General features: G+C 45.1%; 2 protein-coding genes across 7 annotated transcripts; both read right to left on the bottom strand.

Moving 5' to 3' along the window:
- Positions 1-10660: 10660 nt before the first annotated feature.
- Positions 10661-47730, bottom strand: TBC1D24 (TBC1 domain family member 24). 6 transcript variants are annotated; one of them, XM_035131461.2, is made up of 8 exons: positions 47606-47730; positions 31506-32540; positions 27851-27868; positions 23812-23970; positions 22827-22890; positions 21383-21478; positions 18731-18956; positions 10661-17794 (listed from the first exon to the last, which is right to left on the bottom strand). In XM_035131461.2, exons 2-8 carry the CDS (start codon positions 32462-32464, stop codon positions 17640-17642), a joined length of 1677 nt encoding a protein of 558 aa, XP_034987352.1. In that variant the 5' UTR covers positions 32465-32540; positions 47606-47730; the 3' UTR covers positions 10661-17639. The 6 variants fall into 6 exon arrangements, 5 of the variants coding, with proteins under 5 accessions (XP_034987352.1, XP_034987351.1, XP_034987355.1 ...); XM_035131460.2 differs by having other exon boundaries at positions 47634-47717; XM_035131464.2 differs by having other exon boundaries at positions 47610-47701.
- Positions 47731-160879: 113149 nt separating this feature from the next.
- On the bottom strand, positions 160880-288128 carry NTN3 (netrin 3). The gene is made up of 8 exons (XM_035131239.2): positions 288006-288128; positions 287780-287868; positions 251103-252114; positions 227863-228051; positions 198560-198709; positions 196545-196598; positions 174182-174256; positions 160880-169785 (listed from the first exon to the last, which is right to left on the bottom strand). The coding sequence occupies exons 3-8, from the start codon at positions 252067-252069 to the stop codon at positions 169457-169459; spliced, it is 1764 nt and encodes a 587-aa protein (XP_034987130.1). The 5' UTR covers positions 252070-252114; positions 287780-287868; positions 288006-288128; the 3' UTR covers positions 160880-169456.
- Between the last annotated feature and the right edge of the window lie 230 nt (positions 288129-288358).

Below are 288358 nucleotides of genomic sequence, written 5' to 3'. Positions count from 1 at the left end.
TAAGTCAATCCCATTGTATTCAAGGTCTTACTCTAAGGAAAAGGAGGTTGTACACATGATTGCAGCCTCAAAAACGATTAACTACAGGTCTTCCAAGACTGGAGTTTTTATGCAGCTGTAACTCTGCAGCATGCCATGGTTATAATAGCACATTAAGTGGTGGGTTTATACTGGACAATCCACACACCATTCTGCTTGATTAGCTGTTCTGTGATGCTTACTCAGAGCTTCTGCATTATTACTGTATGGAGGGGCACTCTTGCGCTATAGCACAACAGAAATGGGCAAAAGTCATTGGATTTGTTAAATTGTAATGCTTAATGGCTAAAACAATATGTATTTATAAATCAACTGGATTAGGATAAAAAAATCAACTGGACTAGGATAAAAGAATCAACTGAAGTAGGTCCAGACCTTAAAAGATTCCTTCTCTCATTTGGTAGCATCCCTTTCACATGTGTCAGAGGACAAGCCTAGTCACTCTTGAGTCCTCCCTTAAAAAGCAGCTAGCACCATCCCATTTCCATGACTCACAGCATGCATTCACTATTTCCCTAATGAATCTTTCCTCTTGTGGGTTTCACTTCTGCATTTTTCTTTATTTTTTGTGAAATAAAAAAAATTAAGGTCATATATATATATATATATATATATATATATATATATATATATATATAAATATATATAATAACTGTTCATCAATGTACCAAGCAGACATGTACACAAGAGTATGTGTGAAGCAGCACAGGAGGACAGCCCTGAAACAATTTTTGACTCCCAAACTGGCAAAATGTTTCTCTGCAAGGAAGGAGAGGGTGAGGGAACCTTCCCATTGTCTCAGGAATTAAAGTGATTACCATCTCAAAGGAATGGCCAGACTACCAGGAAGGGCAATCAGAGAAGGCGTTATCAGATAGCCTGGCAGACAGGGGATACCCTGTTTCCCCCTTTTTAATACATAGTCATAAAGTAAGCCATGGCAGGGTTTTTAAGCATTTGAGAAATATAAGACATACCCCCAAAATAAGCCATACTTCCGCGCCATGGAAACCAACCCCCACAGGCACCTCCACTCACAGAGTCACTCCATGCGGCCAAGAGCTCTGCTTAACAGCTGATCGCGCTCCCGCCTTGCTGGCTGCATCCCCGTGCTCCGCTTGCCACCATCGCTGGGCTCACTGCTTCTTCCTTGCCTGGCCCAGCCAAGGAGCTTGGAGCACCCTGCAGCGGCGGGGGGAGCGCCTGAGCCAGTGGCCTCCGCCTGGCCTGGCCAAGGACGCCTGCTGCCCCGCCGCCCGGAACCGGTGGCTGCTGCAGTGCTGAGCACTCAAGAGAGCACAGCAGCGCCCTGAGCCAGCGCCCTGAGCCGTAAAAACCGTACCAGTAATTAAAAAAAATAAGACATCCCACCGAAAGTAAGCCACCCTGTGTTTTTTTGAGGAAAAAAAGTTATAAGACGGTGTCTTAAAAAGAGGGAAACACGGTAAATAAAGTACTCAGATTTCTGTTGTTGTTGTTGTTTGTTGTTGTTGTCTTCCACTGCCTCCCGCAGTTTGGTCAAACTCATGTTCATAGCTTCAAGAACACTGTCCAACCATCTCATCCTCTGTCGTCCCCTTCTCCTAGTGCCCTCCATCTTTCCCAATATCAGGGTCTTTTCCAAGGAGTCTTCTCTTCTCATGAGGTGGCCAAAGTATTGGAGCCTCAGCTTCAGGATGTGTCCTTCCAGTGAGCACTCAGGGCTGATTTCCTTTAGAATGGATACCGTAGGTTTGATCTTCTTGCAGTCCATGGGACTCTCAAGAGTCTCCTCCAGCACCATAATTCAAAAGCATCATTTCTTTGGCGATCAGCCTTCTTTATGGTCCAGCTCTCACTTCCATACATCACTACTGCGAAAACCATAGCTTTAACTATATGGACCTTTGTTGGCAAGGTAATGTCTCTGCTTTTTAAGATGCTGTCTAGGTTTGTCATTGCTTTTCTCCCAAGAAGCAGGTCTCTTTTAATTTCATGACTCCTCTCACCATCTGCAGTGAACAAGTAACCCAAGAAAGTAAAATCTCTCACAGCCTCCATTTCTTCCCCTTCTATTTGCCAGGAGGTGATGGGACCAGTGGCCATGATCTTGGTTTTTTTTTTTATGTTGAGCTTCAGACCATTTGTTGCGCTTTCCTCTTTCACCCTCATTAAAAGTTTCTTTAATTCCTCCTCACTTTCTGCCATCAAGGTTGTGTCATCTGCATATCTGAGGTTGTTGATATTTCTTTCAGCAATCTTAATTCCAGCCTTTCGCATGATGAATTCTGCATATAAGTTAAATAAGCAGGGAGACAATATACAACCTTGTTGTACTCCTTTCCCAATTTTGAACCAACCAGTTGTTCCATATCCAGCTCTAACTGTAGCTTCTTGTCCCACATAGAGATTTCTCAGGAGACAGATGAGGTGATCAGGCACTCCCATTTCTTTAAGAACTTACCATAGTTTGCTGTGGTCGACACAGTCAAAGGCTTTTGCATAGTCAATGAAACAGAAGAAGATTTCTGTTGTAGACCGCCCTTTTCTGTGATGTAGGTATGATATATCTGGGGGGTGGTCTTGGGCTACACCCCTTCTGTGATGTATGTATGATGTTTCTGGGGGTGGTCTTGGACTCCAGGGTGGGCAATTTAAATGTCTATATAAGGGCAGGCACACCTTGGTTCTGGGTCCTCCTCTTTTCTCCTGCATGAGAGGGAGCACCCTGTTGCAACAGTTCAATAAAGATCAAGCTTACTAGTTGCTTTGCTTCTCAATATTCTCTGGGTGGCCTGTGTTTTTTTCTCCTACCGATGGAGAACCTACAAAGGACTCTACAAGGGCTCTTGCGTACCCCATAAGGGAATAAGGGCAGATTTTGTTTATTGCATTTGTCTTCAGAATTTGTACATGTCAAGATATTTTCCAAGAAGAGGCTGTTGCAACAACTGGAGTGTAACCGTAGGAGTAAAGCACACCAAGGAGGAAAATACTTCTGATTGTTGGAAGTGCAGCAGCAGAGATTGTTCAGTTTATAACTTAAGGGTTAGTTCTGTTAGTGTTAAAGTCAACTAGCCAAGGTGAAGGTGTTGCTTAGCAACTAGGCAGAGTGCCATGATCTTCATTGAGGTAGCATGTACTCTGATTGGCCATGTACTTCTAAGGGCATTTTCCTCTGTATGTCTCCTGCTATGTACAAGGCCTAAAGTAAGCAAGACAAAGTATCTCTTCCTTTCTCCTCAAATTATACACTATTTTTGTCCAGTTTGCTCTGCAAAGTGTTATCGGGACTTTTCTCACCAGGCTCCATTTTTGTTATTTAAATGGCTTTGCTAACACTTTGCTAACACTGGTGACTCAAGCAGTGTTCCAGGACCCTGTCATAAACCATAGGAGAGAGGCGTTGTCAACTCTTGAGCCCTAAACTGGATGAGTGGGAGATCGCCTGCTCTTGATGGGGTTGCACTCCCTCTGAAGGAGCAGGTTCATAGCTTGGCGGTACCCCTGGATCCTTTGCTGTCGCTCGAAGCTCAGGTGGCCTCAGTGGCCTGGAGTGCCTTCCGTCAACTTTGGCTGGTGGCCCAGTTACACCCCTATCTGGACAGGGATAGCCTAACTTCTGTTGTCTATGCTCTGGTAAGCTCAAGGTTAGATTACTGCAATGTGTTATATGTAGGGCTGCCTCTGAAGACGGTTCGGAAACTTCAGCTAGTGCAGAATTCAGCAGCCAGGTTGCTCAGTGGAGCAAAACGGTTTGAGCATATTATACCGATTCTGGTTCGACTGCACTGGCTACCAATTAGTTTCTGGGCCCAATTCAAAGTGCTGGTTTTGACCTATAAGGCCTTAAATGGCTCAGGACCGCAATACCTCAAGGACCACCTCTTTCCATATGAACCTACCCAGAGCCTGAGATCATCTTCTGAGGCTCTCCTTCATGTGCCTCCTCCTTGAGAGGTCCAGAGGGTGGCAACATTAGAAGGGCTTTCTCTGCAATGACTCCCTGTCTGTGGAATGCTCTCCCCAGGGAAGTTCACCTGGTGCCTTCATTAAACACCTTCAGGTGCCGGGCAAAAATGTTCCTTTTTAATCAGGCCTTTGGTTGATTTGATTGACATCCTATGCCCTTTTAAAATGTGGGGTTTTTTGGGGGGGTGTTATTGGGTTGTTGTTTTTATTCTGATTATGTATTTTGTGGTTTTATATTTTGATTTTATTTTGTGAACCACCCTGAGACCTCTGGGTATAGGGTGGTATATAAATTCTATAATAAATAAATTTGTCAGCCTACAGACTGCATGTGGCTGCCAGATTTCATCCAGCCCCTGAGGGCCCCTCTTGACCATCAGCTGAGAGGAGCAAGGGCTTCAATGTTGTACAAAGTGTTTAATTGCACCTCCTTTCTCTGCAAGAAGGTCTGCTACAAGAACACGGGAAAATGTCTCAGCAGACTCACGTTCCTTGCAAATATGCAGTAAGTGTCCCTCACACTTTGCAACTGCATAATGCAATTTTCTGAATGCAATGGCATTTTGAAATTGAGGCTTTAAATAGCTGTAAGTCAAGGCTTGCAGTTCAGCTGGGCATATCCAGACAACCAAAGGCTACTGGCGAGTTTCATTTCATTTTTATTAACCATGGGGGTGGGAAAGTTTGTGGAGAAAATGGAAGTTGAAACTGGAGTGGATCACTAAGAATTACATACATGCCCTGGTAACTTTCTGTGTGTCTGGCCTGACACCCTACTGTAATGGTGGGGCACCTCCAGCCTGTGTGCTCAACCTTCCCCATTTGGCCCTTGAGACAATTCTGGCCAAGCCACACACACTTCGTATATGACATCAGATGGGTCATCTGAAAGGGGACCTGCAAAGTCCTGTGCTGCACTGCACCCTGGGCTGTCAGGGTCCTGTGAAGTGCTGTGCACAGGCTTTATAAACTTCCAATGAGCATTGGACCCTGCAGAGCACCATACCTAGCGCTTTCCAAGATCCTAGGATCAGGTGATAGTTGGCACTGTATGCCTTCGCCCGCAAAGCTTAATTTGGAAAATGGATCACCTGATGCCACTGCAATGTCAGGTGAATTGACAGGTGGGCGTCCCCAACCACCTGTCATAGTTGGCCTGCATGGGTTGGGACTGGGAACTAGATCTGGCCTGCAGGCCAGGCCATCTACTTGAACGTGAACTTAAGAGCAGCCCTGCTGGATCAGCCAATAGAAGTTCTAGTGCAGCATCCTTTTCTCACAGTGGCGAACCAGATGAATGTGGGAAACCTGAACAAAACAGCATTTCCCCCTCCTGTCGTTTCCATTTCCAGCAACTGATATTCAGAGCCATACTGCCTCCAACTAAAGAGGCAAAGCATAGTAATTATATTACATGCTGGGCATAGCTGGAATGGGGCTCACTCAATCTTTTGGGGCCCTTTACCCACCGCTCAGTAGAGAAGCGGCTGTGGTTGCAAGAGAGCTCCCTCTTATGCTTGCTTGCTGCATTACTGTTCAAATACTTAAATTAGTGGGAAAGAGGAAGAATTTCCTGTCCCAATACAGGTATCTCCAAAAGGCTTGTCTTGTTTTGTTCAACTGGGCTTGGAGGGAGAGAGGTGTTCCTTGAAGGAGAGCTGGAAATTAAGCTCATATAATAAGGGTGGAGAAACCATGGGTAGGATCAGGCCCTGGAACCTTTTTGAAGTGGCCAGCCCCAGTCTTCTCCTTTTCGGTACCACTCGGGACACACACTTCCGGGTTTGACATGTTTGTAATCCAAAACGTGTGGAAACCAAGAGATATGCAAACCAAGGTACCACTGTACTGTACTGGGCTGGGATGAGAGATTCCTCTGCTCCAGCAAGACTTCTTGCTCCTGTATCTTGCTGAGTAATTCTGTCTTTAATAATGCTTTACACCAGTTTCCCTGGGAAAGGCATTAAGCTAACTTGTAACTTCTAGGACCAGTGTGCAGGCATGGAGACTTATCTGAAGGAGAAGCTACATATTTTGGTTACATGATCAGCAGTTTCATATTTCCATGAAATATGAAAGTTTAGTCAAGAGTCTTTGGTTAGGTGCTTTTTCAAATAGTGATTGTTTCTTCCACTGCAGTGTGGACTGAGAAGAGAGGCTTCCTCTTAAGCCCAGTGCTGTGATAGAAATGAGTGTGATTGTGGTATGTGTGTGTGTGTGTGTGTGTGTGTGTGAAAGAGGGGGGGGAGGGAGGGAGAAAGAAAGTGGATGTGTGCCGTACCAGCATGTATGGTGTGTATACAGTGGTACCTCGACTTACGAAGGCGATCCGTTCTGCGGCACTCTTCGGAAGTCGTAAACTTCGGAAGTCGAAGCGTCCATTTTGCACAGACGGTGTGCGGCACTTCTGTGCATGCGCAGAACACACACGCGGCAAAAATACTTCCGGGTTAGCGGACTTCGGAAGTCGAAGCCTTCGGAAGTCGAGGCATTTGTACGTCGAGGTACCACTGTATATGGGCCTGGAAATGTGAGGGAAGGACCCTCTAGGCCAGGCTTCCTCAACCTCGGCCCTCCAGATGTTTTGAGACTACAATTTCCATCATTCCTAACCACTGGTCCTGCTAGCTAGGGATCTTGAGAGTTGTAGGTCAAAAACATCTGGAGGGCTGAGGTTGAGGAAGCCTGCTCTAGGCCTTCAACCTTGGCAGTCACAGATGTTGTTGGGACTATAACTCCATCATCCCTGAGCAACAGCAAGATAGAAGTAGGCTGCTTTAGGCTTTTTGCCTCCAGCCAGAGGAATAAGGGCTGCTTTTGTTTTGTTAAAAAATGTAATTTGTCTCTGTTTGAAGCATTTGATTAAAAGGCAGAGTAGAAATTTTTCAAAAGGAAGATGTAAATGTATTATGTGTTTCGTGTGCATGGTCCAGGCTGCTGTGCCACACCTGGGAGTTGGGCAGGATCAATCCCTTGTTTGTCCTGGAGGCCTGGCTTTGAGCACCTCCCTCCCCTAAAGGCAGTATGCAAATGCATTCACTGAGTGAAAAGGGATCCTTGAATATCTTGTTGAATGGCACATGCAGCTCCCCGCTTAGAAGACTCAACAGCGCCTGATGCATCTTTGCAGGCTGCGGTACACACGGGGTTAACAGGTAAGGAGACCAAAATAGCTCTTTTGCCAGCAAGGGCATTAAGAGAGGGGAGGCTGCTGACGCAGGCAAGTATCACACACCGTACCATGACTGTGGGGAAGCAGGGATGCGCTGCCTCCAGCCAGCTCCTGCTGCTACGCCAAACAAAACAATGCCAGCACGAGCCAGCCTGGAGGAGCATGGATGCTGCTAGGCTCAGGTTCGGCTTTGTTTAGTGTACACAGTCCTGGAGCACCTGCGATGGAAGAATGGGCAATGAAAGAATGGAGTCAGCTCTTTCTCTCTCCCCTCCTCCTGCATGCCAAAGAGCCGACATGAACTGAGTCAGTTGCTCAGCTCTTCCTGGGAAGGGAAGCCAGAACTGGGTGTCCAACCACCAGCTGCAGCAATGGAGGATTTATTTATGGAGGAGTAATAAGGATCTGTTGCGGCAGCACAGCCAAAGGTCAGGGAGGATGGAAGTTGTAGTCTAACATCTGGAGGGCACCACATTGGTTACTCCTTATGTAGACAGAACTGAGCTACATGGACAACTGGTCTAACTCAGGAGAAGGCAAAATTCCTTCAGTAGCACCTTAAAGACCAACTAAGTTTTTATTTTGGTATGAGCTTTCGTGTGCATGCACACTTCTTCAGATACAGTACACTGAAACAGAAGAGCCAGACCCTTATGTATATTCAGAGGGTGGTGGGGGTGGGTGGGAATGGGTGATGGGCTGATAGGAGTGGTAAACCTGTTGATGGCTGTTAACGACTGCTGATGACTGCAATAGGTCCTGCGGGGGGGGGGGGGGAGCAAGGGCTGAGGTGCTAGAAAAAGCTTGATCATGCATAATGAGATAAGAATCCTATGTCTTTGTTCATTCCAGATGGCTCCATGGTTTTAAGCTTGGTAATGAGTTCCAATTCAGCAACTTCCCTTTCCAGTCTGTTTCTGAATTTTTTCTGTAATAAAACAAACCAAACAAACCAAAATAAAAACTTAGTTGGTCTTTAAGGTGCTACTGAAGGAATTTTTTTTATTTTGCTTTGACTCAGACCAACACGGCTACCTACCTGTAACTAGAATCAGGAGAAGGCGCTTCCTATGACGCTCCAGCTGTCACATAGGGATCACCTCTAACACCAGCCTGTTTGTTGATTACGCTGTTGCTGAAATTAGCTTAAACCAGGGGTTAGGGAGACCTGAAACCCTCAGGCTAATTGTATGGCGGTGGGGAACCCAGACGGAGATGGGCGAAGGGAAAAAGGGAGTCAACATGAATTCAATGACAGAAGAAGGAAGGAAGAATGTCCTCTATAAGCAATCAGTTCAGTTGTCTGGCAAAAAAGGGGGATCTCCCTCCCTGCTGGAGCTTCCTGGGCAGGGGGAATGAGAGGGGGACAGAAGAGGCCCTTTCCATGCAGAAGGACTCAGGATTTAATCCCCAGCATCCCCAAGGAGGTTTGGGAGGATGGGGAATAAATTTGATTCAGTTAGCATTTAAAGGCAAACCTACCTGATTTGCACTTTCCAAACCAATACGTAAAACACAGCCATCCTTTGAAATTCACACCTCTCCAAATTTTGTAGTGCAGTTCTCCAGCCAAGTAATGCATGCAATTTTTATCTATTAAATTTGTCTATTGCCCAAAATGCATGCATTACTGAAAATACACACTGATGCATGATAGTACTCAAAATTACATTCAAGAATGTATATCAGGAGAAATCTGCAGTAAAATGATGAATTTTCACAAATAGTTTTTTTTTAAAAAAATTGCAAACTCATTGGGAAATGTGGAGAACTGAAAATTAAGATTGGAGAAACGAGAAACTGAGCAAAACCTAAATCAGCAGATTCACCTGGGTGGGAGAGACCCCAGTCTGAAACCTCAAGAGAACCACTGCCATTCAGTAATACTGAGCAAGATGGGTGCTCTACCCTTTAGCTATGGCTCTTCTCCCAATCTTTTGTAAGCCACCTTGAAGATGGTTTGGTTTTTTTTCAAAGGGGTATTTAAATTGCTCAAATAAATAAATAACTAAGCAAATGCTAAGTATAGTATTGTTCCTTCGCCTAGCTCTCAGGTATGTGAAGATAAAAAAGGGGATAATGGCACCTGCATCTTGTCTGGAGCTCCTTGGATGAAACAAAAAATCAGTGAAAACAAAATGTGTAAAATCACTCATCTGTCGGAGGGCTCATTTCCCTCTCCTTCAACTCTAGTTTTTTCAGGCCATGATGCCCTTCTATTCTGTTTGCTTTTGTATACAAACAGACTGTCTTTTTTTGCAAAATCTGGAAAGAAACTGAAAAGCAAATGTTATTCGTTCTCAATATGCTTAACAAAAGGATTTGTTATCACTGACATCAGGTTTCGTAGCCTGGCTTACCCCCCTAGAAGCAGCAAGAAATAGAAGCTGTTACATTTCTCATGGGTTTCATGGGCTGGCTGCCAGATATACAGAGAGAGAGAGAGAGAGAGAGAGAGAGAGAGAGAGAGAGAGAGAGAGAGAGAGAGAGAGAGATTGGGAAATTTAAGAGTAGTTTTTAAATAGGAAGATGGAGGAGGGGTGGAACAGGAAACAGCCAGCCAGTCAATATACAGGGGAGTCTGTTTCGTAAGAAATGAAAAGATGTCTGCTTCAGCATTTACAGAAAATGGAACTTGAAAGTGAAAGGCCTGACTTGGCTGTTGGAAGTTTTCTTCATTCTCGAGCTGCTGTTAAGAACACAAGGACATAACAGGGGCCTGCAGGATCAGCCCAGTGGGCCCAGCTAGTCCAGCAACCTGTTCTCACAGTGGTCAACTAGATAACTAAGGGAAGTCCACAAGCAGAACCTGAACACAGCAGCACTATCCCCTCCTGTGGTTTCCAGCAACTGGTTTTCAGAAGCATTGTTGCCTCCAGCCATGGAAGCAGAGCATAGCCATCATGACTAGAAGCCAAAGATAGCTTTACTCTTCATGAATTAGTCATTCATTCATTCATTCATTCAGCCTTTATTGGGATAATTAGACAATAAAACGCATAAAAGCCATCCATAAAAATATTGGTAATCCCGACATATTAAAACACATAAAACATAAAAAAGACGCAATAGCCACCATTAAGTAAAATTAAGTAGTTTTAAATCTGACTCTAAAAATCTCGGCTAAATATCCTGAAACAATCTCTCTAGTTTCAGGAACATCATCCCTCAACAGATACTGGATTACAAATTTGTCTAATCCTCTCTGCCTTCTGCCTCTGTCCTGCATCGGAGGACATTAGACAATCTAAGGTGACTTTTTTTAAAAATCCCCCTTCCCACCTTTTAACAATCTTATGCATTTTATATTCTGTAACTTCATTTTATTTGGAGTTGGTGGACCATAGATTATACCTGGTTTGTTTTGTGGTTATCACAGGATGTGATTTATTTAGAAATGAAGACAAATATTGGCCTGAACCTTTTAAATAATTATTTACAACTTTTTAAAAATGATGTCTCTGGAATAGTGTTTAGTGTTTGAAACTGATGGAAGGAATGATCTACAGGCATATGAATGACATCACCAGCAAAGGATAACTGGGAAGAACTCCTGGGAAAGTATTGCCCTTTTTTTAAAAAATTCATTAACCACCTTGCACTTTCTTCCAAAATCAGGATATAAATGCAAAAATTTGTGTTCCACTCCAAAAGGTAAGCATTTTGCAGCTCTAGCGATGCAATCAGTTAGTGCATGGCACTTAGGATGCAGTATTTGGTGGCACAGAAGTACTGAGTTTATGAGTTCGAGCTTACCTGAAGCAAATGATGGGGAAGTGCTGTCACTCAGTAGTAGAGCACCTGCCTTGTATGCCAAAGGTCCCAGGTTCAATCTCTGCCATTTTCAGGCAGGGATGGCGAAGGCTCCATGTCTGAAACCTCTAAGAAGTTGCTGCTGGTCAGTGTAGACCAGGCATCCCCAAACTGCGGCCCTCCAGATGTTTTGGCCTACAACTCCCATGATCCCTAGCTCACAGGACCAGTGGTCAGGGATGATGGGGATTGTAGTCCAAAACATCTGGAGGGCTGAAGTTTGGGGATGCCTGGTGTAGACAATACTCAGATAAGTAGATCAATGGAGTGTGTGTGTCTGCTTCATAGCTCTCAAGTTTTCCCTTTTCTCACGAGGAAGCCTATTCAGCATAAGGGAATTTCCCTTTAAAAAGGGGAGAACTTGACAGCCATGGCCTGCTTTCTATGTTGCATGGCTGAATACTCTTCCATAACAACCCAAGTCCCTCCAAATAGATCTGTTTTTGGACGATGTCATGGTCTTTGGCTAGTGAAGTAAAAGTTTATGATGCTGATGACTAGATCATGAGCACTAAAATTGTAATTCATTTTTTAAGGGCAAGAGTCACAGTGCAGTGGAAGAACCCTGGTTCAATTCAAGGTGCCGCAGCATAAGGCTGGGAATGTATCCTGTCTGAAACTCTGGAGAGCTGCTTGTCAGTACAGACAATACTGAACTAAATGGACCACTGGGTCCGACTCAATATAAGGCTTCCTATGTTCCTATATTACCAAAGCACCATAAGGCTGAAGATGAAAAACCATCATGTGCAGGCAAAGTGGAACCCCGGATTTTAAACTACACTTGCATTGCTACACACCCTGCAGTTGTTTTCTCCATCAGCCACAGCATTTCTTCTGTGATCCTGGCCCAAGGGCTCAGAGATGCCAAAAGCCAGCGTGAGATGGCTCCATTTTACTAACAATTTGTAACCAGACATACACTCTCTCCTTTGGATGGAAATAGCGGCACGGCAATAGCTGCAAGAATCTACAGGTCTCTTCAAGCTGCTGGTCAGGAAAGGAAATTCCAGGATGCCTGGTGCTGCCTCCATAGTGACTCACAGTTAGCACCAGAGTTTTGAAATGCCCAGCAGAGAAGCTTAAGGAACAGTCCCTGGAGGAGCTGTGCACGGTGGGCACCAGCTTATCCAGAGTGTAGGGCCACTGCCACCCCAAAGAATTTCAGCAATCGCTAGAATATTTCATTGTATGCAGCACCAACCTTGATACTTCAGCATGGCTCCATGTGTCTGGTGCAATTGCACCTCCAATTGCAAGGAAGTAGTGTGTGCTTGTGTAGATCAGTCTGACGTGCTGCTGTGTGTTCACTCCAGTGCTATTACCAAAGAGGGATTCAGACAGATGTCTCCCCCTCTAATTGAGGACACCCTACACTCTGGGGGCAAGGGGTAACCTAGAAACATTAAATTGGTCTTTACATTGAAAGTGTTTTAGAAAATGCATGTGGAAGCCGCTTGTGCTCCTGACGAAAACTGCTCCTCTGAAGCTTGTTTGCAGGTCAGTGTAGGGCGAGGGCAACCAGGTACAGTACACTTGATCCATGCCTTGGAGGGTTAAGACGGCTGTAGGGCCCTGCCAGACTTATGCTGTCAAGGCAAGAATGTGCCACAGCTCCCAACTGACCAGAGATTTAATGGGCAAAATGCCCAGCCTGTCGGTATGCAAGGCTGCAATAGTAAAATCTAGACCTGTGTTACTATGTACCAGTGTGCAGTGCCAGGTCAGGTTAGGTGCCACCGCTGTGATGGTGCAGCTCATGAAGGAGTCTCCCGCCCCTGCCTCAGAGAAGCTGAGTACTTTCTTCCCCCTGCAAAGAGCAGCTTTGAATCCACAGTTAAAGCCTTCTGCAAATAGAAGGTCTAGTGGTTGCTACTGCCTTTGAAATCAGCCGAACAGGGACCTCTAGAGGCCAGAATGAAGTACTGCTATATTGCATAGTAATGTACAATGCTTAAACGGCGTTTCCATGCGCTGCTCTGGTTTCGGTGTTCTGTTGCGTCAGAAGTGGCTTAGTCATGCTGGCCACATGACCCGGAAAAACTGTGGACAAAGGCCGGCTCCCATGGCCTGTAAACGAGATGAGCGCCCCAACCCCAGAGTCGTCTGCGACTGGACTTAACTGTCAGGGGTCCCTTACCTTTACTACAATGCTTATATAGCGAGGATGGGAAATTCAGCCTGAGGGCCGCATTCGTCCACAGGTAGCCTTGCAGGGGACACATGCCTGTGGTGGGTGGTGCCAAAGGCAAGAATGGCTATAGCAGGCATCCCAAAACTTCGGCCCTCCTGATGTTTTGGACTACAATTCCCATCTTCCCCGACCACTGGTCCTGTTAGCTAGGGATCATGGGAGTTGTAGGCTAAAACATCTGGAGGGCCACAGTTTGGGGATGCCTGTGCCATAGCTATGGTACATCAAAGTTTAACTTTCCCTTAGGTGGTGGACACACCATACATTTAAAACACATGATCCCCCCCCCAAATAATCCTGGGGAATCCCAGTCTTCAGGACTCTTTGCAGGAAGCCATATTCTTCAAATGTATGGTGGTGCACACAGCTTTTGTGACCATCTTGGCAATTTACTGTATTTCTATACCTTGTGGTCCAGGAGACCACAAACAGGCCAAGCTCTAATGCTCTACATGCTGCATATTAGTTAATACAGTATGAGCAACTGTCACAAGATCCCACTTGTTCAAAGTGGGATGAACTGCCTCGTGTTTACATAGCTTATCATAGTCAAATCAGGTGGTAATTAGCTTTCTCATGCTGTCCAGATTTATATCCAGTTTGCGTGGAATTGTGGTGGTCCAAGAGGTTTTGTTTCTCGGACTCAACAGCATGCAACCCATTCAAGTTTTCAGGTATCCTGTGCAATAAAACTGAGATACTATCCTGTAACTGAGCCCTTGCTAGAAACTTTTTCCTGGTTGATTTCTAAGGATGATGCTAATTGCCTTGGAAGATGCATCCAAGAAGCTGGTCCCCTTGCTTGTTAGAGAGAGGGACTGCTTTGGTGCTTAGGAAGCCAGCAATAAAGGAGGGGTAATTATGAATCAAGCTACCCAAGTAGGGTGCTGGTGTTCTTGGTGGCAGGTGGTCACACCCAAGATCTCAGTATCCCAGCATATGGGCAACTAAACAAGCTGCTGGCTACAGGACCAACTACTTACAGAAAAGTTAAGATAGGAAGCACCAGTAGCCATGTGGCTGCATTGAAGAGTCAAGTCATACACGGAGTTTATTTTTCTGTTAAAAGTCAATTTGATTTCTGTGTGGCCACAGACACACACACACACACACACACACACACACACACACACACACACGAGACAACTGCCATCAGTGACATAAATTGTGGAAGGGAGACATAAGCTATATGTTAAGGGAAGAAATTCACATTGCAAAAAAGCTACAATTGCCTCCAGGGAAATAAACATCACCACATTGTCAGCAGCAATAGGCACATTCACATGTATCATTACAATCAGGTACAATGCTCATCTCAAAACACACACCAAAGGGACACACAGCAGCCTGGAGGGAGAAAGAGAGAGAGGAGACAGCAGCTGAGATCTGGCCACTGGTTCACCTTCTAGATATGTATCTGCAACACCAAAGCTCCTCTGCCCCAACTGTGTGTAGATGAGGGCAAAGGCCCTGATTGCTTGTGATATTAACACATTACGCTGGCGAGGCAAAAATATACATATTCAGATTTTGGAGGAAAACTAGAACACTTATTTCAAGAGACATGAAGAAGTAAACACCTCAGAATATATATAATTTCTCTGCTTAACATCAGTTCTGGGATTAACAACTGATTTAATGAATGAAGCAGTTTTTGTGGTTTGCTAAAGCTGAAAGGTATTTCTAGTATGAGGTGTTTTTAACTCTAAGGGTAATATTGACTTTCTCTTCTGTTCCCTCTTCATATGCAAGAAAAGCTAAATGTAATCTCAGTGAGAAATAAGGAGTCTTGGTTGTCAACAAGTACATGGTTCTCAGTGAATTACTGAAACGTTCCCAAGAAAATTCTAGCACTGCAGCAGTCTACTGAAGGTGGGTAGAAATTTACTTGCACCCCAAAGAATTAGGTTGGAAGCTATTTCTAGTTACATTCATGTCACTTCTTGCTACCGCCAAGATTTCTCTCCTTTCCTCAACCCAGCAAGTGTTGCTGTCCAACCTACTGTATTATTACTTATCTCCCAGGAAACCACATTTAGAATGGCTCCTTTTCAGTCATCATCAAGATCTCAAAACACTGAAGACACAAACCTAATATCAGCATGCTTAATGAAATCACGAATAAGGTATCGACTTCAAGACATATCATCCAAAACTGCTTATGCTTAAAAAAAAAACCCACTTAAAACAGATTGGGAAACATAACAGGGAGATGTATTTTTTATTTTTGCCAAACCTGCTGCAGGAAACTCTGAGCTGCACCCTTCTCAAGACTGCAAGTAATATCCCAACCCCCACTTTCACAGCTCTGCTTCACAAAAGCTTAGATGACTGTTAACACCTATTTATTTTTCACCATGTCAACATCCACTGAGAAATGTGTGCCACCTTCTGGATAGGTATGGAAACATGCTCAACTTGGTTTGCTGAGACTTCCACATCCTAAACAATTCACCTTAGTTGGATGTTTTGGTGTTGTTCATATGTGCTGCATTCTGCTCCAACAGAGAAGTGACGGCGAGTGGGCTGGGCTGTGGAAAGATGGCCAGAAATGTCACCAGTTTTCATTCAGAGGAGGGCAGTCCCATTGCAGATAAAGCTCCCCAGACAGCACGAGCAAACAGCTTCAACTGTGAGACACCATGCAAAGGATTCTTTTTGTGTCTGTATTTACTCCACTACCAAACAACGTCCAGCAAATTAGGCAGGTAGAATTTGGTCCACATTGCTAGAAATTGTAAGAGAAAGGGCCAAAACAAGCTTAAAACAAGCCAGGTTATATGATATGTTCTTGAGCTATTATCTTAAGTACCTCCTAGCTTCAAGCCCATGTTAACCTCCCCAAAAGCTAAAGCATGCAGAGTTTTGCACCGCCTCAATCGAGCAAGTTCTGTAACAAGCTGGCTTCCCCCCTATTTTTAGCCATAGGCTGTGTTGTTTCTAAGACAGGGCATAAGCACTCCAGTCAATAACCAGTTCTGAAGGAAAATCTTCTAAGCTGGCTACTTTACTGCAGTTATGCGGATATCATATATGGCAAAGCTCCCTCCTTCATTTGCTAAGCTCGGAGTGAGCAGATCTCACGGCCCATTCAGAGACAAAAAAAAGGGAAGCGGAAAACCAACAAGATGTGCTTAACGCTTCTGTGTTAGTATAGGGGCAGACTTTGCTTAGCACGTGGCAACCTGAACTGAAGAGATGCCACTACTAACCAAACAGCCAAAGGCTGCATGAAAGAAAGCTTCCAGTGACCAGGGATCTGTCAGGTTAATGAGGATGCAGCACCCCCTAGAGTCCCTAGAAGAAACAGTCCATTAATAGTCAAAACAAGCATCGGCCATTTCCCCTAACTTGTTGCAATAGCTTCACTTTAAAAGACTGTGCCAAAGTTTGAGGTCAATTAGCTAATACTGCTTCAAGCTCCTCCCAGCTTCTTTTCAACACAAATAGCAACGACTCAGGAGGAAGTAGTTCAGTGTGTTGTGTATCCCATAAGGGTTGCTAGCTGCCTGAATGTACCCCCTAAAAAAAAATCATGGTATCACTGATATGCAGTATCAGGAATGTAAACAGAAAAGCAGGATGGCAGCATGTCAGACAAAATGCCTTTGACAGAGCAGTGGCACTGAAGACCAAAGGGGGGTGGGAGAGTACCCCCAAATTACTCAGTCAGCCTCACTTCACACACAGCAGAATGTCAAATGAAGACTGGCTAATTAGGGCAACAGCCAGCTGTAAGGTGTGTAAATGAGTGCGTGTGCGCGCACACACACACACAATGGTGCTTTTAACAGATTTCTCTAATAGGTTATAGAAATAATGGCTTGGATCAAACAATCCATTTGCAGTGTGTTCTGCACATGTGCAATGGGTCTCTCCCATCCTTCCCTTTCCCACTGCAGCCCCCCGAGGATCTGGGGAAGCCTCTAGGTTGGCGTGGCACGCAGTAAGCAAGACTGCAATTGGGAGGAGAGAAAAATCGGAAACATAATCAGTTTGGATTGCATGGGAGTCACTCTGTATCCAAGCTAATGTTAGCAGGGATTTAGAAGCTTCTGCAAAAGAAGAAAAATTACACCGCTGGATAAATCCAGCCACCAACAAGCACTTGCTGACATCAGAAATGTTATCTGGCCTCATGAAGGCTCTGACATGGATAAAAGTCAACCTGAAGTGAGGCCACCTTCTTGTTACCAAAAATATCAGGATATGCATAAAGGTTTCCAGAGGTAAGAACAGGAGGCCAAGGATAAATCACTTAGACAAATACAAATTGCGTATGAATACAATGGCTGAACAATGAGGCCCCTGCATCTAAGTGAGCCCTGCAAATTAGCTTTCTAAATTACAAAATAGGAGCCTACTGATTTTGTGGATTCAGAAATAAGCTCGACTCTTGCAACTGGAGTTGTGGTCAGAATCATAAGATGCTCCATGAGCTAGCCGTTTTTGAAAGTAGGTTCTATCTCCTCAGTTGCTCATAGTGTCCTTGAAACCCCAAACCTCTATGATAGCTATCTGGAAACTTTCAGAGCACAATGGTTGGTTGTTGAAAGTGTTGCAGTGGCCAGTTCTTCCATGGTTCAGGTCTGCGTCAATGTAGAGAGCTTGACCGTCGCCTCCACCTGTGGAGGAAAAGACCACAGTTACACTGTCCCTGCATCAAGGTGCAAAGCAGTGGCTCCAATCCCATGTTCAGTTCCACTACTTCAGGAGACACAGAATGACAGCTTTTGGCTGCCCCAACATATATTATGAGAAGACATTATCACCCCATCAAACTGCTCTACAGAGCATTCAACTGCAGAGCATTCAATCATGGGTATTTTAGCTTTCAGAAGAGCTTATGGTCAAGAGTCTGATGCAGAATAGATAAAATATTGCACACTGGAACTATTTGCCAAGACCACATAACACCGGTCCTGAAAGACCTATATTGGCCCCCAGGACGTTTCTGAGCACAATTCAAAGTGTTGGTGCTGACCTTTAAAGCCCTAAACAGCCTCGGCCCAGTATACCTGAAGGAGCATCTCCACCCCCATCGTTCAGCCTGGACACTGAGGTCCAGCTTCGAAGGCCTTATGGCGGTTCCCTCACTGTGAGAAGTGAGGTTAACAGGGAACCAGGCAGAAGACCTTCTCAGTAGTGGCATCTGCCCTGTGGAACGCCCTCCCATCAGATGTCAAATAAACAACTATCTAACTTTTAGAAGACATCTGAAGGCAGTCCTGTTTAGGGAAGTTTTTAATGTTTGATGTTTTACCACATCATCATTCTGTTGGGAGCCGCCCAGAGTGGCTGGGGAAACCCAGACAGATGGGTGGGGTGTAAATAATAAATTATTGTTATATTATTATAGTCCCCCCCAACTGTCAACATTGCAGGCCTAACTGCAGTTCGATATCAGATGAAAACCATTCTCCTACTCCATCTTTCATTTTAACCCAGATTCAAATATGATTTAGGAATAAAAGTCTTAAAAAGTGCAAACCCCTATGTGCCCCTACATAGAACTACAAGGTGCTGTTGCAAGAGGCAGCAACAGAAGAGCACAGGCTTACCTATAATGATGCATTCAATTCCACCAGCCATAAACATGGATGCAGCTTTGGAAGGCAGGTTGAAGTGCCGGGCAGAAAGGAAGGGGGAAAGGCGGTCTGAGGGGAGGCTGGTTGTGGATGGAGGGTCAGAAATATGGGAGGAATTGTTCCCTTGTTCAGGTCCTGTCATGGCTAGCTCTGGGTGCTTGATTATTACCCACTCATAGCGTTCCACTTCAGGCACCAGCTAGAGAGATGAGAGGAGGGGAGATGGAGTTATGAAGGAATTCTTCAGAGAAAATGCACTGCACTTGGTGTCTCTCCCCCGCAACCCCCCCCCCCCGATGTCTAGAACTTGACTCACATCCCAAGAAAGATTTTTAGAATAAATTTGCACTATAAATGTTGTTGCAGACACTAAAAAGGGAAGTTATTATATTTATAACCTGCTGTTCCTTTAGAAAAGCTCAGAGCAAGTGGTCTCCTTGCTAGGCATTAATCAAGTTTGATATTTGTAGAGCACAGGGGTTTTTCAAATTGCTCAGCAGCCAATATATAGAGTACTTCTGGCCAGGCCCTTGCAGAGCCAGGCAGAGGCCCGGGCCAGGTAGATAATGTGCCCCCCCCTTTCCTCCCCTGGGGATCACTGAAGTCTTATAAATAAGTATATAAATATTTTTTACAAAAGTTATACTGACAAATAATTTTATTTCAAGGCTTGAACCGTATCTGCATATAAAGACAAAACGGAAAATATAGATATACAACAGTGCTTTTTAGGTCCTCTGCGCTTGGCGGCCTTGCGAGGAAGAGGATGGGGACGAGGAGGACGGGAAGAAGCCACGAGTGCTGCAGATGGTACGGGCAGATAAGAACTGTTTTACGTTTGTGCTCCACAATGAGGACCACACCCTTGGCAACTCCCTTGAACATGAAAAACCCTGAACTATATAGATATAGTTCTGTGGATATAGCATCACCCATCCTTCTGAAAGAAAAATAAACCTCCGCATCCAGACCAAAGGAGGCCTACCGGCTGTTGATATGTTCCAGAAGGGGCTGGAGGATCTCATGGGTGTTTGCCAGCACATACTCAGCAAATTTGAGGCAAGTGTGGAAGAGTACAATGTGACTATGGAGGAAGCATAGTCTTGAGTTCCAATCTGCTGTTCAGTCCTGGCCACAGAACTTAGTCTGCTTTGGTTGTCCTGATGGATTTTGCAGTGTGTGGGACGGGGAGTGTGACCTTGCTTCTGCTTCTTGTTATCTCATTGGCATTTGATGTCATTAACCATTGTATCCTCCTGGACAGGCTCCAGCAAATGTGAATTGGGGGCAGCGGTTCCAACCCCATCTTCAGGATTGAGTGATATTGGGAGGGTGCCTTTTGAACTGGAAGCTGCAGTTATTGCAGAATGCTGCAGCATCACAATCAAGAGGTGGGGAGGGGGTGGGGTTGTGAAAGAAAGGGTCTTGTTTTTTATGGACTAAAGGTTTCCCCCCCTAATAAACATTGGATGATGGAATCCAAAAAACAAAACAAAACAAAACACAGTGCTTTTTAAAAATACATAGGGAAAAGGATTGTTTTAAGTATTTGCATTTAAAAATGCTTTCCTAGCTTTCTTTTCTGCGAATTCTTGAATTACACAGGAAAAATCTAGCAACTTCCTCTCATCATGGTTTATGTTTATCATTGCTAAACCATTTAGGCGTTCTTGAGCCATTGTTGATCGAAAGAAAGACTTAATCCGTTTTAATATATTGAAACTTCTTTCATTGGAGGCCACTGTAGCTGGTAATGATAGGAAAATGTGTAATGCAATTAGGAGGTTTGGGAAAAAATTCAAGTTTAGTATTTGATCGGCAATTTCTTTTGGTGTCGGAGAAATAAGTTTGAAATTTGTATCGGGGGGGGGGGAGGAAAATTGGTCTCTCAGACCTTATGGTGGGGTCGGACTATATATTTTTTTTGGGGGGGGGGGAGAATGAATCCCTATGCCCCACAAATAACCCAGAGATGCAATTAAAATTAAACCACACATGTACTCATACTTTTTTTTAAAAAAAACAGGCAGGCCCCACAAATAACGCAGAGATGCATTTTAAATAAAAGAATACATTCAACTCATGTAAAAACACGCTGATTCCTGGACCGTCCACGGGCCGGATTTAGAAGGCAATTGGGCCGGATTCGGCCCCTGGGCCTTAGTTTGCCTACCCATGATCTAGAGTCATTTAAGCCCTGGCTTGTGATACCATTTGCACTGCCAGAGCCTAGCAGCTTGCTCTTTGAGGTTTCAACCTGGAAGCGAGTTTCCCGAGCTTTCCGAGGCCTTGCCGCCTTCTGAAGCCAAGCCCCGACCTCTGCCGGGCTTGCGGAGGCGCCGTGATCGGCCTCCAAAGCCTTGCAGCCTCCCAGAGGCAAGCCCTGACTTCCCTCAGACCTGCAGAGGCTCCACAATGGGCCTGTAGGCCGCGATCGGCCTCCGAAGCCTTGCAACTTTTCTCCATGTCCACCACATATGATAAAAATCTATTTTTTCTCCGCACTTCCAAGACTTATTCGAACTATTTTTATATATGGATATGCATTTGGATTGTTATAAATTTATATTTGTAAAATCAAATAAAAATGATTTCAAAAAAGGAGTGAACATGATTACTTCTTACCCTGAACACAAAACATTCCCCTGTTCCAAAGAAGCTCAGCTTATTTCCTCCTCGTTTGCGTTCATTCCAGTCGGTTGATAAATAAGCCCCACAGACCTAGGATGGCAATAGCCCCATTTTAGAGAAACAACGAAGAAGTTCGAACACTTGAAGCTGTAATGCTGAAAGGTCTCAAAGCTGGTAGATAAAGAGACACTTCTTATAACATCTGTAGGTGTACACCTAACACACACCTTAGGTGTGAAATGCAAATCAAACATGTAAATTTGTCAACAGCAGCAACTCACAGTTGAATATTAGCAAACCAATGTTTGCCTCTGGTGAGAGAGTAGCAAGCTATCTAACTAGCCTATGGCGGTCAACCAAAATCACATTTTATGACTGCTCCTATCAGTGTCAACAGGGGCCTGGAGAGAGAAAGAGAGAGAATGTATATGGGTCTTTTTGAATAGCTCTGCAGATGTGCAGAAGACACATACAGTGGTACCTTGCAAGACGAAATTAATTCGTTCCACGAGTTGTTTCGTATTGCGATAATTTTGTCTTGCGAAGCGCGGTTTCCCATAGGAATGCATTGAAATTTAATTAATGCGTTCCTATGGGCAAAAAAAAGCGCAAAAAGGCGCCAACTCACCCGCCACGGCCGCTCCAAAAGTTTTTAAGGCTCTGGGGAGGGGGAAGCAGGAGGAGGGCCAGGGAGAGGCTCCTTCCCTCCTTCCCCAGCAGCCGTTCGTGCCCAACCAGACAGCCACTCGCGCCTAGTCGTTCGCGCCCAACCAGGCAGCCAGTGGGACTGGACGGAACGGGGGCAGATGGAACACTTCGGCAGCCCGCGCTCTGCTCAATGACGGCCGCTCTCCCGTTCGCACGCCTCCACGCAGCCATGCCGTCCTACTCGGTGACAGTGGCGACAGGCAGCCAGTGGTTCGTGGGCACCTATGAGTAAGGGAGGGGCGCGGGTGGGATGACAATGGAAACTTCTGCCTGCTCCCTCCCTCCTTCCCCAGCAGCCCTTCACACTCTGTTCGCCGTTTGTGCGCCTGCCCTGTTTCGTCTTGCGAAGAACGGCCATAGAAAACTTCGTCTTGCGAGTCTCCAAAAAATCGCAAAACGCTTTCGTCTTGTGAGTTTTTCGTTGTGCGAGGCGTTTGTCTAGCGAGGTACCACTGTACTGCAGTGTGTGCACTGTGATGAAGTCACCCCTCTGTAGTGGTAGGAGAAGGGAAAGCAGGTTGAATTTCAATTTTCTCAAGAAAGCAACTGAATTGTGCTTTATTAAGCAAGCAAGGCACAAATGAGTTAGTGGAACATCAGGGAGAGTTCTAAGGAGTTATTTCATTTTTTGTCTATGGCAACTACAATAATTGATGGACAGCAGTTTAGTGAATCCTATGAAATTTATAAAGTGTCTTTTATAAAGCTGCTACTTGTCCTACTAACTTACCTCTTGGGCCGTTGTCTTAATCAGAAGGAGAGTTGGTTCATGTCCCTCGCAATGCGAATAGAACCTGATAAAGATACATATAAAACGATGCTCCATTAGTGAAACATCCCACTGCTAGTCTTGGTACACACTCTCCACACAAACGTTTTGCATCCACACTACACTGCCAATCAAGTCCCAGTTCACTGTCTGCCTCTTTAATCAACAATAAAAACTGTTTGGGTGATGTGCTAAAAGACCAGACTCTAGTTCACAAAACTTTATGCCTTAATAAATGTATTAGGTTTTTTAATGCCACAACATTCCTTATTGCTTTAGCATACAGTTAGGCCTTTCAGCTAAGGAAAAGCGAGCAAAAACCCACAGTTCTATAGCACAGTATAGTCTATGGCACAGTTTGTCCATAACGCTAAGCTAAACCACAGTACATCACAAATGTGCAGGTTCCCAGAGATAAGGTTGTGGCTGCTTGATTTCTGGTCCTGCTGTTGCTGCATTGCAATGAGCCAAACCATGGTTTGGCTTGGCACATCATCCAAACCTGGGTTCGTGGTCCATCTCCTTCAACTGTAAACCAAAAATGAACCTTGGTTACAGATTGTAGTTTGTCTGGAGCGAGACAAACCACAAACCCATGTTCAGATGACTTGCTAAGACAAACCATGGCTTAGTTCACAACAGCAGCAGGATGGCCAGGGAGGGGGAAAGCAGCTGCAATTGCTTTTCACACTAAGCTAATATTTGACTTAGAAAAAAGGTCTATATGGGTTGATAGCACACATACATTCAATGTAACATACATTCAATGTAAAGCCAGCCTACAAACTCTGCTTGTGTGGAGGCAAGGTAAGACAACTCTAGCAACATTCATCACACATCAGAAGCAAAGCACCCTTGCCAAAAGAATTGGCCTATGATTGTCTACATCATCTTGTGGCGTACAGTAACAAAGATTCCCTTTGAAATAGTGCTGACTACATTTTACCTGCTTAAGCTGCAGCCATGTTCTGAGGTGGTGAACAGCAGCAGTGGCTGGCAAAGTGCAAAGCGCTCAGGAATCCATGACCAGATGTCTCTCATCTTCTTTACATCAACTATTTCAGACTTGAAGTTCTCAGCATGAACTGCCAAGTGGACATTCTGCCTGTGGAATAACAGAAAAGTGGTGTTAAGACTGGAGTCATGGGCATTTGTCCAAAGCAACTACTACCCAATTCAGGCCTCAACCTGTTGCCTATGGCAAGAGAGTCCCTTCTTGACATCCAGAAGGCAAAGAAGCATTGCAAATTAAAACATTTCTTTCCCTTTCCCTTTGTAGATGCATTGTAAATGACTAACAAAGAAACTAGCAGAAGGGCTAGTACTCTATGAGCAGAAAGAGGGAACACTGCACCACAGGAAAAACAATAAAAGGGCAAAACAACTAAGGGGTTTTCAGTTGTCCACAGCTTGAAATTAGGAGGGCTTGATATCCATATTAACGCTGTGGTGTTTAGCTCTGTATAAGGGTGCAGATCTCAGCAGTCCTAAGTAGTTTTTATCAAAATAATGTTCTTAAATACAAATCAGCATTTTTACATGGATAACAGGAAGTTACTTTCTGTATTTGATTTTCATGTGAATAATCAATAGCTGTACATTTTTTGTGTCCCCAAGGAAGAATGCAGATTTTCAAATGGTGGGAATTCTGGGAAATTTAAAAACCTACTATACCACAAGGTGTTTCCTTTCAACTGATCAGCTTTGCCCTTTCATAGTTTCCCCACTGATTTGGTAGACATATTTATAAGCTAGCCCAATTCACTGATCAAAGCTATAGCCATTGAAAATCACTGGAAGGTTTTGATGTAAACACCCTTCCCCAGCCATGACTGCTGCAGTTCAAAACCAGCAGGGGACCCAGGTGGTACTATTTCAGAGGAAACTGTACAACCATAAATTTATTCAGAGCTATGTGCCACTCATGGAAATTCTTTTCCAACTGTTGCCCAAGTATGAAAACAGACTTGAATGTGGCTATATCCATGGAGTTAAAGAATCCACAGAAGGCTCAGTTGCTCCAAAGCACTGGAAGCAAATACATAAAACAGGATGATACCACACAAGCCAGTGACAAGGAAATATAGTAAATTATTTTTGACAGCCAAGCTAGAGTTAAATGCAGGTTTCACAGCTTATGTCAGATATATGCAAGAACTGTACCATAAAGCAAGCCAAACTTTGGAGTTATTATACATGCTAGGAAGAAGGGTTGAAATGCAGGCGACTTATAATGAAAAGGCATCCTTTAAACAAAAGGGGGGGGGAAGCCACCCGTCCATTTTATTATGGACACATCTGCATACTGTGTATCTGAAGAAGTGTGCATGCACACGAAAGCTCATACCAAAATAAATGATCTACAACTTGTGAAGGCTGCTCTGTTCAGTGTGCATGCTACAATTTATCACTAATCTCTAAACCTTAAAACCATCAAGGCTTAGGCAGCTCAAGCTAACATGAATCTCATGCCTTCTTACCAAAACACATGGACTGTGGCAGAGTGATTAATAAGCATGCTGCTAACCAGTGCATTTTTCCTTTAAAAATTGTTTAGGGGTACTCTCATTTTGGCTCAAGAAAATCACCATTTTATAGTTCAAATCGGGGGGAAAGAAATACGCTAAATGGACAAAAGTAAAAAGATTCACAAAATGTTTAGGGGTACACATACCTCTGCATCCCCACAGAAAAAAAGCACCGCTGCTAACAATAAATTTGTTAAAGGTTCACTACTGGTTTCTCAGCTATGGGCTTTAATACCACATGGGCTTGTATACTTTTAAAAAGATATTGGAAACAAGCTTAACCGAGGGTGGGGAAGAACATGCCATTCATCCAATTCGGGCTGCAGGCAATAGTCCCACACTTAGTCACACCTTCATTTGTTGCATTTATTTTCTGTGTTTGTGCATGGGCTGTAGGAAGCTCTTTTTGTTTAATGCCTTAATGCATTGAGCCATGCCCCTGACTGTCACTAGGCTATCTTAGGTGCTTTCTTCCAACACTTTCCATTACAATGTGCTTCTGTTGCTCCCAAGGTGAAAAAAAATAAGAATGAAGGAACTGGTGTTATACAGACAATGACTAATTGACACGTGACAGCGCACATGTGCATCACACAACACAGAAGGGGCTGGAAAAAAGGCGGGAGGGTAACTGGATTATGCACACTCCGCCAACACGCAAGGCGGTCAGGAACATAACAGTCATTGCCTGTACTAAGGTGAAGTCTGAGCAACAAAGAAGACCCTAGAGGTAACAGGAGGGATGAGGTAGGGAATCAGGATGTGCAGCCATCTGACTGTAAGATTCAGGGAAGAAAAAATTAGGGAGATTCAAGGGTCAGGGCTCACTGAGAGCAAGCCTGGGAACATAATGGCAGGAGATGTGGCTGTGAAGGAGGCTTGACAAGTCCCAGAGCAATATGGGCCTAGGAACTTTTCCATCATTCATTTCGAAAGGCTCTCTGGAAAAAGGAAAAGAAGGCAAATAAAGAAGGATAGAGTCATGAAATAATAAAAGCAACAAGCAGACAAAAGGAGTGCTGGTATATATATGAGTGTGTGTGTGTGTGTGTGTGTGTGTGTGTGTGAGAGAGAGAGAGAGAGAGAGAGAGAGACAGAGACAGACTGACCAGCATATGTATGAACCAATGAGAGCACGGCATAGGTGGTCAGAAGCAAGGAGATGGAACAAGATACAAGGAAAAAGTACAGTGGTGCCTCGCTTAACGAATGCCCTGCTTAACGAAATTTCCGCTTAACGAAAGTTTTTTCTAGCGGAGGTTGCCTCGCTAGACGAATTCGTTTTATGAAAAATTAGTCTAGCGAATCACGGTTTCCCATAGGAATGCATTGAAATTCAATTAATGTGTTCCTATGGGCAAAAAAAAATTCAAAAAAATTCAATGCATTCCTATGGGATTCGTTAGACGAATTTTTCGTTATAAGAAAAGACCCGTAGAATGAATTAAATTCGTCTAGCGAGGCACCACTGTAAATATATAGCGCACTATAGGGAGGGACATTACACCCACCACATGTCCTTGTCTGAATGGCAGGGAGGAGGATGACTCCCATATAGCAACCCAGTTTTAGTCCTCAAAACACCCCCAAGACATATAAGTGGCAACATACAACCCTGTCAGTAAGAGTAAGGTACTTTATGCCTATAATGCTATCTGAAGAATTGCAGCCAATATACCCTTCCCATAGTTACGTAGAATTTATAATAAATAAATAATAATAATAATAATAATAATAATAATAATAATAATTTGTACCCCGCCCATCCAGCTGGGTTTCCCCAGCCACTCTGGGCGGCTTCCAACAAAGATTAAAATACATTAAAATGTCACACATCAAAAACTTCCCTACACAGGGCTGCCTTCTGATGTTTTCTAAATGTCAGGTAGTTGTTTATCTCTTTGACATCTGATGGGAGGGCATTCCACAGGGCAGGCCCCACTACCGAGAAGGCTCTCTGCCTGGTGCCCTGTAGTTTTGCTACAGGGAATTTAGATACCAGACCATCTGAACACCTCCCTAGGCACAAAAATATCTTAGGCTGTACTACTAGGGTTATTAACAATCTCTATCTATTCACACAAACAGCAACTTCATGTTTAACATCCTTCCTATCGCTATATGGCTCAGAAATTCTTTTAACAATGAAAGACTAGTAGCACTTACAGTACTATGTTAGAATAGGCTTATGTTTCACCAATGAAATCCTCACGACAGCGCAGAGAAATAAGTCTAGACTAGAATGCAGACCTTGTACAGCATACTTGACAGCAGGACTGTTGAAAGCTCTGGAAATACATTTGTGAATTGCCACACACCCCTGCTCGCCCACCACCTGATGCTGCAGCAAGTACTGCCATAACCAGCCAAGCATAAGCCACGGTAACAGCCATTAGGAAGTCAAGCCAAGGCAGAAGAGAAAAGCATAGCGTGGCATATTCAAATCTTGAAACCTACCTTTTTGGGGACACAATGCTGCAAAGAGGAGGGTGCAGCAGACAGCGAAATGACAGAAGGAGACAAAAGAGAGAGAGAGAAAAAAAAATCAAGAAAAGTTCAGTAAATTAGAGCCTAGAGAAAAACTCAAGAGTAAGATTGGAAGTCAAATGAACAAGATTAAAGAACAGATGAACACCCAACTATTGTATCACTCACGTTTTTCCTCCTCAATTCTCTTATCACATTTATCTTTCTAGACAATGTCTCTTCACCTAACTGCTTATGACTTCTGCACTTGCCCTTCAACCTTCCCTTCTACTCTCACTCCTTATATGTGACTGTGCTCTGTTGTTGAGGTTTTCCTGTTTCACACAATGTAGAAATTGGGTCTTTAGTGCTGTGGTACTTACCCTTTGACTTGATTTGACCTGGATTATATATATATATATAAGTGGTGCACAAAAAACGAAGCAACAACAGACAACTTAAACAAGATATTACAAAAACACAGAGTTAACATATAAAAATGGAATCCCCTCCCCTTGGAAAATTGGACAGGTGCATATTACATAATTTCAAAAACCAAACCATTTGCATGTGTGAAATGCTAAGAAATTTGTGAGGCTGTTAACCAAGCTCTTTGAAGCTTAACGTTTTGGGTCAAACAACCAGAACACATTTTCTCCAGTCAAGTTTCTGTGATTACAGAATACCAGCTGTTCTTCAGCTTATACAAAAGCACAACGTTCTCATGCCTGTCAGCCACTGGTCTTGTGCTATTTCTACTAACAATAAATGGAATATTTAGAACACTGACCCAAATCTCTGAAATGTCAATGCTTCTGACAAGACTGTAGAAACTTTAAGGCTTTCACAAACACTTGCCACATGAATAAGCCCCAGAGGAACATCTTAAAGGGCTCTTTCATCAAAGATGCCTCGTGCACTTATCTCTGCCCAGTTTTAGTACTTTTAGCTGTAGCCCTTTCCCCCATTTCTTAAGTTTGTCTTTATAGATTGTAAGCCAGTGTTTGAAATTAACTGGGTGCCCGGCACCTTTTGCTACTGGTGCAGGTCCAATTGCAACTATGTGGAGATTTCCGGGCGCCAGGGTGGCGACTGACAACTCCATCAAGCCAGCTGACGCGTGCCCAGCAAAAGACACACTCCTTTTGCTTCTGCACTGCCATGCGGATGATGAACCCTTTGCCGGGCATCTTAATCCTCCATCAAGGAAAGTACAGGGCTGTGGTGCAGCCTTTCCACAGGGCACCCAAATGCAACTCACAGATCACAGTTTAAAAACCTCTGCCTTAGTTCATAGTTAATACCAGTTCCATTTCCACTGTGTGTTTCTCTTTCTTGCATATTGGACAAGCGAATTTCTGTAAGAGCAATCTACAGTCAAGCAATGTAGTTGAGGTCACAGAATTGTAGAATCACAGAATTGTAGTGTTGGAAGGGACCTGAGGGTCATCTAGTCCAACCCCCTGGAATGAATAGCCTTTATCTGTGGTGACTGCAAGCCAGGTTTAAGGTGCCATTTGGCGTCTATCTGAGTTTCTAACACTGTTGTAAGCTAGAGGTTCTGTGCCTGCTTAATATTTCTTGTTTAATGTCTTTAGCGGTTTCGATAAATATTACAATGGTTACATCTCACAGCAGGTTGTTTTTCACTCTACCCAATATCCACACTGCTTGTGCAATAAAGTACACTGCTTAACTTGGTAATTTGTGTCACCTTGGATAGGGATTTTTTTTTTTGCAAAAGAGGTTTTAGCCAGTAGCAACATCTTTATGTCTTTTGTAAATGATGTTAAGAGTTTTATTTTATGAACACCAAAAGCATGTTTGTTAATAGCCTATGGTAAGCAAGACTCTCCTCACCAGTCAGACCTTTCCGTGTGCTGGAAAAGACCTTTGCCCCTTTCCCACTTTTCAGGGTTCCACAAAGACCAGCAGAGATTCCTTTCCTTGTGCTTTTGCTTTCTTAGAATGAAAACCTGCAGCAAGTCTTATTCTGCCATTTACGATGCAGCGCCTAATTTTAGAAGCAAATATTATTCATCGTTACAGCGGAGGAACTGAGAAACATTTCCGTGGGCTTCTTAACTTCTGTGGACAAGTTTGCATGTACCTGGATTCAAACTATTGTGCAGCTGAAAGAGACTTCATTGCATTTTCTATGCAGCCACTGAGTTGCCCTAGCGGTAGAGAGGAAATGCAGCTTCTAATCCACAAGCATCTACCCATGGTCTTGCTGCAGATGGATCAAAATCACTGTTCCAAGGGTAGTGTGACAAACTTACAGAAATAACCACCAGGAACTCAGGTTTTTTTTACCCAAGCTGTCCTTACTATGGTTCAGCTTATAAAAGGCATTCCCCTCAAAGTCCTTTATTCCAATCAGAGCCAAGTTAACCCACCTCTCTAGCAAGGCAGTACTACTGTGGGATTAATTTTATTTCTTGTTTTACTCAGCAACTTAGATTATATGAAGTCTGAGGAACAACATACTTGTTTTGTGTCCCAAGGAAAATCATGTGTTACACACAAATACATGTCATAAAATCATTTTAATTTTTAATGAAAAGTAGCCTTAGGAGGCTATTGAAGACCGGCAGAAGGGAACAGGGTGTGTTACCCTTTTCTCTCTAGCTGTTTTATGTTCAAAATCATCCATCTGAGCTACTACAGAAACATCTGGAACCATGTGGAAAAGAAAGCAGCAGAAGGCAATTTTGAGCAAACAACAAGTAAAAGAGGGGGCAGGAGAGGAATGATAAGGCAACTTCCAGCACTCAAAAATCCAATCTCCTAAGGCTTTTTTAAATTGAAAATCAGAAACGCTTGTGTTTTGCTACATCCAGCATGCCTTCTGTAGGTCTGATTCTGAAACAGAAGTTAAGCATCTCTCTCAAAACCTAACAGCTCTGGCTACCTTTGCCTTTACTTGTCTTCTGAGCCTCTATTCATTATAAAAAATGTACCTCACCTTTCTATTATTTTTAAGATGCTCAAGGCATCAAGTAGGCCAAGTAGGCCATCACAATTCCATCATCAACAAAAAGAAAATTAAAGAGGGGAAAAGTAACTCGCAACTGAGCAGGTCAAAAACATATTGCAAGAAGAATGCCTTTTATCAAAATGTTGGAATGCCACAGGGGGATGAGTACAAAACAAGCACACAAACACACCCTGATTCTATAATCTAGATTCTATAATCTAGTTCTATAATCTAGGTGCGGCATCAGAAAAGGATATCTCCTTCTTCTCCCATTAGTAGTTAAGGTTTACAAAAGCAGAGTAGACCCTCTTCAGATCTTAATGAAGGGGGCAACTTCATATGGGATGTCACAGTCTCTTAGATTATTTTAAGACATAATCTATTTAGAGTTTTAAAAAATCATGACTAGTGTTTGAATTAAGCCTTGAAAGAGCTCCACCACTATGGTCCTTGTGAAAAATTAAAGTTCTTGAAAAGCCCAATTATCAGAAGCTGAAAAAGCAAACATACGCATGTAACTATTCGGTTAAGTTGGTACAGTCTCTACACTTTTCCATTGAGCACCCACATTATTCTGCTTTTGCAACAATATCCACTTCCCATGTAAGTCAAGAGCATTACTAGAGGAGAGGGAAAGCCTCTGGAGTATGAATGAATCCCTTTTACCTCTTCTGTTTGACGGTTATCCCTTTCTGCTGAAGAGCCTTCTCATTGGCCATCTGCAAAAGCTGGATCTCCTTCCGCGAAAAGAGCCGAATTGCAAAAGCTTTCTCTAGCAATTTCTCAGGAGACACTGACTTTGCAATATCCCTAACGAAAGCTCGGATGTCCTGCTGAACGTTGTCTGACTCCATAGTCTGCCCAACCCGGACTTTATGAAAGAATTTGAGAAGAGCTAATGCAACACGGTATAGAACCTTGTAGCCCTCTACCAAGAATACATCAAAGACCCGTGCAACATAAATCAGAGGCAGTTCTCCAAAAAGCCACCGTTGCCAGTCTGAATATACTTCTAGCACATCCTCAGAAACTGCTACCATCAGCTTGTGGGCCGCCTGACAGTATTTGTTAACCAGATCGCCAAAAGTCATGCAAGATGACTCAAAAGCCAAGAACGTCTGATCAATGAAGTGCTTGGAGGGATCGTTGCAGGCAAGGATGCGACAGACCTTCTCAAAGCACTCTGCTTCATCCCTACTGTAATGGAGGAGAAGTGCTACCACTGAAGGCAGAGCTGGGCAGAATGATATGTCCGGGAACTGGCTTGCAATGCATGAAATTATCTTCCTGACTGCCACAATGCCTTCTGCATTCAGGCAGTAAGTGGGAACAAGGCTGTTGTCCAAAAATTCTGGAAGCGGAAGACTGCTGCTGTTACGTTTGCCAGCAATTTTCACCACAATGTCCCGGTAGACGTGGGCATCTGGAGTCACTGTGCGGCAAGGGATATCATTAATCAGTTTGTGGTACACTTTGGCTCTTAAAGAGTGGTTTTTGGCCCAATATCCCTGGCGAGCCAGTTGCTTCAGGTCCTGAAATTCTGTGCTGGTCAGTTCCTTTGCATCCTGGTCCTGGATTGTAGAATCCATTTTATCCCAGTCTATAAAGCGGCTATATTCACCCATAGCTATTAAGATAGTCTTTGCAGAATGACATAAAAGCAAGTATCTTATCTGGCCCTTGGAGCACGTTCACTTTTTCCTGGAAAAGAACAAAGCACACAACAGGTTATGGGTACTTTCATGTCAAGAACACATAAATTCTTCCTAGCGTGTCCTTTAGGTTTGTGCTATTGGCAGTGGAGTGCAAGTTCCAGACTGCCTGCAAAGGGGCTTCACTCAGGTAATTAATGGCTTATTACTTTTAAACTGGTGTATTTCCCTCCTCGGTTCGTTAACCTTTTCTATCTGCGCAATACACTGTGCTGTCGCTGAAAACTGTAGTAAACTGAGCTGAAGAATAATTTGCCTCAAACATTCCTATCCAGCACATCTTACTTATATGGTACCAGAAAGCAGGGAAGTGGGAGAAAATTATACAGGACATCAGAAAATAAAGATGCAAATGTAGGTTATTGCCATATCAGAATCCTCTGTCTTTTGAGGAAGGATTTGCCACAGGAGACTACATTATCAAGCTTTTGGGAAATGTAATAATAATAATAATAATAATAATAATATTTATACCCCGCCCATCAGGCCGGGTTCCCCCAGCCACTCTGGGTGGCTTCCAACAAAATATTAAAATACAGAAATTCATCAAACATTAAAAGCTTCCCTAAACAGGGCTGCCTTGGGATGCCTTCTAAAGGTCTGGTAATTGTTGTTCTCTTTATTTATTAAAATAAATAAATAAATAAATAAATAATAATAATAATAATAATAATAATGGCTTCGTGAACATAGTAGGTCATAGGCAGGAAGGGATTTTACTAGCTGTAGCCAAATAAAAGCAGGAATCCTGTAGTACCTTAAAGACTAACTAATTAATGCCATAATAAATTAGTCTTTCAAGTGCCACAGGACTCTGGTTCTTTTTGCTGAACAAACAGGGCTAATCCTCTGGAAGATACAGCCTAACAAGTCAGGTTAACATAAGCCTGTACAACACTTGGAAGAGCAGGAGTCTAACAACAAAGTCAAGGATGTACGTTCAACATGCACATAGTTAGTCTGTCTGTGGAATGGCAATAAATTGTTTAGTTCCAAAGTTTAAGCAGCAGCTTTCCAATAGGAAAGCAAATTTGCTTTTGTAAGCAGAGCTTTGGAAATTCAGTATTGGCTGTTGCATTATGTGCTATGATGGACTTAATAAAGACAAGTTAAGTGGTCCTCCATCACTTAAAAACCAGATAGCTTTAAGAAATTAAGTGTCTATCAATATGTTTTCTATAACGGGTTACACTAATGCTTGAAATACTGGCTCATGTGCCAAGAGTGGTTGTCTCACTTCTGTTAAAATTCTGAACCTTTGCCTACTCTAAGGAAAACACGCTTATAAATACTGCGTATAAATAGGCATGGCAATGAGGGCAAGAGTCCTTGTCCAGTTAAATCTAGGTCTTGGTTGAATATTAATCTGGATATCTGAGATTCCACATTAGTCTCAAAATTAGCATGGTGTCAGATCAAAGGCTATAGCCAATGTTAGTCCTACTCACGGGTAGACCTATTAAAATTTATGACCTAACTCAGGCACATTAATTTCAGTTATTCTACTCTGATACAACCCATGTCTTTAGGAAGCCCTATGCAGGTATGGTTTCAAACTATATCAGGCACATGAAGCGAATCAGAACTGCATCACACATTACCTGCAACATTCAATGATGGGTATATATAGAATATCACTAATCTGTTGCTTTGCTGGACTAAAACACCAGTATTACTGTCCATGCTGGCCAAGGCTGATGATATTTGAATTCCAACTTCTAGAGGGCCACAGGTTAGCCACTTTTATGATACATGGTTAAAGGTCTACAAGTGGGAACTGTTGCAGCATAGAGTTCTTCTGTTTAGAATTCCAGCCAGCCATGCCCTTTTCCAGAACACTCCATTCTATTCCCCCCAAATACCCCATCAGTATTTTTCAAAAATATCTCCTCACCCCCTTAAATATTGTTTCCTTTTTTAAAAAAAATACTTCTACAAATCTAAGCCTGCCAATTTCTCCTGCTTGCCAGAGTTGGTGCCATTTTGGCTATGAAAGGATCCACTCAGAAGATGAGTTTACTATTAGTATACAAGTTGCAATCAAAATTTCCTCTTTGGTAGAGTTCCCTTTTCTCCTGCTTCAACATCAACAGATCAACCTGCTTGTATATTCCAGTTAAGTATACAGGTTTACAGCAGAGCGCATAGGTGAAAATCACAGCTGTTGCCCTCGAACATTTGGTTATTTTTATCAGGCTTGAAAATAGCAGCCACCTTAAAGACAATTCATCTATTTATGGCATGAGCTTCTGTACCTTTTGAAATCTCAGTGTCTGTGCTCCGCAAAATATATTCGTTTTAAAATATGCACAAAGAGTTTGACCAAAAAGCAGAACTGAGAAAAACAAAAGTAAAACCCCTGCAAATGAGAGACAGTTTGGATTTAATGGCAGAAGCCAGTTTCCAGCATTGCTGGTTACCAACAGGTTCATTTTTTGCTGAGACTAGAAGTGTCACTGTTGTTTTTAAAAAGGGGCTGGGATTAGGAGGCGGAATGGGAAATAATTAGTATTTTAGTCCACTGTTATGGATTAACCAACAGGGATTAAGTGTTCCTGGTAAGGTTGTTTTGAGTCACACCCCTGATTTGGTCAGATTCCCAACTGCAGACTGCTGCCTCTTTAGTAGCAACTCTCCACAACACTTTCTGCAGAACTGTGAACCCCACAGCCCCTATTCCAAAAAAAGCAAAAAGCTATTTTCTATGAAGAAATCCAGGTGCTGTAACTCGATTAAATAATGCAATACTGGTGATTGTGTCATGTAAATTAATCTTGTTAGTCACAGGGAGGCACAAAGAACTATGATGCTCTGGTCTCTATCAGTCGTCAGATCTGAATGGATGGGAATCTGATCCTCCACAACTGGCCTGTCTATACAGCTGAGCTGAGCCACTTCTTTTATTAGTCTGAGAAAATCTTCTCCCTCTTGGCTTTTGAGATTGCATCAGCCACAGCACCCACTTTCTGGTCTACCGTTGCAACATTAAGGGCTAGAAATTTGCTGAGAAAGAAGCCGAGATAATTTTGCTGGATGAAACCAAGGTCCAGCTAGACAGCATTTTGTTTTGCTTCCCAGAGAGATCTAAACAGCCCTGCTTCTACACAGCAATATTTGAGCTCTGTACATAGAAGTATCATTTAGCTATTAAAGTGAGTAGCTGTAGACTTAAACACAGATTCGGCCATGGCAGAAGGGTCTGATAAAAAGCCAGGATAGGCACAAGCTTTTGAGCAACCTGCACACAAACCCTTTGCTCTCACTTGACTCTTCTCTTTGCCTGCTAATGTAAACAGACCAGGAAGGCTCAGTTAATCTTACCTATTGCTTACAGGAACTATGGTTAATAGTTTCCAACTAAGTCAGGATATAGAGGCCAATTGTGGTTTCTATAGTAGCAAGCTACAGAAGAAGGGAAGAGATGAAACCTTGATTTGAGCTCTTACCTGTAGTCCACCAGCTCTTACCTGGTGAATAAGAATTATCGCTGTCAACCAAGTTTTTATAAAAAGTCAGATCTTTAATTCATTTTGGGTCATATACACCTAATGTAGGTGCAAATATTTGGCTAATAACTTGTAGATTTATTTGGAAGGGCAACATACCTTCTTTGGTTTGATTAAGAAGAGCAGGCCACTTTGCATTCCCCCAGAGCGCTCAATCAAGAGCTGTGTTGACATTTTATACAGTCAAGTCTTTGCAAGTTAGAGAATGCAGTTACCTTTTATTAGTACAAAAATACTGTAGAAGTGAAAAAGGTTAACACCCCCTCTTCCTTAATTTATGTTTTAATTCTAACATTTCTTACCATTAATGCTACAAGGACAAATATCATATTCACAAATATGGGACTAGATCCACAATACCACACAGATGCCCAAATCTTTGAATTAATGCAATGAGCAGAATGAGTGTAATGGGACCTCACTTTATACAAATAGACTTTTTCCAAAGGCTCCATTCTTTGTATCAGCTCCTCCAGATTTCTAAACAAACAAACAAACACACTTCTGTATGGTCAGCACTTGTTCAGCGATTATTTTTGTCACATTCTTGAATTGAGCAATGGATGTTACTAGTAGACAAGGTAAGGTTTGTTAAGTATCAATTTCATGGTATTTACACTGATGCCATTCCTTATGGGTATTGCTGTATTTAGAAGAGGGACCACTCTACTAGGGAAGGGCTACTGTGGGGCCAGGATGACTAAATTCCCAATGATTGTCATATTTTGTGTGTGTGTGTGGGGGGGGGTAAAGAAAAGCTCCAAGGGATTTGCAAAGCTTCAGTTTTCTTTAAACAGACATGCAGAAGTCTAGACAAGTGCAGCAACAGGAAACATTAGATTTACTGAACAATAAGACATGCATTATTGGCAAGAGAAACAATTGTCTCACCTCAGGAAATGTCTACCCCAGTGCATCTATGAGAGTTAATGAAATACTGTTTCTTTAGTGGAATTGTCCAACACTGATGCACTGAGTTCAATGGATTGCCTTAATGAGGTTAAATGGAGTTCGATCATCTCCCTGTGAATTGCCTCAGGCTTTGTGTACATCAGCATCAGCTTCTCTCACCACTTAAACTGCGACTACAGGAATGTAGATCACAGTAACTCATACTAACCTAGCCAGCGTTTCAGGTGACAATTGCTTCCTGATCAATTTTTATAATAATAATAATAATAATAATAATAATAATAATAATAATAATAATTTATTATTTATAAATTTTTACTCCGAATATATATATATAACTGGTTCACACAAGACGACGATGGGACTATAGGCTGCTGGAGAGGGCCTCATAGTCGCTTTGTTCCTCTGTGGTCCTTTTTGCTGCTGTATCATACTAAGACAATACAAGGTGTCATCCAGATTGGGACTTGTGGTTACATTTTCTGCTCACTAATAATGAGTTGTTGCAAAGAACAAACCTTGGCTGAAACTCATGGTTAGTGGGGAGAATGCTTACTCACGAGTCCTGGTTTGGATACAGTGTTCAAAACTCGCATTGTTCTAGGCATATTTAGCAACAGGGAATTTCATTACCGCAAACAGTTTCTGAGCTCTGGGTACAGTACTGCACCTAAGATTTCAGATTAAAACTGCAGAGTGGAAGGAAAGTAGGACCTTTTTCTGCCTCCCCACTTCCAGCTATTCTCTGAAGACTGGAGAAGAGACCCTCTGGGGAGGGACTAGACCATGTGAAAAATGAGCATAATATTTTAGCTGCAGTTCTTTCATTTTCAGTTTTGTATTCTTGTTATAAAAAAGTGTGCCTATACATTCCGTTGTTGCGCCCATAACCTAGGTTCAAGGTGCCATTTAGCTCCTGGCTTTCATATCTCAGTTTCTAACACTGTTTGGATGATACACTAAGCCAAACCTTGGCTTAGCTTGGCGTGGCAGCAAGGAAGACCAAGGAAAAGCAGAGCTTGTGTGAGGTCCTCCCTGGGAGCAAACATGTTTACATGGTCTTGCTAAGCCAACAAGTGTGTTGTGTGAATCAGGCCAGAGTGTTATTGCAATGAGAAAGGCAACTGAAGCACTTTCTTTGATAACAATACCATATAAATGAACCCAACAATTACTTCAACTTCATTTTTGACAAAGCCCAAATACCAGCATTTCTAGATCAAATACAATCAAGAGCACTACAACATACTGTAGTGAGGAACAACTATCCAAACACAGTAGCTACTTGTGCTACCTCCTCCATTTAGGGATTATTTCTGAAGACAGATGAAATTGCATTTTTCTGTTGTGGGTATGAGAATCAGAGGTAGGGTAGGGAGTACATATGTCCATTGTGGACTATCAGAACCCAGTGTCTTACTCCATTCTGAGAGAACTCCGCTGCCCTGGAAATCAGACCCTAGGAGAAACCAGAAATCCAATCTGAAAACCATGTTAGTACTAAATGTAGTTAAATAAAGAAAAGCATAATTGTGTGACTGGCAGATGTGGCATGCCACATCTAACCCCTCACTCTGCCTTCTATGAAGAGTTCATGAATCAAGTCTTGTAACCACACAGCTAACTCAAGAGCTGCAAATAGAGCGGCGTTAAAAACCCGCATTAAGATTCTTCAACTCTTTGTAATGAGTGTTAGAGATTACTATACGCATTTAATTTCAGCTGGCTGTGCAAAACCACCAGGAGCTAAATAGTTCTCCAGAGATCCAGACAAATAATTGGTGTTGGGGAAAGAGAAGGTTTTGTGACTAAGGGAAAGATGGAATGGCATTTCCAAAAACCACTCAGCATTGCTTGAGCAGCACAGATGTGATATAAATACCACCCAATCAAAAGCAGAAGTGCTGTTAAGAAACAGAAGGATTCAAACATCAGCAGTTTCCTTGGCTTACAGATGAACCCTGTGTTAAGCTTACATTTCCAAATGCAACAAAAATGGCCCAATAGCCACAATAACCTTGGAACAGTGCTCAGTACTTCACTATTATCTTGTGTCTATTTAATTACCAGATTAAATATATCACATAAGACTATCTTTGGTGTGTCAGAAACCAGTCCATCTAGTGTATGTATGTATGTATGTATGTGTGTGTGATTTCATAGTTGTGTATATCAGATACTACAGGAAAAGAGCTTTTAACAGTTGTATACTATCATCATACTATTAGGAAGCAGGGGGGGGAGAGGACAGATTTGGTTTATTCTCCTTTTAAAACTTTTATTCATGCAATTTTAACAGCTTTTATACACACATCTCTTTTCCCAAGACTTCACAATCCATATCTCTGTGGCATTCTAGGGAAATCTTGATCTCCTGCATATCCTGATGTTTCACCCATAATCATTTCAAGTCTTCCCTTTTTTGATGTTATCTACTGCTCATATGCTAACTCCTACTTGTACCGTAGGTTAAATTGTGTATTGTGACCTCTAAGATAATCTCCAAAACAACTCCACTCTTCTCTTCTCTTTAACTCATCCTTATTCCTTAGTTTTGCTGTCATGGTTACTAATTCTATGTATTCTATCTATTTGTTATGGCGAATTTCCTCCGTGGCTATCTCTTCTTCTTTCCATTTTCCCCCCCAAATACTATTTTAGTTGCAGCAGTCACGTACAGAAAGCTATTGAGTGCCTTTTTTGGAATGTCATCACCTATTATCCCTAATGGAAAGGCCTCTGGTCTTTTGGGAAATGTGAGCTTTAGAATCTTTTTTAATTCTGTGTGGATCATTTCCCAATAATATCTAGGGCAGGGGTCCCCAGACTTACCAGGCTTTGGGCCGGTTCTCACCGCGCCGATCGCGTGGCGGGCTGGAGGGTGGGGGAGCGCGCGCCCGTGCGCATGCGCACGGGCGCTTACTGGCGTGGCGGCGCACTTCCAGGTCGGAAAAAGCGCTGGAAATCGTTTGTGCGCATGCGTATGGGCCTCCCCCGACCCGGAAGTGCACCAGAAATGACCTCTTCTGGGTCGGGAGAGGCCCATACGCATGCGCACAAAGGATTTCCGGCGCTTTTTTCTGACCTGGAAGAGCTGCGCGCTGTAAGAGCGGGCGGCGACGACGAGGGTCGTCGCGGGCCGAATTGGCAGGCCAATTGGGTCGCATCCGGCCCCCGGGCCGTAGTTTGGGGACCCCTGATCTAGGGTATTTACACAACCACCACATATGAATCAGGATTCCCTTTACCTCGTGGCACTTCCAACATAAATTAGACCCTTTTTAATTTTCACTATTTGCTCAGTTTATTCTACATTTGTGGTACCTGCATATCTCCTGGCAGGCTCTACAGTAAATTGGGGCAAGGGAATAAGAACACACACACAGTGCTTTACATCTGAGGGGTTTTTTAAAGTACCGCTTTCCACACATCTAACTGCTCATATATACTAGACCAGGGTTTCCCAAACTTGGGTGTCCAGCTGTTTTTGGACTACAACTCCCATCATACCGGTACCTAGCTAGCAGAACAAGTGGTCATGGATAATGGGATTTGTAGTCCAAAAACAGCTGGTAGACTCTAGCCCACCAAAGCCTACACCATAATAAATATTCTAGTCTTTAAAATGCCAAAATATACTTGGTTTTTGTTGCAACATGCCAGACTAACACATCTAGTGACTGAAAAATGTTTATCCTTTCAAAATACAGAAGAGAACATCTAGGCATATTCACCTGTAAAATTTGCGCTTAGATCTCATTTAAAACATGCATGCTGCCACCTTGCATATTTTAAAAAAAGAACTCACTTGGATAATTTTGCACCTTCATTGTCCAAAAATCAGTGTGACGGAGAACTTGACCAAAAGACCAGGTGAATGGCTATTTATTAGATTCCCTTCTTCAGATTAGGTCACAGTAGTAGTTTGCTTTATGTATAAGAGGTCTGAAAACAATTTCCCATGTAAGTTAAGGGCTTTGTTGAAATGTGGAACATGACTATTGATCTGTCCAGTTGTTGGATTCCATTGTTCCATGAGTTCATTTATAAATTGACAATAGTGCCCTGGATAGACTTCAGGAGATAAAACCTACGACTCCTTGTATCTTAACAGTCCCTCAGTGCCATAAGATACAGTAAGGCCAAGCACTGGAAATGTGGAAGCATACCACTGTGACCTTGTGTTCTGCATATTCACAGTAATCCAAGCAGAGTATGCGTGGGCAATAATCACACACTAATGAGCACTTGTGTAGTATAGTGACCAAGAGCACAAACCAGAAGTCCTGTTCAAATCTCTATCTATTCAAGAACACACTGAGTGTAGGCAAACCACCACTGCTTATTCCCAGTTTGTGAAAATATTTCTGTTTTCTTGGGTTGGTTCTCAAGCTCTGTGAAAGCATTCACAGATTAAGTGAATCGCTGCAATGAAATCTAGTTTGTACAGCAAACACAGAAGGGAGAGGAGTGTATGAGCCCAAGGCTTGTGCTTGTAAGAAACCATTATTTTGGTTATATCTGAAGCAGGCAAAGACTTTGAATTTCAGCTCACTGCATTTCATGAACCAACACCAACCTACAGAAGTCAACAGAAACCCTTTCTTTTGTGGAAATTTTTTAAAGAAATTGAGGACCATCAAGATCCTCAATTTCTACAACCTACTCCAGACACTGGTGAACCCAATGCCAGGTGTAAGGAAGCCAAGTATTTTTTCCACCTCAACTGTGTATATGATTGAAGTGATTTTTTTTTTTGGGGGGGTGTCTAAGTGCCCATCATTGTAAGCAGTGCTGTATGCATAGAGATAGACTTGCCTACTACAGAGACTGGGGCACATGGAGATTCTGCAATATTTTTCACACGGAAAAATGTCGACTCCCCACATTCAGTCCCAGTTGAAGGTGGTTAGACAAGTTGCTAAATTTCCCCTCTGCAATATTTCATTTGTGCCCCCATCCCCACTTCATGAGTGAATGACAACTACTGCCTTGTATGGGAGAAAAGGTTGTACAAGGTCAGCACTGGAATAAAGAGTAAATCTGCCCCCTGCCCCTGGTGACCCCCAGTTACCTGGAGTGGCATTTTCATCTGTGTTCCTCCATCACACCTAGTTAACTTTTTACTTCAGAACTGAATGGAAGCCACCCTGCATCCACACAAATAGATCTTCACCTAAATACCGATAACTCTGGTTTACTCCTTTTAAAAAAACAACAACAACAGGATGTATTTCATTCACATTGTTTACAAGCTTGGAGCATCTATGCAGAATAAGTCAGAGATCGATCAATCTGCTTCTTTCATAAACAGTTGATTTGAAGAAAAACCTCATTTACTGCTTGTAAATTGAGTTTCTCACAGACTGCAACCGACTACCCACAAAAAAATCTGCCTGGTAGACTGTTTTTCTGTACCAGTAAGAACAAACAGGTGGAAAGACTAGGACAAGAGCCAAGAATTCAACAACAGCAAAAAGGAAAATATAGAGATGTGGAAAAGGATGCAAGAAATAAGTGCCTCTGATAACATAGAAACATTAGTCTAAATGTAAAGGTGCAATCTGTCTGAATTTGTTCTTAAAATCCCCAAAAGAAAATAAATAAGAGGGGCTGTATAAAGGGGAAGACTACTGGGAGTTGGATGCTGGTAGTATGCTATTACTATTATTTTTGTGGGCTTCTGATCCATTCTACACAATTGCTGTTAAGCAGTAAGAGAATGCATGCAGAAATGTCCCCAAAATAACACTACAGAATAATATACAGCAGGCTTGCCCAGCAATGCCTATAAAAATATGTAGTTTTGTGCAAGCCTTAAAAAAGAAAACATGCTTGGCAGTTAGCACTGAGCATATTTTCCTCAATCTGATGAAGTAATATGATCAAAGCAATTTGAAAATGGATGAGGAAATTCTGCTTAGTAACAAGGACATATTTATTGTCTTCTGTCATAACCAAAGCTATTAGCACTCCTTGCCCCTCATGTCCTGAAAATGATTTTTTTACAGGTTCCTTTTTGCCTCCCAGATTCCCTACTAATTTTACCCTCTATTTCCCCATAAGAGTCCCAAACCAATTTCCTCACCTCCCTGTTTTTCTCACTTAAGTTGCCAGCTGTGTACCCCCTTCCAGCCTAATATGCTTTAAAATTATTCTGTTATCTTAGCTGTACCTCCAGCTTATAAAAATATAAATCTTAAAAGTGGTCAGTTGCTGATAAGTCAACAGTCTCCCACCATACTGGGCCAGCCCACACCCACAAGTTCAGGTATCACTTGGGGTTAGTAAACACAGCAACCTCCTCCTTGCCTCTGACTCTAAAAAGAGATACTGTGATAATGTCCTGCATGTGCAGTAAAAAGAATGTCCAGTTTATTTAGGTTGTGCACAAACACACTGATTTTTAACATTAAAAAAACCCTTTAAAAAAAGTGATGATTTGGAGCTTACTACACATACATTATGGGACACGGGTGGCGCTGTGGTCTAAACCACAGAGCCTAGGGCTTGCCGATCTGAAGGTCGGTGGTTCGAATCCCTGCGACGGGGTGAGCTCCCGTTGTTCGGTTCCAGCTCCTGCCCACCTAGCAGTTCGAAAGCACATCAAAGTGCAAGTAGATAAATAGGTACCGCTCCGGTGGGAAGGTAAACCGTGTTTCCGTGCGCTGCTCTGGTTTGTCAGAAGTGGCTTAGTCATGCTGGCCACATGACCCGGAAACTGTCTGTGGACAAACGCCAGTAAAGCGAGATGAGCATGCAACCTCAGAGTCATCCGCGACTGGACCTAACAGTCAGGGGTATCTTTACCGTATACATTATGTAAGGCTGCCAGTGTGTCTACCCTTTACAAAATGGACAGAAGCTAATTCAAGCATGTTCTCACTGAAATGAAATACAGTTTGCTTAGATATGTAAATGACTGTGTGGTGCTGGTTTTCAACACTGATGCATTGCTAAAATCACAATCATAGTCCCAATCAGTTTTTTTCTGGGATTGTTTGGAAGGTGGGTTTCTCTCTCACTTTAGTTAGAAGCATCAGTTCCAAGAGCCCAGCAGCGCCAACAATAAGGCTGTCAAGTGTTTCAGGATTCAAAACTTGTTATCTTATGAAATATGATGTAAGATCTTTTTTAAAAAACATCAATACATCTTTATTTGCTGTTAAAAAAAACAACCCACAGGTTCCCTGTATGGGAAAAGAAAACCAGATAAAACTATAGCATGCATATGGAAATAGAAGTTACTACTATTGTAGTAACTGCGCGAAGCAAGGGTAGTGTGAATGCGGCTAAGGTTGCTCAATTACCAATTAAATTCAGGGCTGGGGAAAAAATCCTTTTCCCCACCCTACAGATATAGGCAAGGCTTTCATTCAGGAGTCATGAGAAAAAGTGGCCAAATTGATAACTCATGCTTGCAATCAGTCTAATTAATTACAAATTCATGAATGTTTCGGAAAACATTTTCAGGGGAACATGTATTCTGAAGTGATACAGCAAACACCGTAAGTCATTTCAGAATCCTAGGCCTGAGAGATACAGGCTTTTTTATATAATCCACAGTACAAAGAGTAGTAAAAGGGCAAGTTTTGTTTATTTAACCTATAGGATATTGGCAATTTCAAGTTGAACAGTTTAGTGCATGAGATTCATGCATCATGTGATTAAGAAAAACATAAACAGGCACTTAAACATGCCTTTAAACCTAGTTGATTGTGTTTATACAACAACCACTCTGTAACTACGAACAATTCAGGCTGCTTGCAGTATCAACATCCATTCTAGAGGTAGCAACTGCTTCACTTTAGGTCAGGCATCCCCAAACCTGACCCTCCAGATATTTTGGGACTACAACTCCCATCATCCCTAGCTAACAGGACCAGTGGTCAGGGATGATGGGAACTGTAGTCCCAAAACAACTGGAGGGCCGAGTTTGGGGATGCCTGCTTTAGGTCTTCAGCATCTGATTCCAGTTACATATTTCCCAAACTAGCAACTCCACATACACCAGACAAGCACCATTACACCTAATGTCACCAGCCATATTTTACAGCAAGAGGGTGGGTTGAAATTTCAGTGCTCACTCTGGAAAACACAGGGCTAGTCAAAAGAGAAGGCAGAAGATATAGCAAGGATGCCGATTATGTGGGTGGAGTTGTGTAAACAGATCCTCTATATAGTTATGTATTTGGGGAGTCCCACCATATCAGTGGGGCTTATTTCTAGGAGGACACCCTTCCCCTCATGCTGCAGAACCATTTTTTTGCATTTGTCTGCAAATTCAGTGTTTTAAATGTCCCATGTCAATGACAAGATTTTGTTTTTCCATCTGTAGGAATGCACAACAGAAACATCCCCACAACCACCATACATGCAAGCTGGGCCTCTAATTCAGCCCTCAATAATAATAATAATAATAATAATAATAATAACAATAATTTATTATTTGTACCCTGCCCATCTGGCTGGGTTTCCCCAGCCACTCTGGGCGGCTTCCAACCAAATATTAAAAACAATACAGCACCAAACATTAAAAACTTCCCTAAACTGGGCCGCCTTCAGTCTTTTAAAAGTAAAATAGTTGCTTATTGCCTTGACATCTGCTGGGAGGGCGTTCCACAGGGCGGGTGCCACTACCGAGAAGGCCCTCTGCCTGGTTCCCTGTAACATCACTTCTCGCAGCGAGGGAACCACCAGAAGGCCCTCGGTGCTGGATCTCAGTGTCTGGGCAGAATGATGGGGGTGGAGACGCTCCTTCAGGTATACTGGGCCGCGGCCGTTTAGGGCTTTAAAGGTCAGCACCAACACTTTGAATTGTGCTCGGAAATGTACTCAATCATCTATGGGTGGCATTCAGCTGAGTTTTACTCAGAACAGACCCACTGAAATTAAAGGCCTTAACTTAGTAATGTTTATTAATTTCAGTGGTACTACTCTGAGTAAAACTTAGTTGAACATCACCCAATACTTGTACATAACTCTGTTTGAATGGTGTTTTTTAAATTATCTCATCAATTATCAGATTTCTTCATACACTGGCCTTCATGTAATGGGCTAGGATCATAGCTGCCAAGTTATCCCTTTTTTAAAGGGATTTTCCCTTATGCTGAATAGGCTTCCTCGCGAGAAAAGGGAAAACTTGGCAGGTATGGCTAGGATGCAACACGGGGTTGTAGCCCAACCTCAAGCAGGTGCCCCAGTTGAACCACTTTTCTTGTTTCTTTGGATTTCATTTCATTTTTAAAAGAGAAGGCAAAGGGGTGCAGCAGAAATGTGGAGGTGATGAAGGAGAAAGGAGGCTAGTATAGATGAAAACAGAAAACAGGACATTACTACATCAGGAAGAGCTTTTTAACAGTAAGAGCTGTTCAACAGTGAAACAACTCCTATGAGAGGCTCTCCTTCCTTGGAGGTTTTTAAGCAGAGCTTGGATGGCCATGTACTTGAGATTCCTGCATTGCAAGGGGTTGGACTAGATGATCCCCAGAGTCACTTCCAACTCAAGGATAACGATACTATTCATTTTTTTAAAAAAAACAAGTCTTATCCCAGGCACCCCCAAACTTCGGCCCTCCAGATGTTTTGGACTACAATTCCCATCATCCCTGACCACTGGTCCTGTTAGCTAGGGATCATGGGAGTTGTAGGCCAAAACATCTGGAGGGCTGCAATTTGGGGATGCCTGTCTTATCCAGTGCTGCAGGTTGGGGCTAAGATGGTGGGTCTGGAGTGTGAAAGGGATAAATACTACTGCTTTAAGGGTCTTTCTTCCACACAATTACAAGTGACCCAATGTCTAGAAGAAAAGCTGCTGGGATTCACATCTTCTGGGGAGCTTTTCTATATTTAAAAAAAGGTCACTTAGAGGTAACCCACCTTATTCCTCCCCGGAGTTCAAAGCAAACACACTGTTCTCTCCCTGCACCCCTTTTATCCTAACAACCACCCCGTGCAGCAGGTTAAGACTGAGAACCTGTCACTGACCCCAAGGTCATCTAGTATGCTATGGGGTTGAGTGGGGTCAATCGACCCAGGAACTCCTGAATTCTACCTTGACACCGTATTAATTAACCGCACGCCACACACACAGACCCCGAATATAGACGCACAGTGGGCTCCTTGGCGGTGGCACTCTGCTCATGCTCAACGACATTGCCCCCTTTTGTGTAAACTATTCCACACACTCCACAAATCCATCATCCCTGGAAACTGGGACGGGGGAAAGAGGATGAAAAACAGAAGAGGACTTCGGCTGAAACGAAACCCTGCAAGTGAGATACCCCGCTCAGCCCCCGCCTTCCAGGGTATTCCTGTATTTCTCCCACAATAGCTGCTCTCCACAAAAAATACCGCGCTCCCACCCAACGCTAAAACGGCCGTCTCCACCTTGCCTTTGCTCCCAGCCCCCTCTCCCGGCAAGAGGTGTGGGTCGGAGGCGCCCCCCGCAGGCTGAGTGCGCCCTCGCGCCCTCCCTCCGCGTCTGGCCCCTCTTACCTCTGGCCCCACTTCAGGTATCAGCTCGTAAGACCCAGCCCGCGCAGGCGCACTTTTATACCATTCTATCTTCCTCTCCTTCCTCTCGTTCGCTCGCTCGCCCCACCTCCCCCCCCCCCCGCGTATTTTCTTTACTCACCAACCTCACAGTTCATCCATGTACACACCTCCTCCGGGAACCCTTGCGGCGGCCACGAACGGAGCAGATTATAAATAGCGGCTCGAGGCGCATGCGTAGTAAGGTCATTTCGGAGTTTAGGGCCGCGCACGAGACTTTTCGGCGCAGGAGGAGAAACCTTGGCGCGTGCCCCCGTGGCGTGCTTGCGTGCGTGCGTGCACGCTCCGCTCTGCTCCGCCGCTGCATCGCACGCTTGCAGGCTGTGGCGTTGTTTCAGCCTGCCCTGTACAGTACTGTATTTTCCTTTTTCCCGCCTTTTCCCTTTCCTCATGCAGGGCGACGACAGGAGGGCGTGGCGTGGCTTACACATTTTTAAGGAGCTCCATAGCTCCCAGCTGTTGCTCTGAGGGCGTGGCGAAGGCCGTTGAAAATATCCCTGCAGAGTTAGCTGTGTTGTTTACCCTGTTGTTTTTTATCTCCTCAGATGTATCTTAGTTGGATCTTCTTTAGTTACTATGTCTCGTTATAGGGCCTATACCTAAAAGGCGATGTATTTTTTTTTTAAACCACTTGATTATACATGTTGACATATGGAAAACAACTATATATAATTGCAAAAAATGTGAAAGCATATATCTTGAAATTTATGATTCCAAAACACCACAAATAACAGTGAAGTCCATATTTCTAAACATGTAATTGGTTGCTCATTACATGGCCTATAATATGTAAATGTAAACATTATTTTGTCAATCCAGTCTGAAACACATGGCATGCTATATCCCACATATACCCATTTTACCAGCAGTGAAATTTGCCACTTCTATATCATGTAAAATTATGTTTTAGCCCAAAAGTAATATTTTAGGCTCTAGTGACAGTAATCACGCATATTCCTCATTCTTAAATTTAAATATGACTATCATAACCAGCTGAATGGCTGCAGAGGAGCCAAAATGGCAGTTGGTCTGTTGCTGAATGTCTTCCCCCTCAGACACAACCAGGTGGAAATGGCTGCATGGCAACCCTTAATCCCAAATTGTAACCGTTACACAAATTAATCTATTCCCTGGTTTTTCCCTCCCATCCCTCTGTAGTTTATCCCATTGCCCATCTTAGACTGTGGGCAGTCCAGGGGATTTGCCCGCCAAGAGCTGCATCAGACGGTTGGGCTTTACCCTACATAGGTGGGCAGGCAGCACAGCGCAGCCCCACTTGGCTGTAGTGGGGGGGGGGCGCTCCAACAGTGTTGGTGGTTTGCCTGCCCCGGGCACTGGCAACCCACGCTACATCGCTGATGCTGTGCTGAGGATGTTTCATGCCTGCTGCATTCCAGAATACTTTCCAATGACTATGGATAGTTGTACAGTATTTTAAACACTAAGCTAGTAGAAAGCTTGCAAATATGGCTTCTCATTTGAATGTGGTATACATAAGAACATTCACAGTGCAATCCTGAGAATGGACTGGGAGCCTATCTACACAATCCATTTAAAGCAGCACCATACCGCTTTAAATAGTCATGGCTTCCCCCAAAGCCAAAGCTTCCGCCATGGCCTCCCCCCTGGGAGCTGTGGCTTGTTCAGGGTGCTGAGAGTTGTAAGGAGGCACTCGTTCCCCTTACAGAACTAGAATTTTCAGAGTGGTTTTACAATCAGTCCTGCTTGCAGGGGACTCCTGAAACCGTAGCTCTGGGTGGGGTTTTCCTAACAACTCTCAGCACTCTGAACAAACTACAGTTCCCAGGATTCTTTAGTGGAGACCATGACTGTTTAAAGTCATATGATACTGCTTTAATTGTGTAGTGCAGGTTGTTGTTGTTGTTGTTTAGTCGTTTAGTCGAGTCTGACTCTTTGTGACCCCATGGACCAGAGCACTCCTGTTTTCCACTGCCTCCCGCAGTTTGTAGTGCAGGTAAAAGGTAAAGGTAAAGGGGCCCCTGACCATCAGGACTTATTTGCAGGTGAGGATTGTAGTCTCAGTGATTCGAGGTCAGACAAACACTGAGAATGTGAGACCCCTTGTGGAGATAAGAAGGAACTACCTACTAGTGCCTGGAGAAAGATGGCATACATATCTCAATAGTGTTTAAAATATCATTAGCCTATACTGTAAGGAGAAAACAAAACTGATCCACCTGCCACAATGAAGTGGTTATTAAAATGATGGGGATGTAGTATACATGATCAAAGTTAATTACAGATCCAAGTTAACAACCTGTTGCAACGAAGTGGACTTTAATGGTTTTTAAGCACCCAGGGCCAATTTACCCCTCCTAGAGTGTCTCTCTTCTTTAAGGAATGGAAGTTCTTAAATAAGATCTTAAAGAGGCAGGGACCTGGTTCGGATCCTAGCACAACTTCTCCTTTCTGACATTTTCCTGTAAGCACATTGCCTTCTCTGGGAAGTTGAAATAGGTATGTGGAAATAGGGTAGCTGTTCATTGCTATTGTTTCTTGCTATGGAAAGCCTGAAAACTTCAGCAGTGGTAACATCAGTGATGCATCAGAAAAGACCAGAGATTGGTTCACGCTGAACGGGAAGGACAGAGTTTTAAACAAAGCATGTTCACACTCCTGTCTCAGCGACGTCTACGCTGGCTTGGTCATGCCCACAGAATGGAAGATAGCAGGATCCTTAAAGACATGCTCTATGGGGAGCTGGCTTCAGGCACCAGGCCCATTGGCAGACCAACTCTGTGTTCATGCAAATGTGACATGAAGCCTGGCAACGTCAACCCTGCTGTGTGGAAATTCCTTCCAGTCAACTGCAGTGCCTTGAGACAGACAGACAGGTCTTATATCCATAGCAGTGACCAGGGAAGGAATGATTGCTGGAAGAAACGCCATGGTGCATCTGCTGCAGCAAAACCAGATGCCTTCATCTGCCGGAGCTGCAACAAAACATGTCTCTCCCATATCGGTCCCTGCAGCCACCACAGCTACTGCTTCACCCTCAAAGACACACTTCACAATACACTTCACAATATCAAGCGGAAGAATATTATCTTCATCATTCCAGCCAGGCAAGAACATTTGGGGCAGTGAGGGGTGTGACCCAAGGAGAGCTGAGCAGGGCTGGACATCTGGCCCCTGGCCCTCAGGTTCCACACCAATGTGTTACAGGCACAATCACATAGGAAACTGCCTTATACCAAGCTAGACCATTGGCCCATCAAGCTCAACATTCTCTATGCAGACTAACAACAGCTCTATAGGGTTTCAGATTTTTGCACCATGGCCTGAAAACTTTTGTGCATAAAGCAGACCACAGAGGTACAGCTCATCATCAGCACCACCATCACACTGCCCACCATCACACTCGGCCCCGGACACACTGACCAAGTGCTTGGAAGCTGTGGCTGGGTGGCTATGTGGGAGCTGGTTGAAGTTAAATCCTTCAAAGACAGATGTCCTCTGGCTGGGTTGGGACGACATGGGGTTGGGGGGCCAACTCCCATCTCTTGTGGGGGCTCAATTAGTGCCAGCGCCTTCTGTCAAGAGTTTGGGTGTAACCTTCGATGCCTCCCTTTCCACGGAGGTGCAGGTTGCAGCCACAGCTAAGGCAGCATTTATCCATCTCCGCCGTATCAAGCAGTTGGTCCCTTACCTTTCTCGCCCTGATCTGGCCACAGTGATCCATGCGACAGTCACTTCCAGGCTTGATTATTGTAACTCGCTCTACGCTGGGCTGCCCTTGAAGCTGACCCAGAAACTCCAGTGGGTGCAGAATGCCACGGCAAGGCTCCTTATGGGGTCCCTGCTGTGGGACCACATTCATCCAGTGCTTTACCAGCTGCACTGGCTCCTGGTGGAGTACAGGATCAGATTTAAGGTGCTGGTTTTGACCTTTAAAGCCCTATGCGTCTTAGGACCCTCGTACCCACGGGACCGCCTCTCTTGGTATGCCCCGCGGAGAACATTAAGGTCCACAAATAACAACATTCTGGAGATCCCGAGCCATAAGGTGGTTAGATTGGCCTTAACTAGGGCCAGGGCCTTTTCAGTACTGGCCCCAACTTGGTGGAACGCTCTCTCACAGGAGACCAGGGCCCTGCGGGATTTGACATCTTTCCGCAGGGCCTGCAAGACAGAGCTGTTCCGCCTGGCCTTTGGGTTGGACTCAGTCTGACCCCTAATTTCCCCCCCTCCCTATGGTTTTGATTTGGGCTATTTTAAATATGAGGCTGCATTTTTAAAATTTTAAACTTAAGTTGCATCTTAACCTGTACTTTAATTAATTGTTTTTTTTCTTTTATGTCTTATTGTAATTTTACTGTGTCAGCCGCCCTGAGCCCGGCTTTGACTGGGGAGGGCGGGGTATAAATAAAGATTTATTATTATTATTATTATTATTATTATTGATATTGATATTGTTATTGTTATTATTATCATCTAGACTTTACGTTACAGGCTGGAATGAAAAAGGATTTCTAAATGCTGGTGCGTCCTGTGGATTGAATACAGTAATACATTCCTCCTCCACCCTTGCCGCTGCCCAACGTCCTCTCCTCTCCCTGACCCCTCCCCTTCAGCTCTCGCTATACAATTGCTGAGAGGGGTGGGGCATAGCCCAAACTCCATTGTTGCTCTTGGCCAGCCTTTAACAAGGCTCCTTCCAGAAAGTGTGGTATGAATAATTGCCCAATTAACCGAAGGGACTTCCAGATGTGTGTGCTGCCTTCATACTAATGCAGACCACCAACCCATGTGCCTGATGTCCCAGAAAGCCTTCGAGATGGGCAAGGTGGGGGAGGAGGAGAGAGGGAAGAGCAGGCCTTGGGTAGGGCCAGCAGGGCCACAGACATACAGAGAACCACCCCTCCCTTTCAAGGGGAAATGGCTTGTTTAATGACCCAAAGGAGAATGGATTTTCGCCCATTCTGCCAGCTGAAGGTGAAGTGTGCCAAAAAAGCGAAGCGAGCCGAGAGGAAAGTCAATCCTGTGTTTTGATTTTTATCAGGTGTACGAACAGCGACCTCTCCTAAATCAAGGCTCTTTTTCTCCCGTGCACATATTCAACAGTTTGCTCTGAGTAAGAAGTCCCTTGTGGTTTGGAAAGCAAACCTGCGCTCTTAATAGATTGAGGTCACAGCAGAATTTGAGTTCTGCCCACCTGACCATAGGGGCTTAATGTTCCACTTTGGTCAGTTGGCAGGTGGCTGAATGTCTCTGCCTTAAGCAGAGAATGTGGCGCAACACACTTCCTTGACTTGGGATATTTTGACTGGACTTCTCAAATATTTGTTATCCTGCCAACTGTTTCTGGGTGGGTGTAAATGCCTGCAATGAACTGTGTTCTAGTGGGTTGTATTTCTCTGGCCCACAGACCACAATCCTTCCTCTTCAGACACACAAAGGCTTAGGTTACGTCCACACCTGCAAACCGCCATTGGGTTGTGTCCTGATCAGCAATTTTTTCCACAATCTGTTATTCAAGGCAGAACAAGGGTGACTAAGGAGGGGTGGGCAAATATGTCAATTTCAGTTTCTCATTTTCCCAGTCTTTAACTCAGTTCTCCACATTTCCCCATTGTTTTGTGGTATAAGTTCCCAAGAAAATCCGCCAGCAATTTTAAGTGAATTTCTCCTCCTATACGTATTCTATACAAGTTTTTAAATGCAATTTTGTCTAATATACACATTTTTGCAAAGCAATTTCCCCAATATAATCCATTTTTATTATTTGTGCAAATATATGCCTTTATATGTACACTTTAATATATGCATTTTGTACACATGATTTGGTTGGAGAAGTGTAAATTTTGCAGAGTGGGTGGAATCAAATTTCTCCCCCATCTCTATTGCCAAGTGACCTGCTCTAGAGAGGACAATTCCTGTTTGCCAGGGCACTCTATATAAAGGGATGTCTCAGCCAATTCTGGTTTGAAGATAAAGAAGCCTAAGAAGGGAAACCAGGAAGGGCCTGGAAGATGCACATCACAGCATCTGGAGAGCAAACTGAGCCTTCATATGGGTAAAGGTAAAGGTAAAGGGACCCCTGACAGTTAAGTTCAGTTGCGAACGACTCTGGGGTTGCGGTGCTCATCTCGCTTTACAGGCCGAGGGAGCTGGTGTTTGTCCGCTCCACAGACAGTTTTTCTGGGTCATATGGCCAGCATGACTAAACCGCTTCTGGCGCAACGGAACACCGACACCAGAGCAGCGCATGGAAACGCCATTTACCTTCCCGCTGGAGCGGCACCTATTAATCTACTTGCACTTTTTTGGTGTGCTTTCAAACTGCTAGGTTGGCAGGAGCTGGGACAGAGCAACGGGAGCTCACCCCGTAGCGGGAATTCAAACCGCCGACCTTCTGATTGGAAAGCCCTAGGCTCTGTGGTTTAGACCACAGTGCCACCTGTGTCCCAGACATATGGGTCACCTTGTCACAAATAGTCCCTATTTTATTGAGATATATTTCTATTTAAGTTATACTAATGCCTTGTAAATTTGCATTCATTCATACAAATTAGCACATGCAAATATTATGCAAATCTGTGTCCCATTTGTCCTCTCTTTATTCTTTTTTGGGTGGCGTGGACGCGGTTATTCCAGCACTGGGTTTTCCGTGTCTTTATAAGAAGCCTTGCATCAGGATGCATGGTCCAGCGAACACACTGGCTTTGTAATTTCCCCCCACTTACCAAGGGATCTTGTTTGCTAGCAGAAGCTGCCAGATGCTTTGCTGTCCTAGTATCTACCATGGCTGTGTTGGTTTGAGGCTGATGGGAGTCAGAAACATCTGAAGGGCAACAAGTTGGCAAAGCTGCTCTAGAACAAAGCTATGTCACAACACAGCTTGGCTTTGCAAGGGACTCAGGGGCTAGGTGACATATCCACTAGCATTTTAAAGCAGCCAACAGTGGGGAATGCCATTTCCCCTCTTCCCATAATATCCGGGGGGCGGGGGGAGCTACGGTATGTTGTGATGCAGCAGTATTCTGGGACATGCTGAGGCTTTAAATACAGCAGTTGTCAGCATGAAGGAGTTGGGAGAAGCATGGGTGAATTTTGCACACCTTGTGCCCTACCCTCCAAAGTTAGTATTCATTTTGCTACAGTCCTGTTTTAATTTGACTAAATTCATACAATTAATAAAGGCATAGTGTACTCCTATAAATGTCTATAAATAAAAAGCCCCCCTGAGTTCAATGGGCTTTGCTGCCAGATAAATATGCATTAGGCTTCAGTGTAAGATTTCTTAATCAGGCAACACTCCTCTTTTAAAAGGCTTAAAATAAACAAATACAACCTTAAATCACAAATATTAATGTTTCAGAACTCCCCAGTCAGCATGTTACTACGGTACTAAATGCCAAAGGCTCCACCAAAGAAATATGTAATCAGAGCTTGAGCTATCAGAACATTTCAACCATTGGGGAATAACATTTTTCAGATAGGTATGAAATGGGTTCCTGCCCACCTAGCAGTTCGAAAGCACATCAAAGTGCAAGTAGATAAATAGGGACCACTCCGGTGGGAAGGTAAACGCCGTTTCCGTGTGCTGTTCTGGTTCGCCAGAAGCAGCTTTGTCATGCGGGCCACATGACCCGGAAGCTGTCTGCGGACAAACGCCGGCTCCCTCGGCCTATAGAGCGAGATGAGCGCCGCAACCCCAGAGTCAGACACGATTGGACCTGATGGTCAGGGGCCCCTTTACCTTTTTATGAAATGGGTACAGCTAGGAGTCGCTGATCTTTCCCTTTAAAAAGTAAAATTCCGGGTTTTCCCAGATCCCTTGGCCTGTGAACAGGAAATTCCTTTTCATCCACAGAGGAGTTTTCAAGCCTTGGGAAAGCCATTTTTAATGCTAATCTTTGCTAATTTCTAGTCCTTGGCTATGCATTTGCCAATACACACATTTTCTTTCCATGCACAGACGTTTCTCGTGTATGCCAAGCCAAGCTGCTTTGTTGCAAGTTTACAGAGATCTGCTTTCCTATTCCCTTGCAAAGCCCAAAGGAAGCAGACCCTTACAGAGATTTTCACGGGAAACAAATCTTTCCCTTCTAACAGGATAGGTGAATCTCTAAGAAGAGCAACTCACCCCTTGAGCGCAAGACCAAAGCCATAGTAAAACCCCAAAGATGGGCAAGATTGACCATTTCTCTCCAGGGAGTGTTGCCACCTAGCTACATGGGATATTGCTTATGGTCAATGAGAGCCCAACCAGGGATTTCTACTGGGGGATGTTGCTGTGGTGTACTGGAGGAGCAGGGCCAGGAGGCTAACTTTGACACCTGAGAACACAAAAAAGCAGAAACAAAATATCTACTGTACATATTTCATTTTAAATGGAACTTCCTGCTGAGTGTAAAGCATAGACCCTCATTTTTAATGGGAAATGGGAGAGAATTCTTCTCCCAAAGTGTTAGAATGCCACAAGTAATTTAAGTATAGACCAAAACAAGATCTGTTATTTTATATGATACATAATCCTATGTCCAGCTATGTGCACTGCTACACTTGCGAATAGCCTTAAGAGGCCTGACATGCAAGTCTCTTCGGCGTTACATAAACACATCCAGTTATAACATCTGGGAAGGGTGGACATCAGGTTGTTTGGTGGCGCAACAATTTTAGATAAAATTACAGCCCCAGATGGGGGATTGTTATAAGAATGTTAGTCTCAAATACAGAATAAATATTCATAGATGCACATATAAACCATGTGTCTGAAACAGTAGATGACAGCAATCCTTAAGCCATTTTGACTCTTCCAATGACCTCAAATATTCTTCTGCAGTAAGGGAGGCAAATGGGGAAAGCCTTCCCATTGTCTTTTCACTTACAAATCCCGTTTTAAGAATGTATTTGTGTATTAATAGGTGAGCCTGTAACCTGGATTCAGGAACTAAAATATTAACCATCACAAAATAATGGCCAGACTGCCCAGTTAATGCAATCAGCAATCGTTATCAGGTATCCTGGCAGACAGGATTTCTGCTGTAGACTGCCTCCTATGATGTATGTATGATGATTTTGGGTTGGTCTTTGGCTAAGGGTGTTGGGCAATGTCAAAAGTCTTTAAAGGTTCCTGCACACTTTTGTTCAGGGTCTCTCCCTCCTTGGCATCTCCGTTACCAAGGTGATGGAGGAGGCGACGACTGCTGCTCTGAACCAGACTGAGTGCTCCTCATAAGGCTTAATTTCCAGGTCCTTTATCATCTTGATTGCCCTCCTTGGCACACCTTCCAGGTTGTCAATATCCTTCTTAATATCCAAGTCCTAAGCAGTTTAGGCAAGGGACCCAGGTGGCGCTGTGGTTAAACCACTGAGCCTAGGGCTTGCTGATCAGAAGGTCGGCGGTTCGAATCCCTCTGACGGGGTGAGCTCCCGTTGCTTGGTCCCAGCTCCTGCCAACCTAGCAGTTCGAAAGCACGTCAAAAATGCAAGTAGATAAATAGGGACAGCTTCGGCGGGAAGGTAAACAGCGTTTCCATGTGCTGCTCTGGTTTGCCAGAAGCGGCTTTGTCATGCTGGCCACATGACCTGAAAGCTGTACGCCGGCTCCCTCGGCCAATAATGCGAGATGAGCGCGCAACCCCAGAGTTGGTCACGACTGGACCTAATGGTCAGGGGTCCCTTTACCTTTAAGCTGTTTAGGACCATGCAAGCACTTCAAAGCAGCTACCGGTATGTCACTGAGTACGTTGCCTTTGGGCTCCACTGTTGTATTGCTGCCAGATTTGACACAATGATGGCCTATGGTTACAGAAAAGAATGAAGGAATGATGTCTACCCATGGCATTCTGCTGCAATATGAAGCAGCACCTGCAATTAGTTTTTGCAAAAGTGTGAAGCAAATGAGGGCACTGTGAGCGCTCTGACCTGGAGGCTTTGGGCTCCTCCCGTGTGATTACACCTGTGCACGCGAGTGAATTGCCACTTTGTGCCAAAACTCACTTCTCCTCTGCATGCTCTTGTTTTCATTAACATGCATTCTTGGGTTCAAAACCCTTCTTGCTTTCAGCTGAGTAAACATTTTCCATTGCACATAAAATTCACCTTAACGCTAATAAGCCTTCACCCCCTCCCTGCTGCCACCTCTGTGCTTTTGGCGGGACAAAAAAAAGTAAAAAAAAGTGGCCTTATTACCTGGCTTATGATCGGCATGGGACTGCAATTTATGGGGTATGTTTGGGAGAGTGCCATGGCAAACCCCCCACATTTATAACCTACTTAAATACCTGCAGCATATTTGGAGGGAGATGGAGAAAAAGGTTTCAGGGAGGAAAGCAGTTCTTATAAGATATTGCAGCTGTTCCTGACTCCATCTTGGTTCATAGAGAATGGGGCAGAGGTACCTAATGGTTGTCCACTGCTGAAGCTGATTAGTGTCCGAATGGGAAACTGCCAGGAATTGGAAAACTGACTGGATAAAGGACTTATCCTATCCCACCCAAAGTAAAGTAAGATAGATGTAGGAATGACATTCACAGGGCTGAAGCACACCTTGCCTGACATGAAGAGGCCACAGCCTGTCCAGTACGTCACACCCTTGTCTCTGACCTTTGTCTCCTTTGCACAGGCATGGCTCACTTTACACTTGGTAGGAACATGACGTGGTGGCGCAGGTCTTGCAAATATCAGAGGAAACATATGTGTCAGCTCATGATGTAAAAGTGCTAAAGGTCAGACTGATCCTAAACGTTCGCATATTCTTGCTAATAAAGAGAGCCTCCGCCGAGCTAGCAAACAGCTTGTTTATGCACAGCTCACCTGCATCATCAACTCCTGTCTCGTCTCCTTCACTTCAAAATGAATTTTCAGGAGGGCTTAAAAATATGCAAACTGATCTGGAACATGTGGATATTGGGAAAAATGAGAAGAAAAAAAAGAACAGTTTTGTCCATCCCTAGCAATGAATGGATCTTTATAGTTCTTTGATACTTCGGACTCTAATTGTGCAGAAATGTCCTTTGGTTTTCCCAGCACAGGTGCTATGAAATATATTACTGCACTGAGAGGATGGGAGAAGGAAACCCGTTCCAGCACTGGCACCAACTATAGGGGTCCCTGGCAAGACGTCATGACATCATGTTACATCACGGGTGCCATTGGGTACCCATAATCTGGGGCCCAAGTGAGCGCTCTTGTGTTCCAGGGTGGCGGGGAAAATAAGTATTTCTGGTCCCATCAGGTGATGACAATGAAGGCGAGACTTTCTGAATGGGAGGGTGCCAGTCTTCACATTTCCCTTGCGGACAAATTTTGTTAAATAACACACATTTTTGCAAGCAGTTTCTTATGATATGAAGCATGGAGAAGAGAAGGTTAAGGGGTGATATGATAGCCATGTTCAAATATATGAAAGGATGTCATATGGAGGAGGGAGAAAGATTGTTTTCTGCTGCTCCAGAGAAGCGGACACGGAGCAATGGATTCAAACTTCAAGAAAGAAGATTCCACCTAAACATTAGGAAGAACTTCCTGACAGTAAGAGCTGTTCGGCAGTGGAATTTGCTACCAAGGAGTGTGGTGGAGTCTCCTTCTTTGGAGGTCTTTAAGCAGAGGCTTGACAGGAATATGTCAAGAATGCTTTGATGGTGTTTCCAGCTCGGCAGGGGGTTGGACTGGATGGCCCTTGTGGTCTCTTCCAACTCTATGATTCTATGATTTTTGGGGTCATTTTCACCAATATACACTTTAAATGTATCATACGGATATGGCCAAAGACACCTGGATCTTTTTTCACATTTACTGCTGCCAAGCCAGGATTCTCCCATCCTTTTCTTATGTCATTGAATTTCTCTCTCACCTCAGTGCAGGATAAGCGATGGAGCATATGTCGGTTAACTTCTTAATCAGGAGTCGGCAGATACGAGCCTGGTTTACCAGCCAGTCATTATTTGTGCTTGCCACCAGACCTTTCCCCTTTATCCTCTGGCATGGGAGACAGACAGAATCTTATCTCATTTATGCAGGGGTGTAGAAAGGAACAGCAGGAGTCTCTCCTGCTGCTTGGAAGGGACTACTGTACTGTATTGCAGCTTCTTACCTGCTTGGAAACTGCAGTGGAAATTAGACTTCTGGGCTAGCAATCTGCACGGTGCCAGTTGTTCTGCTTGCCAGAAAAATTGGGGGGGCACTCCTGGCTACTAGCAAACCAGTGGGTAGATCTGTGGAAACCTATTCTGAATGGATAGACCTTAACAGAGAGACTTGATTTCAGGGAAACCCATAGAGCACACCACTTGTACCATGAAGTACAGTGGTACCTCGGTTTAAGTACACAATTGGATCCGGAAGTCTGTACTTAACCTGAAGTGTACTTAACCTGAAGCGAACTTTCCCATTGAAAGTAATGGAAAGTGGATTAATCCGTTCCAGACGGGTCCGCGGAGTACTTAAACTGAAAGTATTCAAACCGAAGCGTACTTAAACTGAGGTATGACTGTACTTCATATATCTTTGAATTCTCTCACTTTAGCTTTTTCTTCTTCTTCTTTTTTAAATAAACACCCCTCCTCTCTTGCATCATTGATTATTTGAGAAGCAGTAATGCCTATTGGTGTGAACAACAGAGTTGCCAGTGCTAAGCCACTGTACGTTTTTGCATGATGCTGGGTTGTTTATGATGATGATGATGATGATTATTATTATTATTATTATTATACCACCTTATGGTATAACCCGCAGGTTTATACCTGCAGGTCTCAGGGCAGTTACAACATAAAATCATAATATAAAATCTTTACTATACAGTGGTACCTCGGGTTACAAACGCTTCAGGTTATAAACGCTTCAGGTTACAAACTCGGCTAACCCAGAAATAGTACCTCAGGTTAAGAACTTTGCTTCAGGATGAGAACAGAAATGCTTTGGCAGCGCGGCAGCAGCAGGAGGCCCCATTAGCTAAAGTGGTGCTTCAGGTTAAGAACAGTTTCAGGTTAAGAACGGACCTCCGGAACAAATTAAGTTCTTAACCAGAGGTACCACTGTACTCGGTTCCCATTGGGATCGCCAGAGTGGGAGCAGGGAAATTAAGGCAGGGGACTTGATCTACATTATTGTCTATTTATTGAATCTTTGTTGTAATACCCACCAGGAACCGAGTGAGTAGATCAGGTCAGGGGTCAGCAACCTTTTCCAGCCGTGGGCCGGTCCACCGTCCCTCAGACCATGTGGTGGGCCGGACTATATTTTGGAGGAAAAAAATGAACAAATTCCTGTGCCCCACAAATAACCCAGAGATGCATTTTAAATAAAAGCACACATTCTACTCATGTAAAAACACACTGTCCGCGGGCTGGATTGAGAAGGCGATTGGGCTGCATCCGGTCCATGGGCCTTAGGTTGCCTACCCCTGAAGTAGATCATGAAGTCTTAAGAACAGCCTGGCTGAAGGCCCATCTAGTCCGGCATCCTGCTTTTCCAGTGGCCAATGGGAAGCCCGCAAGCATCACATGAGTGCAATAGCACTCTATGTTGTTTGTTTGCAGTGGCCGAGGAAGGAAGCAATGGGCTAGGAGTGGAGGACTGGAAGGAGCAGGGCACCACCCAATTGCTTGCTTCAACAATTTGGAAATATCACCAGCTTGGTCCCCTTACAGTGAATGTCTCCATCCTTGGGGAGTTGGGGTGGATATAGAATCTTTGGCTCATGTGCTTCTTGCCTGTAATTTCTATATGGTGACTGAATCCAATCGCTGACTCCTGTTGTCTCAACATTTCCAGGTGGGACTTCCAAATGGTATCTGGCCTAGCTTTTGGCAGATTCAAACATTACATTTCGATACCATTTTCCATTGTTCCAGGTTGGAGACTCTGTCCTGTTCAAAAGCTTGTTTTTCTCAGTAAACAGCAGAGGGCGCCCTTTCTCTTCCGAAAGCCTAATATAGGAATATCAGAAGTAGCTATAAATTGGTGTGGGTTACCTTAAGTCAGACTATGAGGAAAACCGTTGAAATGAATGGACAGGACTAATTTAGGCCTATTAATTCCAACATGTCTAGTCAAAGTAGAACTTAGAAGGATAAAAGCCTGAGTTTTAAGATGCACCCTCTTAAAGAGAGGGGACCCAGGTGGCGCTGTGGTTAAACCACTGAGCCTAGGGCTTGCTGATCAGAAGGTTGGCGGTTCGAATCCCTGTGACGGGGTGAGCTCCCGTTGCTTGGTCCCAGCTCCTGCCAACCTAGCAGTTCGAAAGCACGTCAAATGCAAGTAGATAAATAGGAACCGCTACAGCGGGAAGGTAAACGGCGTTTCCGTGTGCTGCTCTGGTTTTCCAGAAGCGGCTTTGTCATGATGGCCACATGACCTGGAAGCTATACGCCGGCTCCCTCGGCCAATAATGCGAGATGAGCGCGCAACCCCAGAGTCGGTCATGACTGGACCTAATGGTCAGGGGTCCCTTTACCTTTACCTTTACCTCTTAAAGAGAGGGCAAACTTTCCCATTGCACCTTATGGTACTGCAGAAGGGAGTTAGGGTTGCCAAACGACCAGAATGAAAATGGGACAGAGTCCTGATAGGCCGCCTGCTGTGCAGAAATGAACATGGGTAAAGGTTATCACTTATATAGGTCCTCAGAGTGATGGGGAGTTGGAAAGTTGCCACCCTTAACTTATATGCAAATACCTGGCTTGACCTCTTGCTCTGGGCCAGGCACCCCCAAACTGCAGCCCTCCAGATGTTTTGGCCTACAACTCCCATGATCCCTAGCTAACAGGACCAGTGGTTGGGGAAGATGGGAATTGTAGTCCAAAACATCTGGAGGGCCGAAGTTTGGGGATGCCTACTCTAGGCTATCAGGTTCATCACGTGAAGCCATTCCATACCTTTCTTAATGCTTATTTTCCTGATCGGCATGATGTTAAAAAAAAAAAAGACGATCATGTATGCCTGGAGTTGCCAACTCCACACTCCCCACCCACCCCAGCAGGGCTCTTGTGCCACTACCATCTGCACAACAAAAGAAGCGATCATTTCTCCCTGCAACTGAATGAAAAGTGGTTCCTCATTCAACTTTGTGTCACGACCCCAGAGTCTGGCTTTGGGGTCAGAGGCTGTGGAGTCTCTGGCAACGGAGCCAGACCAGGCCCCAGGCCCTGCAAATTGAGAGACTGAGCTTGAGACTGATGTACAGGAGCACATAGAAGAACATCCCATACCAATGTGGCCTGTAGGGCCAGAGCCTCGACCCTCATGGCACCTCTCCCTGAATCTCAGGAACCAAATGCCTCACTGGTCTAAAGACTCAGGGAGCACACAGGGTGAGAGGCTATGGAACAAAGGAGCAGTACCTATGTGCAGACCAGAGGGTTGGCCCTTTATGAAAAGGAGGTTATCCACAAGGGGGGGTGGAGCCTCGGAGAGGCAGTCGGAAGGAGGAGGGCAAAGGCTTCAAAGGACTCAGTCTGCTCTGAACCTTTGTTGGAGCAAGTTGCTCCCCTGGAGCTATCCGTGGTCCTGACCCGCCTTGCTGCACGGGATCCAGCAGCAGATCAGATCCTAACACTTTGCTGAATTTTTATATTTATTTTACTTAGGGTGGGGTGGAATAGAGAAAACCTGAGAAGCTGTTGGGCCAAAAGTCTTTCAGAATTGTATAAATCTTTAGAAAGAATAATAGAATTGGAAGGGATTCGAAGGGAGGCCAAGGGTCATGTAGTCCAATCCCCTGCAACACAGAAATCTTAGCTGAAGAATCCCTGACAGATGGCCATCCAACCTCTGTTTAAAAACCTCCAATGAAGGAGAGTCCATCATCTTCCAAGGTAGTCTGTTCCACTATTGAACAGCTCTTACCACCAGAAAGTTCTTCCTAATGTTTAGTTGGAACCTCCTTTCCTGCAATTTGAATCCATTGGTTTGCTCCAACTTCTCTGTGATAGCTCCATCTTGCTCTGGTTCACTATGTAAGTCCACAGGCCAAGGGAGCAGCCTGTCTATCCTTGTCAGATCATGCAAGCAAGGGGAAGGGTGGGGTGAGGTGGCTCTCAAGTCCTATAATCTGACCTGGTGCAGTGGCAGAATTGCAGACTTGTACCTGGCCCAATCAGGTTTCCATCTTTTTATTCAGTTCTTGTTGTTTGTGGCTCAATCTGCAGGCATTGGGACAGGGTCAGCAATGCGGTGCCCAGGGAGACTTTCCCTGGTGTCAACAAGGTCCCTTCCATCCACCACCCCAACTGAAAATAGGCTTGGAAGAAGGACTGCACTGTAACCAGTAGAAAAATTTGCTGTTTGTGTGTTGTGCCCACGACAATTTCTTTTGTGTGCAAATGGCCCCTGAAAGGTTGGTGACGTCTGCTTTAGTAGTTCAGATGCTCTACCACTGAGCAGTGGCCCTTTGCCCAAACCACTGAGTGTGTTTTCCCTGCCCTGCCTGGTAGTTTCTCAGCCTTTTTCCAGGGCTGTGCTCTTGCATGAGAGCATGGTGCCCCAAAACATGCATTTTGGGGTGCCGCCATTCTCTTGTGTGAAAAAATAGGATGCCCCGGTTTCCCCAGGACAGTAGCAGGGCATGCAAACCTACAACCCGAAGTGGTCTAGCGCAGACATAGGTTTTACATCAGTGAAAACTTAACCTATGTCTGGCTCACTCTTGCTATGCTCCTGCTCCCCTCTGGCAACCTGACCTCATCCAGAGAAGCAGGAAAGGTGGTCATAAAGACCATGAGCAGATCCTTTGCTCAGACGGGCCTGGCTTTATTGCGCAGAGAAAGCAACACCTTGTCCCTGGCTAACTGCCACAGTCTTCAGAGGCCAGGGCAGGTCGAAACAGAATTTAATTATCATTGGAGGGTTTTTTTGTGTGTGTTTTTTGAATGGCAGCTCCAAGAGGGCTCTGAGCAGATCAGTGCCTAGGAAGGGAATGGCTAGAAGAAAGGGGGGGGGAACAATGAATTGTTGTATTGTCCTCTTTCTAATGGCCCTGCCAGGGCATGCCCACCAAGGTTTCTGCCCCTGCTTGCTCCTCTTCTTGGGACACAGTTGGCAGAAAGGGGATTTTCCAAGTCGTTCCAACCAAGCGTAACAGTTCCCAGGGATCCTTGGGAGGTAAGATAAAGCAAGCAATTGTGCACCAAGAAGACAGAACTCTGGGTTCGAGGCAGTGAGTAAAAGTGTGCCCAGGCTGGGAGGCAGGGAGCGTGCTGTTTATTAAAGAGGAAGAAAAGAAAAGGAATGTACAGGTCTGCAACAAGCAGTCTATAGCAGGGTTTTTCCTAACACGCCAGAGGCTATGGGTTGCATCCAATGCTAGTTCTGCTCAGGAGTAGATCCATTGAAACTGATGGACAAGGCATTTCAGTGAGTCTACTCTGAGTAAATGTTAGTTGATGAGGTGTTTATTTGCCAGTGGAAGCCCTGCACAAATATTTCTGCTTGCGCAATGGGGTTTCACCCCTCCAAATTGGCTCAGGGTGTGTGTCAGGAAAACCCCCAGAACAGCATGCTGGGGGGGGGGGGGAGAAGGAACGGGGCGGGGGGGCATTGTTCTGTCTGGCAAGCAGCAATGCTTGTGCAGACAGAATGACTGGAAGAGTATGAAGTTGAATTCTACCAAAAATCTTTATTTACACATATGAATTTACTGGTAACTGGGGACTACTATATCAACAATCCGGCTGGCCACTGTCAGAGACAGAAAACTAGGTTAGATGGTCTTCTGATCCAATATGACAATTCTGATGTTCATAACAATATGGCAGCCAATGATCAGGGTTGAGTCCACAGCAAATCATCCACTAGTTTTTCAGTTGAAGGTTTGTGCTTTTGCTCTTAGGTTCCTACAATGTCACATGTTGTACAATGAAAGAGAACAGCTTTAGCAATAAAAAGAATAAAACAAACATTAACATTAAAGAGACACTAATTTTTTTAAAAATAGCAAAACCTTTGTCCATGGTAAGAGCCATTTCTGATCAGAGAAAAAGGCACTCAGCATATGCTCAGAGGACCGGATGGCAGGATTTTTTGAAAACAAAGGCAGCCATAGGCCAAGACTACTTTTATTCCTGCTTACACTTCCCTAGAGCACAGGCAGATGGATTGCTTTGTAATTATCTGCATATGGTGCACCAAAAGGGCTCTGAAGTTATTAAAAAAAACACCTGGGAGCCTTTATGATGTGTAGAGCGGCTTTTCATTGCCACTACAGAACTAACTGACCTTCACATAATGAGGACTAGAGGAAAAGATTCAGAGGGCAAGAGACAGAAACAAGCACCATCTACAGTGTTTTTCAGGCATGAAGGCAGTGGTCCTATGCTATGCAGCACTGGGCTGTGCTGCAAGTTCGTTAGACCTCTGAATGGCACCCACAGAGAATTCCCAACAGCACCTTGCAGCCACTGGCTTTTGCTTCTGCTTCTGGAAAGCATAGGAGGGCACACTCTGCCCCCAGCCCCATGTCCTGACTGATCCTGCCGCTGAGTTCCTGCAGAGCTTCGATCTTGATTTCTTTCTGATGCGATCTGCTTTTCATTTGGAAGGGATTAAACTGTATCTCACTCTCTGCTCTCTTGATCAACTTTAACCAATGGGAGGGGGGTGAATTGCCAGATTCAATCAGACATGTTTGTCCAAGACCTTTCGGAAACTCACTGGATCCGGCCCAAATTTTCATTTCTTACATGCATTCCTTGTCGTCTGATATTTATAGTTTACTTAAAATAAACGAGTCCTGATGTTCCCGTCTTCCGTTTCCCAAGGGGAGATGACAGTGGGGCTTTGCTCGACGTCTGGGGCTGCCATCTTCTTCTTTCTCCCCACAAACGCTTTGATTTCCACCCCAACCCCCCCTTCCGCGTTCTGTAAACATTTTTGACGGAACCCTACATTGTCCAGATGCAGCTGAGCTTTGAAGGCCTGCTCTAATTTCCAAGGAGGATGTTTTACATTTTTACCCATTCTACCAATAAAGATGCAAAGGCAAGATTACGACAGATGGAAAAAAACCGATAGCTCCGCTGCTGCCCGCCTGCTCAACAAGGGACTGCATCCTAATTTTTTATTTTTATTTATTTTGCAGATTCCGGCAATCATCAGCTGGGGAACAAGCCGAGTGAGTTGGTGCCAAGGCTCTAGCCTTGGGTCAGAATGTGGCCCTCCAAGCCTCTCTACCAGGCCCTTGGAAATATCTCCCAGCTGCATCCCCTCTCTGCAGGCCACGCGACCTGCTTGAGACTGCCCTGAAACTGCTACTGGCGCAACGGGACACTGTGACGAAAACCAGAGAGCACAGAAACACTGTTTACCTTCCTGCCACAGTGGTATCTATTTATCTACTTGCACTGGCGTGCATTCTAACTGCTAGGTAGGCAGGAGCTGGGACAGAGCAACAAGAGCTCACCCTGTTGTGCGATTCGAACCGCCGACCTTTTGATCGGCAAGCCCAAGAGGTTCAGTGGTTTAGACCACAGCACCACCCACACATCCCTTTTTCTCAAGTGTAGCTCTAGAGGATATAATATTGTTAAAAGAAGGTGCACCAATCTGGAATAAAAAGCTCAGCTTTGATATATTTTAAATTCTGAAGCTCCCCATTGAGCCACGGAGCTCCATGCAGGATATTCTGTGCATCTGCACTGAGTGAATTACATGTATTATTAATCCCGTGTTAGTCCTGCTCAAAGTAGACCCATTGAAATGCCAATTTAAATGCATCTAGTCTGAGTAAAAGTCACTCATAACCTCTAAACTGCTAAGGTGGCAATTACCTTTTTTTTTCATGGAGAAAACCAATTACCAAAAATTAGAAACACACGTAATTAACACAACAAAACAATTTCCCCCAAACCTTAAAGCATCCACAATTAAAATGTATCATAATGCAAGCCTATCCAGACAGCACATCGAAACGGCTAAGACAGCCATTAAACCAGGAGCCTGAAGTTAGGGGAACAGGGAAATAAACAGGTGTGCCTACAAGAGTTGGCAGAATGCCAATACCAACGAGGCCTCTCGTATTTCAGCAGGGAGGGCATCTCACAGCCCAGGTGCCACCACTGAAAAAACCTGCAAGCAGAAAACCAACTGAGTTCGATTAGCTGCGAGGCTCTACCAAGGCTGGAATCGGGATCTCTGAACTTTGTGAACAGCTTCTAAAGCTGGCGCAAGACATTTTCGCCTGAGGTAGAACAGCAGACGATACCCTTCCTCTCCCACACTTAATCTTAAGGGGTTCCCAGAGCCTGGTATGAGATGTAAGGGTTCCTGAACCAATTGAGCAGTGGACCCGCTGCTAGTCAACATATATGCCAAGTTTACAATTGAGAAGGAAGTTCAGCATAGTCAGAATTTTCCCTAAAATGAGAGGGACTGGAGAAAAAAAAAAGTTAAAACGGAAAGTCAAGAGGGTCAAATCTCTCCAGAATGCTTGGGGTTTGTTTAAAACCACACTCATAAAAGAAAAGAAACCAGACACATTATATGCTATTTGGTGGCCGTTTATTACAGATGCCAAGACACCAGGTTTACAAAACACCTTATCATCAGCATCAGCTCAAATTTGGATGTCATGATTATATTTCTGCTCTGAACTTTGTCCTCAGATATCTTGATCTCTTCTGGCCAATGAAAATAGTGACACATGTTTCTGGCAATACACACTATAAGGGCCCTGCAAGAGCAACGCAGAAAATGAATTAAACAGGCAAAAGTGACTACAGTATACATAAGAATATATAACCATTGCGTACCTGGCTTCCAGCAGAGGGGGGAGGGTTTTTTTTTTGGCTTGCTTTTTATATCTTGTTATATTTAATTTCTGTTTTGTGACTTTATATAATATGGCAGGGGTGGCCAACTCCCAAGAGACTGAGATCTACTCACAGAGTTAAAGACTGGCAGTGATCTACCCCCTTTTAGGGGGTTCAGGTAAAAGTTGTTGAGCTTTTTTGTAGGGAAGAGGAAGGCCCTGTTTGAGCTTCTTTGGGGGGAGTCAGTGATTTACCAGTGATCTACCACAGACGTCCAGTGATCTACTGGTAGATCACGATCTACATGTTGGACGTGCCTGTAATATGCATATATCATGGAAGAGACCAATAAAATTATTTCAAAAATAGCAAACCACAGCAATCGAAGTTCTGCAATAATGTATATTGCAGGTTAAAAGAGGCGTCTCTAGGCCCAGGTGGATGCCAGAGTGGTTAATGTGCAGAGTCAAGGAAGCAATTAGCTCCCTGGTTCTGGTGTGTTCCTTGCCTCTGTTTCCCCCCTGTACAACAAAACTCCACATTCTTCTCTGACAACTGCCTTTTTGAGGCTCAATCTTCATAAAAACAGAATGCTATTGTATCTGATGCTCATTCCCTTGACTTAGGGGCCAATGGAACAACCTCTTGCTCCCGCTTCATCTTTGAACCTTTAGAACAAAGGGTTAATTGCAATTTTGCTTGTCAGTCTCCAAAATATGTGAAAATTGCTATTGTTGTTCACTCACCCCCCCATGGTCTTTCCTTGAAGCAAAATCTGCCCAAACTCTTCATACTTTTCTCATAAGTCACGCATTCCAAACACTTTGTCATCCTTTCTCATCTTCTTTGCATCCTTTCCAGCTCCTTGATATTCTTTTAGGACCCAAATTATAGGAAACCGTTTTATCAAAGGCCTGCTGCTAAGCAGTGGGGGCAGGGAGGAAGTTCTGTTATCTCTCGTGTTACATTCACATGGTGCTTCTGATGATGATGCAGCCTGAATCACGATTAGCCTGTGATCCTAGGAACACAAGGAAAGCCCTGCTGTTGCCCACCGGAAGTCTGCAAGCAGGACATGAATGCAGTGGCACTCTGATCACTTGTACTCCCCAGCAACTGGTATTCAGAGGCATAATGCCTCTGACGGTGGAGGGAGAACATAACCATCAAGGTCATTTTAGTCCCCAGAGTGGAGCTAAAGAAACCTAGAACTGGGGTGGGAATCCTGCGGCCTTCAACCTAATTCCAGACAGCCTAATTTCATTTAGGTGGCAGGGAGGAGGGTGGCCTATGGAATGGAAAGGGTGCTGGAAAGAAAAAGAGACACACACACAGAGAGAGGACTCAGCTACATTAGTCCAAAAACAGCATTTTGAATGTGTTATAAACATGCAACACCAGATGGCGCAGTAGAGCAGAAAACTTTTCTGTGCGATTTTTACATGGCTTTTTTCCTTTTGTTATAACGATTTAATTTCTGACTTATTCATAGCGTCCCGTCCCCCCATGTGTAGATCTACCAAGAGAGGGGGGGGCAGTAAGGGAGAAAATTAAAAAGGGGAGGTGGCACAAAGAGAGGGAGGGAGGGAGGGAGAGAAAGAGAAAGAAAGAAAGGGGACGAGAGAGCGAGAAATAAAAATAAAAATAAAGGGTGTGGTGGAGAGAGAGAGAAGTAGTGACCATGCCCACTTTGGGACCAGATCAGCGAAACTGAGAGGGGTGGTGGGTCTTGTTGTCTGGGCAGCCCAGGACCTCCCTACACATGGCCCAGGCTTGCGGCCAGGGAACTTTGGGCTGCTAACACAGCGGTTCACCTTCACCCCCAGAGGTGCCCCCCTTTGTCTCTTGAGACAGATGGATGCCAGCAAGCAACACTGACTGAATCTCCTTTTATTGCAGTTTGCCCAGTGCTCAAACCAGCCTTTCTGAATATGAATCTTGTTCTTGGCATTATATGCAACTCCCCCTCTTTTCTGTCTTCTGCTAGTAAAAAAACAACAATCCTCATAAGGCCCTGAGCCAGAAATGTTGTGTTGAGGTTGCCCGAGGGGGCCAGGAATTGTTACAAAACTGGCAAAGCATAAATACAGGCAGTCAGATATGTTGATAGCTATTTAATTGCACACAGTATTAATCAAATAAAAATTAATTTGATATAATTTTACAATAAAGGATTAGGGCTCATTAGCTATCTGGGTGCTTTTGCAGTCATCTGCCAAAACACCGGGAGCTTGTTTTCTTCTTAGGGCTAAACAAGAGGTGATGCTTGTTGCTTGCGTGAAGGGAATTAATGTTCATGTTTTGCATTGTGCAAACAAGAGTCACAGGAAAGCCTAGACAGCCTCAGAACTGTGTGGGGTGGGGTATAGGATTAGGCTAACCCTAATCCTGGCAGAGCGAGAAAGAGTTATATGTACCCTTCTCAACCCAACCCAACCCAGTCCCAAGCTGATATTTGTGTATCAAGAGAAGCCTCTAGTGGCACCAATGAGAGATTATATTGAAATTCTAGGCAATTATGGTTGGGACCCTGGCAGTAAACTTACCTTCCCCTCCACCAGTCCTAAGGGTGCCTAAATTTCTCCTGTATATCAATAAGCATGCATATTAGTTGCATGAACAAAATTCTTGCCATGTCTAGTTTGGCTCTTAATCATAGCTGCTAAGTTATCCCTTTTTTACAGGGATTTTCCCTTATGCTGAATAGGCTTCCTCGCGAGAAAAGGGAAAACTTGGCAGCTATGCTCTTAATGGAGGTGGCCTAGTGCCCCCTGGGAATGATAGGGTGGAAGGAAGGGAGGCTGACCAGTAGATGGCGCCAGACATACAGCCAGCCAGAAGGAACTACGGTATTTCTAGTTTGGCTCCCATCCTCCTCCTTGCTGAGTTCTACAAGGGCCAACACTGAGACTAAGGAGGAGGAGAGTGACAGACAGACCCAGTCCCTGGGATGGTTGTAAATAAGGAGTCAAGGCAGGTGGGGCTGGCTGAGGGCAGACTGAGTTTGGTGGGGCAGTGCCCTTTTTACCCTAAGAAACCCAGAATCCAACTCCCATCAGCTCTAGCCAGCATGGTCAATGGTCAGGGGCTGTGAAAGTTGTAGTCCAGAAACATTCAGAGAGCCATAGTTCCTTACTCTGTCTGTCTGTCTGTCTGTACACACACATACACGTGTGCGCGCGCACGCACACACACACACACACACACATGTTCTAACCCAAACTCTACCTAGGACAGTACCCTCTAGGCTATCATGGCATCAATCTCCTCCAAAGAAGTTGTAAGAAGAGCCTGTTTGATCAGGCCAATGACCCATCTAGCAAGCATCCTGTTCTCAGAGTGGACAACCAGCCTGTAGAAGACCTTCATGCAGGGCCCAAGCACAAGAGCACTTTCTCTTCTTGTGGTTTCCAGCAACTGTTATTCAGAAGCATTGCTGCCTCCGACTGAGGAGGGCAGAGCCCAGCCATTGTTACTAGTAGCCATATCCTCCATGAACCTGTCCCATCCTCTTTTAAAGACATCTAAGTTGGTGGTTCTCACCGCCTCTTGTGGGAGTGAGTTCCATAGTTTAACTATGCACTGGGTGGAAAAGTAACTTTCTATCTGTCCTGAATCTTCCAACATTCAGCTTCATTTCTGTCCATGAGTTCTAGTGTTATGTGAGGGGCAGAAAAAGGTTTCTCTGTCCACTTTCTCCATGCCATGATAACTTTAAAAACTTGTATCATCTCATCTCTAACTTTCCTTTTCTCTAAACTAAAAGCCGCCCCTAGTCCATTAAACAACAATATGCTAATTGCCTCTAAATGCTGCAGTCTAACTGCGTACTCCACTTTCGTGACACTTTTTATTCCATTATCTAATACTGTTGTAAGTTTGAAGAGTCAGACCAAATCCTTGATCCCAGGGAGGGATTAGAGGGAAGCCTCTGATTAGCAATCATATCCATATGCTGAAGCAGAACATTTGGATTTGTGTTTTGTTTCCACGCCTTCCCTCCCTAACTTCAGGAGCATCTCCAGGGCTCCCTGCCAATTTCACACTATCTCCTTTCCCCTTGCTTTGTCAGAAGCTCTAAACTGTACTTCAGTGTAGCGGGAAAGAAATCCAAGCCAGCTTTGCAAAGGCTGTCATTTGGGGGTGGAGGGGGGTTCCTAACATTCTGGCCCAGATAATGTCAGGTCTGCTCCTTGACAGAGAGGAGATTACGTTGGATAGAAATCAACACAAATAGCAGCCTGATTCTTGCCTATATAAATGGAAACACTTTGTTTATAATGTTCCTCTGGTAGTGATCAAAAACTCCTGAAGTCTTTAAAAAAATATATCAGAGGGTGTGTGTGTGTGTGTGTGTGTGTGTGTGTGGAATTGGACAAGAGTCGCAGTACTGGATGGGGTGTTTAACTCCCGCCCAATGTAATTTCTTTGACTGAACACCCACACCCACCCACCCACACCCACACACCTCTTCTGTTAGCTTTGTGCAATGGCGGCTGGTACCCATTGAGACTGGTTGGGTGGAAGGCAGGAAGGCCACCATTAGATGGCGCCAGAGGGCATGACAGGCAGAACCCACTCATTTGACATTTGTCCTTATCCTCACTGGTGGAGGAAGAGGGGGGTGGGGGGAGCGTACCACCCCCGGCACCACGATCCCGGTGGGGTGCCATTGTAGTTGCTCCCCCGCGCTGGGCGCCACACCCCCAGGACGCGTGCCCGCCATGCCCCCGCCTGCTCTCTGCCCCTGGTGCCGGAGCATGAACCTCTGCCTCTGCTTATCCTACAAGGAAGAGGAAGCTGACAAGATAGTGTCACTACCAGGACTGGTTGTAAGTAAGAAGGCAGGCTGTAGGGTTCGAAGGAATCAAGACTGAGGTTGGTGGTCCAGTGTCCCCTTTATCCTAATGGATCAACCTAATAAGAATATAAAACAAAGAGCCTGCTGCATCTAGTGGCTACCCAGGACCAGAGCACAAGAGCACTCTCCCCTCCTGTCGTTTCCAGCAACTGGCTTTCTGAAGTGCCATTGATAATCTTATTCCACGCTGGCTGTGTGTATGTGAAGACTGATACCTATATTTTCTCTATCCCCATTCTCTACTGGAGCTAAGAGCATTTCTAGGCATTTCTTAACAGCCATGCCGTTTGTGTAATTTAGTGATAAAACAAGCATGCACAGCATTTTGTCAGGCACTGTTTCTCAAGCAGCGGGCTGGGACCTACCAGTGGGCCTTGGTCCACTTTCAAGTGGACCTGAGTTCCACAGCCTGTCATGGGTCTCCTCACTTACCTGCCTCACCCCCTAGCTGTGCCTGTGCCCTAGGAGCTAGTGTCAGCAGCATTTATTTGAGCAGGGATGCTTGCATTTGTGAGTGCCCCTACTTCAAGCACTTGTGCCATGGCTAGCTGGTTTACAAAATGTTGTATCTGAGGCTTGCCAAAGCCAAAACAACCAAGGGATGCCGACAAGTCTAAAAGCAATTGAATTTTGAGTTTTAAAATTCATATTTAAACAATGGATGGAAATAGAATGTTGCTATGAAGCTTCTCATTCATAAAGACAAACAGTGAAACTGGAAAAATCAGCCAAAACGGAATATAGTATTAGTGAATTATTTAGTTATGGCTCTAAACCAAGGCAACAACGTACGAACCACCAGAACATTTGCAAGAGAAATGCCATTTCCTGCCTATACAAAATTTGGACCTTAATGTTGGATCCACAAAGATCAAGGAAGTTTTCTCTTGTTTTGCTTTATTCCTGTTCTGGGAAACTTTTGGCATGTGCATCCCTGGAGCACCTTCACAACAGAGTGCTGTTCCAAGACAATAAATGGGGAAGTTGATTACTTCTTGGAAAAGAAATGTATTACAGAGACTCACGCAATGTTCCGCCAGGCCAGGCTATGCATCTATGCTCCGACATTCCTCTCCTTAGATTTAGCGGGCGCTCTCCATTTCGCTATGGTGCCTGCCTAGAAACTTTGTTTGGAGACATGCATAATCTACTGTTTCCAGTTTCACAATGGCATAGCCATATATGCCAGGAATTTAACTAAAGAGGGGAGGGAAACTCAAGGGGAGTCTAGGCTCCTGCCTTGGATATTCAGCTGTCATTCAAGCCTACTGCTACCATCGCTGCTGCTACTACTAAACTCACTGGCTCTTCTACAGAGGAGATATAAGAGAAATTAGGTAAGCTGTGTTCTGCCAGCTTGCTCATTAAGAAGAAGAAAATATCCCATTTTCTAATATTCTGGTCAATGAACACAAAGGCACTTCGCCTTTTGGAAGCGGTTGGCGGGGAGGGGCGCCACCACGGACCTAGGCACCCTGACATAGTGTCCCTGCTACCTAGCAGGATGGTGCAGGGCAGAGCACACCAGTGGCAAGGTGAGGGCGATGTGGGTACCCTGGTAGAGCTAGTCTGGCACTTCTGCCTTTGTGCCTACCCTACACCAACACAATAAGTAGTGGCAATGCTGGTGCCAGGAATCCAGCCTGCTCCCTCTTGGCTCCTCCAGCTGCTGCTTATTTTTTCATGTTATTTTAAATAAATCAATTGGTTTTAATTTCAAAACATTATATTATTTGTGTTTTGACACCTGCTAGGAGTTGTGTGTGTGTGTGTGTGTGTGTGTGTGTGTGTTTTGGAGGAGGGGTGCTTCTCATTAGTGACATCCCTTATTAAAAAAAAGAGAGGAAAATACCTTAGTTGCTTTAATTTTGCCAGAAAATTGTTTCATTTGTACTTACACCCTTTGGGAATTTAAGAAGCTGCCTTCTACTGAGTCAGGCCATTGATCCATCCAGCTCAGTATTGTCCACTGCCAGTATTGTCCACTGATTGGCAGTGGCTCTCTAGAATTTCATGCAGAGGTCTTTCCCCAGCTGTTAGCTAGAGATTCATTCTCTCTCTCTCTCTCTCTCTCTCTCTCTCTCTCTCTCTCTCTCTCTCTCTCTCTCTCTCTCTCTCTCTCTCTCTCGTGTTTGTACACCAACCTCCATACTGAGCATATGCAGATCTTATGCAAATCTGTGGCCTCTCTTTTTTTTTTGGTGTTGTGTAAGTGGCAATCCTAAAAACAACAGTTGCCTATGTTTTTAGCATGCCTTCCTAAAACTTGGTCAAGTCACTAGAGGCCAGATAAAATTACTTTGGAGGCTGCATTCAGCCTGCCGGCCATTAGCTGGCCACCCCTGATTTAAACAATACTAGGGTTGTTGCCTCTATCGGATGGAATTCCAAGTTCCCTTAAGCAGCACAGTGACTTATTAGTTCATTCATAAATTACTTGTTATTGCTTTAGGGAATTTCGACCAGCAGAGACAACAAGCCTCATATTGTTTAAATTTAGGAGCGGCCGGCTGATGGCCTACAAGCTTGATGCAGAAGCCAAAGCGATCGTATTTGGTCCTGAGAGACTCTAGCAGATTTTTAAAAATGCACAGTGTAGATCCATTTGTTCCCCAAAGTTGTGGGTGATGGAGATTCCACCCTTTAAAAGTCACATCCCTTTAAGTTTTGTATATAGTGCCCTGGCTGTGCCTGAGCTGTTGCCAACTTGCTTGGAGAGCCTGGCCATAGTGGGGGTGTTTGGCCTGCACCACAGAGACACGTCCATCTCCCAGATGATATCTAGAGAGAAGAGAGTGAAGCTTCTCCTGCAAAAGTAGAGACACCAGCCACCCCTCCCGCCCCGCCCCACAGTTTAAATAATCCTAGGCTGGAAGAAAGGTAATTCAGGAGGAATTGATTTCACTAGTTGAGTCAACTTTCTTCAGCCCCTGGATTCATCTGTTCAACTTCTGATTCGCCCCTTTGCCAGCAGGCTGGATGCTTAGCCCATCATCCTTCATCACGTGCTCTTCTTAAAGTTGCACTTCAGGAAAACAAATGGCTGGTCAGGATTGTGATACAAGTTGATAGTGTAAAGAGTGTATGTAGAAAGAGAAAGAGTTTAGTCCAGTGCTCAAAGAACTGGGCATGGAGGACCCAGAGGACTTTCCCAAGAGTCAATATTTTTGCACTGTCAAAAGGGTATCATTAAAATTTACATTAATGTTTATGAGAACTGATAGTGCTTGGAATGAACTAGTTCGTCAAATGAAGTTCATTGAATTAGTTCAAGAATGTCTGAACTACACCTCAGAGCAGTTCTCATATCAGCCAGGTGCAATGAACATGAATTTTGTTCATTTGGGGGTAGCACTTTGAATTATTTCTGGTTCAGGTTCATTCTCTAACATTTTTAAAGATGCTTTCGCCTCCTTGTGCCTTAAGCTTATAGATCATAACTGCTGGGAAAATTAAACAATTCACATTCCAGTGTGTGTGTGCTTTGATGTTTTCTTCTTAATATTCTGAATGTGATATTCTTTTTCATTTTAACCATTTACACACCATCTACCACAAAGAATGCTGAAATAAAATGAACATGAACCGAACTAGTTCATTATATAAAAGGACAGACGTGAACTGGAATCATTTCCTTTTTGGACAAGGGGAACTAGAACTTGTTGCCTTTAAAAATGAGCTTTCCAAGTTCTGGAACTGACTGCCTTTCAGGTGCCCTGCCAAAGAAAAAAAGGCCTAGCCCTTAGCAGCTGTCAAGTTTTTCCTATTCTCGTGAGGAAGCCTATTCAGCATAAGGGAATTTCCCTTTAAAAAAAGGGAGAACTTGACAGCTATGTTTATCAGCTTCCTGTTTTAACAGGAAGCATGTGGAGAGTAGCTTGGAAGGGTTACTGTTTTGTATTCTACCACTGGGTTTGCCTAGGTTTCCTTCTTCATTGGTTCTCTAAATCTTTTAAAAAATCCTGGTGAAATTCCCTCTCGTTCCTCGTAGGATTTTTGCAATTAGGCCCAATTTGTGCAACAGATTAACTCATCTTGTACGTTCTGAAAGAAGTTTCCATTTTTCTGTGAAAACGCGCTAATTAATACCACAAGTGATGTCGTGATTTTGGCCCATCTGCAGGAACGTGGGGCTTGACAGCTGCTAACAGAAACCAGCTGGCCTCTCCCGTCTCTTGATCCAAGCCATTTTCCCAATCCCTCTGCCTTTACCCCCATCAGGTTTCCAATCTCTTTACTCCCCGCTGGTCTGTTCCCCCCACTAATATGACAGCTTTGGCTGTTAAAATGGCATCTCCTCCAGCTCTCCTTTCACCTTGACTCCAGTGCATTTGGTTTGGGTTCCCTTGTGTGTGTGTTTGTGTCTGGTTCCACCCCCCTCTTTGTTTTATGTTACACACAGCAGAACATCATAGGGAACGGTCTGTATCAGCTACACTCGCTTCCTCCTCCTTTACATCTGTTGCTGGAGACACTGGGGAAGAGTGTTCAGCGGAGGGCCACACACCATGGTAGAGAAAGGGGTTAATATTATTTGTCACCCTCTGGTTCACCATATACTGAATAATCAAAGTCTGCTTTCATAGGGCTGGAAGAGGGACACCATTTTGGGGTCTTAGAGGTAGAATGAAGTTGTTTTGGGCCACCACAGTTACTAGAAGGCTTAGTCCTCCTAAGATACAGTACACCACAAGGTTTGAAAATGCATCCTGTGAGTTAGGCCTCATTTGGGGCCTGCATGATGCTTGCAGTTTCTTGAATTAAAGGGATAGCTAGAGCAGTAGTTTTCATGTTGATGATGGGAACTGGTCCCAACATCAGCTGGAGAGTCATGGTGGGGGGTTATTGGGTTGTTGTTTTTATTTTGATTATATATTTTGTGGTTTTATATTTTGATTTTGTTGTGTGAACTGCCCTGAGCCCTCCAGGTACAGGGCGGTATATTAACAACAACAACAACAACAACAACAACAACAACAAATGTATCCACCCAACATGGATCACCTAAAAATCCCTGGCAGGTCTTGGTGGACCACTTTATAAACAATTTTTATTGCTTGACAAATCAAAACACACATAAACCCATATTTCAATAGTCTTTCTAATGCAATGGATGTGCCTGGTATTTTTTTTTTTTGGGGGGGGGGTTAGAAATAGAACTTTCCACAGAAATAGAACTATGACCATGATGGAACCAAGTCATAGGAGCTCAGGATCAGTTACGCCGGCTTAGTCCTTAGTCCTTTTAATTCATAACTACAAATTTGTACTTGCATCATATGCTGTAATTCCATGGCTTCACTTCTACATTCGTCCATTGGATCAGGCCAGTGGCTCATATAGCTCTGCATCCTGTTCTCACAGTGGCCAACCAGATGCCTATGAGAAGCCCACAAGCTGGACATGAGCGCAACGGCCGTCTGCCCAACTGCGATTCCCAACAACTGTTTGTATATTTTATAAAAGACACACAATGACAAAGGGTGACCAATCAAGGGATCTGGTGTGCGTTGCACCACTCCCTCATGCAGTTGCCAGCAGCATGTGTGAAGCGGCTGCCTAGGCATGCCTCTGAACAAATGGCACAGAAACCCATTCTGTGCCTTGTTATCCCCATGCAGGGAGGGCTGTAGCTAACCTGATCATATTGACTCCTTCCCACAAGTATTTCCATTGGCCGCGATCCTTTCCTGCACCTCTACATGTGCCCTGGGAGGAGGGTGGGCTGACTAGTGGAATGTCTGCTCCATCGGCCGCCCGGCTGCCCCTGTTCCCCTACCCACCTTTTCGTTTGTTTGTTTGTTCTCTTCCTCTGACTTGGCCGAAGACATAAGAAACAACAGCAGTTACCCTGGATGATGTGTGCTGTCAGGCCTTCTGCCTTTCCCCAAGTCCCACTGGCACGCAGCCTCCTCGAGGGGGAACTTAGCCAAGCAGGCATGCCCAGAATCTTGAGCCTTAATTGGGTTAATTACAGCACATAGCACTATGGGTCTTGTGTGTGTGTGTGTGTGTCCCCTTTCTCAAACGGACAAAATATTTGAGATGATGAATGAGCAATCAAGGATGTTTTTCTTTCTTTTCCTCACTCTGCTTGCCAAAGAACCCAACACAGAGAGAGCGAGAGCTCTAGAAACTCTTAGAATACAGTTCCTTCTGCCAAGTACCCACCCTGGGTATTAATCCCGACAAACATGTGTTTGCCCTTGGGGGGGCTCCCTTCTATTCCTTAGCTGTGTTGCTGGTAAACAAATTGCTCTTAAAGCCATTTGCTTAACTTTATTCCTTCCTGGACTTGAGTCACGCACCATTTTCTGTTCCTTTCGCACACAGTTCCAAGTAACTCTATACCCTACTTATTATTATTATTATTTCCTCCGCACCCCTCGCCACGAAATATTATTTTTGGTACACTTCCCTCCATGCCACATCGTGCTTAATAGGTCACGGAAAGGATGCTGGGTTTAAAGTTGCGCCAAACAACAACATCAAGATCAACATTGTGCATCCATGTAAATGGGCTCGCACCAAGAAAATAGAAATGGGGTTTGATAAGCCAGATCCAAAGAGCTCTGAGCGCAGGGGGAACAGCCGCCAGCGCTGTTCTGCAAACACTTGCGCAAGAGTCTACGCCATGCTTAGGGACGATGACAGCTGTTGTTCCACATGCCCAGATGCTCAGAAAGAACTGCTTGCAAAATCCACCAGGGATGGGTTTTCTAGTTTTACAGCAGCCCTGTACTTTGTTCATGCAAGGAACTACGAGAGGGATGTACAGAGTTGCCTTTAAGAACGTATATGTGCATAAGAAGAGACTGCTGGATCAGACAAATGGTCCATCAAGTCAAGCATCCCATTCTCATAGCGGCCATCCAGATTCTTGTAGGAAACCTGCAAGCAGGACCCAAGCACAAGAGAATTCTCCCCTCCTGTACTGTCTAGCAACTGATATTCAGAAGCATTACTGTCTCTAACTGTGGAGGCAGACATCATGGCTAGTATCCTCCATGAATTTGTTTGATCCTCAAGTCCTGACTTTTCCAACATTCAGCTTGCTTGTGCCAGTCTCTCTCTCTCTCTCTCTCTCTCTCTCTCTCTCTCTCTCTCTCTCTCTCTCTCTCTCTCTCTCTCTCTCTCTCTCTCTCTCTCTCTCATAGTTTGGGTACTAAAATCTGAAAATGCAGCTTATACCATTCCACTGGGACCTGGTGACTTGGTACTGAGATTAATTTTAATTACTGTTTGCATTTCTTCTAATTATAGGGTTTGCAAGAGACATTTTCTTTGTGTTTCTGAAAGATGTGGTAGTTTGCAATCTCTGTGTCAGCTGGGTTAATCTCTTTGCAGTAAACTTTAGAACAAAACTCTAGGAATGGCAAATTAATGACTGATGGAGTGACACGAATTTGTTTTGTGAATCCTTAATGGATTGAGTGTAAAATTCAGATGTCTCTAACAATGTGTCAGGAACTTGTTGATAAAAATTTAAATTATATATATATATATATATATATATATATATATATATATAATTAGTCAAGAAGACCCAAGTATGGGGAAAGCTGCAAATTAGAGGAGCTTATAGGCATGACGTTTGAGGAAGGTGCAGCATCCATTGATGGTGCAACACGTAGGGAAGCAACTTCCTGCTGTGGAAAGGAGTGCTCTAAGCTTTCAATGCCATTGACTATATGGCAATCTTGAATGCATTTATAGACACATTAATCCTAAAACACACATATTCCGTACATTCTGGTATACCTTTTGAGCCAAGAACTGTAACGCAAAATTTGGATAAGTTTGAAATCCAATAGATAATTGTATTCTGATGCCCACATTAGTCTAAGAGAAGGGGATCAGGTCAGTTTGCACGGGAATCCACAGAAATGGAATTCTGGAAACATCTCATGTCTAGAGCTCTCTTAATCTTATCCCCGAAGCATGGGGAAGGCAAATGAGATGCCATTTGTGGTGCCATCTGCCGGCCAGCCATGGAACAAACGTTTTTGTTTCCTGCTGGGTAGACAGATATTGGCACATACCAGAAGAACATCTGGCAACCAGTACTTGTTCTAGCTTGGCAAAATATTTCCTCGAAGGCGCCATCCCAAGCACAATCGTTCGGGCAAGTCGCTCTAGCATCTGCTCAGCTGAAATTGTGGTTCCTTGTGCTAATCAGAGTTCACTATTTGATGAGATTCACACACACACACCCCAGCGGTGGTGGCTGGTCCACTCAGCAAACAGGGAGCTGCCCCACCAACCTCATCCTGCCCTCAGCTAGCTCCCACTTCCCTGCCTCTTTTCTTACAACCATCAGGAGGTGACTCTGCCTGCCACTGATTCCATCTTCTGTTGACCTCCCTGCCTCCCACCCTACCATCCAAAGGGTACCAGCCATCACTTGTCCTTAGTGCCATAAGAGACAAAGCCTAGCTTGCTCAGTCAAGAAGCATCATGATGCCACACCATTGTGTGGCTCTGAAGTGTAGAAGTCTGCATGTGTGTGGCAGAGGCCTCTCTACCTAGTGGTCTTCCACTTCTAAGGCCATCTCTACAACCCACGAGCAGCTTTGAAGAAAAGCCCCCAAGTATGCCTTTCATTAAGATTTAATAAAGCAGTGGTGTGTGTTTGGAGTGCAAACTGATTATCAGAGCCTTTATTGAGGATTAATAGCAATGTAATCGGTGCCTATCTGGATCTGAAAGGCATCCATTACAGAGCTTCAAAACCTCCACCGAACTGTGTTTCTAATTGGCCTTTAAGAGCATGCTGTTGCTTTATTAAACCCTAATTAAACACACATTGCGTCGATGCAATTCAAAGTGGTTGCCATAAGCTACTTGTCATTAATATGCAGCCTAATGTGTTTTTCAGCTTGGTTGCTCGGCTAATTATTATTAGTTTATGTCCCTTGCCTGGCCTTTGTTGTCTTTGTAATTTGGGGAGGCGTATATTGTTTTCTTCATGGTTCAAGTGGTGTTTTCTTGGGAGGAAGGCAGGGGGAGTGCAAGCTACTGCCATGGCGGTAGGTGAGTTGAAATGAAACCAGGATGTTCTTACAACAGAGGCACTTAGGAGCTGTATCACTTGATTATTATAAGCCGCATTGTGATATTTATTGGGTGCGTGTCTGTACTTTGACTATATTTGGGGGATCTTGTATGATCTAGAGCAGGAGTGGGGAATTCCAGGCCTCTCTGTCTAGGCCCCAGGATGTTCCTAGGCCACACCCACTTGCTTGGCCACACCCCTTGCTGGCTTAGCTATGTGCCCTCAAGTGCTCTTGGCTGGCTTGGAAGCATCTCTGAGCTGTCACAGTGCCTCTTGCTCACCTGCATGGAGGGCAGCAAGGTTTGGGTTGGACAAAAGAACCAATAGAACAACCCAGTGCTCTTGCATCTGGGTAGCCCCAGCCTTGCCCAGGGAAGCTGCAGTGGCACCAATCATTGGAGGGTGGCTCTGTGGCTCTGCCCCAACTCGCCAGTTGCTACTGCAAGTCCACCTCAAAATCTGGAGCTGAGACTATTTCCCATCTGTATGATCATTAGCTCATTCTGCTATGATGAGTTTTGTCAAAAGGCACAAAGAGGTCCAAATGAACGACTGAGGGCTCATCCACACTTACTTTTTGCCCTACGCTTTTTCTAGGCACCGGTCCATGCTCTCCCAGTCCATGTCTGAGCACTTTCCCTTCTTTTTCTTTTGATGATGCAGCGTATTCTTGTTTTGAGTGATTTTGTTTCCTACACCTGTGTCCTAATAGTCTGCAGCTTCCCCCTCCATACTCATAGAAGCGTTGTTTTGAGCATAGAATGTTGATTATTGTTTTGTTGATTTCTAGTGAGTCAAGTTCCCTCCTTTTTTGTTCTATAAGTTTAAGGAGGTTTTTTAGTTCCTGTTTGTGTGTAGCGTGATGAGAGGGCCGTGATGTCTTGTTCTATTTTGCTAATTTTTGAGGCTTGTTTTTTAAAGGGATGCTTTCTCTTTTATGCAAGCTCCTCTGGTGACCACTTCCATTGTGTCCTAAAAGAGGGGGGTTGTTGTATTGTCTACATCATTTTTGGGGGGAAGTGGTTTTGGAGAGTTTTTGCGAGACTTTCTATAATTAGTTTATTTGTGGTTAGGATGGGACTGAAGGACCATGATGGGGTGGTTTGTGTTTCTTCTCCTATATTAAGGGTAGCTTCTACTGGGGCGTGCTCTGTGATTTTAATGTTAGCTATGTTTGTTGATTCAACCAAGGGGATCAGGCCTTGTGTGAGCAGAATGCTGTCTGGTCTGGACACTGTGCCGTGGCGCCTGGACTGGAATGTGTGGCTGGTGTCTCCTGGGTTTACTTCGCCCCATATGTCATAGAGACCACTGTTTTTTAAAAAAAGCATTTTTAGCAGTTTGTAAGAGTCCCTAATTGTTTGGGGTTTCCTTCAGAGGGAGGTTGCCCATGGGGTTGTAGGGTAGATGCCTTTCAGGGAGATGCCTCTCATATTCACTATATGCTTTGGCTATGGCTTAAGTGATGCTTTAAACCCATGGGTTTGGCCCCCTTGATATTGAGGGATGATTTTCAATCATCCTGGGAAAGGGAGGTCTTAGATGAAGTACAGACTTGCGGACTGTCACACCTTTACTTGGAGTCTATGACATACAGTCAAGCTGGAGCCGTGATTGCTCAGAGATTGGGCGATATTGCTAGACAAGAGGACATAGCCTGCGTGAAACCAGGGGTGTTCCCGGGGGAGCAGATCTATCAGGTTACACCAGCCCCTTATCTCACAGTAATCCACTATGTGGAATACCGCAGACTCCTCACTGCGGCCAGACTGAACGTCCTCGAATCTGCGGTATTATGGGGAAGGTACAGGGGAGTTCCATACGATCAGAGAACTTGCCATTGTGCCTTGGGTGAGGTAGAGTCCACCGAACATATCCTCCTGAGTTGCCCTTTCTATGTAGATTTAAGACAATGTCTCATAGCCCCATGCCTATCTCAGGTTAGCTGTCTAGCCAGAGAAAGTCAGGTTGTACATTTGTTGAATAATCCCACTGGGAAAACAGCTTTCTTGGTGGCCAAATTTCTCTTCCTACGGTAGCTCTCAAGCGTCGTAAGAGTAAAACCGACTGCATTGATGCAGGTTTATCTGTATAGCCTTTATTAGTGCTGCCCATGTTTTATTTTAGTTTTTAGATCTCTTAGATGTTTTAACTTTGTACTGAGAAATGTATCTTTTCTGACTGACGGTCGAATAAAGAATGATGATATTCACTATATGCATTTTTGTACAAATTCTGCATCAAAAAATTTGAATAAGGGCAATTTTTCCAAGATATATGTGCTTTGCTTCACATGGTGTTTTGAGAAGTGTAAATTAGGTAGATTTGCCTTTAAAAGTGAACTGAATCAAAATTCTCCCCTACTATCCTTAATCGCGGGGAGAAAGCTATATTCTACAGAAGCTCATACTTTAAAAGTGAAACCAGTTAGTCTTTAAGATGTGGCAAACTCCAAATCTTTCCTTTCTTAAGGTCAGATAGAGGTGACAATTAATGGTGCAGTGAAATAGACATTGCTGGGGTTGGATGGCTGTCACCTAAGCATTCTTTAAGGACCTGCAACATGAAATAGCTAAACTATTAACTACAAAATGTGACATCCTTGAAAGCAGCCAGAGGCTTAGCAAGTGGTAATTTTAACACAAATCGTTAAAAAACAATCCAGGCTGGTTTGGGCTTGGGGGAGATTCAGAAAAAGACAGATGTCAGCCTAAAGTCTGTCTGGGGCAAATTGATTGAAAGCATTATTACCACTCAGATTGTGAAATATATAGAACAAGCTTTGCTGAGAGGGGGAATCAGCGTGGCACTGACAGAGATAAGTTTTGGCTCATTAAACTTTTAAGATGCTGCTGCCCCAGATTGGCAGTTTTAAAAATGAAATCTGCTACTAATATCCCTGCAAGGAAGCTTGTGGTTCACACTGTGTTCCAGGATATTTGCCACTATCCAGTATGAGCTACTTCCTGGGTCTTTTTCCAAAAAGGAGACGGTAACATTCATCTTAGTACTCAGCAGTACTGTGGGGTGCTGTCTTTGTGCATGACTGACAAAGAAACACAAAACAGTTTGGGAGAGTCAAGACCATTTTTAGGGTGTGTGTGTGTGTGTGTGCGCGCGCATATACTTTCTCCTTCTTTCCTAGGGCAGGCTCTGTGGGGGAGTTTATGTGGGAAGCTTCTGTCCTTCCAGTGAGCACTCAGGGCTGACTTCCTTCAGAATGGATAGGTTTGATCTTCTTGCAGTCCATGGGACTCTCAAGAGTCTCCTCCAGCACCATAATTCAAAAGCATCAATTCTTCGGCGATCAGCCTTCTTTATGGTCCAGCTCTCACTTCCATACATCACTACTGGGAAAACCATAGCTTTAACTATACGGACCTTTGTAGGCACGGTGATGTCTCTGCTTTTTAAGATGCTGTCTAGGTTTGTCATTGCTTTTCTCCCAAGAAGCAGGCGTCTTTTAATTTCGTGACTGCTGCCACCATCTGCAGTGATCATGGAACCCAGGAAAGTAAAATCTCTCACTGCCTCCATTTCCTCCCCTTCTTCAATCTTGAATAGTCCTGACCTGGTGGGGGAAAAAACCTCCCACTTTTGGTAGGTTTGCTTTTATTGACAACAAATCCCTGTACTTTTCCAGTCAGCTGCTGTCCCATTTTTGCCTCGTTGCTAGGGTGACTGCGTACTTCTGTTGTAATAAGCGGAGGTGGACACACTATGGAATAAGTAACCCAGGCTGAACTTTCACCTCAAAACTGAACTGGACCCAAATCAAACTTTCTACCGTTTGAGAAAATTTGGTTCAGATTTTCCTCTCCTATTATTTTTTTAGGTTTTGCAGCCTTTGTAGTTTCCCGATTCCTGCTGAGAGCAGAGAGGCCAAAATACCTCAACGCTGGCGGCCTTGCATCATTTCCAAGAATCTCTCTCCATAGGGAATGATGGGAAAAGGAGAGACTCATAAGATTTGCAAGGCAGTTCAGCTGAGCATTAGGGTGAATCGGTGTTCATAAGTTGACTTTTCTCTGGTTGCCGCCTCCCTGTCTGCTTCCAGCCATTTGCCTGCCCTTGTACCTGGCCACCTGACTATATGTAGATATGGAAAGAGGGAACAAATCTTTAAAGCTCTGGTCTGGGTCAAAATGGCACTCCAAAGTTCTCCACCTTGCAGGCAGAAAATAGGGAGTGGGGGGAGGGAGAGCTTTTGCTAAATATTACTGGGACAGGGGGAATGTCACAACAGCTCATTGGATAGGGCCTCACTATTAGGAGCATTGGTGTGGCTTGTCTGTGTTTCAACTGTTGCCATACGAAGCAACAATCACATCAGAAGAGGTCTAGTGTTAGTTCAGTTTAGTATGTTTCACAATGTCCCAGATGTGGTGTCATTTAAGGGTGAGATGAAACTCACACACACTTAAAAAGTGGAGAATATTCAGCACTCCCTTTTTGGGGAATGGGGTTGGGGGGAAGAATATAATCATAAAATTTTCCAGAAGATTCTGCTTATTTCCAGCCCCTTGCAAGTTAGCTCATTTCCTCCGCAATAAAAAGAATCCCCACCTTACTTCCTTCTAACAAAAGTTCCTGATGCTGGGAGAGATTCTGCTCCGTCTCTAGGTTCACCGAGGTGAATCTCCACATTTCAGCTGGAATTCTTTCCTTCTGAGATGTTTCTGCTAATGATAATCTCAAAGGTGGTGAGGTAGTTTCAGACTCATCAGTCTGCCAGCAAAGCTTTAAAGACCCGCTAGGGAATAATCAGGCTGCAAAGATAATGATGGACCCATTAGAGTCAAAGGCAGTTTATAAACATAAGAGAAGAACCATGGGGAGGAGAAAAATCTTCTCAGAGAAGTCGCAAGCACAAAGAACCTTCATTTTCAACCAGAACTCAGTCAGTGTATGTAGGATACTGTAAGATTGGTTGGCCCAGTTCCAATTAAGGAAATATGTACATCCACTTGGTCCACCTATTCTCTACACTGACTAGGAATGGCTTTCCCGAATTTCAGATGGGATTCTCTCCCAGCCTTAAGCAGAGATGTTGGAGATTGTCTACACACTGAATGGCACGAATGCTGGAGAAATTAGGTTCAGTTCACATTTAAAGGCATGCCTACTTAATTTGCACTTCTTGAAACAGTACCCAAACCGAAACACAGCCACCTTTCAACGTTCACATCACACTTCTCTGAATTTTGCAGTGCTGCTCTCCAGCCCAGTAAGGTGTACAAAAATGCACATGTGTATTTTTGTAAAGTGTGCACGAAATGTGCACGTTGGTGAAAACAACATACAAAAATGCATTCTGTCACAGGGAAATAATAGGCAAAATTGTGCACAACCATATGTATCGGGCGAAATCTACGCTGAAATTCTCAGGATGAAATTTGTTATTATTATTCTTGAAAATTTGATGCAAAAATGTGAAGAACCCAATTTTAAGATTGGAAAAAATGAGAAGGTGAGAGAAAATGAAATGGACAGCCCCCCCCTGACCTGTCCCTGATTTTCCAGGGTTTTAGACATGAGTCTCTCTCAGCCCTGCCTGTAGATCCATGCAAGGCAGATCCTCTACCACAGCACTACAGCTCTTCCCCAATGGTTCTATGACCACAGAGCATGCTCAGAGTTCATGCTTTTTTTGTATCCCCTCACCTGCCCTGCCTTAGCACTTTCCCTAACATTTTTGTATTTCTGCAGACCTTGGGATTATCCTGAGTCTGCTGATTGGGTGTGTGTGTGTGTGATATTGGTTTTGGAAACACAAGGACCCACCCTTGGAGATAGGCACCCTCGCTTTGAAGGGCTGTCCATCCAAGGCTGGTTTAAAGATAAAGAACAGGTGCACACATGCCGCCTGCACTCACAGTCTTCCCCACAATGGTGAGGTGCATTGTATTTTCATTCAGATTATCACAGTTCACATAAATGGATACAAATTAGCACTGAGCAAATTAGGTTTATCATCTAGTCTTGGGTCAGGGATAAGGAGTGCTTATTTTGCTGCTAGGCAGTCAGGGAGGGGGTGATTTGCCTCCACGAGGGCACAACTACTGGCACTTTGGTCCCATAGAGACTAGGCAGCTGTTTCAAAGTCATGCAAACCTGTTTCCAACACACACACACACACACACACTCCTTGAGTTGCCAGGTTGTCAGTTCCGGATGAAGTTCCTGAAGCCCTTCCGTTCCTGGGAGGCGCTTTGGCTGGCTTCACAAAGTGCAAATTATCCCACAGGACTGAGATGACATTTTCATTGGGCGGCTTTACCCCCATGGCCCTTTAAAAACAAAATGGGTTTCTGAAACAAGCCACCAGTTTGAGATGGTGATGAGAAACCTCTCCTGCTTTTTGTGGCAATTAGGGAGAAGGAGGGGCTGTAATATGTGGAGACCTGCTGCTTGCTGGTGTATCCAAATCACATAAAGTTTATCACAATCCCCCATCCTCACACAGTGATTGTGCTGTCAGCAAGTCTTTCTTTACTCTGTCCAGACATTTGCTCACAGCTGTGGCGTCCCAAAAGATGTGGCTGTTTCCACTATATCCCATCATCTCTGGGGCTAGTGTATATATATATATATATATATATATATATATATATATATATGTGTGTGTGTGTGTGTGTGTGTGTGTGTGTGTGTGTGTGTGTGTGTTTCTTGGCCGCCTCGCCTTCCAGATTTATAACAGATCTCCCAATGCTGCCCGCTGCTTAGCATGTGGTTGGAGTAATCTGAATCAAGAGGAATTGGATATGTGTTTCCTTTTAAAGCCATGAGCCAGCAGTGTTCTCTGTTGCATTACCTGCTCCCATTGATTTCAGTGAAACTGACAACAAAATAAGCACGCATAGACTTGCAGACTGGCACCTTTTGGGAGCCTTAGAATTGACAATGTTCCTGCATTGCCAACAACTTGCATTGGGCCTGAGCGGTGCATAAGTTATGGTTGGAAACTCCCCTAATGCTAAGGTCAAGAAGCAAGCCTGAAGCAACCAAGCAAAGACCCCAACTGGAACTTAGGGATAAGCCAGGACAGTATCCCATAAGTCAAGGTTGAAGGGCGAGGCAAGAATGAAGGGCAATCTAGGTCAAGGAGAAAATCGGGCTGAAGGGCAAGTCAAGACTAAAGGGTAAGCCGGCAAGCAAGGTCATGGAGCAAATCAGAAGTCAAGACTGAAGAGCACAGCCCAGGTGACAAGGTTAAGGAACCAGTCAGGAGTTAGTACTGAAAAGCAAGTCAGAACTGGAGGTAGGGTTGCCAGATTCAATAGTGGAAAGGACTTCTGTGCCTTTAATTGCCCTGCTCTCTTCTGAGTCTGGAAACCTTAAAGAGAAACCAGCAGACCCTTTGCTCGGAAATTAAACAAAGGGTCTGCTGGTTTCTCTTTAAGGTTTCCAGACTCAAAAGAGAGCAGGGCAATTAAAGGCACAGAAGTCCTGTCCACTATTGAGTCTGGCAACCCTAACTGGAGGACAAACCAGGGCAGAAGAATAGCCAATGAAACATATCAGAGACTCAACTGGTACAAGAATAACTCTTATACTCTTTCCTGTCCAAGTGGCTCTAATTGATGTTGGTGTGGAGGGGTCAGCCCTGAGGCTGAGTGTATTTCATTGAAATGCTGCCTTCTGCAGCTAAAATGGTTCACCACATGGAGGAGCTGCACACAAACCTAGCAGTTCCTGACGGTTGCACACATCACACTGCATTTCAGAGGCTGCACAAGCTGTCCAACCTCTCTTGCTAAAAAAATGGTGACTTTCTGGGAACCTTAGTGGGTAGTAATACCCCTTTGTGCCTGCAGGAGGTGATGCAAGAACGGAGGCACACTGGAATATTTGGGTGTCTCTTGTTCAACAGCTCTGTGGTTGCTGATGCTTGCTGCTTGCTCACTGCCTTCATTGTTTCCTATCCAAATGTCTCATTATCTCCAAAAACAGAACTCTTGAAAGTAAGATAAGGGAGACAATTTATAACAATATTTTTGTGAACTTGGGGAACTAACTTTGCAGCTAGATTTTCCAGACCACACAGGCAGAAGTTACACTGTCCAAAAAGAAAAGAAAAAAGTGTGTGTGTGTGTGTGTGTGTGTGTGTGTGTGTGTGTGTGTGTGTGAATATATAAAATTTAGAAAGGGGAAAAGATGATTTCCAAGAATTAAGTACCACGGGAGTGGGGAATATTCTCAACTGCTTGCACATCTGTAGTTAATTTTGGAGATGAGCTGAATTGTTTTTTAAAAGGAAGAATAAACACTGGCATCAAAAGTGTAAATAAAGTTACCAGACAAAACTCATGTTCAAAGGAACTTGACTCGACTGTATTAGCTGGGCAGACTTTAATGGGCTGCCTGGAAATGGCAGATGATAAAGGACTATCTATGCTGATTAGTGTTGTGTAACTAATTGTGTTTCTCTGTTTGTATGTGTGCTACTAACACTTACTTTTTGGGGACCTGAAAACAACACTATCCAGCCCCTTGGACCAGTATTATCATGGGTTTCTTCCGTAACAGGCGAAACCTCATCCCTCTGCAAACCAAACCCCAAGTCTTTGTATCAACATCCAGACCAACATGGCCCCATCCACTGGTGCTGCAGAAAGCTTGCTTCCCAGCTCTCTGTCCAAAAGGGGGAATGGCCAAAGCTCGATGGCAGAGCAGTTGCTTTGCATGCAGAATGCCCCAGGTTCAGTTCCCAGCACCTGCAGGTAGAGCCGGGAATCTCCCCTGTCTGAAACCCTGGAGAGAAGCTATACAGTACATGATACTGGGGTAGGTGGATTGGTGGTCTGACTGTTTATGTGAGAACAGGATGCTGGACTAGACGGGCCCTTGGCCTGATCCAGTAGTCTCTTCTTAAGTCCTTATAGATCAGACTGGTGGGGTCCCCAGTAATTTGGAAGCATGTCATCTCTAGCTTCCAGTAGCCTCCTGTGCCTTGGGGGATCCAGTCATAGAGCCCCAATACCAGAGGGCATATTTGTATTCACAAGGACCAGGTAATTATGAACATTGCTGTTGTCACTCCTTGTAATTGAGTGGAAAGGCAGGTCCTTTGGCAGAAAGGCACCAAGGAAACTGAACACTGGTTTAAAGGAGTTCCTTTAAAACAGAGCAAAATCTGGCACCCCCCAAGTCATGCTCCCATTGCCATGTGTGCGCATGCGTCCATGTGCGTGAGTTTCTCCCTCTCTACATTGGAGGTTGCTCCAGGGTCACCTCTCAGAAAGTGGACACTATCGTTAAGACAGTCATGTGACAGTTGCCCTAGCAACCTGGTACATTAGGAAACACTGGCCTGGGTCCTACTTGTGTAAACTATTATGAGAAAGGTCAGAGGTTAAATGCAGCACATGTGTGGCATTAATTAACAGGATTTCAAGGGCTCTGCTGGAGTGTCTCTCCAAACCTCTTACAGCAGGGTCCTCCTTTTAACCCCTTGGATGCTGTTTGTTTAGCATTGCAGACGAGGTGTTGCCATTTGATCCCAAATGATTAGCAAGCCCGGTTCAGGACATGCTAATGTCAAGAGGTCAATTTGAGTGCCAAAGATCTCTGGCTTTCTGAAGTGGGAGCGGGGTGGGTGCAGTGGGGAATCACTGGCAGCTTTGATGCGCTGGAGCTCAGCAAAACACATTTGCTGCAGTCTCCACCATCCAGTATTTCAGGGGTGGAAATAGGGATACTTCTATGGACTTGTACTACCTCTGTGCCACAAATCAGCTCAACTTCTGGTCCTCATGTGGAACGACTGCAACTCACAGGTAGAGCATCTGCTTTGCTTGCAGAAGGTCTCAGGCTCAATCCTCAGCATGTCCATGTAAGGCTGAGAACCCTGAGAACCCACCCCACAAGTCTGAAACCCCGGAGAGTCCTGGCCAGGCAGTGTAGACAATATTGATTGAGATGGACCAATGGCAGCTTCTTATATTCCTGTGTACCATTGTGATCATAGACTCTTAGACTTAGAAGGGACCCAAGGGACATCAAGCCCAACCCCCTGCTATGTAGGAAACTCAGCTAAAGCATCCATGACAGATGACCATCTAACCTCTGCTTAAAAACCCCCAAGGAAGGAGAGTCAACCACCTCTGAGTCCCACTGCTGAACAGCTCTTACTGTCAGAAAGTTCCTCCTAATGTTTAGTCGGAATCTCCTTTCTTGTAAGCTATTGCCTTGAGTCCTACTCTCAAGAGCAGGAGAAAACAAGCATGCTCCCTCTTCCATGTGACAGCCCTTAGGATAGTTGAAGATGGCTATCTTCAAATGTGCCCCAGATGATGAAGTCTGGTGCAAAACCCCTGAATCATTCCTTATGAATTTTGATGGAGTTGCAAAACAGTCCAAATTCCCTTTGGGCTGGGCTGACTGGTGGTGCTTAGGATTGCTCCCTTAACTCTCCAATTAGTCTGCTTTACGCTGAAGCCTGATTCTGCCTGCTTATTATTCAGGTATAATTTGTGCGTGATAAGAGCCCCCCGCCCCCTAAAAAATCCAAGTGGGACCAGCAATGTCCTTCCTACTGTGGCCTGGCAGTCCATAATAACTCTATATTGGGGGGGGGGCAAAGCACACAACAAATTAATAATAAAACGTTTGATCTCACAGTGGATTTATTTTATTCATTTACTTTTCTTGTTTTATGGTTGTAAATACTTTGTTTTATAATTGTGTATTTTATTGTTGTAACTCCCACACCCTAGAGACTTCATGACAAAGGGCGGGTAAGAAGTCTAATAAAATAAGTAAACAAATACATTCATAAACTGCCAGCGCATAAGGAAAGTATTGTAGCGGATTACACCAAAGCACAATAAAACATTACAGAATCGTGAAAATCACAGCATCAAAATGGACCCGGATGCACTTGCTGCTACAGAATCACTGTATGTGACTCAAATGTATTGTAACACTGGCTGTAGCTCTGTAGTAGAGAGCATGGAGAGCAAAAGCAGCCAGGGTGAGGCACAGACCTTGGCCAAGAAAAAGGTTAGCTCCCCCCCCCCCGCCCTGAAGGGAGTCCTAATGATAAGCGCCTGCTTATGCTGTGAGTGAGGGCCTGAGCCTGACAGGTCCCATACATAAACCTGCAGAGCTTGGGAAATCACTGTTGCCATGGAAACCTTCTGGCCCACGAGAAGTCCCCAGCCCCAAGGCCCAGGAGAACTTCACAGAGCTGTAACTTGAATGGCAACAGCCATTTGGAAAGAACACATTTTATCTGCTCCTCTGTTAGGGTTAAACGGGGAATCATTCCTCTTTTTTGTATCCTGTCCAGCAATGTTTCTTTTTTTAAAAAAAGTACTGCAAGATGCTTTGGGGATAGATTTGGACAGTCCCTTCCAAACCGAGATGCTTAATACAGATTCTGTACTGCGTTCCTCTAGGGCCACCATATTTCAAAAAGTAAAAACTAGGATACCCCAAAAATTGTTCAGCTATTTTTTAAAAATATTTTTTTACGAAAACGCCCCCAAAAACCCACCTCAATTTTTCGATTGACTTGCCTAAGATCCAGGACAAAGCACCGCCTAGATTCTGCTAGCTAAGTGGGACTGGAGGGCTAAATGTCAGTCTAGAAGGCCTCCAGTATGCCTGATGTCAGGTCTCAGTGGCCTCAAATGCATGTTAAATAGCATGGGGGATGAGATGGAAACCCTGCTGCACACCACAGGAAAAGCTTCCATTTGATGGTGGTCTTCTTTTGGGTGCTGCTGCTGTCTTGCAAATTCAAGAGAATACAGGCTAATCCTGCTGGATCCAGCTTTTACCCAGATTCCTTGAAAAAGCAAAGGCCTGTATGTGTGCTTTCTCCCAAAATTTCTCTGTATTTCTTGATGATCAAGGGAAGGAAGGGGAAAGGGAAGTAGTCAGAGGGGAAGGGATGCCCACAGCACTTGCTCAAGACTCTAGATGCACCCATGGGCCCAGATAGGGTGGTGATCCCTGCTATGTACGGTTTAGCCTGTGACAATGTGCCGACTGAATGTGCCGATTCTGAAATGCAGAATCCAGTTTCCACATTTTTCCACACTCCCAGGTGTGCTGCTTCAGTGGACCTGCTCACCTCTATCCTGCATTCATTGCCCCCAAACAGTAATAGCACCTCTTGCCTTGTCTAATCCACCTCTTGCCCTCAGCTTTCCCAGTCTGCCTCACCCCCAGCAGCTAAATGTAAAACAAGACTTCTCTTGGGGGATGACCCCAACCATGTGAACTCACTCCATACTCTGTTTTGGTTTTATATTTGCTCCCCCTCTCTCTGGGGTGTGTGTCTGACATGACTTTTACCTCTATGTTTCAGTTCGGATTTTCCCACCAACATTCCTTGCTCCCTCCCTGCCTGTTTCCCCTATTGCTGCCAGTTCTGCTAGCTCCGACCCCTGTTGAACTCAACGGCTGCTGGCAAAGGTGTCAATTTTTGCTTTGGTTTATGGAGGACCTTCCCTGGCTTTGCCATGTAGAGAGGACTGTCTCATATTAGGAGGAAGGGATTTAGCTCAGTGCTGGAGCATTTGCTTTGTATGCAGTTTCAAACCCTGGCATCTCCAGGTAGGGCCGCAGAACTGCTGCCTGTCAGTGTAGACAATACTGAGCTAGCTGGGCCACTCTAGGTTCTGTTATGGGTCCCATGGGGCCAGCCAGGGTGGGGCAGAGATGGCAAGATGTGTCAGAGGAGGAGGGGGAACGACAGGTTGAAGGTGGGATGAGCTCAACGGAGATGGAGGTTTTTTTGCCCCATTGTTGCTGGACGTCACAGAAGGAGCAAGAGGCTACCCGAGTCAGCCACCTCTCTGCCCCTTGAGAGCTATGTTCCTATGGTAACTAAGGAGGTGGCTGGCAAACCAGCAGGATCAGTTGAATTAGTTGGAAGGTTGGACTCAGGTCCCATTGCAAAAGCATACGCCCTAAGTGTCCCATAAAAAAACAGGGCATCCCATTCTTCATCACAAGAGAACACTTCGGTTGCCATGATATTCCATGATTTTGCAGTGCAATTCCCCTCCCCCAAGCCCTTTTTTTGGGCTGTGATCTTGCATGGTGGCCCATTGGAGCAACGTTTCCAAAAAAAGGGTGCTTTTGGTGGGAGGGGACTGTGGCGTAAAATCGTGTGAGATGATGGCAACCAAAATGGCCATGTTCTAGTGATAAAATATAGGAAGGTGGCATCTGGGAAGATGGCGTCCTGGATTTTTTGCTTCAAAGTGTTGGAGGGTATGTGCCGGTGCTAACAGACACAGCCTTCCCTCTGTAGCCGCACACATTTGCCAGCACAGTTTTTTGGGACAAGAACCATACAAATGACTGGTCCTGGCCTGCAGCAGGGGCATGTCAAGGGTCAGGGACAATGTCTTTGCTAATGCCTAGCCACGTATCTTAGAACTCTGCCTGCAGGCCTTTGAATCGAGCCAAGAGTCTAAGGACCATGTCTGAGAGTGGGAGCCAAGACAAGTTCCCAGGTTCATCCACCCCAGAGTAAAATGACCAATGGGGCCCCATTCCTTACTCTCTGATTGAGAAATTCTTGCAACTGTGAATTTCTCCACGTATTGCAGTAATAGATTCCTCATAGCAGAACTCTTTCCAGGCTCACATTGTTAGGGCGCCAACAGGTTGGCACGCAGAAGGCAACAGTCGGATGCAGAGGGAGCTAGGTCAGGGTCAGGAGAAGCCAAAGTCAGGAGCAGTCCAAGATGGGAACCAGCTGAAGTCAGATATCAGTACCGGCGGGTCAGGAGGAGCCAAAGTCAGAAACACTGGAATCAGGAACAGGACAAGCAAGGACAACCATGCGCTTCAGCACAGCAGTTGCAAGTGCTGGTGAAGGGAGCAGCTGGCCTTCCTTAAGTAGCCGGCTCATCACCACGCCTCTTATGAGCTGCAGCTGCCCCCAATTGTTCCCTCCGTTTCTCAGCTCTATGCTCTACAGCTGTGAAGGGAGGAGGGTAGGGGCCTGCCGGCTCCTCTCCTCACAAGGGCCTGATTCTGACTCGACTCCTCCCTCCTCCTGTTCTGGTCTTCCCTCTTCCCTATCTGCTTCTTCCTCTTCTGAGGAGTGCCGCCACCAGTCTTCTCCAGGTATGAATTCCTCCATTTCCCCAGACTCTTCCGTGGTTGCTGCTTCACCTAGGGGGGGGGCTTGCCACCACTCCAGCTCATCTGGCGCAACCCAGACACACATGTACATTTCTGGCAGTGGATGTGGGGTCAGTCTAGCAAAACCAAGATGAAGAGAGGAGGAAAGAAAGAAAGAAAGAAAGAAAGAAAGAAAGAAAGAAAGAAAGAAAGAAAGAAATGTCACATTCTAAGGGATTGCAGATGTCTGGATGTTGGCAGGACTTTGGTAGCGGTGGCTGATACAACAGTTCATAACACGCTGAACAGGGAAAAAATGTTAAAAGGGAAACGTGCCTATTTAAAGGGTCCATCGAACCATCAAAGCCAGTTAGTGTAGGCTGGATATTGGAGCCAGCCTTGTCTTATAACTAAGAATGAAGCAAGCCTCTCAGATCCTTCATTGAAAAAGTTGCTGAAAGAGCCAAACAGGAGGAACAGGAAGTGTGGGTGTAGGCCACGGACTTGGCATAGTTCTGAATGAGGTGGACTATTAGGACTTCTGTGTATTTTTTTTCTTTTTGAGAGACGTTCTGCTCCCTGTTGCCCAGAATGCAAAAAGGAAGTCCAAGACAACATATAGAAGCAGCAACAGCAGCTCGGCTATTCCATAAGAACACAAGAGGAGCCCCGCTGGATCAGACCAAGGGCCCATCTAGTCCTGCATATTGCATACCCCACAACTGTCCTGGGAAATCAGGGCACCCAGTTTTTTCACGCAAGAGCACAGCGTTCATTTTGGGTGCCATGACCTCGTGCGATCACCACGATCTCGTGCTCTGGGGTATGTCCCAGAAGACGCACGTCTCGGTTTTTCGCCTGTTCTTGTTGGAGGGTATAGTGTTGTTGTCACAGTGGCCAAGCAGAAGTCTGTGAGTAGGATCTGAATGCAGCAGCACCCTCCCTGCTTATGATTCCCAGCTCAGAGGCATACTGCCTCCAACTGTGGAGGAAGAACATAATCATCATGGCTCTTAGCCAGTGACTGTCATATCCTCCATGGATTTGTAATCTACGGCAGTGTTTCTCAACCGCTGTTCCGCGGCACACTAGTGTGCCGCGAGACGCTGGCTGGTGTGCCGCGACGTGAAGGGCGATTTGCCTTGTCACGTGCCTGGCGGCCGCCAATAAACAGCACTGACACGCCGGAAAGCAATATTTCTCCTCCTCTTTCCCAAAGCTCAGTGCAAACGAGCCTCAGCGCTGACCCGCCGGAAAGCAATATTTGGCAAGTGTTTCTTACAGTCATAATTATAATATAGGGCGGCACAGAGTTAATTTTTTTAACTTTTTTAATGGTGGTGTGCCTCGTGATTTTTTTCACGGAACAAGTGTGCCGTGGCCCAAAAAAGGTTGAGAAACACTGATCTACGGAAGCCATCTGAAGAACCTCTTCCTACTGGGGCCTTGATAACTGCTACCCTCCACTCTTAATAAAGACTAGATCTATAGGCAAAGTCTCTGCCACCCCACCCCCTTACTCTGGTTTAGGCTATGCAATTAATCCAGGATTTCCTCCTTTCTCTTTCTCTCTCTCTCTCCCTCGCCCCCCTCTCTCATTGGACTATGGGCTCTCTACCCACAAGGCAATGCTTCAAGTTATGTACATAAGCAACATGTTTTTCTGTGTGTGGTGTATCTGTATCCTGGGGTGGGAGCAGTGGCTGCGTTTTAAACACTCTTGCACAGAAGGAATTTTGCATCATGAATGGAAAAAACCATTACTTTTCAGCGTAAGGGAAGAAGCAAGCCATTTCTCTAAGGAGGCACTTCCCCGGGTGTCTAACAGCAGGAAGGGTTGTGGCGAAGGAGGCTGAGGGTTGTGGCTCTGCAAAGCTGCTCCTCTGGCCACATAATGGCATCTGCTCTCACCACACGCCGCCGTCTGTGCGTCCAGGCATAAACACGCCCATGTAAATGCATGTCCGCAAACTGCATTAGAAACCACAGGAACCTACACTTCAACTGGCTCTGTTTAGCCCTGCGGCTGGACTGAAAATTCAGAGTGAAAGCGAAGCTCTGGCAGCTGCTGGCTAGCAGATTATTTTGGAGCAGCCTCTCTTCTGACGGTGATTATTCGCCCCTAGTGGGAGGACAATGGTGGTGGTGGGAGACTTTTTAAAGGGTGTTCTCCTGGGAGTCACCAGGTGGTGCTCTTGAACATCACCAGTTGGTTTCAGTTCCCTATTTTTCTGTTTCAAAGACCACGGAGCATGGCGCCTTCCCATTCTCTATGGTTAAACCAAAAGCATGAAATGACCATGGGAAAAAACAGGTTATATAGACGGAATCTACCTTCCCTGTTCTATTGTTAGAATACTGGCTGATCTCCTTCTACACAGCTTTGCACAGGGGTGTTGGAGAACTCCAATAGAAATGGAAACAGAGTGGAAATTGCCAAGGTTCACGAATTCATTCCATGTCCAGAAGAGAAATCAATCCAGTGAAGATAATCAGTATGCCCTGTTGTTTTCAGTCTGCAAATGATACTTAATTCAGACATTCCTCCCTTCTTGGGATTGTGTTTCCTTTGCATTGAAATAAATGGGGTGGAATGATGGAATCTTTATTGTGCCTCCTTATCTTCTGCTGTCTCATCCAGCTGCATCAATGGATGGTCAGGGCTGTTCACTGGTCATTGTATAAAGAACTCAGAAATTCATTTGACAGTCAACTCCTGCAATATAAACATGTAGAAATAGGAATGTGAGAGATTTGGATTTCCGTTCCAACCCTTGTTTGTCACATGCTGCACTGTTTCCATTCTGCTGCAGTTCAGCTTCCAACAAAACTACATTATTTTGATTGCTGTCCGCTATGGCGGAATTTTATGTACAGTGGTGCCTCGCTTAACGAATGCCCTGCTTAACGAAATTTCCGCTTAACGAAAGGGTTTTTCGAGCGGAGGTTGCCTCGCTAGATGAATTCGTTTTACAAAAAATTCATCTAGCGAATCGCGGTTTCCCATAGGAATGCATTGAAATTCAATTAATGCGTTCCTATGGGCAAAAAAAAAAAAATTCTAAAAAAATTCCATGCATTCCTATGGGATTCGCTAGACGAATTTTTCGTTATAAGAAAAGACCTGTGGAACTAATTAAATTCATCTAGCGAGGCACCACTGTACAGCCCTGACCATCCATTGATGCAGCTGGATGAGACAGCAGAAGATATGGAGGCACAATAAAGATGCAGGTACTTCTGTCATTGGATAAGTGTGGAGGAATGCAATCAGTTCCTGTACATAGATCTTTCACACTGTATTGATTTCAGTTAAATCAAGTATGTTCAAGTCTGTGTTCAATGGTGACCCTAATGCTGGAGCAGAAGAAATCTGCTTGTCATCTTCCCAGAACACTATAAATGGGGCAATACCAATAAATGTAAATGGCAGTTGAGATCCCTGTCCAGGAATAGCATTTGGGGGATGCCTGTATTTTGGAGGCTATTGGGAAGTACCATTCTCCCCCCCTTAAGATAAGATTTCCCCCTTAAGTGGTGGGCTGGACTCTCTACTATCATTGTGGGAGCCCAGGGGAGGGTTTCCCTTTGTGTTGTTGGCTCCTGGGGTGGTGGCCATATTTTTTTTGCACCATGAACCAAAGTTGAGTCTATTTTGGGGTTATTATAAAACAACTATGGCAGCAGTGGAGGGCAATTAAAGGCACAGAAGTCCTGTCCTCTATTGAGTCTGGCAACCCTACCTTCCTCCTCTTCCTTAGTCTCAGTGTTGCCTTTCTAGAACTCAGCATGGGAACAAAACAAGAATTAGTTAGCTCTGCTCATCATTGGTTCTGAGTCCCCCTACCTTTCACCCCACCAGCCCCAATGGGTAGCAGCCACCACTGCATGACAGCCGCTATGTTTTTGAACTGGGGGCCATGTTTTTCTGCACATGGTGCCTTGGAAATCAACTCAACTTCCAGTCCTCATGTAGAAGGGCTGTCATTCAGTGGCAGAGCATCCTGCTTTGCATGCAGGGAAACCCAGGTTCCATCTCTGCCATATCCAGGTCGGGAGATACCCCAGTCTGTTTCTGGCCAGTGTAGACAATACGGAGCTAGATGGACCATCAGCGTAGATTGAGAATCAGATTGTTATTTGCTTCTGTGATCATGTCTTGAATGGTTATTGAAATGTGTGTGGGCGAAAGCCAGAATGAGTTTGCAACACCATTAAGAAACCAAAAACACCCTTCCTGAAAATTCTCTCCTAGGCTCACTTTGACGATGGTGAATAATATGCTCCAAATGTTCTCTGCTCGCATGACATTCGCAATCAGTGTGCCATATGACAATTTTGGGACAGTCTCACAAAAGCATTTTGCATATTGTGCACGACTGGCTTCAGTCATTAACTGAACCACTCAGGAATATCCCTGTGAATAAGGGGCAAAACCAACAAGGATGGGTATCTTTCTGCCCAAGTGACGGAGGGAGGAATCCACGTGAACCGGACATGAGTGTGGATGAATAAGCACACGCCCGAGGCCCAGAATTAAAATCTTCCATGGGTTAGCAACACCCTTAATTAGTAAATAGCTAGAGACTATAAACAATGGAAAGAACAACAGCGGTGTCTTTTAGCCGCAGCATTTTGAAGGGAAGGTCTTCAAGCAATCTTGTTTGTCTCTTCATGAGAAGCTGGATTATGTCTCCACTGAGGTTGGCCTCCTTCGAGAAATAAGGACAAGCTGTGGGGGCCTGTGTGCAGCACACAAGGCGTTTTGGAAGGAACAAACTGGGACGGTGTCTGGCGGCTTTAAATTGTTCACAGTTTCCTTGGCTTCAAGTTTTGTCTTTTTGTGAACATTCTTGACATGTTGTACCCCTGTGTTTTGACCGGCTCTCTGGGGAGAAGCATTTTGTGTACACTTTAAAAAGAGAAGAAAAAAAGAGATGCAAAAGCAAGTGAGTGCGAGAGCAAGAGAAAGGGAGGCAGAGGAGGTGAAAAAGAGAATTATCCTCGTTTTAAAACTGGCACCAAACTTTGTAGCTTCCCCAAGCCACCCCAGTTCAAAGACGCATTTTAGGAATGTCCATTGTTATACCCTGTTTTTCTAGTGATCCAAGGCCAAAACTTCAAAAATCAATCAATCAATCAATCAATCAATCAATCAAGGAACAATGCAGAATTTATTATGCTAGACCTATACTTTCCAAGAGAGCACAAGTTTCCTGAAGTAAGTTAGAACTACCCAATAGATTCTGTGGGGCTTTGATGTTCTGGGATATAGGAGAGACTCTAAAATAAGGGACATCTGGCAAACCTAAGTCATGTCAACACACACGTTTGCAAGAGTCTTCTGTTTTCTCTACCATTTTGAATTTCACAGTTTCCAATCCCATGTGTTCAAGATTAGTCAGGCAGCATAAATCTTTGAGGGGTTTCCCTTTTTGTTTAATTTAGGGTGGAAAGAGAAAAATCCCAAGGTGATCCAGCATGACCCTATATCAGAAGCACATAGCCAAGAAAGTTAAATCTCCAAAATGCTTATAAGGTCTGTACATGTGTGTTGCACTTAAGAGCATCATGGAGCTGTAGTAACCTACCAATTACTGCAAGGGAGCTCATTACCTTTTGCACCATCACAGAGACTATCTGGAGCTGTAGGATGTACGGTAATGGTAATTTCACTCTCTGGCTACCTTCACTGGTCCATTTTGTCACTTAGAAGGCCAACATTTCTGTTGGAATATGTGTACCAGTTCTGTGGATAAGATAGACCCATAAGTACCTGGTGCAATCAGCAATAAGCCTGAATGGAGGCTCAAACTGTTCTCTCTCTCTCTCTTTTTTTTAATAGTTTATTACAGAGACTTTAGGCCGGGTAACAGCTGCATCTTCCATGTCATTATATTATGGGAAATCTTCCCCTAATGGTGGCTACGAGATTGATGCTGATGAACTGGAAGAATAGAGATATGATTCCCCTTAATCAATGGCTTGACAACATGACAATATTAGTGACATATGAACGAACTGTCTGTAGAATCAGACTTTCTTTGGATAAATATAATTATATTTGGAACTACTTTACACAGAATATATTAGGTTATTGATTAAGATATTTGTGCTAGGATAATAAGACTACACATCTGTATACTATTGTATGGAAATGTAATTGAGTAATTTTATTTTATTTCCATTTTCATTCACATTTTTCTTTTTTATCACTCTTTTCATAAATGAAATTCTTTTAATAACATATATATTTTTTAAAATATATATAATGGGAAATCTTAGTAATATGTGTAGAATTGTAACTTTTCTGACTTATTCATAATGACTGATACAGTACTCCCTTGCTACTTAATGGTCTCTAGTCGTAATAGGACATAGGAATATAGGAAATGGTTTTATAAAGTGCGTCAGACCATTGGTCTATATAGCTTAGCACTGAACCGGAAATGGTTTTTCAAGGTTTCAGTCTGGGGTCATTCCCAGCCTTAACTGGAGAAGCCGAGAATTGAACCAGCGGCCTTCTGAACACAACACAGTTGATCCATCACAAGAGCCACAGCCCTTCCTTAAATATATACGTTGCTCACAACTTAATGGCACACATGGCTATTGGGTGGTCACTTGCACATCACCAAAAAAAAGAATATCTAATACAAAAATAGGATTAATATTCGCAAAACCCCCAAACCCTTTCACATACTAAATGTTATGTATAGGTGGGCATTTAGAAATGACTATAGTTTAAGTAGAAGGACAGTCTATCTCAACACAGTGGGGAAGATAGTGATCAGGTGTGTGCCTGGCTCAGTCTGCTGTCCATCCAGGCACTGCTAACTGTTGGTGGGCACCTTTGAGTCCCTCTTTCCCCACTCTTCCTTTTTAAGGTTCTTTATTTCTCCCCTGGAACAGGGCCACATTCACAGCACACATTTAAAGTGCTATGGTACCACTTTAAACAGTCATGGCTTCTCCCAAGGAATTCTGGGATCTGCTGGTTGCCCTATTCCCTCCAGAGAGCGACAGTTCCCAGAGTGGCTTAAAAATTCATCTCTTTATAAAGGGAGTTGTGAGTTGAGAACCTGCCACCCGCTTGAGGAAATAAAGACACAAGGACACAATGTATTTAAGTTAATGGGTGAAAAAGGCCACAACTTTATTGGTTACAGCATGTGAGTGGTATTGGCTTAGGCATTGGATTGAACAGCTAAACCCCACCCCAGAGCCGGTCCTATTGGCTGGCTACTGGGGGCGTGGCACGGCAGCAAGGGCAGGTAAGGCAAGGGGCCGACACGCCTCCTTGCCAACGCGGGAGCAGCTTCCGTTCACAACCCCATCCCTTTGTAAGGAGGAGAGACTCTCTTGGAATTGTAGTTCTGGGAGGGCAAAGGGAGTTTCCTAACAACTCTCAGCACCCTTAACTAAGTACAATTCCCATCATTCTTTGGGGGAAGCCATGGCTGTTTAAATTCATGGTGTGAATTCATGGCATTGGACTGGACAACCATTCAAAGATGGGCACTTTAGCTCTGACACCTGCATTGTAGGGTCTAGATAACTCTTGGGTTTCCTTCTATGAATTTTGGACTGAAGATTTGGACATAAGGCTGCCCTGAAAATAAATGACATTTGCCTTTCAGGGATTATATTGCCTACCTGCAGAAAAATATAACTAAACTCTCATTTTTTTCCTGGAGTCATTCCTCCTTGGGTGCGTTTCTGCAGTGGACTGAGAGGTGGCAGCAAAGCCTCTTGGAAAGAAGGGGCAGATGAGCTGTGGGCGTGAGTGTGAGTGAGAGAGATTGTGACAGTCTAAAATGCATCTTTTCAAAGTATCCCTGGAAATGCCCGTACAAGGTTATTTCAGATGCCCTTGCTTCCCTTGTAAGCTGTACTCAGTTTGGAAACAGGAGCATGGTTGAGAGAAGGGATTCCAGTTCTCCTGGGAATTCCAATGGGAAAGAAGTAAAAAGAAAGAAAAGCTTCAGAAAACGAGGAGCCTGGAATTAGGAAAGAGGGTTATGCAAAGCGATATGCTCTCTGCAGTGTCGGTTGGTTTGCACATAGCTTTACATTTATAAGCTAAGTTCCAACTGCAACATGTAGCATTCGTATTGCATGCAGACCAGCAGCTTGGCACATGGAACATCTATCTACATGCAACTATGCATTAAGTGGCAATGCCCTATTGGGCTCACCTGGAGTCACAAATTCTATGGCTCCTTCTGAAATTATAGCTTGAAACTGCTAGAGCCCCATAGCCTCATGATTTCCTTAGCAATGTAGCTAGGGCTAAAGAAGAAGAAGAGGATTTTATGAATTCACCAAGATAGGAAATATCAGTAATATGGGTGAGGCATACATTTTCTTTTGGTATGTGACAGCGTATTGCTTATGCAGCATGATATTTACAGGACGATGGAGACTAGGGAGCTCTCCAGTTGGTATAGATGAGGGGTCACCAACCTGGTATCCACGAGGGCTTCCAGTGGTGCTCTGGGCAGGTGCATCAGATACTGAGCTTCTTTAAAATAGTCCACTGTTGTCCACACTTCTTCTTGTCCCATGCCTATTGAGAACAGGGCTTCCAAAACACGAATTGTGTTTATGAATTACGAACAGAGGTGGAAACGCTGTTACCCTATTCTGGTGGCAAAGGTCGAGGGATTGGACATTTTCCGGAACCAGCCGGCTCCCCTGTTGGATTCACATGGGACTGGCAGTGGCAGCAGCAAGAAGCAACATAACTTAGAGGGAGTTACCATTTACATTTCCCACAATGCCCTGGAGTGATTCTCCATTAGGGGCATAGTGGGAAATTTAAATGGCAGCACCCAACCACCTGACAGCCGTTAGAGTGCCAGAAAAAGTGGTTTAAAACAGGGGGTGGGCAGGGCATATGCCAGCACTGGTGGGTCGTGCTGGGGCACTGGGGACTTGCGAGTTGCCGGGGAATGTCTCATGTTGGTGCTGCACTTGGCTGGATAGACGTGAGCCTTCCCTGCTTTGATTTCAATAGCAACAACAAAAGAAAGCCAGACACCTGTCACTGGAAAATAATTTGCCTCGAATTTAGTATGCCCCCCTTCCTCGGTCTCCTGTCAGCGAGTCACTTCAGGTGCCTAGAAAACTCTCTTTCCACACACTGAACAGGGAAGATTGGATGAGCTGATATCAGAGACCAGCTGGGGAGGACTGAGTCACTCCTGAAGGCTCATTGACAGGGCTCCGGCCATCCCACCGATGGAATGCCTCTCAGCTAACTGAGGAGAATCCGCGGCTGGTCCCAGGGAGAGGTGCAGGTGTGCTCAAGGCATATGGGATCCTTGGTGGTGAAAGGAAATCCAGGAGTTATCTCTTTCTCTCTCACACATGCTCCCAGTGCCGGATTTACGTATAAGCTAAACAAGCTATAGCTTAGGGCCCCAGTCTCTTGGGGGCACCCAAAAAATTTAAAGGAAAAAAATATTGGATGTGCATTTCCAGAATATAAGATAAAAAACAAATAAAATAAAACCTACATACAGCAACAGTGTTTTGTGTTGTGTAGGCTCCTATGATGTAAGTAATGGGCCCTGCCTGCTCCCTAAAATATCACTGGTTTGCTCATTTCTATATATAGGGTGCCTACATTCTGCATGTGCAAATGGCTTTAGATACCTATTAGGTCCATAAATTACCATATAGCATATATTCAACACAAAAAACAGCGACAAATTTGTTGTTGACAAAGGACAGCTGGACATATAAAGGGCCCCATTACCTTCAGTAGCTTGGAGCCTCATCAAACCTAAATCCAGCCCTGCATTCTCCCTTATAGGGTGGCCATGTGTCCTCATTTACAGAGGACAGTCCACTTCTCGAAGGGCTGTGAGACAGCAGTCTTTAATTTGACAGCATTCTCTGTCGGGCTATCTAGCCCAAGACCACAGTCATGGCTCCCTCCAAAGAATTCTGGGGACAATTCATGGGAATGTTCAATTCCATGGGAATGGTTTGTTCAGCATGCTGAAAGGAGACCCTCTCACAGAACGAAAGTTCCCAGAGGGAACTTCTGGGTTCAACCACTTCAGATATTGTAGCTCTGGGAGGGGAATGAGGTCTCCTAAGAACTCTAAGCACCCTTAACAAACTACAGCTCCCAGAATTCTTTGGGGGAAGCTATAACTGTTTAAATTGGTATCATAGAACTTTAAATGTATGGTGTGATGGTAACCATAGTCTGGTTTAAATAAAAAGAACCCTAACAGGGAGAGCAGGGGCCTCTTGATGTTGCCAGTCAGCCATAAGCACCTGAGCAGATGATTAAAGAAGCATTATGGTCATAATCTTCCCCACAATGAGGAGATGTGCTATGCTATGGTGTTCTCTTTCCTCCTCCTTTTTGGGAATGTGAAAATGACCACCATGGTGATGCTACCTTTGCAGACTCCACCTTCAAACTTTGCAGGGCACTGGCAGTGGGGAAAGTCACACACAAAGTAAGACAGGCACCCCCAAACTGCGGCCCTCCAGATGTTTTGGCCTACAACTCCCATGGTCCCTAGCTAACAGGACCAGTGGTTGGGGAAGGTGGGAATTGTAGTCCAAAACATCTGGAGGGCCGAAGTTTGGGTATGCCTGCAGTAAGAGAACAAGATGCCCACTGCTTTATTGAAGGTAGGGTTGCCAGACTCAATAGAGGACAGGACTTCTGTGCCTTTAATTGCCCTGCTCTCTTTTGAGTCTGGAAACCTTAAAGAGAAACCAGCAGACCCTTTGCTTGGAAATTAAACAAACAGTCTGCTGGTTTCTCTTTAAGGTTTACAGACTCAAAAAAGAGAAGGGCAATTAAAGGCACAGAAGTCCTGTCCTCTATTGAGTCTGGCAACCCTAATTGAAGGGCAGGGTGAGATGGCTTCTATGCATTTTGAAAAGTTTGTTTGTTTGTCTGTGATGCATTTGGATACCGCTTAAGTTATCATTACCAAATTTTGCACGATGGATGCCATTTTGAGTCAAGCTTGCAGACTGAACCTTTGAAAACTGTGCTGATTTTAACCAACTTTTGCATGGTGGTTCCTAAGATCAGGGGGGCAGGTTTTGGATACAGCTGGACATTGTTTTTAACCACAACGTTGAATTGAACCTTTCAAAGCTGTACTGTTATTTGGGTTTCTTAGAATTCCTGAGCAAAGCTGAGTGTGAGGCTGCTGGCATACAAGAAATCCGATGTCTATGTTCAATGCTTATTAACTAAGTGTGGTCACTTCCTGCTTCAACACCTTTATGGATCTCCTGCCTGAGGTCACCCAGATACAGCAGTGTAACCCTACGGGGTTCAGCGCAGAATGCAACCAGCTCTTATTTCAGGACTGCTCCATGTCTTGGTTGATCCTTATTTATCCACTGCAGCTCTGGGCTTCCCCTTTGTATCCTTCCCTTTTGTTTTCACACAGACGAGCGGGGGAATGTTTTTTATTTCCTTTCTTTAAAACGTTGGCTGCTTTCCCCAACACCTCCCCCCACCTCTCATCACCCAAGAAAATGGTTTTGATTTTGTCCAGACGAGGTTTTACAGGTGGGAGGATCACGCTCTGAATCACAACTTTTTGGGTGGGATGAAGGGAGTTTTAAAAAAATTAAAAAATAAAATAAAATAACCGCAGCTCTTTTGAAAGAAAACAGATGGGCCAGTGATTCTCTTCCCATACAAGCGAAGACCAGATCCAAGGTCAGTGAAGCAGAAAATGATTACAGCTCTGGAGAAAGGATGGGTTTGTGGTTCATGCACAAGCAGTCATTTGGGTTGGGTCAAGGTTTTACCTCTGCCCCACTGGAAAATGTAGCTTAACTTGAGAGATGAACGTTTGAGATTCCCTCCAGAAACAAACTGCCTGAAGGTTGTGAATGTCTCTTCCCATCATGAAAATTAAAAGAGAATGTTGTATTCTTTGGATGGATGCAAGTTCTTGATAGGTTTCCATGTAACATTTTCTTGCTTTGTCACCGTGTTTCGGGTGACATTAAGCAGGGGTAGTCAACGTGTTGTTGGACTACAATTCCCATCAGCCCCAGCCAGTAAGATCAATGGTCAGGTGTGACACAACTTATTCTCAGTTTGTGTTAGATGGTGAGACGTTTTTAAAAGTTGGAGAAAAACCCATTTCCATTGACACCCTTTTAAAAACACTCCTTTTGGTTTGCCTAGAGGTGCACAAAAAATGTTGCTGCCCCAGTTGAAGGACATGTCCTTCTGGCAGGTATTGTTGAGCATGCACAGATGCTCAGAAAGAGCCGCTTGCAAGATTCACCAGAGATGCATTTTCTTCTTTACAGCAGCCCTGCACTTTGGTCATGCAAACAATTATGAGCAGAATGTGGTGCAGTTCACATTTAAAGGTGGATTTAACTAATTTATATTGCTCAAAACAATATGCAGACTGAAACACTACCATCCCTTGAAATCCACACTTCTTCAAATTTTGCAACGGAGTGTTCTTCTCCCAAACAGTGTGTGTGTGTGGGGGGGAATTGTGCATAAATGTATTAGTGAAATTAACATACAAAATGCTTTATATTAGATTAAATTGCTTGCAAAAATATGTATTAGGCAAAATTGCATATGACAATGTATTCCCAGTTGCTGGGAATTTTAAGTGAGCAGAGTGTTGCCCTCAGATAGACATCTGGTTGGCCACCGTGAGAAGAGAATGCTGAACTGGATGGGCCTTTGACCTGATCTAGCAGAGCTCTTCTTAAATTCTTATCAAGAGGAAACTGCCTCTCCCTGCACAGCCAATGAGCAGGGAGGGGATTATTTTCTTCTGTATGGTGTCACTGGGCTGGGCTCTCTTTGCTAGGGCACTAGACAAAGAGCGTTTTGGCATTACCAGCCATTTGGAGTCCAGGTGCTGGGTTGGGAAGGATAGTAACAGGACTTCCTGCATTCCTGAAGCTCCCATCCTGTTTCTCATCTTCTATTCTTCCTCCCTAAAGCCATTTTTGGATGATTTTTTTTTTTAAAGAAAGAAATCTGAACGGCAGCATCAGATTGCCATGCCAAGGAAATCCTCTCCCTTCATAGTAATCTTTTTGGCAGGGAAAACACAGTGGCCCCTTTGAAGTTGCACTTGGTCACAACTAACCCAAGAAGATTGAGCAAGGAAATACCTCTCCTCTTTGCTCTCTAATCACTGGAAAAGTATTGCAGCAGATCCTTACTCCGTACCTTCAATATTGCTGCTCTCAATGGTGGGGAAAAAGAACTTTGCGTAGAGAAGCTCTTTTTTGCTCAGTGCCGCTACCTCTGATGCCACTGCTGCAGTTCTAAAGCCCTGCTCTAAATCTTGTCTCTAAAGATCCTTGAAGAATATGACTGAGAAGCAGGAAGGGGTGATGGTGGGATGGGTGCATAGGTACCAATTGCTTGTTGTCATGGACTGACTGGATGTAGAGGGGTGGTGGGAGGGACCAGCTGGGGAACCACCAAAGGAAGAAGGCTCAGAGCCCAGGGAGTGGTGGTGGGAAAATGATGGGTGGTCACAGTGGGGAGAGGGAGAAGAGTGGGAAGAGGAGGTGTTAGAAGTTGAAGAAGTAACAGGGCTTAGTGAGCTGGGCGAATCTGTGCCAAAGAGAAGTCCAGAATAAGAGGCAGAAGCTAAAGCGGCAGAGATGAGTCAGGCTGGTGAAGAATCACAGGTGTCTCCCCCTTTTGCTGCAACAAGCTCCCCTCTGCCTTTGTCTCCCAGAACCAGAAGAGGCATGAAAAGGATGCAGTCTCCAATTGCTTGGGGAAAGCCCTGGTGAAGAGGCAAGGACTTTCAGTCTTGGCAGCTGATTTTCATGGAGGATGACTACTAGGAATCATCTGCTCTTCTAGCTTCAATCATTTTGATTGTCTCCAATATTTGGCATGCTATAAGTAAGCAGCTGTTCCCATGTCGTGTCCCACCTAATGTTAATATTAGGAACAAAACTACTTCTTTGGGGAATTCAACAAACGTAAATGGGCAGAGACGTTTCCACTGTATGCTGTGTTAAAGTTACCACCCTTAAAATAAAGCCAAGAAAACAGAATAATTGGTGACTTGATTGGTTTTGAGCACTTATCACTTGTCTTTCAACTATAGAGCCTCCCATGAGGTTTATTATATAAATCCAAATTACAATTAAATGCTGTTAAAACATCTAACCAGCAAGAGAGAAAACCACAGCTAAAAATAAAACAAACATCACAGCAAATTAAGCAGCAAAATAACAGTTAGAGCGACAAATCAACCATTAAAAGGCTGGGGGATTAGAGAATTTCAACTTGGTTCCTGAAAGATAATAATGTTCTTGGCACTATGCAACTCTTTGTGGAAAGGGTTTTCCCTGTTTGAATTCATCCGAGAGAAGAAATGAATTTGCTTTCAAAGATTTCTCCTCAAAACCCTCTTTAATGAGTTTTATTTCAAATGCTATATGAATATTCTTGGTCACAGTATGGGGAACATTTGGCCCTCCAGATGTTTGTTGGACTACCATTCTTGTCATTCCTGGCCATTGGCCATGCTTGCGGGAGCTAATGGGAGCTGTAGTTTGGCAACATCTGGAGAGCCAATGGTTCACCAAACTGTACACACACACACACACACCAGTTCACATAACATTTTCAGATGGCTGGGGGGGGGGTTGAAGGTGAACGATCAAAAGCCATAAGAAGGGGCATGTTGGGTTGGGGAGTATCATAACTAAATATTTGATGATGATGATGATGATGATGATAATAATAATAATGTTACAGCTCATGGTTATTCTTAGCCATACAACAAATTTATTGATCCAGCCACCAGACCACACAATAAAATCTATTCACCATACAAGACAGAATACAAAATTACTGAATATCTCTGTTAACAGATAGGAATTGATTATTATATTGATGCTAATAATTGATATCCAGCTGACCTGGAATGGTGTTAAATTTTGGTATTAGCATGCAGTGCTACCCAATATTTTACTGTGTTTGGTAGCTGTCATGGTTTTTCAATCAGTTTACTTATATGCCTCTTTTTCACAATGAAATGTGCCCAAAGTGGCTTAGACAAACAGCCAAAACATCAAAATACAAAGCGATAGGAGGGAGGGGAAGAGAAGTCTGTTTACACAACATATCAATAAATTAAAATATGTTTTAAAAATCTGGCACTCACTATCTGAATTAACCATTAGGGGGAGTTAAATAGAATCTCTGCAGTGCTGTAGGCAGGTTCAGCATCCAATGGGAGGATTGCAATGGTGAAGCTGCTGCATAGATGCTACTGCAAAATTACTTTAGTGTGGTACATTTTTTACCATGTGTTATGTTCCGATGACACTGCAGACACATCCCTGGTACCTATGGCCAGAACTGATATGAATGCACCCACTTGGCCCTCCTTAACAGAAAGCTTGTTCACACATTATACTGACGGAGGTACAATCTGTCTCTGCATGGGCACAAGCGTTTGGATGAAAGAGTGTATGCCTGTTGATTTGCCAAGCCCAGCTGTTCAAGGTACACAGGCTGTACACTTGTTGAACGCAATGTGCGGACACCCCTTGTGTAAAAGAGCGTACACGTGTTGAGTCGCACAGCTCAACTACAGGCACACAGATTGTACACTCGTTGCACATTACATGTGTATAAAGCTCACCCATCTATGTACACAGGTACACATATTGTAGATACTTTGTATGTAACATGGGAACACCCCTAGGGTGACAGCTGTTGACAATGTCATGTGGAATCCCACCCCCACCATTCAATGATTCCCCACCTCAGTAAAAACAAAACCAACCTCTCGTTGAGTGTAGAAAATTAGCAGGCCAGGTAAAATTGAGTTAGCTTCCCCCCAACTTAATAATTTTTATTTGCAAGGGGTGTTGATCATTAAACATGGTCAACCATTTCCCTTGCACCCTGACATGTTAAGGACACAAGAAAGCTTGATCACCAGGATCTACTACCTTCGGGTCCCTCAGGGTTCTGCGAAGTGCAACTGAGGGCCAAAACACTCAGGGGTCAATCTAAAGCCCTTTAACGGTAAGAAGGAAAGAAAGAAAGAAAGAAAGAAAGAAAGAAAGAAAGAAAGAAAGAAAGAAAGAAAGAAAGAAAAACCATTTCCCCAGCAGTCAAACCCTGCCCCCCTTCCTCTGGCTTCTTCCACATCTTCATTTATTACCCCATAGGGATTCTTGAAGCTCAACAGATGCCTTCCACAGAGAGGCCTACTGTGATCGATAACTGAAGACAATGAGCCTGAGGAGGAGCAAGCTGGGCCACTTCATGAATAAACATCAGGCGGTTTGGAAGACACAGCTTCCTCTCTTCACAAAACCAGGCCAATTGTGTGGCAACCGCTTAAAATTCAGCCTCGGTCGGGACCCGTCTTCCCAAGCCACCAACCTGCCCCCCGAAAAAAAACGATTGGGTGGCAGCGCAGCGGCGACTGGGTGGTTCGTTTATTTATTTATTTTCTCCCTCTCCGACTTGAAGTGACAAACCTGATTCTTTTCACCCCTTTCCTCCCCCACCACCCCACTTCTGCCGCCCCCTACCTACCCACCCAGCCCCTCTTCCTCCTTCCTTTTTCCTTTACCCCCCCGCCTTGTTTCGTTTTCTCCCTTGCTTTTGTGAGTTGGGCCATGACGAATGGCAGAAAAAGGAGGGTGCTGTGAGAAACTGGAGTGGGCCATTGAGAGGGTGGGTGGTTGAATGCTTTCTCCATCTACTTAGGGGGTGGGCTGTGGTTTTTTTTTTGGTGCCTGTATATATATATATATATATATATATATATATATATATATATATATATATGTCTGGCGGCTCAAAAGCTGGAATGAGGGGCAGAGAAATGCACCCAAAGTTGGGCCATATAGGATGGGCTCTTCTGTTTTGTTTTGGTGGCTGGAGGGGTGTGTTTGGGAAGAAAACCAGCAGCGAAACAATGGGGAATGTTTTAATTCTAGCATGTTTCCACCCCCGACCCCCCGCTTCCAAAGCAGGGGGTATTGACTTGTTAGAGGGAATAGAGCTTGCCAAGCTGAGAACTGACACTCCTTTCCACCCCATTCCTTTTCCTTGCACAGGAAAATCAGAGTGTTTGCTTGCTGCTGAGCCACTTACAACAACATAGTGGCTTCTCCTAAGTCAGACCATTGGTTCATCTTGCTCAGTATTATCTACCCTAAGTGGCAGTGACTCTAAGAGGACGACAGACAGGGTTCTCTCCCAGTCCTAACTGGAGATGCCAAGGATTGACCTGAGGCCTTTAGACGTAAAGCAGATGCTCTACCACTGCAATGCTTGTCTAACTTCCCTGTTGGGATTGTGCTCCAGCTGTTTGCAGCTGGAAAAGGGCAGGGTGGCACTTTGAGATGGTGCTTATATGACCTATGGATGGGGGAGAAACTTGATTCCATTCACATTTCAAGGGGAACCTACTGAATCCACACTTTGTGAACCAAAATGCAGCCTTCCTTGGAAATTCACATTTCTCCAAATTTTGCAGGGCGGTTTTCCAGCCAAGTAATGTGTACAAAGAGGCACATATTAGGGGCAAAATGGGCATATAAATGAAAAATGGGCATATAAATGAAAACAGCATCCAAAATGGCATTGGGTTAGGGGGAACTGCTTTGCAAAAATATGTGTTAGCAGAAATTCACATCGAAACACCGAATTTTCACGAGGGCTTAAAAAATAAATTGCAAACTGATGTGGGAATGTGGAGAACCAAACTTTAGGTTGAAAAAAATAGAAACTGGGAGAAACCGAAGTAGAAAGTTTCAGCCATTCCCAATAGGAGCAAATGTGGTTCAATAAAAACCTAGACCAGGCATCCCCAAACTTTGACCCTCCAGATGTTTTGGACTACAATTCCCATCATTCCTGACCACTGGTCCTCTTAGCTAGGGATCATGGGAGTTGTAGGCCAAAACATCTGGAGGGCCGCAGTTTGGGGATGCCTGACCTAGACGATAGGTAAACTTTGAAGGCAAATGCATCTGCAACTGTTTTGTATGTGCCAAGTGTCCCCATTTACAGGGATGGTTCACATTTCAGGTGCATCCCCGTTGTTGAGTTGGAAGGTACCCTGAGCACCATCTAGTCCAACCCCCTGCAATGCAGGAATATGCAGCTGTTCCATATACCTTGGCAATATCAGCACCATGCTCCAACCAACATAATTTGTCACGATAATGGCATGGGGACCTCGGGCTTCTTTGGTGTGAGAACAGAGGCCTTTACAAAATACACAAGAATGTTCCTGCTTTCTGTTGTGTTGAAGGGTCACACCAATCTGAGACCTAGAGCCTACTGTCTGTGGAAGATTGAGTGCTGCAGGATCAGTGCGAGGGCATCATCACTTCCAGCATTCAAGCAGCACCAAGCCGGACGCTCCTGAGCAGGGTGAGAAGGTGCTTGCTACCCACTCTTGTTCCTTGGTGCGCGCTCAACATCTGGTAATTGGTAACAAGCTCATCTCGAGACACACCACTTGTATTTCAGACGCCGCATAAGCCTCCCTTATCTACCTCTATTAAAGAGTGAATGTGACCCCAGCAATACAGTCTGAGCGAGTGCTTGATTGGAAGCACCTGGTGGAAGCAATGGCTTAGTTGGAAGCAAGTTCTGTTGAAATGTGTTAGACTGAATTCCAAATAAGCATGTAAGAGGCACCAGCTGCAGATTGTAAGATCTCTGGGCACAGCAGCTCTTCTGATGCATCTTAGGGTCATATTAGATGAGACCTGTGATCAGGAGATCCCCCCCCCTCTCTCTCGGTCCAGTATACCTGAAGGAGCGTCTCCTCCCCCATTGTTCTGCCCGGACACTGAGGTCCAGTGCCGAGGGCCTTCTGGCGGTTCCCTCGCTACGAGAAGCTAAGTTACAGGGAACCAGGCAGAGGGCCTTCTCGGTAGTGGCACCCACCCTGTGGAATGCCCTCCCACCAGAGGTCAAAGAGAACAACAATTACCAGACCTTTAGAAGGCATCTTAAGGCAGCCCTGTTTAGGGAAGCTTTTAATGTTGGATGGATTTCTGTATTTTAATGTTTTGTTGGAAGCCGCCCAGAGTGGCTGGGGGAACCCGGCCAGATGGGCGGGGTATAAATAATAAATTCTTCTTCTTCTTCTTCTTCTTCTTCTTCTTCTTCTTCTTCTTCTTCTTCTTCTTCTTCTTCTTCTTCTTCTTCTCTCTCTCTCTCTCTCTCCCCTCATAGGAGCAGCAGAGGCATAGCTGCCAAGTTATCCCTTTTTTACAGGGATTTTCCCTTATGCTGAATAGGCTTCCTCGCGAGAAAAGGGAAAACTTGGCAGCTATGAGCAGAGGGCCATGAATCAGATGGGGGCCACCACCCTGCTTGTTTCCCCTGTCCTCAAAGCCACACATGGGAAGCAGATAGCTAGCCCTCCTTGCCTCATGCCATGTCCCTGATATGATTAAGGGCTTCCCCACATCTGCCATTCACATTTTAAATAAAAACTGACAAGAGATTCCGAACACAAATTTTATGCAGTATCTTGCTCCAGGTGTGGCGGCTGCTGCTGCAAAAAAGGGAACCGGGAGGATGGAAGGCAGGGAGGTCAACAGTAGGTGGCGCCAGAACCAATGACAGAGAAATCTCATTATTGTTTCCTCTCCATCCTTCCCTCTGCTGAGTTTTACAAGTGCAATACTAAGAGTAAGGAAGGGAAGGAAGCTGACAGGCAGTGCCAGCCCCTGGACAGGTTGTGAGCGAGAAGGCAGGCAGGTGGGCCCTGGCTGAGGGCAGAAGGAGGTTGGTGGGGCAGCCTCCACCATCTTGCGCCTGACTGGTGGGAATGATAGAATGAAGCAGCATCCCTTTATTCCTCCATAAAAGTGTATACTGCAAATATCATTGCTATTCATAGGATGACAAAAAGAAGTCCTCCCTTTGTTCTCATCAGAATCTAGCTCTTCTTCCCAGATCCTCAGCTTTCAATTTTTTCAGATTCAGCACCCACTTTTAGAACCCTGTCGAAATCCCTGGGTTTGTGTAGACAATCCTGAGCTAGATGGGCGAATGGTTTGACTCTGTATATGGCAGGTTCCTATGATTGGGAACTCCTGCTCCCAGTCATCCCCAGCTAGCATGGCCAGTGGTCGGGACGGTTGGGACTTGTAGCAACATCATTCCCTGTTGCAGGTTTTCATCGCATATGTCCATTTTGCAACCCCCCCCCAAAAATCTTCTCACTGTGACTGCAAGTTAAAAGCCTGGAGGAGGGCCGGTGTATTACAATTCCCATACGAGCTCCCCAGCCCCCGCTACCCACTTCCCCTGCCACTCAGTGCCCATCAATAGGGGGAAACAGCTACTGTTTAATCCTGTTTGACAGCTCTTTCATCATCTAGCTCCTTCCCTCCAGCTTTGCTGTGTCTCATCCAAGACTCCTTTGTGGCAATAATCAAAGCCTGGTGAGTGATGGCCTTTGCGGAGGGGGAAGGGGAGGAAGAGATGTCAGGGGAACACAAGGAAGACCCTCCTCGTTCTTTGGGGCTGTGACCAGGACTTGCTTGTGGGACAGTAAAAAGCATCGGAATGGAGCTTGCAAAGAGGGTGGTGGTGCTGGAGCAGCAGGAGGGATGTGGTGTCCCTTTGTTCTGGGCCCCTCCCACCCATTCAGAACTCCACAGGTGCGCATTGTGGGTGGCAGCCTGGCTTGGGAGCAGGATCAGGCCTGTGACTCCCCCCCCCATCGGTTTGGTGGCGGGGGCCAGCCTGCTTTCCTTCCCTCACACTGTGAATATTCACGGTTCCTGGGTAAGCAGATGCTCTGTTTGGACAGGAAACGGGTGGAAACAGCAGGCCATGGTCACTATCCTTGGGGGCATTATTTGCTCAGCTCTGTTGCCATTGCAGACCTGTGCACTTATTCTGCCTCCTCCTTTCCAGTTGCTGTCTGGTCATTGAGGTGTGTGTATGAGTGCTTGTGTGTGAGGGAGATGGTGGATGCTGCCGCCCCAATTTTCATCACTCTTATAAAGGATAACTCCACTTAGGGTGGATCAAGAGACAGCAGGAAAGGCGGCTCTCCTAGAACATTAGAAATTGATGTGGAGGGGAAGCATATTTGTTTGGGGCCAGAGCCAACTTTGCATTGTTGTGCACCCCAAATGTCAACCTTAGCACAACGGCGAAGCATATGCCCGCGCTGCCCAGGGCGGGTGTGCCCCCGAGGGGGGTGGGGCGTGCTCCTGGGGGGGGGGAGGAGCACGAAGGGTTCAGGGTAGGAGAGGGGTGGGGAAGCTGCTGCCCCCTCTCCTCCTGCTCTCTGCAGCCAGGTCAGACATGTCCCAGCAACGGAGCTTCCGCGACCGGGTGCGCCTCGCCATGGCTGAGGCGCCGGGTCTCTGCCGCCGGGTCAGAAGAGCTGCCGCCACCGGGCACAAGTTGTGCCGCCCACTCGCCTGCCATTTTGTAACACCCTCCTTAGTCATGACACCCGGGGCGGACCGCACCCCCTTCCAAAGCCTCTGCCTTAGCAGGAAGGGACTCTGCAATGTCCTGAGCTGGGATAGCTGATAGGTAAAGCATCCTTTAAAAGGCTTAAAGCACAGGACAGGTAAGTTAAAGAAAAGAAGGAGGAGAAAAGACTGTACAAGAATACAAACATGAGGCATCAGGGTTTCTTGAGGTCCATTTTGCATTAGAGGGTGCTTCCAGCCCGATGCCATTTTGGGGTAGGTGTCAATCACATGCCAGCAGATTCAGGCTGCACCATTAAGAGTTGATTTGGAGGTCATCTGCGACAAATTAGCTCCCCCCAAAGATTAGGCTTCATGCAATAAGGAAAGTGAAAGGGGAAACGCACTGGGGGATAACAATGCCATTCAACCTCCCCGCAAACAAATAAGAATGGAGGTTCAATTCATAGCTGATATTGTCTAACCTCCTGAAAATAAATAAGGACGAATGCTCAGTAAGCAGGTTGTTTGAAAGTGACTACAATTTCATAGGCTGCTTATACAGCATACATTTAAAGCAAAGCACATTATTTTCCCCAAAGAATCCTGGGAGCTGTTAATGGAGCTGTAGCTCTGTGAGTGGTAAACTACAGTTCCCAGGATTTAATTGTGCTTTACATGTATGGTGCCTATGCAAGTTGAGAGGGATGTGTTTTGACTTTTTCTTTTCTTCTCTGGCCATGTTGTGCAACACAAGATCACCACTGAGTAGCAAGCAAGCAAGCGAGCAAGCAAGCAATCCAGCCAGTCAGCAAACAAACTTATGTGTTTTAAGGAACATGTATGCTTTTATATTCATACAACAACAACATATTTCTGCAGAGTCCCTTGCCACTGGAGCAGAGTAGATCCAAGAAGTATGGCTACTTTTCAGGAAACAAACCTCTTGTCTCATGCATCATTCAGCTGTGTGTTGACCAGGTTGATTTGAAGAAAACCCTGGAGCAGATATCTGGGTTTTCTAGTTGGTAGCAACTCCTTGGGTTGTCAAACATACTGAAACGCAGCTCCTCAACATCCTAAGAACACATGTTAGCTCATAAACCTGGGATTCTCTTATCTCCAAAGGGCACATCCGACAATTAGCTTATCTGCGCTGCAAGTGAGGAACAGCAACTCTTATCTAGATGACTTCCTTATGTTGGAGAGGTTTGCAGTCCTCTGGGTAAACTGGTCACAGTCTTGGTATTGACATAGATAAAGCAAATGACTGGGCTGTAGTAAAATGGGACATATGCAACAATTGTGGCCCTGGAAGAAATATGTTGCAGCATGAAGTGCATCTGCTCAAGGTTCGAGTCACTCCAGTTTTGCCCATCATACAAATTTTTGCAAAGCAACATTCCCTAATAGAATGCATATTGGTGTGTTATTTTCAATAATGCATTTTTTGCACGCATTATATGTCTGGAGAACTGCATTGCAAAAGAGGCATGAATCGCAGAGGATGGCCGTGCTTTGGTTTGTGTATTGGTTTGGAAAGTGCAATCAGGTGGGTTTGCCTTTAAACGTGAACTGAATCAAATTCCTCCCCACCCACCCCAAGATTGCAGCCTTCATATGCATGTAAATGTGTTGGCATGGATATGAGCTTGGGAGAAAGATGCATCCATTCCTTCTTCATTTGTTTAACTTCTAGCGGCTCCAGGACAGGAGTTGAACCCTCAAGAAGGAAGAAAAATTTCAAGGTATACCCTCAAAAGATAACAAGAGGGATGCAATTGTTGTTCACCTGGGACCTGTTTTTGAAAATAGGGGCAGTTCCTGGTATAAAAGGAGAACTGGAGTCAATGCCTGGCACCAATATGGAAGACAGTGAAGAAGACCCATCAGTGTTAATTAGTGCAATTAAAGCAACAACAACAACAACATTTTATTATTTATACCCCGCCCATCTGGCTGGGTTTCCCCAGCCACTCTGGGCAGCTGCCAACAGAATATTAAAATACAATAATCTATTAAACATTAAAAGCTTCCCTAAACAGGGCTGCCTTCAGATGTCTTCTAAAAGTCTGATAGTTGTTTTTCTCTTTGACATCTGGTGGGAGGGCGTTCCACAGGCTGGGTGCCACTACCAAGAAGGCCCTCTGCCTGGTTCCCTGTAACTTGGCTTCTCGCAGCGAGGGAACCACCAGAAGGCCCTCGGCACTGGACCTCAGTGTCCGGGCAGAACGACGGGGGTGGAGACACTCGTTCAGCAAAACCAATTCTGCACTACATATGTAAAACTAGAACTCAATGGGGCCATCCAATGAAGTTGTATTGGGGGGGGCAGACAAAAAGTCTGGTTTTAATGCAAAGAACCATCCAAAGGGAGCACAAGAGCCTTGAAGTAGCCCATCACCAGGTAGCATCACTTGGTCAGCAAAACTGAGTGCCCAAACACATGTCCTGTTGTCTTCACCACTATGGTGAGATCATTGCATTTCTATCAAGATTATAGTAATTATTTCTTTTTTTTCTTTTTTGTCTATACATGTACATTACCATGTGCCAATTTTGTGCCAATTTGTGTCCTCTTTTTTGTGGGTGATGCAAATCTTCCTTTTTGGCAATACCTAACCCTAATGAGGAGAGCCTACATGAATGGCAGGATGACTGAAATGACCCCTGCCTAGGATGGATAGATTTCTGCCACAGCTTTGCACGATTCTGTTATGGCTGTTAAAAGATTCCCCATTCCTCAAACAAAACCTTTTCCCCTCCTCTCCCACCCTGCTTGCTCTGAAGCAGGCCTCCTTGCCCCACTAAACTCCTCTGCCTTTGATCTTCCCTGTGTCCTGTAACTGAAGGTGATTTTGCCAACTTGTCCAAAACGATGTTTTGCCTGGATTGCTGCAACAATAAAGTCCTTCCTCTGGCCCAGGCCACATCTGCACTGCAGCTTGTTTGGCCCCCAAACCCTTCTCAGGGTCAGTGATTTCAAAGGAACCATAAAACCCAACCCAGGCCTCCGCCTTGTGACACAGCTGCTCTCCCTGGTCACACCAGGATTGCCACAGCTGGGGAGATTTGACCTCCGGGAAGCACGTGCTCTGTGTTGGGATTTACTTATTTATTTGAGGGGGTGGGGAGGAAGCGAGGTGGTCGGAAGAGGCATGCCTTGCAATGCTCCTCCTGATCATTTCAGGCGAGGAAATACAATTCAGATCAGGGCATTTCCATGCTGACCGAAGAGTTCTTATAGACATGCAGGTAGATGGGTCTGTGGTGCTGAAGTACACAAGCAGTTTCTATTTGCAATAAGTTAAGAGAAGAGAATATTCTTTAGAGAGAATGCTGAGCTCTGCCAGGAAGATTCGGGATTCAGTTTGTTTTATGCTTTCATTCATTTAGGTTTTATGAAATTTTATTCCAGGTTTGCAAACATTCGTTTTATTCCAACCTAGCTTATGTCATTTTAATGTCGCACTTTAATATTGGTTGAGATATTTGTCTTTCCCCTCCCTCCTTTTAAAGGGGCACGCTCAGAATGCAAGGACCATCCCAGGTAAATTAGGGACGGCTGATGCGTGCGGGGATATAAAACCTTGGAACTGAGTTTTCCCTGCCAGGATCCCAGATTCGCTTGGCATACGGCTTGTGTGGCACCGTTGCTCTTTCCATGTCCTTGCCTGCCAAGTAAACTTGTTTTCCAGAATACTCGAGTCAATCAAATGCCATGAATCAGAATTCAAATAAATATCCCCAATAATATTTACTTGGCAGCTCCTCGCCCCCATCTCCGTACCTTGCTCTCTTTCCATTTGTTAGGGTGGAGTCAGACAACACGATTGATGGTTTTTGCAGTCACCAAGGAGGTTGCTTGAAGGGCCCAGGAGCATGGGTGTAGCCAGGATTTTTGTTGGGGGAGGGCAGGCCTTTTGTGGGGGGGGGCAGAACCCCAGTTAGCTATATATTTTCATTGATTTTCACTGATTTTTGGGAGGGCAGCTGCCCCTCCCTGCCTCCCCTTGGCTATGCCCATGCCCAGGGGGAGCAGCCTTTGTTGCCATCACAGGGCCCACCTGCACCTTGCATTTAAAATACTCTTGCACCATGGTATACAGTCATGGCTTCCCCCCCCCCAAAAAAAGCATCCTGGAAGCGGTAGTTTTGTTAAGAGTGCAGAGAGCTCTTTTTGCCCTCACAGAGCTGTAATTCCCTGAAGTCCCTGGGAGGAGGAACTGATCGTTAAATCGCTACTCTGCCATCTGGCAATACCTGTGGCTTTAAGCCAGCAACTTAAATTGGGCCTGGAAATATGCCACTGTAGCTGTCCAGTACTAATGTAATACGATCACTTTATCCACCAGGGCTTCCAGGTCTTAAGTTTGTGGTCCTGAGATGAGTAGCAGCAGGTGGAATGGGTTGGGGTGCCACTGCTTAACTTGCTTCCCAATGTGGAGGTCACTGCTTGTGACTGAGAGGTAGAGGGGAGAGGTGGTGGGGAGGTCAGCATAGTGTGGGTGCAGTGGCAGGAATGTCAGATCGGTTCCATCACTGCACCTGCACTGCGCCAACCTCATTGCCACCTTGCACATCTTCATCTGGGTTCCTGGCAGTGACTTCCATGTTGGGAAGGCAGGTAATCAAGACCACCACAACCCACTGGTTTCCACTTCTTGAAAGACAGGTTTTGGTGTCCATTCTCTGGACCTCAGAATGGCAAGGTTAAATCTCATGTGCTTCAGCTAGTCTCCCAATGTAAACACTGGGGCTAAGAGTCTCCCCAGAGTATTATTTTAAAATGTTTCTTTGAAACAAAGGTTTACTTATCATTTTGAAATCAGAAATCTTGCACAATATTTTTGTTCTATACCTTTGCAAACTTCCAGTTTCTCCAGGGACACTAAGGGTGCTTTTAGTCTGCCAGTACATTCCAAGAGGGATTCAAGTGCATAACCAGAACTTTAGATTTGCACAATTAAAGTGGATAAAAGTGTTCTGTCATCCAGGTGCAATAAATTCACTTAAGCAAATAAAATAAAACAGACTTTTTGCAGTTAGGAAAGTGACGGGAGGGGGGAATGTGGGATGAATGAATGACTAACAGCAAGATGCATAAATACCTTGTAAGCAAAACAGGATGTAAACTCAGTATCATATACAGTACCTGCCCTATAAACAAATCAGAATGAATGCTCAGTAAAGACTTGATATCATCTAACTACCGTGTGAGATTTGTGCAAGCAAAGCAGAATGAATGCTCAATAAACTGATAGTCTAGAGAGGAGTCCTTAGCCAAGCTAAAGACATCTGGTTGGCCACTCTGAGAGCAAGTTTCTGGACTAGGTGGGCCATTGGCCTGATTCAGCAGGATTCTTCTTATGTCAAGTCTCCTTTATTTAAATCTGACAATAGCAGCCAAAGGAGGATGGAATTTGAACTGGGACCTTTGCACTGTGGAAGGTGTTTATTTTTTAAAAAAACACAACAAAACACCACAATGCCATTTTCCTGATTGAAATTCTCCCCTCTCATCCTGAAACTATTTGCTCCCCCAAATGTGCATGTACCCTTACAATACCTTTTTTCCCCCCAGGGAAGGGGGCCTCGCGGCTTTGGGAAGCTTGAAGAACTCCTGCGTGAGCACCTTGTATCAATGCCTATTCCTGTTGTAACAATAAGCACTGTTCCAATCTCCTGGTCCGAATGGACAGCTTCTCATCCCCCCATGCAAAGTCCCAGTAGATTTATGAATGCATTGCTCCTTGACCCTCTGGTTCAGGAAAACATTCCAAAGACAAACAAATCTAAGATTTCTTGGGAGCAGCTGTGTTTCCCTCTTGAACTTATTTTTGCAGCTTTTCATTTCCAAACCTTCCTGGTCAGCGAGAGGCTGGAAGGAAGAACTCTGATCTTCACCCTCCACACCTGTTTGCATAGGATGCTTCTGTACATCAAATCAGGCCATTTGTCCATCTAGCTGAGTATTGTCTATGCTGACTGGCAGGGGCTCTTCAGGGAGTCTTTAACAGTCCTAGCAGGAAGGCCCAGAGATTGAACCTGGGACCTTCTGTGTGCAATGCATGTGCTCTACTACTAGGGGTGGGAGAATCAGTCAATGCCAGTTTCTCATATTTCCAGTCTCAATGTTTCCACATCAGTTTGTAACCCCCCCCCCCTGAAAATCAATCGGCATCTTAGTGCAAAATTCTCCTAATATATGTTTGCATGCGGTTCTGCTGAATATATATATTTTCTGCAATGCAATTTTGTCTAACAAAATGCATTGTGTCTGTTATTTTCACGAATATATGCATTTAGATGCACACTTTACTTAGTATACGCATTTTTGTATGCATTATTCAGATGGAGAGCTGTGTTGCAAAATTCAGAGCAGTATTAATTTTGAAGGATGACTGCCTTTCAGTTCACATATTGTTTTTGGAAAGTACAGATTAGGTAAGTTCACCTTTGATTGTAAATTGAATTTAATTTCTCCTCCATTCCTATACTGAGTTATATTCTTCTCCCTCTCCCTCTCCCTCCCTACTTTGGATTACAGTACCAACATTTCCCAGGCAGGTTGAAGCTCCTTTTAGGTGGAAAGGGAGTGAACAAGCAACATATAGCTTCTTTGTCATTTTTTTATGCAGCCCCCTTGTTATGTACTGAGCTGAATCATAGAACAACAGGATCCAGAATCAGCAGTCTGATTGGTCCGCAGGAGCCACCCAATCCAACTCCAGGTGGAAGTGAATCCGCAACCTGATTGGCCTGCAGGAGCAGCCAATCAGACGGCTGGCAGAAGTGAATCCGCAACCAGATTGGCCTGCAGGAGCAGCCAATCAGGCTGCTGGCAGAAGTCAATCCACAAACTGATTGGCCCACAGGTGTAGCCCTGAAGTAGCCAATCACGCAAAGCCCATTGTGTAAATAATGTATATAAGCAGATGGTTTTGGGGAAAGGGCATTCTTCTCTTCTTCTCCTTGATGACTATGAGGTGAATAAAGAGCATGAAATTCACTCTCAACTCTGAGTATATTTCACCCCTCTACCCATTCAGGAGGGAAATGGCCATAGCTCAGTGGTCGAGCATCTGCTTTGCACACAGAAGGTCCCAAGTTCAACCCCTGGCATCTCCAGGTAGGACTGGGAGAGAATCCTGCCTGAAATCCTGGAAAACTGCTTAGATAATATTGAGAAAGATGAACCAATGGTCCGACTCTTTATAAGGCAGCTTCTTACAAAAAGAGTTTTGGGTGGGATGGAGGCCAGGTTGCCCTGGGTCTCTCCCATGTTCTTTTTGCTCAAGGACCAAACCTTACACTGGAGAAAAAGGAGAGGTGGAAAGCGGCACAGCCATTTGCTTTCAATTGTTTATTCAGTTGGGCTCTGCATTAAAAAATGCTTATGCCTTCTCTTTATAGCTTTTCACATGGGCTTCGTGCCAGTAGGTGTGCTGGGACATGGTACTGTATACATTGCAATGTCATTAAACCGGGAATGAGAAGAGGAATGGAGCTAAGGGGGATGGGGAGAAAAGTGCATCTGGAGAAAAACGTGCCTTTTATTTTTTAAAAAAGCTCTCTCCAGGGTGAGCCGGCACCTGTCTCACCTGTCCTAAGGTAACTGACCATTTCCCTTGGCCTAGAGGAGGCACATAGGTTCTGGGAAGATGGACATCCAGGCTGTTCTTCCCAAATTCCCAGTTAAGGCCCGCAATAATTTCCCTTTTTATGTGTTGGGGAATCTCATCATGTCATTGCAGTCACATAGCTCTTCTTTTTTTCTCTTTTCTTTCTTGATTCATGAAGTCTTCTGCTAATAGTATAATGCCCTTATACTCAGTGGAGGCTGCTTTGTTGTTTAGTCATTTGGTCGTATCCGACTCTTTGTGACCCCGTGGACCAGAGCACGCCAGGCACTCCTGTCTTCCACTGCCTCCCGCAGTTTGGTCAGACTCATGTTGGTAGCTTTGAGAACACTGTCCAACCATCTCGTCCTCTGTTGTCCCTTTCTCCTTGTGCCCTCCATCTTTCCCAACATCAGGGTCTTTTCCAGGGAGTCTTCACTTCTCATGAGGTGGCCAAAGTATTGGAGCCTCAGCTTCAGGATCTGTCCTTCCAGTGACCACTCAGGGCTGATTTCCTGAAGAATGGAGAGGTTTGGTCTTCTTGCAGTCCATGGGACTCTCAAGAGTCTCCTCCAGCACCATAATTCAAAAGCACCTAGGCTGCTAGATGAGGACAAATGGGACAATCTCAGTCTGCCCTCAGCCAGGCCTCTTCCGCCTGCCTTCTTATTACAACCAGTCCAGGGTACATGCCTGTTAGCATTCCCATTTCTGTGTTTCCTTTCCGGGACTCAGAGCAGTGATGGACTTTGGGCTCTCAAATTTCAGCACCCCCTGTAGCATCCCTGTGGGTTTGATAAAGGAATTCATGAAATAATCTGGTCAGTGGATTAATCGAGCAGGATACTCCTAGGTTCAAATCTGGTCGAGTAGGGTGCTCTTAACCAGACCAGTTTAGATAAATGAGTTCTGACATATAATCCTACAGGCTCTGCAACTGGTCACTGTTTATGAATTCGCCATTAGTTGAAAGCGGACAGTACCACAACCCCCCACCTCTTCAGGGTTGTTGTGGGACCTCATGCATCATGGTGCCGTGTGTGGCCAAACTGGTTGCGCTACCCTGAACCCCTCTGCTCAGAGGAAGGTGGAGGCAAAACTAGAATTAGCTGGCTTCACAGGTCTTTCACTCTAACTCCACCTACATTTGGGCTCCCTGCCTCCCACCCTCCTACTCCCAATGGGCACCAGTCACCATTGCTATGCTAGGGATGGAGAATATGTGGCCTTCTAGATGTTGTTGCACTACAGCAGGGGTGAGTGGGGGACCTTAGGCCTGGAGGTGAATGATGGTGCCCTTGGCTACACCTCCCCAGGCCACACCTTCACCCTAGCCACACCCCCTCCCCAGTGTTAGTGAAAATAGCATACAAAAATAGCATACTTTGAGAAATAAATGAAATGCATTATAATCTATAAATAAAAAATACATTATTTTAGGGACAATATAAATACGAGAGGAAATATGCTTTGCAAAAAACGTGCATGCTAGACAAAATGGCATAGGAATGTATATTTTAGGAGAAATTCACACCAAAATGCTGATGGATTTTCATGAGAACTTAAAATCACACACATGCAAACTGACATGGAAATATGGACAACTGAATTTAAGATTGGAACAATGAGAAACTAAGAAAAACTGCAGTTGACCTGTTCTCCTAGCCCTGCTTTGACCCCACATTAGTTCTTTATGAGAGCTCTCTCTTGCTATCAGCTCATCTGGATTTTAACCATTGTTGTTCACCAACTGAAATATGATTTCCCCCCCAGTGAAAATTTTACAAGAGGAAGAGATTTCAAAATGAAAGGGGATGGGACCTGACGAACCTCTGTCCAAATTCATTGACTTTCTGTGTTCACATCTGAATCCAAATGTTATAGCTTAGACCTTTCTGTGTTTCATTGTGGTCCATATGTTTCAAGAAAACAAATATCTGAGCTCCTGTGGGGTAGGCAGGGTTGTCTACCATCTGTAAAATAATTTATGGCTCATCCATAAAAATAAAAACATCCATAAAAATAAAAGAGGAGGAGGAGGAGGAGGAGGAAACTGACTTAAAAAGCCTCTAAAATATAGATTTTATTTTATTAATTAATTTACTTTTTAAATACATATATATAAAGAGAGATTCATAATTTTCAACCACAGGCAAATGTTTAACATTCCTAAGTGCTGAGGCCATGTTTTTTTTATTGCCTTCATTGTTCTCAATGAGCTGGAACCGTGAAAATGAATATCTGCCCTGACCCCATTAGTTAAAAAACTGAAATGGAAAGAAGACGGGGAAAAGGCCGAGAGAAAACAAAGTTGTTCAGAGCAATGATTGAATGCAAAAACAACAAAGGAGAGTGCGGAAATAAATCTGCCCGCCTTGAAATCTTTTTTCTTTTTTTTGTGATATTTTAATGCAGTCATAATAGCAATGAATCATCACTCAGCACTTTGCCAGGGGGCTGCCTATTATTATTATTACAGTATTATTATTATTATTGACTCGCAAACTACTGTCACTGTTGAAATTAAGAAGGGTATCCTCCACCCGATCTGCCACTCCCCTCTGGCCAAACGTCCGTCACACGATGAGGTCAGTAACGTGGGTTAGTTTGGCAGCAAGTAAAATAGAACCGGGGGGGGGGGGAGAGGAGTGGAGGAGGTGGAAGGAGAAAGGATCCAACAATTGCAAGTGGAGGCCTGACTCCAATCAAGCTATCTCCAGGCTCAGTAACAAACACAGACCACACAGGCGCTTGCTGAAATAACTTTTACTGGTTCCGCAATATAACCTCCAGCACTGCGGCAGTCTGGTAACCAGAAGAGAAATTACAGCCGGCTGCTTGTCTCTAGAAGGGTTGGCAAGCATGTAACTCAGCCAATGCACTGAGGAATGCAGTGGGTTTTTTTTTGGGGGGGGGGGAAGGAATCCTCCGTAGGGTGAGCATGTTAAAAAATACAGAGAAGTCAAATGGGGAAGAGTGTGAGAAGGTGCACACATCCCCTTATCCATATTGCAATGCTCATCAATACTTGTGTTGCAGAAGGGCTGGAGGGGCAAATAGCTCCCCCTTTATCTTTTTCTGACAGCTTCCTTAGGTGTCATTTTTTTTGGGGGGGAAGGCTACATTGCAGGTACAATTTGTCTTAAATTGGGGGGGAGCCCAAGGGATGGGGCTTTTGAATTTCGTTGTTTTGTTATGTTTTCATCCCAACTTCGAGGTGGGATATATAGTTGCTTTCCCAGCTGTTTATCTAGGCTCAGAACAACCGAAGGAGGAGGGATGTGATTGTGGGGAGCGGGCAGAGCAAGGGTTAAATATGCTTCCTTGGAGTGGGGTGGGGGTGGGGGCTCTGAGGTCACTGGTTCACAGGTGACAGGATCAAATGTTGCTGTGGCAAGGAGGCCGGGGCGGTGGGATCCTGTGCGGCCTCCCCGCAGTTCTTTCTGTGTCCCAGGCTTCCAGCTTGACCCAGTTCGCCACTGGCCAGATTGCCTCCTGCTAATCATCACCCGACATAATTGAAAAGCTCCCAAGCCCTATCCAAGGGATGTCAATGATGGCAGCCAAGCAAAGGCTGCAGGTGTGTGTGTGTGTGTGTGTGGATGGGGTGTGTGTGGAGAGACGAAGGAGGCAGTGGCACCCTTTCTGCTGTTCTTTTCTTCCAGCCTGGCCTGATGGGGGGTGGGGAGGCTTTTAACTGGCATAAGGTTACAGCCAGGCAGCCCAGCGATGCTAAAGATGCGAGGAATCTGCTCTCAACCTCAAAAGGATGCATTCTTTATCGTCTAATTAAAAAATGTAAAAATAAAAGGGGACCGGGGGTGGGTGGGGGGCTTCACCGGTGAATTGCTGCACACCTGCTCATCTGACAAGCCAGGCAGAGAGAAAGAGAGAGAGAGAGGCTGGAAAGAAGCCAAAGAGGGAGGGTGACAAAGTGGAGGGGAAAGGGGTGAGGAAAGAAAAGTGAATGAGGGGTGAAGGTCAGAGAGGGCAGCCAGCGGCTTTTTTTTTCTCATGACAGGGCACAAAGCACGTTTCAGAAACGAAAAGAAAGGTGGCAGAGCGGCGTCCCTGGATTTGGTTGCCCCTATGGGAATGTTAGGGATGTGGATTAGGATATATTATTAGATAGATCCTATCCAAGCTTGTGTTAGCAAGCTTCCAATATTAGCAGAGTGACATTCCCCTTTTGTGCGCAGCAAAGCATGTGCGTTAGATTCGCTAGAATCTCTATAACAATATTACACTTTATAGTTCAATATTACACTTCCTGGCAAAGGTCCCCTTTGTCCCTCTTAAAAGAAATACACAACACAGTGTTTATAAAATAAGATAGAGTTTACTTACAGTTTCATCCTGAGTTACAGCATAATCTCAGAAAGGCAGGCTTGCTTAGAAAAGTTACAAGTATATATATATCTAGAGACTACTTAGTAAAGTAAGACTCCATTTGGTCTCACTCTTGGCTGCAGGCCTAGAGTGAGAACCATGCTAACTAGAGATTCTCTGGAGATGTGTCCTCATCGAGGGAGGAAGTAGCTAAGAGAGAGAGAGTGATTGCAGGCTAGGGGCTTATCTAATCCAACTCATTTGCATGTCTGAGGGAACAGGAACTGACCTGTAGTCAGGTGTCCCTCCAGGTGAGTTCCTGTTAGTGGACACTCTAGGAACTGTTGTGACTTGTCTGCCCCAGTGTTCCATCCCACAAACCCCTTCTCAGGCAATTCACAACATTCATTACATACAAAACAAAACATAAGCAACTTTATTCAACCACCCAAGAGTCCCAGCTTGACACGCAGGTTCTGGAAACTCTGTCTTGGCAGGGGTTTTGTTAGGATGTCTGCTGTCATCTCCGATGTGCAGCAGTACGACAGTTCGACAAGTCCATCTTGTATCATCTGGCGAACGTAGTGGTACCTGACCCCAATGTGTTTTGAGCGTGCTAGGAACTTCTCATTCTGCGCCAGCTTTAGACAGCTTTGGTTGTCCTCCAGCAGGCTTATAGGTTCCTTTCTCTCCACGCCAAAGTCTGTTAGGAGTTGGTCCAGCCAGGAAATCTCTCTGCACGCTTCTGTAGCCGCAACATATTCCGATTCTGTAGACGATAAAGCTATACATTTTTGTTTATAACTGCCCCATGTGATAGCTCCGCCCCCATACATAAAGACATGCCCGCTTGTGGATTTATAATCAGAATTATCACCCGCCCAGTCAGCATCAGTGTACCCAATGAGCTTAGGGTCACTGACAGCTGGTAACTTTAATTTACAATCCATTGTACCCTTAAGATATCGAACCACCCTCTTCACACCAACCCAATCATGCTCAGTGGGACTACTCACTTTCCTGCTGAGAATCCCTACTGCATTGGCTAAATCAGGTCTGCATGTGGTAACTAAATACAAAAGTTTACCAATTGCTGAACGATACTCTGTGTTGTTTGGCAGCAGCTTCGAATCCTCTTGGTTCTTTAAGAAGTCTGTAGCCATCGGGGTGTCGACGGGTTTTGCATCCTGCAATTGCGTACTCTCCAACAGTTCAATTATCTTTTGCTTCTGATTGAGTAGAAATGAACCATCCTGTTCTCTTTCCACTTGAATCCCGAGGTAGTACTCAACTGGTCCTAATTCCTTCACTTGCACTTCCTTGTTGAGGTGCTGGACTACATTTTTATAATCCCTGTCATTTGACGTTGCGATTAAAAGGTCGTCAACGAAGGCAAGAATATAAGAAAATTGTCCATTACTCTGCTTAGTGTACAAACACTTGTCAGCTTCACCTTGCTTGTACCCAAGTTTCACCAGCATTCCATGCAATTTCAAGTTCCAGGCTCTGGCTGCTTGTTTTAAACCATACAGTCCCTTTTGAAGCTTGCAAACCAAATGTGCCTCATTTGGCTTTATAAAACCTTTAGGCTGCTTCATGTAAATTTCTTCAGAAATTTCCCCATGCAAAAACGCAGTAGCTAAATCGATGTGTTTCACCTCCATCCCTTTAGATGCTGCGATGCTTAAAAGTAATCTTACGCTACTGTATCTCACTGTCGGTGCAAAGACTTGGTCATAGTCGTGGCCATATTGCTGTGAAAAACCTTGTGCCACTAGTCTTGCTTTGTAACGTTGCACCTCCCCTTCTGAACCCCTTTTAACCTTGAACACCCATTTGCTCCCAATTGCTTTCTTACCAGCAGGTAATTCTGTGAGTGTCCAGGTCTTGTTCTTGTGCAGTGCGTCAATCTCCTCCTGCGCGGCTTTCCTCCAGAGACTGGCTTCGGTGGCTGGCATCTGCTCTACCTCTTCCCAAGTGGAAGGTTCTGGTGGAGACGCCGACCCTGCAAAGTAGGACAGTCGTAGTGGCGGAACGCCCTTGTTGGTTCTGGATGAGCATCTGACCTCTGGTTGTGCAACCACATCAGCATCCTCATCCTCCTCCAACGCTGGCATGTCCACGTACAGCTCCTCCTCTTCGTCTCTGGTGCCGCCAGGGGTCTGGACCTCTGCGTCTTCTGGGGTGTCGCCTGTAGGGGGTGTTGTGACACTAGAAGGTATATTAGTTCCTTGTGCTAAAGGAAAACTTATAAACTCTTCATCTGGTGACTCTCTAGAACAGTCAATAACTGTGTTCTTTGTATCAAGCTTTCCCTGTTCATCAAAATGAACCACATGGTATGGGTCTACTCTGCCACTCTTTGGATCTAGAACTCTATATCCCTTTCCTCCAGGAGCATATCCAACCAGGATACCTGCTTTTGCTCTGGAGTCAAGCTTGTGTCTGCGCTCTTTGGGCACGTGGTAATAACAGACACTTCCAAACACACGTATGTGCTGCAGACTTGGGACTCTCCCGTGCCAAAGTTCAAATGGTGTGCGTTCTGCACCCTTTGTAGGCAATCTGTTTTGCAAATAAATCGCCGTATTCGCCGCTTCAGCCCATAGCTTCTGTGACAAGTTGGCCTCTTTTAACATGCACCTTGTCATCTCTATAATAGACCTAAACTTTCTCTCAGCAATGGAGTTCTGTTGAGGCGTGTAAGCAACTGTAGTTACATGTGCTATGCCTTCTTGTGCCATGATGGCCTTCATCTGCCGTGAGCAAAACTCTCCACCATTATCCGAAATTAAGGTGGAAGGAGCTCTCTGGAATTTGTTCTTCACCATGTTTAAGTACAGTTTGAACAATTCCGGTGTCTGACTCTTTTCTTCTAGAAAATATCCAACACAATATCTTGAGAAGTCATCTATAAATATCAGAATGTACTTATTGTTTCCTAGGGAAGGTACATTCAGCGGACCACATAGGTCAGTATGAACAGTGTCCATGACTTTTGTGCTTCTCTTCTCTGTACAACGTGGGAAGGAAGGCTTGACTGCCTTTTCAGTTATGCAAGTTGTACAGTTTGGCATTGGTGTACTGCAATTCTTTACCTGTAGACCTTTTACCAGATTTTCCTTCTGCATTTTCAGGATAAGGTTGGTATCCCTGTGTCCAAGCCTTTTGTGCCAGAGTTCCAGATCTGGTTGATCCTTTTTGCTGGGTTGTGCAACCCTTGCAGACTCATTCTCTGAAATATCAATCTCATACACATCATTGATTAGTTTGGCTTGAATAAACACTTCACCATCTTTTATCACATTGCATTGTCCATTTTTAAATATAATTTCAAAACCTTTCTTGTCCAAGCTAGACACACTTATTAGATTACAGTTCAGCTTTGGTGCATACTTAACATTACTCACTGTAGTATCAAAAGACTCATTGTTCACTTTGAAATTCAAGTTCAAAGATCCTGCACCTATTGACTTTATAACATTTCCATCAGCAATTTCAATCTCAGACTGTTTATTATTGTCTATTTCATTGAAATATTCCCTTTTATAACAGAAGTGGCTGCTTGCTGCACTGTCCAGAAGCCACTTATTGCGCTTTCCTTCACAGCTCTGGAAAGCTACATTTCTCTCTTGCAATATCATTGCACGCCCACGACCCCCCTTCTTTTCGCCTTTTGGTGGAAAGGGGCGGGATTTATTCCTAGGTGCCCGGCATTCCTTCGCCATGTGCCCTTTTAAATTGCAGTTAAAGCAAATTATTTCCTTTGGCGTTTGTCTGGACCTTTGGAAATGCTTGGAAGCATAATTAGTGTCCTTTCTCCCTGTATTCCTTTCTGAAGAATCAAGGTAATCTCTGCATTCCTCTCTCAAATGATCAATCAGTTCTTCAAAAGTCAGGTCCCTTTTGTGATCCATGCAACTCTTGAATGAACTGAAGCTTGGTCCTAGAGATGCTATCAAAAATGAAACCTTTGTTTCTTCATCAAGGGCTTTAGGAGTAAGATCAATCCTCTGAACAATTTCACTAAATTTGCTGATATGGTCAGTGAATTCTTCTCTTGAATTCATCCTCAGCGCAGTTAATTTGCTCATCAAATTCCTGTAGGAGTTCTTAGTAGATGCTCCATACCTGCGCTCAATATCTTTTAAGATTTTAGCTGCATCATCTTTGCTATTAACTGATGTTAGATGCCTGTTGCGAAGTCCACTCAAAATTATGTATCTGGCCTCGCTGTTCATGCGTTTCCAAGTTGCTATCTTGGCTAAATCCTCTGCTGTTGTGCCAGTAGGCATAGGATTTTCAATGGCATCCAAAACATTCCTTGCATCTAAAAATGCTATCAGGCGTTGTTTCCAAAATACATAATTGTCATCATCTAGAGCCATGAATCCTGGCTTAACTCCACTATCAAAATCTGCAAAAGCCATCTTGGAATCTCAAAATTCTAAAAATTTGCCAAAAATTCCAAAATCAAAATCTCTAAAAATATCTCAAAATGCAAAATAATCTTCACTGCCTCTGAGTTCTCAGTGCTGTAAACTCTGAGGGAGGGGAGGGGTAGCTAATCCCCTAGGCACACTGGAGAACAATAGACCATGTGCTCACCAGGAAGTTCTAACTGAAAAAATCCTACTCAGTTCAAAATCACAATCCAAAGCAATCCTTCAAAAATACACAAAAATACGCAGTCCTGGGCCGTAATAACCCTTTATGGGAATGTTAGGGATGTGGATTAGGATATATTATTAGATAGATCCTATCCAAGCTTGTGTTAGCAAGCTTCCAATATTAGCAGAGTGACATTCCCCTTTTGTGCGCAGCAAAGCATGTGCGTTAGATTCGCTAGAATCTCTATAACAATATTACACTTTATAGTTCAATATTACACTTCCTGGCAAAGGTCCCCTTTGTCCCTCTTAAAAGAAATACACAACACAGTGTTTATAAAATAAGATAGAGTTTACTTACAGTTTCATCCTGAGTTACAGCATAATCTCAGAAAGGCAGGCTTGCTTAGAAAAGTTACAAGTATATATATATCTAGAGACTACTTAGTAAAGTAAGACTCCATTTGGTCTCACTCTTGGCTGCAGGCCTAGAGTGAGAACCATGCTAACTAGAGATTCTCTGGAGATGTGTCCTCATCGAGGGAGGAAGTAGCTAAGAGAGAGAGAGTGATTGCAGGCTAGGGGCTTATCTAATCCAACTCATTTGCATGTCTGAGGGAACAGGAACTGACCTGTAGTCAGGTGTCCCTCCAGGTGAGTTCCTGTTAGTGGACACTCTAGGAACTGTTGTGACTTGTCTGCCCCAGTGTTCCATCCCACAGCCCCGTCCCTTAAGACAGGCTGGTCTGATGGGTGGTTAGTGTTTTGGGGTGAAAAGGCTTGGGGGACCCTTTTCAGCCCCACATTCCTTTCTGGGGCAGTCTTCCACGGGCCGCACACTAGTGCAGCGTTTCTCAACCGGTGTTCCGCGGCACAGTACTGTGCCGCGAGACACCGGCTTGTGTGCCGCGACGTGCGGCGAGGAAAAGGGCGCTTTGCATTGCTGACGGACTTCCGGCGAGGCAAGATGGCACGCGGCACGGCAGCGCAAAGCCTCCGTGCCGCCAGCCTAGCCTCCGGACCGCCGGAACCGCCGCCGCCGGTATGCGGGCGCCAAGTGAGCCTGGCCCACCGGAGCGACACCGAAAGCACCCGGCTGGAGGATCGACGGACCCCTGGGCTCCGCGGCAGCCACGTGGGCGTCGGAATCACCCGGCGGATCAAGCGGGGAGCCACTAAAGCCCCCCCCAGCGAGCCCGCCTGCGGCCGGGAAGAGCTCCGAAGCCTGGGACCTCCCACCACGCGGCGGCCCTGCCTCGTCGCCACAGCCGTTGCCACCCCAGCCGCCCCAGGAGACGAGGAAAAGGAGGGAGGCCCCCCCCCAGGTGAGGGAAAAAGGGAAAGATAGGGAGGAAAGGGCCCCTCGCCACCCCCCAAACTAAACTAAATATAGGGAAAGGGCCCCTTCGTCTCCCCTCCAAACTAAACTAAATATAGGGCGGCACAGAGTTGGTGTGCCATGGGATTTTTTTTCATAGAACAAGTGTGCCGTGGCCCAAAAAAGGTTGAGAAACACTGCACTAGTGATGGGTGGGATCTCATCAAGCAAAATACAATGCCATTGGGCCAGAACCTGTAACTGGCACAGACACTGTTGAAGTGAGTGGCCAGGCTGCACACGCAGCTGCGGCTCCAAAGCTTTCCTGGTGGTATTGTGGGGGACAGATTGAAGGGAGAGCAGGGATCTTGAAGTTGTCCATCAACAGTTAGTAGCACCTAGACAGCAGAGTAGGCACACCTGGTCACAGCCTGCCCCATAATGGAGAGATAAGAACAGAAGAAGAGCCCTTCTGGATCAGGCCAAAGGGGACCCATCTAGTCCAGCATCCTGTTCTCACAGTGGCCAAGCAGCTGACCATACAAAACCCACAAACAGAACCTTAGTATTCTTCCCTCCTATGGTTTCAAACAACTGGCTTTCAGAAGCATACAGTTCCAATAGTACAGTAGAGGTATTCTATGTCTCAGATTTATATTCAAATCAAAGCAATTCTTTCTAAATTTGCATATATATATACAGACAAACAAGCACTTGCTAATGTCATGAAAATCTGTGCTCTTCAATCTTAGTGCGTCTCCTTTCTTCATTTGGAGATGTTTGAGTGGTTGCCTTGGCTATCTGTTTCACTGTGAATTGTGGCAACAGAATAGTGTTTTCTATGCCTCTTGCTATTATTATTGCAGTGTTGTTGTTCATTGCAGTTTGGACTGTGTGTTACTTCAAGAGTTTGTTTAATTGATTCTAACTTTTGAACTATTTTGGGGTTGTCTTTTGGAGGTGGAAAGCAGGCCTGAATTATTTCATACATAAACAGTTTAAAATATGTTGTGTTTGCATTGCACGCTCTAAGCATCCAAATCACTCCAGACACATTCACTCACCAATCCTTACAACAACCGTGTAAGGTAGGACAGAATTTTGTTCTCCATATGTGCAAGGCTGGGGCTGAGAGATAATGGCTTGCTGAAAGCCACCTACCCAGTTTGTAGCTGAGCTGAGATTTGAACAAGGGGCTTCCCATATCTCACACTCCTTAACCACTATGGTACAAACAGTTGTTTTGACCACAGTCCCTAAACAGCCACCAAATGTTTCGATGCTTTGTCATTATAGCCTAACACAGCTGTTGTTCTGGATATGACCTTACAGTGGTTCTAAATGGGGACAGATGTACAGTGAACACACAACCAAAAACCTAGAGCGGCACATGTGTCAAAGCTTGGGAAAGCACCCAGTGTGCATTGAACGCATTATAGAGACTCAACATATGTAACCCACAAGTGCCAGGACTGTGGGACTAGCAATTGCTACACAATGTGCATTTCCAAACACAAAAATTCAGAGCTAGGATACTTTATTATTATGATTATGATTGTCGGAACAAAAATGTCTTCAATTCTTTCCAGAAAGTGCAGGTAGCAGGTTCTTGTTGTAGCTTGACAAGAATGCTATCCCACAGAACAATGGCAGCCACACGAAAGCCCTGCTGGGTGGGGCTGATGGAATTGTTGCTCAAAACATCTGGAGGGCGCCAGGTTGAGGAAAATAGCAGTATGTGGGAAAGTTGGGGTGCCTCCAACACCATCATCTCAGTGAGAGAAATCAGAGTGTAAGAGGATTTTTTTAAAATGTGGCATCAAATTCTTTGGGAATTTCTTTGAGAGTTGGTCTTTGCCATGATGACTGAGAAATCTCCCCACATATGTGGTGTTGTTGCTGATGTTCTATTATGGCTGATGCTCTTTTCTAACTCCAGCTAATTTCATTGAGAAGATGAGGCCCAGTCACAGAAGGCAGCTCTCCAGGCAAGCTGATGTGTGCAGTAGTGGATCTTTGGCAAAATAAATCAAACAAGCTGCCATCTTCTTAAAGGCTGTTGAGAAGCTACACTTAATACAGCACATTCTCTAGTATGATTATGATGACCCCCCCCCCCAGTCAAGAGAGCATCTAAGGAACCTCAAGCATGCTGTGGTCTTGGATCAGAACCCACAAATGCTGCAATTGTTACTCAGACACAGTTGTGATGAAAATCCTTTCTCTGTTCTGAGCTGCCCCCACCTTACAAATGACTTCCTGCACACCTGTACCCACATTAATGGATAAACAGACATTTAAGTAACTTGTTTGATGGTGTGTCATACAGAATTGCCCAGAGAGATGCAGATTTGAAGCTCTGGTTCAAAATAATCATTTGAAGGATATGCGTATCATATACCATAGAAGTACCGTAGCTTTTATGGCAATGGTTGCTCTGTACCCCACAATAAGGAGATATTTTCTCATACCATGTGTAAACCAAGGCTCCCTGTTTCCATTGCTGGGGAAGAGGTATATATGAAGCAAAGGAGAGGAAACATTGATTTCTTTGTCTGTGGAGGTACTTGAGTAGCACACATTGCCCCTCAAAAAGAGGGCAGGAGGGAACACCAGTTTCTGTAAAATTTGCAAGTGTCAATTGATATGTACAGGTGCAAATGTAGAAATGAGGACTACACTTCAAATAGAAATGCAATGCATCTCACTACAGTGGGCATCAGAAGAGTGACCAGGTGACCTGTCTTTGCCTGCTCAGCTTGCTGTGCTGCTCACAGTGGACGGGCAACTCTGAGGCCCCCCCCCGTCCCTCTTTCTGAAGGTTCTTTATCTTTAAATCAGGCTTCTAAATAGAAGATTGTCACCCATCAAGCGGGACATGTGATTAACCCAGAGTGGAGCGAGAGAAAAGATCTCTCCACCCACTTAAAGCACTAGTGGTGTGCTCAGTAAGTTGACCCCGCCACACACACCTGCCTAGGAGCTGGGACATAGTTAGCATTCTTGGCTGCTGGAACCCACTTCCTGCCTTCCTCTCTCTCTCTCTCTCTCTCTCTCTCTCTCTCTCTCTCTCTCTCTCTCTCTCTCTCTCTCTCTCTCTCTCTCTCTCTCTCTCTCTCTCTCCCTCCCTCCCTCCCTCCCTCCCTCCCTCCCTCCCTGCTAGAAAGTGGTCCGTTGCTGCCCAGAGTTTGTTTTCTTAGAAGGTGGGCTGTGGGCTTGCGAAGCCGAACAATTTCCTGCCCTAAAAGAACATAGTCCCTTCCTCTCCTTTTTGGGGTGGGGGCAGTGCTTTTTTTCTGGGGGGTGCAGGGGTACGAATATTCCTAAACATTTTGTGAATTTAAGTTTGGCCTCATTGAACGGCAGTATTTCAATATGAGTAGGAATATGAGAGTACCCCATAAACATTTTTTTAAAAGAAAAAATACACTGCCTATCATTCACCTCCTTCAGCCCTGTTTACAATTTCACACTACATGCCCCTTTTGCAGCACACAACCTGTTTTTAGAGTGGCTGCCCAGGTTGGGGGTGGAGCTGTCAGACTAGATGGCAGGCTTTGCAGGAATGCTTAAGGGAAACATTTCTCTGGACCCAATAAGTCCACTGTCTAGGGACTCACTGTTGGTGGCCCCTCCCGGTCTCCCTTCTCAGGTTTTTATTGGGGAAAAATCTTTTTATCTTTAAATTGGGCTTATCTTTATCTTTAAACTAGAAAGCCCTTCAACAGAAGAGGACACCTTCAAATAGAGGACTATCCACTGACAGCTATTCAAAGAGAGGTCTACCCTAAATTTATATGTATGGATACAACTTATAAATAAGGCAAGGTGACTCAGTCTGTTGTCCAGCTCCTCACTGCTGATGGGCAACATCAAGGCCCCTCTTGTTCTCGTCTCCATTAAGGGCATAAGAGACTAGATGGATTAGGCCAGGCATCCCCAAACTTTGGCCCTCCAGATGTTTTGGACTACAATTCCCATCTTCCCCAACCACTGGTCCTGTTAGCTAGGGCTCATGGGAGTTGTAGGCCAAAACATCTGGAGGGCCGCAGTTTGGGGATGCCTGGATTAGGCCAACCAACCAACCAACCAACCAACCAACCAACCAACCAACCAACCAATGATTTACTACACAGTCACAGACTCCCTAAAAGGAAGCATACAAAGAATAAAAGCAGGAGCAATAAAAATGGCTGTCTTCCAACAGTCTTTCAAATAAGTGGCTATTCTCTCTACAGCAGAACATATCACCACGCTGCAGCAGAAGACACAAGAGGTAAAACCACAGCTTTCCTTGGCACCAGTTATGCCTCAGGCCAGAATAATATTGTATCCAGCTTGGATCACCACATTTCTGTAGGCCTTGAAATGCAAACATTAAATGGGGATGTTTCAGAGGAAAGTGACAGAAATGAGAAAGAGTTTGGATGGAAAGCAATGAGGGAAGACAGGAGATGGAAAGAGCTATCCTTATTTAGCTTGGAGCAGAGACGGGCAGCTCCTATGGGGGGGGGGGGAAGTTCCCTGAATGCGGCGTCATTGCTGGGCTCAAAGTGCCAGGAAGGATGTAAGAGCTGGAAGTGCTTTGGTGGCAGACCAGCTCCTGTTGAGTTCAAGACAGGATGAATGCATCCATAGCCAGCAGTGAGCCCCCGCAGCAGTTGCTGGAAGTCTTTTCAAGAAGTTCTACCTAACCTGTTCTGGCAGGTTATTATATTAACTTAGAGGTATGCAAGGATTCCCCACCTCCACCCCATTTAAAAAGTTGATATGTTTCTCTTATTAAGACCTCTTTGTTTACTTATTCATTCATCCATTTATTTTTTGTTGAATTTATGTCCTGCCCTTTGTCAAATTCGTGATCTGACAATTGAGAAATGTGTTGTTGCTCTCATGCAAATTCTTGAGAGGAGGATGGATGATGTTTGTCGGGGTTCTTTTGCATGGCAAGCCAACCCTTCACAAAGGTTGTGTGTGATTCATTCTGAGGTTCCTTCCCATTTCATAACCTGTGGTTGGAAATCATGAAGAAATGTGCCATGCGCAGAGAGGAAGATGGTGGGCTGGAAATGCTGGCATTGCATTAGGTAGCCGATAATAATAATAATTTTGTACTTCAGCATTGCCTTCTCATCTATTAATGATCTGCTGGTGGATCGGCTAGAGAACAACAATTACCAGATCTTTAGAAGGCATCTCAAGGCAGCCCTGTTTAGAGAAGCTTTTAATGTTTGATGGATTTCTGTATTTTAATATTTTGTTGGACCCAGGTGGCGCTGTGGGCTAAACCACTGAGCCTAGGGCTTGCTGATCAGAAGGTTGGCGGTTCGAATCCCTGTGATGGGGTGAGCTCCCGTTGCTTGGTCCCAGCTCCTGCCAACCTAGCAGTTCGAAAGCACATCAAAATGCAAGTAGATAAATAGGAACCGCTATAGCGGGAAGGTAAACGGCGTTTCCATGTGCTGCTCTGGTTTGCCAGAAGCGGCTTTGCCATGCTGGCCACATGACCTGGAAGCTATACGCCGGCTCCCTCGGCCAATAATGCGAGATGAGTGCGCAACCCCAGAGTCGGTCACGACTGGACCTAATGGTCAGGGGTCCCTTTACCTTTACCTTAATAATAATAATAATTTATTATTTATACCCCGCCCATCTGGCCAGGTTCCCCCAGCCACTCTGGGCGGCTTCCAACAAAATATTAAAATACAGAAATCCATCAAACATTAAAAGCTTCCCTAAACAGGGTTGCCTTGAGATGCCTTCTAAAGGTCTGGTAATTGTTGTTCTCTAGCCGATCCACCAGCAGATCATTAATAGATGAGAAGGCAATGCTGAAGTACAAAATATGAGTCCAAACAAAGCTATTTGGGCTCCATCACACATAACTAGGACTGTGCATTTTGCTTGTCGACAATCATGTTTTATCTGATTCAGATATCAGTATGCTCGGCCTCTTGACATTCTGCCAAAAACAAACAATAAAGTTTCCAGTCCTCATGACTAACAAAGTTATTGCCTGGTGAAATCTAAGAACCTTGTGCAGGGCTTCCACCTGTCAGTTTCTGGACATTGCTTAGACTTTCCAACCAGCTAGCAAAAGCAGACAAAATCATGTAAAAAGAATAAGTAGATGTATGCAGATTTGATCTATCTGCATGTGCATTTCAACCTGGTGCAGAATTTGGAACTTCTAGCTAAGAATATTACTTTCAACAAGGTGGTGCCCACCCCCTCACAATGCCTTGGACTACATCTTCCATCAGCTCCAGAAAGTGATGGCTGTAAGAGTATCTATAGCCCTGGTCACCCTGTGCCCACCACATTGCTGACACATGCTTAGAGGTTATCACTTCTGACTTTAAACTTGGAAATTGCACTCCAGTCCTTCAAAGGAGCTAAACTGTTGACAGTTGTCCCCCCCCCCACCCGAAACAGTTGATTCCCTTCAGAGACCTGCTTGAAATCTGTGTTTCAGGGAACCTCGAGTGCACTGAGGAAAACCTTCTGAGGTGGGCCCCTCTCCCAGCCGCTCCAAATATTCTTCCCAACGCCCTTTCCCTTTCCCATAAGAAACCCTTAAAAATGACACGCCTATCAGGAAACCTCAAATCAGGGCCAATGTTTTTGAAAGACTTGGGGGGGGGGAAAGAAAAAAGAAAAATACACATCTGCCAATATAATCTGACTTTTCCAAATAAATAAAACCGGCTCTCTCCAACTTTGATCCGGTGTTCTAGCCTTTTTTATTTACTTAATTGTCCCATCCAAGTTCTGAACGGGCTGGTTGCCCACAGCTGCTGAGCCTGCATTCCTCGGGGCTTATCACGGGCTGCCTCACCTGTTTATTATTACCCCAGCAGGCTCCGGTAACTGAGGTCTGTCTGAACATTGCACCCCTGCCTGAGCACTCACCACAGGGGTTCCACCTGCCTCTGCTTTTCACAGCACACTCCATATTTGTTACCTGCTGGCCTCGCTGCTGTGCAGAGGTGGCTGTTGCCTGTTGGAACTAGTGGGGCAGAAGGCAGGGAGGCCAGCATCAAATGGTGCTGCAGCCAATGAATGGAAGAGCCAGAGCCAAATAATTCTGGTTTTGTCCCTATCCTCCTCCCTGCTGAGTTCTAGAGGGCATCACAGAGACTAAGGAGGAGGAGAGTGACAGGTAATGACACCCCACCCACCCCATACTGATTGCAAGCAGAAAGGCCAAAACGTTTGAGGTGATGGGGTAGAGCCCCCCTTGCCCCAATGGACCAGCCTCCACTGCCGCTCTGCCGCAACTGATAGAAAGGGGCGTGTTGCTGTATGAGAACACAGACCCATCATGTCTTGGGGCACCTTGGCATCTCCAACTGGACACCAGCACATTGAGCACAAACTGGGCAGGGGGAAGCAAGGTAAATTCTGAAAGAGAGGAAGCTGCCTTCCACCAGGTCAGGCTAGTCCAGTCTTACTTACTGTGACCAGCAGTACTTCTCTAAGATCTCAGGGAAAGAAGGTTCTCTCCCATCACCTGCTATCCCAACTTTCACCAGTGTGGAAGTTTCACCCATCAGCTCCATCCACACTTGGAAATGCACCAGAAAGTGTGGAATGAACCAAGGATGAATGGGAAGGCATAGAAAAAGCGCATCACTACTACATGTGCCATATAATGCCCATTCCGCATTTGTAAGAACTCAATTGATTCGTGTGGCAGCGCCTGCACTTTGGAACTCCCTGCCTATTGAGATGAAGTGGGTGCCTTCACTATACTCTTCTTGGTACCAGTTTTCATAGAAAACTGGCATATAGGGAGAGACCTAGGCTTTTTCTTTCTCCCCCTGTATGTAGGGTTGGGGTGTGTGTGTGTGTTTAATCCAAGGTATATTCATTTTGTATCCCACCGTTCCACTCAAGGAGCTCAGAGCAGTGTTTTAGCCTCATAACATAAGAACCCAAGAGCCTGCTGGATCAGGCCAATGGCCCATGTCATCCAGCATCCTGTTCTCACAGTGACTAACCAAATGCCTATGGGGAGCCCCTAGGCAGCACCTGAGTGCTCTCCCCAGTTGTGACTCCCAGCATCAGGTTACTTAGGGGTACATTGCCTCTAACAGTTGAGGCAGAACATAGTCATTTTGTGGTTAGTAGTCAGTGACATCTTTATCCTTCATGAATTTGTCTAATCCCCCTTTTAATCCATCCCCATTGGTGGCCATCACCAACTCTCGAGGAAGTGAATTCCATCATCTAGCTACCGTATGCATTGTGTGAATAAGTATTTTCTTTTGTCTGTCTTGAATCATCCCACATTCAGCTTCATTGGATGTCCAGCTTGACAAAATGGCTCCCGCCCTCCTTGAGGCACCTGACAATTTCAGGCCTACATCTGTATCAACTAACTTCAGAGAGATGGGGGGGGGAGGAGTTGCAGGGCTAATAATTCCTTTCCTGACAGAGGTTTCCTGGGCCTTGAAACCATAAAACAGCTGCTTTTCATTTCGGTTGGGATTTTTTATATTCTTTTTAAACCGATTGCCTTCAGGATGAGGCAAGCTGCAGGGTTAAGTAAAGAAATAAAATAAAACAACAGGGAAACGGTCGACTGCTGCAGTTTTCCCTGTCATGGAGCTGTCATGAGGAGAAAAAATGGCACCTGTTGATCTCCTGGCTACCGCGCAGCCACAAAAAGGCATAGAAGCTGATTTTGAGACTGCGTTTTACTGCTCTTTGTCCAAGTAAATGTGTTACTTTACAGACATGTTTCTCATTAAAGTCCCTAAAATATCAGAATTTTGCAGGAATGGTGGAGGAAGTCGATTTTGTTTGCATTTTAATAAGAAACTACCCAATTTTCACTTCTCAAACCAATATGTGAACCAAAACACACCTGTCCTTCAAAATTTGCAGTGTGGTGGAGCTGTCCAACCAAACAATGTGTATGAAAATTGATATATCAGGGGAAATTCCTTGCAAAGATGTGTATTTTTGTCAAAACGTCATAAAAAAATGAGTTCATTAGAAGAAATTTGCCCTAAAATGCAAAAAAAAATCCATGAATTTAAAGCTGGAAAAACTAAAAACGCAGGAGAACTGCAATGGACAGATTCTTTCAGCCTTAATCAGAAGTCCATTCCATAGTAATTTGAGCAGGGGCCTCATTTGGGGCTACCCTGTTCTGTGGAACAACATCCCTGTTGAGATATAGTAGGTGCCCATTGTTTGAACTTTCCAGAAACAACAGATGACATTTTTGTTTTGACAAGCTTTCTGCCAACTTCACCTGGTGCAAAATTCAGTGGCCAGGTTGCTTATTGGGACAAGACAATCTGCACATATAACACCAATTCTGGTCCAACTGCACTGGCTGCCAATTAGTTTCCAGGACCAATTCAAAGGGCTGGTTTTGATCTATAAAGCCTTAAACAGCTCAGGACCACAATATCCCAAGGACACCTCTCCCCACATGAACCGAGCCAGATCCTGCAATCACCATTTGATGCCCTTCTTCATGTGCCTCCTCCATGAGAGGTCCAGGGGGCAGCAACATGAGAACAGGCCTTTTCTGTGGTGGCTCCTCGCTTGTAGAATGCTCTCCCCAGGAAAGCTCTCCCGGTGCTTTCGTTACATATATTTAGGTGCCAGACAAGAACATTATTCTTCTCCTAGACCTTTGGCTAATAAAACCATCTATGGCCTTTTAAAGTATACAGAGGATATTGTTTTTGTTTGTTACTATGGTATGCATTTTTATATTGTAAACTACCCTCTGCTCCTTGTATAGAAATTTAATAAATAAAATAATACAGTGGTACCTCGGGTTAAGTACTGAATTGCTTCCGGGGTGCCATTTGCTCCCCAAAAAGTACTTAATCCAAGCGGCGATAGCACGCGTGCGCAAAGCAGCGATAGAGCGCTTCTGCGCATGCGTGAACCACGCAGATCGCTTCTGCACATGCGTGAACCACGCAGATCGCTTCTGCGCATGCACGCGCGGGGGAACCTGGAATTAAACACTTCCAGGTCCGCGGAGTACTTAAACTGAAAGTACTCAAATCGAAGCATACTTAAACCGAGGTATGACTGTAATAAATTAGGTGTTCATTCTGTATAATTTAAAAATCTATCATTAGTTGTCTTTTTTGGTACAGTGGTACCTCGGTTTGCGAATGTTTCTGTTGATGAAAGCTTCGGTTTTTGAATGCCATAAACCCAGAAGCAAATGCTTCCGTTTCTGAACGTGCCTTGGAAGTCAAATGGCTTCTGCTGAGAGTATTTGTTATTTTTCTCAATTTTCTCTATTAAATTTGCAGGCCGCCCTTTGTTCCTCGGTTTCTAAACATTTCGGAACTCGAATGGTCTTCTGGAACAGATTACGTTCGAAAACCGAGGCACCACTGTACTGTTTTCAAAGCTTTCGAATTTTAAAATGGCTGTAGGTCAGTAGTACACCATCTGCTTGCATGCAAAAGATTCTAGGTTCAATCCCTGCCATCTTCAGGTAGGGCTGGAAGAATGAGCCCCAGAGGAGCTTCTGCCAGTATATGTAGATAATACTGAGCTAGATAGACAGATCCTAGTCTGACTCGATATAAGGCAGCTTTCAACCTTCCTGTGTTTTAATTGTTTTTACGTAGGTCGCCTTGGGACTCACATGGAAGGCGATGCGTAAATGAATAAGTAATAAAATAATAAAGAGGCTGGCAGGTAACCGAAAAATTCTTTTGTTGTTGTTATATCAGCCTTAAAAAAAGAAACCCAGGACATTTTGCACATGTGTGTATTTTATTGAAGAACATTGCTGGACAGTCCAGACAAGACTCAGGAGAGCTGGCACTGCTGAAAAGAAGGGAGGAAACAGCCAAGTCGAATTGGAGTTGCTGAGGCAGGCAAAGCATTTAGGAGGGCTGAAAGTCAGGTTCCCTGGGGATCCCGATTTCTTGGAGGCTGCTCTTGTGTGCTTTGGATCTTCCTCATAAGAGATGGCTGCTCCTGCGGTTTTCCTGACTGGGATACAGCTGACGAAAGACACAGGTGAGGAAAATAAATGAATGGAACTAACCAAATAAATGGGAAGCAAATTGCCTGGGGCCTTACCTTTGGAAACAGCAACGGTGACCACACCTAAAGACCCTTCCTCTCCTGTTTTCAAAGACTTGGGCATTGGGTGGGCTGTGCTTAGAGGCACAGAAATCTGAAGAGTCGAAGGAACGGCCCATGCTTATTATCCCCCGCCCCCTTATAGGTAAAGAAATTATAGCCCAGGGCCAGTGAAAAAGAACAACAACAACAACAACAACAACAACAACAACAACAACAACAACAACAAGCAGTTCCTGGGACACACCACAGACAGTGCGATATTTCTCCCTCTTCAGGGTGACTCAGCAAATTGCCACTTACAGTAATAGACAAATTGCTCATAAGATCTGCACCAAAGTTTTGCAGTATATCTCCACCTGCTAAGGGGAGCGGTCCAGTTCTGCAGAATGGTAGAGCTGACCCTGCAGAAGGTGGTGCAGTGAGTTGGTGCATCTGGCTGTTAACCAGAAGGTTGGTGGTTCAAGCCCACCCAGGGACGGCAGGGGGCAGGACTCCTGCATTGCAGGGGGCTAGACTATATGGCCCTTGGGATCCCTTCCAACTCTATGATTCAATGATTTCTATGACTTCTGCTGTCTGACATTTCAGTTGGTCCTAATGAAGATATTAGTTTGACATTCCTTTTTTGTATCTCAAGCAATGTCTTACAATGGGACTGAAACTTCTGAACTGCTGGTAGAGCCCACCAGATCGTGGGAGCTTTAGGGCCACTTTGGACCACTTCTTTTATGGATGGATTCACAAATCTACTTGTGGAGCCCATTTATTACTCGATGGCAAATCTTGTTGGAAGTGCAACAGCAGGGATCATTCAGTTTGTAACTTAAGAGTTAATTCTATTAATGTTTAGTTAACTAAGCCAAGAGGGGGATGTGTGGAGGTGTGGCTTAGCAACCAGATAGAATGGCATAATGTATGCTGAGGTAGCACATGCTCTGGTTGGCTATATAGTTGCAAGGGAGCTTTTCCTCAGTATGTTTGGTTGACTATCTCCCTGTTATGTGCAAGGCCTGAAGTAAGAGAGAGAAACTTCTCTGATAAGTTCTTCTCTAATTATATACCTTTTTTTGTTCGATTTTCTGAGTAAAGTGTTATCAGGATATCTTTTCTCTCTGGACTCCATATGCATTATTGGCTTTGCTAAGATTAATTGCTCTCTTATTGCATTCTTGTCCAACTCCTTTTTATTTCAATAGAGCTTGCACCAAGGACTTCTGGATGAATTGTGCCTCTCTACCTGACTTCTCTTCTCATGAGGTGGCCAAAGTATTGGAGCCTCAGCTTCACGATCTGTCCTTCCAGTGAGCACTCAGGGCTGATTTCCTTAAGAGCCTATCCATTCTTAAGGAAATCAGCCCTGAGTGCTCACTGGAAGGACAGATCGTGAAGCTGAGGCTCCAATACTTTGGCCACCTCATGAGAAGAGAAGAATCCTTGGAAAAGACCCTGATGTTGGGAAAGATTGAGGGCACTAGGAGAAAGGGACGACAGAGGACAAGATGGTTGGACAGTGTTCTCGAAGCTACGAACATGAGTTTGACCAAACTGCGGGAGGCAGTGCAAGACAGGAGTGCCTGGCGTGCTATGGTCCATGGGGTCACGAAGAGTCGGACACGACTAAACGACTAAACAACAACAACAACCTGACTGCCTCACACTTCTTGCTTATTGCCTCACAAACATGAGGAGGTGATCCTTCTTTCTTAATGCAAAGCACATGTACCTATTTTTATCTGAGCAGCATTGGAGGCCATCCATTGGGTACAGATATTCATGTTTAGTTAATCCTTTCCTACTCTTGAAAATCTGGGCCTTCTTGCAGAGGAGACAAAAAGAGATGCAATGGGTGAGGAAGGAGCATTTATTGCAGGATGATAAACAGATGCATCTCAGGGCATAACGACCTATGATATTAATTATGTGATTAGCGATCACACCATCATGTGTTTTTAAAAAATTAAATACCAGGCATTGTTGGGAGATGTTATCAAGAAAGCAGCTTGTGTGGAGGAAAAGTTTATGATGTCCCTCCCCAGTTGCAATGTCCATGAAATCTACTCTTTCTGCAGTGCAGAAAACAGCATCGGGGGCAGCACTGGCACAAATGGGAGCTCTGTTTCAAAATGATAATTGCTGCACATCGAGAGGGGTGACTCTGATGGAGGTTGTTGCTGGGGAAGGAAGGTTTCAAGACATAGCTGCCAAGTTTTCCCTTTTCTCGCGAGGAAGCCTATTCAGCATAAGGGAAAATCCCTTTAAAAAAGGGATAACTTGGCAGCTATGCTTCAAGAGCCCCTAGCTACACAATGCAATCTTGATTATAGTTCCCACCCACAACGTCTAGTATTTAATACACACTGCATTACTGCTGATCATGTCATCATTAATGGCACTTGAAGTTAGGGCCTCAGACATAAATGTCTAATTTCTGGGCATCTTATTATTGTCCCCTTTTCATCTACAACATATAGGCTGCATGCAGGTGTACAGGTATAAACATAGGAAAGCCGCCAGTACACATGCCAGCCCCAAAGGAAATCAGGAGCTCCACTCTCACTTTCCAACCAACCACAGTTACTTGTTTAATTCAAACTGAGAGCTGAGGTTAGTAGTAATGATGGTTTAGGGGAACAAGAAACTAAACCACAGTTTGTCCAGGTTTGGATGTAATGAGAAACTGTGGTTAGTTGAAAGTCTTTTGATTTCCCTGCAGCTACACAGAAAAGTAGGGAAGATGGGGAGGCTAGAGCAGAGGCTTCCCCACATTTATTCATATAATGCTAACCTCTGATCTTCTTGAAGCAGTGCCAGTGGAGGGTAGCAGGAGGGCTAGTTCAGTGTTACATACTGTCTAGGCTGCAGTTTCTCTTTTGTAGCTTCCTTCCTCCTCATCCACAATTACCCTCTGCAATCTATTTAACTGTCCCTTTGATGAACACTCCTATACTCACCTTTTTTAGTGGCTCATAATTTATCCGCACAGCACACTTACATGTGAGGAGGGGTGGGTGGAGAGAGAGAGAGAGAGAGAGAGAGAGAGAGAGAGAGAGAGAGAGAGAGAGAACACCACACATTTCACTCACAGGCAGTTCTTGTGATGTTCCTGGGTGTGCCTATGCTAGATGATTGATGGGCACCATGTTGGGGGCAGATGGAGTGTGCCGCGGGTTCACCAAGAGCGCTGAGCTGTCCAATATGCTGACGGATGAAGCGTGTCCAGACCATGAGGGATGACACCTCCAGCAGCCTAGCCTCCTTTTGCGTCTCTCCCGCCCCCCTCGGCTGCTGTCACGCTGGGGCGGTAAAGGTGATGGAGCGTGTCCGCTCTGCAAAGGACGTCATTGCCTGTGCTATGCAGGAGTTTTTGCTGATGGACCATCTTTCTTCCACTCCCAGCATCTTTTCCACTCTCTGGGCCAGATCCACAGTAAGATGTAAATCATCTTTGCACACTCCGGCTGAAGGAAGTGAAGCTGCGCCAGTCTACAGGGACCTTGCAGTTTACCCCTGTGATTCTCTATTCCTGTCAAAATGTGATTCAGTGAAGCTGAGCTGCACCATGATGTGTTATCTCAGAGATGCCAGCTGCGCTGGGGGAGTCACCCTGCAAGGCAGGCAGCCTGATCTTGTTCATAAGCATATGCTGAAGCAGGCCATTAAATGCTTTCTTTAGAGTGGGCATAAGGAAACTTGGGCCCCCTAGGTTTTGTTGGACTCCAACTCCCACCAGCCAAGGATGATGGACATTGTAGTTCAATGTTCAGGGATGATGGGAAATACAGTCCAACAACATCTGGAGGACCGCAGGGTTGTAGCCAGTACTACCGTGTTTTCCCGAAAATAAGACACTGTCTTATATTTATTTTTCCTCAAGAAGACACACTATGGCTTATTTTCAGGGGATGTATTATTTTTATTATGCGTCCAGCCTCGCCTCTTCCTTGGTGCCCTCCAGAATTGCGCCTATCACTATGTCTTATTTTTGGGGTATGGCTTATATTGTGCAAATGCTTAGAAATCCTGCTACAGCTTATTTTATGGGTATGTCTTATTTTGGGGGAAACAGGGTAGTCCTTTTCATGACTTAGGTCTAGTAATTTCAGTGGGTCTACTCTGAGTATAACTTTGTTGTTGTTTAGTCGTTTAGTCGTGTCCGACTCTTCGTGACCCCATGGACCAGAGCATGCCAGTATAACTTAGTTGGATTCAACTCACAGATTTTGCACCCCTGCTGTAAACTTCGTCGAGCAGGGTTGAGGAACGTACAATCTTCTAGATGTTGCTGGACCCCAACTCCCATCACCCTTGATCATTGCTCATGTTGACTGGGGCTGATGGCAGCAACATCTGGAGGGTCACAGGTATATTGAGTAATATAAGAGGACAGTCCTCTTCAAAGGCTTATAAGCCTTTTTGAATGAATGAAATTACACACACACACCCCTCAACTTTGGATGGAGCCAATCAAGTGGCCAAGACAGGTCAGGCAAAAAAAGAGGAATAAAAGTGGTGTGAATGGAATTCTACATGTTGACATGTTCACAAGCAGAAGGCCGTCTCCCAACATCTGGGCTGGGATATTGTGCGTTGCCTAAGAGCAACTCCAGATGTTCCAAAAGCCTTTTATTCATTGCCCTTTATTCATTACATTTTCTTCCTTTCCTCCTTTTCTCTCCCCGCCACTATTGGCTCACTAAATCAAGGGAGACAGGCTTTTTAAAGAAAAGCTGGCCAGGGGAAATAAATAAATAAATGGCCCAATGGCAAGATGAAATGAATTCTCTGGAACCAAATAAGCAGATGTGCCTCCCGCCCGCCCCGCCAAATGAGCTGAGAGAGGAATGGCGGGTTGCATCTGAACCTTTGAGCAAGGTTGATTAGCCATGAGCTGAAAGGAACAAACCGCAATCCTGATACTCCTGAGAAGGGATGGAAAGGAAAGGCTGGTGCTTGGGCAAGAGAGATGGAGAAAAAGATATTAAGAAAAGTGGCCTGGCTGGCTTCAGTGCATATCCCCACCTTGTCTGCTATTTCTTACCAACTCTACTTGGTTCAGAGGTGGAAATGTTAAAAAGAAGGAGGGGATTTTGCTTGTACATAGGACATTTCTAGGAAGCTGTGTGGGAGGCATTTCTTAAATTGATGCAAAAGGATTGTTGAGTTATCAGTTAAAAAGAATAATGCTGCCATGCTTTATTCCAGGGATCAGGAACCTCAGGCCCAGGGCTGAATATGACCCTCCAGCCACGGTCGCTCATACTAGTGGTCCCTACACTCAGGCAGTGGCCAGAAAGGTGCCTCAGTAAGGTTCACAAGCAGACCGTGATGGTGAGTTTCAGTGCTCAGGAATGTTAAGGCTAAGCATCTCATAGTTGGAGACTGTGAGTACTCTGTGCGTGGGAAAAAAATTAAAATGTTCCAAGTGGTTAACTGGAAATCCTGCTCAGTCAAGTTGTTTAGGGCTCTGTGCATAAACAAAAGGACCTTGAACCTTGCCTGGTAGGAAACTGGCAATTTGTGATTATTGGTGGTACAGCAAATGCTTGGAAGCTGACCTTTAAAATTATTATTATTATTATTATTATTATTATTATTATTATTATTATTCTATTTATCAGCATATCCACAGCTGAGCCCTTGCTTTGAAAAGCCCAAGGCTAAGTCCTGGGGAACTATGGCACAAATGAAACATTGGATTTAATCATGAGTCATCTACATCCAAAACCAACATATTATCATCCATGATCCCATGCTGACTGATGACACAAATCTTTCAGTTTGCTGTCATTGGGCAATTTGACAATCCTTGACATCCAAGTTCTTCAATGAGATCCAAGTCCTCTGCAAAAACGTTGGACATGGAAAGATACAGGCCCACAAAGCAGGCAGGTGGAGCCTGGCTGAGAGCAGACTCAAGTTGGTGGGGCAGTGCCCCATTTGCCCTAACAGATGAGTCCTTCACTGCAATTCTTGGGTATGGTTTTTTTTTCCTTTGTAAGCCTTTCCTGGCCAATTGCTTATGGAACCTCTTTCCTCTTAGCAATACACAACAGTAAGGACAGCAGAAAGTAAAATTCACAACTATGTGACAACCTTTCATAGAATTCTAGAAGATGAGATGTAATGTTAACATTAATTGCTTTGTCACAATGTAATATTAAATGCTTATTACAGTGTTAAAATGCAGGTGTTTTGATTACAGTAAACGAACATCTTTCTTAATTTGTATTGTTTATTTCAATTGTATTATTATGAAGTTGTACACAGGGTTCTGCATCTTTGATGAACTTATCTCCTGTAGATTATATCTATTCTTATTCTTCTTTGGCGATCACTCGTATCCGAGTAAGATTGTCTTCCATAAACACTGTTTTAAAATGGGTCTGTAAGTGACTGTGGAGGCCAATTCTGGATCCGCACGTCCTTCCACAGTGGGGCATAGGTTTCCGGGCGGGAGTTGATCACGGTGTGGATTTGCCAAGCGTGCGTTCTTCTTAGCACGTTTCTCCCTTGCGTCCTGAGATCGAGTGTCTTCAAAGCCCATGACACCTTTGGTAAAGGCTGTTCTCCAACTAGAGCGCTCGCAGGTCGGGGTTTCCCAGTTGTCAGTGTTTATACTACATTTTTAAAGATTTGCCTTGAGACAGTCTTTAAACCTCTTTTTGTTGACCACCAGCATTACACTTTCCATTTTTAAGTTGGGAATAGAGTAGTTGCTTTGGAAGATGATCATCAGGCATCCGCACAACATGACCAGTCCAACGAAGTTGATGCTGAAGAATCATTGCTTCAACACTGGTGATCTTTGCTTCTTCCAGGACACTGATATTAGGTACTGCCACCCCTTGCTTGCTCTGCTTACCAACCCTGTCTACCCCTTTGTACTTCTCCCATACCTGCCAGAAACTTTTTAAACCTCACCCACCCCCATACCCATACCCACCACAGTTTGCCCCCAACCCCTCCCCTCTGGCATCCCAGTGTGGGGAGGTCTATTAGGGTAAATGGGCACAGCCCCACCAGTCTTGGTCCAATCTCAGCCATCTCCCACCTATCTTCTTACTTACATCCAGTCATTGGGGGGCACTGGCTGTCAGCTTCCTTCTCCTCAAAGTGTTGACCTTGTAGAACCTGATACTACAGAGGATGGAGACACAACTAGAATTAGACCCCATCTGCAGTATAGATTTAAAGCAATATCATACACTTTTAAGCTGCCATGATTTCCCCACAAAGGATCCTAGGAACTGTGGTTTGTTAAGGGTGCTGGGAGTTGTTAGGAGACCCCTGTTCCCCTAGCACAGAGCTACAATGCTCAGAATGGCTTGATGGTCCATCGCTCTTCCCAGGAAACTCTGTCAGTGGTAGCTCTATGAGGGGAATAAGGGTGTCCTAAAAACTCTGAGCACCCTTAACAAACTACACTTCCCAGGATTTTTTGCAAGAAGCCATGAATTTTTAAAGTGATGTGATACTGCTTTAAATGTATAGTGCAAAGGGGGACTTATTTTGCTCTGTGTCTGCCTACTGTTGATATTTGTTCATTTCCACTCTCAATGGGGACCAGATACAGCTGCTAAATAAATGTCATTCTCTCCAAGCAGCCAGAGCAAATCTTTGCTGATTTCAAAACCATAGTAAAAAGCTGTTGTGACAAACAGTGGTGGAAAGAACCTGTTGCAAGACATAGTTTTCAATGGGCCATAAGCCATCCCTTGTTTGGCTCAGCCTAGCCCATCACTGTTTGCATTGGCCATTTGCAACATAGTCTGACTCAGCTCTGGGCAGAGCTTTCCAGAATCTTGTAGGTGTGGGAGGAAGGATGAACTTATGGTCAAATCACATCATCATATTACTGGCATATCTGAAGAAAGTCTTTAAAGAAACAAGAAAAGGGCCGGATTTTCAACTGACTAGTTGTTGCAAAAGTGTTGTGGATGGCTATATTTTGGAAAAACCTGCCCCATTCCGTCTTTGGATCATTGGTTGTTTAAGACGTGGGATATTGCATTACAAAGCTGAATTAAAGTACCTTCTCAAATCCGAGAGAATGCCATTTATTTATATTTGAACTGATATCTATTTATATTGTAACTTACATTGGACAATGTAACTCCCCTTTCCACACACACATGCTTCTGTTCTGCCATGGGTCCTTGATGAAAGAAGCAGGAAAGAACAGCATGCCGGAATACTGCCCCAATTTTGGTCACTTTGCTTCTGCAATTTCCCCAGGTTATTGGGGCTGCTAACTGGAGGGAGGTACAGACCTAGGCATGGAAGACTGAGCCAAACTTTATTTATTTACTTTTCCACTGGTCCTTTGCATCTTGCCTTCCCCAGAACTGATGGCTACATAAATCCCACCTCTTTGGAGACTGCTACATTCAGATGGATATATACTCTGTGTGTGTGTGTCCCTCTGGTTATATTTCAGAGAAAGAGCAGGGTCTAACCCACCCACCTCCTTTAAAAACAAAGATGACCAAGTATAAAAGGTATTTAGTGCATAGCTGGCTCAGTCACCCTTCCCCGAGGTTCAAAATATATGATGCACAATCAGATCCTAATTTCAGGCTGCTCCTAAAATTCCAATTACATCAGAGCCACCTATTTTAAATGCCGTTAAAACTGGCTCGGCTTCCCCCATGCATGTTCTGCATGTCGCCACATGTGTTTGAAAGCAATGGTCAATGTGCTTTATGGCACATTGGGACGTATCTCCCACCCCTCCCTGATCTGCTTTTCCAGATGGGAGTTTATGAGATCTCCTCGTCCAGAATATTAATAATGGGACTCAGAGGAAATGTACAAACAGAGTCACTGGGGTTTATAGCCAAAGAGGATGCCAGTGGAGATGTATGGGAAAAGGTGAGCACGCCAGATGTTTATCTCTGGTAGCTGTTCTAAGCAAAAGGGAAGTCAAGGTCATGCAGGGCTGTAGCCCTTGGGCTGATGGGGTGACTTAAATGAGTCAGGCTTCTCAGAAATGTAATGAATTCATTAATTTACCGTAGTTTAATTTACATCCTATCCTTTCAGTTTTCAATAAAAATTTCAGGCTGCAGAATAAAATGAAATAACAGAAAATAAATGTGCTACCCCGTCTCCCAACTGTTAGTTTTGTTGTTGTTTTAAGTTTCTACACCCTTTGCTTGTGAAGATATAAGGCAGAAATGGACAGGAATATGCCACCCAATTGCTTCTTACAAAACAACCCATGGATATCGAACACAATCACTCCCTCCTTCTAGTATTCTGTCAATAATTGTCTGATTGATTGATTACATTTATATCTCATTCAAGGAACTCAAAGTGACATACAATCCCCATTTTTATACTGACAACCACCCTGTGAGGTAGGTTAGACTGAAATCCTATGATTGGCCCAATGCCACCCAGTGAACTACATGGCTGCGTGGGTCTCCCAGCTCCTGGTCTAACACTCTAACCACTACACCATGAATATTATCATCATCATCACCACCATCATCATGCCATTTATTTGTTGCTCACTATACAACTTTTTCTCTCTAACAAACTTACAGATCCATAAAAGATACAGAAGCTTACAAACATTTAAACACACATACAAATGAATAAAGAAAATACAATAAAACATGGGTTTTGTGGGTGTGGGTGTGTGCAAGTCTAAAACTGCTCACCCAACCATCCTATAAGAAGTACAAATCATACCCCACCATACTCAAAGATGAGCAACACAAACAGGTTGGAAATCGTACTGCAGAATGATCCCAAATCAACAATGAGGACAAAAGCACTATAATAACTGATAAGCAGTAGGTCCTTATTTTTATATCTTATAACATTTAAATGTTATTAATATTGAATGCAATCAAATAAATTTAATAGATATTAGTTATCTGTATTTCTGTTTTGCAATGATTTCTGCCTCCTTCCTTGGCAACTGGTCCTCCTTACCACAAAATCTTTGGCTACAGGCCTCTCGGTATATGCCTTAACTAAGACAATTTATTGGTTTGAAGATGGCCTCTAAACACTTCAATAAGTAGACTGAGTAGGTGGCAGGTTACGCATTGCAAAGGGGGGGGGGCAGAGGATACATTTGCAAGTTCTAATTTATATGTACAGATGCAAACTGAGGAATAATTGTTGTTGTTGTTTAGTCATTTAGTCGTGTCCGACTCTTCGTGACCCCATGGACCAGAGCACGTCAATAATTACTATAACGTTTAATATGGCAGGAAGATGGCATAGTGGGAGTGAAGCTGTATCTGACTTCCCGGAAGGAAAGTCTTTGCTTATTACTGAGACAGGAAGGGGAGAGATAGCAATGAGGTCACTGCAGTACAAATGCACCAGTGGAGCCTGGTCTCTCCCACCTCTCCCCCTTGGAACTCGGCAGCAGCTCACTTGCCAGGAGGTCATAGAATCGTAGAGTTGGAAGGAACTTTGAGGACTTTGAGGATGCAGCCTAGCATACCATTAGCTTTTTATGCTGCCGAATCACACTGTTGACTCATGTTAAGACTGTGGTCTACTCAGACACCTACAACCTTTTCACATGTACTACTAGCAAGTCAGGTGTCCCCCATCTTACATTTGTGCAGCTGATTCTTCCTGCCTAAGTGTAGAACTTCACATTTGTCCCTGTTGAAATTCATTTTGTTAGTTTTGTCCCAGTTCTCCAACCTGTTAAGGTCATCTTGAATCCCGATTCAGTGGTGTTAGCTACTCCTCCCAGCTGGGTGTTATCTGCAAATCTGAGGGGCATCCCCTCAATTCCTTCATCCAAGTTGTTTATAAAGATGTTGAACAACAATGAGCCCTGTGGCATTCCACTTGTCAGGTAAGTGTCTCTGCTCCACCATCCCATCCCCTGCTAGTGACTTGTGCTAGTTGCTGATAACCAATTTCTCCCTTACTGCTAGATTAGATCTTTGGCTCTTCTTTCATTCTTCTTATGACTATCTTCCTCAAGATATGATCTGCGGCACCCACTGAAGAACATGCAGTTTAGCGGACTGTGCTGTGACATTGAACAGAAAAGTCTTACTACAGTGGAGGTCCATGCCATTGTCTCAGGAAGAAATATTTGGCTGGGTTTGGCTCTGTTCTTTGGAAGAGTTTTCATTTTCACTAATGAGATGAAATTGGCAACTGGGTTGTCTCTGAAAGCTGTGGCATTCAGGCATTCAAAATCATTAGCCATTTGGAGGGGGGAAATTAGGTCATGGAATAAGAGTGGACAAGAAGGGCAGACACAATAATGAAGTGAATCCAATAAGCAAAGTGCTTCCATTTGTCTTGGACCCTACAATGCTTTATTACCATTAACTTTCCTCCCTACGTGCTGTGCATCTGGTAGGCCGAAGCCATTTATTTTGCACTGTGTGGGTTCTTGAAAGGGGTGGGGGAACAGGCTAGTGTTTATTTTGACAACAGAAAGCTCTGCTCCTTGGAGTTTCTGGATAATGTGATTTGTCCAAGATGAAGGAATAAATGGTTTATTTTAATCCCTTGTATACATGGGCTGTTGTATAAATACAGAATGTGCTCTTACAAAGGCATTGTGGTTTATTACACTATTAGAGGGGCCAGGTTTGCCAGTCCCAGTCAGGGGGTCTTCAAGGGAAGATGGAAAATTTCACACGTTGAGAGGCGACTCACTGAATCCACCTTGTGGGACGATGCCAGGCTTGTCCCAAGCACCCATAAATCCATGGTTTGTATCTTTCTACAACTGCAGGAGAATCCAGGATTATACTTGATTATACTTGAGATGCTGCTGAACTACAACTCCCATGCTGGCTCAGGCTGATGTGAGTTAGGAGTTCAGAAACATTTTGAAGGCCACATTTTTAGGCCAGGGGTGGCTAAGCTTTCGACCTCCAAATGCTGCTGAACTACATCTCCCATAAACCTTGGCTATTGGCCATGCTGGCTCAGGCTGATGGGAAATACAGGTCCAGCAAAATCTGGTTAGGCTCCTTTGCCTCTGTTAGGCTGTCATTGACACTTCAGTTTGGTGATGTGCAGAATCATAAGAGATCAGTCTCAAATCCAGATTTCTGTTGCTCCAGAGCACAAGAAGGGGAAGAGGGGTAATGAAACCAGGACTTGGAGCTGCAGGCCAGTCCTACCAATTAGAAGGGAAGGAGAAGCCCTGTTTTAATTGGACTGAAATTCACTGCACACAGAAATGCATTCTGTCACAGGGAACCAGCCCTGTAGGCTCTTGCTCCCACCTGTGTTGCCTCATCCACACCTTGTGAAATGTGGAACACTCTGTCAGCATCTCTTCTGTGTCCTCAAAAGCTCAACCGTCATATGTTCGCACAGATGCAGCTTCTTGTAAGCCTTGGTGCTCTTGAGGAAGTATGTAAGAGCAGGGAGAGGTCAACCGTGTGCAAGTTGAGGGACAGGGAAGCATAGTTGAGCCATGAGGTAGCGTCAACTGGGACAAGTTGAGGTCCTATAGCCTTGGTCCCTTTAACCTCATACTCTCCATCACCACAGCACTGGGAAAACACTCACAGAAGGAAGCCAGCAGGTTTTGCCAGATGGCTGACCGCGCTGACCCCAACCATTCCCCCACCTTTAACTCTTCCTTAAGAAAACAAGGAGCAGGCCAACCAATCAGTTTATGGCTTCCTCTTGTTCATCCATGTTCTTTGGCTGTAAACTCCGTCTTGCTTGGCCAGCCTCCTCTATTTTGGCTGGACTGAGGGTAGAGTATTGCTTTTATAGGTGCCTATAAAACGGCCGGTAGAATTTGGATTATTCATGGAGATGGTGCAAAAAGAAAAATTATGAAAACAGGAAGAAGAAGAAGAAGAAGAAGAAGAAGAAGAAGAAGAAGAAGAAGAAGAAGAAGAAGAAGAAGAAGGAGGAGGGACGAAGGAAAGAAAGAAAGAAAGAAAGAAAGAAAGAAAGAAAGAAAGAAAGAAAGAAAGAAAGAAAGAACCAAACTCTTTCCTTGACCCTACAGCTGTGGAGGTAAAGAAAATACAGTATGTGTGGAAACCTCAACAGGTGGCTGGTCTACGTAGAGCAACAGCCATAACCACCCTCAGTTTTGCCCATAATTAGTAAACAGAGAAACAGGAGAATATTCAGTAGTGCTGCCCTTCAGTTTCTCAAAAGTTTTCTTCCCCCTACGATTGAGGCCTCTGTTTTCTGCCTAAATGGTAGGGCACTTCGGAATTTCTTTCAATTTTTAGTAGGTTTGGGATAGGAAATGGGCGACTCTCTCAATTTCTGTTTCTCTCAGTTCCTAATTTTTCCAGTCTTTAGTTCTGCTCTCCACATTTCTACATCAGTTTGCATTTGTTTAAAAAAGCCCTAGTGAAAATCCATCAGCATGTTAGTGCAATTTTTTCCCCATTGCACACATTTTTATATGCAATTTTGTCCAACAAATGCATTTTTTGCAAAGCAATTTCCCCAAACGCCACACTTTCCCCTAATGCCATGTTATTTCCACTAATATATACATCTTAATGCAATCTTTACCCTAGCATTTGTGTTTTTGTACACATTGCTTGGCTGGAGAATACTGTACACATTGCTGAATTCAGAGGAACTCAAATATTGAATGATGGCTATGTTTCAGTTTGCATATTGTTTCAGAAAGTGTGAATTAGGTTTGCCTTTAAATGCAACTGAAATACATGTTCTCCTTCACTACCACCTATGATGCAAGCCTTGGATGTTTAATTATCCAAGTTGCCAGTTAGTTGGAAGAAGAAAATTCAGGCAAGTCAAGTGAGGCTATTAACACCACAGACCAGAATGTGGTTGGTTCACTGGTGCCGTCAGAGCAGGACTTTGGTATGGACACGCAAGGCCACAGCCAGCAGAATGACACTTAAGACTCGAAGGTCTTACTGAGTTTCACTGGGGCCTGTTAATCAGGTCAGTCTACTATGTAGCTCCAATGACTACCCCATCCCATAGCTGCCAAGTCTCCCGTTTTTCATGGGAAACCCCCGTATTTTAAACCGATTCCCGCTGGCAGCCCGGATTGGAAAAAAATCCTGTAAATCCCCCAGATTTCAGTACCTGCCAGGGAGGCTCCTTCTGCGCATGTCTGGACATGCACAGAACTGATTTCGGCTGCTCTCCCCATGTCTGGGCAACAGAAATCGGGCAGAGCAGCACCCGAAGTTGCTTCTATGCATGTCTGGAAGCGACTTCCGGTGCCAGTGCTGCTGATCCCGGATTTTTTAACCGGGAGTTGGAAGGTATGCCCCATCCCCTTATGTTAGGGTATGTTCCCTCTCCCTCTCTCCCTGTCTCAACTGGTTATTTCTTATTTAGCAGGTATACATCTTTGAGAAAAGGAGAAAAACCAAGGGGAAGGGGAAATACACAGCATGGACATGGTAAGTATATAGAAAAGGTGGCATGAGTACAGATTTTACAATATTTTTGATATTGATGATCCATGGAATATTCTCTAATTAAACATTGGATATTTGATACAATTCTTAACCCCCCTCTCTCTTACACATGCATACTCACACACATACACACCTTGCTGGAACAAATGTGTTATAACATACACTTACTAGGCTCTTATAAATTGATCACCTGGAAAAACCCATTAACTTTTTTTTGCATTTCAGATTGAAACATGAAGGAGTTTTTATTTCGGTCATAAAAAAAGAAACATTTTTATTTATTTAATTCTCATAAACAAAGCAGGAGTTCTTTGCAAATGTACAATTACAAACCAGCACTCAACCTCATCTGTAAGCTAATAACATTAGCTTGCGCCCTGTTATTGGAAAGCACAGTTTTTCTCCATCTACTCCTTTGCTGATGGCTCATTCAAGTGATGAAATGGTTACTCCCACAGTAACTTGTCCCATAATTACTGTGCTCTTGAAGTGTGTGGCCCTGGATCGTGTGATAGAAGGATATATGTTTCCATGCAGAGAGAGGTGGCTTGCAAATAGGTTGCATTAACAACCTTAGAACGCATTCTCAAGAACACGTTGTCCTAAATGCTCTCAAATGCGGATTCCGTCCACATGAACCGCTGGAGTAAACGCACCACTATAAATGTCCTAAGGCTGCTGCTCAAAATGTATTGTCTTTTCTGGAATGGATATTCAAGCACAAAAGACGTGCCTACCTTATTAAGTTCTGAATGATGCATTCATGTTTCAAGTATGGCTTTTCTGTATAATAGTGACTGTTTTAGTTGCAGTATAACCAGCAAAGGGTCTTGTAGCATCAGCTTTATTGTAGAATAAACTTTTCAGGGACTTAGATCCCACTTCATTGGATGCATGAAGTGTTACCCGTGTGCATCAACTACACTTTTGAAAAGCTTTAGGAGCAAAAAAAGCTGGTACGATATGATCCATTAGAACAGGCATGTCCAACAGGTAGATCGTGATCTACTGGTAGATCACCGGATGTCTGTGGTAGATCACTGGTAGATGACCGGTTCCCCCCAAAGAAGCTCAACAACTTTGGCTTCCCTTAAAAAAGGGGGGCTTTCCTCCTCCCTAAAAAAAATCTCAACAACTTTGACCTGAACCCCACAAAATGGGGTAGATCACTGCCAGTTTTTAACTCTGTGAGTAGATTGCTGTCTCTTGGGAGTTGGCCACCCCTGCATTAGAACATCATGCACAAGCAGTGGGGGCTGGTGCCCATTGGGACTGGTGGGGCAGAATGCAGACAGCCCAACACTAGGTGGAGCCAGAGCCAATGATAGGTGTGGCCAACTAATTCTAGATTTGCTCCCATCCTCTTTCCTGCTGAGTTCTTCAAGGGCAACCATGTGATTAAGGAGGAGGAGGAAGCTGACAGGTACCACCGCCGCCTGTTGGACTGGTTGTAAGAAGGCAAGAAGCTTGGGGGCGGGCTGGGGGCAGATTGGGATTGGTGTAGCAGGGCCTCACCTGCCTCAGCCTCCACTGTGTGCAAGTCTAACAATATCATGTATACTGAATGCAAACATTCCGTGTGTGACATCTGGTATGCTTGAACAATAGGGCTTTGTAGATGATTTAGAACCCACAAAGAAATAATCCTTGACAAAGAAGCTCCAACAATCTATTTCAAAATATTTCAGTTTTGATGGCTGTCACCTCGTTGACTTGGGAAAATGTCCCTCTGAACAACCAACAAATCTGGAGGTATTTGAAGAGAGGGAAAACTTCCGGGCAGGGATGGAGGAATTAGTCTACTACTCTCAGTCCATGCCATTTTCACATGTGCCATTTCCACAAGGACTTTTGATCCTGTTATTTGCATTAATCTGCAACATTAAAAAAACTTACACAAGTTTGTGTTGAAAATTGTAAATATGTTTGAATGTATTCGCTCTCAAAATACACATTTCAAAATGTTAATTTTACCTCAAAATCAACATTTTAAAATGCTTGTGGGATGGGAGCAGGATTTGAGCCAAGGACTGTGTGACAATATTTGGGGAAAGGTAAAAATCTGACGAGCACCTACATTCAAATCTGCACATTTGATTGGGTGACTCCTTAGTCATCAGATTCCAAAAGCATCCATACTTCTGGATCTATAGACTTAACACACTAAGGCTGTAATCCTATATGCAATCTTCCTGGGAGTAAGATCCCTTGAACCCAATGGGACTTCCTTCTGAGTAGATAGGTTTAGGACTGCACTTTAATTTAATTTGAAAGCTGACATTTAATTATTTCCTTAAAACAAAAAACAAATAAAACACCTCTCATATAAGCCACCCTTCTTAGTAAGACTTTCCCCATCATGACTGTGTTCTTAAGACTGTCACCTTAGCATCCACTGCTCATTTGAAATCCTAGCTGGATTACCAAGAAAGACAGAAACCAAAGCTTTGAAATAAATAGCCTTACTATTTTATCTCTACTGGGATACCCACTTCTTTGCCTTTGGCAGTATACTTCTTAGATCTACAGCCTATATGCAGTGCTGGATTTAGGGTAGTGTGGGAGGTTGCCGAGCTGAGGGGATGCAAATAAGAAATATTTAGGAGGCATGCCAAATTTTGTCCAAGCTCAGGGCACCATATTACCAAAGTCCACCCTTGCTGTATGCCACAGTCAATCTATTACTCTTTGTTCCATTTCTCATTGGCATGGTAAGACTACTCTTGCTGGATTCAGCCACCATTTTAATCTTGTCTAGAGGTGGCTCTCCAGATATTTTGGACTACAACTCCCACCATTCCAGACCAGTGGCTAAGTTAGCTGGGGCTGATGGGAGTTTGAGTACAGCATCATCCTATACCTACTCCAACATTCTATTTACAACAGAGAGAAAGCCAATGTGTCTGGACATAAAGGAAATCTCTTCCCCTAGTTGTTCGTTCTGCTGAGTATTGAGTATTCATAGGTATATTGCTTCTGCACATTTAAAGTGAAGTAGGGTGAGCTATCCTTCTTGCTTTCATGCATTGCAAAGAAGAAATTGTGCCTGAAACACACATTATCATAAGCAAGTGAACATCAACAACATCTTATGAGAAGTAGCATTTATGGTTCGTCAAACAGTGATGCTTTACGCATCATAAAAAAATTATCCAATCTGGCATGGGGGTGAGTAGCAGCAGCGGGTTGTTTTTTTTGGGGGGGGGCTGCATAGGGTGGGCTTTCAACCTCAGGAGGTTCTTTCAGAGCTGTGAAAGGAAATCCTTCCAAGCAGGGGGAGCTGGCTGGCTGAGTTACAGGTATGAGCAAGATGAAAATATGAAGGAGGATGTCACTGCACTAACCAGGAGACTTGGCAACAGGTGTGAGGGGGCTATGAACAAGCACCACCCCATAACTGATCTGGTGTGGTGTCTGCCCACTGAACTTACCAGGGGGCAGAAGGGGGGGGTGCTCCACAGACAAGCTACAGTCATCTTAATTTCTCTAGAATGCCCCTGGACTGTATGTTGATGCCCAGAGGCATTCTGGGAAAATTAAGGTGGTAGTATCTGCAGCTGCTTGGCTTGATGTTTCCTCAAAAATGTGTATGAATTTTTTTAAAATTCCCGCAAACCAAAGGGAGGTGTTGGCATTTGGGCCCTCTAAGATTTGGATGCTATCTCCCTGAACCTCCACTTGCCCCTGCAGCTGACAAAATGGTGGCCTCAGGTGCTTTAGTCATTCCCGATGGGCAATGAGGAGATATGCTCTTCAAGGAAAAAGCTTGGGCAGACCGGACATGGCAATGTTGTGGCCTTATGTTGCCTGGCTCCTATACGAAAGCATTCATGTACCCTGGCTGGACCTGCCTTGCAAGTCATATGGGTAAAACAACAATGAAAGTGCTTAGACTATGCTGAAACAGCAGCCAGATGGCTTTTGAAACTGCTGCTAAAAAGAATTAACATTGGCACTGAGCCAAGGTGCTCATCATCTCATTATGCACTTGTTCAAGCTGATGAAATCATCATTCTTTGCACCAAACAGATGGCAGGATAACCTTGTGTACCTACAAACCCTCTGCAGTGATCCGTTGGTGACTTTAAATAGCAGCTGTTATTAAACCAAAGTACTAAAAACAATGAAAAGGCTGGTTTTAAGAATTGAAAGGCATTGCTATACATGAGATAGACTGTTCTGTTTAAGTGTCTCCGGGCTCCAGAGTTCATATGTCATTATTTTCCCCACTTTCCACATGCAGTTAAATGTTTGGTCCTAAGTGTGCAAATCCTCTGTGACATTGGAGCACTTTCTGTGATGTTGGTGCACTTTCTGTGATGTCAGAAAAGCTGAGCCAATAGCAACCAGTAGGCAGTCATGGCAACACTTCAGGAAAACCCTTCAGTGACATCAGAACCATTGAGCCAATGGAAGCCAGAAGGCAGATGTGACATTGTTGAAGCAAGCCAATGACAAGACATAATGCCTTAGACCTTCTTTGGGGCCCCTGATATCACAGAAAGCTTGCAAGTACAGTGGAACCTCAGTTTACGACTACCTCCGTTTACGAAAACCTCCATTTATGAATGCCGCAGACCCGGAAATGTTTACATCCGGGTTCTGCGGCGTCGGATGCGCAGACACAATCTGCGCAGCTCGTGCATGTGCAAAAGCGATCTGTGCAGCGTGTGCGTGCACAGAAGCGCTCTATTGGTGCTTCGTGCACATGCAGAAGTGTGCCTTCGGTGAGTGAATGCCTCGACGAGCGAACGCCTCCGTGCAACGGATTGCGTTCGCAAACCGAGGTACCACTGTATAGGACTGGCTGGCAATTTCTTAGTCACAGTAAGAAAAGCTTACTGTCTAATCAGAGCAGATGAATTAAGCATCGGATGAGATAGGAACAGACATTAAAAGATCCTTAGCTTGTTTGTGTGCAGCTCTGTGTGTAGGTCTATCTTCTGTTCAGTATTTGGTGGGAATGAGCTGTGCAGCTTACATGTTTTCAACCCATCCAAATTTATATGGCAGTTAGATACAAGATGCGGACATTCCTCGACAGCCAGAAGAGCTAAAAAAAGAGAAGGTTTTGTTGAGGCTGTCATGTTATCCCCAAGTGGTTCCTCAACCAACAACGCCAGCTCTACTATTAGGCAGAGCTTAGTCAAGTCATATTAGGTGCTGGGTGATGGGAGGAGGGGCAGGGAGTGGCGGCAAGGTGTTGAAGGACAACCTGCCCTGTGTCCCCTAAGCCAGCCTGCTCCCCTCAGGAAGACACTGTCCCACTGTCTGTGTCAAAATAAGTCTCAGCTGCTAGTTCAAACAGCTTCTGTATGTTAAAGAGGGTCCACCACCTTGTTGTTTGCTTCAGGTGGCAAATGTCTTGGGGTGGCACTGACCACCAAGAAATGCAAACTTTCCAAGGGCAGGCAGCTCAGGTTCCCAGCAAAAGAACTACAGCAACTGGTAGTCCTGAAAGCCAGGAGGCAGCAAGGCGAGACTGGAAGATGAGCATTAGCCCACCTCACAATTTGCATCTTAGGATGCCCTCCAACTAAGTTCTACTCAGAGACCCACTGAAATGAAAGAGCCTAAGTTAGCCGTGTCCACCGATTTCAATGGGTCTGCTCTGATTAGGACTAGCACTCAATACAACCCTGAGCAAAAACCAGAGCACAAAAGCGGGAAGGAGTCTTGTTTCACTTTAAAGACTAGCAGACTTATTGTGGCTTTAAGTGTTTATGGACCAGAGACCAATACATCAGGTGGAAAAAACAAGCACATACACAAGAGATACCCACACAGAGACACAGAGGTATAAGGGGTGGCAGTGGTGGTCAACAATGAAGCCCAAAGTTGGTGGAAGGCAAAAGGTAGAGTCTCTGACACATTTGCCCCATGTTTACAACCTATTTTCTCTGTTCTAACAGTAGATAGCAAAATTGGAGTAAGGTGCATTATGGGTATTGGGAGAGGGATCCAAAAGGGCACAAAATGGAGATCTTCCCACTACTACTTTTTCAATGACCAATGACTACCACAGCTGCTCCCTGTGGGGATGTGGAATGGGGTGAGCACTTGTCCCCATGCCCCTCCCAGCCTTCCCAAATTCAAACTGAAATTTCTCCACTGAGAACTCTGGGTTCAGCCTTAATCTTAGTCATCTGACAGCTTAAATCAGCCTCCCCCCAACCTACTGCTCTCCAGATTCTTCTTTGTTGTCTTCTTTACTTCAGTGCTTAACAGTCCCAGCCAACACAGTCACCGTAGTCCAGCCACATCTGCAGGCAACCAGGTAAGGCTGGGTTAGAGACATGAATCAACTGAAAATATGTTGAGCATCTGAAAAGGTGCCTACCTATATCACTTGTAAAAACCAAGCTAAACCCTGCAGATAGAAAGTGCTATCTGACATTTCTTCATGTGAGAACGAATGAGAAAGGACTGTTCTAAAAAGGAAGCCCACTGTGACATATGGGTACCACCTGTATTCAGTATTTCAGCTTCACTTTATTTTTAACTTTTAAGCCCCACCCACTTATCCTCTGACCTCGTCCATTTGGAGTCTTGGCCAGGTCTGAAGCCTGTCCTCAGGCTGAAAGGTTTTCCACTCCTGATCTATGAAGAAAGTTTATTTGGGACACTTGCTTTTCTCATATGCAATTTTGTGCAGATTGAATTGATGGCTCAATTAAAACTTATCTGATTGAGCAAGGGAAAATTTATCAGTGTATGTGCGTCAGAGAGACAGAGAGAGCAATGAGGCAATACTTCTCAGCAGACCATCTTCATTTTTGCCTGTCCCTCCCAACAGAGGGCCATTTTGATAAAAATTCTCTGTCGCTATTTCATGAGGGCCTCCACTCCCCCCGCTGTCACCCCAAACCACAAAACCCTGGGACAATGAGACCATCCGGGGCATTATGAAGGGGTACCAGGATGTCATCACAGAAGCTCTGCTCTTGCTGCTCTTGGTGCTTGCAGAACAAAAGAAGGAACCGCGCTGTCCCCCCAAAAAATCCCGATCCCCCCTGAGAATGTTTGAGGAAACACCCCTTTTTCTGCCTCTGTGAACAGGGTGGAGCTTTTTTGGAAGCCATTCCAAACTGATGATAACACCTCCGAGTTCCTGTCACAATCCTACCACAGATCTGTTTAAGGTATCCCAAGGTGGGTTTTCTGTGGGGGTGGGGGGACATTCACACCATACCTTTAAGGCGCTATCATACAACTTTAAACCATTATGTCTTCCCCCAAAGAATTATGGGAGCTGTAATTTCTGAGGGTACTGGGAGTTGTTAGGAGACTTCTAGTTATCTCACAATTCCAGGGTGGTTTAGCAGTCAATCCCTTTTCACAGGAAACTCAGGGAATTGCAGATCTTGGCAGGGGGATAAAAAGGTAAAGGGACCCCTGACCATTAGGTCCAGTCGTGACGGACTCTGGGGTTGCGGCGCTCTTCTCGCGTTATTGGCCGAGGGAGCCGGCGTACAGCTTCCAGGTCATGTGGCCAGCATGACAAAGCTGCTTCTGGTGTACCAGAGCAGCACATGGAAACGCCGTTTACCTTCCCGCTGTAGTGGTACTTATTTATCTACTTGCACTTCGATGTGCTTTCGAACTGCTAGGTTGACAGGAGGGCAGGGGGATAGAGGCCTTCTAATGATACTCAGCACCCATAACAAACTTATAGCTCCAAGATTTCTTGGGCGAAAGCCATGGCTGTTTAAAGTGGCATGATAGTGCTTTAAATGTATGTTGTGAATGTGGCCTGTGTGTGAGAGAGAGAGAGAGAGAAAGAAAGAGAGAGAGAGATTACTGTTAACAGACTTAATACGACTATCTAGGAGTGATTAGTGGGAAGAGGCATCACTTCCTGGAAGTAGGAAGCATAACATGGCAGTAAGGGCAACGATTTGTGGGTGTGCAGATGGGAACACCAGATTGGCTCTGTCGGTGCACATGTGCCGTCCTGACCTCCCCCACCACCTCGCCCCTTCCCAGTAAGTGACAGCTCCTGTGGTTGTCCCTCTGGAATTTGGCAGGATCAGAAAAACACTGTCATTGTTTTGTTTTTGTTTTTTTAAAAAAAGAAAAACAGGGTGGGAATTATGCTCCTGCTCAGAGACATTCTGAGCTGTCTTCTTCCAAGTCTCTTCAGTTCACACCGGCCCCACCAGCCTTCTCCTTCACTTCGCTCCTTGTTAAAGGTTTGTCATTACTGTGTTACTCTTAATAAACTTTTTTTAAAAAAAGACCCATGCACGCAACCCCCACCCCCAAAGAATCATTGCCAAAATATACACTATACACAGGCGAGTCCATCCATTCACATGATATGTATATGTACAGAGTCTCTAGGAACAGTCTGCTGGGTGCAGTGCACAGGGGACGAGAGAGAAGGGAGGCATGTATTAACAGACACGAGCCTAAACCAATCACGGTTTCAAGCACTTCCCCTTTTTCTCCCGCCGCTGCAGTTTCCTGAGCCGCCGAGTCCAGGCATCCCTCCACTGGATCACCAAGCTGTTCTTGTCAGCCATTAGTCCTGGCCGGTCAGTGGGGTTTTCGCTGATCCCCATGACCAAGTACTTCCTGCTGATTTGGATCTTGGGGCATTTGCACGCCAGGTCTTTCATGTGGATCCACAAGAAGTTGTCGCCCCTTTTCACCCGTTCGTCTCTGCACTTGTAGACCGAGAGGATGTTGACAGTGAACTTGGCCCAGTTGGCCACCGTCTCCATGTCTAAGACGTTGACTTGGACAACTGCAGGGCAAGAAAGGAGAGAAAGTGAGGCCACAGGTGGCAAGGAAATGATGCTGAATATGTGAAGCTATGTATTAGAATTAAACTTACAAAGTGTTGTTGAGCAATCATGAGATTTCATAGTCATGCCCCATACATCAGTTTCTTATGCTGTTTCCAAACGAACTGCACCGGCTGCCAGTATTTCACCAAGTGAAGTTGAAAGTCTTATTGTTAGTGCATAAATCCTTAATGGCCCAGGACCAGCTTGCCTGAAGGTTACCTGCCTTGTCCCTTCTAATCTGGCCAGACGACTACAATAATTTGGAGAAGCCCTCCTGACTGTCTCACACTTATCTCTTTATTTGTTTAGTTTCTACACAAATCAAAGCATTTAGCAGCATAGGGGCACAAGCAAAGATGCAACTCTGTTCCTACTAAAGTCAGACAGGTGTGTACAATCCAGACATCTCATTGCCCACCAAAACTGCATTTGTTTTTAGATAATTAGTTTGAATAAATTATTCTGGATTTTATTATTTTATAGTTCGCGGGTGGGACTCAATTGAGTCCCATCAGCAGAAGATCTGAGTGAGAGGAAATGTCCACCTAGCCCACCTTCTTGTTCTCACAGTGACCAAGCAGATGCCCCAATGGGAAGCCCTACTGATGGCTCTTCAACTTTATACAGGGTTTGCACTGACCAGCCCATTAAAGCACAGAGGTGGTCAACGATGCAATAGCATAGCAACCTGCAATTCGCAGTAACTTGTTCTTACTGCATTCATGGTCATATCAGAGGCAAGCATTACAGGTTCCTGAGATTTGCACTCTGAGTCAAGGAATGCAGCTTTGGGTGACCTTCTCAAGGTGGTAGATCATCATCTCCATGTATCTACACCAAACACTCCAAGTGTCCCTATTTTCCAGGGACAGTCACAGATTTACAGATTTACATCCTGGTTTCTAATTTGATCCTGGAATGTCACGCTTTTCCTTAGGTCATCCTTATTTTCATTGGAGAAATGTTGGAGGGTATGCTACACTACTGTTGTTACTAGCTTTTCTGTGCCACAGCATTGCATTTTTTTAAATTATGGGTTTATATGTTTGGTTTATATTGATGCCTTGTAGATCCTGATAGACCAAAAAGCAGGGAACACAAATGTATTTAAATGAACGATCTCTGATCACAATTATCTAAAAGGTTAACTGCCTTTGCCGAAGATCGTTTAAAAGCCAAAACACTTCTCGGCTACCACCCCGTCTCACGTCCATCTTCCCGTTCCCTTCCACCTTGCCAAAAACATCTTTTCTGTCTGAGCCAAGGAGCTCCTGTGGGAGATCAATCACAAACCACAGCCTCTTTTAGGGATCCTCCCTCTGTTCCAAAGAGTGAATGTGCTTCTGTCAGGGTGATTTACAACCTGCTGTCAGGATGTCCCCGAGTCCAAACTTCACACACATCCCATCCCATTCAAACCCTCTCAACCCACACACCTTGCAAAACAAGGGGATTGGGAAGAAGAGAGAGTACTTTTTAACATATTTGGCAGACAGGGAGTGACTGTGGGTTTAGGCAAGGAGGGGAGAGGGTCCAGCAAGTTTTCCTAGTTGTGTGTGTGTGTGCGTGTGTGTGTGTGTGTGTGTGTGTGTGTGTGTGTGTGAGAGAGAGAGAGAGAGAGAGAATTTCAAAGTGGAGAAATAGGGCAAGATCGGCAGTCCCTGAAGCCAGGAGTGGATAACAAGCAAAGGAAACTTGTGGATGCCGTCCCCTACTAATTTTTTTTTGTCATCTTTACCATGTCACTCTCGTTTTGTCCATCCCTGTTTGGAATCTGATCACTGGGAATCAGCAAAACAACTTCACTCGTGTCATATTGCTTGTGTAACAAACAGCAGGGCACTGGTAGGTTTGGATCCACTGAATTCGGTGCAGATCCCACTGGGAAGTGGTTAATCTCCAGGGCCCAATCCTCAGAGCCCTGTAGTTTCTGTAGCAACCATCCCCCCTCCTCTGCCATGACTTTCCACCATAGTCAACTTGAGCCAGCAGGGATATATGGGGAGGAGGGGAGGAGGGGAGTAGTAGTAGTAGTAGTAGTAGTAGTAGTAGTAGTAGTTTGGATTTGATATCCTGCTTTATCACTACCCAAAGGAGTCTCAAAGCGGCTAACATTCTCCTTTCCCTTCCTCTCCCACAACAAACACTCTGTGAGGTGAGTGAGGCTGAGACACTTCAGAGAAGTGTGACTAGCCCAAGGTCACCCAGCAGCAGGGGCGTAGCCAGGATCAAAATTAGGGGGGCAAGGGGCGGGGCCAAGGCACAGGAGAGGGGCCACAGTGGGGCAAGGAAAGCCATGGTCGTTCAGGGGCGAGGGGGCGCCAGGATCAGCCCGAAATCGGGCTGCTCCGACCCCCTCCTCCCCCTCCTCGACAGGCAGGGGCGAGGGGGCACCAGGATCAGCCCGAAATCGGGCTGCTCCGATCCCTCCTCCCCCTCCGCGATCGCCGGGGCGGGTGGAGGGAAAGCTGGCTTTCCCTCCGCCCGCCCCACAGCCAGCCAGGGAGAAGGGAGACGTCCCTTCTAGCAGGCTGGCTGTGGGGCGGGTGGAGGGAAAGCCCCAGAGCCGCGCAAAGCGTTTGGCTGGCTTTCCCTCCACCTGCCCCACAACCAGCCGGCTAGAAGGGACGTCCCCCTTCTCCCTGGCTGGCTGTGGGGCGAGCGGAGGGAAAGCCAGCCAAACACTTTGCGCGGCTCTGGGGCTTTCCCTCCACCCACCCCACAGCCAGCCAGGGAGAAGGGAAACGGCACCGGGTGGCGGCGGGCACCGGGGCAGGCTGGCCAGTGGCCCTGCTTCTGGGGGGGGGGCAACTGCCCCCTCCTGCCCCCCTGCCTACGTTCCATGCCCAGCAGCTGCATGTGGAGGAGCGGAGACGCGAACCCGGTTCACCAGATTACGAGCCTACCGCTCTTAACCACTACACCTTTGGTGTCAGCATTCTGAGCACCCAAAGGCCACACCTGAGCTTGAGATACAGTCTGCATTTGCACAATACATTCGAAACAGTCATACCACATTAAACTGTTATGGCTCCCCAAAAATAATTCTGAGAACTGTAGTTTGTTATGGGTGCTGTGAGCTGTTAGGATACCCCTAGTCCCCTCACAGAGCTACAGTTCCCAAAGTAGCTTAACAGCCAATCTTCTTCTCAGAGAATTTAGCTTTGTGTGGGGGAATAACACAACTCTTGGCACTCTTAACAAACTACAGTTTCCAGGTTTGGGTGTGTGTGTGTCATGATTGCTTAAAGTGGTACAATACTGTTCTAAATGCAGATGGAGTCTAACATATCTAGTAAAAAGGACCTCATGAAGCAAAAGGCAGATTTCAGTGATCTGGTTATTAGTGCCCACACCTCCACCACAGAGGTTTGATCAGCAGCTTGTTCAAAGACCTGAATCAGAAGCCAAATTAGTACTGTATATGGTAATCTGGGCTCTTTCTGACTTACTTAAGGCAGTAGAAGCCAGTCCATTATAACCCAACCGCTATCCTAAGCCACCCCCCCCACCTGCCAGCCTTCCTTCCTGCTTAGAACCAGTCCATCAGGTGGCACTGCCTATCGTCTTCCTCCTCTTTAGTCTCACTGTTGCTGCTGTAGAACTCAGCAGGGAGGAGTATGGAAAAAACAAGAATTAGCTGGCTCTTCCTCTCTGCCGTTGGCTCTGGCACCACCTACTGCCGACCTCCCTGCTTTCCATCCTCCCACTACCAATAGGCAATAGCCACCACCTGTGCAAGATGGTGCCTAAAATTTGTGCTCAGGATCTCATGCAAATTTTATTTAAAATTTTAATAGCGGCTGTAGGCCCCCTGAATAGGAACAGGGATATGGCAATAGGCAAGAAAGGTTATCTGTCTGTTTTGTCTGTGGGGTGTTGAGGGCAGGGGTTTGTTTGGGTAAACAGTGTTGTGCTGTGGCCCCAAACTGATTAAGGGCCCTTTGCTACATCTATTATCTTTAGGTGAGAGAGCTCGAGGTGCTGATCTCATCTAAAGTGGCCCTAACATGTATCAAGAGGACTTCTCAGAGGCGGAGCTAGCTGCTCCCTCACCTGAAGCGGCACACACACTGGGGCGGGGCTGCCCATGGCAAGCGTCCCGGGGGGGGGGCAATGTCAACCCCCTCAGGGATGACACCCAGGGCAAGCTGCCCCCACCACACCTCCCTTCCTCCGCCACTGGGACTTCTGAGCCCAGAGATCTTACAGTCTGCAGCTGGTGCTTCTTAAATACTTATTTGGAAACCACTGACCAGAAGGTAAGGCAAGTTCCCAAATAGGAAATTCCTGGTTTGACCTTTACATTCTGAGAATCCCTTTTGCATTAGAGAAAGGAGAGCTGCTCCTTACCATAATCTTTCTTGCAGTACTTTTTCATGTTAATTTTGTAGTTGCCTTTGGCTGGTTTGCAGTAGGAGTCACAGTCTGCAGGAAAATACAAGGGGAAAATACAATTAGGATGACAACTAAGAAGTCAGCGGGGCGGCAGCAACGTCATAGTGAGGGGTGGACAAAATTATCAATTTCTGTTTCTCATTCTTTCTAGTTATTTCCACAGTTCTCTGTATTGCTGCATCAGTTGGCCTTAAAAAGAATAAAATCCTCATGAAATTTTGCCATCGCCATCTTATTTGTATGCCACCTTTCACAGTTAAAAACAATGCTCAAGGAAGCTTACAACACAACAAGATTTACATAATTAGAAAAGTCATCAATAATAAATAAACCACATCAAAAAAATACACAACCAAATGGAAAACAATTTCCACATAAATCAAAATCTAAAACTAAGAATACTGTACAGCATTAATATCACAGTTTAAAATGACATAGGTAAAAAATAACAGCAATTAAAAACAAACAAAAAAATCCAAAAACATTGCCAACATTTTACTGCTAATTTTTCCTAATAGAAGCATATATATTTTTGGCTCCCACTAGAGATAGATATGGTGCTGGAGGAGACTCTTGAGAGTCCCATGGACTGCAAGAAGAACAAACCTATCCATTCTTCAGGAAATCAGCCCTGAGTGCTCACTGGGAGGACAGATCCTGAAGCTGAGGCTCCAATACTTTGGCCACCTCATGAGAAGAGAAAAGACCCTGATATTGGGAAAGATGGAGGGCACAAGGACCAAACTGCGGGAGGCAGTGCAAGACAGGAGTGCCTGGCGTGCTCTGGTCCATGGGGTCACGAAGAGTCAGACACGACTAAACGACTAAACAACAAAAGAGATAGTAATGGCCGCCAACTAGGATGGCTTTAAAACAGGATTACACAAATTCACGGAGGATACAGTTTCAATGGCTGCTACCTATGATGACTATGTTCTGCCTCCATTGTGGGAGCCAATATGCTTTTGAATGCCAGTTGCTGGGAATCTCATGTGAAGAGAACATTGTTGCGCTCAAGTCCTGCTTATGGGGTTCCCATAATGGTCATCTGGTTGGCTATTGTGAGAACAGGATGCTGGACTAGATGGGGCTTTGGTGTGATCCAACAAGGCTCTTCCTATGTTCTTAGGTTTAAATGCCAATGTTCCATGCCCCCCCCACCATTCCCCATTCCCTCAGCACCCATGGGATTGGGAGTACAGTGGTACCTTGGTTTACAACCATAATCCATTCCGGAGGTCCGTTTGTAAATCAAAACAGGTTGTAACCCAAGGCATGCTTTTGTCAATGGGGCCTCCAAAGTTTTTTTGTTCGTAATACAAAAAATGGGTTGTAATCTAAAAAAAGTTCGCAAAACGGGGCACATACTTCCTGGTTTGACATATTTGTAATTGAAAATGTATGCAAACCAAGGCGTATGCAAACCAAGGTACCACTGTAAAAGGAAATTTCTGCTTTGGACCCCAGTCATGCTAGGTCAAATGCCCTTGTAGTTGAGACTACACAGTATTAATTAAACAAGCAAGCAAGCAAGCAAGCAAGCAAACAAACAAACAAACAAACAAATGATATTTGGAGACATTATTATTTAGAAGTTCAGCTTGTAAAACCCATTGAGCTTCAACAAAAGCTCTTCAGACCGCCGAAATGCAGTCTTTAGGGTGATGTTCAACTAAGTTTTTCTTCAGAGTGGACCCAACGAAACATGACTAAGTTAGCTCCATTAATTTCAGTTGGTCTACTTATTTGAAAACCACCCTTCATTTTTAGTTATAAAAGCAAACAATCTTAAACTGTTGGCATGAAGTAGGAGCCAAATAAAATGAAAAGGAGTACCCAGCTTTTGCTTGATTTTTAATCATTCTCTTGACTTCCTGCACTAAACTTTCATTAAAAATAGTATAATTTGAAAGCCTCGTCATCAGCTCATTCCCTTGCCATAGCAAGGATAGTTCATCAGTTGCTCTGGTGTTTTGACAGACAACATCACCTCTGAATAAAGTTCCACAATGGCAGTCCATCACAATGCATATAGCTAAGTGCTTCTAAGCTGGAGCTCATCTGGGAAAGCAAGCTTGTGGAACACTTTCCCGCCTCTCTGCCTTGACAACAGGAGAGCAAGGAAAATTTAGCATGCTTCTGCTTGCAACAGCCTTCCTGATGTGGGCCCTGCTGCCTCACCCACAAGGTGGGAATTAAGGAGGCAGTGGTTTTGGTCCCATCCTATGTTTGTCGCAACCAGTGCCGCTTCTGTTCTGCTGCAGTTCAGCTTCTGCTAAAACCTACATTACTCTATTCACTATCCAATATGGCCGAAATGAATTACGTCATTAACTCAATTGCATTTCAGTGGAAGCAAAGTATGTATCAAAGTATCATGTATCAAAAGCAAAGTAGGAAATTATCTAATTATTTATGCAACATTTGTGGACTAAAAAATCCCACCACAACAGTGACTATTGCTTGTATTCACTTGCGTGGTTTGCGTTTCTGTCCTTGGGTGAACATGTGAAATGTTACAGGCACCTGGCATTAAACAGCCTGTCCATGTCAGGATCCAAACTCCCCTCCTTTCTTGGCCAACCCCAAACCTCCCCTCCCTCCCTCCCTCCCCCCATAAACATTATTTTAGTAATAAAAAGCAGCGCAACAGAGACATTTCCTCCCCCTTATCCTCCCCCCACAATTCCCTGTCGCCTATCCTTTGAATGTCTCAATTTGCCTCTCTTCAAAGGTTCCGCTTCTTTGGCTGTGCTTCACCCCTCCCATCTTTTTTCTAAACCCCATTTTTCTTCCTTCTTTTCTTCCTCTCTCTCGGGTTCCTTGGCCAGCTTGGCTGTGGCTGGCACCACCTCCTCTGGGACGGCTGGCACCACCTCCTCTGGGATGGGGGACACAGTCAATGAATTTCCCTTTCGGGGTTTTCTTTCTTTTCTTTTTTTGGTGCTTGTGAATTGCCAGAGGCTTTGGAGAAAGAAACTTTGCGGGGGGGGGGGGAGAGAGAGAGAAAATGCACTTATCTACATACCCACAACCTCTTGGGCATGCCAACTTTGTTGAGGAGAAAGGGCAGAGTCCCAGCAAGAAATGCGGACCCAGCTGGGCCTCGGCTGCTCTTGCCATTTCCACTTTGCTCCCTTTTTTCATCCCGGTTTTTATGCTGCCTGCTCCAAATTTGTCTTTGCTAAAAACCACTCAGCATGGAGCTAATTCTGCCCCAAAGCAGAGTGAGCAAAGCTATACAATCCAGACTGCCCCTTTCCCACCTCGGCCAGGCCTGCAACGGCCAGCCCTTTGTTTGCTTTGTTTTCCACTCCCAGCTCCTGCTTTCATGGGGCAAAAGTGCCGAGCCAAATGCCAGTGAGCTGGATGACGGTAGCTGGATCAGTGCACTGCCTTTTCTCCCTCCCTCATTCTCTCATAGCAGTTTCCCCCTCTTGCCTCTTTTAAGGGATGCAGCTGAGTAGCAAAGCAACTGCTTTGCATGCACAAGGTCCCAGGTTCAATTCCCAGCATCTCCTGGTAGGGCAGGGGAAAGACCCACATCGAAAATCCTGGAGAGCTGCTGCCATTCAGCATAGATGATGCTGAACTAGATGGTCCAAAAAGTTGACTGCCCCCTCCCCATAATCCACCTGTCACCATCAAGATCTTTTGAAGTAGTGCCCAGAGATTTGGAAAGTGAGATTAAAAAAAGAGGGGGAGGAAGGTGGGGAGAGAGAAAGATGAGGGGGAACGAAATGTTTTCTTTTAAAAGCATTAATTGGGGCAGTCCAAAAGTCATAATCCTCCACTCACACACACTCCTCCTCTGTTTGAAGAAGTGCTCAGAGATTTGGAAAATCTGATTGACAGAGAGATGGGGGAGTTGAGGCACAGAATCCTGTGAGGCTGACTATCTTTCAGCAGGCCCACCTACAGTACCTTCAAAGTGGTGCAAGCTTTCCAAGTTCTACAGAAGTCTTTGTACAGCAAAGTGGCAACGGGGCACAAGTTGTTGCTGTCTTTGAAACTCCTGGTTGGGACAGTGAACTACCAGCTCCTTGCTTCTGTTTCAGACTTTGGCTGTTTCTTTGATATGGCCAGGAAAGAAAGAGTGGCTGAGTTCCAGTTCCTGTTGACCTACTCCATGAGATTCTCACAGTCCCTGAATAGACCTGATTGCTGCTGCTTACTCAGCCACTATGCCAAACCCCTCATTCTAGCCCAGCCACTGCATGTAGAGCTCCTTTGATATGGTCAGTCTTAGCTGGAGTGAAAAAAAGCTTTGCGATGACCCAACAAGGAGGGCCTCATGGCCCTCCTGTGGGTCCCAACCCACTGGTTGAAGACCTATGTTTTAGAGAAGCATTGTCAGGCCTGTTAAAACCAACAATTATATCCTTCCTCCTTTTGATTTAAAAAACTTAGTGCTGTTGCCTACATAGGGAGTCCCCCAAGAATCTAGAAACCACTTGGTCTTTTAAATGGCCTTGGACCAGAGATTGCCATTTGAATTAGAGGATTCCTTCATGAGGACTGTCCTCCATAAAGTAAGGAGGCCTGCCCACACGGCCCTACAACAAGATGTTCTTCTGACAGGGGGTAGGAGAATGAGACGGTTTATGGAAGACAGTAAATGCAGCTTCAGAGTCATTTTGTCGGGAAGAAGTTAATCTCGCCACAGAAAGGATCCACGTTATCACAAATGAGAATACGTCTATTCATATCCACCAAGTCATTGATAAATGAGTTGATACATTCGTGGCGCCCTTGAGCTGTGGGCTGCTACAGCATGATCAGGACAAGGGAACGTGTCTAGCATAAATAAAGCCTAAGTGAAGAGCATAAGAAAGGGGCTGTAGGCACTGCAAAGGCGAGGTTATGTTTTGTTGAGTCTCCATTTGCTATGACTAAAATTTTTCTTTTGAACGGCTGACTATATTTGGAGTTACAAAGATAGTTGCTTAGTCTAGTTTTGCAGGGAGAGGGAGAAGTTCCGAGCCAAAGACGCCCAGATAGAGAAACCATTTTTCATCGTTTTTATTTTGCATGTCTCTGAAGCGGCAGAAGATGTGGGTGTCATCAAACAGATTTCAGAGCCCACAGCAGCAGTGGGGTGGGGGGGCACCTTTTGAAGCCTGAGGGCCCCCTTCCCTTCTGGGCAAACTCCAGGAGCGACACATGCCAGAGGCAGAAGTAGGCAGAGCAACAGGTTTACTCTCACAACCCTCTCTGTCCACACAAGCAAAAAGCATCACCAGAGTTCAAGGACGCATTATAGCCCAGGAGAAACACACCAGTTGCCCTCCATGAAGAGATATCTCATAAACTAAAAGTATCTATAACGGCCAGATTTTACTTCTTGCATGAATATTGAGGCACATGGTCAGTACCACTTGTATATGCAAACATGTGACTCAATGAATGCCTTATGGAACCTTTATTCTCAATAAAGATGGAATTCCCAGGAGAATAAGGTAAAGGTAAAGGACCCCTGGATGGTTAAGTCCAGTCAAAGGCGACTTTGGGGTTGCTGCACTCACCTTGCTTTCAGGCTGAGGGAGCCGGCATTTGTCCACAGACAGCTTTCTGGGTCATATGACCAGCATGACTAAACTGCTTCTGGTGCAACGGAACACCGTGACGGAAGCCAGAGTGCATGGAAACACCTTTTACCTTCCCACTGCAGTGGTACCTATTTATCTACTTGCACTTTGACGTGCTTTCGAACTGCTAGGTTGGCAGGAGCTGGGACAGAGGAAGGCGAGCTCACCCTGTTGTGGGGATTTGAACTGCCGACCTTCTGATCAGCAAGAGGCTCAGTGGTTTAAACCACAGTGCCACCCGTGTCCCTAGTGAATAATACATTTATTTCTATAGAACTTTATTCTTTGTAAAGACAATATTTGTAGGCGTTAATATTTTATTATCCCTTTGAAGCTGCATTGTATCTCTGAACTTTTGTCCTTCCAGGCTGTGTTGCTTTGTGGTTTATATTTCTGGATCTTTGTTTTATTTCTTTTTGTTACGTTTTCACTTTTTAACACACACACACACACACACACACACACACACACACACATGAGTAAAGTATTAAATATATAAAAAAGACACAAAGAGGGTGCAAAGCAGGACTGGTGCTGGGACTTGGGGTGGGAGCTTGGGGAGAGTCCCAAAAGGCAGACAAAAAGGACTGGAGGGCCACATCTAGCCTCTGGACCTGAGGTTCTCCATCTCTGCTGTAGTAGAGTATTTGTCCAGATACAGCAGCTTCCTAGGACCACAGTAAACTGTGACCTAAATCGCCTCCTTTTGGATTTGCCAAAGCTGGAAAGTGTGCACAGGTACTGTCAGAACTCCCTGCTCGAAGGAAGATGTGCAGAAGGTTAGAAAGAGGGAGCAGGAGAAAGACAGACCTGGCAGTTGAAATGGTTCTTTCAGAAACCAAAAGACCAAGCCAAACTGACTTGCCAGCAATTCAAATTGAAGAGACGGTGCCAGAACTCTTTGTGACCATAAATCTTTGTCCCTGTTTTGTATAGTTTTTTTAAGTGCCACAAGATGTAAACTAATCTGCTCAGTTAGAAAAACATGGGTTTTTAAATATATATATGGGGAAATATATATATGGGGCAATCTTTGGCAAAGGGTTTCAGTGGGGGGGGGATTCTTAAAAGGACTGGAAATTATTACAATGATTATTTATAAAAGCTATAAAAATCCCCCCGTGAGTGTAAAGTCTGCACCACCCCCTCCTCTCCCCCAATCCAGAGCTCTGCATTGCCTTCCTATTCACACCCTCTCACCAGAAATGAGCGAGTCTTCCCAACAGACAGCAGGAACGTGGCAGCGAGGAACATAGATGGTCCTGACAAGAAGGATGACTACAATCGCAAGGACAGTTGAGGGAGTGGGGATCAGGATCGGTGAATTACTTTCACCTGCTACAAGAGAACCAGGGCTTCACTTGAGCCTACCAGCACCAAGGTAGGCTCTCCATCCCTGCTTTCAGTATGAGGCCTTTGCCCCTGAACTTCTTGTGTCAGATTTTCCACATAGTTCAGGAATAGCTCTCAAGTTATCTGTTGGACTCCAACTCCCATCAGCTCCAGTCTGCATGACAGATTGTCAGAGATGATGGCACTTGTAGTCTAGCAACATTTGGAAGCACCATGTTGGCTGTCCCTGATGCATTTCTGTCCAACTCTCCTGCAGAAGAAGACTGTACAACTGAATAAAAAAGCAGAAGCAGGCAAGTCTCCCGTGCACCTGTCAAATGCCTTCTGTGCCACCATTCAATAATGATAATGGTGGAACATAGAGCCCCTGTGGACTACAGTACCTATCAGCTCTAGCCAGCAAGGCCAATGGTCAGGGGTGGCAGTCCTGCATCCCAGCCAAACTCCAGCAGCAAAGGTCACGACTGACTGGGTTTTGTGATTCTACAACTGTACTGTGCAACCACAGAATTTGGTAACTGGCGCTACCGTATATAGCAGGCATCCTCAAACCTCGGCCCTCCAGATGTTTTGGACTACAATTCCCACCATCCCTGACCACTGGTCCTGTTAGCTAGGGATCATGGGAGTAGGGATCATGGGATAGGGATCATGCCTATCACTATGGCTTATTTTCGGGGTATGGCTTATTTTCAGAGAAACATGGTAGTCAAAGGCCCATACATAAACTATCAAGCACTGGTTACAGGTAGGTAGCCGTGTTGGTCTGGATCGAAGTAAAAAAAAAAAAAAATCCTTCAGTAGCACCTTAAAGACCAACTAAGTTTTTATTTTGGTATGAGCTTTCGTGTGCATGCACACTTCTTCAGATACCACTGCAATATACATTGAGAGTTCCTTGTGAAGAAGGATACTTTGGAAGTACTAACTTTGGAAGGTCAACTTCACGTATCTTGACAGACAGGAGACAAGCCACACCATCAAATTTCTGTTGTAGCCTGCCTCTTTCTGTGACGCTTGCTCATATGATGCTTTGGGGTGACCTTTGGCTATGGGGTTGGGAAATTTCTGAAGTCTTTAAAAGTTGTCACACACTTTTGTTCTGGGTCATCACTCTGTTGCAACAGAAAATAAAGACCTGCCTTGCATTCTTCAACTGGTTCCTGCCTCTAGTCATTCTTCTCCAGCTGATAATGAACTTTGGGGATACTGGGCTGTAAAAGCCAACTCCATTCCCCCCTCTTATATCAGTATCAATCCTTGGCTCTCAGGTTCTCTATTCTAAGAACGCAAGAACCCTGCTGGGTGAGGCCGAAAGACTCATCTAGTCCAGCATCCTGTTCTCAGTGATCTTCAGCAACTAGTATTCAATATCATACCTTTACTTCCTTCATTTAGGTGCTAAAAAGCAGCTCCGTGTGTGTGTGTTTGTGTGCTGTGGAGGGGGGGAGGCAATAGAGACCAGGAAAATCGCATGGGGAGAAAGGGTTAACCCCCTTCTCTAGTTGCAAAGTTCTAGATGGGTGGCATCGGCTCCGGTTTCATTTACTATTAAAAACAATGACCCATGGATCTCTTAATGTCATCTCGTGTGGGTTTAGTCCCAAGGCCCTCCTTTTTAGGAAGAGCTTTTTTTGAGCAGCTTACTAGAGCTGGCTATGTCTTATAGTGATACTTCAAGCTGCTGTTTTATTTGTCTTTGGTGGCTGTTCCATTTCTCTGTTTATAAAGTTTGTATGTATTTTATCTTAGTGGACTGTAATAAGCCTTTGGCCGGGAATCAGGATCTAAAAATGAACAGGGTCTAAAAATGAATAATAAAATATAAATTAAAGATACGGGAGCCCTGCTCTCTCCCCATCTACCTCTCTCCCTCTGTGTTGGCTATGTCCACACGTAGACTAACCATAGAAGACCATCTTCCAAACTGGGTTGCTTGCAAACCGACTTGACTTGTTTTAAGATAAAACATTTGCCAAAATAATGTGATCTTTGTGTGTATTTTTAAAAAGGCACATTGCTGTGGAATTGGGATGGAAAAGACTCACGAATGAACAGAGATGGTATGTTTTTGAATACAGTACCAGTTGCTGGGGGTCACAAGTAGGGTAGATGCAGGGCTTCTTTTTTCAGCCAGAGCTCAGTTTTGGCACCTCTCAGGTGGATGCCATTACCAGTGCTTTTTTTCCTTTAAAAATGTTTAGGGGTACTCTCATTTTCCTACTCATATTGAAATACTGCCCCTCAATGAGGCCAAACTTAGATTCACAAAATGTTTAGGGGTATGCGTACCCCTGCGTGCCCCGAGAGAAAAAAGCACTGGCCATTACCATTCTAAGAGAAAAGAGAGGAGTTTATGGTGAGTTTTTTTTTCTTGAAAAACAGAACTGGGTAGAAGGTTGTTGCATTCAGGTTCTGCTTGCAGATTTCCCATTAGGTCATCTGGCTGGCCACTGTGAAAACTCGATGCTGGACTCTTTCTCTTTTTGTGCTCCAGAGCTTTCCCTGTGAAAACCTGCTCTTTACCACTGAATCAGAGCAAATGGGAATCCGTGGAAACCACAAATTGCCATTTGTTCCAATTCAGCAGTAAAGAGCAGGTTTTCATGGGGAAATTTCCAGAGCAAAAAGAGTGCTTGGACACGGAGCTTCAAAGGCTGAACCTGTGCCTGGAAAGCATGGGGCAAAATGTAAGTGTGGATAAGCCCTGCCTCTCGCATGCCTGGAAGGAGGACGGAGATGTATGGTGTGTTCAGAAACCTCTGCTTTTTGCATGTCTGGAATGCAACCTACTGTACAAAGGTAAAGGTTGCAGCCATTGGCTCTGTGCATTCTTGATTCTGGCTCTACCCACCACTGGGATGCGGCCCCCAGAAATTTGTCCATGAGGAAATGTTCCCCACTTTTGTGCTGTAGAGATGAGTGCTAAGAAGGAAGGAGAAGGATGAGGGAGGGAGAAATGGTCTGGGATTTGGAAAGGAGGAAGGAAGAAAAGGGGGAATGGAAAAATGGAAAGAATGTGATCAAAGGGGAAGGAAGGAAGGAATTCAATCCAGGATTTGGAAAGGAAGGATGTTGAAAAGGAAGGAAAAAAGACTATGAGAGCAAAACAAGGGGGGAGGAAAGAAAGAAAGAAAGAAAGAAAGAAAGAAAGAAAGAAAGAAAGAAAGAAAGAAAGAAAGAAAGAAAAAGGTCTAATGATTTTCAAAACTCAGTTAATAAAAATATGCCTATGAAAGGCAGGAAATAGTTTGGGGAATTAGTAACGTAAGGAACTTTTTTTTTTTTTTAAAAAAAGGCTCAGTTTTGTGCAGTGTACCCTTCTCAGGCTGTAAAATTAATTTCACTCCACATTTCTGTGAAGTGCAGAAAGAGAAAACGGAAAAAGAGCAACCAAAATTCATCTGATGTGGCCGGAGGTTGAGGGTAGTAATAGTTTTCCATGCAAGACAGTTTGAGGCTGGTGTGTTCACATGTATTCCAAGTATTCCAAGTTCCAAGTATTATATGGAATCCCTTGATCCTTGGGTATTTGAAAATACTTGCTCAACCATACATCTGAAAAATGCTCCCTGAATTGTTTTGGGGATGAATCTAGGGTGAGATGGGTTAATTGCTCTGTTTCAGGGGCCACATTTCAAGGCAACGGGATCCCCAGAGAATGCTGAGCTTTGCTAGGGAGATTAAGAATTTTAGGTTTTCTTTGGTTTTACATACTGTACTTTTATTCAGACTTCTATAATTTCTATTTTATTTTATTATGAGATTTTATTTCATTTTAGTCACTCTAATATTTGCTAAGAGCAATAACCCCTCCCTCTTAAAGGACAAGGTGTGATTTGCCCAGGAAATTCAGCTTTCTATGTTTGTTCATTCTGTAGTTTTTTTCTGGCGCCCTCCTTGTGGAACGCACTCCCATCAGATGTCATGGAGATAAAGAACTACACAACTTTTAGAAGACATCTGAAGGCAGCCCTGTACTGGGCAGTTTGTAAAATGTTTGATGTTATATCATGCTTTTAGACATGTTGGAAGCTGCTCAGATTGGCTGGGGCAACCAAGCCAGATGGGTGGGGTATAAATAATAAAATTATTATATTTATTTCTGCTACCTTGTCTCACTGTTATATTGTTAAACTCTGCATTGCAGTGCTCTAAGGACTAGAAACAAAGGAATCTGAATGTCTCTCATACAAATCAATTCTGAAAGAAGGAGAAGGACCTGGCATTGTGCAAACCAGGGATGTGGAACCTCTGGCCCTCCAGATGTGGTTGGGCTTCCATTCCCATCAGCTTTAGACAGCATGGCCAATGGTTAGCAAGTGTGCAGGGCCAGATTAACCATTAAGCAAAATAAGCATGTGCTTAGGGTATCAAGGGAAGGGGGGCAGCACAGAAATTTTCAGTTGCTGGATTTTTAACATGGTTGGTCATGAATTGCTCAGTTGAGCATTCATTTTCTCAGCAGAAGTATATAAAAAAAACCCATGCAACAAGGCTGACTGCCTGCCTTATCTCTACTGAGTATAGAAGCAGATGGGTTACGTAAGATTAGTCTTGAGGATCTGTTCAAAGACTTTCGTATGGTTTCATTTTAAAAAATAAAATATTATTTTGTGGTTTATTAGTGTTTATATTTTGAATTAGATATGATTTGGGGGCACCAAAATCTTTTAATAATAATAATAATAATAATAATAATAATAATAATAATAATATATTATTTTTTATACCCCGCCCATCTGGCTGGGCCTCCCCAGCCACTCTGGGTGGCTTCCAACAGATTAAAATACAATAATCTGTTAAACATTAAAAGCAGGGCTGTCTTCAGATGTCTTCTAAAAGTCTGGTAGTTGTTATTCTCTTTGACATCTGATGGGAGGGCGTTCCACAGGGTGGGTGCCACTACCGAGAAGGCCCTCTGCCTGGTTCTCTGTAGCTTTGCTTCTCGCAGTGAGGGAACTGCCAGAAGGCCCTTGGGTGCTGGACCTCAGTGCCTGGGCAGAATGATGGGGGTGGAGACGCTCCTTCAGGTATACAGGACCGAGGCCATTTAGGGCTTTAAAGGTCAGCACCAACACTTTGAATTGTGCTCAGAAACATGCTTAGGGCCTCTAAAGGTCTTAATCCAGCACAGGCGTAGCCAACATCCAATATGGTGCCTTTGGGGAAGTTGTTCAGACTAGAGCTTCCACCATCCCTGATCATTCAGACTAGAGCTTCCATCATCCCTGATCATTGGCCATGCTGGCTGGGGCTCTTGAGAGTTAACAATGTCCAATGACACCTGAAGGGCACAACGTTGACGAGTCTTCTCTTAGCATATACATGTGGCTCTGTTTACAGGCTGATTGGCTGCTTTCAGGTATGATGGACTGACTCACCGCTGTGGGCTTACTGGGTTGCCAACCTAATCCAACAGCTTGCTAACTAGACAGAGGATTTGTTCCTTTCATTTCCTCTGGCAATTTCACTTTGGCCACCTTGGATCTTGGCGGGCATCAAAGGTGCTGCTGCTTTAAGAACTATACCTGAAGCAATGCAGGAACACCAAGCCCAGGGGATGGAGATGGGGATGAGTTCCACCTGCTGCCTTGTCTAGGTGCAGCAGTAGACAGACGCCTGCCTCTGTGCTAAATGAGACAGATTTTTTTTTTTTTGCACCACCATCGTAGGCCTAAGACTGCTTGAATGTGAAGGGAAAGGAGAAGAGCAAGAGTATATAAGTTAAGAACAGAGTCCATAAAAGAGCTAAAGGGGCAATGCAATGAGATTGTAAAGGGAAAGCTCAAATCAAACAGATTTCCAAATGTGGAAAGCTGAGGATCAGCTCACTCACGCTAGCGTATCCATCATGAGGTACAACCCTATAAAAGTGTCAAATGGGGTTGGACGGGCATCAGAGAAGCTGCTTCGTAAGCACCACAATCCCTTGCCAGCTGCTGGTCTGGCGATTTCCCCCTCCCTGCCCCCACCCATGATTCTTTCAAACTTTCAGAAAACCATGCCATTGCTTCAATTCTGCAAATTCTATCCTGCCCATTTGCGGCAATTCCAATGCAATGGTTGCCCGGTTGGAAGATTAAGAAAACTGATTCATTCATTCAAGGTGATCTGATACTGGGCTCGTCCACACTTCCACTTGTCCTGCTGCTTTCCCCCCAGGGAAAACCTTTCTTTACCACAGAATTGGAGGAAATGTCAAGCTGGGTTTTTCGTGGTTTGACGTTTGCTCCGATTCATCGGTAAAGAGTGGATTTTCCTGGTGAAAGCAGTGTAGCAAACAGAAAACCACTCAGACTTGTGCCTAGAAAACACATGACAAGCAGAAAACCTCTTGGACCCATGCTTTCTAGGACAAGCAGAAGTGTGGACAAGCTCATTGTTGGCTAATTTAAAGTTGTCTTCTTGGTTCCAAAGGATAACATAGCATTGTGGGCATCACCTTCAACTCCTGGTGTTATGGCCTGGCTATCTGAAGCACCAACAACTTCTATAGGGTCCTTTTTGAAGACTCCAATCATTAACTGAGTCCCTGCTCAGATCCTGTGGCCTTAGGAACATAGAAAGCTGCCTTATACTGAGTCAGATCCTTGGTCCATCTAGCTCAGTACTCCCCACACTGACCAGCAGTGACTCTCAGGGATGTCAACCATGGTTTACTCCCAGTCCTACCCGGAGATGCCAGGCATTGAACCTGGGACCTTCTGCATGTAAAGCAGACGTTTTACCACTGAGCTATGTTTCTTCCCCAACCTTGCGAGACAAAGCACGTGTTAACTAGGCTTCTGCGGAATGCCCTGTCAAGCAAGGTGGATTTCAGGCACTTGGTGAAGACATGACTCTTTAATAAGGGTGATTAAACAACATTTATCCTGCCATAGGTTGTGTTTGCTTTAATGACAGCTCAATATGTTAATCTGTGTTTTATTGAGGTTTATTTTTTTCTATACAGCAACTAACAAATGTAATAAGTGTTATTCATGAATCTGTCAATTTTGCTTTCACAGTTTTTCGTTTTTTCTAATCTTAAGTCCAGTTTGCCCTATTTCTGCTCGTGCATATATTTGCACTAGCTTTAAAAAAAAAACTGCATAAAAATTATTATTTCTGCCTATTTATATGCGTTTTTGCAAGCCATTTCCCCTTAACTGCATCCATTTTTAAATGTTATTTCTATTAATACACACTTTTTTTGCAAGCACTTTCCATCAATATACACATTTCTGTGCCCACTCTTCGGTAAGAGAACTGCACTGCAAATTTCAGAGAAGTGTGGGTTTCGAAAGAGAGCTGTGTTTTGGCTTGTGAATTGCTTTGCAAAGTGGAAATCTGAACAGTAGCACTGGGGACAACATGACACCAGATTATATTCTGGGCTCCTATATAATTCTTCTTACGTTCAAGGTGCCCTATTCATTTTTTCCTCTTCAGGGAGGGAACCCCCCCCTCCAAGAACACACCAGAGAGGTTGTATTGGGGTGGGGGGTGGGAGCTCTTTAACATTTGCTAAGTCTGTGCTGCTCACCTGTATTGTAACATAAAAGCTTTATTGGAGCAGAAGGGGAAAATAAGATTAGAAACAGACGTCAATAAAACGGCTGCCCTCCCCTACCTCACCCCACCGCCCCAACTCTTTCCTCCGTGAACCTACTGCCAAAGCAAGCCTCTCCCAAATTGCTTTTTTCTCTCCACATCTGCATCTCTCCCCCGCAACCTGCCTAGCACCTTTATTCCATGGCACCCAAACTCCTTTTTCCACTTAAGCAAGTCTCAGTGGCCCAGCTAGGCACCTTCACCACCACCAGAGGAATGATATGAATGCACCACTGCGCTTGGTGGGGGGGGGGGAACCCATTTTGTGGCACGCATCCAGGTGAGCACTGAAAGGAAATAGGTGCCATTTGGTGTCAGGGTGTATGAGCAAAGAAAAGACAGGCAGAAGACTGGTGTGTGTGTGTGTGTGTGTGTGTGTGTGTGTGTGTGTGTGTGTACACTTTCTTTTCCATACATAATGCCTGTGTGAGTGTGCAAGCCGGTGTTTGAGAAGGACATGGAGAGAAACTGTGCACAACCTCCCCCCCCCCCCCCGGGGTGTGTGTCCTACCTATGGCTGTCCTGCAGATTTTAAACGTGTCTTTATTGTGTTTTTGTGTGTGTGCAAGCCGTTCAACAAGGTAGAATGAGGTAGCAGACTAGGGCGGCAATTGCAGCCACAGCCTCTAGTAATTTCTGGAGGTTGGTTTGTGGGGGACTTTCTCAAGACTTCTGAAAAATTCAGATTCCTAAGCAAGCCTTCCTCTGTGGGAAAAGTCTGTGCCGGCTCAACAGTCGGCAAGCTAGTAGCATGCCCAAGTGAGCATACATGCAGGTGGGGCAGATTGAAAAGGTGAGAGGTGGAGAGGCCTAGCATGTGTATATCAGCGGCAGCTGAGTAAGTGTGGATGTGAAAGAGAAAGTGGAAGATATCCATAGTTGGCATAACAGGAGGGCTGCTGGGCTCCACTTCCATTAACTTTCATGAAATGTTTTTCACTCTTTGAACTTGGCACCGGCTCTCTATGTGTGTCTCTCCTTTGCTTGTATAATATGAAAGAAGAAAGTCCGAGTGAGTTTGCACATCTGGTTTATTTCTCCTGCCTTTTTTCTTTTAAAGGAATATTTTGTTTTAAAAAGAGATGTAACTTAATTAGGTGTTATGGCTGCAAATCTTTTTACTGCCGAATTCCTTCTAGAGCCATACACAGTAGAATTGTGGGCATAACAAAGCATTGAGGAGTGTGTGTGTGTGCGTGTGAGAGAGATCCCCATCTGAAATCCTGGAGAGCTGCTGCCCTTCAGTGTAGACACTACTGAGCTAGACAGAGCCAATGATCTGACTCAGTAATTAGTAGAGCACGCGGCACTTAATCTCAGAGTCGTGGGTTCAAGCCCCACATTGGGCAAAAGATTCCTACATTGCAGGGGGCTGAACTAAATGACCCTTTCAACTCTACAATTCTATGATCCCTGGTCATCCAATTTGGGCCGATGCAGGTAGTTCATGCAAATTTTACTCCCTGTTTAACAACATCAACTTCTTCTTTCTATTGTTGTAGTTGTTGTAGTAGTTGTAGTTGTAGTTGCTGCTGCTGCTGCTGCTGCTACAATATTCAGTTTCTTAGTTGCCTTATAAGGGAAGTCAGTGATCTTTTATACCTACCTGCCCTTGTGAAATGGGAGTTCTTACTTCTATTTGTGGTTTATATTAGACAGAAATGTCAGGAATCAGAGAGAGAAAGAGATAAAGCTGGAGAATGCAATGGAGGATGGTCCATTAGGGTGAAATGGGGCACTGCCACACCAATCTCAGGTTGCCTTCTTGCTTTCAACCAGTCGTGTCAGCTTCCTCTTCCTTGGTCTAAGTACTGCCCTTGCAGAACTCAGCAGGGAGAAGTATGGTGATAAAACTAGAATTAATTGTCTCCGTCTGTCATTGGTTCCTGCTCCATTTACTGTTGGCTCCCTGCCTTCTGCCCTACGAGTCCCAAAGGGCACCAGCTGCCAACGCTGGAGTTTGGAGGTGGGGATATATTGTTGGACCCCAACTCCCAACAGCTCCATCAACGTTTAAAGGTAAAAGGTACCCCTGACCATTAGGTCCAGTTGTGGATGACTCTGGGGTTGCGGTGCTCATCTCGCTTTACTGGCCGAGGAAGCCGGCGTTTGTCCGCAGACAGCTTCTGGGTCATGTGGCCAGCATGACTAAGCCACCTCTGGTGAACCAGAGCAGTGCACGGAAAAGCCATCAATGGTAGAGGTCCACAAATTCCCCAACCCAGATGTAGATGAATACAGGAGATGGGATAGGAGAGTGATAGATGGCTCTCCCTACTGTGAAAGACTCACCAGCAGTGGTTTGTGCTGGCACACTGAGGCACCTTTTGGCAGCAGAGCTTGCTGTAGTGGCAGAGGTGGTGGATGCAGGCAGGGCTGGGTGGAGGGACCCTCCGGCCTCATCTGCACAATTTCTAGCCTGACGGACTAGAGCAGGCATCCCCAAACTTCGGCCCTCCAGATGTTTTGGCCTACAACTCCCATGATCCCTAGCTAACAGGACCAGTGGTCAGGGATGATGGGAATTGTAGTCCAAAACATCTGGAGGGCCGAAGTTTGGGGATGCCTGGACTAGAGGTTTGAGTTACAACCTAAGAGACAAAAGGGCACTTTCCTTAACTAATCCCAGAATTGCAGAGCCACCACATAAAAGGTCATGTCCTGGCTCTCAACCTGCTTAACATCTGATGGGGGAAACAGATGTGACCTGACAGAAGAGGTTCCTATGGAAGATACTGGTAAGGCATGACCATCCCTCTGCTCACTGTGAAAGGTGCACAATCTTCTGTGTGCCCTATGTGATAGAGTTTACAAAGGATTCCTCCTCTGTACACACTGCTCACTAGTGATCAAAGTGACCCTGCCACTGCCTCCCACAAAGGGCCCAGAAGCATTATCTGGGGCAGGCAGCACAGACACCCCCCAACTCCTCAGGGGAGCATGCTTCCACACCAGGGAGGAGACAGGGACTTCATAAGCTAGGAAGGACCATAGCTCTCTGCCTGCAGAAAGTCCAAGGTTCAATCTCCAGGTACGGCTGGCAGATACCCTTGCCTGAATCATTGGAGGGCTGCTGCCAGTCAGTGTAAACAATACAGAGCTAGGTGGACCAATGACCTGACTTGTTATAAGGCGCCTTCCTATGTTCCTAAGCCCTACCATTGCTGGTGGGGAAATGATGCTCTTGTCATCATTTTCCACTGGGGAGAAGGCCCTCCCTTTTCTCTGATTGAGGGACAGCCGCCATGGTGCCTCACTCTTAAAGTGGGGGACTACAACTCCACCATCCATTGGCCATGCTGGCCGGGGCAGTCCAAAACATCTGGAGAGGGCACAGTTGCCAGCCCTGCCGTGTAACTTGACATTTACAGAGCAGGAACTAGACGTGCAGCTTCCATTTTCAGCCATAAACATTTATAGTCAGATGGGGCCTGAGCCTGAATAGAAGCCAAGGTGGGTGGTGTTGGTGTTGGGAGCCCAAATCATTCCTCTTCATCCGTGCAGCCCTTTCCCCTTATTAAAAACCAACCCCCCCCAAAACCCCCAGTTATTTCATCTCTAAAGGCTTTCTAAACATACAGCAGGTGTGTCAGATTCTTTGAGGTGTCTGGTAACAGTGCTCTATTTGTTTCAGTTCCCTTGCCTTTCAGGTGTTCAACTCTCCCCCTCCCTCTCCCTTTACTAGCCCCACACTCCACATAGACCAGCCCAAGCAACAACTTTCTCCCTCCCCCTTTTCTTATGTTGAGAGAGAGAGAGAGGGAGGGAGGGAGGGAAGGAGGGAGAGAGAGAGAGAGAAAGAAAGAGAAAGAGAGAGAGAGATTCTAAGTTCAGACAGCTCTTACTTGCCATTTTGTTGTTGGTTGTTCCAGTCACTCTCTCTCCAGACTTAGGCCACATTCACACCACACACCAAACCACTATGATATCACCTTAAAATTAATTAATTTGTTAAGGGGTTCTTAACAGACCCCCTATTCTTCTTCCAGGGCCACAGTTCCTACAGTAGTTGCTAACAGTCAATCCCTCATCAGATGGAAGCCAGCTGATTTGCGCAAAACAAAAAAAAATTTTTTACGTCCTGCGATCTGGTGTGAGCCAGCTGACTAGCGCCAGAGCAAAAAACTGGACATTCCAGGCTCTAATCAGAAGCAGGGATGGCTTCTGTAATTCCCGGATGTCCTGCTTAAAATACTGCGGGTTATAGCCAATATTAATCTGCCTCAGAGTAGACCTCTTGCAACTAGCCGACAGGCCTAATTTAGGTTCTTTCATTTCCCTGTATATAGCTTTTCATTTCTGTATATAGCTCAGGATACAACCTGGTAATTTTTATTTATAATTATTATCTCTAAATATGAATATGAATCAGCAGCATATGGAAATCTTGCAGAGCCAAGTTTACAAACAGACTTTTAAAGGATTATGTCTTTGGTTGGATTTTTTTTTTAAAATGATACAGATTCTATTGTCAACACTTGTACTGTATTCTGGTTTGTCAGATACTGCAAATGCTTGGTATATAAATAAACATTTCCCAGTTTGAGCCTGAGGGAAAGGAGCATGGAAGTGGAAAGGGTTCAGCCTTAATATCTAGCTGATCTCAGGGCTCAAAGAAAGGGCCCAAATATGATGATGAAACTCAACATCAAAGGGGCTCCCCATGTCACCTAGAGAAATTACACCTCCATCTTTGGGAAATGAGTATCATACTCTCAGGATTCTGTTCGTATTAGATGTTTTGGCACTAGTTCAGCACAGCAGAGGCAAGGCAATGATCTTGGGGGGTTGGCCTAGATGACCAACCTTAGGGTCCCTTTCAACTCTACAGTTCTATGATTCAACTCTGCTGCTTCCTCCAAGGACCTCAAGATGGTATATACATAGTTGTCCTCATCCCCACTTTTTTCTCAACATCAACCCTGTGAGGTTGGTTAGGCTAAAACTGAGTGACTGGCTCAAATCTACCCAGTGATTTTCATGGCTGAGTGGGGATTTGACCCCTGTTCTCCCAGATCGTAGCCCAACAAGCCAACCTCTGCACCTCTGTTATCAACAATCTGATAGTTTTGTGATTACCGTAAGTGGTCTCTAAAACTTTCTAAAAATAAACAAATGACAGCACACATACACACACCTTCCCAGCAGAGAGTTAGGCTGCAACCCACTTACTTGCAAGTAAGCCCCATTGGATCCAATAGGTCTTACTTCTGCGTAGATATAGTTAGGAATGCAGTGTAAACTCAGCTACTGCATATCTCAGGAGAGTGGGCACTCAGTGCCTTTTCTGAAAGGGACCTTGCTTAAAATTTATTCAAGAAGCAGGCCCCCCACCCCTGCCTTGGTTTTCCTGTTCCAAGTACCCAGGTTCTCCCAGGGTGGACCCGGAATATGGCTCTTCAAAGTGTATTCTGGGGAACAGCAACATACTCTGCACATAACGGTATTTGAACTAGAATCAGGCATTTGTAAAAAGAAAACCACAGATAATTCTATGGGCCACTTAAACAGACTTCCTCTGCTGAAAATAAAAATAAAGAGCTGAGGTTTTTCATCAAGTTCCTTTTATATTTTTCCAACTAAAACTTTTCATAAGAGCCCTCAATATATTTTAAACAAAATCTGAATCTTTCCTTCCCAAATGTATCTTGGAATGAAGATATACAGAAACTTGGTCCACACCTCCACCCCCTTTCCTGAAGTGTCCCTTCTTTGATGTGCCTACTTAAGAGGCCTAACAGCCAAAAAGTGGCGGGGGAAGAAGGGAGGAGTTTCATTTTGGAGGAAAGTAGGGAGTTGCCATGATTTTATTCTCTGGATTTTATTCCCTCAGGGCATAGGACATGCAATGCAAATGGGGGGGAATGTAGTCAATTACATATCATTTGCAGACTGAAAACAACCACAACTGGATCGATTTGCTTTCTGGACATAGGATGAATATGCAGAATTAGCAATTTCTGCCCCCGTGGCCATTTTCATTGGGATTTTCTGACATTTCTGTTCAGGGGTGACGACGAACTCCCTACCCTTGTATCAAGCTGGGAGGGGCGGGCAAGAAAAGCAGAAGAGAATGGCAAAGGGAAAGTTTTCGCAAGCAATTCAGCAAGAAGTCCACGCAATGGGGTAAAGCGAAAGAACATTCCCACTGAATTCCTAGCACAAAAGAGCAATTGTGCTAAAGGGTTGGAGAGAAGGGGTGGGGGATAAGGAGAGATTGCTAAACGCAAGTGGTGGTTTTTGGTTTGTTTGGCTGCTGTTGTTGTTCTAGGTAGGATGCGGGGCTGTATGTGTGCCCAGATTGGATATATGGGGCCTGAGAAGGTGGCCTAATTCAGAAGGACTGCAGGTCTTTTAGAGCTCTGTGACCCCGCTTCTCACCCAGTCTCACCCACCACATTGTTCCAGCTGCACCCTCCACCTGCAGTTTCTACGCACAGGTCTGATTTCATGTCCCAAGTCATAGACAAAGAGGCCTCCATGGCGCATCATTCTGCTCTGTGGCTGGGGGGGGGGGTGCTGAGGGAGATGTCTGATTTGGTTCGCATGTGAAAGCCAATCAACCTAATTCACACTTTCTGAAAACAATATGCAAACTGAAACATAGCTATCTCCTATGAAATTCACACTTCTCTGAATTTTTTGCAGTGCAGTTCTCCGTTCGATTAACGGGCACAAAAATGCACATAGTAAGGTAAAGCATGCCTTTAATAATAATAATAATAATAATAATAATAATAATAATAATAATAATAATAATGACTGCATTAGTGAAAATAGCATAGAAAAATGCATGATGTGTTTTCACAAATGTATAGTTTGCAGCAATCCGCCTGATAGGAGCCAGACAGCATAAAATTTAACTTGAAGGCACAGAACAGAGAAACGAGGATCCAGCCATCCCTAGTAGCAGCAGAATTTTGAGAGAGAAATAGTTTCCCACAGGTAACTAATGTAACAGCCAAGAACAAAGAGGAGGAATCTCTTGTGCCTGGGAAGAAGCAATGGGTGTGATGGAAAACACTTGATCCCCAGAAACGCAGCCAGAGGCAGTGGATTTAGAACCACATTTGCACCTATGGCATGTGATTTAGTTGGTGGAAACCTGGTCACTTTTGCCCTCGAGCAAAACCTGAGGCTAGGAGCAGTTTTGGCATCAAAATTCCTGCAGACAACCTGAGAAAGGGACACAGAGCCTGTGGCTCTCCAATACTTTTGGTCTTCAGCTCCCATTAGCCCCACCCAGCCTGACCTACATAGGAAGTGGCCCTGTGATGAGTCTGACCATTGTTCCATCTAGCTCAATAGTGTCTAAAAATGCAATAAATAAATAGTTTATGTGGAGGCGGTGATGGAAAGATACAAAGGGAGCAGAGGAACAAACAAAGTGAATAGCTGTAGTCGCATGGAAGATCATCTGCCTTGCATGCAGAAGGTCCCAGGCTCAGTCCCCAGCATCTCCAGCTGGGGATGGGAATGTACTGTCTGAAATCTGGGAGAGCTGCTGCCAGTCAGTGTAGGCAATGCTGAGCTAGATGGACCTACGTTCCATAACTGAAAGCTATAGGAAGTTCTGGACACATTTGGAGAGAGAAAATGACGGAAGAGTTCCACTTCAGAAACAAAACCAGGTTGTTTAAATCTCCAAATGTCCAAAATCTGGGCAGACATTTATGCAAGTGTAATTTTGTCATTGGTATGAGCTTTCGTGTGCATGCACACTTCTTCAGAAAATCAGGACAGTCTTCCCATTTTTGCGTTTCAACAGAATAAACACTCACCTGCTGGTTCTTCCGTGCTAGTGACCACAGAGGTGGGATTGACGGCAGGAATCTCTGGAAAAGAAAAGGTGAAATTTCTTAGTTGGCTTGAGCATATGTGTGCTCTCCTGGCCACTGTCCTTTCCCACTTCCAGCAGACAGGTTTGAGAACTACATCTGCAGAATCCAGAGGAGTGTGGCTTTTGAAGGGCAGCTGTGGTTCAGTTTGCAAATTTGCACATTAGCTGCAAACTGATCCAAATTTCTCCTGTATCGCTAGGAAATGCACAGTCCCTGAGGCAGGCTCCAAACCTCAGGATGAAGGGGACCCATGCAAAGAAAATGTCAAGGAGGATACTGAAAACAAAAACAAGCCAAAAGGCAGGTGATATAGCCACCACCTTGTTGAAGCTAAGGAGATGTAGGTCTGGTCAGTGCCGAGATAGAAGGCTGTCTGAGGACTTTTTTTTCTTTTTGCTTTGTTGCTACTGTGGGTAGTGGTGGGGTTTTTTGTTGTTGTGGATGCTGGTGGGTAGCAATTTAGGTCCCTCAGAGTGAGTGTCTGGGTAGTTTGGAGGGTGGGGGTGAACAGAGTGAGAGTCTGTTGGCATAGAGTGGGGGCCTCTCTGTCTCTCACACAAAGAGCACCCCACTCTAGTGGACTCCCATAAGTGAAAAATGGGTTGGATATGGTTGTTAAGATCACTGGTTGTTTAGCTGCTTTTATATGTTTGAATGTTTCGTTTGTTTTTGCCTAGGTATTTGGTTTAATTGGAAATATTAATTTTTTTGCGGCAGTTTTGCTTGTTTACCTTATGATGGAGTTGTTTATTGGATGTGTTTATATGATTTCATAATTTTAGTAGATTGCTTTTCACTGTTTATTTTTATTACTTTGTTCCTTGCTCGGGGATTGGAAACATTAAGTCAAGAGCAGGCATTAAATATAAATTATAATAAAAGAAATGTATGCCACCTTGAGTTCCATGATAGAATAAACATCTGAAATAAATGGCTCTAAAATGTCACTTTCTGGTTGAATGTTTATCCTCAGTAACAACCTGTCAGTCTCTATTACATTCTTCTGGCATTCATTGGCTGCCAATTAGCTAACGGGCTATGTTCAAGATGCTGGTACCGTTGTACCTTGGAAGTCGAATGGAATCCATTCTGGAAGTCCGTTTGACTTCCAAAACATTCAAAAACCAGAAGCAGCCAATCAGCCAATCAGAAGCAGTGGAACCCCCATCAGACGTTCAGCTTCCAAGAATAGTTCGCAAATCGGAACAGTCACTTCTGGGTTTGTGGTGTTCAGGAAACAAAACGTCCGAAAGCTGTTCGAAAACCAAGGTACAACTGTATTGGTGTACAAACTACACAGTGATATAGAGCTTGGGACTTGGCTACCTAAAAGATCACCTCATCCCTTACATCCCCAACCAATCACTTCATTCTGCAGGAGAGGGCATCCTGCAGAATCTACCCTATCAGAAGGCTCATGCCACACAATGTTGGAATCAGGCTTTAAGCATTGCAACACCTGCCTTCTCATGCTTCCTCCCATTACACAGACACTTTCTATTGTTTTTTCAATACCTGCTAAAGTCTTTCCTCCAACAAGCCTTCTAAAAACTTTATCCCAGTTGGCATCTGTCTTGGATTTTAGATATGCCCTGTTGCTTTAAACCATATAATAGGCAACCAGTTCAACTGTTTTATAGATGTAACTTTTTATATATACACATGCTATTACAGTGTAAATCACATCGGCATAACTGATGGAATGTGATTCATAAACAAAATAAATAATGGCGATGCTAATTATAATCCTTTTAAAAAATGTTCTTAAAACGTTTTTAACTTTTACATTTTATTTTTAGTTTATTTTTAATTGTATTGTTTTATCACCAATGTGTTTGATGCCATGGGTGGGATAGGCATCCAACTGATTAATTTGTCATCGTCGTCCGAGCTGCAGAAGCTGTCAATGCCATCGGAGAAGCCCATGACAAAAAAAGTTTGACGGCAGTACTCACTGATGCATGGTGCCACTGGTGATCGGCTCTGTTGGTAACCTTTGGCACAGCGGTTGCAGGTCAACCCCGTCACACCATCTTTGCACGGGCATTGTCCAGTAGTCTGGTTGCAAGTTTTTCCAGCTGCGCCAACAGGGTGGCAGTCGCAGGCTAAGAAGGCGGGTGAGGGGGAGGAGAGGGGGAGAGCAGAGAGAAAGAGGAGAAAAGGTTAAAAGTTGCAAGTTGCAAACATACAAATACATTTCATAATACGACATGCCAGGGGAAGCAGAACTATGCATGGACAAAATGGCAATTCAAAACACATGTAACAGTAAGCAAAAACTCTTCCAGATTCTCCAGACCTAGCTCAAACTGCCGTGGCACAACAGGGCAGTTATATGCTACGGGGCAAGAGTTATGATCCCAGCCCATCAGGGATCTCACATAACACTACATAGCCGATCATCTGAGGACAGACACAGCCTATTCCAAGTGATAACAGGGCTTCCTGAATAAACAATCTTGAATAAGCAATCCCTGAAAAAAATCACTAAAAGGAGACGTATCTTTCAAATTGTTTGCAAAATCATTCCCCCTCCTCACTTTCAGCTCAGTCCTAAACATGAATACAATGCAAGGGCTAAATAACTGTTTGTGGATCAAATGCAAAATACTAAATTATTACCACGGCACTGAATAGACTGCAGAACCAAATGGAAGACAATAGCTTTTTGTAATAAAGGAAGCTGCTCTAATCTTGCAAAATACAGTTAGATTTATTAGCAAGCTCCAACTCTGCACCCTCTTTCTCCAAAAGATATCTATTTTCTCCCTCTTTCTTTTCCTATATAATTGCACTATCACACATAATTTGACTTAATACTCAACTCTTCCCCAAAGGAGTTCTGCAAACTTGTGTTTTTATGACCCACTTTTAGTCATACGCAGTAATTTGCAACATTTGCATTTACCAGAGTTCAATGCTGCATTTTATGGATGCCTTTAATAATGCAGTGTTGAGTATATTAACTTCATAAAGTTTTGTTTCTGTCTTTTCTGAACACAGTTTAATGTGGGAACTTGGAATTCTTTAAGAAGGATCCTTTGCCCAGGAGTAGCCAACATGGCACTCTCCAGAAGTGGTCAGGCTAGAACTCTCATAATCTCTGACCATGGGCATAGCTAGGAGTTTTGTTGAGGGGGCAGAACTGACATGATTGGTCAGTTAGTTAGTTAAGTATTTCTATTGTTTTACTTGATCTAGGGGGAAACAGCTGCCCCCCCTTGGCTACGCCCATGTCTCTGACCATTGGCTATGTTTGGCTGGGGCTGAAGGTCAACACCCTCTGGAGTGCTTCAAGCTGCAGAAGTCTGCATAGACTAAGCTGAGATAGATGGACAGGTTCACATATTTACGACAAAAGTGGAGCCATAGTATAAGACTTGAGTTTGGAGAAGGGAGGTTGGCCAAGGAGGAACAAATGGTCCTTCTTGAAAGCTTAGAAGTTCCAGCTTGGGTACTACTACTACTACTACTACTACTAAATTTTTATTTATACCCTGCCCTTCCCAGTGAAAACCGGGCTCAGGGCGGCCAAAGGCCAGGCGTAACAGCTCCGTCTTGCAGGCCCTGTGGAAAGATGTCAAATCCCACAGGGTGCTGGTCTCCTGTGAGAGAGCGTTCCACCAAGTTGGGGCCAATACTGAAAAGGCCCTGGCCCTAGTTGAGACCAATCTAGCCACCTTATGGCTCGGGATCTCCAAAATGTTGTTATTTGTGAACCTTAAGGTCCTCCACGGGTTATACCAGGAGAGGCGGTCCCGTAGCTACGAGGGTCCTAAGCCACATAGGGCTTTAAAGGTCAAAACTAGCACCTTAAATCTGATCCTGTACTCCACCGGGAGCCAGTGCAGCTTGTAAAGCTAATCATGCACCGTGGACATAACCACTACAGTAGTTGTTTATGAGATAGCTGTCCTATTTCAGTCCTTTTGCCTTGGGGGAGGGAGGCAGAGACAACTTTCTAACTTCTAAGCATTCAAGAGCACCAGCAAAACTTGGTAGCAAGCTATAAACAAATTTCACTCAAAGCACCCAAGTCAGACTTAGTGGGTAATCCAAACCTGAGTTCTGCCGGGATGAGCAGAGTTTGCAAAAGGCAGATCTCCAGCTGAGCCTGCACTAAGCCAGCTGATGTCACTCATCCCAGTTTATCTGCAGCTGGCTGAACTGAGGCCAGGGTAAGTCCCCCCAAAGGAGTGCATGGTGAGGTCTGGGGGAGACTGGCCCCTATTCTAAACTCCTTGCATCTCAGATAGGTGACCAGCAATCCAGTGGCTCTTACACTGGCACTAAGCTATGCTATGCTAACATCATTCCCATCGTCTTCAATGAGTCTTCCGGTCTGCTCAGGCTATTTCTTGTATCTGTTAAACTTCACTGTTGCTTGTGAGACTCTTGCAGAAGCTGGCCCTTAAGGAATCACCTAACTATAGACTAACACGCAGCTGTTCCTTGGAAATGTAAATCTGCCATAATGTGACAATACAAACCATGGGAACCTCTTCTTACTTTCTCTTCCCCTTTCAGTCGCAAACTAACCTTGACGTTTGGTTCCCCCACTCCCCTTCCCTTGCTGGCTTTCAAAAAGCTTGACAAGTCCTGCAGGAGGATTGCATGCAGCCTATCTGTGATATGTTTTCAGTTATGCAATTTACATCTGACTCTGCGCTCTTTCAAAGCAGGAGAATAATGGATAATACATGGCAAAGAGTAAACAGATGAATAACAAACAGGAGCGGGGGGGGGGGGTTGAAGAGGGGGGGAAGAAGAACAGCCACCCTCTGAGTTGAAACACTCAAGTGCACATAGAAGCCTGTTTGTGCAAATGAGGACACCTGTGGGACTTGCAAGTGGGCTGGAGCAGGAGCCAGCGTGATGGTAACAGCACGAAGGAGCAAGCAGCTTCTCCTTTGATGTTGCACTTTGGGCAGCACTTATAGCAGTTGTGGTTGGTGCCCATAGAGACCGGTGGGGTGGAAGGCAGGGAGCCCAACAGTGGGTGGCGCCAGAGCCAGAGCCAACGACAAGTGGAAACAATTAATACTAGACTTGTCCCCATCCTTTCTCCCTGCTGAGTTCTACAAGGGGCAGCACTGAGACTATGCAGCAGGAGGAGGAAGCGGACAGGTAGGGCCACCCATGGGATGGGTTGTAGGTCAGACAGGCAGGTAGGTGGGAGGGCTGGCTGACAGCACACTGGAGTTGGTGGGGGCACTGCTGCATTTGCCCAAGTGTATTGGCAAGCCATTGGCCGTTTTATCACATGTGGGTGTGTTGGCACAGCCATGCATCACAGTTGGTACACGCCTTTCCCCCCCACTATCACTGGGATGTGAGGAGTTTGCTGCCATGGGGCAAGGGTGTGCGAAGATGAGGTCTGGCACAAGCACCCAGCGGTCCTGGGCATCTGCTTGGGGCATATTGGGGGAACCCTGGGTGTTTTGCAGCGGACCTCCATTTGCACCATACACTTAAAGCTGCATTACACCACTTAAAACAGAGTGGTTTAACAGGGAACTCTGGAAATTGTAGCTCAGTTAGGAGAATAGGAACCACACCACCCTTAACAAACTAGAGTTCGCAGGATTCATTGGGGAATCCCAAGGCTGTTTAGAGTTGTGTGATACTGCTTTAAATATATGGTTTATATGAGGCCTCAGATGTCCTGCCTCTTCCCCCACTTAAAAAAACACCCCTATATTATTTTCAGTTTCTATTTATTCACACTCACACTTTGCCCTGCCTGAGCCTCAGCTCCTTGGGTTAAGCTCCTGGAGATCAGACTGTTTGAAACCAGTACACACAGCTGCCTTCCAGCATTAAGCTCTGGGCACCCAGAAACAGCCAACTTTCCTTTCTGCCACCCCAGGGCTAAGTAAGCTGCATCAGGGGGACAGTCTGTCTCCTACGGAAACTGGAAGGAATTTCCACGCTGCTCTCAGCGGTCTGCCGATCATGAGCAAGTGACAGGGCAGAGTGGAAGGGAAAGTGTGTTAAGGCTCATTAAAGGTAACGAACTGCAACCTTGAGAGGGACAGAGAGGGAGAGGGAGGTAATCCAGAAAGAACTACAGAGTGTAGCTTCCAGTGGGGATTCTTTAAATTTGGAAAAAAACGTGTAGTGAAGGAGATCTGGTTTATGTCAGGGGGGGAAAGGGGCTAAATTTATTTACAATGCTTTGCTCATTTTTATTGTCAGAAAAGCAAACAGTGAGGGTGGTTTGCACAACCAAGTCGCTGGGGCCAATTAACCAATCTTGACGGTCCTTGGCCAGAAAGGAATCAAGAGCCTTGGCTTCTTCCCGCCATGAAAAACTGCGCATTAAATAAGATTCATGTTAACCATCTAACTGCAGATTAATAAAATAGAGAAATATTATTAAGACCACATTTATTACACTGCAATTGTGGTGGACATGTCTGTCGGCCCCATAAATATATAATCTGCAGTTTGCAACCACCAGGGGCTCTTAAAGCAGAATGGTCAAAATTAGGTCAAAATGCAATGGAGGCATGTCCTCTGTCTGGGCCATTGATGGATGAACACACAGTGACCACTGGGCTCTGGGAAAGAGAGAGGAGGAGCAGGGGACAAATGGAGGCACAGGGTAGCTGCGGCCAAAGCCCAAGGGTATGTGGCCATCATGATTTGAGCCTGCTCTACCCATGAAGTGAAACGAGACGGTAGGAATGATGGTGCTGACCTTTAAAGCCCTAAACGGACTCAGTCCAGTATACCTGAAGGAGCGTCTCCACCCCCTTCATTCTGCCCGGACACTGAGGTGCAGCGCCAAGGGCCTTCTGGAAGTTCCCTCACTGCGAGAAGCAAAGCTACAGGGAACCATGCAGAGGGCCTTCTCGGTAGTGGCACCCGCCCTGTGGAACACCCTCCCATCAGAGGTCAGAGAGATAAACAGCTACCTGACATTTAGAAAATACCTAAAGGCAGCCTTGTTTAGGGAAGTTTTTAATCTGTGATATTTGATGTATTTTAATGTTTGTTGGAAGCCGCCCAGAGTGGCAGGGGAAGCCCAGCCAGATGGGCGGGGTATAAATAATAAATTATTATTATTATTATTATTATTATTATTATTAGGCAGAGTAGACAGTCAGGGGATACCATTTCTGAAAGCTAATGTGAAGGAAATAAGGATCTCAGCTGTTTTGTGCTGGGTCTTTGGTTGTGACACTAGGCTTGTAATTTTTTTTCCTTTAAAGGCTCTAACATACAGGAAAGTCTAATGTGCACAAGAAGGTGAAGTGTTTAAGAAGGCATGTTTTGCTCAGGAAGTTTTGCTCAAAGGTTCATTCTAGAAACCTGGCAGTGAAGGGGAAATAGGAAAGTACCCAAGACTGTGCCCTTCTCCTGACTGGCTAAAAAGTTGGAAGATTGTGTGTGAAAATATTGAATATGTTAAGCTAGAAAATAAAGATAGGTGGTCAGAAGTTGGAAACCTGAAGAATTAGAAAATGGTCTGAAACACTTAAGAGAGCATTAAAACATAGTAGAGATCACAGCTGCGCACTTTAGGAGGAAGGCACCGGAAGAGGACCACGAAGGGACCAAGAATCTAAAATGAGGGATGTAAACTGATAAGTATTTGCATGATTAGGGAAGCAGTCTTGAAAAGGTATAGCTAGATGGGGTTGTCTCTGTTTATTTATTTGCTCTTGTGGGTTAACTACTCAAAGGACAAAATTGCTTTGTTTCTAAAACAATTTTCTCAAACACTTCCTTACCAAACCCTTAAGTAAAAGCATATTTTGTTTTGGAAAACTTTGGTCTGGGGCCTTGTTATTTACCCCACATGTAATTGTCATACTACTCTACCCAGTGTGGGGAGTGGGTTGGGTCACTTAAAGTTCAGGCGGTTAAGGGGCTGCTTAGAGGAGGTGGGCAGAGAAACATACAGTGGTACCTCTACTTACGAATAACTCTACTTACGAATGTTTCTACTTACGAACGGAGCTCCGTCTGCCATCTTGGATGCGGTTTAGATAGGATTTTTTCTACTTACGAATTTTTAGATAGGGTTGCTTCGACTTACAATTTTTTTCTCCCATTGCATTCCTATGGGATTCGACTTACAATTTTTTTTTGACTTACAAATTTGCATTCGGAACGCATTAAATTCGTAAGTAGAGGTACCACTGTATAGCTATCCCCTTGGAGGTAATGGCTTGGCTTGGCTGGTTTTCTCACCAAACTTTCCTCTTGCAGTGTAGGGTACAGCTCATGATATGCGATAATTTCCCATAAGTAGAAAGCGGGTGCATCAAGGACAAGTATTCTAGCTAGGGTGGCCACTCAGGAACCATCACTAAAAAATGTGTCATATCGTACAAACATTATTGTAGCCCTTTTGGTATAGCACAACAGCCCTTGCGCCAGCAGTCTGGGAACACTGAATCTGAGTCTTTACCTTGGACCTGGATGAGCCATCCCTTCAGACAGAGTACACTGTCAAATTGAGGAATGTCATTTGCAAAGTTGGATGCATGTCTGCTCTGATTCTAGCCCAGCTTGCCACGCCACTTGCTTCCTGATGCCAGGGATTAAATCTTGCACCTTTGGTATGCATAGCAGGTACATGTGCTCATTCAACTATGGTGACATTACACTAGGTCAGTCTGCCTACCTTGCCCAGTGCTGTCTACTCTGAGTGTTAGCTGCTCTTCAGGTTCACGGACAGAGATCTCTTGCTTCCTTATTCTTTTAAGCGAGTGAAGTTAGGCCAGGGACCTTCTGCATGGCCAGCATGTGCTCTACCACTAAGCTAAGGCCCTTGCTCCCCTCCTCTCCTTTGACCACATGAGAAGGTGAGGCCAAAGAGCAGGATGGCCTTCGTCTCTCCCTGCTACTGGGATCCTTGCTACGCCCACAAACGTGTTCAGGATCCACCCAGAGAGTGAATAAAATGGCTAGCAGATTCACAGCCCTGAGTCCAGGGTACCATTACTTTTGGCATCAGTTTTTGGTGGATGAAAGGAGGGAGAGAAGCAGCGAAGCGTGATGAGTGTTCCATCAGCAAGTCTTGGACAAGGGCCTGCTTAAAAGATGGGGGGGGGAAGTATCATGGTTTCCATCAGTGCAACAGTCAAACATGACTCCAATGCCAAACAAAAACACACATATGCGCACATCCCCCCCCCAAGAGAGATGTTATCGTTTCCCTAATTTTCACCAGATGGGATCCTGCCAATGCGCCATGTCCCAGCGCAACAGGCCCTCTCCAACTCAGCAAGAAGCAAGCACACAGCACCTAATGGGGAACAGATGCAATGGGCCTTATCAGATCCTAGCCGGGATTGGAAACGGACGTGTTTCTGATGAGGGTATTTGAGGGGCTCAGCTGTGATAACACATGGCAGCGGGTGGCGGAGTCCTCAGATGATGTTGAACCTTCCCTCAGTCACAACATGCTTTGATGCTGAGAAGCTGCGCGTAACACTTCTCGGAGCGAGCTGAGCTGCTCTCTTCCTCGTAGAGCAGCTTTAACAGGGTCACAAAAAACAAACCAAAAATCCCACCCTTCAGAGGTCCCAGCAGTCAGTCTGTATGATAACACCAACAAGGATGACTAGGTAGCCACAAACCAGGAGTGGGCCATATCTGTCTCGGGCAGCACCCCAATTCTAGGGGGGGGGCATAGCCAGTGATGGGCAGAAGGACCATAAGTGGTTGGAGACGCCCCTTTCTATCCTTCTGTCACTTCCTCCCCACCCCCTCTGTTCTACCCCTTTTCTCCCTCCTTCTCAGTCTTCCTCACTGCCCTATGGACAACTGAGGGAGGTCCTTTCTCTCCCTGTCTCCCACTTCTTTTAAATATTAATAATTTCCCAAAGGTCTATGGGTGAGTTGACATTTAAGGTTGGTTTTTATTGCTGGTGGTTTACGAAGTTTATTGCCAATTGTTTCCCCCTGCTGTTTAGTGCTGATCTTATCTGCTTTATCTGATAGTTTTAATTTTAAGACAAACCCCCCTCACACACACACATTTTAGCACTGGGTTTCCTAATCACTTTTATTTACTTTAAACAAATATCAGCAATCTGAGCATTGAACTATAACAAATATAAACAGTGGGTAGAAACAAGAGAAATATACACCACGTGACTAGACTGCAATAGATCTAGATCTAAATCATAACAATGGCTTAAGGACCGGCAATTTGATACAAAACTTTCCCTTCCCACCCCCTCTCATGCTTCAATCCTTATTGAACTCAGGTGGACTTACTTCTGAGTAGACCTGTATGGGGACTGCACTGTTAACCAGTGTTAGAAACTGATATATGAAAGCTAGGAGCTAAATGGCACCTTAAACCTAGGTTATGGGTGCAACAACAGAATGTCTAGGCACACTTTTTATAACAAGAATACAAAACTGAAAACGAATAAACTGTAGTTAAAATATTATGTTCATTTTTCATATGGTCTAGTCCTTCCCCTGCCCATCCCCCTAATATTCTTAAAAGGATCTCTTCTCCAGTTTTCACAAAGTAGCTGGAAGTGGGGAGGCAGAAAAAGGCCCTCCTTTCCTTCCACTCTGCAGTTTTAATCTGAAATCTTAGGCTCAGTACTGTGCCCCGAGCTCAGAAACTGCTCGTGTTAATGAAATGCCCTGTCTCAAAATGTGCCTAGAACCATGGGAGTTTCAGACATTGTTGTTAACTGCAATAATTATTTGTAATACAGTCAGTTTAAGTACGCCTTGGTTTGAGTATTTTCAGTTTAAGTACTCCGCGGACCTGTCTGAAACGGATTAATCCACTTTCCATTACTTTCAATGGGAAAGTTCGCTTCAGGTAAAGTATGCTTCAGGTTAAGTACGGACTTCCGGAATCAATTACACTCATACCTCGGGTTAAGTACGCTTCAGGTTGAGTACTCCGCGGACCCGTCTGGAGCAGATTAATCCACTTTCCATTACTTTCAATGGGAAAGTTCGCTTCAGGTTAACTACACACTTCCGGAACCAATTGTGTTTGTAAACTGAAGTACCACTGTACTTCTGCAATTTCCCATCCTTCCCCATCCATAGATGGAACCTTAAAATACATGTTTGGGAGGAGCAGGGAGCGGCGATCGGATTTTAGCGGTTATTTTATCTTGTCAGTCACCTTGCTGAGTGGTGGTTTTAAGCAGCTGAGTTAGACTGTTGGTTTAGTTTTATCATTCTCGGAAATGGGACATGGCGCCACTAACCCAAGTGTGCCACCACTTGCCTTCCTTCCGAATTACAATCAGTCTAGAGGGTGGGTGGAGCTGCCTGCCAGCTTCCTCTTGCTTGGTCTCATTGTTGCTCTTATGGAATTCAGCAGGGAAGAGGGTGAGGACAAAACGAGTTAGCTGGCTCTGGCTCTTGTTGCCTTTAGCGCCACCTACTGTTGGTCTCCCTGTCTTCCACCCTACTAGTCTCAATGTGCACCAGCCTCCACTGGGCCAGGTGAACAGGCAGGCCAGAGTGCCAGAACAGGTTTTGGCATTGGTGGGCTCAGCAGCTCCCCAAGGGTTCCAGGTTCTGACACCATCCCTGGGTATAAATTATAATGCTGTCATGAGTCAACGAGCCCCCTGAAAGCCAACTGTATTCAAAGCACTGATGTGGGTTCTCTGGAGGGGAAAAAAAATGAATCAGGAATTTTCCTGGTGCCTTAAAGCTAGCATGTTAATTTTATATGCTATATAAATATCTCAAATATTTTTCCAATCGTCAAAAGTAGTTGAACTATTTCATTTGGAATTTAAAAAATCAATTAAATGTAATTAATGTGGTGTAAAATCCTATGTTTCAAAGCTTTACTTGGAAATTACTTTTATTGGAATACTTGTAAATAATTTTTAAGACATGACAATCTAATAGCATGTACTCTCCATATATAGTTTAAGTTTCAAGGGAGAAGGGGCAATGAGAACACTCACATGCACAGAAATCTCTCACACACTTTTTACGGATAGTAGTCTGAAAATAATTAATTACATCTTTGAAACAGCTCAATTTGTCTCATAGTACACTAGGATCCATTTGTTATGTTACGAATTTGTTTTTGTGAACAAATATATTTTTAGATGTTGAAAAATTTCCATGGAAAAAGCGGGTAGTGGAAAATTCTCTGGAATATTATTTTGTTGCAGGAAATTTTGCAACCCACATCCCTGTACAAAGGCATTTCAAAAAGACAGCAACTTCTGACACTCAAAAGTTTGGCACTTGGATGCTTAGGCAGGAATTCAAGCAAGCTGGTAAAGTATCATCAAAAGGACAGATGTCGAAGCATCGATCTGATGGCGTGGGGGTGTGTGTCAAACTTTCTCAAGTGCTCAAATCTAACCCTCACAATGAAAGGTTGAAGGGTGTTTGCTACAAACACTGCCAATGTAATCACACAGCAAATTATGGGATGTGCTAAGAGGTGGCTTCCCAGACTGGACAAAGCTGCTACACTAGTTTTGTGGCAGGTGGGTCACTGTTGCTTAGTGGGATGAGAAGGTCTGGCTCTGCCAGTGCATGTGCACCATGCTGACTTGCTTGTTTTCACCCTTCTCCCTCCCAGTAAGAAATGCCAACTCACCTGCTGGAAAAGCCAGTGTAGTAGATCTACTGGATTTGCTACAATGCATGTGCTGAATCGGGTTCTTTTAAAGAGGAATTGGACAAATTTGTGGAGGAAAAGGCCATGCACTACCATCAGAGACAGTGTGTCTCTGAAGGTCAATAGAATGGAAATCAAGCAAGCAAATACAATTAGTATTTGTTGCTTTTGTTTTCAGTTTCCACAATCAATATATAACTGATTATGTCCCCACCACATTTGCAATGTGTTTCCTTTGCAGTGGAATAAGGTAATGGCAACAGAGAACCACAGAATTATAGAGTTGGAAGGGTTATCTAGTGCAACCCCCTATAATATATAATTAATTATCTAAGCTACTTAATTTGCCACACAGGAACAGAGGGACAAAGATTGTCAGTTTTGGCAGAAGACGAACTGCAGCAGAATGGAAACAGGGCTGCATGCAGCAAAGAGCGAGTGGAACAGAAAACGATGCCATCGTACAACCCTAGTGGAGACCCAACCGAGGCTAGAGCTCTCTGTGCATGTGAATGATTTAGGCTGGGTAGACAGCTCTGCCTCTGGACATGCCCCTATAACAGCAATACCTTGGATGAGGCCATTAAGTTGCCAGCACAGACCTTAAATCATCACGTTTCATTTGCCAAAGAGCCTGCCCTTGCGCCTCGAAGGGAGGATATTTTTGCTTCTAAGAGCTTAGCTGCTGCTGCTTCCCTGGCTTTCATTGGGTACTGTACACTTTTTATGGCTTTGCTTAAATTATGGGGATTAATATTGAGACGTGCCTTAGTTGGCTTTTCAGTTACAACCGTTCAATTAACCCACCCTGAGCATTTCGCCTGTGTTTTCCATATGCTCTGCTTTTCCATATTATCAAGTTCACTTCATACTTTATCCGTTGGCAGAGGGATCATTAGAGGCATTAGCCTGTCAACTTTAATATGGCCTTTGCCTTCCAGACATCCTTGGGATGCTGTACAAGTGCTCAATGGGATGCTGCCTGTGCTTTGGGTGTGTGATTATAGAAAGCTTGTAGAAAAGCACATTTTGGAACTATCTTCAGAGTAGATTGAGCTCCTGGCTCTAGCACAGAAAATGCATTAGAGCTACTATTTGAGAAAGACATTAATGGCATTAGGAACAAATCAAAACACAAGCCCTGGTGCCTTCTTGCCCATACAAATCTAGTTGCCCCCCTTTATTTGCACATCTATTTACATTTATTTAAATTTGAAAGAGCCTTTGGTTCCTTTAATAGTTGCTCAACATCAAGAAATTTCAGCTAGTATGGCTTCTCTGATCTTCGCCTAACAAACTGAACCTGCAAGGATCGGACAAGGATTAAAATATACTCAGTAGGGTGATGACTTTTTTACAACCTCATTTCCCTGTATCATAATTTGATGAGCTTTCATTAAAGATTAGTCAGTTTTTTGACCATTTTTGAAGTCACTGTAAGCAGATATAAAATTGAACCCAAGCTTTAGAGTCACATATATACAACATTATATAGGGTCATCAAACACACAAGGAAGCTTTTTTTAGCTGCAGTAACAGTATAGACGCCGCTAGAGGATGATGTTTTGCTACCTCTCCTGTAGGTTGTTTCCCCAGCATGTCCAGCAGGGTCTGCTGGCTGAGTTTTGAGGTCCCAAAAAGGGGCTTTTACCTTGCGCAGGTGTGACATTTGTATACCCTATGTTGCTAAGAACACTCCCCATTGTGGAATTGTAGAATGTGGTGTTGTGTCCAAATTTGATACGAAATATGTATAGAATTGTTAATACAATTTTATGAAATGGTAAAACGGCATACAAAAAAATTAAAAACGGTTTGTGCATAACCTTTTTTAAATATTTCAATGGAATATACCCCATTTTAGTCATTAATAGGCAAAAGTTCATCCATTTGTGCTACAGGAAAAAATGAAAAAGTCATCACCCTAATACTCAGTATCCGGGGAGCCATTTGGTTGATGAGCAGTTTATGCGAATGTATAAAACAGGCAAGCATTTTTTCTCCCCTTTTATTCCTACAAAACACCGTCTGAGGTGAAGCAGGGGATCACCACGACCCCATCTGCAGCAGTAGCATGGACCAACGTTTCTCAACCGCTGTTCCGCGGCACACTAGTGTGCCGCGAGACGCTGGCTGGTGTGCCGCGACGTGCGGCGACGAGAAGGGCGATTTGCATTGTCACGTGCCTGGCGGCCGCCAATACACAACACTGACCCGCCGGAAAGCAATATTTCTCCTCCTCTTTCCCAAAGCTCAGTGCAAACGAGCCTGGCGGCCGCCAATACACAGCACTGACCCGCCAGAAAGCAATATTTCTCCTCCTCTTTCCCAAAGCTCAGTGCAGTGTTTCTTACAGTCATAATTATAATATAGGGCGGCACAGAGTTAATTTTTTAAACTTTTTTAATGGTGGTGTGCCTCGTGATTTTTTTCACGGAACAAGTGTGCCGTGGCCCAAAAAAGGTTGAGAAACACTGGCATGGACCATAAGAAGACAATGGAAGTGGTCTTCAAAGCACCTTACATAGATCTGGCAAGCATCCTAGTTAGATAACTTGCACTTAAATATTAGTAAGACAAAGGAGATGGTGTTGGACTTCCGGCGGAAGAAAGGGGAACCTGCCCCGTTGTATATCGGGGGAGGGGGCTGTATGGAGAGAGTCTCCTCCTTTAAGTTCCTGGGAGTTTACCTTAGTGAGGACCTCACTTGGAAAACCAACATAACTCAGGTGGTCAGAAAGGCCCAACAGAGACTCCATTTCCTCAGAGTCTTGCAAAAGAATAATGTTAAAGAACAACTGATGAACTCCTTTTACTGGTCCACAATAGAATGTATAATGCATTCCGATGGCGCAGAACTTTGCCACATTGATGATGATTTCGTTAGTCGAGTCTGACAAAAGGAAGGAAGTGTAAAAATTGTCTAGTGCGCCTGGGAATTTGATTAAAATTGGTGTGACGAATAAGGAACAAATGCCCTTATACTATAAGCAGTATGGTAAAATATGCCAAACTCTTTCAATGCTGTATCGACAGAAGCAGACCTGTTGGTTGTATGGAATTCCTTTCAGTAAAGCCGGTGGTCTAATAGGATTTGGGTCTCAAATCCCAAAAGGTTGCCCATCCTTGCTCTTGAGGGATCCCCATTGAGGCTCCTCTGAACCTCCCAATCTTTCTTGCTGGGACAATGCAGCAAGACTGACAGCACCTTTGCGTGCTGTGTTCACATATCCCAATCACTTCTTCACCTTCAGGTCTCCATTGAGGCTTCCACAAAATAGCGAGCAGCACCCTTTGCCAGCACCCAGGAGCTCATGGAGAACAATGGTGGAGATCCACAGAGAAAAGAGCTAAACAGGGCAGGGGGCACCAACATCTTTCTCTGGCTCCGTAGGCAGGTGACGAGCGGTCGCTCAGGGCTACAGGACTGGCTTATCCTGGTAGAGAAACAGTGGCAGCCGAAACACCACTGTCCCGCCTTGGTTTGTGGTTTGGCCATCCATCACAGTCGTATCACCTCTTAATTGAGATGCTTCGTAACTTCCTAATGCTCTGCATTTACATTCTGGGAAGATCTCAAAGGAAGGACTTGCCTCGACAGACGCCTGGCAGCGATAGAGATTAGAGAGTTCGAAACCAGAATATATTTTCATCTGAGGAAGGGAGGGTGGGGGGAAGCGTCTTTCAGTGCTCTCCTTGCAAAGGAAAGAAGACTGAACGGCTGCCAGTGTCGGTCTGGGGGAATGAGTGGGTGGGTGGGAATGTGCCCAAGTCTCCTTCCCTTTGACTGTATTCCTGCACAGACAGCCCTGAAGTCTCCCTGACTGGATTCCTTGACACTGCCACCCCTCCCCACAAACAGCAGCTTGCGTGTGCGTGTGTGTGGCATAGGATAAAGAGGATCTCTCTTAGGAAGACTCCTAAATCCTGAGCAAAGAACATAAGCTAAGAGACAAGAGCTTCTGTTTCCACTGCGCCTGGCTACAGTGGTGCCAAAAAGATGGGGTGGGTGGGAAGGTAAATAACTGATTCAGAAAACTGCTGGGACCAGAATGTATCTGACTAACCCACATCCAGGAAGAACGCATGAAGTGCTCTGCTGGATAAAGCCAATGAGAGATCCAGTCCAGCATCCTATAGCTAGTCACTGTAGCCATTGGTAGCCTTATCCTCCAGGAATTTGTCCAATCCTCGTTCCCCTCCCCCTATTTTTATTGTTTCATTGTGCTTTGTTGTTTAGTCGTTTAGTCGTGTCCGACTCTTCGTGACCCCATGGACCATAGCACGCCAGGCGCTCCTGTCTTGCACTGCCTCCCGCAGTTTGGTCAAACTCATGTTCGTAGCTTCGAGAACACTGTCCAACCATCTCGTCCTCTGTCGTCCCCTTCATTGTGCTACAAATCACCAATAAAGTGAAACAAACCAAATCACCCCACCCCCTTTCCAGTAGATGAGATCACAGATTATTGTGAAGTCAGCACTACCAGAACAACACAATTCCAGTCACTTACTCAAATGAATGAACGCATTGCAGCTTAAAAGTACACTAGCCATAAAGGAGTAAAGGAGGTTCTGCTGCATCCCCTTTAGCCGTATACGATCACCAGTGTTGAAGCAATGATTCTTCAACATCAACTTCGTTGGACTGGTCATGTTGTGCGGATGCCTGATGATCGTCTTCCAAAGCAACTACTCTATTCCAAACTTAAAAATGGAAAGCGTAATGCTGGTGGTCAACAAAAGAGGTTTAAAGACTGTCTCAAGGCAAATCTTTAAAAATGTAGTATAAACACTGACAACTGGGAAACACTGGCCTGCGAGCGCTCCATTTGGAGAACAGCCTTTACCAAAGGTGTCATGGGCTTTGAAGAAACTCAATCTCAGGACGCAAGGGAGAAACGTGCTAAGAGGAAGGCACGCTTGGCAAATCCACACCGTGATCAACTCCCGCCTGGAAACCAATGTCTCCACTGTGGATGTGGGGATCCAGAATTGGCCTCCACAGTCACTTACGGACCCATTGTTAAAATCATGTTTATGGAAGACAATCTTACTCGGCTACGAGTGATCACCAAAGAAGCAGCAGAAGATACATAATAAAGGTATACCAATCCATTGCAAATGTGCCCTTTCGTTCCAAACCTTTCAGAAACTTAAGTCAATTTGCTAGTCAATTTTTCTACCAAAGCTAATTGCCATACTTCCTTCACTACCTGCTTTGGAAGTGAATTCCGTGGTTTAACTATGTGCTGCATGAGGCAATCATAGATGGTCCAAGCCAGGTAGGGGACCTGAGGCCTTCTATATGTTGTTGGACTCCAACTCCCATTATCACCGACCATTGGCTGTTCATTGGCTGGGGCTGATGGGTGCTGGAGTCCAGCAACATCTGGAGGGCCACAGGATTTAAAAGGGACTTTAAGCAATATCTCCACATTTGAACAGGTTGTTAACTTGCTCCATAATAAAAATACTGGAGCACAATCGTCTCCAAACCTTTTGAAACCCAGAACAAAAATATTAGAACTTCTCTAGCCTCCTGGTAAAAAGTACAGTTAAAAAGAAGACACAGGGCTGTCTCCACCTCATCCCTGTTGCACATGCAGCATCTATCATTTGCCGGGACGCTGTTATATCTGCCTTCTAAAAGCTTAGAAGGCAAAATGTTAAACCGTGCCAAGGGAAAAGACTGCCTATATTTGAGAACAGATAGCCAATATAGATAAGACATCCCATTGCTGGAGTCGAAATGTGGCAGACTCAATAACCAGGGGGGATGCTTGATAATAACTTTGGCCTGCTCCCAAATTATCAATAGCAGATAAGAAAGAGATAGCTCGTTTGAACTAATTCCTTGCAGATTGCCCGGTTGTCTTTCCAAAACCTCAGGCAGACTTGGAACCACCAAGGTAGACACCCAGGAAGCCTGGGAACCACAGTACTAGGGTATTGATCTGCCAGAAGGGAAAGGACCATTCTCTGTTTGAAGGGCTGTCTGGGTCAAATCTGGTTTGAAGATAAAGAATTCTAAGAAGTGAGAGCTGCAGGTACCTTGAAACTGCCAATCCATCATGAGTACCTGGACAGCTGACTGAGCAGGCAGGCACAGGTGCCTCGTCACAGTCATCTTCTCCAATATGGTAGAATGCATTGTATTTCTGTTCAATCGTAGCAATGATTTCTACACATATAAATCAGCACATGTACATTTTATGCAAATCTACACTCGTCTTTGTCCTGTTGTTGTGGGGTGGCAGGGTTAACATGTCAGTGGCCATCCTAACCAGGTACCACTACTCGGACTTCTGTGTCTCTCAAGTTGACACTTTGCTACCTGCAACCCAATTCTATTCTCTCCCCACTTCCAGGGATCAGGCTGAAATTAGAAGTACCTAATCTGCATTTCCTGAAACACACAAACTGGGATGCAGATAGCTTTTTTAAAAAATGGACACTTTTCTGAATTTTGCATAGAAAAATGTGCATATTAGAGCAGGCATGTCAAACCTGCGGCCCTCCAGATGTTTTGGACTACAATTCCCATCTTCCCCAACCACTGGTCCTGCTAGCTAGGGATCATGGGAGTTGTAGGCCAAAACATCTGGAGGGCCGCAGGTTTGACATGCCTGTATTAGAGGAAGGTGTATAGAAGAATGTGTACATTAGAGGAATGCAAATATTAGTGCAGACAACAGACAAAAATGCATTACATTAGGGGAAGTTCATTGGAAAAATTTGGCAAAATTGCATTAAGCAATGAGGACAAATGTACACTAAAATGGTTAGGAGTTTTCATTAGTAGACACAAAAAATTCAAACAGACGCAGAAATGGAGTGAACTGGGAAAATGAGAATTTGAGTGAAACCAAAATTGACTGATTTATCCATCCATATGCACTATTTACCTGCAGGTAGACCAAATACATAAAAGCAGCAGTGGTTGGCATCCATTAAGACTGGTGGGGTGAAAGGCAGGGAGCCCAACAGTAGGTGGAGCCAGAGACAAAGGCAGGCAAAGACAACTAGTTCTACTAAGGGCAACACTGAGACGGAGAAGGAAGCTGATAGGCAGTGCCACACCCTAGACTTGTTGCAAGGAGGCAGGCAGGTGGGAACTGGCAGTGGGGTAATACGTAAGAGCATAAGAAAAGCCCGTTGGATCTGACCAATGGCCCACCTAGTCCAGAATCCTGTTCTTGCAGTGGCCAACCAGGTACCTGTGGGAAACCTGAGAGCACACCCAAGATCACTACTCCATCCTGTGGCTCCCAGAAGCATTACTGCTTTCAACCATGAAGCCATTACAGTAGCCTTATGATCCATGAATTTGTCCAATCCTCTTTTAAAGCCATCCAAGTTGGGGACCCTTACAGTTTCCTTTGGAACAAAATAAAAAAAATCCTTCCAGCAGCACTTTAGAGACCAACTAAGTTTGTCATTGGTGTGAGCTTTTGTGGTATCAGATACCAGGTATCTGAAGAAGTGTGCATGCACACGAAAGCTCATACCAATGACAAACTTAGTTGGTCTCTAAGGTGTGGCTGGAAGGAATTTTTTTATTTTGTTTCGACTATGTCAGTGCCCCATTTCCTCTAATAGGACCAGCCTCCAGTGCACAAAAGCAGAGGAGGGGAGGGGTTGGTGAATGAAGGGTTTATAGCGGGAAGCCATTATTATTATTATTATTATTATTATTATTATTATTATTATTTATACCCCGCCCATCTAGCTGGGTTTCCCCAGCCACTGTGGGCAGCTTACAGCATATCTAAAACCATAATAAAACCATCAAACATTCTCCCAATACAGGACTGCCTTCAGATGTCTTCTAAAAGTTGTGTAGTTCTTTATCTCCTTGACATCTGAAGGGAGGGCGTTCCACAGGGAGGGTTGTTGTTTAGTCATTTAGTCGCGTCCAAATCTTCATGACCCCATGGACCAGAGCACGCCAGGCACTCCAGTCTTCTACTGCCTCCCGCAGTTTGGTCAGACTCTTGTTGGTACCTTCGAGAACTTCGAGGGTGTCACTACCAAAAAGGCCTTCTGCCTGGTTCCCTGTAACTTTGCTTCTTGCAGCGAGGGAACCAGCAGAATACCCTTGGAGGAGGACCTCAGTGTCCAGCTTGAGCTATGGGGGTGGAGATGCTCCTTCAGATATACTGGGCCGAGGTCATTTAGGGCTTTAAAGGTCAGCACCAACACTTTGAATTGTGCTCGGAAACGTACTAGGAGCCAAGGTCATTTCGGACCAGTGTTATATGGTCCCAGCAGTCACTCCCAGTCACCAGTCTAGCTGCCGCATTCTGGATTAATTGTAGTTTCCGGGTCACCTTCAAAGGTAGCCCCACATAGAGCACATTGCAGTAGTCCAAGCAGGAGACAACTAGAGCATGCACCACGCTGGCAAGACAGTCCACGGGCAGGTCTCAGCCTGTGTACCAGGTGGAGCTGGTAGTCAGCTGTCCTGGACACGGAATTCACCTGCACCTCCATTGACAGCTTTGAGTCCAAAATGACTCCCAGTCTGTGCACTTGTTCCTTCAGGGGCACTGTGACCCCATTCAGGACCAGAGAGTCCTTCACACCAGCCCACCCCCTGTCCCCCCAAAACAGTACTTCTGTCTTGTCAGGATTCAAACTCAATCTGTTAGCCACCATCTATCTGCCAGCCACCTCCAGACACTCACACAGGACCTTCACTGCCTTCACTGGTTCTGATTTGAAGGAAAGGTAGAGCTGGGTATCATCCCCATACTGCTGAACACCTAGCCCAAAACCCCTGACGATCTCTCCCAGTGGCTTCTTGTAGATGGTAAAAAGCATAGGGGGAAAGGACAGAGCCTCTGAAAGGTGTGTGTGGAAGGGGGGAGAGAGAGAAAGTGCAAGCAAAGGAAGGAAAAGAGGGAAGGGGAAATTTCACAGCCGCCGTGATTCCAGGCTTCCAGCAACTCCCTTCCCAGCCCCACAGAGGAAATGACTCAGGGTTTTTTCGAGAAACCGCAAGCTGACAAGTTCACCGCCTGCCCTGCCACTTTTGCGCTGGGTTGCAAGATTCAGGGCACATGTCTCCCTCCCAGCTGCTCTCCAGGAAACACGGTGGGTCGAAGGAAGGGGGATCAGCACAGCAGGCTGGGCTTTGCAATGGTCGGGGTGCCTGCAGATGGTAGGAAGATGCCCGGCGTAGCTGCCCGGCTGAGATTAGACTTCAGCAATGAAGAAAGTGGGAATGAAAAACTAGGTTGAAAGCACAATGGCTATGGCAGCATTGCCCAAGCAGTCAGGAAAAACGGAGGAGTCAGGGGAGGGGGCGAAAAATCCTCTTTTCAAGTAGATAGCTATGCATCTCTATCTTTCTCTCCTAAGTAGGATGGGTCCAAAGGGGTGGATGGGTGAGAGGAAGTAGGAATGGGCAATTCTGTGAGTTCCACTTTCTCTCGGTTTCTCATTCTCCCAATCTTAAATTCAATTCCTCATATCAGTTGGTGAGTTTCAGGGTTGTTGTTTTTTAGTCCTCATGAAAATTCATCAGCATTTTCCATGCAAATCTCTCTGAACATACACGTTTAGTACTGAGTTTTGCCCAATATACTCATATTTGCAGAGTACCTTCCCCTAACAGTGCATTTTTGTATGTTATGTTCATGAATATATGCATTTTTATGCACCTAGCATAAGGATTTTTGTACACATTACTTGGCTGGAGAACTGCATTGCAAAATTTGAAGAAGGGTGAATCTGAAAGGGTGTCTTTGTTTCCGTTCGCAAATTGTTTTGGAGAATGCAAATTAGGAGGGTTCACTTTTAAATGAGAACCAAATTGAATTTCTTTTTCATCCCTGAGAGGAAGCATCATGTACAAAGACATCATGTCTCTTCATCTTCACTCAGACTGGGCTTACTTCCTCCAGGTTTGTTCCGAGAATTCTCAGCAGGGAGAGATAAACCTGGGTTTCTTTTCTTAAGAGTTCTCTGAAATCTCAGGAAGATCTGTTTCATCCCAAGTTAACTAACTAATTAATTAATGATAATTTGTTAATTTATATTGCGCTTGTTTGCCAAAATGGCTTCTCAGTAGTTTACCTACCGTAATTAAAACAAACAATTTAAAAATCAACTTGGGCATTAAAATATCCTCAATTAAAATACAAAATAAAAAAGACAATTTAAAAGCATGGTTAAGAAACACTGACAACATTGATGGGGCCTCTCGTATTTCATCAGGGAGGCCATTCCACAACATTGGCACCACCAGTGAAAAACCTGAATCCTTGTTACCGTAAGTTGAAAGGCCGTGGCAAAACCAAATGGTTTTCCAAATGGAGAAAGGACACATTTCCATGGTAGAGCACATGCCTTTGTTACAAAAGGTACCAGCTTTAGCCACCACCTCCAGATAGGGCTGAGAATGACCACCTGCTTGACCCCTTCCGCAGTTGGGATCAGACACTGGATTCACCTGGCAGGCCATAGCCAAAACTCTCTCTCACCTGTCCCAGGCAGGTCAAGCGCATGATGTCAGTTGAATCAACTTCAAAGGAATTACCAGGCCCTCACTCTGAGCCAAGGCTTGAACTGAAGGCAGAGTGCAAGCAGGGGTGGTGTGTCCCATTTCACCTCATTCTGCCCTGCCCCTACCGCCTGCGCCATCTCCACCAGCATTGGAGAAGTGGTGCCAACATAAGCACTGATTTTCTGGGTGAGATTGCCCCGATTTCTAGCGATAGCTCACCAAAATTGTGCAAGGTCTCTCCTGCGATTTCAGGGAGATCTTGCTAGAAATTGGCACAATCTTGCCTGAAATCGGCGCTGGCTTCTCTTCTGGCACAAGAAGTGATGGGGGCAGGTGGGGTGGCAACATCAAAAAAGTTTGCAAACTGATGCAGAAATGCAGAGAACCAAGACTAGAAAAAGGAGAATCTGGAATCAGCAGAATTTGACCATCTGTACTCAAGCAGCTCATGTGTTGGGCTGCCATATTCCACCCTTCCCTGTGGCAATTTCCTGCTGGAGACTCAGCTTCCTGGAGACATCACCCACCCTGCTTTTCATAACCCATCACCCAACCCGTCCCAGGCAGCTCCTGGAATGTCAGAACCTGCTTGTTTCCAACGCAGCTGCCATGGCGAGACTACAAAAAGCACATGGTCGCTTTGGGGGAAGAGTGTGAACTCTTCAGGCTACGGGGAGACGGGATGGTGTAGAAGCGAGGCACACATGAATGGGATGCCTTGCCAACTCAGCTGCTTGGGTGATTAAAAATGATTAGCTCCCTATTTCCTAATGACCTGGCTGGGAGGCTTGGCTCGCTCGCCTGGCTGTGCCAGACCCCTGCTACACGCCGTCTGCCAGCTCTGCCTTCAGCTTTATGAGGCACTTGTTAAAACTGTGAAGTTTCTCCTCGCTGCATCATCCACGTTCCATCTAAACCCCGAGGGCAGGTCGGGATTTTTCTAGGTAATGCAATCAGGCAGAGTGGGAAAGGGGTTTCCAATGCAGCCAGCGCAAGGCACTTCTTCAAAGAGAATGTGTGCGGCTCCTTTTGGCCCAGGGTGCGTCTCAGCTACAGACTGTTATGACCTGCCAGAGAATTTCTTCCAGGTGCAAAACATCCATAAACTAAAATATATTCGGTTACTGCAAAAATAACACCGCCGCACCACCCACCCCAATCCTACAAAATCCGACTAAGGGTCAATGCTTATACACTAAGAGCATTTAAAAACAACAGCCTGTGACTGAAATGCTCTTTTGCATACAGCCGTGCTTTGAATGTTGAAAATTCACGTTTTAACTTGCGAGACAAGCGAAAATGTAGAGAGTGAGACTGAAAATGCAAACAGAAAACGTGAGCATCAGCCATCATTGCTCATTCCCTATGCATACTGAGAGCAAAAAAAACCCCTCTAACCGTTCACTTGCTTCACTGCTGTTTCCCTATTTATTTATTTTTTAAATGCTTTATTCATATGGAACTTTTTGTGGACTGCAACAGGTCGAGGAGGGAAAATTTAATACACATACCTTGCAGCCATCATCCTGATGAAAACTGGCCACTCCCTCTGGGGCATTAACTGGCATTAATGGAAGTGTCCCTCTGGATGCAAATAGCAGCTTCAGGGAGGAGGGCATCCTTAGCAGATGCAGAGGCTTGGGAAGCCTCTGTCAGGATCACTCTCCTCCTGCAGAGGCTTGGGAAGGAAGCTGCACACCCTCCAGCCATATAGTTGGTGGGGCGCAGCTGGCAGGCATGCAGGGAAAGGGGAGGCTGCCGGCAAAGCTGTGCAGCTCCCCCACTCGCTAGGGTGCCCCTGAGAGGCTGGCGCCCTGGCGCAATGAACCACTCGGACCAATGGGAGAGACGGCTCTGCCATTCATAGTAAACATAAACACATAAAGAGAGACATGGACCCTCCACTAATAAGCTGTGGAATCTCAGCCACCTGATTGTGACAGTGAAGAGAGGAAACTGTCTCGCCGGAAATACTCTTGGCTCATATAAGGACTTTTGGGTTGGAGAACATGCGCCCAAAGTCTGCTTCCTGGTCCAGCTACACATGGCCCGGCTCTGACAGCAGTGATGTGGGTTGGAAAATTGTTTTCAGAACCATTGCACTCTTTTTCCATGGAATTTTTCACCCTATTTTTAGAAACGTGACACTCATAGAATTAATTAGTAACATAATGAATGAACACAAGACAAGTCAAGTTGGTCATCTGGGATGGGTGAAATGCCAGTCAAATATCTGAATCAAAATTGTAATTATTGACAAGGGGGGTGACCTTAGGAAGGGTGCAGAGTTATGTAAAATGAGGATGTTGACCATCTTCTTCAGTGCTTTTATGGATGCGGGTGGTGCTGTGGGTTAAACCACAGAGCCTAGGGCTTGCTGATCAGAAGGTTGGCGGTTAAAATCCCCGCGATGGGGTGAGCTCCCGTTGCTCGGTCCCTGCTCCTGCCAACCTAGCAATTTGAAAGCACGTCAAAGTACAAGTACCGGTAGATAAATGGGTACTGCTCTGGAGGGAAGGTAAATGGCATTTCCATGCGCTGCTCTGGTTCGCCAGAAGCAGCTTAGTCATGCTGGCCACATGACCCAGAAGCTGTACGCTGGCTCCCTTGGCCAATAAAGCGAGATGCGCGCCACAACCCCAGAGTCGTCTGCGACTGGACCTAACAGTCAGGGGTCCCTTTACCTTTAAGTTTGAATAATGCTAATGGAGTGCAGGCTATTGATATGGTATTGCAAGTATTTTAATAAAAAAAATAATTTCTGTGTAAAGTTTTGAACTTGTTTTAATACAGCATTTTGACATCAGGGCTGTGAACTCTATGTACACTAACCTGGCAGCAAGTCTCACTGAGTTCAATGGGACTTATTTTGGAGTAGGTATGCACAGCATTTCACTATGCATACCTGCCTAGTCTCCCGCTGAAAAATGCAGGATCAGCAGCGGCGCGGCACTGGAAGTTGCGTAGAAGCAACTTCCGGGGCCGCTCTTCCCATGTGTGGGCACCGGAAATCGGGTGGAGCGGCACCGGAAGTCGCTTCTACGCATGCCCAGTGGCCATCTTGGTGGTGGCCGCATGGTGGCGGCCATCTTGGTGGTGGCCACATGCCGGTGGCCATCTTGGTGATGGCTGCCGCCATGCGGCCACCACCAAGATTGCTGCCGGGCATGCATAGAAGCGACTTCCAGTGCCGCTCTGCCCGATTTCCGGTGCCCACACATGGGAAGAGCGGCACCCAAAATGGAGGCTCCCTGGCAGGTAGGAAATCCAGGGGATTTCCGGGATTTTTCTCCATTTGGGAGAACAGCGGGAAACAGATTAAAATCTGGGGGTTTTCCGCGAAAAACGGGAGACTTGGCAGCTAAGCACTATGTGGCTGGAATCCTAACATACTTCCTAAGGAGCAAGTCCCACTGAAAGAGTAAATATCCACAGGACTGCACCAATAGAGTGCTTTACTGAATTTCCTCCCTCACCCCACCCCATCCCTAAATTAAATATTTCATTCCCCTTCTTAATGGTGCTGGGAAACTTTTGATATTTTTAAAGAGGACATAATATTAGCTTTTCAGTTTATTAAATATTATTTAATTATATTGCTATACCACTCATTAACACGATCCTCTGGCAGTTTTTAAAGTCATTAAAAATACAAAACAATATATAATAAAAAATGAAAACAATTGAAAAAGCTATAAACAGTGCAAATTGAGACATAAAAGTCAGCACAACCACAACAGCATAAAATCAATTGAAATGCAGAATAATAACAGCAAGGGGAAAATAAATTGGTGTGAGAGTTTTAAAATGCCAAATTCCTGTTGTAAAGTAGAAGGCCTGGAAGTGTGCAGAGATCTCCACCTCACCCCGAAAAGTCCATAGAGTGGGCACCAGGCCAGCATCTCTGTGGATAGCAGTCCACATATAGGGAGCCAGCACCAGAAAGCCCCCCTCCCACTTCACCACTCTGGTGCCCAGTGGGACTGGTAGGGAAGTAGGCAGGGAGACCAAGAGTAGATGGAGTCAGAGCCAATGAGAGGCAGAGTGGCAGAGCCAAATAATTCTAGTGTTGACCCCATCTTCCTCCTCCTTACTGAGTTCTAGAAGGCCAATACTGGGACTAAGGAGGAGGAAGTTGACACAACCTGTGTCACCCCCTGGACTGGTTGAGAAAGAAGGCAGGCAAGTGGGGGCTGGCAGAGGCCAGAATGAGACTGGTGGGGCAGTGCCTCATTCATTCCAATGGGCCAGCCTCCACTGTATTTACCAATCCCCATGAACCAGCTGAGCTTTCAAGTCCATTTTCAAAGGGACCTCATGCATAACCCATGCAATAATACTACCAGGTGCTTGCTAGATCGTGCATAACTGTTGCATGGTGAGGTTGTAGTTCATAGATCTACCTATTGGCTGAGCCTGATAAAACATCATCTGAGCCACCAAGGCCACCTGAACCTCAAACCAGTCATGAAAGAAGATTCCAAACCGTGAGCCTGCTGGTTTTGGGAGAATGCAAGCTCCTTTCAGAGCAAGCTGAACATCACCTAATTGGCAGATGAACCATCCACTAATAATACCTGTCTTGCTTGGACTGAGTCTCAGTTTATTGGCCCTCATCCAGTCCTTTACTGTGCCAGGGGCCTCACCTGAGTTAGATAAAAGAGAGATGTAGAACTGGGTGTCATCCGTGTATTGGTGACACCTCAGGCTACACCTCTGAAGAGATATTCAATAGTGTGGGAGCCAAAACAGAGCTCCGAGGAACCCTGTACAGTGGTACCTCGGTTTAAGAACAGTCCAGTTTAAGAACAATTTGGTTTACAAACTCCGCAAAACCGGAAATAGTGTCTTGGTTTGAGAACTTTACCTCTGTCTAAGAACGGAATCCAAATGGTGGAAGGGCACCGGCGGCAGGAGGCCTCATTAGGGAAAGCACGCCTCGGTTTAAGAACAGTTTTGGTTTAAGAATGGACTTCCAGAATGGATTAAGTTCATAAACCGAGGTACCACTGTAGTGTAAATTGCAAGGGACAGAGAAACATTCCCCAGCATCACCTTCTGGAGTCATCCATCCAAGTAAAGACAGAAGCTAGCACAATGCAGCCCCCCCCCACCTCCCATGCTAGGCACAAGGAGGGCATAGCTGATGCTTTCAAAAGGCCACTGGGATGTCCAAGAGGGGGCTGCAGTCCCCAATCTCTCTTTCAGCACGGGGTGACTGGCTTTTTTCTGTTCCTAAACCAAGTCTAAAGCCCAAATGAGAGTCCAATAAACATGTTCAATCACATCTCAATGCATTTAGGGCAACAGAAGAGAGTACTCCTCTTTATCACATTGCAATAATACGATAACTTCAGATGAAGGGTAGCTAATCATCATCATCTGTGGACAGCCTAGTATAAACCCACCACTAATGCACTAAAATTGTGCCAACTGCACGTTGCAGAATACACCTGCCAGTCCGGAAGGTCCCTGAGTGCAAAACCATCCTTGAGAGCCAGTGTAGTGTAGTGGTTAGAGTGCACCTTTCAGCTGTTCTAACAAGCGTTCCAGAAAGATATACTGTATATTTTGAAAGAGGATGCTGAGAAGCTTGAATGAAGAAAAGAAATGCTAATTGCGGTGGATACACATTAACCCAGGGATAAGCTATACTGTGGGTTAAAAGCTGATGATGCATGGAAGAAGCCTGCTTCTCATTTAAACCCAGACTCCAGATTAGTATAAATAAACCATGACGGGGGAAGGAATTATTCAGTGGTGACAGAGCCATGGTTTCTTGCCTGAGAGAAGCACCAAACTAGGAAGTGTGTCTGCTTCACCTTTGGCTAGGAACTCAAACGTCCATTCTGAAATTAATTAAACTGGATTGTAAAGCAGAGAATGTTGGGTTTGGTCGAGCCACTCGCTTGTTTGCACTGGGGTCACTACTTCGCTCTTTGGGGTGTGTTTCTCAATGTAATTTGACCTTCGCAACTATCATTAACAACAGTACATTTTTTATTTCCCATTAGGGCAAATCCCCCCACCAACCTCAGTCTGATCCCAGCCAGCCCTCACTTACCTACCTTCTTACACCTGGTCCACGGATGGACCAGTCAGCCAGCTTCCTCCTCCTGAGCCTCAGTGTGGTTCTTGTAGAACTCAGCAGGGAGGCAGAGGACAAAACTACCGTGTTTCCCCTTTTTTAAGACACCGTCTTATAACTTTTTTTCCTCAAAAAAACACACGGTGGCTTATTTTCAGGGGGTGTCTTTTTTTTTAAGTGCTGGTACAACTGGGTCCCACTGGCTCAGGACACTCGGTGCTCTCTTCCGCGCACATTATAAACACCACACTCTAGCCTACTGTGCTATCCAGGTTTTACTGTCAACCAGGCTGGCAGCAGCTCTCCAGAATTTCAAACTTGGGGGTACCTGGGGGTTAAACCTGGGATCCTTCTGCTCCCCGGGCTCTCTCACGCCGGCCGAGGAATAAGGAGGGAGGCCGTGACCCGTCCCGCTCTGAGATGCTTGTGAGGGAAGCGCGAGGGGGACGAGGCTTGGGCCCATGCCCCTGGCGCGCGCGCGCAGCTGAATGACGAGCCGAAGCGGAACCTTTTCTCTGTGGGGGGGGGGAGACGCGTGCGCGCAAACACACACACACACACACACACACACACACACAGAGAGAGAGAGACACGCACAGGGAGAGAAAGAAAGAGACGCGCGCACACACACACACACACACACAGAGACGCACGGGGGAGAGAGAGAAAGAGACGCGCGCGCACACACACAGAGAGAGACGGACGCACGGGGAGAGAAAGAAAGAGACGCGCACAAACACACACAGAGAGAGACGCACGGGGGGGAGAGAGAGAGAGACGCGCGCGCACACACACACACACACACACACACACACACACAGAGACGGACGCACAGGAAGAGAAAGAAAGAGACGCGCGCACACACAGAGAGAGACGCACGGGGGAGAGAGAGAAAGAGACGCGCGCACACACACACACAGAGAGAGACGGACGCACAGGGAGAGAAAGAAAGAGACGCGCGCGCACACACACACACAGAGAGACGCACGGGGGAGAGAGAGAAAGAGACGCGCGCGCACACACACACACACAGAGACGGATGCACGGGGAGAGAAAGAAAGAGACGCGCGCGCACACACACACACAGAGAGACGGATGCACGGGGAGAGAAAGAAAGAGACGCGCACAAACACACACACAGAGAGAGAGACGCAAGGGGGAGAGAGAGACGCGCGCGCACACGCACACACAGAGAGAGACGGACGCACAGGGAGAGAAAGAAAGAGACGCGCGCACACACAGAGAGCGTGCGGCTGCAGCACACACAGAGAGCGTGCGGCTGCAGCGCTCACGAAGCAGCGCTGCACTTAGGGGAAGATGGCCAGGGAGGGGGGCTGCGGGGTCAAGGCAACGCGTGAAAGGGAGGGATGGCGAGGAAGAAGTGGGGAGTGAAGTGATCGGGGCTTTAACATGCCCGCACGCGCAAAAGGGAGGCTCGGAATGTGGAGATCGGTTCTGGCTGCTTCTCTTAAAGTGCCGCAAGTAACGAGCCTCTCTCTCTTTTCTCCTGCCGCTCGTGCCCTTGGTGCTTCGTGCGGTGCTGCTTCACGCTTTGTCAGCGCTGCAGCCGCCACCGCTTCTGGGCACCCACCCGACCCCGCAGGCTTCCTCCTCCTGCCGCGGCCGGCATTGCAGGAGCTGGGTCCTGCTGGCTGGTGCTCCGTGCGGCACTGCTGCACGCTTTATTGGCACTAAAGCAGCCACCGCCGCTTCCGGGCACTGACCCGACCCGGCAGGCTTCCTCCTCCTGTCGCGGCCGGCATGCTGGGTCCTGCTAGCTGGTGCGGAAGTATGGCTTATTTTCGGGGTATGTCTTATAGCTCTCAAATGGTTAAAAACCCTGCCATGGCTTACTTTCTGACTACGTATTAAAAAAGGGGAAACACGGTAGATGAGCTGACTCGGCCTGTCATTGTCCCTGGTGCCACATGTCCTGTCTAGGCTCGCTGACTTCAGCAGTACCAGTCCTAATGGTTGCCAGCCATGACTAAGTAAACTGGCAAACTCCTAAGGGACTTAACCTCATCCTTTCTCACAAGGAAGGTTGGGAGATGTTGTTCCTTACCTTTGCAGGCTTTTCTGTCAGTGATGGATTTGCTCATGTCTCGGTAGAAGCCCTCTTTGCAGTAATGGCAGTGTCGCCCAGCAGTGTTGTGGCGACAGTTCAGGCAAACGCCCCCACTCTTCCGTCCTGAGAGTTTGTAGAGCTCCATGTTGAAACGGCAGCGACGGGCATGAAGATTGCAGTTGCAGGCTGTGCAAAGAAGAGATGGGACAGGTCAAAGGAAGAACTGAAAGACCTACTCACTCTCCTCTTCTCTATCGTACAAGTCCACTCCTCAATTTGCTGTTATGTCCCAACTGAGCAAATTATGGCTTCTGTGGCCTACCATTTGCCTCCAGCCAAATCTTGGCATCCCAGTGAAGGCTGTGGTTCCCAATAAGCCAGTGGGGTGTAGTGGTTAGGGTGCTGGATTCGGACCCGGGAGACCAGGGTTCAAATCCCCACTTAGTCATGAAGCTCACCAAGCGACTTTGAGCCAGTCATATTCTCTCACCTAACCTAACTCACAGGGTTGTTGTGAGGATAAAATGGGGAAGAGAGCAACGTTTGCCACATTAAGCTCATTGAAGGAAAAGTTGGATATACATGTAATAAAAAATAAGTAAATCTACCATTTGTAGTAACCATGGTTTGCTCTGTTTTGACATCACACTAAACTATGGTTATTGCCAACCAGAAAGTGAGGGAGGGAACTACAGAGTGTGAGAGGAAGGGAAGAAAGGAGTGCAGAACTCCAAGGCACAAGTGCCTGATGCCTTAATGCATTGTTGGGATGGGGCATCTGAACCGAGTCTTTATGTTAAAAAGAAAAAAAATCATAAATTTATCCCATTGATCAAAACTATCCTTATTCTAACCCATCCCAGGCCACCAAAAATTCACTGATAGAAAACACTAAGTTCTAATCAGATGGAATCCACTGAAATTCATGGGCCCAAGTTACTTATGTCCATTGATTTCAATGGGTCTACTCTGAGTAGGATTAACATTGGAAACAACTTTTAGAAGGGGAAAAGCTCCTCTCTTATACACTTCCTCTGAACCGGCCTTCATTTTATACACCTCTATCTCCCCACCCCCAAAAATAAAACGGGGAGAAAATGGTCACTCCACTCATCTTGGCTCCTGCATCTCCCCCACCCCCATGCAATACCTGTTCCATCCAATGTCCCTGCCCAGTGCCCGTGAGAAGACCACCCACCTTGAACTGGGCTGGGGGGCGGCAGGGACATTCTCTCTGCTACTCACTGCCAGAGCTATTAAGGAGCACGAACTGTACCAGGTGCGACCAGGTTATGAAATGGGTGGGTGGGTGGGTGTGCACGCACACACACACAGTGTGGGGGGAGAGGCAGCAGTAGCAGCAGTAACAACAGAAAAAGCTGCTAAACTCATTTTGCTCCTTCTCCCTCCTTCTGCACCCCTGGTCGCTCTCCCCATTAACCACAGAAACCAAAGTTGGGGGGGGGGGAAACAGGATTCTTGTGTGCAAACTTTTTCTTCTTCTTCTTCTTTTAAAGGGAAAACATACTGCCAGCTCCTGTTCAACATAATCACAAAAAGATAATGGGAACAAGGTTCCCCCTGGCTATACCCCACCGCCGTCCACTGCCCTTGGGGCCCCTGCCCTTATTCCTCCCTTCCCCAAACGAATCCTGGGCAGGGTGAGAGTTTTTCCAGGCGTGCTGTGAAATTCATTAATGTGTCAGCCCAAGATTTAACTGCTGGGCCTGCTTATCATTTGCATGAAATTTCCTCTCGGCTAACTCACTGCCCCCCCCACATCCTGGCATGCTTTGCAGATCTCCATGTTTCTCTTTGTAACAGAAGAAAGTGGGGAGGGCCGGGGGATGGGGAACCCCTTGAAGATCAAACAGCTCTGAAGCACATGGGGGAAGACTCCGGGAGCTCAAATAGCTTCACGCTGGCTAAGAGCAGTGTTCCCTGTATCCCTTCCCAAAAGCCTTTGCTCCATCCTAACTACAGAGCAAGATTTGCCTGGAGAATAGCAATAAACAGATTTTCATAGTGCATCTACCCACCTGCCCGTATATATATATAAAACACGTCCATAAAACCCATAAGGCAAATCAGAAAGAACATGACAATAATTTCTCCTAAATGTCAGGCTCTAATTGGTGCACTAGGACCCACAAGGGGATTCAATCCTGAGCTGGCAGCAGCAACCAGCATTTTCAGGTTGTGCCCGGGGCTTGGCAACACTCTGCTCCTGGTCATGCCTGCCCTGGGTCACCCTTTTCAGGGACTCCATTGAGAACCGGGGCATGCTGGAACCACCATTTAAATTCCTCTGGGGCATTGTGGGAAACTGACTGAGGCTGCCATTTTCCTTTCCCAAAATGTCTCAGTCCAACGCATTGCAAAACATTAGAAGGGCAGCTCCACCAGCTCCTAAAGCCAAAGTTATGGGGCAGAGTATGAAGGCTTAACAAAGGAGAGGATGCAAAACAGGGTCCCTAGAGTTGACCCTGATCTCAAACCATTAAGGCACCTTGCAGCCACTAACACGTGTCCAAGAAGGAGGACAAAGCAACACATCGCCCATCTACAGGGAGCACAACCTGGATAACAGAGTGAGCAGGCACATACTGTAGGTCACCGTCTTCCCCACTATAGTAAGCTGAATTGCATTTCTATTTGACAGAAAGCAGGTTATATCCCGTGTTATTCCTACTCAGGGTAGACCCACTGAAATTAATGAGCATGAGTAACACGGGTCTATTAATTTTAAGGTTTTTTTTTTTTTACTCTGAGAAGGGCTTAGTTGGTTACAACTCAATAGTTCCCAGTTTGCAACAATTAGCATGTGCAAATTTTATGCAAATCTGTGTCTTCTTTCATCCTGTTTTCCTTTTGGCAATGCATTTTTGGGTGATGCGTAAGTGGCCACTCTAGCTCCGGCTTGGGAGAGGCTCCATGCCTACCTTTGAATGGGCCTGGATTTTTAAAAAGGGAGAGCTTGATTGGGAAGATATAACAGTGTCACTCACAGATACTTGGCTCATTTCAGATTTTAATGCGGACCCACCTAATCAGACTTCCCAAGACGATACATGCAACTACCCTCTGAAATTTGTACTTCTCTGAATTTTGCGCTGCTATTCTCCACTCCCAAAATGTGTACAAACCACACATATTAGGGGAATAGGGGAAGGTGTCCATAAGAATGTATACGTTCATAAAAATAACATACAAACATGCATTGTATTAGGTGAAAATTGCTTGTAGAAATGAACTTTAGGAAAATTGCATTCTAAAATGTGTTTATCAGGAAAAATGTGCACTAAAATGTTGGTGATTTTCACGAGAACTAAAAAAAATAGCAAACTGATGCAGAAATGTGGCAAACAGAACTTAAGGCTGGAAAAATGAGAAGCTGAAAAAAGCCGAAATAGACAGATGTGTCCATTCCCACTGGCACTTCTGGCCCACCACTGATTTATTACTGGGCATACACGGTTCTCTCCCTCCCCTACTTTATCTTCACAAGAACCCTGTGAAGTAGGTTAGGCTGAGAGGCACTGACTGGCTCATGGTCAGAGAGCTTCATGGCTCAGTGGGGATTTGAACCCTGGTCTCCCAGGTCCAAGTCTGACTCTCTAACCACTACACCAGGATGGCTCCACTGATGGCTTGCTTCTTGCTTGGGGAGTGGCAGCTAGCACATCCCTACTCCTGACCTGCAGTTCCCATGTACAGGACGTTCCGCATTCTGCTCCCTTTGTTAGGGAAGCCCTCAAGGACTATTCATCAGAGGTGAAGAGGTGAGATGGGAAGGAAGCATGGGTAAATAATTGCCCAGGCTTGTCTCATTGCCTCTGATTTCATCAGTAACAGTTTAGCTTAGCAAGGCCAGAGGCCAAAGAGAGGCTTAAAACTACTCACAGCAGCACCTAAGCAACAGGAGCACCATTGCAGTTGCACCAACACTGGAAGGTGCTGCCTCATACCAGGTAAGGCCATTTGTCCATGATAGCTCAGTATTGTCTACTCTGATTGACAAAAACTCTCCAGGGTCACAGACAGAGGTCTTCCAGCCATCCACTATAACCTGATCCTTTTAACTGGAGAGACAAGGCATTGAACTTGGGATCATCTGCATACAAGAGAGGTGCCCTGACACCACTGAGCCATGGCTCTTTCCGTACAGGCTACTTAGCTTCCTCCCAGACCAAAGGAGTATCTAGCCTGAGATTCTGTCCCCCCAAAGTCCCAATGAAGAGACCACATCACAATCACGTAAACCTTTGCAGGAACAAGGTATTTCTACTTCGTCAAGTAAGTAATTCTTAAACTTTGGCGCCGCTATTGACAAGTCCCAGCACCTCCTAGACTTATCATCTGCTAGAAAAGAGAGACAACCACTTTACGAGGACAGTCCTCTGCTTGGAGGTGTCCGCTACATGAATTGTTGCCCAAGTCCAGTTTAAAGATAAACAGTTGGAGGGACCTTGAAGTTGCCTATCAACAGGGAGCACCACCAGGGCAGCAAACTAAGCAGGGACACACAGGTCCCATCATCAAAGTCCTCCTTAAAAAATTTGCACGTACCCATAAAAAAGAGTAACTTTTGGGCAAGCTTCTGCCCTCTTGTTCAGTGATACATTCCTTCTTTTTTTAAAACATGTTGATGGCTACTCTTTGAACAGGTGAAGGGTGACTATGGAAGCAACTAGACTGTGCTAGAATTCACAACTTTTATATATTAATATAATAACTTTAATTGACACCCAGGTTGTGGCCATCTACTGAATCAGACCATTTTGCTCAGGATTGTCCAGGCACTGGATCTCCAGGGTGTCAGATGGGCATTTGTTCTCAGACTTAGCTGCAGATCCTGGGGACTGGACCTGGAGCCGTCTGTGTACAAATCAGACACTCTACTGCTCATCTAAGGCCTCCCCGCTCCATGTTAATGATCACGGATAAAGTAAACAAGTTCATCTGATTCTTGAAGACAGATTATACAGATCTGCCTGGAACAGAAATAAAGCCAGAAATAAAGATATCCAATTTACTTTCTGGATCCACTCCGTCTGGACAGCTACAAGTATTTAGAGCTAACTAGAGCTCCCGCTGTTTCGGTTTGCACTGGCAACCTTTGCATGTAACCTGTGCAGGAGATATTTTCCATTTTGGCTGCTACTCTCTCCCAGAGGGGAAAGAAACTGTTCCAGAAAATTACTTAAGCTTCTGCATATGGCCTATTCTGCTCACCCCCTCTTGTTTTCAGACAACGACAGTAGCCAGGGATGAAATCATGAGTCCCTCAAAGGAACCACAGTACCATCATTGGAAGATACAGAGGCCAGTTCTCATGAATGGTTATCAATGGGAGTCTTACTCAAGCATTCCTCAGGCCTTAATTGAATATGCAAGAAGGGGTGAGAATGCATGAGGGTGCGAGCTCCATCCCCATCACTAGTGCCCTCCGTGTGTTTAAGGGAGACTGTCTAAGGCAGGGAATCCTCCTTTACTTGTGGAGGTTCAGGGTTACAAAATGTGTGGGAGCCTCATAAGTACAGGCAGTTGTGGCAGGTGCCCACTGGAACTAGTAGGGATGATGGTGGGTGGGAGGGAGGGAGATGTGGATTGGCTGAGGGCAGACTGAGGTTGGTGGAGCAGTGTAACCATTAGTCCTAAATGGAAACAGAAGTGGAAATTGCCAATGTTCCCTTATTGGTCCCATGTCCAGAATGGAAATTAATCCATCGAATGGCAATTGGTATTTGTTTTTTGTTTTTTTGTTATTGTTGTTCAGTCCGCAAATATATGATTGTTAACCCCCCCCCACTTCCAGTTTAAATTGTGTTTGCATTTAAATGAATGACATGGGAATAATTAAATCATTACTTGTAACTTACGTAAATAATTCTGAAATTATGTTAACAGCAGACAGTAAGAGATTAATACTGCAGTATTTGGCAGAAACTGAACTGTAGTGGAACAGAAACAATCCCAATTGTGCCAAAGAGACAGATCTGAATGGAAACGGCTGCTTTCGGACATTCTTTTCCCCCACCTACTTGTGTTTCCTGAATAAGATGAAAGTGATGGGTTGAAAATGGCCTGATTGTAATGTAGGGAGGTGAAACTAGGAAGGAGTGGGAAAGAGGAGTCTTTCTTGGGATGTACATGTTCATTACTGCTTATTGTATAAGAAGAGAGAAGGGTGTGTGTAAAAATCAAGTCTAGTTTAAAAATTGCACATATTGCTCTGCTCACTTTTGCCTCTGACTCCTCCCACCAGAATGTAGCTCTCAAACTGGAAAAGGTGCTACAAACCCTGGGTTGGGTGAACCTTTGGTTTAATCCAGCAGAGAAGTTTCTATGCATCATATTGGTCATTAACCACTGTTTTGCTCTCTCAACAATTGCTATCATTAAACAGTAGATTCCCCCCTCCCCCACTTTTAAATCCATGAATTTTGATGGGGAAAATATAAGATTTTAGTCCACATCATGCATGTGGCCACACTGGCAGTTAAAAGGTTGCCACTGCTAAACCACATATACAATTGATAACACCTGGGGAGCAACACTGTGGCGGCTAGCAGTGTCGAAGCCAAAGTATTTAAGATATCTAGTAAATGCCAAACAATGTGGGAGGCATTGTTCAAAAGAAGCACAAAGCAGCCAGATTCTGCCATCAGTGAAGTCAAAGGCTTTTTGTTCGGCTGTCTGTTTTTTGAAAGATCACTCCCAAGGCTGGGGTAAAGCCAGTAGCAGAAAAATAACTTTCCTGCTCTAGCATGTGCACAGATATTAATACTACTAGGATTTTTTTGGAACTCAAGGCCTAATGAGACCCTGGAGAGGATGTAACGTACACACGTATCCTTTCAAGAATTCAACTGGTGCATAGAAGATTGATGGTTTTGCAAAGACCAGCTACAATTGCAAATGATCATAGCTGCCAAGTTATCCCTTTTTTAAAGGGATTTTCCCTTATGCTGAATAGGCTTCCTCACGAGAAAAGGGAAAACTTGGCAGCTATGAATGATACGGGCAAAAAACCCTTAACAAATAAAAATGAAGGGCAGAATTAGGTTGACCATGTCTCCTTCTTTACAGACCACAGTTCTCTGTTTCAGAGGTGGGAAACCTGCACACAGCAGATGCTGCTGATCTTTGAGCATCCCTGACTATTGGTGGTACAGGTGGGAGCTGATGGGAGTCGTAAGCAAGCAACATCTCTGCTTGAATGGCTGCCTGGTCCAAGTGTGGTTTAAATATAACGATCCATAAGAAGGGAGAGCAGGAGAGGGCCTTGTTGTTGCACCCAGAGAGCAGCTCGATCAAGGCACACAGGTCACCTGGGTCATGCTATATCCCTCACTTATTGTGAGATGCATGATCTTCTCATTTAAATGTTAGTCACTATTTTTGAAGACGCATCATTTGCATCTGGTCCTGCCATAGGAGCCAACGCCTAGGAGCTGAGGGGTCTTCAGCCACCCCAATAAAATATTTGAGGTGGCCCGGCCCCCCCAAACGTTGATGGGCATTGCCATTCAAATGGTGTGTGTGCACTGCATCATGTGATAAGATTATGTGGGGTGTGACTTACCTGCCCCCCCATATTTTATTCAAGTTATTCAATATTTTATTCACCACTGGCATGTGTGAGTGACCCTCATGAACTTTTCCCAGTAGGCAGTATGGCCCTTGTGTCTGAAAAAGGTCCCCCGTACCTGGTCTAGACCACCAGACCCGACTGTCAGCATCCAAGAGCAAATTAAATCCCAAGGCAGATTGCAGAAGAAAACAAGCAGCCTACGCGGTAGGGTTGGCATGTCTCCCTCAGATCCTTTCCTCAACATGACTGCGCTTGATCTTCCACCACGAAGCATGTCGTTTGCATATTCTTCCCTTTCCCTCCCAAGTCGAGGGGAGGAAGAGCAGCTAAAAACTTGTGCTGCTGCAACCACGAGCCAGTTTTTGTTACAGCTCAATCTCTCCCTCTCTCATGTTAATCACTAATTAAAGGCCTGAATGGTCCCTGCTGTTTGAGGGTATTAATAAGAATTTAATTGCATAGTTTCAGGCTAATTATATAGGAGCTCGCTTCCTTCCTCACACAAGGGCAGCCAATTTCTCTCCACCCCACCCCGCCTTTCGAAAATCACATGACCAATTAAACAATCACAGGTTCAATTAATTTGTAAATAATGGGCCAATTACATAACGCTGCAATTCTACGCTCCGTTTCTAAAGGCCACCGACGTCCGCCACCCTCCTCCCGTAGGAATCTGTAACCTGCTGTCTTCCTCTAAGCATTACCGAGCATTAAGCACACTTACTGTCTGTGAATTGGCTGGGAGCAATTAGTCAATGGAACAGTCTCCATGAAATTCTAGAGCAGACGTCAATGCCAAAGCCACAACAGATCAGAGCTACACCCCATGCCTTCACTGGAGAAGTGCCTGGCTGCAATGCCTGCAGGGCAGGGTTGCTACTTCCGCCGTGTAGGAGGGCAATCCAGGTCCTGAAAATGCCACCACTCCCTCAACCACCCAAAACCATCTTAATGAAACCATTCAGTAATAAGCAGGTTCGAGCTGCACACCATGTTTAGCTTGGCCCCTTTACCAGGGGCTGCCTTGATTGCATCAGTGGGCGCAGTCATCTTAGGGGTGGCGTTGAAGTGAGGAGAGGCCACATCCACACCATACATTTAAAAGTGCCATGATACTATTTCGAAAGGGCATGGCTTCCCCTGAAGAATTCTGGGAGCTGTAGTTCACTAAGGGTGCTGAAAATTGTTAAGAAACCCTCCTATTTCCCCTACAAAGCTACCATTCCCAGGATGCTTTAACAGTTAACCCCTCTTCCCAAGGAACTCTGGGACCTGCAGCTCTGTCAGGGAAATAGGAGCCTTCTAACAGCTCTCAGCACCCTGAACAAACTACAGGATTGGCAAGCTGTTCTGTTTGCTTGGTTTTTGTTTGAACCTATCAAGAATGTAGACGCAGTTGCAAAGCATGGAACCGTGGTTGGAATGGGAGGGAAATGTTGTGCGCCTCCCCATGCCCATGGTTTTCTATAAAGGAGACACTCATAAGAACATTAAGTCCAGGGTCTAAAATAATTTGTTGTTAGTTGTATTGTGCTTTGTCTTTTGTTCTATTATGTGTGTCATTATAAAATGAATAAAAACTTTTTGGGGGAAATAATAATAATAAAATAATCTAGTTGCATCACTGGATGGTCCATTTACCACTGTTTCCTATAGTGCTCAATCAGATGCCTCCAGGACCCCAAAAGAAACACCCCTCATTCATTCATTGCCCCCAGTTGCTGGTAGTCAGAGTAGCGCAGCCTCTGACCAAAGGAACATAGGAAGCTGCCTTATACTAGGTCAGACCATTGCTCCATCTGGCTCAGTATTTTCTACACCGACTGGCAGTTGCTGTCTAGGATGTCAACCATGGTTCTCTCCCAGCCCTACCGGAAGGTGCCAGGGATTGAACTTGGGACCTTCTGCATGCAAGACACTGAACATGAAGGTTGCAATTACTGCTTACCTCTACTTCCATACACACACTATGACTATGAGCAGGGCATCAGTGGCATGGAAGATGGGGCAGAAATTGCACAATTAACCCAGAGATGAATTTTAAATAAAAGCACACATACTACTCATGTAAAAACATGCTGATTCCTGGAACGCCCGCGGGCCGTATTTAGAAGGTTATTGGGCCGGATCTGGCCCCCAGGCCTTAGTATGCCTACCCACGCTGTAAACCACCTTGCAATCTTTGGATGAAGGATGGTATATAGATTTAATACATGATGACGATGGTGATGAAGATGATGATTCAGGAGTCCTGTCCAGTTTCACACTTGACAACTGCTCAGTATAAGGAAGCTTTTTATGTCCACATGATTCTCCACAAAGCAAGGGCTTGTTGTTTAGTCGTTTAGTCGTGTCCGACTCTTCGTGACCCCATGGACCATAGCACGCCAGGCACTCCTGTCTTCCACTGCCTCCCACAGTTTGGTCAAACTCATGTTGGTAGCTTCGAGAAAACTCCATGGACAAAGCAAGGGCATGAGTAACTAAATTAACAGACCTGCCAAACTGAAAGTGAGGGAGATTTAGGTTCTGTCTCTGACATGAATGTTTTCACTGTATGGTCAACCTGTTCCTAAAGGACGGCCAAGAAAACTGCAGTGTTTTAACATTTGTATTTTGATGATATTTCTAGATAACTGCTAGGCACAAAACAGGCTTCATCTTGCCCTATGTCAATGTTGATTAATAGATTAAATCTTTATGACTTTATTCTGTAAACTTTGAGCTACGCATTTCCAGCAACTTTTGCTTGCAAAACAGTACATGTGAGCTATCTAGCAGCTCAGATTTAACAATGGCTGCCATAATCATCTGCAAAGTATCTCACATCTTGTCAAGCACCCTGGTTAAGCACTTCTGGCTCTGCAAACCTTACAGCTGTTTTGGTCCAGAAGCATCAGAATGAAAAGTCACCTGGTGCAGGCTGAGTTTGGACATTGCGGCTGAACACATTCTGAATGGCTTTCAAAGAGCGATGTTGCAAAGTGCTTTGCTTTGATTCAGGAAGCTCAGCACCCCAAATAGTTTAGCTGCCAATTTAGAAATATTAATGAATACCAGGATGACATCAACCAGAATTAAAATAAAGTTGAAGGATCAGATATCAAAGCAGGAGGCAGATCATACCTAAATATAGGTGTCTGACTAGAGTGAACAGTCCTGACTTAGTAAATTCATTCTAAATTATTTTTAACCCTCTAGCACAGCCCAAGTTGCATTCTGAAACCATGAGTGAGATTGGGCTGTGCGTATGTGTGTAATAATTTCTCTGGCTAGCTCTGTGCTGTATCCCATTCCTTCTGAATTCTGTTTTAAGTGGAAAGATTCCTAAAATCAATATTTAAAGCAGATCATGAAAGACCACAGCTTCATTTGCACTTAAAAAAACATTTCTTGTACTACATTTGTTACTTGTGTTGTTTTGCTTTTGCAGTTTAATAATGCTTATACTGCAAAATGATCCTTTGAACTTTACTGGACAGGGCAGTCTCGAGCAGGTCGGGCGCCCTGGCGCTGAGGGGTGGAGATCGCTCCGGCGCCCCCGCCCTCACAGGGCGCAGCATGGTTTCCGGGCGGCTTTGCCGCACAGCGCCCCGCCTACCAGCCCGGTGCCCTGACGCACCGCACCACTGGGACTCTACCTAGAGCCAGCCCTGTTACTGGAAATTCCAGGGGTATCCCTGTCTTACCTCTATGTTCTGTGCATCTTGACACTAGTGAATACACAAGCCCATAAAGGCTGAAATCTTGTCAACACATATATGTGAGTAAACCCATTGAATTTAGCTGGGCTTACTTCTGAGTAAGGACCCAGGTGGCGCTGTGGGTTAAACCACTGAGCCTAGGGCATGCTGATCAGAAGGTCGGTGGTTCGAATCCCTGTGACGGGGTGAGCTCCCGTTGCTCGGTCCCAGCTCCTGGGACCGAGCAGTTCGAAAGCATGTCAAAGTGCAAGTAGATAAATAGGTACCACTACAGCGGGAAGGTAAACAGCATTTCCATACGCTCCCCTTTCTCCCAAAGGAGCCCTTTCTCCCAAAGGAGAATATCCTCCCCTTTCTCCCAAAGGAGCCCATGTGTCAGGGACGTGCCCAGCAGAGAGGAATCTCCAGACGAGGAGGAATTGGCTGCACCTGAGTCGCCAAGGAGGTGTGGGAGGATGTGGCGTATATCTGGCCTTGGGAGGGATCAGAAGCCGGTTGAGTCAACTGAGAATGATTAAACCACAGAGCCTAGGGCTTGCCGATCAGAAGGTCGGCAGTTCGAATCCCTGCGACAGGGTGAGCTCCCGTTGCTCGGTCCCAGCTCCTGCCAACCGAGCAGTTCGAAAGCATGTCAAAGTGCAAGTAGATAAATAGGTACCACTACAGCGGGAAGGTAAACAGCATTTCCATACGCTGCTCTGGTTCAGCAGAAGCAGCTTTGTCATGCTGGCCACATGACCTGGAAGCTGTACGCAGGCTCCCTCGGCCAATAACGCGAGATGAGTGCCGCAACCCCAGAGTCGGTCACGACTGGACCTAATGGTCAGGGGTCCCTTTACCTTTACTTTTGAGTAAAGCTGCAGAGGACTGTGCTACAAGGTGAATGGACTTTTGGACAAAAGAGTCAGAGGTGTGCAAAAAAGAGGAAGAAGATGTACGGAATACTGTTCCCCCAGTGGGAGAGGGGGAACAATACTTGTGTTTGATTCAAGGAGTCCTCAAAGAAGAACCAGCATGGATTAATGTCCTCCCAGTGAGAGAGGGAGGGCAGGATCCATGCTGGGGCCTGAGCTTAACTGGGGAAAAAAATGAGATAGGGCTGGAAAGTGGAAACATAGCTGGATCGTACTGTGCTACAGTTAGAAAATTGGGGGGGGCAGCAGGAGACAAAGAAAGGAGAGTGGTGGACAGGTTGGCGAAAGAGTGGGAATAGGGCGAAGAGTAACAATGGGTTATTTTCTGATTGATTGAGATGGTCCGAAACTGGAACGTTTTATGGAGCTGGTTGATACATCTGGGAGACCCGAAGTCCAGGGGAAGGGGGGTAGAATTAGACAAATGTGGTTAAAGGTATGATAGAAGAAATAACATTTGAATGTATGAAAAAATGGGGTATAAAATGTGAGGCTAAAGGAAGAATAAAAGATGGGTGGGGAAATAAAGTTAGATTTGGATTAATTAATGAATTATAGATTGAGGATGCAGGGACCCAGGTGGCGCTGTGGTTAAATCACTGAGCCTAGGGCTTGCTGATCAGAAGGTCGGCGGTTCGAATCCCTGTGATGGGGGTGAGCTCCCGTTGCTTGGTCCCAGCTCCTGCCAACCTAGCAGTTCGAAAGCACGTCAAAATGCAAGTAGATAAATAGGGACCGCTACAGCAGGAAGGTAAACGGCGTTTCCATGTGCTGCTCCGGTTTGCCAGAAGCGGCTTTGTCATGCTGGCCACATGACCTGGAAGCTATACACCGGCTCCCTCGGCCAATAATGCGAGATGAGCGCGCAACCCCAGAGTCGGTCACGACTGGACCTAATGGTCAGGGGTCCCTTTACCTTTACCTAGATTGAGGACAGTCGATGTCTTTTTGTTTCTTTGAGTAGATTAGAATTGGTTGGGAAATAATGGAAAAATTGTGTCAGAATGATTTAAGATGACAAAAGAAAACTGCTTAATTTAGATTTAATAAATGGACCCAGTGTGGGGGGAAACGAGGAAGTCCACAATGTCAAGTTAATGTACTGAATTGATATGTTTTTTTCTTTTTTTTTATTATGTTTTATTGTTGCTTTATTGTTTTTGTTTCTGTGTTAAAGTGTTTGAAAATTAATAAATATTATTTTTTTGGGGGGGAGAGTTAGAGGTGTGCTAAAGGAGAATAATGAGATTGCAGAGAATCTGAATGAATTATTTGCATCTGTCTTCATAGCAGAAGATGTGGGACAGAACCTGAACTAACCTGTACCTGAACTAACTTTCTCATTAAGTAAGACTGAGGAACTGAGACAAATTGTGGTGGAAAATTTGAAGTTCTAGGCATTATCAACAAATCACTGCATTCAAATGGCAAATATGTGAGAGTTCTAAAATAACTCAAATGTGAAATTGCTAATCTGCTAAGAAAAATAAGCAATTTGTGCCTAAGATCAACTTCCACACCTGAGGACTCAAAAGTGGCCAATGTAACATCAATTTTTTTAAATGATCCAGGAAATTTCAGGCTGAGTAACTTAACACATGTTTCAGGAAAATTGGTAGAAAGCACTGTTAAAGATACAATTACCAAGATCAGAGAAGAACAAGTCTTGCTGAAGCAAGATGGCTTCTGGAAGGATAAGTCCTGTTTCACTAACCTTCTTACGAATTCTTTAAAAGTGTCAACAAGCATATAGATAAGGGTGGTCCAGTCAGCATTATATATTTAAGACTTCCATAAAAACTTTCAATAAAGTCCTTCATCAAAGGTTCCAGAGTAGCTTAGCACTCCTCTTACATAAGTAACTTTATTATGGAACAGGAAACAGAAAGCAGGAGAAAACAGACAGTTCTCTGGATGGAGGGATATAGAAATCAGATTCTCCCAAGTATTGCTACTGGGACTGATGGCTCTTCTTTTTAGCTTCTTCAAAAATGATCTGGAGGTGGAGATGAGCAGTGAGGTAGACAAGTTATTGATGAGTCCCAATTGATCAGGGTGGTTAAAAAAAGAAGAAATTGTGGAGAGCTCCAAAAGGATCCCTCCAAACTCAGTGAATGGGCATTGAAATTGTCAGAGTGATTCAATATAAACAAGGGTAAAGTGATGCCCACAGAAACACAAAATCCTATCATAGGATAGAATTCAACTAGCTTTTACTTAGAGTAGACCCACTGAAATTAATGGACCTAAGTTAGTAATGTCCATTAATTTCAATGGGACTAGCAGGTGATTCCCTCCACAAATTCACTAAACTAGCAGTGACCGGCCAGGAACAGAAAACCTTGGCATCATGGTCGGTAGCATAACAAGGAAGCAGCTCAGCCTGGGAGCCTATGCAGGCGCTATATAGCCCATCCTGGCTCTCATTCAGGCCCTGATCCATGCCGGTGTTTCCATGCACTTCTCCCTTCTCTTGGTACTACACAAGTGTGAATCTCTTGTTTTTGTGTGGCTGGAATGTAGCCTGCAGTTATAAAGAGTTGTGTATGTTGCCCTGCCTACCTTTTGCCCCTGGCTCCCCCTGCCCCACTATATGGCCCCCAGAATGCTGTCCATGGGGTGCTTTAGGAGGGAAAATGATGGATCAGGTCTACCTTTTCTTCAATTGTTGCTTCTGTATATTCCTTGACTCCATTTACCCCGGCTAAATGGTGGTGACCTTGCCAATGGTGACATTTCCCCACCCCACCCGACCTGAATTCTGACTAGAATAACATTATATAATCATGGACTAACATTATGTGATCCTACAATACATGGCCTTGTTCATGGAGGGCACCCCAGGATGAGAATGGGAAACACCCATCTTTGCCACCAGCAAACGAACCAGCGGAAATGAGGTGACCTGGGTTATAAATGTCTCCATTTTCATCTGTGAAATGTCTGAAGGTATAATAGCTGTGTTTGTTCTTAATTTTGCAGCCCCATCTACAAGCCCTTGTTTCACAGAAAACAGGGAGCATCAAACCGCAGTGGAAAAGGCTGTTTTTCTTGATACGTATCTGGCTCATGCCGTAAGTGTGGAGGAGGAAAGCGTGTTCTTACAAGACTTAGAGGTATATTATTAGGTGGCAAACGAGTGCTGCATTAGGGGAGGTGTGTTATTGTTCAGTCCCTGCCTCTCCAGTAGTCCCTAGTTTCTGTTGTCCCTGTTAAATTCTGCCTTTGTTCAAAATGTCAGCCTACATACATACATACATACATACATACATACATACATACATACATACTCACACACAAACATCCATCTCTCCCCCATCCAGGCAAGCAAGAGGGATGATCAGAGTTCAATGACCCATTCCAACCAGGCAAAAACACTCAAGGAGGGCATGAAGCAGAGCTAATGAGAAGTGTGGCCTGGGGAGAGTTCTGAGGGCCAGACACAGAGGCCGAGGGGGGTGGGCACATTCGTCCCCTAGGTCTGAGATTCCCCACTCATATAAAGGCCCCCTAAGGGACACGGGTGGCACTGTGGTCTAAACCACTGAGCCTCTTGGGCTTGCCAATCAGAAGGTCAGTGGTTCAAATCCCCACAATGGGGTGAGCTCCCATTGCTCTGTCCCAGCTTCTGACAACCTGGCAGTTCAAAAGCACACCAGTGCAAGTAGATAAATAGGTAGCGCTGCAGCGGGAAGGTAAACAGCATTTCCATGCGCTCTGGTTTCCGTCACGGTGTTCCATTGCGCCAGAAGCGGTTTAGTCATGTTGGCCACATGACCCAGAAAGCTGTCTGTGGACAAACGCTGGCTCCCTTGGCCTGAAAGTGAGATGAGCGTCACAACCCCTTAGTCCCTTTTGACTGGACTTAACCGTCCAGGGGTCCTTTACCTTTACCTAAAGGCCCCCTTCTCAGGTAAAGGTTGGTCACTCAGCCAGCCTCAGATTTGAGGCTGCCCTGGTTGAATGTCCTCTGTTGGTGGACCCTTGTGGACCTACCTGGTGGTGGTAGTGAAGCAACTACTCTCTGAAATGCTCTGAGCAGTACCAGAAAACTGGCTCTGAACTGCCATTTTAATTTCCTCTCAATTTCCTCGACATACCACTCCAGGGTATTGTAGCCTCAGAGAGATGCTGGATCCAGCTATCTGGTGTTGCTCAGAGAGGCAGGCCACAAATTTTACACACACACACACACACACACACACACACACACACACACACACACGGGTGGAGTGAGGTTCCAGTGCAGACATCCTAGGACCAGCATCTGCCCAGAGATGCCAGCTGCTGACACCTGCCCTGTAGTTTTAGCATCTCTCTTCTCTGTCTGCATTCATCTCCTGGTGGCAGAAAGTGTCTCCACCATATTTGTGGAGCAAATCCCATCTGAACTTAGCACTCTTCCTCAATAAATATTACCTTCTATTATAATGATCTGAGCTGACCAAAATTTTCAGAACAAAAGAAAATGCATCTCTTTAAAAAGACATATTCCATTGGAACATCTTAGTAAGTGATTTGGAGCGAAGGGAAAGAGATTTCTAAAAAAGATTCTGGCAGAAATAATTCAGGCATCCTGACACGAAGAGACAATATGATCACCTAGACTATCCCTTGCATGGGCAAGTTTCCTTAGCCCTAAATGTTCCCAGCTGAACAACTCATCCGGTCTTCCTTTTTTTCAATATAATAATAATAATAATAATAATAAAAGAAAATTAAGCTGCAGACAACCAAAGGTTTGTGCCAAACACACTAAACCCACAACTTGGAAATGTGCCCAAACCACAAATGTACTGAATCCTGAAAACTGTTCAGATCCAAGTTGTGTTTTTTTGTTTCAGTAACCAGACACATTTTCGTTTTAGGAAAACATGCACACAAATATTCATTCATGCCACCCACCAATCTTTGATTAAATTGGGACGGTCTCTCTTTGACACAGAGTTTGCCATGCTGTCCCAGAAGAAAATAATGAGTCCTCTCTCTCCCTCTTCCTCTCTCTCTCTTTCTCTCTCTCTCAGAAACCTCACACAAACACCATCCCAAAGACCTGCAAATGATAAATAATCACAGTTTGCTGTCCTACAAAACCTGGTGACCAAACCACATCTCCATGCATGAGCGGAAGAGGCTATGACTAGTTGCGTTAATGTCCTGTCATGAGCCACAGTGTTCCACTGCTGCACTGAATGCTGTGAGAATGGAATGCTGCATTACATGGGCTTTTGGTTTGATCCAGCAGGGTCCTTCTTACGTTATTTATTTATTTTTTAAAAAGTATACACCACTTGATTGTTAAAAAACAAGCACAAAGTCGTTTACAAAAAGATAAAACAATAAAACCGGGGGTGGGTATCACCACCGTAGTTTAAAATACTGTAAATACCTGAAACAGATGAATGTTACTTCAGTTATGTTCTTTTGTGAAGAAACACAGGAACACAGGCAGCAGCAACCTTATAGCAAGTCCAATCATTGGCCCATCTAGTTCAGTGTGGTCTACACTGACTGGCAGCAACTCCCTAAGACTTTAGACAGCGGTTTACTCTCAGCTAGGGATGGATTGATCTGCAGATTTCAGTTTTCTCCATTTCTATTTTTTCTAATCTTAAATTCGGTTCTCCACATTTTTGCAGTAATTTGCAATAAAGAAATGAATTTAATCTTCACGGGAAAAACCCAGCATTTTAGTGTTAATTTCTCCTGATACACACGTTTGTATGCAATCTTACCTATTATACACATTTTTGCAAAGCAATTTGCCACAATGTAATCAATTTTATTAATATACGCATTTTTACCCTCTGTGTGCATTTTCTTATACATTACTTGGCTGCAGAACTGCATTGCAAATCTGAAGGAAGGTGAATTTTAAGGATGCCTGCGCTTTTGTTGGCACATTGTTTTGGAAAGTGTGAATTTGGTAGGTTCACCTTTAAATGCAAACAGAATCAAATTTATCCCCCATCTTTTCTCTTGACCCTACCTGGAGATGCTGGGGATTGAACATGGGGCCTTTTGCATGCCAAACAGATGCTCTACCACTGAGTATCTTTCTTTCGGAGAGACAGAGAGAAAGAAGTTGCACAGGTCCAGCAACTCAGGATTTTGCAACTGTACTGACACATTTATACCAAGTCAAATGCAGACAGAGAGGGTGTGTATGACAAAGGCAGGATAGGGGAGTGCTGAGACTATCCATGTCAACAATCCTAACTGTGTTGACAGGATACCTCAACCTCTGTGCCCAGCCTTAACACCTTTCTTTATAAAGTGTCTCAGTTGTCTAGATTCTGCACAAGGAATAAGGAAATGCAAGTGTCTCTGTCTGCAGGTTTATGATTGGCAAGGCAAAGAGGACAGAGAAGGAAAAGGCAGACAAGCAAATTCACCCTTGCACCAGTAGCAACCCTAAAATATAAATATAAACCACAGAACATGACTGCCAGATTTCAAGGATCATGGTCCAAAGATTCTGCATGGAGTGCAAGGGGCAGTGTTGTGGCAAGCAGAAATCAAGCACACACAGAGAGCATTGCAACTAATGCAGGTCCTCTTGATGTCCACTCCAGAATGGGGAGGCTGCGGCTCTCCATTCCTGATGTGGAATAGTTGGGGGAATTGGGTATGTTTAGCCTGGAAAAGAGGAGCCGGAGAGGAGCTTGTTTGGAGGTTCTAGCAGGGGAGTGCAGCTATCGTATACCCTTGACCGAAGAACGGTACACTCCTTCTATCTGGGATGGTCGTCCTCTTCCACCAAACGCGCAGCTTCAGGAGGGACGCACATGGAGGGAGGAAGGGGACACCCACCTAGCGAGCCAGATCAGCCAAATCAACCCTGGCAATCAATGGGGTGACAGATGTCACAGCCAGATCGCCCTCACATCCACCGGAGGGGAGATATGATAGCAATCCTCAAATATCTAAAGGGCTGTCACATGGAAGATGGAGCAAGCTTGTTTTCTCCTGCTCCAGAGTGTAGGACCCAAACCAATGGATTCAAGTCACACGGAGATTCTGACTAAACATCAAGAAGTAGTTTCTGACGGTAAGAGCTGTTTGACAGTGGAACAGACTCCCATGAGAGGTGTTGGACTCTCCTTCCTTGGAGGTTTTTAAGCAGAGGTTGGAGGGCCACCTGTTACACATGATCTAGTTGAGATTCCTGCATTGCAGGGAGTCGGACTAGATCACACTTGGGGTCCCTTCCAACTCTACAATGATACGATTCTATGAATCTGCTTCCTTCCAACCAAGCAAGAAACTATGGTTGTTCTTGGAATTTGGAATTCATTTCACGCTAGCTGTGATCTGTGAAGGTCTCTCCTCCAATTTCTTTTAAATTGAATTTATGCTTATGCACGTTACATGAGATAATAGTTGGAAGCATCCACCTCAGCCTTGAGAGTGAAAAGCAAGCATCAGTGACAACAAACAAACAAACTCCAACAATTAAGTATGGAATACACAAGTCAGAAATTAAATTATGGTGGAATCTACCAAGCAAGTGTGGTTGAGGGAAAAGGAAAGTTTTAGACATTCTCATTGCTATGGAACATGGATCTCCTCCAGAATGAAAGTTGGGTGATCGGGGTGCAGTTGTTCTAACAGTTCCAGGTAGAGTTGGAAAAGACTCCCTGCCTGAAAACCAGGAGAGCAACTGCCGGTCAGTGTAGACCAGGCATCCCCAAACTGCGGCCCTCCAGATGTTTTGGCCTACAACTCCCATGATCCCTAGCTAACAGGACCAGTGGTCAGGGATGATGGGAATTGTAGTCTAAAACATCTGGAGGGCCGAAGTTTGGGGATGCCTGGTGTAGACAATACTGAGCTTGATGGACTGATGGTCTGCCCCAGTATAAGGCAGCTTCCTACGTTCCCTACCCCTGACCCCATTGCACCATAGCTGCCAAGTCTCCCGTATTCCCCGGGAAACCCCCGTTTTTCCAGCTGTTCCCAGCCGAAAAAATGGATTTTTTTGTTTTTTCCTGGTTTATTCTGGCGCGGCGGCCATTTTGGAACTGGGCGGAGCATGCTCAGAAGTGACTTTTGATGTTGCTCTGCCCAGTTCCAAAATGGCTGCAGTGCGACTTCTGGTGCGGCGGCCATTTTGGAACAGGGCAGAGCAGCATCAAAAGTCGCTTCTGAGCATGCTCCGCCCAGTTCCAAAATGGCGGCAGCGCTACTTCCGGTCTGCTACTTCCGGTCCGATCCCTTATTTTTCAGGCTGGAACTTGGCAGGTATGCATTGTACATATGTCAAGAAACTGAGGTAGAAACACCTTGAAAGGCAGAAGGTTCTAGACTTGGAATCACTGGTGAGGGGAAGGGCTGTGGAAGAGGATCAATGGAAGAGGACCCGCCTTGCGGGACAGAATGTCCCAGGCTCAATCCTCAGCATCTACAGTTAGGGCGCAGAGAGACACCTGCCTGAAACCCTTGAGAACCACTGCCTGTCTGCCTAGATTGTTCAGTAGTCTGGCTACATGAGGCAGATTCCCTACAGTAGACTCAGCTTCCTGGTGCTGCTCAGAGAGGCAGGCCACAAACTTTTTTTTTTAAGGATGGGGATCTACAACAAGCACCAGCACTGTGCCCTCCTGGGGCAGGGGGGCCCCAGCAGCCGCCTGAGGATGTTAAGATGCTGGCAACAGCCCTGCAGCCATATAATCTCTGTAGTAGCCACACCTGCAGAGCCACGCAGCTCTTTGTGGCAGAAGTGTCTCTGCCCACACCACATTTGTAGAGCAATCCCCATCAGGTTGCCTCCTTGGCTAATAAAAAGGGCTGGCTAATATATCCTGGAACCCAGAAGGCAGCTCTCAGAATGTCCTGCAAGGTTATGACACAAGCTCCCTCAGCCTGTGTACAGTGTGTGGCACAGGGTAGCCTGGGCTAGCTGTAGAACAGTGTTATGGGGTGGGGTGGGGGGACTTCCCAGGCGGGCCCTCTCCCTTTAATTGGTGCTAATTGCTGCGTCTGTTCCTGCTGGCCGGGGAGATGTCATGGTTGAAAGGCACAGAGGGGAACGCTGGAGGAGCTAATCCGGCTTTCAGCCGCTAAGCCCCCTTTCGGAGGCGTGTGATAGAGGGGCTCTTTCACAGAAGGCACAAAGCCTGCAGGAGGAAAGGGAGAAAGAGGAGATGGAGCCGACAGGAAAAACTTTCACACGGCAGCTCCGCTAAGCCGCCTTTGTGCGGGCGGACTGTCAGAGGTGTCTTAAAGGGACACTGCCTCCCTCCTCCCCAAAGCCCTGCGCCTGCATTCCCTTTTCTCTCCTCTTGTTCGCCTTTTCAGTCCCATCTGCCAAAGGGTTGACCCCCATAGGGATGCTAAAGGGGGAAATCTCCCCAAAGTGTTTGTTCAACTAGCTAGGAGGGGCGTTCGAGGGAAGCGCCAGTGACTTCGAGAGACTTTGGGCCAGGTCTCTGCTGAAATTTATCACACTCCTTGGCCTTCCCTGCATTGAGGTTGAGTTTCCTGCAGTTTCCTGAGCTGCTTTCTGCTGAACCGCTTTATTGATTTGTGCAAACAGGGTCATTTGAGAGCTGAAAGAGGTGCAGGCAATACTTAGTACAGTTTCGCGCCACCAGAGTTTCCTACTGTTGATTCTGCAGTTCAGTCCTCCTCAGTACTGTACTTAGCAGTCTGGACAGAGGTTCAGTGACATCAGCGTATCTAAGACTCAGTTGGGCAACCTGTTGTCCAAGGGCCTGATTTCCATGCAGATCCTGGTCTAATTTCATTCAGGTGGCAAGGAAGGTAAATGGAGTGTCACCACTGCCTTGTCACTTACCCACCTGCCTACCTACTGCCTCCCCTGCTGCTCTCCAGCCCCCAGGGGTTGAGTATTGAACTTTGATTGCTGCCATTCAGCAGATGCTGCCATTTTGGTTTTCCTCCACAATGAACCAGAGGTCGCCTCAATTTGGTCCATCATGGGATATACAAAATGGCAGCCACCCAGGTGCTAGGCTACTCTATAAAGAAAGAAAGAAAAGTTGTGGTGGTGGGGAGCCTGTTGCACCACTGAGCTACAAGAAAAGCCCTCACTGTGAGCCTTCAAGGAAGGCAATAGCAGGGACCTCTCAAATCTGGAGCCAGCTGTAATACTTACAGGTCCCCTAACAGTTTAAAAATAATCTGTATTCATTGAAATATCAAAGAATAAAAAACCAGTCCTTGCCATTTCTGTGGCACCCATTACTGAATTCATTTGGTTTCATCCTCCTTTGTACCTCTCCCCATTTCTAGGTACTATTTCCCAGGGCTGTTTAATTCACCATACACAGGGGTGACAAGCATTCCTCCAGGCTCCTCTACTGGGCGCTTGGGACTCTCTAAAGGCCACACCCTCTCCCCAGACGACACCTTTCACCATCCCTCCTACCATCCTTCTTGGCTGGAATGTGCCCTTGAACTCTGGTAATGCATCTGGCTTGTCTGGATGGAGTGTTTACACACGTTGTTTGGGTCACTTTTACATCTGGCCCTGCCCAGTACTGATATGCAGCCTTGAAAAGCTCTCTAGGAAAGCATGGGGTCCTCAGGCTGAAAAAGAATCCTCCCTCTCAAGATAGATAATTCTCACATGTACCTACTAAAGTCCAGAGAGGGGAGTGCAGGTGTGTGCAGAAACTTGCCTTTCTGTTCTAAGGTAGAATGTACATCCATTACTCTGCCCACTTTTGCTTCTGGCCCCGCCCACTGCTGGCATCCGGACCATGGGAGGTCTGGAACAGTTCCCCACCCCTGACCTAACAAAATAAGCTGAGGGCTCTTGCGTACAACAGCTCATGTCACAAAAAGACAGGTGTGCAACAAGTTGGGTTTTTTGCGGGGGTCAGGGTAGGGGAGATCAGCAGTATTTGTTCCTATGTGATCTCCCCAACCCAGGTTTCCCCGCCCTTTGTTCTGCTTGACCAGAAGACTGGCTGCAACAGTTCTAAACCAGATAGCAATGTACAGCACCAGGTCATAGGAGGCAACGGGACGCAGAAAGATAGGAAATTCTCTTACCTAGGCACTCGTTAGCCTCCCTGGCAGTGGCCCTCTGCCACGGACGGTCATAATGGAATGGTTTGCAGCGGTCGCACTCAGGGCCCTCCGTGTTGTGCTTGCAGTCACACACCAGCTTGCCTTCTTTGTCCTTCACGCAGCGTGAGGCATGGCCATTGCACTTGCAGCGCCCCCCGACCTGAAACTCGCCCACGGCATAGTAGTACGAAGAAGAGCTGGCCCCACCATCCTCGTCCTCATGGTCCCGGCCCCCTAGTTCCCGGAACAAATGGGGGCGGCTGAAAATGACCCGGATGTCAGTGGCCGTCACCCAATCCTGAAGGACGGGGCTGTTGTCAAAATCTTGGGCTGATGGGCGCCCGTCCAGAGTGCTGAAGGCAATGAGCCCTCCTGTCAAGGGGTAGAGGTCTGTGTGCCCATCGGTGCACAGAGCCTCCTGCTCGTTCTGTTTGGTGACGGTGGCTTTGTTGGGCTTGCCGTAGATCTTCCGGCACTGAGAAGAGTAGTACTGATAAGGCACCCATGTTTTGCCGTAATCCATGGACTTGAAAACAGCAGCTGACTCTGGACGGGGAGAGCAGAACTGCAGACTCACATAGATCACCTCAAACTTCTTGCCCAGGGAGAGGGTGAGGGTGATATTCTGGGGCGAATGGTGCAAGGTCTCTGAGCGCCAGCAGGTCATATTTGCAGCAGTGTTCAGGTCTGTGAGGTAGGATGCCGGGTGAGCTTTCCGGGGGTCTGAAGAGTCACAGTGGCGAGTTGCTGGCTTGCCGCATGTGCTGGATGCATGGACCTCCTTCCCAAAGGCGGCGTTGACAAACTCTGGGATGCAGCGGCGGGGTGCTCCTTTTTCGTCATAGCAAGGGTCAGGCGGGATCTGTTGCACCGCAAAGGGGTTCACAGCCTGAGACAGGTCTAGCCCACAGGCAGTCAAGAGCAACCACAACATAGAGAAGGGGTCCATCCTCCCAGGGAGAGATCTTCAAAAGTCACAGAAACCAGCTTCTCTCTAAATGAAAAGCAAATGTTGTGTTAAAATGGTTCCAGTTGTTCACTTGGGGTGGGGGGTGGTGAGAGGACAGGAGCTCAGGCTGCAATATGTCTCTGGTCTAGAGGAAACACTAGAGAGGAAGTAAGCCAGGCAAGCTTGCAAACATTTTCAGCTAATGTCAAAGATTTGGAGGAGCAGCTGATGATCTTCTGCTGCTTAGGATAGGACAAGAAGCAGTGGGTTCAGACTAGTGGAAGGTTGAACATTTTTAAAAAATGCTATGAACCTGCAAGGGCAATTCAGCAACATCACAAAGAGCTGAACCCCCTTCTTTTGATGTCCCCCCCCTCCTTGGGATGTTGCAGAACAAAAAGGATTTCCTTTTTGGAGTTTCTCTGCATAAGCTGCGGGGGGGGGGGGGGAGTCTTTGCATTCCTGCTGTGAGCCACAGTGGGAATGGAAGAAATCCTACTTCTTTGTGAAGGGACAACTATTTGCATCTAGCTTATCTGTTTAACTGAGGCCAGGATTGTCTCATAGCCAGTTATCTATCAGAGCCAGTTTGGAGTGATTAGGGTGATGGGCTGAGGAGAACTGTGTCGGTGGTGCTGTGGTCTAAACCACAGAGCCTAGGTCAGCGGTTCGAATCCCCGCAACGGGGTGAGCTCCCACTGCTTGGTCCCAACTCCTGCCCACCTAGAAGTTCGAAAGCACATCAAATGCAAGTAGATAAATATGTACTGCTCCAGCGGGAAGGTAAACGGCGTTTCCGTGCGCTGCTCTGGTTCACCAGAAGCGACTTAGTCATGCTGGCCACATGACCCGGAAGCTGTACGCCGGCTCCCTTGGCCAGTAAAGCAAGATGAGTGTGCAACCCCAGAGTCGTCCGCGACTGGACCTAATGGTCAGGAGTACCTTTACGTTTATGCCACAAAGTGCAATTGGGACAGTCACCTTCTCCCAGCCCAGCCTACCTCAAAGGGTTGCTGTGAGGACAACATGAGTATAGGGGAAGGAATGAACCATGTACACTGCCCCAAGTTCCTTGGATGAAGAGCGAAACAAATACTAATAGAAATAAATAAAATACTATAAACTTAACTTTGCTTTTGCCAAAAGATGTAGGCTGTGCACAGCTGAACAAGAATGTCTACATAGCATAGGCACAAGGTGAAGCTGGGTATAATGTGGATTGTGGGGATCAGAAGCAGATCAGCTGGGATTGCCTCAGCAGTTGGCATTATAGGGCCAAGACTTAAGACTCACATCTCCAAGTGTGGAAGCAGAGGCATGCCTTAAAATGAACAACTGCTACCACTATCCTCACTCTCTCATTCTGGATAGTAGCATAGTTTGGACACACACACACACACACACACACACACACACAGAGAGAGAGAGAGAGAGAGAGACAGACAGACAGACAGACAGACAGACAGACAGACAGACAGACAGACATGGCAGTGATAAGGTGGCCCAGCTCAAGGCATTCTGCCCTCCTGCCGCAGTTGTGGGTGCACCTTTGATCCTGTAAAAAGGTCCTTGCAAGTAAGCTCCTCAGTCCCAAGGTCCAACTGCAAGGCAAAGTGGATGGTCCTCCAGTCAATCGTAGCTGGAAATGTTGGGGTAATGGGGGCCAACAAGAATCATGAACAGGTGAGGGAAAGAATTGGTACAAAACAATAAAAACCCACTTACAGGCATGTAGATATGCGTGGAATTCATTGTGTATGACCCTTACAGAAGCCCCAAATGTGGTTCAGGTCTGTGCCTCTGACTGCAACCTCAAATAATTGGAAGAAGCATAGCTCGATAGTCTGACTCTGTATAAGGCATCTTCTTTTGTTCCTGCGTTGTCAGTGCTGGAGAGCTGCTGCCAGTCAGTGCAAACAGTGCTGAGCTAGGTGGACTGGTTCAGTAAAAGGTCCCAACCCCTGTCTTGCTATCTGCATCTGGCTTGCTCCTTGCACAGGGCTCTAGTTAAGTGCCTCCCCCCCCTTTTCCCTCCCCCCTCCCTGCACATTCCTTTCCTCGCTTTGCTTCTTTTTAACTCTCCCGCCCTCCTCAGTTCCTCCAGGTGCCCTCCTCCTCTCCAGAGGACAGTGTGTTCCTGCCACATGCCGGGTGAAAATTCAAAGGTTTAATTAGCTCCTAATGCCCCCAGTAGGGAAGCCAGCCAGCTTCCAAAACCCAGCATCCCACATCAAAGGCTGAGGGGGAAGGTGTGAGCCCAGCGGGACTGATCCAACCCCACTGGGCAGCTATTCTCTGGAAGGAGCAATGCTTGTTCCCACCCACTGCAAAGCCAGGGCAAGAGTTTACTCTCTGAATGGGATGCTAATCAGGCAATTTCCCGCCCGCCTTCATCCTGCTTCGGGTTCCCTTTGAGCGGCTTGTCCCTTAGATTATGGAGCAATGACAGTTACTAATGGAGGAGGCTGGGTTGGGTGGGGAGATCCCAGGCTTCCTAGCAGCAGTTAAGAAGACGGCTTCTGTTGTTACACTGTCTTCAACCTGAAGTTATGAGGCAGGCTGTGGTTCTTGCCTTGGGCACAAAAAAAAATAAACAAAAAGGAAGGAGCTACAAAGCAAGACGCCTGCAGACCAGCCAATACCCTCCAAGCCTGATGGGTTTTTCAGGGGGAATAAGGCTACTCAGTTGGCTTCTAGCTACTTCTAATATGGCGAGTGGGAGAGTCCAGTTGCTCTCGGGTTCTGCATGCAGGTTCCCAATAGACAACTGTATGGCCACTGAAGGAATAAGACACTGGGCTAGACAGGCTTTTGGCTTGATCCAGCAGGACTTTTCTTATGTCCTGAGTAACAGTGAGAGGGGGGGTCTTGCGTTCCTTTCTTGCCTGTGTGCTTCCCGGAGGGATCTAATTGGCCACTGTGAGAACAGGATGCTAGACTAGATGGGCCTTTGGTCTGATCCAGCAGGACTCTTATGGAGGAGGAATATTGCATCCACATTTGATTTCAAGCCATAGTGGCTTGGCCCACTGAGCAGAGCCAGGGAAGCAGAGTGAAGGATGAGCAGGGGGCGGACCCACACTGACAAACAGAATCTACCAAGTCATGGGTGCATCCCAATTGGTCCAAGAAAGGGGCGTCAGTACCAAAATACAGTACACTTGCCAAATGCCTACAGTCTTTTTAACCCCCCAATGCGTGTTATTTCCAGAATGCAGTTTTCAGGAGGGACTGAAATTGTTCAGCCACCCTGGAAATTGTTCAGTACAGGAGGGACTGATTGTTCAGCTACCCTGGAAATGGAAGCTCGGGGGGGGGGGGAGAGAAGGGTCTCTCAGCACCTGTAACCAACCACAGCTCTCAGAATTCTTTGGGGGGAAGCCATGACTGTTTAAAGTGACACCATAGTGCTTTAGATGTATGGTGTGAATGTGGCCCTAGTTAGATACAACTCGTTTTCACTTTGGGGCACTGTGGGTGATTAAATATCACAGCTTGTAGCCACCAGGCAAGCACCCACCACACCACAGGGACCCTGGCAGCAGGTGTTGGCTAGCCTGTGGACCCTTCCGAGGTGCTAGCAGGTACCTGAGAGTGTGTGAGGTACTGATGCCAGGTTTGGGCCAGCCACTCTGTCTAGCCTAACCTACCTTGCAAATTTGTTGTAAGGGGAAAATATTGGATTTCCACAGTCTACGCCCTGAGCTGAGACAGTAATCTGATAGATAAATAAAGAAAAATGAATTGCACAACCTAACACGACCTGAGGCATGCTGCCTGCCTGGATTAGGAAGGAAGGAAGGAAGGCGGACAGCCAGTTGGAAAAAAATTGTCTGCAATTTATTTATTTTTCATTTGCAAAAGAGAATTGTTGTTGCAATTTGGGTACAGGTTTGCTCTCTTCTCCATGCCAAAACCACTAATGGCCTTGGAAACGCCTCCCTTACTAGACCCAAGATAGGGCAGGCATTTGGGCTGGCTGCTTTGGATCACACCTGATCATAACAACTGAGAGTGTGGTTGGGGGTGGAGAACAAGGACCCAGGAAGTGACTAAGTTGTCCTATCAACCATGTTCAGTTTGCTTCATTCAGCAGCAACAAAAGAAGGTGTGTAACACTGAGTCAGATTCTTGGTCTATCTAGTTGTTTTGTCTATCCAGTTGTTTTGGGGACACCCCGAAACCACCAAAATTGTTGAGTTTTTCAGTTCACTTGCCTAAGATCCAGGACAAAGCACCGCCTTTCAGAAATCCCCCCTGGACATAAATTCTGCCTTTGAAATCCTGGTAATGTCCGGGAAAATCCAGATATAAGGCAGCCCTATGCTGACTGGCAGCAGCTGTCCAGGATTTTGGGCAGAAGACATGCTTCCAGGTCTACCTGGAGATGCTGGGTATTGAACCTTGGACCTTCTGCATGCAAGGCAGATGCTCTACCACTGTGTTACAGCCTTTCCCCAAATGCAGTCTGTAACTAAATCTTGCAACGAAGAGCTCTTGGATTCCAGAACCCAAGTGCTCCATTCCATCGCAATCCAGTTCTGTGCGTCTTGTACATCAATCAGTGAGTGTTCTGTTTAGAGGTTCTTGCCCTCCCTTAGAGTCACCCTCCTCCTAAAGTTTTGCTGCCCTTCTGCAAACCTAACCAGGCCAATTCCTCCCTCTTGGAAGGTGCCATTTTGGCTACAGAAGCACCAACACTTGGAAAATGTCAGTATATATGTTCAGAACATGCAATTATTTTTTGCTTCACGTGAAAAATTTGTATCCCACCCTCTTTCCAAGAAATTCAAGGGGATGCTTCCAACCCTAATCAGAGTTGACCCACTGAGACCTACAATTCCCAAAGTTCTCTGGGCAGAGGGATTGCTAAACTACTTTGAGAACTGCAGCTCTCTGGAGGGAATAGGGGTCTTCTAAGAACTCTCAGCACCCTTAACAAACTACAGTTCCCAGGATTCTTTGGGGGAAGCTATGGCTGTTTAAAGTGGTACGACAGTACTTCAAATGTATAGTGTATGTGGGGCCACAATTGAACTAGATGGACCAATGATCTGTTGATATAATGCAGCTTCTTGAATTCCCATTGAGTCACATATCTCTCTCACACACAGAGAGACACATTAGTCTGGCAACTTATTCAGCAAATCTCTGTGCAGTTGGTGCAGAATGTCATAACACATAAGGAAATCAGCCACAGCTTTGTTGGCTGAAATAACAACCAGCAACGGGTCTACAACTGTCGCTCCAGTACCAAAGCGGATAGGGAGGGAGAATGGGGGAAACTACATCCAGCCCTCCTCTTTTATAGTTTGGGTCTAGGCAAAACGTCTCTCCCTGGCGCCCGGGATGATGTGCATTCTTGGCCAAAGGATGCCCTAAACTCTGGATGCGCCAGATTGCTTTGCGCGGTGCTGAATCAATTCCAACAATTTGAAGGGGGGGAATAGATACACTTGTTTTATATTAAAGGAACAAGGGGTCCTTAGTAGAGAAATGAGCCAGCCAAGTAAGCAAGCCACTGAGCTGGGTTCTGTGCCCAGCTCCGCCAGAAAAGTATTTTTGAAATATTAATTTCAAAATATACATTTCCCCCTTTTAAGCCAAGAAAGTGTGAGGGATTTCTTTCCATTTAGCTGTCACAAATGTGTGCATTCTTATGGCCACGCAACCCCCCTCACTCCCCAAAGATGAATGATGCAGAGCTTAAAAAGTCAATACCGGCTAACAAAGTTAGGCGACATCCAACTCCCTCCCCTCCGCATGGGCTAGTTCAATAGGTATGGGAGGAGGCAGAGCCCCATTCAGGCACCCTTTATATTGTGCATTCATGATGAGTTGTGCTCATTATGGTAACGAGGCAGTTATCCTGCGATTCCACTTTCAATACTGTGCTATTCCTCTCACAGAGCTACATTTCCCAGAATTCCCTGGGAAGAGGGACTCTGGATGTTAAAGCACCCTGGGAACTGTTGCTGTGTGAGAAGAATAGGGGTCTCCTAACTACTCCCAGGCCTCATGAAGACTTTCAACTGTGCCGCGATTTGCAGGCACAGGTCCGAGCATGTGCTTCCCCCCCCCCTTTTGTCCCACCAGGAAAACCTACTGTTTACTGCTGAATCAGAACAAACATCAACCAGCTTTTCCATGATGCTTTGGAGGAAGCCATGAAAATGGTATTGTAATGTTTTGGCCCTTGAATTGCCTTGATCTGACAGCAAGGTGAAGCAGGAAAGAAAGAAAGAAAGAAAGAAAGAAAGAAAGAAAGAAAGAAAGAAAGAAAGAAAGAAAGAAAGAAAGACTAAGCACCAGCCCCACTGAATTCAAGCACCAAGCGGACACCAAACTATAAATTCCCCAGTGCCAGATGTAGAAACATGTAGTCAGACGCCTGAGAGCAGAAGCAGCAAAATAAAACTAATCTGCAAGTGACTGTGGGTTTTTGTTTCCAAAGGCTTTCCAGGAAACAATGACTGAGGTGGTTCTACACATACCAGTGAGAAAGTTAGTGATTTTATCAAGATTTGTCTGGCAGGGGAAAAAACCTAGAATAAAACATAAAATTTTGGTAGATAAGAAAGAAAGAGGTGGATTCGCCCTGCCAGACTTGAGACTTTACTATGAAGCGTCCTGTATCTGTTGGATAAAAGAATGGATAACTCTAGAGAATACGGACTTGTTAGATTTGGAAGGTTTTAACAATAGATTTGGATGGCATGCATATTTATGTTATGACAAAAAGAAATCACATACCGGGTTTACGAATCATGTGATAAGAAGATCTCTGTACGAGGTGTGGGAAAGAAATAAAAGGCTGTTAGAGACTAAAACACCCTGGTGGGTCTCACCAGCAGAGGTATTAACAGTTAAGAAAGTAAATATGGAGAAGAGGCGGGCCACGTATGAGGAAATCTTGACGAAAACTGAAAAAGGATGGAGTTTAAAACCTTTTGAGGACATTAAAGGAGTGTTAACAGGATGGATAGAATACCATCAAATAAATGATGTGCTTAAAGAAGATAGAAAAATAGGTTTTGAGGATAAAAGATCCAAATTTCAAATAGAAGTGCTAGAAGGCAAAACAAAGCTTTTGGCAAAGATGTATGATTTGTTGTTGGAGTGGTATACAAAAGATGAGTTGACAAAAGAAGTGATGATTAAATGGGCAAAAGATTTGGGGCATAATATTGAATATGATGCGTGGTTGAAATTATGGAATCAAACTTTAAGATTTACAGCATGTACTGCCTTGAAAGAAAATGTATATAAGATGATGTACAGATGGTATTTAACTCCAGTTAAATTAGCTAAAATGTATAGAATGAGTGATAAAAGTTGCTGGAAATGTAAAGAGAAAGATGGTGAATTTTATCATATGTGGTGGACATGCGAAAAAGTTAAAAGATTTTGGGAAAGTTTATATAACGAATTGAAAAAGATGTTTAGATATACTTTTCCAAAAAAACCAGAAGCATTTTTGTTAGGAATAATAGGAGGAGAGATTAGAAAAGAAGATCAAACACTGTTTATGTATGCAACAACCGCGGCTAGGACTTTGTTAGCCCAAAAATGGAAATTACAGGAATTACCTACAATTGTGGAGTGGCAGATAAAAATGATGGACTATGCTGAACTTGCTAGATTGACATGCAAGATTCGTGACCAGGGGGAGACAAGGTTTCAAAAGGACTGGAGTAAATATGTGGACTATATGGAGAAAAACTGTAGATCATTAAAAACTCTCGCAGGATTAAAATAAACCTTACGAATTGACCAATATGTTAAAAAAGGAACTGCAAAAAAGGGAATTAACAAGAAACCCGCATGAAGGGAGGGGGGGAAGTCATAGCTCGGCGGAGCAAGGTAAAAGATGTGAATATAAGATTTTGTATAAAAGATTGGTTTTGTTAATTTGTTGAATTTGGAAAATTGGAATAAAATGTTTTTTTTTTTAAAAAAGAGAAAGTTAGTGTGTGTGTGTGCGATCGGGGCTGTGTACACACTCCTGTTGACCCTGCATTTAATGCGCTCCCACCACTCATTTGTAGGACTAACTATCCACATCTATCCTACAGTTCCTTGAGAAACATTGGAGAAGAGCAGATAGTCTCTCAGGCTCTGCATTACTATACTGCAGCAGCGGCTAGATTAGGTGTAAAGAGATTTTGATCGTGTTTGCCCAGGTCTAGCAGCAGAGCTTCAACCTGGCTATATAGCATTATTTCACCACTGGTTTTTTTTTTTTTTAGTTAAAGGTAAAGGTAAAGGTAAAGGGACCCCTGGCCATTAGGTCCAGTCGTGACCGACTCTGGGGTTGTGGTGCTCATCTCGCATTATTGGCCGAGGGAGCCGGCATACAGTTTCCAGTCATGTGGCCAGCATGACAAAGGCGCTTCTGGCAAACCAGAGCAGCACACGGAAATGCCGTTTACCTTCCCACTATAGCGGTTCCTATTTATCTACTTGCATTTTGATGTGCTTTCGAACTGTTAGGTTGGCAGGAGCTGGAACCAAGCAACGGGAGCTCACCCCGTCACAGGGATGTGAACCGCCAACCTTCTGATCGGCACGCCCTAGGCTCAGTGGTTTAGCCCACAGCGCTGGCAGCAAATGGTGTCTGCGTTTGGGTCTCAGAGAGAGCAGCAAGTGAATGGCAGAGCATGGAGTTCTTGTCTTTCCTCCTCCTTCAAAACTGCTCCAAGGTGGGTGTGATGCTGTCTCTGTGCTTTCTGCCCCATGTTCCCTGGGAACTGTCCAGCAAAAGAGCACAGGAGAGCAGTGCTGAATCCTAACCCCAGGACACTGTGGAAGGGTCTGCCAGCTGATCCTCCTCTCTCACCAAGGTGGACAGGAGCAGCTTAGACCTCCAATGGCAGAGGTTTCATGGGAACCACAGCTGACTTGCGAAAAGCTTAAAGTGTGCACTCAAGCTGTTACAGGGCCCCTCCAGACATCCTTTTTATTCTGCATTCATGCTGATTTGTGCTCAGGATAGTATTGGGGCAGTTATACGTAGTTGCGCTTTCAATACTGTTGGCAACCGCAAAACTTTCCAGGCAAAGCTACTGTTTCATTTCTAATCAGTGCATGTCCCAAAACTCCCTGCTGAAATCCTGCAACTTGTTATATTGCAAATGCTCCCCCAGACATTTCTGCCCCACATACAGTATGTTGTGCTATAGCACTGGAGCGTCCCTCCCAATAGCAATGATGCTGTAACATTGGAGAAGCATCACAGAACAACTAACAAAGTAGAATTATGTCTAGCCAGTCCAGTCAAAATCCACCAGTAATGCACTATTATTGCGACAAGGACAAGTTGCAGAATGCTGCACACAAACCCTCTGCACGCGTGTGTGCACATGCACACACACAAACCCCCCTTCTTTAGGAGGGCCCTAAAGAAATAATTTGATTTACCCATGTTTGTCCTACACCCCTTCCCTCTGGTTTACATGGACACAGAGAGATAAAATGTCATCCACAGCCTGATGAAAAATGAGTAGATGAGCCTCTTACTTTGCACCAGGCTAGGAAATACATGGAAACAGCAAAAATTGCCATTTCTGAATATTTTTCCAGCCCAGTGTGAGATCAGAGGTTGAGCTCCCCCTCTGGAAAACTGGGGCAGAGTGGGGAGGAGAAAGGATATGGGTGATAACCACAAACGACGTCTGGCTGCTAAGGACAGACAATATTTATGGACCCCAGAATGCTGAAAACATCCAACACACACATAGGCCAGAGGCTCAAAGCCTAGAGCGGAGATGGGGAAGCTGTGGTCCTCCAGATGTTGTTCATCTACAACAGGGCTGGGGAACCTTGTGGTCAGGGATGGTGGGAGATGGAGTCCAGAAACATCTGGAGGGCCACCACCATCATCAGGATGTTTATTTGGCTTTACGCCCATCATAAAACACAACACAACAAAATAAATCAAATAAAACAGCGGACTTGTTCAAGCCACAAATAATATAACACAATTCACAGCTCACAAGGACAAATATTAACAATTAAAAAAGAAAAGTTTAAGATTATGATTAAAAACTTAGGTACTACGCTAAAATCAATATCTGATGTCATTATAGAAAATTCTTATAACTATAAATAATCTGCTAACATTCCATTCCATCTCTTGTACGAGAGGACGGCTGTTAGGAATTTAGCAACCTGTAGAGTAATATAAGGATCCACATCTTGATGAACCCAGGCAAGCTGTAGGTCAACTGGTTTGTCAGCCATAGGCTGGATTATGGAATTTAGTATACTAGCACGAGCCGAACTGTACATAGGGCAGATAAACATAACATGATGTAGAGATTCAGATGTTTTAATTTCACAAGCACACATTGAAGAGACTTGGCCCTTAGTAAATCTATGTCTCAGCACGTTTGTTGGAAAAACATTGAACCTAGCTTTAATGAAGGCTTAACGGTGAGACGCGGCCACCACTTTCCCACCTCTGCTATAAAAGATGTGGCTCCAGCATTGCTTTAGCTATGAAGGGGCTGTTTTCATTGACTACTTTAACCACTATGCTATGCTCCAGTGCAGCAAGATCTCAGGCTACAACTAAGCATACTTTTACTGGAAGTGATGACATCCAGCTTTGGCATGAAACTGCTATTCTATCACCATCCCAGTCCATTGGTTATGCTGGGTGGGGCTGATGGAGTTTCATGCCATATGTGCCCATTTTGTATGAGATCTGCATATGTGCCCATTCTATATGGGGTGGGCGGGCTTGAGGGCCACCAGAAGTCATTGGACTTGAATCTCCATCATCCTCAGTCCGCATAACCAATGGGCAGTGGTGATGATGGGAGTTGTAGATGAGCCACTTATGGAAAGACACAGGTTTATAAAATTAGGTGTGGCATAGAGAAAGTGTTCTTCTCCCTGTCACATATGACTAGAACTTATGGACATCCAATGAAGCTGAATATTGGAAGATGCAGGACACATTACAGGAAGTACTTCCTTATGCAGTACATAGGTAAACTATGACACTCGCTCGCCCAAGAGGCAGCAAAGGCCACCAACTTGGATGCCTTTAAAAGAGGACTGGATAAATTCATGGAGGGGAGGGTCACTGAGGGCTACTAGCCATGATGGTAATGCTCTGCCTCCATAGTCGGAGACAGCAATGCTTCTGAGTACCAGTTGCTGGAAACCATGGGAGAGCAGAGAGGGCTCTTGTGCTCAGGTCCTGCCTGCAGGTCTGCTGCAAACATCTGGTTGGCCACTGTGAGAACAGGATGCTGGACTAGATGAGTCACTGGCCTGATCCAGCAGGCCTCTTCTTATGTTCTCTACCTCTATTATATGAGGAGAGGCGCTCAGTTTATAAGCGAGGAAAGGGCCAGCACTTCTCTAGGGGTATTAATGTCAGAATCTGAAGCAGAGGTTCTGGCCTTTATCCTTGGGGGAGCTGAGTGACCCTCAAGGAGCCCAGTGCTTCTTCCTTCATTCTCTCTCCTGTTGTGTCTCTCTTTCTCTTTTAGTTGAGTCATGTTATGTCAATATTTTCTCTGTTAACAAAGAAGTGGCTTTTTTAAAAAAATATATATAAAATCCCTCTGTAGCGGGATGATGAATCAGCAACAGACTTCGAGCCCTTGGGGCCCAAAAATTCCTGCTGTTTTGATTCCCTGCTTCTGTTTTTATTACCCAGGTCTTGGCCAATGAGCCAACAGATGGGGACCAAAATATCAGGGCTGCCAATGCTCTACATAAGCACAAATCATTGCTGGGCATATCTTCCTGGGGTGGAGCTTTTGAACGGGGTTCAGATATGCAACCAAAGTAACCATCGATGTGAAATAAAATCCCTGTGGCATTTTTTATTTTTATTTTTTTGGCGGTGGTATTCTAAGAGGAAAGCTGCTTTGGGAGGGAGGGATTTGGACAGAGAAGCAATGCTGTAGGTATTTAACTCTTTCCTCCTGCCACTTCTCCATTCCATTCTGCCTTCCCCCAGCCAAACACCCCAACTAAGGTACTAAACACATTTACTCTCGTGGGTACATGGCTAGATTCCTGCAGGGGCAAAGGGTGGTGAGTTAGAACAGATAAATGCCACTTGGAGAAAGGATTCAACACACCTAAGATCATAAGAACATTTGAATAGCCACTGGATCAGGTTAAAGGCCCATCTAGACCAGCATCCTGTTTTCACAGTGGCCAACCAGATGTCTATGGGAAACATGCAAGCAGGATGAGAGCACAAGAGCCCTCTCCTCTCCTTTGGTTTCCATGAACCTCCAACTGTGAAAAAAGAGCATAGCCATTGTGACTAGTTCATAGCCTTATCCTTCATAAATTAGTCCAACCTTCTTTTAAAGCCACACAGGATTGGTGGGATAGATCAGTCAGTAGAGCAAGACTCTCTTAATCTCAAGGTCATGGGTTTGAGCCCCATGTTGGGCAAAGTTTCCTGCATTGCAAGGGGTTGGACTAGATAAGCCTCATGCAGTGTTTGAAATTAGCTAGGCGCCAGGCACATTTTGCTATCGGCTACTTGTGACCAAGTGAAGATGCCTAGGCTCCAGGATGGCGCCTGACATCTCCACCATCTGGAAGTGCATGCCTGGGGGTCATGGGGTCTGCACCGTTTTCACACACTAATTCCACATCCTGTAGGAAAATGTCAATAAGTATGTGGACTGTCCCTTGATAAAGCGACTTTTCTTCTTTTAGGTTCTCAAAGTTCTTAACCTAGCTCAAGGTTGTCATCTGAACTAGCCAGATGTTTAACTGGTAATCACAGTCAGTCCATCGTTTGAAAAATAAGACTATGATTCTATGAGGGTATATGCCATCAATGCCTCCTATGGGAATAAATTCCATTTCCCCTGTGTTAAGAAATCTTTTCTTTTATCTGTCCTGAATCTTCAACTCATGTCCACAAGTCCTATTGTTATGGGGGGGGGTTACTCTCTCCATGCCATGCATTGTTTTATAGACTTCTGTAACCTCACCTCTTATTCTTTCTTAAAAAAAAAATTAAAATGTCCTAAATGTTGCAAATACACACACACACACACACACACACACACACACACACACACACACCAGTAAGGTACATCACCACAGGGATGAGTCTGTAATAATGTGATCCTGGGTAATTAACAAAAAACAAAAAACCAATACTTGAAGCAGTTGGGGTATAACTGAGCTGTGCACCTATATTGAGCAGAAGAGATCTGGCTACCTCAAGTACCCCACCACCACCCCACACCACCCACACCTCAAATACCAAGGTCTTGCTTGTATGTAGCAGTGAGTTAAGGGCAGGACTTTGGGGCTACAAGTTCAGGGACCAACACAGCAGAATGCCCATGAAAGGTTCCAAACTCAGCCGAACTGGCTTATCACATTCCAAAGACAGTCAAATAACAGGCATTACCATCTTAATCAGGTCTCCACTTAAGACTGTTATGAGTCTACAATTACCTAATTACATCACTGTGCCTGGATTATCATTTGAGGTTAGGCAAGTGGTACCTGGCGGAAGGGCCTTTTCCTATACCACAGCGGAATTTGAGACAGGATGCTTGGAAGAGAGAAGACGCATCCCTCTCCTTGCACCTTGAACGCTATTTCCTAATTGGAAGGATGCAGAGAGGAGAAAAGCTTGCTCCTTGGCTCCTTGGCTCCTTGCAACAGTGCCAGAATCACAGGAAGGGAAAACGGAACAGTAGTATCAGACCAACATGTTGGAACACAAATGGGTCACTAATAGGTGGTGAAGTTGTTGAACCCGAAGGCCAAGTCATGTGAAAAATAGGTTCTGCACGCAGCCAAAGAGCCTCGGTTGGGGATGCTAGCTTAGCATCACCCATGGTATCTTTGAGTGAAAGATTCTGAATGATGCTCAGTCCCCACCAACAGAAAAGAAGTCAGAAGGGGCTGATTTCCCAGATAAATGAGCATCGTGTGGGGATGCCAAGAACCACTGGATCTAGAACAAGGAACCTCCAGCTCAGTGTTTGCCTGTCCCCATTTTAGTAAGACATCAAAGCTGTGTGGTTTGGAGACCCTTTCAGTGAAGTGAGGCACACTGGACTAATCCTATCCAAGTCAACCAGTGGGGCTGCCTCAACAGCCTTTCAGTTCAGGCTGGGACTTTTCCTGAGCAACAAAGGGTGGGATAAAAAAATATGATAGAAAACCACACCTTCAGCACGAGAGCAATGTGAACACTCAAGCACGGTGTCTCTGCATTTGTATCATTTATAAACACCACAGAAGCATCTTAACTCTGCAGCTCTCGTACAGTGGCAAATTCAGAAGCACCGTGTCCTTTCACAGTAATCACAGCCAGGCCCCCTGACCATCACACCCGTCACAGCTACATCCCCTTCAAAGATTATGCAACCTTCTAAAAAATACAACAATCTTATAATTATACACAAATAATAATTAGGGATGCATTCCAATGATCAATGCAGACCTCATGTGTTGTGTTTCATCTAGATCTACTATTTTCTGTGCACATATACTAAAGCAATGCAATTAAAAAATTTTAAACCAGCTATTTACACCCCCACCCCCAAATCCTCCAATATTTCAGGAAAGAAAAATAGTGCACTTGTTGATACTTTAAGGGAATAAAGTTCACTTCAGTTTCCACATGGTCTGGGGTGGCACTCCTTGCTTTAACAAGTTTTTTTAAAATGTTTTGGCAAGGTATTAACTCCAAAAATATACATTTCCTTGAAATCCACCCTGCGTCTACAATCTGGCATCACAGATGTTTGTATTTGCATTGCTGTGCAGTTCTTCACAGCTGAAATACTTATTTTTTTAAAAGAAACACACACACACACACACACACACACACACACACACCAATGTTGCAAAGTGCCAAACGTGTTCCAAGCAAGGCAGATTGTACAAAAGGTACACTTGGCAAGCAAATTCCAGTGCCGAGTACAGATTCTCCAGACACCAGCAACAAGCTGGGAGCAGTAGCTAATACCTCAGAAGACTGACTCAGGATTCAAGATGACATTAAATGAGCTCAGTCCTCCAGTCCTTCCAGTCCTCCAAACTAACAAAATGAATTTCAATAGGGACAAATGTAAGGCTCTGCACTTGGGCAGGAATAATTAGGTGCACAAATATAGGATGAAAGACATCTGGCTTGACAGCAATACATGTTAAAAGGATAGGGGGTCTTGGTAGACAATAAGTTTAATATGACTCAACAGTATGATCCAGCAGCTAAATAAATAAATAAATAGCTAAAGCAATTCCGGGCTGCATCAACAGATCAGGGGAAGAAATAGTGGGGGTGGTGCTGTGGGTTAAACCACAGAGCCTAGGGCTTGCCGATCAGAAGGTCGGCGGTTTGAATCCCTGTGATGAGGTGAGCTCCCGTTGCTCGGTCCCAGCTCCTGCCAACCTAGCAGTTCAAAAGCATGTCAAAGTGCAAGTAGATAAATAGGTGCCACTACATTGGGAAGGTAAACGGCGTTCCCCTGTGCTGCTCTGGTTCGCCGGAAGCGGCTTTGTCATGATGGCCACCAGGGCCGGCCCTACGGCCAGGCTGGGTGGCGCAGGGCACCACGGCGCCGGCCCGCCAGGGGGGCGCCGCGAGCTGCGCCCACCCACTGGGCGGCCGGTCCGCCGCGCAGCTGCGCCCAAGGCACCCGCGCTGTGCGTGCCCACCCGTCGCGCAGCTGCGCCTGCCCGCCCACCGTGTTGGGAAACGGGGCGGGGGGGGGGCGCCGGAGGGATCTGTTGCACCACGGCGCCAGGGGCGCTTAAGACGGCCCTGCTGGCCACATGACCTGGAAGCTATACGCCGGCTCCCTCGGCCAATAATGCGAGATGAGCACCGCAACTCCAGAGTCGGTCACGACTGGACCTAATGATCAGGGGTCCCTTTACCTTTATTCTGCCTTGGTAAGACCACATCTGGAGTACTGTACTGTGTTCAGTTCTGGGCACCACAGTTTAAGGATATTATTGACAAGCTGGAATGTGTGCAGAGGAGGGCAACCAAGATGATCAAGTGTCTGGGAACAAAGCCTTATGGGAACAGTTGAGGGAGTTGGGTATGTTTACCCTGCAGAAAAGAACACTGAGAGGTAATATGATAACCATATTCAATATCTGTAATGTTGTCACACAGATGATGGAGCATGCTTTCCCCCCCCCTGCTGATCCAGAGGGTAGGACTTGAACGAATAGATTCAAATCAGAGGAAAGGAGATTCTGACTAAACATTAAGAAGAACTTTCTGGCAGGAAGACAGTGGAACAGACTGTGTCTCAGAAGGTGTTGGACTCTCCTTCATTGGGGTTTTTTAAACAGACGTTGGATGGTTACTTGTCAGGGACTCTTTAGTCATAATCGCTGCATTGCAGGGGATTGGATTGTAGCTTCCAATGCTACAGTTCTACGATTCTATAAGCAATCCAGACCTGTGGTGAGAAAATAGCTATTCTTCGAACAGGTACTGCTGCTAAGAGGCCAGATGAATTCTCAATCAACCAGCATTATTTTTTCAAAAAAGAAAAGAAAAAGGGAGGTTGTTTTTTTTTTTATCCCAAGCTGTAGAAAAGAGTTTGTGGCTGATTATTAATAAAAGATGACAACCCGGACAATAACAGAACTGTTAAGTGATACCAGCCTAGAGAGATTCCAGATGGAGAAGGCCACTGTGTGACCTCTATGCATCCCAAGTGGATCAGAATTATGCCCTACAACATCATTTCTAATGCTCTCCGAGTGCAATAGCCACGGCCGTCCCCTTTCCTTCCTAGTCAGCTGGGGAGGAAAGTTCAGTTTCCTGTATATTTGCACATCTACATCTCCCTCCCTGTGTCTCTCTTGGGAGACTCTTTGCCTTATTTGGAAATGATAGAGAAGAAGAAAATAATTTGGTATCTCCTCTGGCAATGCACCCCTGCTCATCTCTCTCTCCTCCCCCCCAGCCCCCTCACAAGTGCAACAGATGAATTTCCAAGAAACACTGCTCGATAGATGCTAACTTGCTCTGCACGGTGGCAGAATTAAATTTACAAAGAGAACTAAAACATGGCACTGCGTAGCTGGAAGCCAACTCCTGTCTATCCCAACGGACTCAACGATTGCCAGAGATGCACTTAACCATCATTTCAAATACTCTGCTGGGGCAGCAAACATGAGAACTGAAGAGCAGCTGGACGATGGATGATGAGAAGAGCCTGGGGTCTGTAATGGAGAATTAAGAGATGCCTTTGTGTGTATTATGAAGTCTGGTGGGCATGGCGTAATTGTATACATTACACAGAGTGACCTGGAGGTGCTCTTGCCTACAACTACCGTATTTTTCGCTCCATAAGATGCACCTGACCATAAGACGCACTTAGTTTATTGCGGAGGAAAGGGGGAAAGCCCAATTTTTGGGGGGATCAGCTCACAGTTGTGCAGCTTCTTTTGCAAAGAGGAAAAGCCCCATTTTTTAAAAGGATCAGCTTAAAGTTGTTGAGTTTACTTTGCAAAGGGAAAAATCCTGTTCAACTCCCAGTTCTGCAGCTTCTGATAATCTAATCAGACAGATAATCCAATCAGCCAGTCACATGTTGCTGGGGGAACAAACAGCCTCCCTCTGCAGAACATTCAACAATGGAGGCCTGGGCAAGGGGCCGGGGCGGAAGGGAGCTAGCGTCCCTTATCTCCCTCCCCAATCTCTTGCAATCAGCTGCTGAGCGGCTTTGCTCCATAAGACGCACAGACATTTCTCCTTACTTTTTAGGAGGGAAAAAATGTGTCTTATGGAGCGAAAAATATGGTACCCCCCCTGGGCTGTTTGCACACCATACAACTAAAGCACATCTCCCCAACACCAAAGAACTGGGAACTGTAGTTTACACCCTCACAGAGCTGCAATTCCCAACACCCTTAACAAATTATTTTGTCCAGTTTTGAAGTGATCCAAGTAGGCAACCCAATGTTCTCTTGTTGGATAACAAGAGCAAAACGAAGAGAAGCAATGCTAGAGGCAGACTCTGTGCAAGGCAGAGAAGATGCACAGATTCCACCTTCCCCTCTTTACCAGATCCAAGGGCAGATTTAGAGGCAAGTAACTTAGGCAGAGGCTGGGGTGGGTGGAACACTTAGAGCGGGTGTATCTACTGTCCCAGGATATCTATTCAACTATTTGTCTGTTTATTCATTCTATTTATCAGTTGCTCAATAACAACCATGCTCTTCGGGGGGGGGAAGGGGGGGGAGAATGATTAAAGATGTTTTTAAGACCACAAAATTCACATAAAGTTCTAAAGAGCAGCACTTTCACTAAAAAAAAAGAAAAAAAGAATCCTTATAAATCATAGGAGTAAAAAAAAATATCATGGCAAGCAGCAATTAATACCAGACCTGACAAGTTCCACAGGATTAAGCAATTTCATTAAAACACAGCAGTCATACCAGAGATTAAACATATGAAGTTTAAGATGCTTGTGTGAAAATTACAGAGTGTCATGCCTCGTGCTGAAAATATATTAATGTAGGCACCCAGAAAGCATCTCTGGAGAGGGCAGTTGACAATGGAGGGGCTGCTACTAATAAGTCCCTGTCTCTTGTGGCCACCTGCTGAATCTCAGCTGGAAGAGACACTCAGAGAAAGGCCTGCATTTATAATCTCTGGACCTGGGAATTGTCCATCTCAGGGGCTGGGATCCCTTTTCAGCCTAAGGGCCACATAACTTTCTGGACAACTTTCTGGGGGCCACCTGTCAGTAGTGGGTGGGGGCAGATGCAAAAGTGGTAAGAGCAGTGGATATGAAGTTTACCTTTGTACAGTTGGCAAGTTTCTGCACACATTCACACACACATATAACTCTCAATCTTCCAAGCGAGAAGCACCATCAGTTTTCCAGCCAGGCAAAAACAGTCAGGGTACAAAGCAGGGACAGTGATAGATGTGGCCTGGCGAGTGTTTTGAGGGCCACATTCATCTCCTAGGCCTGAGGTCACACCCCCTCCCGTGCACCTGATCTATCAGCTCAACAGCCGAAGCAAATAGTATTAATGTTTGTTTTCACTTGCAAAATAGACAGCATACTTTCCCTTTTAATATGTGGGGGAATTATTTACATAATCAGCGCCCATCTTGCAAACAGTGTGCGTGCAACTGACCACTATTGTAATGAGATCTGTACATGCAAATTTCCCCTCTAATTTAACAGGGCTAGATTATGCGTTCAAGTCATACCACAAAGCTAGGGAATGAGGTAATCAAAAGGCAAGGTGTTCAAAAACTGAACTAAGGAAGACGTTCTTCTCCCAAAGCACCATTTGGTTCCTGTCCCAGGTAAACCAGTGCCCTTTAATCTGCCTTTGGGAGCAATTTTCAAGATGTCTTGAAATTTAGAGCATGAGCACACACTCCTCTCCCCCTTCTTCTATAACCATAAATGTCATGGAATGCATTTGATTTGCAGCTATTCTACAGCAGAGGCAACCAGGTCCATGGTGAAATTAAACATTATAGTAAACATTCTTGAGTTTTAAAAGCCCGAGTCTGCAAATGGTATACTTACAAGGAAGCCAGCTGCCCTGAACACAGCGGGACTTACTTCTAAGCAAGCATGCATGGGATTGCCCTGTTAAATCCCTAGAGAGCTGAACAGTGCAAATATAAATATAGTTACTGCAAGGAAGATATACACTCAAACTCTTAAAATAGTCGCCACCGTTCCATGAGGCTATTTCAGAGTTGGGACTGCAGGGCTTCTCCATCAGCTCTGCGGAAACACCCCCCCTCTCAGGTACTTCCCCCCAGCTAGCATCAGATATGCCACCAGGCCCATAGCAGAGGGAGAGGTGGGGTAAGAGAGCCTCTCCATTGGCTCAGCTGAGAAACCAGCACCTCTTGGGCTGCTCCTCTCATTGAATTCTCTCCGTTCCAGATGTACTCTGTAACTAAGTTCTAGGTACTGGAGGAGGGGTTCCTTCTCCCTGCCAATCCTTCTTTCCTTTTCTTCTGTGATTTTAGATGGTAAGCCTGATAGCAAGGGGGGACAGACCTTTTAGTGATATCAGCAAGCCCCTCTGAGGGTCTTTCTGATCTCTCCCCAAGCTCCAGGTCTGAAGAGTGGAGGAAAATACCTTTAAATAAATGAACAAACAAAATTTACATATTTTAAAGAGGTTAACCTTCATTGTTTCAGGGCAGAACTTTCACTATCACTCAATTGTTGTGCGCCTGCAGCTGTGACATGGTGACTCCAGCAAGGCCTAGGTGCTGGTGTGCACCTAGCATCCTGGACTCCACATATATAGCTGGCTACACTAGAAAGGACATTATTATTATTATTATTATTATTATTATTATTATTATGCAAATATATATCCTCCCCTTTCTCCCAAAGGAGCCCATGTGTCAGGGACGTGCCCAGCAGAGAGGAATCTCCAGACGAGGAGGAATTGGCTGCACCTGAGTCGCCAAGGAGGTGTGGGAGGATGTGGCGTATATCTGGCCTTGGGAGGGATCAGAAGCCGGTTGAGTCAACTGAGAATGATTAAACCACAGAGCCTAGGGCTTGCCGATCAGAAGGTCGGCAGTTCGAATCCCTGCGACAGGGTGAGCTCCCGTTGCTCGGTCCCAGCTCCTGCCAACCGAGCAGTTCGAAAGCATGTCAAAGTGCAAGTAGATAAATAGGTACCACTACAGCGGGAAGGTAAACAGCATTTCCATACGCTGCTCTGGTTCAGCAGAAGCAGCTTTGTCATGCTGGCCACATGACCTGGAAGCTGTACGCAGGCTCCCTCGGCCAATAACGCGAGATGAGTGCCGCAACCCCAGAGTCGGTCATGACTGGACCTAATGGTCAGGGGTCCCTTTACCTTTACCTTACTTATACTGCCAGTGTTCAGTGTCTTGTGTGGGAGAAGCACTAAACCTGACACCATGGCAGCAAACACAAATTCTAAAGAAATTAAAGCATCTAAAAACAATTCCAATACGGATGCAGACTGAGAAATATCTCTCTTTGTCTCTCCTAGCATGAGGTCCCAGCTCACTGCAACACCAAAAACCTTCTTGTTTCCTCTGCTGGAACCGTAGTTCAATTGTGGCTCCTTTACATGAGGACTGGGGAAATGCTGCAGCCATAGCTGCCAAGTTTTCCCTTTTCTCACGAGGAAGCCTATTCAGCATAAGGGAATTTCCCTTTAAAAAAAGGGAGAACTTGGCAGCTATGGCTGCAGCCCTCCAGATGTTGCTGAACTACAGCTCCCAATATTAGGCTGTACTGGCCGGGGCAGATGGGAACACCTGAGACAACCCAAGGTTCACATGTCCTGCTTTACATTTTGATCCCGGCACCAGCTGGGGAATGTTTCTACCGTCATCTAACCATTTGCCAAGACCAAAAATAAAAATAAAAATCAGCTGTGGACATGGATAAATCATTCCATGTGTTGCTGGGGGAAAAGAAAAGAAAAAGCACTCACACAACATGGACAAACAGCTAAAAGCAAACTGTGTGGTAGAGAGGGGGACCCACACGGCAAGCCATAGAAATGTGTCTAAAGAGGTCTGCAGAAGGCCCCAGTTTCAGGTCCCTGGCACTGGCAGTGAAATGCATCTCAGAAAGTCAGGAAATATCGCTGCCCGAGACCATAGAGAGCTACTGCCCGTCAGAGTAGCCAATCAGGCTAGATATATAAGGCAACTTCACCCGTTGTGTGACAGCAATGCAGGAAACACCTAACGCACATACACCAAAGACTCAAAGACCAGAGCGGAGGTGGGGAGCCCCCCCAGTTGCCGGACTCCAATTCCCAGCAGCCTCAGCAGCCTGGCCAATCTTTAGGGATGGTTGGGGGTCCAGTCCAGCAATATCTGGAAGCTCCCCAGATTTCCCCTCCCTGGCCTAGAGGAGAAAGCTAAGCAGAAATGTGGGTATGAGAATGAGCCGGGTCAAAACAGGCATCCATGGTTCTTAAGCCAAAACATGGTCAGGCAACTTTAAAGCCATTGATTCCCAGTTAGAGATAACTGGATTGTGCATTTAAAAAAAATTCAATCCAGTGTTCTAACCACTGCACTATGCTGCCTGTCAAACCCTTGTTCTGGGGCAGAACTGTAGCCGTTGCCCGACTGCCCCGGGGGAAGCCACACGTTGTGATGGAGCTGGACTCAAGGCCATACAATGACCCAACTGCTTGCAACACTGATTAGTTGTTTCTAATAAGGAAAGGGCAGATGTGCCCTGTGCATTCCTTGCTTTGGCTAAAGCATGGGCCTTGAAAATCTGCCTATTGTATTGATGTAACTTCAACCCAGAGCCTGACCCTATTGTCTTAAAACCTGACTTAAATTAACATCATCCTCCGCCCACCCTCAGTGGGGAGAGGAATTAGCATCTTCTGAAAAAGAGGCCAGATTTCTTGACTTACAAAACACAAAGGAAAGAAATCAGAATCAACACAAAGGCACTGGGGGGGAAATAAAGCTGCATCAGAAAGGGCTGTCAATGCTCAGTCCACTTGCCATTCTGTGCTTTATCTTGGAAGGAGCAACTTTTTCTCCCTTAAAGCCACAATTCAGCTGCAGCTCCCATTCATTCAGCAGGGTTCACCCAGAAAGGACCTCGCCAAGGAATCAAGCCTTTAGCTGCGTGCTTCTGTAACAGCAACAACACAGTCAGGCACAAACCCACAGCACTCATCTGCTGCAAACCACAATAGCTGTCATGAATCTGGGGCCTACTGACTCAATTTTTGCTCACCAGAATGGAAGGCAAAAACACCTCCATATATGGTGCAGTGTGATATGATTTATCTGCCCTTAATGCTTATGGGGACCCACCACTGCGCTGCTGAGACTATTTGACTTTTGACGCCCCATTTATTGCGTCTGCTCCTTCGGGCACAATCCTTGTTTACTCATGTCACCCAATCCACAATCCAGTTTTTCTGCTGGAGAGCTCGGGGATGAAGGTGGTTCGTTAAAGCTGGAAAAGGAGATGAGTGTTGGCATTTGGCTAGTCAAATAAGAAAAAAGAAGAACACTCTTGGTCAATTAAAAGCATAATAACAGCCCTGCTGGATCAGGCCAATGCTCAGTCTAGTCTAGCATCTTGTTCTCACAGCAGCTAGCCAGGTGAGCCTGTGGGAAACTTGCAAGCAGAATCCAAGCACAAGTGCACCCTCTCTTCCTGCGGTTTCCAGCAACTCGTACTCAGAAGCCTCTGACTGTGGAGGCAGAGAACAGCCTCCACCATGGCTAGTAGCCATTGATAGACTTATCCTTCAGGAATTCATCTAATCCTATTTCAAAGCCATTCCAGTTGGTGACAATCACTGCCTCTCGAAGGAGTGAGATCAATGGCATACCCTCCAAACTTATACATAGGAAAACAGGGAGATGGATGCAGCATTCGTCTCCTATCACACACACACGCACCATATGCTTAACCTACTCTTGTACCACTTTCACAGTCATGGTGTCCCGTCCCCCCAAAGAATCCTGGGAACTGTAGTTTGTTAAGGGTGCTGGGAACTGTAGTTCTCCAATCCCTCTTTGCACCCTTAACAAAACACAGGTGCCAGGATTCTTTGGGGAGAAGCCATGACTGTTAACGTGGTGTAAGAGTGCTTTAAATGTATGGCATGGATGGGATCTTATTCTTAAGCCAAGGATCACTTCCCATCCCCAGCCCCTCCAGAATTACACATTACTCTGTGGCATGTACTATTCATTTACACTGCAAACATAAAAGTCAAAAAGCTGTTAGTTCTTTTGGGGTAAAGGTGTGCTAGGAAAACATCGTTCTTCTGCAAGAGGTGTGGGGAACTCCAGATGTTGCTCAGCTAAGCATGGCCAATGGGCAGGGCTGATGGGAATTCTAGTTCAGCAACATCAGGAGGCCCAAGGGATCCCTGTACTGTCCTACAATAGGCACCAACAACTAGGGTGACGGGACCTTTTTGTCTGTCTAGGGCTGAATTCCCTTGGGGGCGGGAATCCGTTGGGAATCCATTGGAGTGCATGGGGTCAAAGACAAAAGCTTAGTAGCACTCCTTCTCCTCCTCTCTCTGCCTTCCAGCCCCCCCGCCCCGCCCCGCGCATCACCCTCCTTTTTCTTTTTTATCATTTCTAAAAAGTCCTGTTTATTGAGCATTATCTTGATTTTTTGCACAAATATCACATTCACCAAATACATTCAAAGCACATGACTTCCCCCAAGGAATCCTGGGAGCTGCAGGATTCTTAAGGGCTCTTGGAATTGTGTGTCTGTGAGGGCAAACTACAGTTCCCAGCATTCTTTTTGGGAAGCCATGTATTTTTAAATATGCTTTAAGCATATGGTGTATGTATGGCATGGATGCGACCTTTGTGCAGACAAATTAGGGGGAGGTTAAATGGTGTCAGCCATTTACAGAGCATCCATTATGATCTACCGTAGTTTGCGGGGAAGTTGTATGACATTGCAGCAAAAAATTATTAGCCCATCCTTTCCAGTGCATTTTCCTATCACTTTGCTTATCACAAAAAGTACAAGTATGGTAGCAAAGTAGGGGGGGTTGTGCAAGAGCACCAAATCAGCTTCAATTGCATGAAAAGAATTTGCTGGTATAGGACTGAATCCCACCTGAAATTAGCAGCAGTCTGAAAGCACCCTCTTCCTCTTTCAGCTGCCCACTTTCCTGCCATTTCCTTTCTCCTTGCCACCCACAAAAAATTAAATTAAGGGCTGCTTGAAATTAGCCTGTGGGCTAACAGAACAGATGAGGCAGTAGTTCTGGCTCCTAGATGCTTTTGGTTACCATTATGATTCACCCCCAATACACACAAACACACACACTGATGCTGGCTTATGTAGAATTTGAGACCCGGTATCTAAATTTAGTAAAACTTGCTAGTAACATCTAGGGCCTGTATTTCATGCCGTGCAGCTAAACCTACATTTATGCAGAGTCAGTGATTTGGGGTAGAAAATTTTCCAAGGAAGCTTGTCAAGAAATGGAAAACTTTTTCACTGGGGAATTTCCCCCATTTGAGTGCATTATTTCATAAGATTAGTTAGTAACCTAATGAAGGATTACAAGTCAAAATGGGCAACGGGAATAGAAACCATACCAGCCAGATCAAAAATCAAAGCCGTAATTGGTTTTCACGTGGTTTTTTTCACGTGGTTATTCCGAAGGGAAACATTTATTTATAGGCTTCACCCTATAGGCATGCTAAAAATTAGTATGTTTAACAGTTGTCACTGGATTCAATTTATTTCTTAAATTCCAAATAACTGTGAGGGAAGTATGTGCTATTGAGTTGTCAAATCTCAAAATATTTAAAAAGATTCCAAGAAAAACAATTTACAACTGAAGTCTGAATTTGTTTGAATATAACGTTTAAAATCGCACTCATCCACTCTTCCATTCTGAACAGTGCAACAGTTGCTGATGTAAGTGCCTTTTCCCCATGGAATAGTTGAGGGGAGTGGACTCACCATACTGTTTTGTGGCCCTCTCTTTTTTCTGCCATTTTTGTTGTGGCAGCCATTTTGTCTTCCACCACACTCCATGGCAGCCATTTTGAGACTGGTGCCCACGGAACTCTCTCAACATTCCAAATGTGCCCACTGGCCCAGAAAAGTTGGTGACCCCCCAGTATGGAACACTGAAATGACACAGTTCCTGCCAAAATGATGGACATTCTTGCTGTAACTCCACATGGCAATATGAAGGGGGGGGCAGTTCCATATAAATGTATGTCGCCTCCCTAAACCTGTGCTCTCTCTGTTTTAGCAATGCATAAATAGTCACCATATCATGCAGGAAGCAAGCCGAAGGAGGTCTTGCAGGAAGCGAGTCCCACAATCTGTAACACGGAATAGAGAAGGTTCTGCGCCAAGTACAAGAAGACCCACCCACGGGAGGAATATGGAACAGGACCTCTCCCAAGTATGACTGCACACAGGCAGGTTCATATGGGAGCCTTTCAGATATCCATTTCCCAAACTATTTAGGACTCCTCCAGATAACCTGTTTTCATTGCGCATCCATCCCAATTTCCTTGCACAAAGATTCTGCAGAGGTTAGACTGTTGTCGGCCTTTACTGAGTATTCAATAAGCTTCATCCTGATTTGTTTGCAGGATGTTTACATGCCTTCTCAATAATCATTTATTCAGGTCACATTTCTCAGTGCATTTCTCCATCACTTTCCTAACCACAAAAGTCCACTGTTTAAAAGTGGATTTGTTGAGCTAGGACAATATATTTCACAGAGAAGCCTTTGGCCCTCCAGATGTTGCTGAACGACAAAACCCACCATCCCTGACCAGGCTTGCTGGGGCTGATGGGAGTTGTAGTCCAGCAACATCTGGAGAGCCAAAGGTTCCTCACACGTGGCCTATGGTGACAGAGTAATGTAATCCACTTTAACTGTGCAAACATTTCAGGCAGCCGTTGCACAGGTGCAGATGACAGCCTTAGTGCGGAGAAACGAATCAGGCAATGGCCATCGAGCGAAGACATGCCCACCTCTTCTCTGAAAGCAATGTAAGAAAGCAACTTGAAACGCAGAGCAGGTGGGGAGGAACAACTTTGCTGTGTTTCAAGCCACTACTGCATCTGTACCCTCAGACAGCAAGCAAAGAGGCTTTCCTTTCCCTTGATCATCTGCATTAGCCTAGAAATGATGAAGGGCACAATGCAGGATGTGGCTTTACAAAAGAGGATGTTTTTCAGATCTAAGCCCTGCTGCAGTTTGCGGACCGAGGTGCCTAGCAGTCCAACGGCAGCCCACCGAGACACTTGGCGATTAGGTACATTTAAGAAACCTGGTCTGGAATGGCACATCCACCCCAGCCGTAAGCCGTTTATTAACATTTAATAGCATCCAACTTGTTGCTTTACAGGACCTTAATCCCTGCCTAGGCATCCTAAACCCCTTCACACATTCCTGCTGCATTGTCTGGCTGCCTCACATGTTCTGGGGAATAGCACTTGGTATGCAAAGAGCTTTATTGCCACTGATCTGATTCCACATGGCGTGGCTGAATGTGAGGTTTGTTGGGGGGGGGCGTGTCTTGTTTTAAACACAGCCCTACAGAACTCCTGTAGTGGTTTGCCCTACCGTCCCAATCCTGGAACAAAGCAATCTGCTTTATAACAAAGTCCCTAGTGCTATTTTGTAAATTGTGAGGATAGGGTTTTTTGTTTGTTTGTTTATTTTGAAGAGGAACAGAATTAATGTTTTGCAAGTTTTGAAAGGGGCATGCCGCAAACCTTATTTGCAGAACACAGCAGCACTGAGCTGGTAGACAGAGACAAATGCTCATATGATGCAGTCCAGTTCTTGGCAATGGATATCACTTAAACTATACTGCTAAGCTTTATGTTGTGTCTGAATGCCAGCCAAGACTGTAATATCCAGAATATATTTCACCGAGAAATCATGCACTTTTTTTACTACAAAAAAAAAAATCAACTGTGGCAGAGAGATTTGTTAAGTGCTGCAGAATCTGGGAATGGTCCCTTATCCACAAAATTCTACACAGTTTTAGAAGGGTTGGGGGAGAACAAAGGACCAAGTATCTCTGAGCACATACAGAGTCCCTTCCTCCCACACCATGCAACTAGCAGCTACCGCCTCAGGCATTTTAATAGCAGAGATGGGGAAACCTCTGGTCCTCCACATGTTACAGGACTCCAACTCTCATTGGCTGGGGCTTATGGGAGCTAGAGTTTTAAATTTTGGTTCATGATTTCTGTAAACTTTATTAACATGTTGATTTTTTTAAAAAATGTAAGCTGCTCTGAAGTCCTCCCTGATAAACAGCAGGATCCCAAAACACCAAATGAACAAATAAAGACTATCTGGCGCACCACAGGTTCTACATTTGTTGATTAATCAAACCTGTGACTCTCCAGATGTTGGTGAACTGCAACACCCATCATCACTGCCCATTGGCCATGTTGGCTGTTCAGCCATATCTGGAAGGACACAGGTTAGCCATTGGGCTTCCAGGTATGACTGTGAAATTCCCTAATGGGATTGTCCCTTCTTTGTGCCCCCCCCCAAATCCCACCTGCAAGTCTATTGACTTAAAGTCTAATCTTAAAGTCTATTGACTCCTTCTGTTCTATAAAAGCAGCACTATAGGAAAACCTCAAATCCCAAATCTGCCTGCAAACCTCCTTGAACAACCCACTTAACAGGTGCAGTCCCTGGGTGGACCTTTGTGTGTCCACCAACATCACACCTGACACATACCTGAGCAGCCCTATTATCAGAGGATGCCCGGGACACAATGTGGATTTCTGTTGCCTCACCTAATTAGATTGATTTATTACGGTTCTTGACCAGCACACATAAATATGCAATACATAAAACAATAAAAGAAAAACAGTAATAATCTAAAAATAGGCAATAAATATAGGTTCTAACAATTGTTTAAAAGAAAACTGATTAAAAGGAGTGTTACTACTTAGCGGAGGTAGACTACAGCAATTAATAACACTGGGTCCTCTTGTGGATTTCTGTTTTTAAAGGGCTGTCACATGTAAGACAGAGCAAGCTTGTTTTCTGCCACTCCAGAGGCTGGGAAAGATCTTTCCTCACGTACATACATACATACATACATACATACATACTTTTATTTTTATCCAGCCTTTCCACAGTTCAAACCATGCTGAAGGCTGCTTGCAACATGAAAAATACATGTAACTGCAACATAACAAAAGTAGTCATAGACTACATAGAATAAAACATGGTAAAAAAAGCAGCACCAAACTGAACAATATCCGCAAAAATCACAGTATCTAAAATAAAGATACAAAAAAACCAGCAGCAATAACCCCCCCCCCCCACCAAGAAAAACCTAAGCACTTGTTCAGCAGCCTCAATTTTGTAGCTGAATGCCAGTCAGGGCCCCATTCTCCCAGCCAGGCTTGCCTCCTCATGCCAAGGATGCATATTTCTCATGGACTTTGCATCTGCTAACAGTTCTGAAACAGACTGCTTGAGGTATAGAGTCCCACTTGACTAGCAGCGCCTGCACATCATCACCACGATGATGTCCTGAGGTCTCCTCACTCTCCATCAGCTTTGCTTAGTAACTCACCTGTCCCTACCCAGCTATTTCCATGTGCAAAACATCCCTCCTGTGCCCAGAGCTTTATTAATTACAAAGTTCAGTCCTTTCCAGGTAGGGATGAGAAAGTCTGTCAGTTTTGGTTTCTTGGTTTTCTAATCTCCAAGTCCATTCTCTGCATTTCCACATCACTTTGCGATTTATTTATTTTTTAGTCTTCATAAAAATGAATCAGCGTTGCAGTACAAATTTCTCCTAGTGCCCTTATATCCCTATGCTGTTTTACCTAATATACACACTTTTTTTGCAAAGCAGTTTCCCCTAATGCAAGGCTTTACGTTATGTTCTTTTCTCCAATAGAATGCATTTTTATGCACACTTGACCCTACTACATGGATTTTTGTGCCCATTATTTGGCTGGCAAACGGCATCGCAAGGTTTGGAGAAGTACGGATTTTGAAGGATGGCTGTGGTTCAATTCACATAATGTTTCGGAATGTGCTGGTTAAGTAGGTTGGCCTTTCAATGTGAACTAAACCAGGTTTATCCCCCATCCCTAACCCCCACCCCACTGGATCCAGTTTCTGAAGTATCTCTGTGCTCCAACAGAGTGTTTTTAGCCTAACACCATGCAATTACAACCAGCCTGCCATTCCCCACTGATTAGAGACTTCTAGAAGAACAGGTGGTGTGGTTCTCAATTTAACTCAAACCCCTTCACTCCCCCCCCCCCTTAAGTCACACTGCTGATACTCATAAAGCCCATTGGCTCCCTCTGTTTTAAGAAAGACATATTGCAGGGAAATAGGCAATCTCAAATCAGCCAGTGAACTGACTACCTGTTTAGCAGGTGCAATGCCTTTGTTGACATTCACATGCCAACTCCTGCACGGTGTCCACAAAAATTGCACCAAACACACCTGCAGGCTGTACACAACTGCATCCTTATACTGAGTCAAGTCATTGGTCCATCTAGCTCAGTGGTGTCTACACTGACTGGCAGTGGCTTTTTCCAGGGCTTCAAGCAAGAAGAGCCTTTTCCCAACCTAACTCAGAGATGCCCGGAATTGAGTCTGGGACCATCTGCATGCGAAGCATGTGCTCTATACCCTTTCCCCTAAGCGCTTATCTTTGTCAGATGGATCAGCACCTGGATTAGTGCCAGGGGGGCCTTTTCCATCCACTTATCTCGCTTCCAGATGCAAGGACAACTGCAACAGATGCTAGCTCAGGTGGTGGATGCATCGCCAAGGGCTCGCTTGGCTCTCTTAGGGTCAAAGTAGATATTACTTTAATTGCATAGCTGGCAGCTACATCTGGGTTTTGTTTTTGTTTTTTAAACCCAGATGTGTTACTAAAAGGTGTTGGTACTAGTATGTAAAGCCCTTAATGGCACGGGACCAGTTTGCTTGCAAGATTGCCTCACCCCATATGCAGCCACTCAACCACTTCAATCTGCAGAGCTGACACTGTTACAAGTTCCACGTAATCCTCATTCTGTACTTGCAAGAAATCGATCTTTTAGCGTTGGTAGAGCCCGCACTTTGGAACTCCTTGCCTATTGACATCAGACAGCTGCCTTTGCCGCACTCTTCTCAGCACCTGCTTAAAACACTTTTGTTTAGGCAACCCTATCCTGAGATGCGGAATTTGGCATGTGTTTTTAGCTTTCTGTTAATTTAAATGATCTTTTGAATGTTTTAAAATACAAACAACTCCCTGTTTGTGTGGGGGTTGCGTTCCATGTCATTGCACATGTCAGAGGTCGTGTGTAAGCCCATTCTGATCCATTCCAGGGCCACAAAGGCCACGCATGTCAGCGGTTGCACATCAATGGGACACACGCAAAACTGTCCCCGCCTGCACCTGTTTTAACTGTGTTTTATTGATCTCTCTCTCACACACGTATAACCACATAGAGGTTTTATTGCCGTCATGCAGTATATTAATTTTGTTAAATAAAATAAAATGCATACTGTATTTCTTTTTCTTTAAATAGTACTAGGTACAGAAGACCATAATCTTCCCCAGGACCACAGATCATGGGGAAGGAAGTTAAGAGTCCAACACTATCTGAAGGACTGCAGAAACCTCACCCTGGCTGCAAAATGTCCACCTTAAAATTTTAATGTGTGAAGATTTTGCTCTCTAGTTCAATAACCACCATTGTTCACCCTTTTAGGAAGAGGGCAGCACTCCCTGTCAAATCCAAGAGCGTCACTCCTCAAATGAGGCAAACAGGTTGTGATGAGCCTTCCCAATAAAGTGTTTGAGAATAAGCAATGAAATCAGTCTGCAATAATAAATATGAGAAACACATGGAAAGAAGAGGGGTGATTATGTTCAACTGGTACTTACTGCCAGCAGGCACACAAAACAAGTTATCCCAGAAGGTGGCACTGGCAGTATCAGAAGCTGGAGCTCAGCTCCAATCTGCTTTGGCAGGGACCCTGAGAACCTAACAAGAGCCGAAGGCCCATCTAATCCATAGGAAACACAGGAAGCTGCCTAATACCAAGTCAGACCACTGGTCCATCTAGCTCAGTGTCATCTACACTGACTTGCAGCAGCTCTCCAGGGTTTCAGGCAGGGATCCCTCATCTCCCAGCCCAACCCAGAGATGGTGGGGATTGAACCTGCAACCTTGTGCATGGATGGAGGATCTGCTGCTATTGAGCTATGGCCCTATCCCCTCTCACAGTGGCCAACAGACTGGAGAAGCTCCAGCTGAAGGGACCTTGTAAAAGAACTGCTGTTTGGGGCAGGTGGAGTTGAAGCTTCGTAGGATGCCATCTGGTCTCATCTAGACAAGCTGCCCCTAAGCCCACATGCGCTTGAGGATAGGTTTCCTGTTTGTGGGAGAAATGCACTCTGCACATGCTCAGAAGTACCTCAGTTACTACATTGGTAGCCCCAGGGCTGAACCCTGGCTTACATTAAACCTTGCTGGCTGCATTTTGAGGCAGACGGGGACAAGCTCCTATCTCCAAAGCAGCACAAGCCCATTTGGCCATGTCTAGCAAGAGCTGGACCATAAAGAAGGCTGATCGCCAAAGAATTGATGCCCTTGAATTATGGTGCTGGAGGAGACTCTTGAGAGTCCCATGGACTGCAAGAAGATCAAACCTATCCATTCTGAAGGAAATCAGCCCTGAGTGCTCACTGGAAGGACAGATCGTGAAGCTGAGGCTCCAATACTTTGGCCACCTCATGAGAAGAGAAGAATCCTCAGGAAAAGACCCTGATGTTGGGAAAGATGGAGGGCACTAGGAGAAGGGGACGACAGAGGACGAGATGGTTGGACAGTGTTCTCGAAGCTACGAACATGAGTTTGACCAAACTGCAGGAGGCAGTGCAAGACAGGAGTGCCTGGCGTGCTATGGTCCATGGGGTCACGAAGAGTCGGACACGACTAAACGACTAAACAACAAACAAAGCAAGGGAATGGAGAACGCTTTGACCAGCAGAATGATGAGGCTGAGTTCAGGGGAGTCAGATCTAAAATCCTTCCCTGCCAAAAGGACACATGAGGCAGAGCAATGTATTAGCTCCTTTGTGTTGTTGTGCACCAGCACACCTCCGCTGCAAGCCGTAGCATTTTCTCATCCCACCACAAGTTTCCAGGAACTCTGCAAGACTTCCTTCCTTTGCTCTGCCTGCAGAACGTATGGGTTTTCTCTTCCCATAATACAGGCAAAACACAACCCAGGTGGGGTTTTTTTTGTATTTTTGTTTTGGGGCAGGGTTTGTGCCTTTGTCTTCTTCTCTTCAGCTGAGCCAAATCTGCTAACATCTGGCTATCTTTGTACTTGTACAGTAAGTTTCAACTTTCATCTGCTGAATCCTGGCGGATGGATGGGTGTGGATTCTTAAAGAAAGATGGGTAACAGGGAAGAAAATGTGCAGAGAGGATCTTCATTAATGATCCATCCACATGCACTCATGAACATTAAGATGCCACATATCTTGGGTTGCGGCCAACTAACTTTTACTCAGAATAGACCCACTGAAAATAACAGCCATGGCTGAGTTAGGGCTATTAATTTCAGTGGGTCTACTCTGAGTAAAAGTTAGTTAAATACAAGCCCTTTTCATTTCAAATGCTGGAGAGCCTGATTTTCAAACATTAAGGAACAGTCCGCAGGGTGTTTATTTTTCTTCTAACATCTCTTTGACCTAAAGAACACCCCTTCTTGTCTTTTGAAACCACACAGTGCAGGCTACTGAGTAAATAAGAACAGGAAGACTGCTAGTCTACCTGTCAGGGATGTTGTGAGGGCAAACACAATGATGCTTGTATAGCACTTCTGCCAATTAAAAGCAGCATCTTGGGGATGGAGGGAGAAAATCATTGGAAAGAGCATTCACCTTGCTGGGGGGTTCATTACTCTAAAGAATGATACTCAACATGAAATGCAAAATAATAAATAAAGTGGATGCAGCTGCATTTGGTCCAGAAGAAAGAAAAGACCAAAACCAACAATTGAGTAATACCTTTAATCAGACCAACCAAAATGTCATGAAATAGCAAGCACATGCTCTCCAGAATTCTGCATAAGGTTTTCACCCCAGACACAACCTCAGAATAACGTATGAATCTGAGCGCACTACAATCACAGAGAGAGAAAAATAGAGCCTCTTCACAAAACGCTTCATTTGTAGAATTCACTGCCACAGAACGTTGTGGCAGCGACTTAGAGTGCCTTGGAAGGCGACAAATTCATGGTCCACCCAAAAAGCAAAACCATTAGCCATGATGGCTATATGGAACCTCCATTATCAGAGGTAGTCTCTCTGTGAATATCAGATTCTGGGATGGTGAGAAACAAGGGAGGGACAGCTTTCTGGTGTCCTTCATAGCTGCTTCTCAAAGCCCTCTGACTGGACACTCTGGCCAATGGGGTGCTGAATGGGATGAATTCTTGGTCTAGCCCAGGAGGACTCTTCTTATGTTCCTTATTCAAAGAATGGCAGTAATATTTTTTTTAAATGCAGGCTTCATATGCCAGAACAGCAGATACTCTATTTGGGATTGGGGGGGGGGGGTTTGCACATAGCTTCAGATGATGCCTTAACTCTTTAGAAGAAAAGAAAAATTTCTGCCAACTTTCTGGTGCCAAAACACACATGCTAGCAGTTGCTTATTAAATCAGCACTTCACTTCATCTGGGAACAGTTTTAGAGAGGAGAAATCTCTAAAGCGTTAAGCAGCAGATGGAAGTGGGTGGGTGGGGGGCAACAAATCCAGTAGCCACTTGCAAAAAAGCACATCTCCCTCCCTCCCTCCCGCATATACTTTGAGATGCACACCCCAAACATTGGGATCTGAATGCAGAGGGTTAGACGGACAACCCTTAAAGGGCTGCTTGACCCACCTGCTTCTGGTTGAACTGGAGTTCACCCAGTCGATGCAGAAGAAAGCTGGGAAGTAGAGCAGAGCTCTGGGTAATGAAATTACAGCTGAAGCATCAGAATGCCAGGAAGCCATTAAAAAAAAAAAAGCTCCAAAGTGACTATTCTCTGGGAAATATATGGGATGGGTATTGTTTGGAGCAAAAGGGTACCTCTTAGGCACCACCTACCAACTATGTCTCCAGGAGAAATTGATGGAGCTGGCACAAAAATCCACAAGCCCTTTCACCCAAGCCTTTATCCCTGACGTGGGATGTCAGGGGTGGGCTTTAAAAAAGACACCTGGCAACCCTGCGCAAATCCCACTTTGCAAACCCAAAGTCAATATTGTCATGTGCATGCACAGCAGCATAGATTTTGAAGCTACCTCAGAGGTCATTTAGGCTGACCCCTTGCCTGTGCAGGAAAGTTGATGCTACAGCAACCCTGATAGGCAGCTGTCCAGTCTCTGCTTAAAAAGAAAAAGTTCTAAGGAAAGTGCCACCTTCTTATACACAATCTTGCAATACATCTGTCCCAGGATTCTGTCTCTAATGTCCATGTAAAATTATGCCCTGCTCAGTCTCAAGGTCTAACCAACTTTGTACCCTGTTGCAGCTGTTGAAAGCCAGAACATGCACTCTCTTCCCACCTGCCTTCCTGGACTCATTATTCTGAACACACCCACTTCTTGCCGCTTCTCTCCCTCATCCAGAATGAACCAGCCGATTTTCCTAAGGACCCCCTGGCTCTCCCTTATATAAAAACTGTCCATCAAACTGAGCAGCGGGGCAGTTATTTTAGTCGACAAATTGCTTAAAGGTGCCAATTTGTTATATAATACTAACTTTCTCACACACACCATAGGGACCAAAAGTTCGTGCAGGATTTATCAAATGGAAAGGTTTTTTAAAGTTCTGTCCCTCGATTGAAATTCCAAGAAGCAGCTCTGAAAGGATTAAACAGGAAATAAAAAGGAAAGGTGGAGGGGGGGGAAAGAGAAAAATAGATGGAAAGAAAAATAAAAAGTCCCATTAAATACTATTTACCTTGGACAGGGCTGAATTAGCAGAGGGTGTGTGTAAAAGTAGAGGGTGTGTGTAAAAGCGGATCCTTAATCTATTCACTAAGCAAAAATGGAAAGAGAGATTTTCTCCCCCACTTCCAGATACAAATAGGCTAAGAAAGAACGAAAGAACATATTTTCTTGCCTTTTTAAAAAATAATAAACATTTAGCACTGCGGGGCGGGTGGGGAGGGAGGGCAACTTACTGCGACAAGAACAGGTAGAAAGTTCCACTCCAACGCCCAGCCGAGAGATGTCAGCGGAGTGTAAATTCCAGACACCCAAATCGTCTTGGCTAAGAAAAGGAAAATAAAGAGTTTGGAACTCTGGAGAGAGAAATTCTGCTGGTGCAGCTGGTTGCAACAGCAGCACACGCACACACACAAAAAGGTGGTGGAGGGGGTAGGATCAACAAAGCCAGCCCCCACCCACCTCAAAGTCAGCGTGTTTGCTGCTTCAGCGGCTCGGGGCAGCTCTGGGTTCTTCGCCCACTGGCACCCGGCTGTGTGCTGCTGCTGCTGCTGCGTCTCCCTCTCCCTCTCGCTCTCTCGCTCTGAACTACCCAATGAAGGGCTGCTTCGCTGGGAGGGACCGAAAGAGCGGCGAGGGGGTGGGAAGAGAGGGGGGGTGGGAGAAATGCAACAGTGGAGAAACTGAGCCTCAGCGTCGGGCTGCCTTTAAATGGGAGTTTAAAAAAAAAAAAGGTTTCAATAAATCCGGGGGGGGGGGGAGAGAAGGAAAAAGTCAACTCCCCGAGGAAATCAGAAGCAGATTTCAAGACATTT

This window comes from Zootoca vivipara, chromosome 14 (assembly GCF_963506605.1).
Source record: "Zootoca vivipara chromosome 14, rZooViv1.1, whole genome shotgun sequence".
NCBI lineage: Eukaryota > Metazoa > Chordata > Lepidosauria > Squamata > Lacertidae > Zootoca > Zootoca vivipara.
This window is presented reverse-complemented; position numbering and strand designations above follow the sequence as displayed.

What these genes read in the sequence shown, in the direction of transcription:
- TBC1D24 (XM_035131461.2), bottom strand. Translation starts at nt 32,464, where the DNA reads ATGGGTGAATATAGCCGCTTTATAGACTGGGATAAAATGGATTCTACA. An exon ending in CATGGCTGCAGCTTAAGCAG is followed by an intron (nt 22,891 to 23,811) that starts GTAAAATGTAGT and finishes TATCTTTATCAG; the next exon opens with GTTCTATTCGCATTGCGAGG. An exon ending in TTAAGACAACGGCCCAAGAG is followed by an intron (nt 21,479 to 22,826) that starts GTAAGTTAGTAG and finishes TTGCCATCCTAG; the next exon opens with GTCTGTGGGGCTTATTTATC.
- NTN3 (XM_035131239.2), bottom strand. Translation starts at nt 252,069, where the DNA reads ATGGACCCCTTCTCTATGTTGTGGTTGCTCTTGACTGCCTGTGGGCTA. An exon ending in GGAGGCTAACGAGTGCCTAG is followed by an intron (nt 228,052 to 251,102) that starts GTAAGAGAATTT and finishes TTCTTTGCACAG; the next exon opens with CCTGCAACTGCAATCTTCAT. An exon ending in TGACAGAAAAGCCTGCAAAG is followed by an intron (nt 198,710 to 227,862) that starts GTAAGGAACAAC and finishes CCGCCTTCTTAG; the next exon opens with CCTGCGACTGCCACCCTGTT.